This window comes from Lutra lutra, chromosome 9 (assembly GCF_902655055.1).
Source record: "Lutra lutra chromosome 9, mLutLut1.2, whole genome shotgun sequence".
Classification (NCBI taxonomy): Eukaryota; Metazoa; Chordata; class Mammalia; order Carnivora; family Mustelidae; genus Lutra; species Lutra lutra.
The window spans coordinates 66,959,985-67,228,861 of NC_062286.1; the positions used below are offsets into that span (position 1 = coordinate 66,959,985).

Genomic DNA, 268,877 nt, shown 5'->3' on the forward strand with positions numbered 1-268,877 from the left:
TATTTCTTTATGCATAGCCTGTGGCCGCTTTATGCCAGCATGGCAGACGTGATCAGTTACAACAGAGACCCTCTGGGGGCAGTTGCATCAGAGACCCAAAACCTAAAATATTTACTACCTGGCCTTTTACAGAAAAAGTTTGCCCTCTCTGAACTAATTGATTGAATGATATATTTGCCATTTTATTTCATTTGGCCTCATTTAGTTATGATATTCTCTCTGTCTTGTGTGTTCAATATGCTATCTTGCACATATGGTAGGTCAATAAATATTGATTAATAAATAAGGTGAGAATGCACTGACAAATATAGAGCTCTTAACCTTAGTTTTATTAAACTCAGAGAATACATTTTTATTCTTTTGTATGATGTAGGAGCCAAGTTTAGACATGGTTGTGGGAATTTGAGGTTTGATGTTTGAAAAATTGGTAAACTGGAAGTTCTACACATCTAACATATAATGAATCTTGTTATTGAAAATCCATTTGGGGAGCACTTGGCTGGCTCAGTTGGTAGAACATGTGACTCTTAATCTCAAGGTCATGAGTTCAAGTCTCATATTGGGCATAGAGTTTTCCTAAAAATAAAATTTAAATAAAAATTATGTTCATTTAAGGTGTGCCTGGGTGGCTCAGTGGGTTAATCCTTTACCTTCGACTCAGGTCATGGTCTTAGGGTCCAGGAATTGAGCCCCACATTGGGCTCTCTGCTCAGCAGGGAGCTTGCTTCCTCTCTCTCTGCCTGCTTCTCTGCCTACTTGTAATCTGTCAAACAAATAAATAAAATATTTTTTAAAAATTATGTCCATTTAAAAAAGTAAATATAAAAATGCATTTGGATTTCATTTATTGATTATATTAAGTTGAGAGGCATATTCAAATTTTGATCACTGTTATATATTTCTAATGGTGTTGTGAGAGTGGTACAGTTTTAGAAAATAATGTGAAATAAATGCATCGATATATTAATCTGTGTGTGGTACAATTACGGTTTGATATTTTTTTATGTTGTTGATCTTTCCAGATATGGCAATGAAATTTATTATTTTCATAATGAGAAAGTAAGGTAATTTTAAAAATATGAGATGTTTAGCTCCATGTAACTGAATATTTTATATTGCTGTTTTAGTTTAAGAACCTAAAGATATTTAAATTACAAATTTCACAAAATAAAATTGAATCTGAGAACTCTTCTCAAGCTAATATCTGGAAACATTCAACTGACACATATTAATTAAAAATTAGGAAATAAAAACCTTTACATTAAACCATTTTTTAAGTTTCATGTGAATTTAACTTTCAATAGAAGAGCAGCAAATACAAATCTCATATATCAGTAAATGCATTTTTATATATCTTCTTACTGTCATTCAATAAAATGGAATAAAACATCTTTGTATTTCCTTATTTGTAATAGTTACCATTTTTATTTTGTATTTTTTGGTATGAAAGCAGATCTACATTTTTTCTAGGATTAGAATAACTTGTTTTAACCCACATATATTTTCAGTAGCTTAAAAGCACCAGTGCTTTATGTAGAAACCTACTTGATGGTTTCTGCCTATGTTATTAATGATTTATCATTTATTCTGACATAGGCTAGGTTCTGCTTTAACCAGGTATTGCTGATGCTTGTCTCTAGGATGTAAAGTGGTGGAAAGTAGAGGTTGGGTGTAGGCTTGCAGTCAGAATAAGAGAGTGTTTTTTCTCACCTTTTAAAGGTCCATTTTATAATATTTTTCCTTTTCTATACTTGTTATTTTCTCCTCTATCAGGTTTCCGTTTGCTTAGTAGCTTTCCATCAGTAACATTGGAAGTGGGAATGAGTCACCTCCTATTGCGTGGGATTAGGGAATTAAAGGAGGAACCGTGCAAACACAAGGAACTGATCACATGATAAGACAGTCATACCCTGGAAATACCTGGTAAGTGACCATTAACTTACAAGATTATTTCATGTCCTATCACAGCAAACTAGTTAAAGAAATAGGAGAGCATCACCTCACCGAAGACCAAGAAACTGAAAGAAAGAAAGAAGAAACATTATACCAAGAGACACTTTTAGGCATACCACAAATTCATGGACTTTACTCATAAGAGAGCCCACAGGTTCTCACTCAAAAATTATTAATGCTTTTAGACTGTTTTAAAAATCGGTGAATTCCCTACATATAGAAAACGAGAAGCAGCAAATTAAAACGGGGACTATCGATAAAGATACTGTCAACAACAAAAACCAGGAGCTATTCAATGTAAAATTAAAAACTCAAGGGCGCCTGGGTGGCTCAGTGGGTTAAGCCGCTTCCTTCGGCTCAGGTCATGATCTCAGAGTCCTGGGATCGAGTCCCGCATCGGGCTCTCTGCTCAGCAGGGATCCTGCTTCCTCCTGCCTCTCTGCCTGCTTGTGATCTCTCTCTGTCAAATAAATAAATAAAATCTTAAAAAAAAAAACAAAAAAACTCAAAACACAGTTGTCTTGGGCCTGTGGATGTAGGTCAAACATTCATGCACTTCTTAAGGGCCTGTGAATGCATAATTATGTTAAAAGCACACCACTGTCATTTAGGTTGATTGTGAGGATATATTTCTTTAATAAAAGGTCAATTTCTGTTCAGAATATGCTGTCCAATAAGGCTTAGACAATGACACCTTTCTAGAAGATTTGCATCAAAATGATAACAATTGAAACACAGTTTGGGTCCTGAAAAGGATAAATACCATTATACGTTGCTGAGAAATAAAAGAATACATGAGGCTTATGTATTCTCCTGAGCTTTTCTCAGAAAGAAAATTATATAGACTTGGGAAAAACCTATCCTGAAAGCCATTTATTTTATGATCTCAATGTCTTTTTAGTTCTTCAAATTCACTGGCAAGTAGTAATCGCCTGCTTATGCCTCCTCTAGGTCATTAAGTTAATTAGAATAGTCTTTCTCGGAAGTTGCTCTGCTGTGAGCTCTTGCCAATTGTTAGGAATTTAAACCGGTCACCATGGTTGAAAGAACACTCTTTGACATATTGACTGAAAGTGCCCATAATAGCAAAGCTCTGTCCTAAATGCCAGGGGCACAAGGATGAATTTAAAAATGTCAGTCTCCAAGAGTTCCCCATTTACTCAGAAGAGCATGTCAGCAAATACATGCCCTTCAGAGCAAGTTACAGCAATAAAGGGAGGTTAGATACTATGCAAGTCACAAAAGAGGAAGTAGTCAGCTCAACCCAAGGGAGAGGAATGCTTCATGGAGAGGGGCACTTGAATCCTGAAGGACGAATGGGAGTTGACCCCGTAAGGAAGCAGAAAAGAACATTTCAGATAGGTGTGGTAGCATGGAATTTAATGGTGAACTAGTAGTGGTTCACTTGATCGCCATACAGTAGGGCGTTTGAGAAGAACCACTTAAAATGGGCTGAGAGGAGGACCCCTCTCTCGGTCCGGTCATCTCTTTCCAAGTTTCCTTCCCTCTGTGCAGCTTTCATGTGGGACAGAGCAAGTCTACCATCTAAGCAGATGCCCAGTAAGAAAAAAAACCAGTATGCCCATTTTACAGTTAAGGAAACTAATGCTCAGCTGATGCTCAAAGAAGTTAAACCAGACTCAATTCTCTCCCTCTCAATAGATGACATTTCTCTTAAAACTATGTTAGATAATTAAGACATTTGCCTTCTATGATCTTAGGTGAGTTTAAAATCTTATTCATTGGCTCAAGAGGACTTAGAGACCCTGTCAAAAAGTATATGAGAGATTGGATTTCTTGATGGCATTTCTTCCTAAATATTCATGAACTAATGGTGCCAACAAAAAATAAGCACAGACAGCTTTTTTGAGAATTCACAATTCAGCCATGTAAGGTATCCAGTTAAATGATTTTTAGTATATTCACAGAACTGTGCATCTATCACAACTTTAGAATATTTTCATTTTCTCAAAAAGAAACCATGCCTTCCGAAGCCACTAACCTCATTTTCTCCCAACTGCCCCAGATCTAGGCAACCACTAATCTAGGCAACCACTAATCTACTTTCTGTCTATACATATTGGTCTCTTCTGGACATTTCATATTAATGGAATCATACAGTATGGGGTAACTTGTGACCGGTTTCTTTAAAGTTAGCATAATATTTTCAGGATTCATCCGTGTTGCAGCATGTATCACACTTTATTCTTTTTTATTGCCCAAATATTCTATTGTATCAGTACAATACATTTCTTTTATTCATTTATCAGTTGATGGACATAGAGGTTGTTTCCATTTTTTGGCTATTATAAACAATGGTGCCATTTGGCTGTTATATTTGTGTTATTTTATTATACTAGTTTATGGATGTGATTGGCTCTGTAAATATGTGTCATCCACTGTGTGTTTGGGGGTGAGTCTATCACTTACTATAGTAGATCAAGATGGAGGTAAACATGGGTGCTTTTGGTATACAGGTATTATTACGTATGTGTAATCTGCAGGGGAGTCCTCAGTTATAATACGCAGGAGAGGATCTTTCTCTAGTGACTTCTAAATGGGATCATGGTCCATTCCAAACATTTAACTTCTGACCAGAAGAGAGCAGAACAAATAACTTGGAACCTAGTCAGATAGGTATGATTTTTCCAAAGTCCTTTCCTGTTGGATTTAATATTCGAAGAAAAGATGAATTCAGGGTAAATAAATGACTACCAAGTTAAAAAAAAAAAACACCTGGAAGAAATCTTGAGCAAACTCTTCCTAAATGAAAGGAAGATAGAGGAAACTTTTGGATTTAATCTTATAGGATGTTGCAATTTGAAGACCATTAAATTGTGTATAATATACAATCCGGTTTTTGCTAGACAAGGAAGTTTCCTGATTATACTCTTGAGATATTATAAAGCATTTCTAAGGCTGCTATTAAACTAGGGAATTGTGAATTGGTAGGTTTTCAAATAAGTTACTCCAGACCTCGGTCTGGTCTAAAGGTTCCTGTTTTTACAATTAACTCCTCATGTTTCTTTGTTGAGTGTGTGTGTGTGTGTGTGTGTGTGCGCGCGCGTGTGTGTGTGTGTAAAAGCTAAAGATAGACCAGGAAGCATCTGGGGCCATTTGGCTGTAGAGGGGAATATGGATTTGTGAGGGCTAGCTACTACATGTAAACTGAATACATCTATCTTAATGTGCTAACTCTTTGGTCATCACTGTCCAAAATGTCCCTAGCTTATGGTACCTAGTATTAATACTTTATGAGTTTTTCATCTATGGATGAAGCAGATGGGTCTATCTGAAGATAAACCCCAGTATATGCATGAACACTTCCATGTTGTTTGGCTGAGCTTCCTAGGGATTACAAAGAAAAGTGGGCATGTCAGGCATAGGCTGCTCTGAAAGCCATGCTTTCTTCTTGGGTGTCAGCTCTCTCTTGGTCTGCATTTCTGAATAAGGGATTGTGATTAAGAAAGACTCATCAAGAGTAGAGGGAAAAGATTGCTTGCCACAGGACAACCCAAAGCTATATACTGACGCAGGCAATGCAAGGTTCTACTCTCTACACACCTTGCAAAATGCCACATGAATGCATCCTAATTTTAATTAAGATGATTTTGGAAGGACATTTCTCTGGTCTCTACAGCAAGATCCTTTCTCCTCTAACTAAAGTAGGAGAAGGTACATTTCAAGATTTTTCCTAAAGATTCTTCATTTGGGGGGAATAATGATGAAAACAACATTAAGAACGTTTATGGAGCACTTACTATAGGTTGCCATCTAATTTAACCCTATTATTAGCCCTGTTTTATACACGAACAGAGAGGTTCACTAGCTTGCCTAGGCCCCCACAGCTGTAAGTATCAGAGCCAGGATCTGAAGCAGGCAGGAAGGCTCTAGAGCCCAGGCTCTCAATTACCTAATTAAGAAATTTTGCTGTTTCTTAATTTAGTGTTATAAAACGTTTATACTGCTACTTTAAAATATATAAATGCTCAAAGTAGAGGTTTATGTAAATGTAAAAAGCACACACTGCAAAACTGTAATACTCTATTTATTTTCTAAAAATAAAAATTGTTTTACATGCCCATTTTGTTCCTGGGAAAAGGTTTTTATGTTTCTTCAAAACGAGGAGTAACATTTAATTTTGCTGGGGGAACTAAGTTCCCCCAAGTTAAAATTACTTTGATGATTCCAGTTGTGCATAGCATAGCGATTTATGACAAATATGTAGTCTGTTTGTCACCCATCTTGGATGACTTCCAAATGTTTCCTTTTAGTAGCTCTTGATTTTGTTTGGATTTTTTTTTTTTCAATAGCCAAATAATCAAACAACAATGTCTGAATCACGTTTGCTCTAGTCAGGGAATACCAACATGTTGAAAGACAGCTTGGGTTATTTAAAATCCTACTACATTCACTTGCAACTTTGAGGAGCATTCATGCTTTAGTGACCTGGATTTTTTAAAGGAGAAGAGGAAAAAAGAAAAAAAAACAAACAAACAAAACCAAGTTTGCAGCTCAAGTCCCTCTTTTGCTATCTGCTGCATTGAGTTTGCCTACTCCGTTTTGCGGGCGAAAGCACGCTTAAGAGATCAAATCAAACTGTCCGAAAAAGGCTGTCTGCATCCCTCATGTTTAAAAGAGAAGGATTTCGTTCCCTCTCCTTCACACATCAAAGAAGGCACTCGGGGAGGAAATAAACCATAATTAGGCATGAGCGACCGAGCAGACAGACCCCTTCCTCTGCCTTCCCCATCCCCGCCCCCCACGCCCTGGCAACAGTCCTGGGCTCGAGCGAGGCGCGGGTCACCGCCGCAGCTGCAGCGAGCACGCTTCCGCGCCCGCGCCCGCCGCCAAAATCTGGGCGGCGGCGGGGCCGGCCCTCGGGGCGCGCGCGCTCGGGAGCGCGCTCATGCAGCGGTTTTCTTCTCCCACAATCCAGAGGCTGAGGCGCGGGAGGGGCGGAGAGTCGGCGGAAGGATATCGGCGCGGAAGGAGAAGCGCGCTCCCTTGGACAGAGGGCTCGTGGCTCTGGTTGGGCGGCGAAGAGCGGGGTGTGATGCGGCACTGCGGTTCTGAGGCCGTTACTCCGACTCCTCCAGAGAGGGCGGAGGAGGAGGCTGGAGCGCGGTGGTGATTTTATGCCAGGGCTTCCCAGAGGCGCGCTGAAAAGGCTGCAGGGCTCAGGAAACTGGGGGGTTAGGGACACACATTCAAGCCCCCACCCCCGGGAGGGGAAGGGGGCTGGAGGCAAGGCTTGAGGGCGACGGAGGGATGGTGTCTGCTCTGGGGGAAGGGGCGAGCCCTGCCTGTCGTTGGTGAGGGGCTAAGGGCAGGGGAGGCTCCGCGGGTCGAAGCGGCTCCATGCCCACTGGTGGGTGGAACGTGTTGAGCGGAACGCGGAGGTCGAGCCTGGCTGCCGCTCGGCACCCCTAACGTGGTATCTAACGTGGTATTTCATTTAGCCCACGTTGGGATTAATTCATTGCGGGCAGCTCCGCTGGTCTGGCTCCTCCAGGAGCTGGGCAACCTTGACGGGCTTTTTGTCTTGCTGCTCCAGCCCCCTTTCCCTTCCTCCTCCTCCAGATGCCTTTTCTCTGCCCCTCCTCGCCCGGTACAGACATTTCCAGCGCAAGCTGCCGCTCGTGGCTGCTGTCGAAGCCGCTTCTTGGGTTTTCGGCTCATTCCCCTCTGGGGTGTTTTTTGAGGAGGGAGACTTTTTCTCCCCTCCACGATGGGATTTTCTTCCTGGGCCAAAATGGACTTTCATTGATTTCTACTCACTTCTTCAACGTTTAGTGATCCATTCCCTAGGCGTATTTTTGTGGTAGTTCCCTTTTTCAAATACATTATCTGTAAAATGGAGAACGAGATTTTTACTCCCCTTCTGGAGCAGTTCATGACCAGCCCCTTAGTCACTTGGGTAAGTAGGGTGTTATTTATTGTGTATTTTGCTGCATTATTTGTGGCTGCAGAGATGGAGATGGGCGTTCGTGTCCTTATGATCGTTCTGTTCTAGGTTAAAACGTTTGGACCTCTGGCTGCAGGAAATGGGACCAACCTGGATGAATATGTGGCTTTGGTGGATGGGGTATTCTTGAACCAGGTCATGCTCCAAATGTAAGTGTTTTTTTTTTCTTCTTTTCTAGGTAACTTCTTTTCTTTAAAAAAGGACATACTGAAAACTTAGAGACTTTATGTTTGAAGCTCCTCATTTGGCCAAAACAATTCAGGTGGTTTAAGAATTAGACTTTGAAAGGGGTGATAGTCTTACGTGCCCACCACCAGCCCATTTGTCATAACCTAATAATTATACCTGTTAAAATTGTGAAACTTTAATTTTTATTCTGCAAACCGTATATTGTTACTTATTGTCTTCAGTGCTGAAATCGAAGCCACATTGTCCTCTGATAATTTGGTGAAAAGACAGAGAATATGAGAATAGTTTCCTAAGGGGGAATAAAGGCTCTACTGTGAGGTTATGTGTACTTGATGCAGAAGTGTTTCTTATTAACCTCTGTGTCTAAAAAATAAGTGGCTCAAATTTTGAAACTGGTGAAGTAATAACAGATTTCAGAAGAGAGAATTTCGAATAACTCTCCTGATTGGTGAGAACTGTTGCTGTTGCAAGTAATTTAAGTGGGTACAGTAACTCAAATCCGATGAGATTATTACATGAATTAATATGAATATTTGGGAGATCATTTTAAGGTATTTTTAGGGCATTTGTGAAATGCTAGTAACTGACATCTCGATGACAACTAAATAATGATTTAGTAGGAAAATCTTTGTCTTTTATGTTTGTGATACTGGGTTTGTATTAAGTAGAAAAGTGTTTTTAGGGTGGGAATTGATATCAAAATCATTGGTAGCTATATCAGTGGAATATTTTTATCATTATAGGTAATGTAGCATACATGCATTCTAAGTACATTAGGGTAGGTTTTCTAAGTACAAACTCTGAATGTTGTAGTTGTGCTCAAAATAATGTGTATTTATTTAGCCCTTCTGTCTTTTGAATAGAATCTGATTACGAGAGTAGTTTGGAACTTTGAATTTTAAGGCAGTCTTACTTTTTTATATATGTGGGAATTTAGTGCATTATTAATAAATAATTGTTACTAAGGAATAAGTCTGTGAATAGATGCATAACATAAAGTATCATTTTTGTATTTTGTAGGAAATTATGTTCCTTATTAGATTTTTTATTTAAAAGAGGTCGAAGTCAAATTCATAAATGTTCCAGTGATAACTTTTCAGTCTGTGTGCTCAGAGGTATTTGTAGTCTGTGTGCTGATTTTCATGTATGTGTTGATTCCATAGGGAAGTATTACACTACTATATGCTTTCTTTTTTTTTTTTTTTTAAAAGATTTTATTTATTTATTTGACAGAGAGAGATCACAAGTAGACAGAGAGGCAGGCAGAGAGAGAGAGAGAGAGAGAGAGGGAAGCAGACTCCCTGCCGAGCAGAGAGCCCGATGCGGGACTCAATCCCAGGACCCTGAGATCATGACCTGAGCCGAAGGCAGCGGCTTAACCCACTGAGCCACCCAGGCGCCCCTACTATATGCTTTCTTAAGGTGTTTTATTTGTATAGCCACCCAAAGAAATATATATATTATTTAAATGTGTGTATATATTTTTTTCTTTAAGAAAGGAAAAAGAAGTGTAGACATTAATTATCTCCAAGGATAGTAAATATATTTTTGGCAGCTCTCACCCGAAACTATGTTTTTATCTTTGCAATATCTCCCTATTCCCTAAGCAAAATGGTAGAATATTTAAATTTACTTCTATTTTAGGGAACACACATGACAGGAAGGGTAGCCATTACAGTAGATACTCAGATTTTATTCCCTTCTCTTGTTCTTAGACAGAAAATTTTGAAATTGTATTCTGAGCTCTTAAAAAAAGGTGTTTTTATGAAATAGGAAAATACATTACTTTAATTTTCCACTTTATTTTATTTATTTTAAAGTGGGTTTCATGCCAAGGTGTGAGGCTTGAACTCATGACCCTGAGATTGAGAGTCTCCTGCTGTACTGGCTGAGCCAGCCAGGCACCCCTTGTTTTCCACTTTAATGTTTTTTTTTTCCAAAACATACTTAGATTTTTTTGAGTCCTGAATAGTTAGCAGAGGTGCTAAAAACAGACACTTTAGCTTGTTTCCACTTTGAGTGCAGTTTTATGTTTAAAAATACATATGTATATTTTGAAAGTAATGGTGTTTCAAAATAGTGGTTGCCAGGTTTTTTTTTTCTTTTTCTTTTTTTTTTTTTTTGGAAGACTAGCTTCATTCCAAACCTCAACTCTGCTTCTGTTTTCAGTTCCACCTCTCAGCTTCTTTAAAAGTTTTTTCAGTGTCCTAATTCTGTTCTGAATGACCTATATAAATTAAAGGGAAAGAAAATTAAGAAAAAAGGAAGAAGTAGGCATTAGTTTTTTAAAAAATAATTTGCTAAAATAAGATAAATTTATTTTAGTGAATTATTTTCCTAAGAGAGCAACAAAGTATACATTGTTTTTAAAGCTGTATTTTGCTAACTTTAAAATCATAAAATGCATCTGTTAAGTATTTTGCTCAAGTTAATATTTAATGTACTCTATTAAATTGTCAGTTGAAACTGTACACAGTTAAACTAAAATTTAGACTTAGTCTAAGTCATTTCTGACTTTGTTTTGATTTGTTTACAGAATATGTGAGTGAGAACCCTTTCTAAATGAAATTATATATGTTTCTTCATGTTTGTTTTGCTTGGAGTTTGTTGAGCTTCTTATGTCTGTGGGTTTATAGTTTCTAACAAATTCAGAAAAAAATTGGGCATTATTTTAAAAAAATACATATCTATAAAGAATATTTAAGTGTGTGTGTGTGTGTGTGTATTTTTCGTGTCCCCACTTCCCTTTTTGGAAGTCCAGTTACATGTACATCAGGCTGCTAGATGTTTACTGGTGTTCTTTTCAGTTTTTTCAGTCTTCTAATTTTAGATTATCTTTGTGTCTCCAACTTCATTAATTTTTTAATAATGTTTAATTTGTTCTTAATTGTGTCCAGCATATTTTTCATTTCAGACATTACAGTTTTATTCTAGAAATTGTTTTTTTTTTTTAAAATATCTCCCATTTCTATAGCTTTCATGCTTTGTCTTTTCTGTAGCTTCTTGAGTATATGGGATATAGTTATAAATAGATTAATGTTTATTTCTACTAATTCTATCTGTATCATTTCTAGATTGGTTTTGATTGATTTTTCTCCTCATAAAGGATTGTGTTTTCTTGCTTTTTTATGCCTGGTGATTTTTGATTGGATGTTAGACATTTGAAATTTTACCATGTGTGGTACTGGGTATTTTTATATTTCATTAGTTATTCTTGAGTTTTGTTCTGGAATAGTTAAGTTACTTGGAAACAGTTTGATCTTTTCAGATCCTGCTTTAAAGTTGTAGCATCTATTGTCCACTACTGTTACTCTATTGACAAAACCCTCTGAGTAACTCTGGGTGGTGAAAACAGGGGCTGTTCCTGGACCTGTGTGAACCCTGAGTGGTGTTCCCTCTAATCCTTTTTGGTATTTTTTTCCCACTGTTCTTGGGTAATTTCCTCATGTGTATATACTAAAAAGTACTCAACAGAAGACTTGAGGGATATCCTCTGCAGATCTCTGGATTTTCCTGTGAGCCTCTCTACTCTTAGGTACTCTACTTTGTATATGACCATCACTTTGTTGTTTCTAGATTAAGTTCCATCTCACCTCAGCAAGGTCATTGCTCTACCTGGGTTCCCCAGCTCTGTTCTGTGGCTTAGGAACTCTTTCAAGGTAGTAAGTTGGGGCAATTGAGGATTCATTTTGTATGTTTCCCACCTATCAAGGGTCTACTGTTCTTTGTTGCCTGATATCCATTGCCTTGAAAAACAATATATTTTGTCCTTTTTTTCCAGTTGTTTCAGGCTAGAGGGTAAATTTGGTTCCTGATATTCCATCTTGGCCAAAGTGGAAATCTATTTATGTACTTACAAATACACGTTTGGCCTGCCATTCTTGTATTCCTGCTTTCAGTTGTGACAGAATTCAGTTACAGAAGACTTATGGTAGAATATTTTTTTCATCTACAGTGTTTACTAAAAGTAAGAATATTGATTATTGATTTTGATTTTGCCATTTTGGACCTTGTTTGCATTGACTTCTTCATGCCAGTTTACCAACTTGGCCTTACAATTTTGAAATCTTTTCACTGACTTGGGATTCACTGCATTTAGAGATGAATACTGGATTTCATTGAGTAGCTCTTTGAATCAAAGAATCTCTGTAAGAGCTCGTGACATGACATCAGTCCTCTTTAATGGGAAGGGGAAGCTCTTTAGAGATTGGGAATGATGGGCCAGCTCTTCTGCATGCTGTAGGACATTTTCATACTTCAACCAAATGAAATCTTTCTTTCTTAGTGCTAGTTATCAGACATAGGGCTTGGTGGCAGTAGAAATCATTATTTCTTTGTTTCAGATGTCATGCGGTTCTGTAACCCTATTTGAATTTTACTTGCTATGAAATTTTAAGAAATTTATAACATTATCATAAATTTCATAATCCTAAAGTTTAAAAAGTGTGTATTTATATTACCTAAGCAGTTGAAAATATGGATATATTAGGGTTTTAAGTATTAAGAAAATTATTAATAGTATCAGAACAATGATATGACTCAACCCCATTACATAACTAGAGAGATCTATACTGACTGTTATGATATACTTATTATGGTTTTTCTTCTTCTACAATCTTGAGTTGGAAGCAACTTTAGAAGTCCTCAGAACAATGATACGGTTCAATCCCTTTAGATAACTATAGAGATTTATACTGACTGTTAAGATATACTTGTTCTAGGGGCGCCTGGGTGGCTCAGTGGGTTAAAGCCTCTGCCTTCGGCTCAGGTCATGGTCCCAGGGTCCTGGGATTGAGCCCCACATCGGGCTCTCTGATCAGCAGGGAGCCTGCTTCCTCCTCTCTCTCTCTGCCTGCCTCTGCCTACTTGTGATCTCTATCTGTCAAATAAATAAATAAAAAAATCTTAAAAAAAAAAAAAGATATACTTGTTCTAGCTTTTCTTTTAGAATCTTGAGTTGGAAGGAACTTTGGAAGTCCTCTATTATGAAAATATGTTTTAATTAAAAAAATAATAATGACAAAAATTAAATGATGCATGGTCATGTAGATTCTCCTCAAGTATTTCCTGAGAGGCAGCTTCATAAAGTATACCTAAAAGAAGCCATTTGTGTAATAGAGGAAGTTAACTGAGAAATGTTCCTTAGTTCTATGAATGTTTAAGATTCAAAAGTAAGAGGAGGTGGATGGGGGAGGGATGAAATAGATAAAGGGGATCAAGGGTATACTTATCTTGATGAGCACTGAGTTATGTATATGATTGTTGAATCATTATATTGTATACCTGAAACTAATATAATACTGTATTGTTAATTATACCTCAATTAAAAAAAAAGATTTAAAAGTAGATTGTGCTAACTTTATGACTGTAATGACCTTAAAATGACTTATAAAATATATGGGTTTCTTACCCAAGTATGGCATTGACTCTGAATTTTGGTTTGGGCATTTCAGGTTTTCTCATTGGACTCATATTTTTTGTTTAGTTTAGATTTTGTTTTTTGCTTCTTTAAAAAGCACACTTTTTATACAGTCATAGCTGTTGTCTTATTATCCAGTTTTGTGATTTATCTTCCAGATATGCCTGATATATCCCTGTGTGTGTGTATATATATATACACACACACCAGATATATCCCTGACTTTTGAATTAATGTGCTAGCCCTGATTGGTCTTACTTTTGGGCTTGCCCGTCTTAAAGTTTGTTCTCATCTGTGATCATATGTGCTTCTATAAGACTGTAAATGTGTTTTGGGGATAACATTTATCTCACTGGATTGCAGCTCTCGGTATGTCTGAGTCCACTGATTATCCTATGAATTTCTTGAAGTCATGGACTGTTCTTTTCATCTTTATTCTTAGTGTAGTGCTTGACATACAGTAGGTACTTGATATACTTCTGTTGAATGAATGAATGAATAATGGAGAGGTAATGTGGTAAAGTAGAATGAATTTGGTCTTTGAGTCAGACGCCTTTAAGTCAGACAGGGTTTAATTCTCACTATGCTACTTATTCGTGTAGGACCTAAGTAAACAATTTACTTAGCATTTCCAAATCTCATTTCCTACATTTATTGGATGAATGATAATGTTTTCTTCCTGGAGTAGACTTAATCTCTGATAAGACACAGATAGGTATCTATTTTCTGTTTTGTTTACTACTGTATCCCCAGTGTTGGTTGCTGTCATTAGTATTATCATGTGCTAGGTCATTCCTACCTATTTCTGTTTCTTCAAACAAATCATGATCACTTACAGCTTAGTTTTGCACGATTTTCTCTTGGCGTCACCTCTATAGTTATATGTTTATTGTTTAGCAAGTTACTTCTCAATATCTTCATTTATAAACAGAATAAAAAGACTCACAGGGTTATGAGAATCAGATAGGATAATTTGTGTACAATGCTTAGCATATAGCAAGATTAAATCATTGTTAGCTATTTGTTTTTATTAGTCTTTTGTTAGCTATTTGTTAGTCTTTGTTTTATTTCTATCATTGTCATAATCATTTTTCTGTACACTGCCCTCCCCCCCCCCCTTTTTTTAAAGATTTTGTTTATTTATTTGACAGACAGAGATCACAAGTAGGCAGAGAGGCAGGCAGAGAGGGAGAAGCAGGCTCCCTGCTGAGGAGAGAGCCTGATGTGGGGCTTGATCCCAGGATCCTAGGATTATGACCTGAGTCGAAGGCAGAGGCCTCAACCCACTGAGCCACCCAGGTGCCCCTGCCCTTTCCCCTTTTTTTTTGGCTAGCAAGGTTTTACTCATTCTTAACACCTTCTGAAGTCTCTTGGCATAGTTAGTTGCTCTCTCCTCTATCATCCCATATCTGTCTTTACCAAATTGTGTTAAAGTGCTGCAGCTACTAGATAGTTAACATTTAGAGGCTAGAGATTTTTGTTATGTATCACCAACACCTAGCATAGATTTGATATGTCACAAGTTTTTTATTAAATGTCAAAGGAGTGAATGAAACATTTTGTAATTTTATTAGCTTTTACATTTTTGAGAATTCTAGCTTTAGTATTATAGAATTTAGTTTATTTTACCCTTTTTTTTTTAAGAGGGAGAGCAAGAGAGAGCATGAGCAAGCATGCGTAAGCATGAGTGTGGTGGGGAAGGACAGAGGGAATGGGAAAAAAATCTTCAGCAGACCCTCCCTGAGCAAGGAGCCCAGTATGGCCTCAGTCCCCAATCCCACAACCCTGAGATCATGAGTGGAGCTGAAACCAAGAGTTGGACACTGAACGAACTGAGCCACCCAGATTCCCTTAGTTTGTCTTTGATTTCTCTTCTTTTTCTCTTCTATTCCTCTGTCTCATTATTTAATTACCTTTAATTACCCACCTATGTTATGTCTAGCTTGAGTTGAGGTTGTGAGAACAAGTCATAGTCCATGCTTTTGTATGGTATTAGAATATACAGTGACTGGAGTGCCTGAGTGGCTCAGTCCGTTAAGCGTCTGCCTTCAGCTCAGGTCATGATCCCAGGACCTGGGATTGAGCACCACATCAGGCTCCTTGCTCGGTGGGGAGTCTGCTTCTCTGTCTACCTTCCCCCACTTGTGCTCATTCTCTCTCTCTCTCTCTCTCAAATAAATAAATAAAATCTTAAAAAAAAGAGAATATACAGTGACTTCAGTTTGGTTTCCAATAATGTTACTGGTGATGTCCAACATATTGAGATTTTTGTCCACAGCCTTATAGTGGACTGATGTCTTTAAGAGCAGTCCATTGTGATTGTCTGATTCATATCTAGTTAAACTATAAAAAATGGTAAGAACCTAGAGAACAGGAAGTAGTTACTACATATGGGAGTATTTTTTAATTTTTTATCTGAAAATTTTCTCTATGATATGTATTAATATGGGAAACTCATAGAGGAACAATAATACTTTTTTATTTTTATTCATTTTTATTTTTTATTTTATTTACTTTAAGTAACCTCTCCACCCAGTGTGGGGCCTGAACTCACAACCCCAAGACTGAGTGACACACTCTACCAACTGAGCCAACCAGGTGCCCCAGGGAACATTAGTTCTTAACTATAGTCTTTTAAGAATACCAGTTGAGGGGCGCCTGGGTGGCTCAGTGGGTTAAAGCCTCTGTCTTCGGCTCAGGTCATGATCCCAGGGTCCTGGGATCGAGCCCCGCATCGGGCTCTCTGCTCAGCAGGGAGCCTGCTTCCCCCTCTCTCTCTGCCTGCCTCTCTGCCTACTTGTGACTCTCTCTCTGTCAAATAAATAAATAAAATCTTTAAAAAAAAAAAAGAATACCAGTTGACCTTCTTTTAGGATTTATGAAACAGATTGGTCCCAGTCTAAGTATAATGTTTCAATATTTAAAAATGATATCTGAGATTTTAATTGATCTTAAGAGATGTTTGTCTAGTATTTAATTTAGTCATTACCAAGCTAGCTACTTTTAGGGAGTTGGTGGTGTGATATAGAGGAAAAAACTACCTTGAAAGTTGTAAATTTAATTCCTGGACCGGATGGATTGTGGAGTAGTCAAAATACACACATTTGTTGATTAGTTTACTGTATTACATGGGTGTAGTTTGTGGCAGCCCCAAAACATTTACAATAGCAAGATCAAAGGTCACTGATCACAGATCATCATAATGTAATAATCATAATGTAATAATGAAAAGTTTGAAATATTGCAAGAATTACCAAAATGTGACATCGAGACAAAAAGTGAGCAAATGTTGTTGGAGAAAGGGTGCCGAGAGACTTTACAGAAGATCGTCATAAACCTTCCATTTGTAAAAAACATAATTATCTACAAGGTGCAGTAAAGAGAAGTGCAATAAAAAGAGGTATGTCTGTATCCTCTTTCTTCCTGATTTTATTCCTGTGCTATCTTTGCTCTATTTTGTTAGTTCAATATTTAATAAAACTAGGTTGATGAAACTCATCAACTTTATTCTGACATTTGTGAGACTCAGGGCAAGCATCCATTTACCACAATAGGCCTAAATATTTAAAGATTATGAATCAGGCTAATAAATTATTTACTATGTTCTGATCTTTTATCTTGAAAAATATACCTTCATAGTGACTTAAAAGGAAAGATTCAAATTTTAGAATTTATAGAATTGAGAATTCTGATATTCAGTTTCACGTCAGAATGTCGTGGAGCCCAACCTCCTCCCTCATCCCTAGCTCACAGAGAGGTCTCATGTGCTGCATGCCTGTGGACATGCTGCACACATGTCCAAGATCCATGCTTTTCCATACAGCAGTCCTTGGCACAGGGGTATGTACGTCTCCAGCATAGTCCATCCTCAGGATAGACCTAGGACAGATTCCTGTGCAAGCCATATAATTGGGTTAGAGATATTTGGGCAAGAAATTCCAGAGTTCCAAGTTACTGCAGTGTCATCTAGAAGGGGAGGTATATGGGTATATCCTCTTATTTCCATGGATTCCTTGCCCAGTGGTGAGGGGCATGGCCTGAGGAGGGCCAGAGTGGGTCTCGAAGCTGAGATCTATTTTGTCATACTCAGTGAGAAGGCTGAAGGGATGGTTCCATCCAAGATCAGTTTAGTCAATGAGTAATTTCTGAGGGCTCACTGTATCACAAGCTATCTACTAGGTGCTGGGGATATGATGCTGAATAAGATATGATCTTTGCTCACTAGTAAGGGGACAACATGCAAATTGCAGTGTGATACATGTGCTATATAGTAGAATTATGTTCTTGAAATAATAGTGGCACAAAGAGGAAGAGGAAAAATTTGAACTAGGGCATGAAAGTTGAATAGGATGAATTTGGTAAGTTAGAAACAGTGGGAGTAGGAGGAAATGGCATAAAAAGAGGCATGAATATGTGACTAAAATAGTAGAATCAAATAACTATAGGTTATTTTGTATAGCCAAAGCAGAGATTACATGCTTTTTGCACATAGGAGATGAGTTTGAAGAGGTGGGGATTGGGAGACTGTCCTTAGATACCATGTTAAGAAGATTGGATTTTTTTTCTGTAGAGACATGTATTACTTCAGATTCTCTCTGGAGAAACAGAACTACCAAGGGGTGTGTGTATTTGCGTGTGTGTATACAGAGAGAGAGAGACAGAGAGAGAGAGAGATAGATTTATTTTAAGGAACTGGGTCATGAGATTTTGGAGGATTCTCTGGTTTAAAAACTAATGGGGCAGTCTAGCAGGCTGCCAGGCTGGAGACTCAGGGAAGAATTGCATTGAGTTCAAATTGGGGAGGGTATGTGCTATGGTGAGTGCTGTGAATTGTGTAAGACTGATGATTCACAGACCTGTACCCCTGAAGCAAATAATACATTATGTGTTAATAAGAAATAAAAATTTTAAAAATTTTTTAAAAAGTATCAAAAACAGCTCGCTAGAAGGAGGTCAGCCTTTGTTCCAATAACACCATCAAATGATTGGATGAAGCCCGCTCACATTATGGAGAGTAATCTGACTCACTCAGAGTCCTTTGGTTTATGTGTTAATCATATCCAAAGAAACACCTTCATAGAACATCCAGAATAATATTTGACTAAATGTCTATGCACTGAGGTCCATCAAAATTGACACACAAAATTAAACATCATAACTAGCGTTTCTTAATCTAGGTCCACAGATATTTTGGGGGGTCTGTGATAACTTAGGAATTTTAATTTTGTGTTTTCATTTTAGTAATTTAAATTTTTTTTCAGGAGGTGGTAATAAAATTCTTTTGCAATAATAATTCACAATTGAGGGATTTTTAAATTTATTTATAGACTGAGGCTAGTTTCTTAAGATTTGTTTTGTTTTGTTTTTTAAAGGTTTTATTTATTTTTTTGACAGACAGAGATCACAAGTAGGCAGAGAGGCAGGCAAAGAGAGAAGAGGAAGCAGGATCCCTGCTGAGCAGAGATCCCAGGACCCTGGGATCATGACCTGAGCTGAAGGCAGAGGCTTTAACCCACTGAGCCACCCAGGCACCCCTAAGGCTAGTTTCTTAAGTCACTTTCTCATACTGGGTCTTTGGACTCTTAGGATATCTGTAGACTAATCCTCAGATACTCTTTTTTTTTTTTTTTAAGATTTTATTTATTTGAGAGAGAGAGAGCACAAGCAGGGGGAGTGGCACGCAGAGGGAAAAGCAGGCTTCCTACTGAGCAGGGAGCCCAATGGGACTTGATCCCTGGATCCTGGGACCATGACCTGAGCCGAAGGTAGATGCTTAACTGACTGAGCCACCCAGGTGTGTGAAATTACCAGATTGGTAATTTCAGTTTTTTAAAACATTGTCACTACCTTATTCCAGCTTGAAAAACAGTAATATAGGCTATCCAAATCATAAAAGGAATTGAAACAGATAGCATTTGCATTTTAGAAGGATTGAATTTGGGGCCAGAATAGAGATAGAAACAGCATTGATGTTGAAGTGATATGGAAGACAGATAACTTGGAAATAATGGGACTTGATTACCAACTTGATAGGAAGAATGAGAAAGGGATTACTGGGATGACTACTTTTTACTTGGGTAAGGAGCAGGTGGTAGTGCCCTTAGTAAGAAGACATTACAGGAAGATGAAAATTTAAGGGGAGGAGAAGTGTAGAAAATAAGTTCTGAGTTAATTTTGGAGTGTCTGGTGAAGGTGAGAAATATCTTGAGGGCAGGTGGATATTCATAAGTTTGGTGCTCAAGGGAAATGTCTAAAGTAGAGAGGGAATTTGCTTTTAGGTTTATAATAGAAACTAAAGACATGGTTGTCAGAAAAAAATACAGAAGGGGGGCCATTGATAGATCCTAGGAAACAGCAACACAACATTAAAAGGCTGGAAATTTGAGAAAAGTAGGAAAATTCATAAGGCTGCTGGGAGGAAATCACTAAGGGAATCAAAGATGAATGCAAGTATTATCATGTAAGGTTGATGGCTTATTTGAGATTTGGAAAGCACCTATTTGTAGTGGAGCCAGTCAGCATAGTTGGATAATTTACCCAGTGATGCTTTGCTGCTCAGAAACTGAAAAAAGATCTGTAGAGTTTACTCAAAATTGGCAATAGATAGTGTAGGCCTACATAGGGCAGGATATCCAGGTGAACAGTTGAAATGAACAGAGTATGAGCATTAAAATGAGGAGGAAAGCAAGTGTCATCAGGAGAAGGCTGATACACTGGAGGTTGCAGTAGGATGAAGGAACAGTAGGATTAGAAGGTGAAAAAGGGTGGAATAGGAGGTTGAAGTCAGAGGGCACTTTCAGAATTTGAAATTTTGAAGGTTGCAATTCTGAATGATGATTTAGGGCCAAGGTTAGACCCTGCTAATGGGTGGGTAAAATGGAATAGAGTGAAAATAACGAAAGTTGAGAAAGAATTTATTTCCTTATTCTTTGTAAGGTTAATGATCTCTTGATTAAGACTAGAGGTAGAAATGAGTATTTTGAAAGCTGGGAAATAAGTAGCTAATTTTAAGGGTGTTATAATTAAAGAAAAATTTAATAGGAAGGAAGAAGACTGGCAATTTTAATTTTTCATATTAGTATACTGCTTGTTTTAACATCAGACTTGGTGAAATATCTCAATAGTCTTTCAGGAAATTTTAGACAATGGTGTATTCTTAATGTAATTTACTTTCCTAGTGAAGGCTAGAAAAAAAAAATGGTGAACTTCATGTTATTATTAACATCATGACTATTTCCTTTCCTTGGGTGGTAAAGGACCAAGGAAGATAGTTCAGTTTTAGGTGTTGGGTCCTACTCATTGTTTAAGACTTAGATTGCTACAGAGTTGTGGAGGATAAGAAAAAATTGTGGAGAAAAACCAATGGAGGCAATACTCCAATTTATTTTTGCCAAGACTGGTTAAAAAAAGGTAAACCACAGTAAATTCTCTGTTAACCTGAATGTTGAAGGAAAATGGAATGTTGAGTTTTCTCATAATTGAAAGTTATTTTATTTCTTCCAACTCTGTGGTTTAAATCTTTGCAAATGAATTAAATTATATTTCCACAATTGTAAATAGAATATACATGTCATTTGTTTTAAACTTGTCTTTGTGTTAAGTATTGAATATATATAACCAAGATGAATCTATAATGAATGGTGAATGATCCCAAGTATGTATTTGAAAGCAAATCTCTTATTATTAGCTAGGTTTTTTTTTCTTTTTCAATTTTTATGAATTTTATTTTATTTATTTACTTATTTTTAGTGAGTGAGAGAATGTGTATGTTAGTGTGGGTAGATTAGGGAGCCCTACTGCTTAGAAGTTAGTTAGAAGTTAGTTTTGGGGGTGCCTGGGTGGCTCATTTGGTTAAGTGTCTGCCTTTGGCTCAGGTCATGATCCCAGGGTCCTGGGATTGAGCCCCACATCAGGCTCCCTGCTTAATGGGGAGCCTGCTTCTCCCTCTGCCCAAGCCCCTACTCATGCACTCTCTCTCTTGCTCTTTCGCTCTCTCAAATAAAAAATCTTCACTTAAAAAAAAAAGAAGTTAGTTTTGGCCTCTAGAGGTATAGATAGGAAGGGAAATCAAGGGGAGGAAGTTAGGTTTTTTTTCTTTTAAGATTTTATTTATTTGTTTGAGAGAGAGTGAACAGGTACGTGCACAGGAAGGAAAGGTGGGAGGAGTTAGAGGGATAAGCAGACTCTACACTGAGCGTGGTGCCCAATGTGGGTCTAATGCAGGGTTCAACCCCATGACCCTGAGATCATGACCTGAGCTGGAATCAAGAGTCAGATGCTTAACCCACTGAGCCACCAGGCACCCCAGGAAGTTCAAATTCAAACCTTGAAGAGTGATTAGACTTGGGCAGCCATAGTTGAGGAGAGGAGGGTATTTTAAGCTAGGGAATCAACATGAGGAAAAAGCATATTATATATATGACTTAGGAGGTGGTGAAGAGACTAGCCTTGCTACAGGGTCCATCCCAAGTTGGGAAATAGAATATAAATGTGCATAGATGGAGTAGACCAGATTATGGGAAACTTGAAAAATAACCAGTATAATTTAGGCTGCACATGGCAGGCATTGTAGAGCCATTTAAAATTACTTATTAGGGAATTAAACGTATTCGGAAAATCACTTTGCCATTAGTTTGTAGAGTAGATTGATTATTGACTTTATTTGTTCATCCTATATTTATTAAGCATACACTATGTATCCTATTGCAATACTGAAACTACAGAAATCAGTGAAACTTATAATTGTATTAGTGCTTGGACCAAAGATGAGGAATAGGGAGGAACAAGTAAGTGCTAGTAGAAGATAGATGGGTAGTGATGGGTAGCATTCTCTCCTTATGATTGTGAGGTTCAAGTCGGCGTAGGATGTATGAGTGGAGAAGAAGGAGCAAACTCAAGAACTTACAGAGAAATTGATGAAATTCTAGATATAGTGTGTGAAAGGGAAGAATGAGAGATGATATGCCAAGGTTAAAGTTGAGCAGACAGACTGAAAATTATGTATTTCTAGGAAAGAGGATGTTAAGTTTGGATATTTAATTTTGTGTGAGGAAAATAAGGACATTTATTTTATTTAACTTGCAACTGAAAACACTTAAATGTGTAATACAGCAATATATTTTGACAATGATGCCTAATTTATATGAGAAACGTTCCAATACCTATGCATTTGTACTCTTGTTTACATTTTCATTACTGTTAGTACATATTTCATTTTTTAATTTAGTGATATGGTTTTGAGAATGTGTTATTAAAATTCTTTCAGACTGTCAGAATGCTTTAAAGTGTGCATTTGTAGGATCTAACTTATCCGGGAGATTTAACAATTCCCAAAATATTAAGTTGCACTTTTTTTTTTTTTAAAAGATTTTATTTATTTATTTGACAGAGATCACAAGTAGGCAGAGAGGCAGGCAGAGAGAGAGAGGAGGAAGCAAGTTCCCTGCAGAGCAGAGAGCCCAATGTGGGGCTTGATCCCAGGACCCTGGGATCATGACCTGAGCTGAAGGCAGAGGCTTAACCCACTGAGCCAACCAGGCACCCCTAAGTTGCACTTTTATCTCTCAGTTGTTAGAAGTTAGCCATCTTTGTGTTATACTTTTTATTTATTTTTTTTTTTAAGATTTACTTATTTATTTGACAGAGAGAGACACAGCCAGAGAGGGAGCACAAGCAGGGGGAGTGGGAGAGGGAGAAGCAGGCTTCCCGCTGAACAGGGAGCCCAGTGTGGGGCTCGATCCCAGCACCCTGGGATCATGACCTTAGCCGAAAGCATGCGCTTAACTGACTGAGCCCCCCAGCTGCCCCTTGTGTTATACTTCTATTAACTATAATGATTCAAAGTTTTTGTCTGTGCTTACAGAAAGAGCTCAGGCCATGTGTTTTTGAGCAGTGCTGTTCTCAATAAAATTTTCTGTTATCTGAGAGTATTCATATAATTATTCTGTTTTTATTCTGAAAAATAGTCTGTTACTGAGTTATTTATTCTAGAGGAGAATTTTGGTCTTTGTATAGTTCCCCAGGAGTTTTGTTTTTATTTTTGTTTTAATTCTGCAATGCATAAATTAAGTCTAGTATTTATTGAGTGTTGCACATTTTTTTTTTGACTTTCTTATTATCCGGGGCGCCTGGGTGGCTCAGTCGTTAAGCATGTCTGCCTTCAGCTAAGGTCTTGATCCTTGGGTCCTGGGATGGGCCTGGATCTGGCTCCCTGCTCGCATCAGGCTCCCTGCTCTGCGGCAAGCCTGCTTCTCCCTTTCTCACTCCCAGTGCTTATGTTCCTTCTCTTTCTCTCTCTATCAAATAAATAAATAAAATCTTAAAAAAAAAAAAAAGAATACCTGTTATCCATCAATTTTGTGTTCCCAGCTGCTTTCAAAATATTCTAAAATCTTATGTCATTTATTCTTCTGTTTTCTAAAAATCAGGAACCCATTTTATTAAATTGGAGGTCCCTAAAACAGTTCATTTCTCTAGAACCATTTGTAGACCATGTTGCAAAGTCTTTAACTTGTCTATTAATAATTCCTTACTTCCCTACTTGTGTACCTCTCTTCTACCTTGGTTTGCAGTTCATCATATCTTTTCCAATACAATACTTGGTTTGTATGTGGGGTTTTTCTTTCTGTTTTACTATTAGTTTTTATTGTATTCTTTCACTTCTGTTTTTTTAGCAGTGCTTTTTTATTGGATTATCTTTTTTTTCCCCCTTTAATTGGTAGACTTATAATGGAGTTAGTTTGTGTAGTGGAGTACTTTTGTGGAGTACTTTTATGGTACACTGAAGTGGGCAAATTAAACCAATATTGTGGTAATTTCATTCTGCTCCTAGTAGAATTCTTATTCTTAGAGTAATTCTTTATAGAAACTTTTTTTTTTAATATTAGATGATACAAAAAGATTTTCTTGGGATACTTGGGTGGCTCATTCAATTAAGCGTCTGCCTTCAGCTCAGGTCATGATCCCAGTGTCATGGAATCTAGTCCCACATCCTGCTCCTTGCTTAGTGGGGAGCCTGCTTCTCCCTCTGCCTGCCACTCCCCCTGCTTGTACTCTCTCTCCATGACAAATAAGTAAGTCTTTAAAAATATATATATTTTATTACTGAATTTTAAAACTTCTTATTTAAGGTAAGTTTCTATGATTGTGTTTTAGTTTGTTGATTAGAAGAGATTATACTTCTGAAAATACTTTTTAAAGTTTTGTTGTTCTTTTTTTTTAATTTTTAGAGGGCTTTCTTGCTTCTCAGAAATGACTCCTATGCCTGTCACTGGTGATTAATCAAGTGAACTATTGAAATTATCCTAGGAGGTTTTATGGACTTCAGATTAAGAATCCTTTCTCAATTAAATTGGTAGTATGTGAGTGAAAGCTGTACTAGTCAAATCTATCACTGATCAAGTAAAATACCCAATTATGTATCAGCTCAGTTTGAGATTTCTTGACTCTCTAGAACTGATTGGATTTGGAGCAAATACTACCCCAAAATACTACTAAAACAAATTTAAACATACTATAATAAGATTTAAGGACAATGGGTGAAAGTTCTATCACAGATCATTGATGCTTGTTGATTCTATAAACTTTATTTTATTTTTAAGGTTTTATTTATTTATTTGACAGAGATCACAAGTAGGCTGAGAGACAGGCAGAGAGAGAGGAGGAAGCAGGCTCCCCGCTGAGCAGAGAGCCTGTTGCGGGGCTCAATCCCAGGACCCCGGGATCATGACCCGAGCTGAAGGCAAAGGCTTTAACCTACTGAGCCACCCAGGCGCCCCTATAAACTTTATTTTAGTTACTGGGCATGTGGTTGACCACCGTGTAAAAGAAGTTTCTCCTACTTTATGAAGGTGATGATTAGCCATAATACCAAGTCCTCAGGTCTCCATACCTAGAACAGGAATTGATTTGCCTGATACAGTGGATCTTAAAGTGAGACCTAATGGACCCCTGCTAGTCTGTGAGGTCAGAATTATTTTTATTTTTATTTTTTTTATTTTTTATTTTTTAAGATTTTATTTATTTATTTGACAGAGAGAAATCACAGGTAGGCAGAGAGGCAGGCAGAGAGAGAGGAGGAAGCAGGCTCCCTGCTGAGCAGAAAGCCTGACGTGGGGCTCGAACCCAGGACCTGGGATCATGACCTGAGCCGAAGGCAGCGGCTTAACCCACTGAGCCACCCAGGCGCCCCAGAATTATTTTTATATAATATTAAGATGTCATCTGCCTTTTTTGCCTGTTCTGAAAAAAGAAAATGATGGTGCAAAAGCAAAGACAGGTAAAACCGCTGACACCTTAGCATGAATCAAGGAGTGGTACCAAGTTGTACTGATAGTCATTTATTCTTCACACTGTGCACTTAGAGCTAAAAAGAAATCAAGTTTCACTTTAAAATTGTTCTTGGTGAAGCAGTAGAAGTTATTGTATTGAGTCCTGATCCTTGTGTATATTTGTTTGTAATATTCTGTAGGACAAAATGGGAAGTATGTATAAAACACTTCTGTTGCATAATAAAATGTGATGATTATCTCAAGGAAGAGTACTTATAATTTTTTTCTTGAGTTGCAAGCTGAACAAGTCTCTATTTTGTTTTTATTTGAAAAAATGAGTTACAAACTTATTATTCAGGCTTGATTATTGGGCAGACATTTTTTTCAAAAATGAACAAAGTGAGCCTGCCAGCCATTTTAAGGATAACAACTGATTGTGTTGTCTGTGATAAAATTTGATTTACAGAAAACATGAGCTTGGTAACTTCTCAACATTTTAAAGACACTTCTGCTGAGATTGGAGGTGATATTAATCAAGGTGATTTTTTATATTGAATAATAAAATGTTCAGTGTTTGGAAAATCTATATAACTCAGTGAACAAATATTTTCAAAATGGCCATTCATAATAAGAAATCACACACATGTAAAACATGTATTCAACATGCCAGATAGATCAATGGATTTTAATGTTTAACAACAAGAATTCACTGATAGCATTTCAGATTCTATATTGCAACCAGCCTTTAATAAAGTACTACTCTACTGAAGTGTGGTAGTACCAAAGAAGAATATCAGTAATTATCTGAAAGGGCTCGCTGTTAAAATATTCTGTGTATTTGTGAGAGGTCAATTTTCTTCAAAGATTTTGAACAAAATAATATGTCACAACACATTGAATGCAGAAGCAGATTTAAGAATCTACATGTTTTCTACTAAGCTAAACACTAAAGAGGTTTACAAAGTTGTAAAAGAATTTTTTCTGTTTTTGGAAAAGATAATTATCATAAATATGCTCTTTGTGTTAACATACAATGAGTTTGTTATTTTTGCTGGGTTCTTAATTTTAATTTCTAACATAGTAAATATATAGATACAACTTATCTAAACAAAAGCTCTTTAGACTCCTCAATAATGTTTAAAAGTAGATAAAAAGGGGTTCTCAAACTGAAAAGTTGGAAAACTGCTAGCTTAATGTTTGAAGGGCTTATGTGGCTCAATATAAGAAGTAATTTTAGATAGATACTCAGTCATTTTATCCAACTCAGATAAAATCAAAGTTAAATACATGTATAGTATTGGATTTTTGTTCTTTTTGTGTCCATTTGCAATTTTTAAATTAAAACATTAGTTCTCTTTGTTAAATCAGTGAGTATAATGCTGTCCTGCTAGCTCAGTCATGGGCAAACCAGAAAATGTCATAGATATTTTTCAACTTTTGAAGAGGTAACTTAACATATCTAAAATTATGAGAAAGCACATGAAGGAAGACAGTGTGTAGATCTCTGTCTGGTAATTATGTGTTACATACCTCTCCAAAAATGACTGCTCAGTCTTTGTAAAGTTCAAATTAGTTAATATATCTGAAAATATCCTATAGATATATACAAGATTGTATTAATACTAGGTTTCATTTTTTATTTGAGGAGGGAAAGAAATTAAAGTGAAGGGATACTTTTTTAAAAACCACTTATTTCCCTGATATACTCAAGGCTGAGACAGCTTACTATTTGGATGACCCTATATGGTAATGATGCTTACCCAGTTAATTATTTTTCATAAAGCAGTCATTATGGTATATGCACTTTTGAAGTTAGATATGCAAATACTTTGAAATGTTTCATAGTGACATGGAAATGTTGTGTAGTTATATGTTACCATATAAAATGTCTTAAAAATTTTTTAAAAATCTGTTACAACTAGTTTTATATTAGAATGGCATGATCAAAAACATGAACACATGTAGTTGTTAAGGAACAACACTAAACAGATGGTCCAGGAGGACACATAATAGGCTTGCAGTCTGGGTAGAAGAGCATAAAGCCATTAAAACTATCAGATTTCTGTTTCTCATAGATATTAGTCAATGAATAAGTAAAGACATAGTCCTTGGTTATACAAGGACCAAATCTTCGAATGTTAGTGTTAACTAACTTTCTCTTCATCTTTTACCCTAATTTAAAAATTATTGTATACAGTGGTAGATAATACTATTGCCTGCTTATTGAAATTAATGCATCTTGTCATATGTAGGTCATTTTATAAATGTGAAATTGCTGGAGGCCCTCTTTTACTGCCATGTTACATTTAACTTCTGGCTGGACAGATTTGAACTATATTGCTAGGCTATTTGCCTCTAAAGCATTTCTCAGTTTTCATCTTATAAAAGGAGATGGTTGATCTGGGATTATGTTGGCTTGGAAATAGCTATGTATGAATAGAAAGTTACTTGCCCCCATTTCATATGAGTATCATTCAATAGTTCAACTTTTATTTTAGGAAAAGGTCTTTCCAAAGATAAATTCTAAAAAAAAATGCTTTCAAAAAGAGTTTAATCAAAACTGTATTAATCATGACTCTATATTCTGAATTAATCTTTGTTTAGCATTTTAAGTAGTAGACATGAAGGAAAGACAATATTTATAATATTTAATAGACTATAATTTCTTTTTAGAGAATTCTGGATTCATACTATACCCCGTTTGTTTAAATTACTGTACTGTGACTTTTATTGTAAGAATTTTAAAAAGCGCCTTAAAATACAGGCAGGAATGTAGTGCTTTCTGTCTTTACAGGGAATGCATACCTTTTACAGATGAAATTTTTTATATTGTTTTATTTTCTTAAGTTTATTCATAGTCTGATAAATATTTTATGACTCTGAATCTCTTGCACTGAATCCTACATGTATAGTCTCATTAAATGTGCTTCAGCTAAGTAACAGATTCAATTACTTATCTTTTTTCCTAGAAGTAAATAAAATGGACAGTCTTCATGAAACTGTTTTTTTCTGTGGGTGTCTTTACTCTCTTTAAAAATGTTTTACATAGTTAAAAGATTAGCTAGTATTAAAAGGTTCATAGTGGGGGTCCCTGGGTGGCTGTGTGAATTAAGCATCTGCCTTGACTCAGGTCCTCATCTCAGGGTCTTGGACTGGAGCCCCTAGTTCTCTGGCTCCCTGCTCAGCAGGGAGTGTTCCTCCCTATCCTTTTGCCCTCTCCCCACCCAACTAGTACCTGCCTTGCTCACTTGCTCTCTCAAGTAAATAAAATCTCTAAAATAAATAAATAAATAAAAGGTTAATAGTGAAATGGTAATCCCTGCCCTAACTTACCTCTCAGTTCTGTTTCTTAGAGTAAAAACTTAACTTTTAAAAAGCAATTTCTAATGTCATTTAGTGCCATTTATAGTGATAATGTGCCCATCCTTGTATTTCTTAATTTATCCCTTTTAGAGATACTGTCTCTTGACTTCTGGATAATGGTAGATGAGATTTTAGCATTTTTTTCTTTGGCCATTTCTGTATCTTCTTATCCTGTCCTTCTAATATATTTATTACAAGTTTAGTTAAATCAACAATCGGGATTCACATTAATATAACTGTATAATGTTTTCTGCAGAACCTAAACTTTTCTTTAAAAAAAAAAACTTTTTTCTGAAGTTACTAATTTTCTTGGTGTACTTAATTTTCAGTAAGTCTATCCTTAAGGAATCAGCTATCTTTCATCGGAGTGGAGATTAGGACTTTTCAGGCAGTTTCATCTGAGGGTAGTCCATAACTCTGACGTAAAGAGATTGCATTCTTGGGGTGAAAGGGCCTGTTTTCCCTGATCCTAACATATGTCATTATGACCCTAACTCAAATTAGGCATGAATCAAATGAGAAACCCAAGCCTTGTAATTGAAAGTTTATTGCTGTCTAGGTCCATGCTTAAAGTGCTTAGCAGTAATCCTGGTCTCCCAAGTCTGAAAAGTTTATGGATAGGCTGTGATGGATTATTCAGATTGTAAACAAGTAGGAACTATCCAGGTCTGTTTGTATACTAAAATAACTCTCGGTAGGTACAGTGTGGATTAGAAACTAAAACTGAGACTTTGAATACCAAGTATCAGTCTGTTCTACCAAAGAACTACACTTTTCTATTGGATTTCCAAATGAGTCTACTAGATCATAGAAATCTCCTCAAATCCCATGTACTCAAAGCAAAGATTTGTAAACACAAAGCACCACAGTTTTATAAACAGATGCAGGAAACTTTCATTCCCCTATCTTTAATAATCCCGGTTGAATGTGAGGTTAATTTCAGTGTTAAAGTACTTTTCTGCAAATTTTTCAAAATACTGTCTCTTGCTTTTCTAAGTTGCATTTTTTAATTCTTCCCAGATTGCTAAAATAATTTCTTCTGATATCCCTAGTATATAAAAACTAAACTATTCTCTTTTTATATTTAAGATTGTCTTGTTTCAAGGACTCTGAAAGGCTAAAAATATTAAACTTATAAACAAAATTTTCTTTACAAAAAGTTCTTAAAAGATTTGGAGCAAACCAAAATTATAAATTCTTAAAACTTGCTAATTCTTAGAAGAGCTTTATACAAAGAAGGCCAAAGGCTTTTCTGGCAACTGAATATATTTTGAAATACCATGTGAGGAATGTTGGGCATAAAAATTTTTAAAAGAACCTTTAAAACTTTAATAAATATATCAACTTAAAGAATGCAGAGAAATGTAGTAACAACTGTCAGGGACAAAGGTAATATTTACATTATAAAATTTGTTAAAGTGGAAGTGAAATCACTCGTGTTTATTAGATTATCATGCATCCATTTCAAAGTATAATCTAGATTATATATTGTCATGTAATAATGGGTTCGCATTATAAATTTGTACAGTATATATATAGGTGTGTGTGTGTGTGTGTGTGTGTGTGTGTGTATTTATTTATTTAAAGATTTTACTTATTCATTTGAGAGACAGAGAACACTAGCAGGGGAGAGGCAGAGGGAGTGGGAGAAGATGACTCCCCTCATGCAGGGCTCAATCCCAGGACCTGGAGATCACGACCTGAGCTGAAGGCAGATGCTTAAACATCTGAGCCACCTAGCACCCCATATATACCTTTAGTAGTAATATTGAAATCTTCCTTTTTTCTTTTTTAAAAGATTTTATTTATTTATTTGTCACAGAGAGAGCACAAGAAGAGGAGGTGGCAGGCAGAGCAGGCAGAAGGAGAAGCAGGCTAGCGGGCTCCCTGCCAACCAAGGAGCCTGATGCAGGACTGGATCCTAAGACCCTGGGATCATGACCTGAGCCGAAGACAGATGCTTAACTGACTTAGCCACCCAGGCATCCCAATATTGAAATCTTTCTTAAATACTTGTTGTCAGAATTAAAAGCCTGGGTTTATTAAAATAAAAAAGACTTTTCAGGTCTATTATCAGTGTATGACTAGGAGGCAGTCACAGGTAAGAGGTAGGTAAGGGGATTCAAATACAGAACAAGGAAAATAAAAATAAGAAGAAGAAAGCTAGAGAGATATTTACTGACTCTCTATGATTACAAGTGACATTTACGTAATTGTAGGTTTACCTAACATTTTTGTTACTATAGTTGTTCTTACTCTCCTCTCCCAATTACAATTATCTGTATACTTTTCTCCACAATGGTAGATTGACTAAATTATGCTTTTATACATTAAGTAAGATGGCCACAGTAGGTACTCAGTGAGTCTTTAACTTACTAAATGTATCAGAGTTGATTATAAAAAACAGGATTTTCCCTTCAGCATTCTGTGTTTTTAACCATGACTTCCTGCCCATGCTGCTGTTTGTCCCTGTTTGCCATCACACATAATCTGACTTCTGCAATACAGTCTCCTTTTTTTTTTTTAAAGATTATTTATTTATTTATTTATTTATTTGACAGAGAGAGAGATCACAAGTAGGCAGAGAGTCAGACAGAGAGAGAGAGAAGCAGGCTCCCCGCTGAGCAAAGAGCCCGACGCGGGGCTCGATCCCAAGACACTGAGATCATGACCTGAGCCGAAGGCAGCGGCTCAATCCACTGAGCCACCCAGGCGCCCCAGTCTCCTTTTTTTTTAAGTAACTGGTTCTGGTTGGTGCTTTTACCTTGGAGGCCCACTTCTCCAGTTATACTCATTTGCCTTGGGCTACTCCTTAATTCCCTTGCACTAAGCATAAATCAGTCACAGGTCAGATTGGGCTTGTCTTTCTTACTACTATTATTCCTTGTTCTGTATATCTCAAATTGTAGGTTAGGACTCTGTTATTCAGCTGATCTTTGGGACATGAACCTTCATGGGGGGGGGTCTCTATTCTGGGCTGCCAAATGAGTTGTTAGCTTGGAGAATGTCATCTCATAACTCTTATTAGGAAGCAGCCATTTTTGAAACACTGCTTAGTCGATTACTTATTTTTATTTATTCAAACAACGTTGTTAGGATATATACTAATTTTTAGAGATTAAAAATGTGAATAAGGGGGTGCCTGGGTGGTTCAGAGGGTTAAGCCTCTGCCTTCGGCCTGGATCAATGATCTCAGGGCCCTGGAATCGAGCCCCACGTTGGGCTCTCTTCTCAGCAGGGAGCCTGCTTCTCCCTCTCTCGCCTACTTGTGATCTCTGTCAAATAAATAAATAAAATCTAAAAAAAAATGTGAATAAGACATGATTTCTGCTGTCATGGTACTTATAGTCAGGTGAGAAAGTGAGAGGCATGAAGATAATTAAATATCAGAATGTCTATGTACCAAAAAGAGGGAATGGTTTTTATTTTATTTTATTATTATTTTTTTAAAGATTTTATTTATTTGACAGACAGAGATCACAAGTAGACAGAGAGGCAGGCAGAGAGAGAGAGGGAAGCAGGCTCCCTGCTGAGCAGAGAGCCTGATGCGGGACTCGATCCCAGGACCCTGAGATCATGACCTGAGCCGAAGGCAGCGGCTCAACCCACTGAGCCACCCAGGCACCCCGAGGGAATGGTTTTTATACTATTTAATCAGTCTGTACAATTAATGTGAGGATGACTCAGTGTTAGATGATGTAACAATGTAACTGACTACATTAACATATTAAAGAAGAAGAATCACATGGGAATAGATGTCGGAAAAATTGGGTAAAATTCAGCACCCATTCAGATATTGAATAAAGAATAGGAGGGAATTGGGGCGCCTGGGTGGCTCAGTGGGTTAAGCCGCTGCCTTCAGCTCAGGTCATGATCCCAGGTCCTGGGTTCGAGCCCCACATCGGGCTTTCTGCTCAGCAGGGAGCCTGCTTCCTCCTCTCTCTCTGCCTGCCTCTCTGCTTACTTGTGATTTCTCTCTGTCAGATAAATAAATAAAATCTTTAAAAAAAAAAAAAAAGAATAGGAGGGAACTTAACTTGAAAGAAGGTATATATCAAAAAATTACAGCAAACATTATACATAAAGGGTGAAACATTAAAAGCCGTTTTATTAAATTTGAGAACAAGATAAGGAATGAATGAATATCTTCATTATTTGTTGATGCAGTAAGTAAAGAAATAGAAATGAGGTGTCAGATTGGAGAAGAGGAGATAATTGTTATTTGCTGTTGATAAAAGCATTCTTTTACTGGAAAACCAAGAAAATGAACTAAATAAATAAATCTGGAAGGTGATTAATCACAAGTGAAATCCACAATAGCTACAGTTTTCCTGTTATACACTGTATTGTGACAAAATACACAATATAATAGAAAAACTCATTTCTCCAACAAAAACCCAGTAAGAAAAAAAATTACTTAGAAGTATGAGATCTTTGTGGGGAAATTAAAAAATTTTACCAATGCAAATAACAGTCTTTTCAAATAATTATTATTAATAAGATCCTAATAATTCTCAACCAGGTTTTTCCTAGAACCTTATAAAGAGCCTAAATTCAGAGAAAAGAGCAGTAATCAGGACAATTTAAAAACAAAAGAGAGGGGCTTGCTCTAGTTGAATTATGATAATAAACCTATAGTAATATAAAAAAGTTCTTAAAGACAGGAATAGAAAATTGGGCCAATGGAATACAACAGACTCCAAAAGTAGGCCCACACTTCATGGGGATCTAATATGTCATAGAGATCAGTGAGAAATAAGGTCTTTAGTAATTGGTGTTAGGAAAATTGATTATCAGTTTGGAAAAACTACAAATTATATTCAAGACAACCTCCAAAATCACCAACAGACAACCTATGAGAATAAGAAAGTTTAGCAAGGTTTCCAAAGATGATAGGAATGCACAAAAATTGATAGCACTCATATATTAGTAATAACTTATTAGTAAAAATATTTTTAAAATATTACATTCATTCTAATGGCAAAAACTAGGAGGCATTTAATAAGCATATATGTAATAATTCTTGCCAGAGAAAACTATAAATTAGTTTTGAAGAGCTTCATGATGGATGTGATTCCAAAAACCCAGGCAACAAAAGCAAAATTAGACAAATAGATTGCATCAAAGTAAAAATTTATGCACAGTAAAAGAAACAACAAAATGAAAAGATAATCTACAATTTTTTATCAAAGTAATTATAGTAATAGACTATGATCCATTGAATATTATAGGGAATCATGAGTGTGTATTGTTATAAATAAATTGATCAGATTATTGACATAGTTACTGAGTATGTCTTCACAAAATACTTAATAATGACAAAAGAAAAATAACTATCATGGAGGAAACTGGCAGTTACCAGTTTAATCAAGTGATAAAAGGGAGTGTCCTCAGTAATGAGACAAAATGAAATCATGCACCATCTCTTAGGATGTACTGAGAAGAGCACAACATCTCTTCTGTGTTTTTGCTGTTAAAGATACATAACCTGAACTTCGTTATGAGTCAGACACAGTCTAATTAGTTAAACCCAAGTGAAGGACATTCTATGAATAACTGGTTTAACCTTTTAAAATGCCTAGGTCATGAAATTCAAGGAAAGACAGAAGCTATTCCAAACTGAAAGAAAGTAAAGATGAAAATTCAGACTACTGAATGACAAGTGTGATTCTGAATTAGATCCTTTTCTTATAAAGGATATCCATTTATTATCTGGGAATAATAGACTTGAATGGGTTCTAAAGATTGGATGGTAGGAAAATATTATTGTTAATTTACTGATTTTAATAATTATATGTGTAGAACATAAGCACTAAAATTTGGGGGGGTTATTGGATATCAGGACAGCAACTTACTCTCAAGAGGTTTGGAAAAAAGTCTACTTGTCCATGCAACTTTTCTGTAAGTTTGATATTGCCCCATAAATCACTTAAACTCTGTACTTTTCAGCTGGTTTATTTTTTTTCCCCTCTGTTTTTGATTTTTTTATTGTGTCTTCAAGTTCACTAATCTTTTGTTAACAGTTTCCTATCTACTGTTAAGCCCATGCAGTGAATTTATCATTTCAGATATGTAATTTTTAGCTTTCAAAGTTCCATTTGGGTTGTTTTTTTTTTTTTTTTACAGTTTCCTTTTCTCCTCACATAATGCTCATGTTTTCTTTTAAGTCCTTTACTGTATAGTTGAATATATAGGTTTGAATAACAGGTTTGAACTGCATGGATCCACTTACACACAGATATTTGTAATAAATACAGTATAGTACTATAAATATATTTTTCTCTTATAATTTTCTTAATTTTTTCTCTCTAGTTTACTTTGTTATAAGAATACAGTATATATACATATAAAAATATGTATTAGTAGACTTTATGTTATTGGTAAGGCTCTGAGCAACAGTAAGCTATTAGTAAAGTTTTGGGAAAATCAAAATTTCTTTGTAGATTTTTGGCCATGCAAGTGGTCAGTACTTCTAATCCCATGTCATTCAAGGGGTCGCTATATTTATAATGGCTTTTTATAAGTTCTTGTCTGCTCTTCCCGTGATCTCTTTAATTTCTGGGACTGTTTCTTTTGACTTTGCATTTTTCTTTCCTGGTCACAAATCACTTTTTTTTTTTCCACCCCCCTTCTTTACATGTCTAGTAATTTTTGATTGTATAGTGGACATTTTGGTTATTACATTGTGATGTGTCTGGATCTTATCCTTTCAGGAGTGATGAATTTTGTTTTGGCATGTTTTCAAGTTGCTTGTAATTAACTTGATCCTTTGAAAGCTTATTTTTTTTTTTTTTAGTTTTTTCATTAAATTTTATTTTTTATAAACATATATTTTTATCCCGAGGGGTACAGGTCTGCGAATTGCCAGGTTTACACACTTACACACTTTTTACACACTGTGTTTACACACAGCACTCACCATAGCACATACCCTCCCCAACATCCATAACCCCACCCCCCCCCTCCCAACCCCCCCTCCCCCCATCAACCCTCAGTTTGTTTTGTGAGATTAAGAGTCACTTATGGTTTGTCTCCCTCCCAATCCCATCTTGTTTCATTTATTCTTCTTCTATCCCCTTAACCCCCCATGTTGCATCTCCTCTCCCTCATATCAGGGAGATCATATGATAGTTGTCTTTCTCCAATTGACTTATTTCGCTAAGCATGATACCCTCTAGTTCCATCCACGTCGTCGCAAATGGCAGGATTTCATTTCTTTTGATGGCTGCATAGTATTCCATTGTGTATATATACCACATCTTCTTTATCCATTCGTCTGTTGATGGACATCTAGGTTCTTTCCATAGTTTGGCTATTGTAGACATTGCTGCTATAAACATTCGGGTGCACGTGCCCCTTCAGATCACTACGTTTGTATCTTTAGGGTAAATACCCAGCAGTGCAATTGCTGGGTCATAGGGTAGTTCTATTTTCAACATTTTGAGGAATCTCCATGCTGTTTTCCAGAGCGGTTGCACCAGCTTGCATTCCCACCAACAGTGTAGGAGGGTTCCCCTTTCTCCGCATCCTCGCCAGCATCTGTCATTTCCTGACTTGTTAATTTTAGCCATTCTGACTGGTGTGAGGTGATATCTCATTGTGGTTTTGATTTGTATTTCCCTGATGCCGAGTGATATGGAGCACTTTTTCATGTGTCTGTTGGCCATCTGGATGTCTTCTTTGCAGAAACGTCTGTTCATGTCCTCTGCCCATTTCTTGATTGGATTATTTGTTCTTTGGGTGTTGAGTTTACTAAGTTCTTTATAGATTTTGGACACTAGCCCTTTATCTGATATGTCATTTGCAAATATCTTCTCCCATTCTGTCAGTTGTCTTTTGGTTTTGTTCACTGTTTCCTTTGCTGTGCAAAAGCTTTTGATCTTGATAAAATCCCAATAGTTCATTTTTGCCCTTGCTTCCCTTGCCTTTGGCGATATTCCTAGGAAGATGTTGCTGCGGCTGAGGTCGAAGAGGTTGCTGCCTGTGTTCTCCTCAAGGATTTTGATAGATTCCTTTCTCACATTGAGATCCTTCATCCATTTTGAGTCTATTTTCGTGTGTGGTGTAAGGAAATGATCCAATTTCATTTTTCTGCATGTGGCTGTCCAATTTTCCCAACACCATTTATTGAAGAGGCTGTCTTTTTTCCATTGGGCATTCTTTCCTGCTTTGTCGAAGATGAGTTGACCATAGAGTTGAGGGTCTATTTCTGGGCTCTCTATTCTGTTCCATTGATCTATGTGTCTGTTTTTGTGCCAGTACCATGCTGTCTTGATGATGACAGCTTTGTAATAGAGCTTGAAGTCCGGAATTGTGATGCCACCAACTTTGGCTTTCTTTTTCAATATTCCTTTGGCTATTCGAGGTCTTTTCTGGTTCCATATAAATTTTAGGATTATTTGTTCCATTTCTTTGAAAAAAATGGATGGTACTTTGATAGGAATTGCATTAAATGTGTAGATTGCTTTAGGTAGCATAGACATTTTCACAATATTTATTCTTCCAATCCAGGAGCATGGAACATTTTTCCATTTCTTTGTGTCTTCCTCAATTTCTTTCATGAGTACTTTATAGTTTTCTGAGTATAGATTCTTAGTCTCTTTGGTTAGGTTTATTCCTAGGTATCTTATACTTTTGGGTGCAATTGTAAATGGGATGGACTCCTTAATTTCTCTTTCTCCTGTCTTGTTGTTGGTGTAGAGAAATGCAACTGATTTCTGTGCATTGATTTTATATCCTGACACTTTACTGAATTCCTGTACAAGTTCTAGCAGTTTTGGAGTGGAGTCTTTTGGGTTTTCCACATATAGTATCATATCATCTGCGAAGAGTGATAGTTTGACTTCTTCTTTGCCGATTTGGATGCCTTTAATTTCCTTTTGTTGTCTGATTGCTGAGGCTAGGACTTCTAGTACTATGTTGAATAGCAGTGGTGATAACGGACATCCCTGTCGTGTTCCTGACCTTAGCGGAAAAGCTTTCAGTTTTTCTCCATTGAGAATGATATTTGCGGTGGGTTTTTCATAGATGGCTTTGATAATATTGAGGTATGTGCCCTCTATCCCTACACTTTGAAGAGTTTTGATCAGGAAGGGATGCTGTACTTTGTCAAATGCTTTTTCAGCATCTATGGAGAGTATCATATGGTTCTTGTTCTTTCTTTTATTAATGTGTTGTATCACATTGATTGATTTGCGGATGTTGAACCAACCTTGCAGCCCTGGAATAAATCCCACTTGGTCGTGGTGAATGATCCTTTTAATGTACTGTTGTATCCTATTGGCTAGTATTTTGGCGAGAATTTTTGCATCTGTGTTCATCAAGGATATTGGTCTGTAGTTCTCTTTTTTGATGGGATCCTTGTCTGGTTTTGGGATCAAGGTGATGCTGGCCTCATAAAATGAGTTTGGAAGTTTTCCTTCCATTTCTATTTTTTGGAACAGTTTCAGGAGAATAGGAATTAGTTCTTCTATAAATGTTTGGTAGAATTCCCCCCGGGAAGCCGTCTGGCCCTGGGCTTTTGTTTGTTTGGAGATTTTTGATGACTGTTTCAATCTCCTTACTGGTTATGGGTCTGTTCAGGTTTTCTATTTCTTCCTGGTTCAGTTGTGGTAGTTTATATGTCTCTAGGAATGCATCCATTTCTTCCAGATTGTCAAATTTGTTGGCGTAGAGTTGCTCATAGTATGTTCTTATAATTGTCTGTATTTCTTTGGTGTTCGTTGTGATCTCTCCTCTTTCATTCATGATTTTATTTATTTGGGTCCTTTCTCTTTTCTTTTTGATAAGTCTGGCCAGGGGTTTATCAATCTAATTAATTCTTTCTAAGAACCAGCTCCTAGGTTCATTGATTTGTTCTATTGCTTTTTTGGTTTCTATTTCATTGATTTCTGCTCTGATCTTTATGATTTCTCTTCTCCTGTTGGGTTTAGGGTTTCTTTCTTGTTCTTTCTCCAGCTCCTTTAGGTATAGGGTTAGGTTGTGAACCTGAGACCTTTCTTGTTTCTTGAGAAAAGCTTGTACTGCTATATATTTTCCTCTCAGGACTGCCTTTGTTGTGTCCCACAGATTCTGAACCGTTGTGTTTTCATTATCATTTGTTTCCATGAATTTTTTCAATTCTTCTTTAATTTCCTGGTTGACCCACTCATTCTTTAGAAGGATGCTGTTTAGTCTCCATGTATTTGGGTTCTTTCCAAATTTCCTCTTGTTATTGAGTTCTAGCTTCAGAGCATTGTGGTCTGAAAATATGCAGGGAATGATCCCAATCTTTTGATACCGGTTGAGACTTGATTTAGGAACAAGAATGTGATCTATTCTGGAGAATGTTCCATGTGCACTAGAGAAGAATGTGTATTCTGTTGCTTTGGGATGAAATGTTCTGAATATATCTGTGATGTCCATCTGGTCCAGTGTGTCATTTAAGGCCTTTATTTCCTTGTTGATCTTTTGCTTGGATGACCTGTCCATTTCAGTGAGGGGAGTGTTAAAATCCCCTACTATTATTGTATTCTTGTCGATGTGTTTCTTTGATTTTGTTAGTAATTGGTTTATTAGTGGCTGCTCCCACGTTAGGGGCAAGATATTGAAAATTGTTAGATCTTCTTGTTGGACAGTTCCTTTGAGTATGATATATCGTGTCCTTCTTCATCTCCTTATTATAGTCCTTTGGCTTAAATCTAATTGATCTGATATAAGGATTGCCACTCCTGCTTTCTCTGATGTCCATTAGCATGGTAAATTCTTTTCCACCCCCTCACTTTAAACCTGGAGGTGTCTTCGGGTTTAAGATGAGTTTCTTGTAGGCAACTATAGATGGGTTTTGTTTTTTTTTATCCATTCTGATACCCTGTGTCTTTGATTGGGCATTTAGCCATTAACATTCAGGTAAGTATTGAGAGATATGAATTTAGTGCCATTGTATTGCCTGTAAGGTGACTGTTATTGTACATTGTCTCTGTTCTTTCTGATCTACTACTTTTAGGGTCTCTCTTTGCTTAGAGGACCCCTTTCAATATTTCCTGTAGAGCTGGTTTGGTATTTGCAAATTCTTTCAGTTTTTGTTTGTCCTGGAAGCTTTTAATCTCTCCTTCTATTTTCAATGATAGCTTAGCTGGATATAGTATTCTTGGCTGCATGTTTTTCTCATTTAGTACTCTGAATATATCATGCCAGCTCTTTCTGGCCTGCCAGGTCTCTGTGGATAAGTCTGCTGCCAATCTAATATTTTTACCATTGTGCGTTACAGACTTCTTTTCCCGGGCTGCTTTCAGGATCTTTTCTTTGTCACTAAGACTTGTAAATTTTACTATTAGGTGACAGGGTGTGGACCTATTCTTATTGATTTTGAGGGGGGTTCTCTGAACCTCCTGGATTTTGATGCTTGTTCCCTTTGCCATATTGGGGAAATTCTCTCCAATAATTCTCTCCAACATACCTTCTGCTCCCCTCTCTGTTTCCTCTTCTTCTGGAATCCCAATTATTCTAATGTTGTTTCGTCTTATGGTGTCACTTATCTCTCGAATTCTCCCCTCGTGGTCCAGGAGCTGTTTGTCCCTCTTTTGCTCAGCTTCTTTATTCTCTGTCATTTGGTCTTCTATATCGCTAATTCTTTCTTCTGCCTCATTTATCCTAGCAGTGAGAGCCTCCATTTTTGATTGCACCTCATTAATAGCTTTTTTGATTTCCACTTGGTTAGATTTTATTTCTTTTATTTCTCCAGAAAGGGCTTTTATATCTCCCGAGAGGGTTGTTTTAATATCTTCCATGCCTTTTTCAAGCCCGGGTAGAACCTTGAGAATCGTCATTCTGAACTCTAGATCTGACATATTACCAATGTCTGGATTGATTAGGTCCCTAGCCTTTGGTACTGCTTCTTGTTCTTTTTTTTGTTGTGAATTTTTCCGCCTTGTCATTTTGTCCAGATAAGAGTATATGAAGGAGCAAGTAAAATACTAAAAGGGTGGCAACAACCCCAGGAAAATATGCTTTAGCCAAATCAGAAGAGATCCCAAATTGTGAGGGGGGAGAAAGGGGATAAAAAGGGGTTCAGAAGAAGGAAAAGAAAAAAAAAAAACTATTAAAAAAAGTAAGCCGATAAAAAATATAAAAAGGAAAAAAAATATATATATATTAGATAAACTATTTAAAAAACGTTAAAAAAAAGAAAACGGTAAAAGTTAAAAAAATTTAGCAGAAGAAGAGAAAAAAAATTGAAAAAGAAAAAAAAATTAAATTAACTGCAAGGCTAAAGAATCATGGGGAGAAAGCCATGAGTTCCATGCTTTGCTTTCTTCTCCTCTGGAATTCCGCCGCTCTCCTTGGTATTGAAACTGCACTCCTTGGAAGGTGAACTTGGTCCTGGCTGGGTTTCTTGTTGATCTTCTTGGGGAGGGGCCTGTTGTAGTGATTCTCAAGCGTCTTTGCCCCAGGCGGAGTTGCACCGCCCTTACCCGGGGGCCGGGCTGAGTAATCCGCTCGGGTTTGCTGGGTTTGCTTTTGGGAGCTTTTGTTCCCTGAGCACTTTCCGTAGAGTTCTGGAGGACGGGTGTGAAGATGGCAGCCTCCCCGTCTCCGGCCCGGAGGAGCCGAGAGCCCGGGGCCCCACTCCTCAGTGCGCCCTCAGAGAACAGCGCCCAATGACTCCGGTCACCCTGCCTCCGGCCGCGCTCCAAGCTGACCGATCCTGCGACCGGTTCAAGGTAACCCCGAGTTTAGAGCTCACCTCCTCGGCTCTGTCTCTGTAGCCGGCTTCCCCGTTCTAATACCGGTAAGCTCTGCGACACTCAGACACCCCCATCCTTCTGTGACCCTGCGGGACCTGAGGCCGCGCTGACCCCGCCTGGGCTTCACCCCAGTTAAGCCTCTGGAGCGATGTCCCTCAGCGGAACAGACTTTTAAAAGTCCCGATTTTGTGCTCCGTTGCTCCGCTGCTCGCCGGGAGCCGGCCCCTCCCCCTGTGGTCTATCTTCCAGTCGCTTTGGATTCACTTCTCCGCCAGTCCTACCTTTCAGATAGTGGTTGATTTTCTGTTTCTAGAATTGCTGTTCTTCTTCTCTTCAATCTCCTGTTGGATTTGTAGGTGTTTGCAATCTTTAGATAAGCTATTTAGCTGATCTCCCGCTACCTGAAGTAGTCTCAGCCTGCTACTTCTCCGCCATCTTGACTCCTCGAAAGCTTATTTTTAAAGCTTCTTGGGGGAGGTTCCGGAATAGTTTTTACTCAACTGCTAGATTATTCCTACTTCTAAGATAATTTTCCGAGGTTTCTCTACTAAATGCTCTGGGTGTTTGTAAAGGTCTCTTTTACACTCTGGCTGGTCAGAACTTGAATATCTTTCTGTACTTTGTGAGCTGTGGTTGTTATTTAGCTTATAGCATTCTTGTGGTTGTCCTCTCCTCAGCCTTGTAGAATTTAGGGGTACATATGCCCAACTTAGTATTTAGTCAAATTCTTCACTGCATATAGTTGGAGCTCTCTTATATATTAGGATAGTTTCCTATCTCTAGTATTCTTTTCTGAAAATTTTAGTTACTTTAGTTTCTTTGAACTCTAAGTTTTGGGTACTTAAGTTCAGTGAAGCTTGGGCAACCCCTCCCAATACCTCATTCTGGAAAATGCCTCGTTGCTTCACTAAAGAGAACCTTTTGAGGGATTATAACATTATAATATTATAACCTGCTGTCCAAAGTCTGAAACTGTTACTTCATGTTTGTACAGTTTTCTAGCTCTTTATGGCAAGAGGGCAAATTTGATGCTAGCTATTCCTACTTGATATTTTAACTTACTTTGGTTGTATTATTTTCTCATTCAGTGTTGTGAGCAATCTCACAGAATATGGCTGAACTGATGCAGTGTTGGGGATTGACTGTGAGAGTTCGGTCACATGACAAAGGATCAATATGTTGGGAATTCTGGCAAAAGAATAGTTGAAGTAAAGCAATAATTCTCAGAGTATGGTTTGAGGATCCTCGCAGGGGTTCCATGGGGTCTTTCTACTTCTAAGTACATATTCTGGTAAGGCTAAATTTTCTTCATGTACATGAACCAAAATACCACAAACAATAGATGAATGCAGAAACAAAGATGAGCAAGCTTGTTTTTCAGGTTTAAACTAGGTATTAAAGTGATGTGTAAAAATAGTAAAACAATGCTACTCTTCTCACTAATCTTTTTACTTTGATATTTTTAAACATGTAATTTATTATTTTTAAAAATGAGTTAATAAGTAAACAGCTGTGAAATCTTCTCAGTTTTAAATTCTGTTAAAATAAGTACAGCCACAAAAATAAAAGTTTGGGGCCTAAAAGTTTGAGAATTATTAAAATAAAGCACCATACAGTCTGATCTGTCTGGGAAAGGAACTGAAGGCATTAGGCGTATAAAGTATAAAGGAGTATAAAAGCATTAGGTAAAAAAGGGAAGGATTAAGGAATGAGAGGTTCTATTGAGTTCCTCTTCTCTATTGTATAGGTATCAATTTCCTTATTCCTCTGCATTCTTGTGTGGAGGTGTGGCAGTTAAAGTCATAATCAGGAGACAGTACTGTGTCGCAACAACTGCTGAGATTTTTGCTTTATGATACTATGTGTTCAGCCCTTGCATAAGGAATCCTGATTTAACGTCTGCCATTTCACTTGGCCATGTCCTTCTCCAGCCTGGCCACTTTCCCCTAATGCGGAACTAGCTTGTACGTGCTTATGTTCTGGCATCAACATCCCTTCTGTTCTAGTGCCACCACTTGTACTTGGATTTCCTGTTCTTCTTAAAAAGAAAATAAATGAGTATTTGTCTCTGGTTTATTATCAAATGTTTTCAACGTCTATTTGTATGTTGAAAATGGCAGGATCTCCTTTGTCATGGCTGAATAATAACGCTAATATATGTGTATAAATATATATCGTATGTATCTCACATCTTTTTTGTGCATTTATCTGTTGATAGGTTGTTTCTCTGTGTTCGCTATTGTAAATAATACTTCAGTGAATTGCAGGTATCTTTTCGAGATCCTGGTTTCACTTCCTTTGGCTTATATATTGTGAAATTCGGTTGCTGGATCATATGGTAGCTCTGTTTTTAGTTTTTTTATGAATCTCTACAGTGGTTACAACAAATTACATTCCTAATAATAGTGCAGAAGAGTTCCTTTTCTCCACATCCTTGCCAACATTTGTTATCTCTTATGTTTTTGATGTTTGGATGTAGCTCTTTTAACAGATGTGAGGGTGATGAATTTGATTTGCGTTTTTTTGATTAGTGATGTTTAAGTACCTTTTCATGTACCTATTGGCCATTTGTAGGTCATTTTTTAGAAAAATGTTCAGCTCCTCTGCCCATTTTAAAATTAGTTTGGTTTTTGCTGTCAAGTTGAATGAGTTTTTTATATATTTTGGATATTAACCCTTTATCAGATATATGATTTGAAAATATTTTCTCCCATTCCATAGGTTGCCTTTTCATTTTGTTGATGGTTTTCTTGGCTGTGCAGAAGCTTTTTAGTTCTATGTAGTTACACTTATTTTTTTCTTTTTGTTTATATTGTCTTTGTTTTTGGTGTCATTGAATTTCACAATCTTAACCATGGTCAATTTTTCCTCAGTTTCTGCTATCTCAGAATCATTCAACCATTTGCTTTCATTGAATGTGTAAAGTTTACCCAAGATTAAAGTATTAACCCATGTTATAACTGCATTCTTTAATTCCTGTGTGACAGTGCCTGCTCAAATATAGTCCTCATTATTCAGTGAGAAAATAGAGCATTTCTTGGTTATTAGCTCATATTTTACATTCTTGATTTAAATAGATTTATTTTGGGTGATGGAAATAAATATATTCAAAGGAAGTAGGAGGTTATTTATCCCAGGAAGGTAGAGAAACAAAATGAGAATGAAGGGCAATATCTGACTTATGTTTCAAATTTACTTTGCCATTGTCCTAAAAATATCAAATGCATTTATATTAATTAGAAGCATAGAACACATGTCAAAAAAATCATCTTCATTTTGGATTGTCTCTTTAATGCATGTGGACACACAATTTTTTAAAGAAAAAATGTATTTTATGGTTCTTTTCAGACATCTGTAGGGTGATAGGTACATTTCAATATAATTTTAGTTTAAAACATCTTTTTTAAATTTCTTACAGTAATCCTAAATCGGAGAGTCAGAGAGTAAATAAAAAAGTCAACAATGATGCCTCACTTAGAATTCATAATCTTTCCATTTTGGTGAGACAGATAAAATTTTATTACCAGGTAAGTGATCCTTTTTTAAAAATTTATTTAGTATTTTAATAAATGCTTGTGTATTCATGTTTTTCTGTAATAACAAAAGGTGAGTATCACTCAATTAACATATACTGAATGCTTATTATGTGCCAGATACTGGTTTATTTGCTGGAGGTAGAGCAGTATTGATCTAATTTATTTCTTATGTAATATTAAAGATACAAACAAGCACTTCATAATTATGTAATTTAAAAAATAATTATTCTATTTTATGAATTTTTAAAACCAGTTTGCAGTTTCTGAGAGCTTTAATAATGCAACACTTTGTTAAGCTACTTGAATTATGTCTTTGAAACATATACTTTTTATGGTGAGCACTCTGGACTCTGAACATATACTTTTTATTGTCCCTTTTAAAACAAATTGGATGCATATTTCAGAGTTTAAGTATGAGCATTCTTCAGGCTATCACTATACCTCTAGGAATCACTATAGCTGCATCACACAAATTTTGGTATGTTGTATTTTTTTTAATGTTTATTTTTGTGTATTTTCTTATTTTTGTTGTGGTTTCTTATTCCACTTGAGTTATTTAAAAGAAGTATTTTTCAAGCAGACTTCTTTTGGTTTTTATTTTTGGTTAAAGAATATGGTTTGCATGATGCTAATTTTTTGAAAATTGTTAATAATTACTTGGCTTGACCTATTATGTCTTCAGTTTTTATTAAGATTTGATCTGTGCTTCAAAAAGATAGGTACTGTCCAGTTGTTTGGGTACAGAGTCAGAGCAAACAGGTTTGTTAATTGCATTTTTCAACCTTCTGTGGCTTGTTTAATTTTCTCTTGATCTCTCACTTACTGAGAAAGGTAAAGTTGGATTCTCCCATGATGGTAGATTTGTCAAGTTTGCCTTTATCCACTTGAGAGCTATGTGACTAAATGCAAATGAGTTTTGAATTTTTTAATTATTATGGAAAATTATACCATTTATAAGTACTTGTTTCCACATATTTTTTTTTCTAATGGTTTAAATCTTTTTCACCCTCCTTCTGTTTTTTTAAAGGCTACTCTCAAAATTATGCATTCCATTCTTATGATAGCAAAGGCCAAAATTAGTATCTTTACTCTTATGGAATAGCACGATGATCTTAGAATACTTTAACTCCAGTTCCCCTTTATGATTTTTTTAAGCCCTTCTTGTCTTTTTGTTCTTTTTTTTAAGACCCTATAAATTAGATATTAAAAGTACTGTTAAATAAATAGAATCAGTGTTCCTTTAGATCAAGCTATGTATTTTCCTCCCCCCCGCTCCATAATTTTCTTTTGTATCTCAGAACTGTCTTTGGTATCATTTTCTTATGAAGTATATCCTTCAAATGTTTATTTAGAGAGGGCTTTTTGAAGGTAAAATTCTGTGTTTATTTGTCTGAGAATGCCTTTATTTCACCCTTGTTCTTGAAAGATAGCTTTATTGAGTATGCAGTTCTTTGTTAACAATTATTTTTCTCTCAGTGTTTTGCAGACTTTATTCTTCTATCTTGGGATTCCTTTTTGTTCTGGAGAAGTCAACCATTAGTCTAATTTTTGTTCTTAGGTTAGACTGTCCTTTTTCTCTCTTGGTTGCTAATACTCTCTTCTGAAATCTCTTTCCTATTTTATTTTTCAGATATTACTATTACATGTTTATTAGACTTTCTCATTCTATCCCCCTTGTTTGTTAAACTTTCAAGACCTTATCAGTCTTGTGCTGCATTCTGAGTATTTTTTTAAGGTCTGTCTCTCCAGTTTGCTAATTTGCCTCTCTGATGTGTCAGATCTTCTGTTTAAACCACTGATTAACTTTTGACTCAGTAATTATATCTTTCTTTCGGAGAAGGTCTGTTTGATTCTTTTTATCTTTGCTTTTTCGTTTTATTATTCTTTTAATTCCATTATTTCTTTAGAAATTAAAACTTTTTTTTTTTTTTTTTTTTTTAGTTTTATGCCTGATAATTCCAAAATCTGAAGTCAGATCTGTGGTGTTCTGAATATACCTTTTGTTTTTAGCTTGCTATTTCTCATGGTTGTGGTAGTAGCAGTGGCAGTGGTGTGTGTGTGTGTGTGTTGTGACCTTATTTTGGGTGGGAGGGGATTTATCTGTGGGAATACTTTTGTGTCTGGGCCAAGGATGTATTGCTCCAGAGAGAATTTGTTTTGTTTGTGCAACCAGCCCAGAACCACTTTAATTTATTTTAAGTAGCTTCATATTATTTTAGAAGTGATACTTGTATACTATAGAAACATAGAAAAAATGAGAAAATACAAACATAGTTCCAGTGCCTGGATATTATCACTATTAGCATCTTAATATATGTATTTCTGAATCTCTTTTTCTGCATTTAAGGTAGGTATATTATGTATTTATGTGTTTGTATTTTTTTCTAAGCTGGTAGTACATTATTGCAAATCCTTAGGGAAATAACCCTCCTCAGTCTCTACCAAAGACCAAGAAAAACATCTTCTTTCTTGTCTTCCTTTATAGGGTTCAGTTTTTTTCTTTTTTATCTTTTAACTGAGGATTATCTTTTTATTTTTATTTTTTAGTTCAGTCATTTGAAAATAATTTTTTAAAAATTATCCAGGATGTTTGGATTCATTCCTTCCTTTCTAATATCTAATACTCCTTGTTGCCAGAAATAAGTCTGTGCTAGATTTTTTATAAACTTTTTGTATTACTTGCCAGTATTCCAGCTGTCATCTTCCTCAAGTTGATTTGAGTAAATAAGACTTCTATTTTGTCTTTTAATCTTGTTTCGTATTAGTATTTTTAGATTTGAAACAAATGAGTAAATTAAGTGATACAGTGACTTATTTTGATAGTCATCAGTTTTGTTCTTATTAAAACAATGCTAGATTTTTGGTTTCATATTATCTTTAGGAAGATGGAGGTTTGCCTTGAAAATTTCAGTGAGATTCCTTGGAGGGCAAAAGGATTTCTGCATCAGAATCTTAAATCAGTTGTCAGTGCAACCTAATTCTGTATTGTATACTATTGCTTTTTTTTTTTTAAACAGCTTTCTTGAGATACAGTTCATATACTGTATAATTAGCTCATCTAAAATTTCCAATTCAGTGGTTTTTAGTATATTTAGACAGTTGTGCTGGCATCAGTACAACCAGTTTTAGAATAATTTTGTCACCCTCCAAAAAAAACCCTGTTACTCCTATTTTCCCTATCCTGCACACACACAGCACCACCACACTACCACTACCCCAGTGTTAGGCAATTGCTAAAATCTATTTTTGTCTCCATAGATTTGCCTCTTCTGGACATTTCTTAAAAAATGGTATTGTATACTTTGTGGTCTTTTGTTACTGACTTCTCTTACCTGCATACTGATTTCAAGGTTCATTCATGTTGTAACATGTAGTACTATTTTTTTTTTTTAAAGATTTTATTTCTTTATTTGACAGAGAGATCACAAGCAGGCAGAGAGGCAGGCAGAGAGAGAGGAGGAAGCAGGCTCCCTGCTGAGCAGAGAGCCCGATGCGGGGGCTCAATCCCAGGACTCCGAGATCATGACCTGAGCCGAAGGCAGCGGCTTAACCCACTGAGCCACCCAGGGCGCCCCCGTAGTACTATTTTTTATGAAACTACTGTTGTTTTTTTTGTCTTCCTCCTGACTAAAGCCAGGTGTTGGAATTCCCTTTTATTAATCATGTTAATCTAATGCTGTAGTCATCAAGAAATTTGGGGAGGAGCAAATTGTGAAATCCATCAGTTCAACATTTTCGATAAGTGGTTCTTAATGGAGGGTGCTTTTATCCCCTCAGGGACATTTGGCAGTGATGAGAGACATTTTCACACACAGGAATATTACTGGAATAAAGTGGGTAGAAGCCAGGAAAGCAGCTTAGTATTCTCTGAAGCATGGCACAGTTTCCTAAGAAAGGAATCATCCAGCCCAAAATGTTTATAGTGACAAAACTGAGAAGTCTAAATGCTTATAATGCCAGGTGATTTATTAACATTTTTGACTTGTGTTGAGTTATCAACATTTTTTTAGACACATCTGTAAATATTTCATTAACATTTGCTGGGTGACCAGTTATACCCTTTTCATTAATGGAAGTTTGAATACCAGTGGACTACCTTAGGGCTAGAAGTGACTGAGTATCTTAACATTTTGTCACTATTGTTTCAGATATTTAAAACATAAAATATTCTGAAGGTTGAAATTCTCCATGTATCAATTCCTTGTGTTTTTCCTTTAGTACCAGTTTACAAAACCCATTTCTACCATCAACCCAGTGTTTCGTATTCTTAGATAAAATGTTTCCGAGACACTTCTTTTTTTTATTATTTTATTTATTTATTTGATAGAGACACAGAGAGAGAGGGAACATAAGCCATAAGCAGGTGGAGTGGGAGAGGGAGAAGAAGGCTTCCTGCAGAGCAGGGAGCCCAATGCAGAGCTTGATCCCAGGACCCTGGGATCATGACCTGAGCCAAAGGCAGATGCTTAACAACTGAGCCACCCAGACGCCCCACACCCCCGGCCCCTGCCAAGACATTTCTGAAGTATCTTCAGGAATAGATCAACTGTCTTATTTACACAGTTACTTGACATACTAAATTTTCTCCCTCATGTATGTGAACCAAGACACTCCTGGCCTTGTTTAATATAAGACAGATTTCAAGTTAAGGTCTAAATCAGTGCAGTTCTTGTCACCTGTTAAATTACCTATCTGTTGAAAAGATCAGACTTTTCTCCCAAATTTATTAAAACTATTAAAAATATGTTTTACATCTCATACACTCCTCAGAAAAAGTACTGAGGTAAAATATTTTAGCACATTGTGGTGGTTCTGATTCACAAAAGGAAAGTGAATTTAGGTGGGTTAAAATTCACAAGTGTGTGTCTCCAATTTTTTTTTAATGGGTTGGTAAGAATTAGGGTCATCTTGCAGAAATGATTCCTAGGGAGAAAAGAAAAGTGACAGATAACCTTGAGATGATTGTTAGTGGAAGGAATTATTTTATTGTATCTTTTCAGTAATGATAGGTAAATTTAAGTGTCCATATTCTTCCTTTTTTTCATTTTATTGATTAAGAACATGTAAAAGCTCAGTGAAAATTGTAATGTCATGCAGATTTCCCCTCTGTTCTGCTACTTGTAAATTGAATGCCCGGGCATTGGGGCTACAGGTGAACACAACAAACTATGTCCCTGTTCTTATGGTTATATTAGAGGGATAATAGATGAGTAAATAACTAAATAAATAATTTTGATTATGATAAATAAGAACAATGAAGGAGTAATCTACTAGGTCTTGAGAGAAATAACTGGTTAAGATTAGATTATGAGAAATTGATTGGATATACTTGTTCATGTTTAAGTGGCAGCTCAGACCTTTTCAGATAATCACTTGATCCATATACAGCAAGCATTTCTTTTTGTCTTGCCAATAAATACTGGAAAATTTTCAAGTCAGAAGTAAGGAAGTTACAGCTATTATGTAAAACTACCTAGTCTCTGGATTTTTTAAAGTTATTTTTATTCCTGTGAATGAGAGATAGTGAATTTGATTATCAGAGAGACAATTTACAAGTAAAAATCTTAGTCCATTTTTAGAATTCTGTCAGCAGCTAGTGATTGCCTTGACTACTCTGGCTGCAGTTTATTTATTTATTTATTTATTTTTAAGATTTTATTTATTTATTTGACAGACAGATCACAAGTAGGCAGAAAGGCAGGCAGAGAGAGAGGGGGAAGCAGGCTCCCCGCTGAGCAGAGAGCTGGAGGTAGGGCTGGATCCCAGGACCCTGGGATCGTGACCTGAGCTGAAGGTAGAGTCTTTAACCCACTGAGCCATCCAGGCGTTCCTGGCTGCAGTTTAAATAAGTACTAAAAGAAGCAAAGTGGTTCTTCAACCACCATTAAAATAATAAGCTGAATCATTTGAGGCTCAGAAAGAAAAAGAACACTTTACTATTAGGAAATTTAAATTTATTAGGACATTTTTGCATGGTTGATGTCATTAATATTAAAAACAAAATGGTCTTATACCATTAATCTGGTTGGCAGAGAAAACTGGTACTTTTTAAAGATTTTTGTTTAACATCTGTTATAAGCAACATGTGGATTATTAAAATTAGTAAAATCTAGTAGCCAAATAAATGGGCCTTTTGTTTTATGTACAACACATACTTTATTTTCCATCATATTTTTGACACTTTGGTCAGATGTTCTTTCTTTTAATGCTATTCATTTACTTTTTTTTTTTTTTTAAGATTTTATTTATTTATTTGACAGAGATCACAAGTAGGCAGAGAGGCAGACAGATAGAGAGGGAGGTGGAAGCAGGCTCCCTGCAGAGCAGAGAGCTCGATGTGGGGCTCGATCCCAGGACACTGGGACCATGACCTGAGCTGAAGGCAGAGGCTTCAACCCACTGAGCCACCCAGGCGCCCCCATTTACTTTTTTCTATAGACTAAAATACGGTAAAATAAGTCTTGATTTTTTTTTTAAAGAGAGAGGGAGTTGGGGGTTACAGAAGTAGAGGGAGAGAGAGAATCTTAAGCAGGCTCCTTTCCCAGCACCGAGCTCGATGCAGGGTTCTGTCTTATAACCCTGAGATCATAACCTGAGCCGAAATCAAGAGTCAGACACTTAACTGACTGAGCCATGTGCCCCTTTAATGCTTTTCACTAGTAACACAGATAAAAGAACAAACACAAATATTATGATAAATGTAATTATGTTTGAATTTTTAAAATAGGTTGTAAGAATCCTAAAGAAGACACACTTATATTTTAGAGATCTTAGAAACTTATATTTAGTACTATAGTAATGTGCAGTTTTAGTAACAGCATTTTGTTTAGTGTGTGACTCAAGAAAGAGAGATGAGCCTAGACCTTGGCCAGAAGTGTTTAACTTGTTACTGTGCAGGTAGTTTATGGATAACTTAGAGGAAGTCTGGCACAAACATGAAATATTCTTTCTTGCAGTGCTTTGGCAACTGAACTTTAATTCACAGAAACTTCTATATCAGGAAAAAAAGTTGTTAGATGATCAACTAAAAATACAGTTAATATACCATTTTTTAATAGAGAAGTTACAAGAAGTCAACAAAAAGTAATGGGAATAACATTACTTGTATTATCAGAGCACCTCTACTGTTATTTTCCTATTAACATACTTTCTGCCAGTTCTTTCTTGTTTGGTATTTTTCTTTTTATTACTTATTGCTGTTCTCCAGATCTTTCTAGATTGTTTTCACATGAGGATAGAATTTCTTCCTGTTTCTGTAAACTTTGTTTAAATGGTCCTGAAAATTCTCAGATTCTCTGTATTTGCATACTTGCGTGGCTTTAAAAATTGCAACCTTCTTATCTCTACCTCCAGTAATCTTTTCATTCCATGCTTTATTATTTTTATACTTAGCATGGATCATCAAAACCATTTATTTACTTTTTTTTGCTCTACCTCTACTAAAATGTAAATTCCATGAGAACATGGATTTTTGTTCATTGCTGTATTTCCAGTGTAGTACAATGCCTGGCAAATTATAAACACACAGTAAATACGTACAGAATGAATAGCTTCCCTGATTTTTAAAAATTTTGTTTATTTATTTGAGAGAGAGAGAGAGAGAGAAAGCACACAAGTTGGGGGGTGGGGTGGACACAGGCAGAAAGAGAAGTAGGATTCCAGCTGAGCCAGGAGCCTGATGTGGGATATGATCCCAGGACCCTGGGATCATGACCTGAGCCGAAGGCAGATGCTTAACTAACTGAGCCACTCAGGGTTCCAGCCCTGATTTTCTTATAACTTTCTCAGCTCTTTCAGTTGTATTGCTAAAATTCTTTCTCCATACATTTTTTATATGTTTCTTATCACTTTTCTAACAAAGTATCTTTACTAGTTCATATGCATATATATTATCATCTTTAACCCTTCAATTTATTAGTTCCTCCTACTTAAGGTTATATTTATCTTGGGCTCAAAATGTATTATTTTTCCATTTCTTTAGCACCTTAAGTATAAGGATCTTTAGAACTAGGTGAAGTCTGGGAAATCTGAGGATATATAATAGAGCTTTAGCAATAGCCATCAGGTTTTTTTTAGCCTCTGGTATTTTTTATGTCGTCTATATTTTCAATGTTACTTGTTAGATTAGAATAGGGAAATAGGCATTTTTACAAAAATGTAACCAGAATCCTCTGAAGAACCCACAGAACCAAATAGAGGTTGTAAAATAATTTTTTTTTAATTTGTGTAGTTTTTAGCTGCCTTGCCTAATATTAGTACTTTCAGACATAAAAACTTAATACTTAAAAATAAAGCAAAAGTAGAGTAGAAAAGTAGATTTTCTCCTATTAACTAATATTTCATAAACTTATTTTAAAAAAAACTATACTTTTGTTTTATTTTTTACCCTTTCCAACAAAATTCACATACGTAGTAAGTCATGGAACCTTCATTTAAGCCTAGGCATTTGGACTGTACTCCTCTAGAGTATGCTATGCTAGGTATCAGATTCTGCTATACTAAGGTACATTTTTAGATACATGGAGATAATTTTAAATTTAGCAGTTTCCTGTAGCAGTTGTGTCATCTAAATATAATAGAATTTCACAGTGTATAAGTGAAACACATGAGGTCATTGATGATACCATATGGTTAAAAAATATGAGATTGCATTTGTCCTTTGTGAAGAGACTGAGTTAGCATGAGGCATGGAGTAACAGAGTAGGCAGAGAATGGGGAGCCAACTGAGGAAAAGAGTAGAGGAACAAGGTAGTGACCATATTGAAGATTACTGTTCACCTGGACAGTTTCATTATAACAGTGTATCAACATAGAATGTTACATGGTAAATCAATATAATAAATTGCCTTGAAAAGTTGATGTTTTCTAGTATGATTTATCAGTTTTCACTCATGTTATCCCAAAATAGGAGGTATAAATGAGAATTAATCCTTTATCCTGAAGTTGAAATAAAGCTTTTTTCTAATAATTCAGGATCTCTTAAAAAAATTTTTTTTAAAGATTTTATTTATTTATTTGATAGAGATAGAGATCACAAGTAGACGGAGAGGCTGGCAGAGAGAGGAAGGGAAGCAGGCTCCCCGCTGAGCAGAGAGCCTAACGTGGGGCTCGATCCCAGGACCCTGGGATCATGACCTGAGCCGAAGGCAAAGGCTTAACCCACTGAGCCACCCAGGCGCCCCAGGATCTCTTAAAATTTAATGCCTCCTTTTTATGATACTGAATTTGAATGTTCTTTGCTCTGACTTAGACTACGCGCTAAATGGGATAGAGACAAAATAGTGATTGCTTTTTTAATACATCTCTTATTTATGGTTTCGTTTACATATGTACAATGATAGTCCTGATAATTTTGCTTCAAGGCAAGGAAACTAAAAATTAGAATTAGAAATTTATTCCCTTAAGTCCATTTAGCTGTTACCTACTTAGCTAATAGCATATAGTGTCTTGAGATAACTTGCTTTGAACTGGAAAATTCATTTATTAAAAAACCAGACTTGGTCTCAGTCTTTGGAGTAAATGATTTTAGCAGTTTTTGACACTCTTAATTACTTATTTAATCAGATACACATACAGAGTATATACTTTTTCTTTAAACGTATGCATGTTTTTGGTAATAGTTTTTTTAAAGGGCTAGTAAGATACAACACTGAAGAAAATGTTTGGAACTTTCTCATATATATCTATAAAGAGTTAAAGATAAAAGATTAATTCTGATGAGCCTCTGGTACATGTCACATTACTGCTTATGGGAAAATGCTTTTTAAAGATTTTATTAGAGAGAGAGCATGAGCATGAGTCAAGCAGGGCAGAGGGAGAGGGAGAAACAGATTCCTTCCCTGAGCAGGGGAGGGAGAAGCAGAATCCCCAATGTTGGGCTTGATACCAGGACCATGGATCATGACCTGAGCTGAGGGCAGTATGCTTAACCAACTGAACTACCCTAAACATTACCCTATTTGTAAGTAATAGATATGTTATTAAGTCTGGCTGACATTATAATTTTTGTTACTTAATTCATTAACTTAAAGTTACAAAAGGTTTAAGACCTTGGTTGTCTTTTTTTTTTTGGCATTTGTTTTCTTTGGTTTATTTATTTTTATTATGTTCAATTAGCCAACATATAGTACATCATTGGTTTTTGACATAGTGTTCAATGATTGATTAGTATGTATAATACCCAGTGCTTATCACATTAGGTGCCATCCATAATACCCATCATGTGGTTGCCCCATTTCCCCATGCCCCTCCCCTCTTCAAACTATCTGTTTCCCTGGAGTCCAGAGTCTCTCATGATTTGTCTTACTCTCTGATTTCTAACCATTCAGTTTTTCCTCCCTTCCCCTGTGGTTCTCTGAGCTATTCCTTATATTCCAAATGAGTGAGACCATAAGTCTTTTTAAGACCTTGGATAACTTTTTTCATCTCTTTTTTTTTTTTTAAATTTTATTTTTTCAGTGTTCCAAGATTCATTGTTTATGCAAAAGCTTTTTAATTGCATTGTAGCATATCTACAGAGAAGTGCACAAATGGTAAGTTATAGCTTGTTGATAATTATCTAGTCAGCATTACCCATATAACAACCTTTGGGATACTTTTTACAGGAGACTTTGCCAGCAATTGATCATGATGGTCATTGCCACAATGTCTTAGTCATTGGCAAAAATCCTTTCTGGTAAGTATTAAAATTGCATAAGTAATAATAGTCCTTTGTGTAATACTGTAATGTTTATCAAGATCTTGCCTATTTATATAAATACAATAGGTTTTTCATGACTCTAGTGAAAGTCAGAGGTGATACTCCATTATGTAGAGAGAAAATAAATGGAATATTTGTAATATGTAGATGAGATCTACATACTACAGATGTGTATTTTAGGTTAAGTCTAGTGTTTTTTCAACTCTACCAAATCGATACTTTTCTGTAATGATTTTTAGTGTCTCATTATAAACAAGTATAGAAGATAATGTGGGTATAAGATTAAGGAAAGAAGTGATTTTGAAGTAATTTCTAGGTTTGTATTCATATATCTGCTATCTTTCATTGCTAGAACTATTTGAATCTAAGATTTTATTGATTGATGTTTAGGTTATATGAAACTACTTCTAAATGGAAAGACAAGAAGCAGTTTTCTTAGATCGCTTAAATTATTTTCTTCAGAAGTTTCTGCCTTTTGCCTGATTTTAAATGTGACCTGTTCAGAGTTTTGATTTTTAAACAATTAAGGAAATTAGTAGCCACTAACCAGTTCAATAATGGACTTATTCTTTTAGGCTACCCATAACCCAAATCCCAAGTATATCTTCTCCAGAACTCACCCCCCATTCTCATACAAAACAAACAAAAATAAAGTCAAAATAAAAACTCAAACCAGCAGCTATTTTTCCTGAGGAAATTACCACTTAGATGAGGTGAATTAGGAGTTTAGATAGTTTTAGAGATATTCTGGAATATTTGATTATATAAATTAAAAAACGAAAAAAATTTTATATGTAGAATGGAATTATTTTCAGTTTTACATGCATTTAATGATTACTACCAAATTATAGAAACTGGGGATATAAAGAAAATGGTCTGTACCCTGGAGGATCTTTTGTTTTGGTGAGAGATACACAGATGACTAGAAATTTTGTAATAACTAGTACAAAATAGAACTATGTAAAAGTATTAGGCATATAAAATATGGGGTAATTATTCTTTTTTTAAAATATTTTATTTATTTGACAGATAGAGATTACAATTAGGCAGAGAGGAAGGTAGAGGGGGGGGGGGGAAGCAGACTCCCTGCTGAGCAGAGAGCCCGATGCGGGGCTTGATTCCAGGACCCTGAGATCGTGACCTGATTCGAAGGCAGAGGCTTAACCCACTGAGCCACCCAGGCGCCCCTGGGGGGGGTGGTAATTATTCTTAAAGTTGGCAGATTCATGGGGGCTGGGGACCATTGATGGGTAGTTGCCAGGAAAGGCTACACTGAAATTGTTAGAGCTGTGCCTAGGATTGTTATTAGTAAGTAGTTAACTAGAGGGAATAAAGACAAGCAAAGAGAGTGACAGAAGTGAAGGCCGAGGAGTGTGGATGTATATATATTTGTGGAAGGGTGATTAGCGTGGCTAAGAAAGTAAGTTGTTTCCTGGAGAGTTGGAGGAAATGTTTGAAAAGAAGATTCGGAATTTGTCATAGACAGTTGCCCTGATGGTTCAATTTAGCCCAAAGAAATGACTTTTTTTTTCTCAGCTGAATATTTTGAGAAAATCTAAATTGAGTATTATTCAACAGCCAGTATACTATCCAGTTCTGTTACAGATCATTAACTTTATCCAGCTTATTATATACATTCATTTTATCAGCTTTGCTGTAACATTAAAGTTTTGATCCTCATAAGCCTACACAGTGGAAAGCCATTTAAATTTTACAGATAGATGAATCATATAAGATAGGTGTTTTAGAAAGAAAACGCTAATAGGCCTAAGAGAAGCCAGGCCTATTAGGAACCATTTGATTGAATTTGTGGCATGTCCCCATATCAGCAGTTCATTTGATTTACTGCTGTGATATAATCATTTATGGAAAACTAGAGGATTTATGTAGTTAGCATACTTTATTGCATAGAGTCTTGAAGGCCATTTTATCTGTGCTGCAGCCCTTCAAAACTGACATCCTTGCCCATTTCTTCGGCTATTACCACATTGTGCATACAGAGCTGCTCTTTTGACTTCTTCGCTCTACTTGCATATGTAATTGTTGGGTCAAGTTGTTGTGAATATTACCTTTAGAAGGGATTCTACCAATGTAAGAAAGAGAGTTGAACTAAAGTAAAATGTAGTACTTAGCAATCGTTTTTATTACAGAACAAGGCACTGAAGAAGTTAAAAAGTTGCTTTTACTTTTACTGGGTTGTGCAGTTCAGGTAAGTTAAAATATTTCTTCATATTTTCATTTTAATAACTTCTTTATTTTTTTTTTTTCAGGCTCTAGTTTCTGAAAGACTTAAAGAGGGTTTTGGTTTTCAAAGTCTGTTAGGAACTTTTAAGTAACTATGATCTTCTAAGGAGATTTTGAAGGAAAACACTCTGTTATTTTATTTCAGACTTTGCTTATATTATCAGATAGTTGTATTATTTAAAAATTATATATATATACATATATATATATATTTATTTTGAGGCTTTTACCAGCCTCAAGTTTTCAGTTTTCCTTAGAGGTACTCTTAAACACTTCTCCCAAAACATCCTTATGACTAATGTGTACATGTTTGTATGTTACAGAAGGGAGGATTAACAACAAAGAGAAGCAAAAATTATGAAAAATGTTATTTAGGAATATGAATTATTACTATATTGCCCTTTTGATGAGTGATTATAATAATAATAGCAGCATTGATTTATTGAATTCCCACTTTGTGTCAGTTATGATTCTTATGTAGGTTTTCTTTTCTCTTTTCACATAAAAAGATTGGTGTTTAGATGGGATGACATTTAAGTTACCCAGATTAAGACCCTTCTGAGAGTCGGAATGGGTACTGTTAACAATTACAGAGGAACTTCATGTGTAAACTGGGACTGTCTCTGACAAACCAGGGTGGTTGCTCTAGATTCATAGTGCCAACAGGCCAAAGAGTTAAGTTTAAACTCTGGTCTGACTTCAAAACCTATTTTTCTATGTTGATTTTTCCTTTAATCAGCCATGTTTTGGATAAGTGATTACAGTGTTAAACTACTTCAGTTATTTGTGGAATGAATTTATTTGTGAATAAATAAATATTGTGGCCATGAGTAATTTTTTACATAATATGCCAGAAATTGTGGCTTTTAGAGCTAATTGCTTGGTAGCTATGGACTTACACAATGCATGTTATTAAAGTTTCATGCTCTATAATATACAGGTGTTTACTTCACAATTGATTGAAAATTCAGTAAATGTAGTGTTTATGGTCATTGCTGTTCTAATTTGGTCATCTGATCCTAAATTAGAAACACAGTCCTTAATTATTTACGGCCTTGAATACTGTATTTACTTTTAAAAATACCTTTATTGGTGGACGTTATGTAAATTTAAGTAACATAGCGACAGCGTAAATTTAAGTAACATAGCGACAGCATAAATTTGGTTGTAACTTCTGGTTACTATTTGGTTGTTATTTCTGGTTACTTAAATTGACAGTGGGAATGGAGCAGAACTAAGATCTTTCTATGAACAGTTAAGGGAAAGCCTAAAATATTAAAGAAGTAATCATTATTACCACCTGTAAAAGCAACAACAAAAAAAACCTTGTAAAATCTAAGCTGCTAACCCCTACCCTATTTGCTATAACTGTAGTATCCCATATTTAAAATAGAATTTAGATTTCATCCTCTCGGTATTTGGGAGCCACTGATACTAACGACATCAAATGTGTAACAGAATCTCCGGTCAGCCTTTAACTCTGTATGAACAATTAGAAACCTTTGTTGATACTGAAGAACTAAAATGTACTTCAGGACAAAACCAATCAGCTAACAAGTATTGTTTGAATAATTTCTGGAATGTCCTGTCTATTACAGAAAATCTGTCCTTGTGTAATTCAACAGGTTAAAATGTCTAATGCTTAATATAATATGTAAGTGGCATAAATAATGTTTCTCCACATCAAGATTAGTTTTATCTGTTATACTTGTGATTCGTAGGTAGGAATAGTAAGTTAGAGTTGCTGCTGTGATACTAAAGTCCAGGAATTTAGTGGGCTGCAAGCTTTAAAAGATACTATATTCATGAAAAGAAATAAAAATGGAAGGAAACATAAGGAAATTGGAAAAAAAAATTGTTTCTTTTGAAGAAGAAAGTATGAAATTCTTAAGGGGAAGTAGCATTCAAAACAGTAAATTAGTCACTATCCAAAGATCTTAACTCACAGAATAAATTTATAATTAAGACTTTCTTATCCTTGGTTATACATAAATCCACAGGAATAACTTTGAATACAAAGAAAACTGTTCAATGCCAGGGCTTAGATATTTCCATTATTGACGAATTAAACCAGTCCAGTTCCACCAGAATCTTTTTTTAGTGAATAACACATCTTCTGAATCAGTTCTGAGCATCAGCTAAAATTTTTATGGGATACAGCTGTTCATCCCAGCCATGAGATATTTGAGAGATTCTCAAGCAAAATCATCCTGCACAGAAGGAAAAATATTTGCAGTGTATGTTGTTTACCACTATTTTTCTTCAAAGTCCATGTAAAAATCAGCAGATCTTAGTTTTCTATTAGTACTGGCTATTCAGTATCCAAAAATATTATTTATTTTGGGTTTTCACGAGGTTGCATAGTGTTGAAAGTAACTGTGTCAGGTGTGATTGAAATTAAAATTTGACCTTTATGTATGCCCTCACAAGCAATTCTAACACTAGTATTTGATTTAGAAAACTATTTTCAAACTTGGTCAGCTTGAGGGCTACAGCCTATTGTTTTCCTACCAGTTATCTGTAAAGCATCCTAAAAATTAGCATTTTAGAACATTAATTATCTCATTACATTTTGGGGAAATGAAGCAATACATAGCTTCTAGCTGAGGCAGTTTTTTTCTGAGAATACATGAAAATAGCAAATGTAGCTTAGTATAGAGGGAATTTTTTGCTGATACTGTTTTTTATTTTTTTTTTATTTTTATTATTTTTTAAAGATTTTATTATTTATCTGACAGAGAGAGATCACAAGTGGGCAGACAGGCAAGCAGAGAGAGAGAGAGGAGGAAGCAGGCTCCCTGCAGAGCAGAGAGCCCGATGTGGGACTCGATCCCAGGACCCTGAGATCATGACCTGAGCTGAAGGCAGAGGCTTAACCACTGAGCCACCCAGGTGCCCCTGTTTTTTATTTTTTTAGTCAGGAAAAAATTTATACATAATGTAAAAGTCACCATTTTACTAAATTTTTAAGAGTACAGTTCATTAGCATTAAATACATTCACATTGTTTTGCAACCATCACCACTACCCATTTCAGAACTTTTCTCATCTTCCAAAACTGAAACTTTATACCTATGAAACAGTAACTTCCTATATCTCCTTTACCCCTAGCCCCTGGCAACCATCATTCTTCACTTCTGTCTATGAATTTGACTACTCTAGGACCTAAGTGGAATCATTCAGTATTTGTCCTTTTATAATTGACTTATTTCACTTAGCATAATGTCTTTAAGGTTCATCCATGTTTTAGCATGTGTCAGAGTATCCTAATTTATAAAACTAAATAATATTCCACTGTAGTATATACTACATTTTGTTCATTGATGGACACTTGGGTTGCTTCCACTTTTTGCCTATTGTGAATAATACTGTTGTAAACTTAGGTGTAGAGATGGCTCTTTGAGTTTCTGCTTTCAGTTCTTTTGCTGTCTATACAGAAGAACTGCTGGATCATATTTGGTAGTTCTATTTTCAACTTTCTTAAGACCTGCCATACTGTTTTCCATAGTTTCTGTACCATTTTACATTTCCATCAACAGTACACAGGGTTCCAATTTCTCCACAACCTCACCAACATTTATTACTTTCTATTTTGGGGGTGAGGGGAAAGCCATTCTTTAAAGATGGAATTTTAGTTTTTCCATTTTTATTTATTTTTTTATATGGCATATTTTTGTTTTACTTTTGATAGAACTATGGTCTATTCAGTCATTGGTGTTCTTATTTTTATTGAAAAAACTATAATGTATTCCTCATTTTATTGTTTTCTTGTTCAGTGGTTTGTTTTGGGTATTCTTTCCTCTATTTTAGTATAGTTTATCTTCATAATCCTGTCTTTTTTAATAAGAGAAAGCACTGAGAATATCAAGTGAAAATGTGAGGAATTTGAGGAGTTTAAGAGCTTAAACTCTGGTGAAAGATGTATAACTTCAGGGTTAATGCAATTCTTCCTCCAGTCCCCAACTTCCTACCCAAATAATTTCTCTCTCTCTCTTTCTTTTTCTTTCTCTTTCTCTTTTTCTTTCTTTCCTTATTTTTTCTGATTAATTTATTTGAAAGAGAACGAGAGAACAAGGGAAGGGCAGAAGGAAAAGGGAAAGAATCTTAAGCAGTCTCTGCTGAGCAGGGAGCCCAGCACAGGCCTTAATCCCAGGGCTCAACCCCGAGATCCTGACCTGAGCCTAAATCAAGAGTCAGAGGCTTAACCAATTAAGCCACCTACGTGCTCCACCCCCCCCATAACTTTTCTTGGAATATCTGTAATCTGCTGACTTAGATATTGGTTGCTATAATAGAGTTAGAAAGAACTTTAGTGCCCATAACATATTAAGAACTTTATATAAAGATAAAAGAGAGCTTCATTTTAGGTGGAAAAAATTTGCTGATGATTATCTAGTCTTCTTCATGAGAGTCTTCATATATGGAAGTAAAGCTATTTATATGTCTGTTTTTAAACACCAGACTTCTTTATGCTCTAGAATGGGGCTGTCAATACAGTAGCCATTGTAATCATATGAGGCTATTTAAATTAAAATTAATTACTATTAAATAAAATGAAAATTTCATTTTCTCAGTTGCAGTAGCTACATTTTGTATTCAGTAGCCATATATAGCTAATGATTTGGCTATAGGACTTAGAGAAGGGAAGTATATGTGTTAAGTTTAAACTGAAGGCAGACAAAGATATGGCAGTTGAATTGGGAGAACTTTCAGCTGAGTCATAGTCATCATAACCCTGCTATTTTATCTGTTCTTTGTCTGGAAAACTATAGGCCAACATCTTTGGAAACATTAAATTTAAAAATTGGGCACACCATACCTAAAAAGTTAATTATGCTACAAAAGTACTATCAAAAAGTGATTCTTTTTTTTTTTAAAGATTTTATTTATTTATTTGACAGAGAGAGATCACAAGTAGACGGAGAGGCAGGCAGAGAGAGAGAGAGAGAGAGGGAAGCAGGCTCCCTGCTGAGCAGAGAGCCCGATGCGGAACTCGATCCCAGGACCCCGAGATCATGACCTGAGCCGAAGGTAGCAGCTTAACCCACTGAGCTACCCAGGCGCCCCAGAAAGTGATTCTTTTTTTTTTTTTTAATTTTTTTTTTAAGATTTTTTTTTTTATTTATTTGACAGAGATAGATCACAAGTAGGCAGAGAGGCAGGCAGAGAGAGAGAGAGAGAGGGAAGCAGGCTCCCCGCCGAGCAGAGAGCCCGATGCGGGACTCGATCCCAGGACCCCGAGATCACGACCCGAGCTGAAGGCAGCGGCTTAACCCACTGAGCCACCCAGGTGCCCCCAGAAAGTGATTCTTAATTATTCTCGCTAGACCTGTCAAATATTATTTATAGATAAAAATATTCTTGTTTTTAAATTGACTAATTTTCATCTCATCCCCCAAAACTCAATTTCCTACTCACAGCTAGAAATTGTACATTATTAGTAATTTAATTTTAAATATTTTACCATTCTAATAATTTTAATAGGACATAAAACTATTTGCACAGATGGGAATGTGTTAAGTTAAATTGTAGACAATGGAAATAGAATGTTACAATTTGAGATAATAAATATGTAGAGTATAAAGCAGAACCTTGCTAAGTTTTTAATGATCAAAGAACCAATTTTTCTTTTTGTGAGTATATTCTCTTCACTAGTAGTTGGGTAATTGGCCCAGGAGATGCAACTAAGCTAGACAAGGCAGTGCTGTCTATTTTGTATGCACTTCTCATTTGGTAGCTCCAAGAGTACAGTTATACCAACAGTTGGATTGCAGTTTAAGAGATGTAGATGGGAGGCAGAGATATTAAGATGCATGTTAAACTGTTATTTATTACTGACTGGAAAGAAGAAGATTAAGTTTATATCATAATATTCTGAATTTATATAAAGATTTTATAAAGTTATACAATAAAGAATTGCTGCCTTTATTCCACTCAGTACATGTATACTTGTATATATACTCTTAAATTTTGCCCCTGGTAACTTTATGTTATGGTAGAAACAAATCAAATATTTATAATACCTTATAAATGTTGAACTGGGCTTCAAAAGTAGATTTCTTTTATTAAGATTGATAGGATGAAGATGTGAGAATGGATTGTAAGCTTGAAGTAAAAATTGCTTACAATTTTTTTTTTCCTAAGAAGAAAGGCTGTTTTGTTTGATGACAGCCAAAGACTGACTGAGCTTTTTGGCTGTATTCCGAATTCTACCACTGACTCACTGTGTTTTTTGGCAAGTAACTTATCCTCCCTGAAACAAGTTCTTGATTCTTTACTTTTCTGTTTGTAAAGTTAGCATAATAATATTGTACTGACCTCAGATGGGTTGTGTAATGGTTTCCCACTTTAGAACTTTACAACATAAAAATAGTATGAGTTTTCAGTGCTGTGCTTTTTAAATAAATATTTCTAAATTGTTATCTTTTCTTTAGGTAAGTATATTAGACCATTTAAATGCAAAACAAACAAAACCCTCATTGTACTGTTCAAAACATAGCCAAGTTTTTTGGCCTGATGAGTTTTTGGTTATTTACAACATACTAAGGACTGTAGCCCATAAAACATGAGTGATCATTTTATTAATTTCTTTTAGTGTCAGAAAAAAGAAGAATTTATTGAAAGAATTCAAAGTTTAGATTTTGATACAAAAGCAGCAGTTGCGGCACATATTCAAGAGGTAATAACCTATACATAGTTTTTATATACTAATTTTTATGAAGCTTGTGGTGTGTTTATATCTCCCCAAATACTTGAAGTCCTAGGACAAGCAAGAACAAATCAAGGTCAGATACAGTTGAACCCTGCTGTTAGACAAGTTATTGTCTTCTCTTTAGAGATAACTTCTTAAACGAATCCTCATGGCACATTGCAAACTACCGTGTACTGTTGCCTTTATCCATAGAGATGTTAGGTAGAAGGTGTTTAAGGAATGAAGTGTATGTCTTTGTTAGCACAGAATGAACAGTATTGTAAACGGAAGCAGCAGAAAGTGGATCACTGCCTGTAATTCAAAACTAAAGTGAAAGGTAAGATGATAACCTTAGTACTAATTCATTACAGTGATTTCCTTTTGAATGGACACAGTATAATTTTTATTGAAGATATTACTTGAATTGTAACACATTAGTGATTTGTAACATCATATAAAAACTTAAGTCTAGGACATATTGTGCAATATTAAGTAATTAAAATAACAGATGGGTTTTAAAAGCTGCTATTTCTGCATCTATCTAGTCTTGCGCTTTTAATCTTACACACATAACAAGACTTTTTAGAACTAGATCATGTTATAATATACATGTTGATTAGAAAGAGAACTAAGGAAAGGGAGAGAATTTTTAAATAGCAAAAATTGTTAGTGTTTAAAATAGTCTCTATTTGAATAACCTATGTTGTGTATGTCATCTTTCCTCTTCGTTAGCATTCATAGAGTCCAACTATCTTGTCTGTAATACTGTTGTCAACAATAAGCAGATTAGTACTCCACAAGATATGGGGGTTTTTGGTAGTTTCACCTTATATACGTTTGTTTGTTTGTTTATGCTCTCTTTGTGGTTTGTATTTTATTTTGAACAAATGCTAAATATTACAAGTTACTAAATTTGCCATCATTCTTGAAAGCATTATTTTTGCAGTTTCTTGTAAAATTTAAAGCAGAATATCAGAATCACAGTGAGAAAAGGAAAGCAAGAAATAAGTATTTCATTTATGTAACTTTTCCATTCTTTTAAAAATCTTTAGTAGTCCTTTTAGTAGTAGTCCTTTTAGTTAGTAGTCCTTTTCTCCTAAGGTTCTGTGGTAATGTCATCTTCAGACTCTATAAAAATGTAGCTTTTCAAGTATACAAGTGCAATAACACATATCCTACAGGATTAAAAAACTTTTGCTTTTGAATCAAGCACAATAAATTTAGTCTTACCTAAAGAAAAGTTCAAAAGTTCAACTGATTTTGTTAAAAACAGTTGTCAAACATATCAACATTTAATGCCTGAATTAAATGTTTTACTTTTTAGTTGACAGGAAGACAAATAGAAATTTATTTATAGTTTATACTTAGTAAAATAATTCTTATTATTAGCCTTTTCATCATTCATTGATTTCAAGTATTCTTTAGGATCAGATTTGCTTCTCCTATTCTTATGATAAAGGATATATAATTTTGAGCTAATATTATACTAAAATGAAATCAGTTTTTAAGTATTAGCTATTCTAAAACATTGTTTATTTTGGTTACTTTGCTAAAGGTAACCCATAATCAGGAAAATGTGTTTGATCTGCAATGGATGGAAGTGACTGATATGTCTCAAGAGGAAATAGAACCACTCTTGAAAAATATGGCATTACATCTAAAAAGACTTATAGATGAGAGAGATGAACATTCAGAGGTTTGTAAATTTCCTTCTGTATATTGTGAAAGTTTGCTTTCCAAAAGTGATTTCAGAGGGTTTTCAAAATTGATAATTTGTTTCTTAGGGACAGGTAATAAAGTACTTTATGTCTGTTTTTTGTGCAGCACAGGAACCAAAAGGGTAGATAAGAGCCCCAAATTGCTAGTAAAGAGATTGCAGTTAGATTTTCCTTTCTCCTTTCTTTTAAATTATTATTCCTATTTTGTTCCTGTGTGCTTTTAAGTCATCTCCACAGCTCTGGCAACAGTACAAAAGTGCGAAACTGAAAATACTATTGATGTAAATGGAAAAATCATTCCCTTGAAGCATGAGAATTTGCTTAAGGTTAATTTCTTAGTTTTACTGCCACATTTTGAGGTTGGAAAAATAAGTTTAATAAAAAGAAAATAACAGGTGTTCTGAATAAAATGTCTCACAAAAAGTCTCAATTTTTTGTAGTCAATAAATGAGGTGTGATTTTAAAAAATAATTATTATAGGCTCCCGTAAGAAAGTACTTTGCTTTTTCAAAAGAGTAAAATTGCACCAGGGTTTTTGCCTGCACTCTGAAAACAGCTAGTAATTTTATAGAAGTCTAGACTTTAGTGCATGTGATGGTGAGTAATATTTTGTTAATAGCAGACCAAAGGGCTCTGCCATTTAGAAGAATGTGTAGCTTTGATCAGTTGTTCCATTTACATGGGAGAGACAGGTGTGTGTGTGTGTGTGTGTGTGTGTGTTTTAAGATTTATTTATTTGAGAGAGAGAGAGAGAGAGAGAGAGAGCATGAGAGGGAGGGGCAGAGGGAATGGGAGAGAGCATCTCAGGCAGACTCCACACTGAGCAGAGAGCCCAACATAAGCCTCAATCCTAGGACCCTGAGATCATGATCTAAGCCAAAGCTAAGAGTTGGATACATAACCAACTGCACCACTGAGGCACTCCTGGAAGAGACAGTTTTGAGCTTATTTCCAGAGAATTTGATTACTCTTTGGGCTAATGAAAGACTTACATAGAAGAAATTCCTAAAGGGTTTTTTTTTTTTTTTCTCTGAACAAAACTTTCATGTCGCTATAGATGGAGATTTTCCAGTTTTTCTTTAGGCATTAAATGAGAAGAAAAGATAGGAAATAAAGAAATATTTAGAACAATAACTAATTTTTAAAAAACCTAAGGCAAGTAAGACCAAAGGAAGAATGAATTAAAAAAAATGTCTCTAATATATATCAAACTTACCTGAGATACTTAGATTATTTTTATAGTCTATAGATTATTTCTATAATATGGGGTGAAGAAGGATATTATTTTGTAGAAATGAGAACAAAAAGTTTGTCATTATGTGATTTGTGTCAAAACTAAGGAATATGAAACACTATACTGATTGTTTGAAAAACTTTTTAAAATGTATTATCCTACCTAATTAAGCATTTTAGTTTAATTTGGTTTTTTAACAAGAAAAAAGTGGTGGCGTTCCTTTGTCTCAAGGTATTTGGAAACAAGTTGCTAGCTGGTTTTTTAAACAGTTTTCTAGAGGAAAATTCTTTCGTTTGGGTCACCAGTGGACTAATTAGAAAAGATCCTTAAAAATAATTGTGAAAAATATGAGACAAATGTAAATACAATAATTTTGTATTAATCAATTGGATTGAAACAAGTTCTTACTTAGATTTTCCCTTTAGCTCTTTTGTTCTTTCCTTCAAAATATTTTGATTTTTCCCTCCAAAATATTTTATTTTATATAAAAAATAAAATAGAAGAAAGTTATATGTCACACTGAATAAATACATCAAAAGCATGTGTATGGTTGTAGTTTCTAATTTCTCTAACAAAATTTACCAGCTATGCTGGAGGAAAGAAAAGAGTAAGTATCATATTCATAACATTTTTTGGAACACTTCAGAGTACAAAAGCAGTATGCTCATTTTTTAAAATTAACATATATTGTATTAGCCCCGGGGTACAGGTCTGAATCGCCAGGTTTACACTTCACAGCACTCACTATAGCACATACCTTTCCCAGTGTCCATAACCCAACCACCCTTTCCCTCCTCCCCTACCCCCAGCAACCCTCAGTTTGTTTTGTGAGATTTAGAGTCTCTTATGGTTTGTCTCCCTCCTGATCCCATCTTGTTTCATTTATTCCTTTTGTGCCCCCCAAGCCCCCCACATTGCCTCTCCACTTCCTCATATCAGGGAGATCATATGATAATTGTCTTTCTCTGATTGACTTATTTCGTGCACAATACCCTCTAGTTCCATCCACATCATCGCAAATGGCAAGATTTCATTTCTTCTGATGGCTGCATAGTATTCCATTGTATATATATATACCACCTCTTCTTTATCCATTCATCTGTTGATGGACATCTAGGTTCTTTCCATAGTTTGGCTATTGTGGACATTGCTGCTATAAACATTCGGGTGCACGTGCCCCTTCGGATCACTACATTTGTATCTTTAGGGTAAATACCCAGTAGTGCAATTGCTGGGTCATAGGGTAGCAGCATGCTCATTTTTAAGTGCAAAGAAAACTTACAATGAAAGACTTTCAAAATTAAAATTAAAATCTGTACATTAGGATATTTTAAGGTCCTTCCATGTGTGTAGCATTATATAGAAAAAATGGAACTTCCAAGAGAGGAATCATCATATCAGGTGTTACATATACGTTTGGGCCTTTCCAGCTTACAAACCTATTTCTCCTAAGAGGAAGGTGTCTCTCAGTTTGAAGAGGGCCATAGGTGTCATCAGAGAGATATAGTGCCCCTTGTTCATGCCATGCTTATCCACAAGCACCATGTTGAAGGAATAGAGTAGGATTTGCAGTAAACAGCCTGACCTGCAGAGCTAGTGCTAGAGGCATAATCTGTGCTCCTATCCTGTTGTTGGGGCTCAGGAACATGCCTGTCAAGTCCACTGTGGTGATGTGTCAAAGATGCAGGCCATACTGTGTGTGCTTGAGGCATTCCCATCTGTAGCCAGTAGAGGCGGAATTTGGATATGGACACAGTGAGGAGTCTCCTTTTCTCATAAAACTGCTCTTCTGGCACACACATTGATGTTCATGGTTGTGCAGGTACGCTATATGCCAGTTCAAGCTAGGTTGAATTGACAGACTTGGGCAGGGCTACCCTATAGCTTGTAGCCAATGATGCAAGAGAACTAACAGGTGGCTCTACTTATTGCTGCTGCTGGAACACATCCTGGAAACGTTCCCTAGGGTGTTCAGTTTACTTTTTTGCCTGACTCTTATTTTAACTTGAAATTTGCAAATGTCCTTATTCTCAGCTCTGTCATAGACTGAACTGGCTTTGTGACCTCCTAGAAAATTTGAGCTTTGGGGGATGCCTTTAAAATAACATCAGTTAGAATTCTTTCTGCTTGTTTCTTCCCTTGGGGGTCTTCAAGGAACCCAGACTGTCGGCTTATTAAGTTAAGCAGTGCATTTCTTCATACTTGGCCACTTAATTCTAGAAAGGTCACATCAACAAAGGAGGCTAATTGGCTGCTCCAGGCCTTTTTGTCCATATATGTTGTATTTCCTGGTGAGCATCTATGCACTTAAATATCCTTCATTTGCTGGCATGGCAAGGATAGGACATGACTTTTCAATCAGTAGTCGGAAGCTTTGGACTGCTCACAGGGGATGCCCTTCCTTGTTAAAACAGAGTCCTTTTTTTCTGTTTTGATTGATCTTTTGTTGTAATTCTTTTATTTAAATCTAGAAAGTGTAATTTGGTCACTCTTTTTAATTACTCTTCACTTTGTATTAATTTTGTGTAACATGTATTTCTTAAATCCTCTTCTTTTACCAAAAACCACAAATAGATTTTAATAAATTTAAGATCTCTTTATTATCGGCTTATTTTATGCTAAGCATTGGGTTATGTGTATAATATACTATCTTCATAAGTCTGTACAATAACCCCACCTTAAAAATGAAGATACTTGAGCTCAGAGAAGTTAAACAATTTGCCAAGTCTAATTGCAACCCCTGTGTCCCTATTTATAAAACCTTTGCCCAAATGTATGATTGTGTTGAGCACATTTCTGATTCTTTTCCTTAATTGGGAGTTCCGTAGGTAGAATTAAGTCACTTCAATTTTTTTTTCCTAGCTTTGGTATATCTTTTTATGCTTCATGTGTTCTTCAGTGTCTATTAGTAAATACCTGTGTTTTGTAAGATCTTGTGCTAAAAGTGCTTGGGAGCAACAAACTGCCAAATTTTCAAAAAAGGATCAAAGATCATTACAATCTACTGGGGAAGTTATTTTAACAAAATAATTTAGGGTTTTTAAGTTTTTATTTAAATTCCAGTTAGTTGACGTAAAGTGTAGTATTAGTTTCAGGTGTAGAATTTAGTAGTTACACTAAATATACTTTATACAACATCCTGTGCTCATCACAAGAAGTCCACTCCTTAATCTCCATCACCTCTTTCACCCATCACCCCACCGACCTTCCCTCTGGTAATCTTCAGTTTGTTCTCTATAATTAAGAATCTGTTTCTTGGTTTGCCTCTCCCCCCCCCCCCGACCCCTTACTCGTTCCTTTTGTTTTGTTTCTTAAATTCCACATATGAGTGACTTATTTCACTTTCTAGCTCTATCCATGTTGTTGCAAATGGCAAGATTTCATTCTTTTTATGACTGAGTAATACTCCACTATACACATCACATCTTCTTTATCCATTTGTCAGTCAAATGGAAACAGTATGTGGACTGTTTTCACAGTTTTGCTCTTGTGGATAATGCTGCTATAAATATCGGGGTGCATGTGTCCTTTTGAATAAGTATTTTTGTATTCTTTGGGTAATTGCACTGTAATTGCTGGATCGGAGGGTGGTTCTGTTTTTAACTTTTTTGAGGAACCTCCATACTGTTTTCCTAAGTGGCCACACCAGTTTGCATTCCCACCAGCAATGCAAGAGAGTTCCCCGTTCACCACATCTTTGCCAATACCTGTTGTTTCTTGTGCTTTTGATTTTAGCCATTCTGACAAGTGTGAGGTGACCTCTCTACCTTGTAGTTTTCATTTGTTTTCCCTGATGATGAGTGATGTTGAGCCTCTTTTCCTGCATCTGTTAGCTATCTCTATGTCTTTGGGAAAATGTTCATGTTTTCTGCACATTTTTAAATTGGATTATTGATTTTTTGGGTGTTGAGTTTTATAGTTCTTTATAGATTTTGTATATTAACCCTTTATCAGATATGTCATTTGCAAATATCTTCTCCCATTCAGTAGGTTGCCTTTTAGTTTTGCTGATTGTTTCCTTCGCTGTGCAGAAGCTTTTTATCTTGATGAAGTCCCAGGAGTTGATTTTTGCTTTTGTCTCCCTTGCCTCAGGAGACATACCTAGAAAGAAGTTGCTACAGCCAGTGTCAAAGAGGTTACTGCCTGTGTTCTCCTCTATGATTTTTATGGTTTCAGTCTCACATTTAGGTCTTTAACCCATTTTGAGTTCATTTTTGTGTTTGTGTAAGAAAGTGGTTTGGTTTCATTCTTTAGCATGTCGCTGTCCAGTTTCCTAACACCATTTGTTGAAGAGACTATCTTTTTTTCCATTGGATATTCTTTCCTGCTTTGTTAAAGATTGACTGTAGAATTGTGGGTTCACTTCTGGGTTTTCTATTCTGTGTCAGTTTTTGTGCTGGTACCATACAGTTTTGATTACTAGATCTTTATACTATAACTTCAAGTCTGGAATTGTGATGCCTCCAGCTTTGCTTTACTATAATAAAATATTGAAAGCAATAAAAAAATCATATATCTAAATATAATAAATATTAGGTATATTAGATAATATATATCTAAATATAAACATAATAAAAATTAAAATATAAAAATATAATAAATATAAAAATATAACTATAATAAAAATCTTATATCTAAATACTATAGGAATTTAGAGAAGGAAGACATTACTTAAAACTGCTCATGGAATCTCTATGATCAGAAGTATCAGAGAAGATTCATGAAATTAAATTATGCTTTAATAACATTTTTGTCAGGTTTTTAAAAAAAATGTTTGGAGGCCTTGAGCTAAAGAAACTACTACCATTAGAGAAAAGTCATATTTCTACATAATCTTTAATGGACAATTCCTCTGGATACTCTTAACTCTTAGTACTGGTTTCTTTCTTTTTTCTTTTTAGGAAATATTTCTCAACCCATACCTCTTTTGTACACTGGCATCTGGAACCTCTTGATATCTCCATAATACCACCTACTAAGTTCAAATGTAGTATGCGTCTTTCTACTTTCTTGAGTTTTCCATTTTGTGACTCATTCAATTAAGTAATTTTGTGGAACTGGTTTTTGGCTCAGTACTATGCTAAATGAGATCAGAGATACAGAGGAGGTATGAGATTGTATCAGGTTTATGGGGGAAAAAACACATTTTAAAGAAAAATAAAAGATAGCATATAATTTTACAAGGACTTAAAAAGAACATGTAATTAAATTCTAATTTATTTGTGCATGAAACATATTAAGTACTATCCACAAGCACTATTATTATTAGAGTCAGGAGATGTTAGAAGGCAAGATTAAAGATAATGGAGAGAGTAAGTAAATAAAACTTGACTCCATGAAGATTGAGCATGGAGATTATGAGTAACAGTATTCACAGAGCCAGGCACTTGGTCTGGGCATATGGGGTAGGTGGATAAGATGAATAGTGTCAATGAACATATAAGCTACCCTGCAAAAAGCAATGAATGAGAAGTAGAAGGGTAACAAGAGAGAATTGTGGTCTTTTTTTTCCCCCTAGATAGAAGATACTTACATATATATGAAGATCAAGGAGAAAAAAGCCATTAGGAAGAGAGAAGTTGAAAATCTTGTAGAAATAAGAAATATGTATTGGAAAAATATGTGTAAAAATAGAGGATTTAATCTCAGGTGGTTTTGTTTCTTTGACAAGTTGGAGGAGAGGTCATTCAGTAGAAGTGATAATAGCAGTTTACATGTGGAGGCTTAAGTAGAGAAAAGAAATGTGTTTAAAACAATCATTGTAGAGAAATTTGGCAGGAAATCAGCAAGATTTTAACTAAAGAATTGATGGGCATTGAAAAGAGCTTAACTGAAAATAGATGGCAAGTTGTGTTGTAGGACTGTGTAAGTTTCTTGTTTGTTTTCCTTTTAGAGTTCTTTATCACCATAGAGAAGGAATTAAAAAAATGAGGGTAGGTAAGGAAAATGACATAATGTTTTGAGACAAACTTGAATTTGAATTACTGTTTTACCTGTCATTAAAAGTGTGACTTTGTTAAGTTAATCTATATGAGTCTCAGTTTCCTTATTGTTTTATAGTAGACCTAATACCTCTATTAGAGATTATAGTATTGGATAAGATCTTGTTGGAAAATCCCCTGTCTGGAGTTCTGTAAATATTCATTCCCTTTTAATTTTTCCCAAAGAGTGGGCTGTAGTCAAAGAGTGGCATGGTAGTGTTACATTAGAAAGTAAGGATGACAGTTAAGCACAAAACTGTTGTTTCAAGCTGAGTAAGAACTCTACTAGAGTAGCCAGAAATAATCTGTGCAGAAAGGTTCAGGTGTAGGTATGGTGCCATGGGAGTAATGCTAATAAAAGAGGCATGGCACAAGAGAGGAATGGTTCCTTCATTGGAGAAGTCTGTATGTATTGAATAAGGAGTAGATGGAGAGTTTTAAACAGAAATGGGACTGAGAAGTCACGTTCTATAGATTGTCAGTAGGGATACTGGAATTTGTGAAAGCAGTAGTTGAGCAGACCTTGATTTGGTGCTGAAATATATGCCAAGGATGAAGAAATGAATTCTGATGGGTGGTTTAAAAAAAGAAGAAGAAGGATAAAAGTAATGATTTAGTGAGGGCATTGTAAGACTTGGTGATAAGAAAGCAAAAATGGTGATTTCATGGTCCTGAGGTGGCTACCCTACCTCTTCTACCTGGAGTAAGACAGTTGGAATTACTATTCAAGACAATTTCTGTTTGCCTGAGAAGTTTGAAACAAAAGCTGAGAAACTGGTTTAGAATAAGAGAATTTTCCAATAAGAGAAAAATTGGAGGAATGGAGGAATATGATTGAGTGAGGTAAATATAAGTTAAATGGCCCTTAAAGTTCAGAACAAGGGAAAGTAGAATGAGATTTGTGTCCCATGGAAAGACTAGAGAAAGGAATAAAGGAGATGTTGAGGTGGGATGGAGATTACAACTAGTATTGCAAGAAAGAGAACATAGGATATGGACTCAAGAAACTGGACCTGGAGTCTTGGCACTGCTACTAGGAGTTTCGTGATAATGGACAAATTAGTCTCTGTGCTCAGTTATATTACCTGCAGAATGAAGAGTTTGAATTAAACCTCTGAGGTTCTCTTAGGTCCCTCTGCGATCCCTGTCTACAATTCTAGAGCAATGTTGTAGAATTCTGCAATTGTGGCAAGATTATATTTCTGCGCGCTCTAATACAGTAACAAACCACTAGCTACATGTAGCTGTTACAAACTTAAAATGTGGCTAGTGCGAGTGAGGAACTCTATTTTTAACCTTTTAAATTTGTAATTAGGGGGACACCTGGGTGCCTTTGTTGGTTGGGCATCTGCCTTTGGCTCAGGTCCTGATCCCAGAGTGTTGGGATCAAGTCCCTCATGGGACTCCTTGCTCAGCAGGGAGCCCGCTTGTCCTGCCTGCCATTTCCCCTGCTTGTGCATGCTCTCGCTCTCTGAGACAGACAGACAGATAAAGAAATAAATAAATAAATAAATAAATAAATAAATAAATAAATAAATAAAATGTTTAAAAAAATTTGTAATTAAATAGCCACTTGTGCTACTGCCTACCATATTGGACAGTTGTAGACAAACTCCTCTTGGGTTGATTTCTTTTCTATGTCAACAGGTCTTTTAAGACTTTTAAACTGTTTCTGTCTAGTGTAGTTTTATCACAATTGATTTCCTTTATTAAAAAGTTAGGAAGGGGAAATAAGTATTAAATCTTACTCTGATGTTGTCTAGTAAATAGCTAATCCATGAACTGTTGCATGAAACTTTTTTTTAAAAAGATTTTATTTATGTGACAGGGCGAGAGCATAAGCAAGAGGCGGGCAGAGGGGGAGGGGGAGAAGCAGGCTTCCCACTGAGCTGGGAGCCCAATGTGGAGCTCGATTCCAGGATCCTGGGATCATGACCTGAGCCCAAGGCAGATGCTTAATGACTGAGCCACCCAGACGCTCCTGCATGAAATTTTTTAAAAAGAGAGCTATCGCAAAGTTAAGATATTTTGCCCAATGAATTGTTTTTGATATTATAGGATAGTACTTAGACTTAGTGAATAGTGTTGATGTGTTTAGTTCTCTAATATGTAGAATACTAACAGTGATACTGTGTTTATTTCTGTATTTCTTTAGACTATCATAGAACTCTCTGAAGAACGGGATGGTCTTCATTTTTTACCCCATGCCTCTTCAACTGCACAGTCACCCTGTGGTTCTCCAGGCATGAAGCGAACGGAAAGTCGACAACATCTGTCAGTGGAACTGGCAGATGCTAAGGCAAAGATAAGAAGGCTTAGGCAGGAATTGTAAGTTGGTCATTTTCAAGGCTTCTTGAATTTACATGGTCACAAAGGTGACCTAAAAATGTTTTTTCAGCTTATGGAATATAGATGAATTGTTCCAACTACTAGCTTGTGTCAGAGTTTTCACTAGTATTTGTCAAAATGAGAAAAATAGGGAGACCGGCATGAAGTTTTCCTAATTCTAAATCTTACCAATTTACAGATTCTCCTTCATTCTGAATTTATGTTCTTCCTGCCTTTCTTACATTACAATGATCTTTCTCTTTTCAAATACTGTTCTTCCTTGACAAATTGGGGTCTCCTTAATTTTTTAAAATTTTATATTCTTTGAAATCCAAAACTGGATTTCAAATCAAAACTGGATTCCAAAAAGGGCAACTACTGATTCAGTCAACAAGTTTAGCTCTTTAAAAATTAATGTTATAAAAGACTGAATTGTTGGCATACAGTATTATAAAAAATAATTTTGTTTTGTTTTGTCTGTGTTGGGTAATTGAAATGCCTGAGTCATGTACTTAGACATGGTAAATAGTCAGATTGGCTAGTGCTGATGAAATTATATTTATTTAACTTTCAAAGATCATTTGAGAAAAATCAGTGTAAATGTCACATGAGCATTCCTTGGTGAATCACATGTAAAGATAGAGCCAGTCTCTGCTGGAGATTTTTTATTTTGTACTTTAAAGAGAACAAAGGATTTTTTATGTTTATAGCTTTTTTCTTTCATTATTTTTTTCTTTTTGGTTTGTTTTCCTGGAATTTGGGCTTCAGAGTATAGATTTAAAATTTAAGCCACAATATAACAATTAAGTTTATTTACTGATTATTAAAAGCAGTTAGTTTAAGAAAGTGATTGAATATGCAAGGTAGAAAAAATATACAGTCCATAGGAAAATTTGAAAACAAAAAAATACAGCTTTCATTGTGGATGTCTGCACTATTATGGATCTATTGATGTGAACACGCCTAGGATATTCTATAAACAGCTGCACCAGGAAAATTAGAGAAGAGATTGCTGTTATTAGTTTGACTGGCAGTTAATGGATAGCCTAAACAGTGAACACTAGTTCGTGCCATATAATTTAGCACAATCTTCTCCAGTCTTTAGATAAAGCATGCAATTAGAACTGTAATGATGGTTGTGAATTCATTTAACATTTTGCACTATATTAGAATTTGATTTTTAAATGAAATTTACTTGGCCATAGAGTGTATTAAAATCCCAAACAACTTAGAAATATTGATAAAATTTGGTTTCTCATATGCTGACTGGAAAAATGTAAATGAATATTATTAATGAATAAATTAATATGCCAGATATAGCAAGTATTCCTAATAACATTTCATCAAATACCATCTTTTTGTCCTTTGGAAATGTGTTTCTTCACAGATTTCTTTTATTAACATTTGCTCTAAGTCTTTTTGTTGGGACAGATCTTCACAAAATAATGAAGTATGGAAATTATGGTGGTTGAAAGTAGTTCAGGTTGCCTTATACCTAATGGAAATAAATAATTGTAATGAGATCATGTAGGTTAACTAAGAGCATACTTATAGGTGGTACATTATAGTATACATTATATATATTATATAATTATAATTGTTCTTAGTTTATTAACATGCAGGGTAAAAATATAATTTGAAATGTGGTTTTTTTTCTTTTCAAATTTTTATTTAAATTCTAGTTAGTTAACATGAAATGTAATATTGGTTTCAGGAGTAGAATTTATTGATTGATCACTTACATGCAACACCCAGTGTTGGTCATGGAATGAATTTGGAAGTTTTCCTTCTTTTTCTGTTTTTTTGGAATAGTTTGAGAAGAATGGGTATTAACTTGTTTTCTGTCAATGTTTGGTAGATTTGCCTATGAAGCCATCTAGCCCTGGACTTCTGTTTTTTGGGGAGTTTTAGGATTACTGATTCAACTTCTTTGCTGGTTATCAGTCTGTTCAAGTTTTCTGTTTCTTCCTGTTTCAGTTTTGGTAGTTTATATATTTCTAGGAATTTACCCATTTCTTCCAGGTTGTCTTAGTATTCAAACCAATGCAAATTAGAATAGTAACAGAATTTTTCAGTTATTAAACTGCTTTTCATATAGGCACTTTTATCCACACTGATTGCATTGTAAATTGGTAATGACCTTTCTGGAGGCTGCTTGATGGTATATATCAAGAACCTTTAAACATGTAATGTACTTTTATAAATCTGGCCTGGAACATTACAAGGTTTTGGGGGGGTGGGTGGGTGCATTGTTATTTTTTTGTTTTGTTTTTTTTAAGTAAAGTACATCCAACATGGGGCTTGAACTCATGATGACTCTGAGTTCAAGCATCACAAGCTCTTTCAACTCAGCCAGGCAAGTGCCCCTAAACATACAGTGTTTTATGTATACTGAGGTTTATTTACCAAAACATTATTCATTACAGTGAAAAGTGGAATTCAGAAAGGGACTATTTCTTCATTAAAAATTATGGTTCTCAAAAAAAAGTATAGGTATGATATGTCAGCAGTGGATTGCTTTATACAATGAACATTTACCATTTTTTTATTAAAGAACAGAAGGTGGAAAAGTAGAGTTAGTGAATGGAAACTTGAGTTTGAGCAGTTTGACTCTGAAAGGGCATTAGAAAATGGGAGAAGTAAAGTAGTGAGTGTAAGAAGAAGAAAAAGAATAGGAGAAAATAGAAGATGTTTATAGACTACTGGGAGGAAACCAATAGGTATGTATTTTATGTATCTGTATAGCTCTGTATACTTTCCTTTAGACCATTGTAGATGTTGAAAATAGTTGGAGATCTTTTAAGACTCAGATCCAGATCCTAGTGCCTTGCTTAAAAACTCTTGCAGTGTACTTGTCTTTGAGAGGGAGAAAGACAAAAAGGAGAGTGAGAATAGGGGATGGCAAGAAAAATGAAGAGAGAGAAAGAGAAGTTAGAGGGTGTCGGTCATTGAGGTTATTAGCCTTTGGGGAATTTTACAGGGGAATCTGATTGATGTCATGTAATCACACACATTACTAATATCCATTTCTTTGTCTTTTCCTCCTGGATTAGTGGATGGCTAATAGGATTTTCAACTAGATATTCAGTAATGATAATACATTTGATTAAAGCAGATGATCATGGTTTTCAAAAACAATAAACTGATTATTTTAAAAATTTTCATTTAAGGGAGGAAAAGACTGAACAGTTGTTGGACTGTAAACAAGAACTTGAGCAAATGGAAATAGAACTAAAAAGGCTCCAACAAGAGGTTTGTACCTGAAACTTTTATTATATGGGACCAGTAAGTAATTGGAAATTTTTTTTAATTTTTTTTTTATTTTTTTTTAATTTAAATTTTATTATTTTTTTTAAACATATAATAAATTTTTATCCCCAGGGGTACAGGTCTGTGAATCGCCAGGTTTACACATTTCACGGCATGGAAATTATTTTTCTGCCTAAAATTTATAACCTCTGCCTTAATGTTTTATGATGTTACTGGGGCTTAAAAATTACTTTTTCAGTGTTTTTCTGTTCAAAAATGCCAGAGCCCAGGAAATCAAAGTCTTTGGACTTTACATTTTCTATATCAGTGCTATTCATACTTGCCTAGAATTCATACGTTTCTTTGAATTTCCTAGAATTCAAAGGAATCTCTTAGGACTGGGGTAGTTGCAAGTTTCTCTTTTTGTATATTTGGCTTGCATGGGTGGGAAACTGGAACACCTCTACTGTGAAGTGTGGTGCTTAATGTGTCTCTCTAAGTCTCTAGTCTCTGAGAGTGCACTATGTTAACTTACAGATGACAGAATGCTTTTTAATTTTTTACTCTTTACCTTTTAAGTAAGATCAAGACTTTTTACCTTTTAAGAGTTACTTTTATTTTATTAAAATTTTGTGTTTTTTTTTTAATCTTGAACCAAGACTGTTTAAGAATTCACTTCTTTTAATGTTTATAATGTTTCATTTTTATTTGGAGGTAGGCATGAAGTCTTCTTTTACCCATAAATGGTAAGGATTGTGGTAAGGCTAGACAATTATTTCTTCTCCTTACTTTCCCTAACTTGTTATTTTAAATTCAGGGAATACTCCACTTGCAGAATCCTAAACTGGGACCTTTTCAGATGAATGAGACTGGGAATCATAATCTTCATTTCTAGATATGCTGTGACTGCTATCTACTCTTCCTCGGAAGCATGGTTTTTTGTATATGTGCTCCCTGTAAAACAGTAGTTTCAATCTTTTTTTGTCTCAAGGCTCTTTTCTACTATTAAAAATTAATGAGGTTTATATCTACTGGTATTTTCTGTACTTTAAAACTTAGAATTTAAGAAAATATTTATTTAAAAATAATATTCAACCTATTCCATGTTAACATAAAAATGGTATGCTTATAAATATTATTTTCCAAAAACAAATTAGAACAATGCTACTCTTCTGCATTTTTGCAAGTCTCTTTCTTTTTTTTTTTTTTTTTAAAGATTTTATTTATTTATTTGACAGAGAGAGATCACAAGTAGGCAGAGAGGCAGGCAGAGAGAGAGGAAGGGAAGCAAAGCAGGCTCCCTGATGAGCAGAGAGCCCGATGCGGGACTCGATCCCAGGACCCCGAGATCATGACCTGAGCCGAAGGCAGCGGCTTAACCCACTGAGCCACCCAGGCACCCTTTTTTTCTTTTTTTTAAAGATTTTATTTATTTAAGTCTCTTTTTTTAAAATCATTTTGCAAATGTCTTTAATGACTGTCTTAAAGACTACTAAATTCTCATATCTGTTTCTGCATTCAGTCTATTAAGATATCATATGCCGTGTAGCCTCTAGAAAACTCCATTGTGCCCTCATGAGAAATGAGAATGAAAAAAAATAATGTTTTGGGGCGCCTGGGTGGCTCAGTGGTTAATGCCTCTGCCTTCGGCTCGGGTCATGGTCTCAGGGTCCTGGGATCGAGCCTCACATCGGGCTCTCTGCTCAGCAGGGAGCCTGCCTCCTCCTCCTCTCTCTGCCTGCCTCTCTGCCTACTTGTGATCTGTCTGTCAAATAAATAAAAATCTTTAAAAAAAATAATAATGTTTTAGTGTTATTATGAAAATGTTTTTGACCTCATGAACTCCTTGAAAGGGTTTCAGGGACCCACAGATGTCCCTGGGTCATGCTTTGATAACTTGTTCTAAAGGATTATGAGAGAGCTTTTCAAGATTGAATTTTTGATATCTGTCTAAAATGTTATTAAACACTAATCACATGCAACTAATATTCACTTGGGAGTTTAGAAAAACCCAGTAGGATTTTTGTATGTTACAGCACGTTTGGATAGAAACATAATTTCTCTAAAGTAACTAATGATCAACCTTAGTGATACAGTTTGCCTCTTCTGTGTTTTCACTATCCTGTATTTTAAAGTTAACTTTTGCACCTTTAATTCCAAATGGTTATGTTAACTAAAGGTTAACTTATTTTAAAATATGCTGAGTAGTTTTTACATTCCTTAAATGTATTTAAAAATTTGTATGTAAGCATGTTTGTATTTGCATATAAACACATTTTAAAATAATTTCCATTCTTGTTTTTTTAAAGGCTTCATATATCTCCCCATTTTATTTTTTTATTTTTTTTTTAACAGGTTTTTATCCACTTAATGTTTTTCATATGTGGTAGCCACACAGCTGGAGCCTGGGTTCTCTGCCTGGAGACTCTGGTGTGGGTCTTTACAGAATGGTCAGTGAATTCCTTATAAGGGAGACTTGGTGAACACACTGTCTTCCTAGAGGTCAGGAGTGAGATAACTGTAGGTTTTGGAAATGGCCTCAGAAGTTGCCTTGGCAAAGTTGCCCAGGGTGGCAGTTCACCTCCTGGCCGAGGTGTAGCAGTTGTCAGTACTGGCCATCAGTAACTTCCTTATATATCTCCATCTTAAAAAACAGCTTAACTGAGGTATAGTTTACATACTGTGAAATTCACACTTGTAAAGGATACAATTAATTGGGGTTTTTTTTAGAAAATTCATTGAGTTGTGCAACCAGAGATTATCTATTTGAAAATAGAAAATAATATTGAAAATACTAATATTTGTTTATATTTAGAACATGAATTTGCTTTCGGATGCTCGTTCTGCTAGAATGTACCGAGATGAATTAGATGCACTTCGAGAAAAAGCAATCAGAGTGGATAAACTCGAAAGCGAAGTCAGCAGATATAAAGAAAGACTACATGATATTGAATTTTATAAGGCAAGAGTCGAGGTATGTTGCATGATTTGAGCTATTCACAATTATTTTGTTTAAAAGTTAGGTTTTTCAAAATGCACATAATAAACTTAAGGAACTTTCAAAATGTTGAACAAATTATAAATACTTTAGCTGCTTATTTTATGGTAGATCAGCATATTGCCTTTATTTGTAAAAAGGGATCTATGGATATTATTAATTTTATTGAACTGTTTGGAGTGCTTTTATTCCTTTATTTAGCTTTATAGGTAAGGACGACTTGAAGTCCTTCCTCATTGTCAAAATATATACTTCTACTGATTTCAAACTTGTTTCTAGAAGTGAAAGCAAAGCATGTTTCTGATTATTGGTCAACTCAGAATACTAAACTAGGATTAAGAAGGCACTCTCTCTCCCTCTCCCCTTCTAGTGTGTGTCTGTGTGTGTATTTAGAAAAGACAACTTTTCTTACTTAATGGTTGCAGTTCAGTGTTAGAAGAAGTTCAGTATGACCTCAAGAATTTGGTGATCCTTGCTTCTACATTCTGTTTTTCTTTCTCAGTTAATTTTTTCATTTCTGCAAGCAGAGGAGAGTTTTATCAGTTTCAGTATGGTGATAAGAAGGAAGGAGTATGCAAAATGAAGAAGTGAAAACATTATAAGAGAAAGTAGTTAGAATATGTTAGCCTAAAAGTTACCAGAAAATAGACCGAGTAGATACCAAAGACAAGGTGCTTATGTATATGCATGGCACTGTTAAGAGATTCTTATAAATGCCACTATTTTAATATACTTTCTTTTGACTTTAGTTTATAAACACAAAAATGTAGTTTAAGAAGACAGATTTGTGAGCACATGTCTTCAAAACATATGTATGGATTTTTAGCATTTTCTCAAGATGCTGATAAAAAATGTTTATTGATAGGAGCCTTAGTTTATGACCTATGTGAGTCTTAGCTCAAATATTGGTATTTTACTCAAAAACCCAATGTTTCAGGTTCAAGTTATAGTTTAGAGAGAAATCTTTAAATCTATTTCAGCAAAAAAAAAAAAAAAGAAGAATTAGCCTGGATTCTATGGAGATTTGTGTCTTAAATATGAGAAAAACTACTTATACTTAGTTCCTTATCCTTGTGACTAAGAAATTTAAGTATACCCTGACAATTTTATGTAAAATTATAGAAGTGTTACTCATCCTCGCGTAAGTACTGAGTATCATATTTGCATAATATAGGTTAAATTCTGAGGGAAAAAAATGAAACCAGGAAAACATAACTGCATCTCTTATTCAGTAGCTTTTACTCTTGCATAAAGAACTTTTGATAAAGACAGCTTAATGTCTTATTTTACAATAAAGATTTTTTTGTTTCAGAGCTTTGAAAAATTAACAGATGTAAGCATATTTCTGATAAAGCCTATTTGAAATTTTTATAGGAATTAAAAGAAGATAATCAAGTTTTATTAGAAACAAAAACCATGTTGGAAGATCAATTAGAAGGAACTAGAGCTCGTTCTGATAAATTACATGAATTAGAAAAAGAGAATTTACAACTAAAGGCTAAACTACATGATATGGAGATGGTAAGTAATGTGAGATTGAACAGTTGCACAGTTTCTTAGGAAATCTGTCAGATTCATCTGATTTCCCCATAATGACAATAATGACTAGTTCCTGTGGCCTTAACAGAGAAGAGATGGCTAAATAAATTAGATGCTTCCAATTCTTTATAAAAACAGGAGTGGTACAAATTTCTGCTTTTGTTACAGAGTGGTGTTAATTATTAATTTTGTCTTCTGCTTTGAAAAAAACCTGATAAGCTATTGTGTAAATATGCCTTTAAAATATAGAAATAGGAATGCCTGGGTGGTTCAGTTGGTTAAGCATCTGGTTTTGGCTCAGGTCATGATCCCAGGGTCCTGTGATGGGGCTCCTTGGTTGGCTGGGAGCCTGCTTTTCCCTCTGCCTGCTGCTCCCCCTCCTTGTGCTCGTTTTCTCTCTCTCTCTCTCTCTCTGACAAATAAAATCTTAAGAAAATTAATAAAATAAAATATAGAAATAAAACTGCTTGCTAGGGGTGGTGCCTAGATGGCTCATTTGGTTAACAGGCCATGCTCCCCAGGTCCTGGGATTAAGCCCCACATGAGGCTCCTTATTTAGCAGAGAGTCTCCTTCTCCATCTCCCTCTCCCTCTTGCCCTCTTCCCGCTCCTGCTGTCTCTGTCTTTTCTTCTGTCTCTAATATAAATAAATAAAATCTTTTTTAAAAATTAAAAAAAAACTTTGCTGAAATTTAATATTGAGTCAGAAATCATTTGCCATGTATAATGAAATATGTGAAGAATAGTTTTCAGTGTCCCCAAGGATCACTTTAAAATGATATCAGACAGGGGTCCCTGGCAGGCTCATTCAGTGACTCTTGATCTTGGGGTTGTGAGTTGAACCCCATGTTGGATATAGAGATTACTTAAAAATAAAATGTTTAAAAAAAGGTTAAAAAAAGATTTAAAAAACAGATCAATATAATGATCAGTATGAATAATTATAACTGATTATCATTTTCAAACTGAAAATTTTAAGGAACTTAAAATTTATCCTCATTCAGTTTCTGATAAAAGTTTTTAAGTAATAGAGTATTTAGCTTGAAATTGCACTGTTGGTGAGCTTTCATTTCTTTTCCTACTCCCTGACAATAAAAAAGGAACGTGATATGGATAGAAAAAAGATTGAAGAATTAATGGAAGAAAATATGACCTTGGAAATGGCACAGAAACAAAGTATGGATGAATCATTACATCTTGGCTGGGAGTTGGAACAAATATCCAGAACTAGCGAGCTTTCTGAAGGTATTCCCAATATTTTTTTATTTAAATGGATAAATGAATATGTGAAGTTGTATTTATGCTTACATTTTTGGTGTTTTTTTACAATTCTTTATTTTCCCTTGCTGGACATATCTAGGAGGCCAGATGTCTCCCTAATAAGTACGATTTCACAGATCCATGTTCTTGGGTCTGGTCCTTATCTTTGCACATCTTACAACTCAACTTTATGAGCGCAGTAACAGATTTGATCATTTAGGCACTGTTTCATATTAGTATCACAGGAAGCTGGGATACCAGTTTATTAATTTATTTTAGGAAAGAAAGCCATCTTACTCAATAGAATAGAAAAGTCATATTAGCTGGTCAACCTGTCTTTAACTATAGACAAACTTAAATAGGAAGTCAAAACACAGTGGGAAGATTCTTAGGTGAGTATGTAGCCAGTGTAAAGCAAGTTAAGGATCTTAAGGGCTGCTTTCATCAATATATGTATTCCATTTTAACACTATACCTACCAACCAGTCCAGCCCAATTTTAACCCTAGAGATAATGAAAGGAATCTAGATAAATTTATAACTTTTGGCTTTTTTCCTTGTTTGAGTATGCTAATACTGATTTACTTTATTGAAATTATGCCCATGCTGCATTTATTTGAATTAGATTAATTCTGTAATTCCTCAGTTACCCAGTGTTAGAATATTTCACCTGCTTTCCTTTCTTCCAGATATTAAGCATCTATCATGTATAAGATATTATACCAGGCGCTGAGGATATGGTGGTAAGGTAGACATAGGTCTGAGAGAGCTTAGAGTCTGATGCTTACAGGATAATTACTTCTACAGATGGTTCATCCTATTTACTACCATTAGGTTTTTCCTAATTTTACACATGAAAACCTGCTTCCAAATTCTGGGATTCCATGTAAATTCATTACACAGTAAGTGATGATATTGGGCCAGTGAACTTGCTGAGATGTGTTGCTTAAAGTACTCGTGGAACCTTTTTACTCTATTATTTTTGTGAATTGAGTTATAAAGGAATAATTCATTCTTAAATGTTTTCTACTACTAGTTAAAGTTAGACAATTAAGAGTTTCTTCATCTGTTATGTGGGAACAATAATAATACATGCCTTGTAGGAATATTGCAGGATTGAATTCATTACTACTTATGAAGCCATTAGTAGAGTACCGGTAAATGGTAGACATTTGAATGTTTGTTGTTATTATTTTTGTTATCATCATCATCACAGTTGTCTTGCAATTCATATTAGGATCATAGCCCTGAATACTTGTTTCAGTGTGGCATGTTGTTGTTTAACTATTCAAGGGAATTGCTTTTTAGAAAATTTGTAAAATGTGGAAAAATATAAAGGAAGAAATGAAAATCACTAAATTCTGCAGTCATTTTTGACATTTCAAAAAATTTGCTTGCAATATGTTTCTACACACAAATAGACATCTTAGACCATCAGATCAATGTGTATATACAATGCAGGTTCTTTTTTTTTCACCAGAGATTATAATGTAGGAAGCCTCCTATGTTATTAAAAATATGTTGTGAGGGGGTACCTGGCTAGCTCAGTCAGTAGAACATGCAGCTCTCGGGTTCTTTGGTTCAAACCCCATGTTGCACATAGAGATTACTTTTAAAAATTGTGTTGTAAGCATCCTTTTTAATTCTTTATAGTCTGACCTGAAGCATCTTTGAAACACATGTTATTGAAAGTATTACTAAGGTGTATTGAGTATTATAGTCTAATCTTGTTTAATTGAAATGCATTTCTACCGATCATGAAGTAAAGTTTTATTGTAAGACTTGGACAACTAATGGAATTTAAAAAGTCAGTGACTATCAGTTGGACCAGCTTTCAATTAAAGAATAATATGCTGGGACACTTGGGTGGCTCAGTCAGTTAAGCAGCTGCCTTTGGCTCAGGTCATGATCCCTGGGTCCTGGGATCGAGTCCCACGTCAGGCTCCTTGCTCAGGGGGAAGCCTGCTTCTCCCTCTCCTTCTGCCTGCCTGCCTGCTGCTCCCACTACTTGTGCTCTGTCTCTCTCTCTCTCTCTCTGTGTCAAATAGATAAGTGTATCTTAAAAAAAAATAATATGCTAACTAGAATAAAAACTAGAAATAAGAATTGACGCTTTCTTTACTTACAGTCTGGGGGACATTTTACCATACCTAATTTTGAAAAGAATGTATGCTTGTATGCTTGTTGGGGAATATGTTGTTTTGTGTATGTGTGTGTATGTTTGTGTGTTTCTCTCCTTAATGATGGAGAATTTCAAACGTACACAAAGATAGATAGACCTAGAGTACCTTCCTGTACTTCTCCATTTCTCTTCCTGAAATCTAAGATTTCAAAATGAATCTAGGTATCATATTTCACTTTAAATCCTAATTTTATATCATCCAAGATATTTAATCTGCTTTAAGGTTATTAAAAATAATTATTTTTGGTTTGCATTATATATAGAACTAGAAACTGAGTTTTCTTACTTTAAAAAAATGTAATTATGCCAAAATCTACTTAGAAATATAATTTTTTGACAACATGGTATACATGTTGCTCTTTATACTCAAGTTTAGTAGCATTCTTTATTTAGAGAAAGACTTTTTAAACGTGATCAGTGTATACTGTCTTTCCCTTCTTAGAGTCAGGATTAGGAAATAGGGACTTTTTTTTCCCTTAGACTGTCTTCCTTTAATTTTTGAAGATGTGGCATAGGATATGCTTTATACCTATGTGAATCACACGATAGCTCTGTGAGATACACAGAGCAATAACTATATTTTGTACAAGTAACCTAAGATTCCCTGAGATTAAAGTGGCTTGAACATTGCCAAATTTCTCATGAAACTAGAACTGAAACTCTGTAGTCTGTTCAGTCTAAATTTTATATTTTTTTTTCTCTAGAATGCTTATGGATGCATTAAAAATTCAAGATTTACCTATCTTTTTTCTGTTTTTTCCCATTTGTCTATCTTGTATAACTATAAATTTTTTATAAAATTAAAGACCAGCTGATGTAGTACTTTTACACTCATTTTAAATAATATTGAGTATATATACTTTTACTAGTGACAGTATTCTTCATTATTATAGCACCACAAAAATCCTTGGGCCATGAGGTGAATGAGTTAACATCAAGCAGGTTATTGAAATTGGAGATGGAAAACCAGAGTCTTACAAAAACCGTAGAAGAACTTCGGAGTACTATGGATTCTGCAGAAGGCAACACTACCAAAATCCTGAAAATTGAAAAAGAAAATCAAAGACTAAGTAAAAAGGTAAATAAAAACTAATGTTTAATGTAAGTTAAAGAATATATGTAAAAGTATAAATAGCCCTGTGGTTGAATGTTTATTTTCCAGTTTTTAATGTACTCTCATTATTTTAACTTACTGACATTTTCAGGCACAAATGAACTTCTGTATTCATTCAGCTTCAAAAATTATTCAATTCAGCTTCAACAATTCAGCTTCAACAATTATTAACTTGTAACCAGTCTTATTTCTACCCTTTTTTCTCTCCCCACAGCCACTAGATGATTTTGAAGTAAATCCTCAACATGATATCATTTTACCAATAAGTATCTCATTATATATCTCTTAAAAATGAGAATTTTTTAAAAAAAAACAAGAACAGTGACATTATCACACTTAAAAATTTAATAGAGGGGCGTCTGGGTGGCTCAGTTGTTAAGTGTCTGCCTTCAACTCAGGTCATGATCCCAGGGTCCTGGGATTGAGCCCAGCATCAGGCTCCCTGCTCAGCTGGAATTCTGCTTCTCCCTCTCCCACTCCCCCTGCTTGTGTTCCCTCTCTTGCTGTGTCTCTCTCTATCAAACAAACAAAATCTTTAAAAAAAGTTTTAATAGAGTTTGGGTAGCATTTTAGTTTCTCCAACTCTGTTGGCCTTTTTTTTTTTTTTTTTGCATGTTGTTCAAATCTGAATTAGAATAAGATCTATACACTCAACTGATGTCTGTTGTCTTTTTTAGTGTAAGGTTTACTCTGTATACCTAGTATTTTTCTGTAAAAGAAACCAGGTGGTTTAATCTAGTTTACCACAGTCTAGATTTTACTCACTACATCCTTTTTTAAAAAAAATTTTTTTTAAATTAACATATAATATTTGCCCCAGGGGTACGGGTCTATGAATCATCAGGCTTACACACTTCACAGCACTCACCACAGCACATACCCTCCCCAGTGTCCATAACCTAGTCACCCTCTCCGTACACCGCCCCCCCCACCACAACCCTCAGTTTGTTTTGTGAGATTAAGAGTCTCTTATGGTTTGTCTCCCTCACAATCCCATCTTGTTTCATTTTTTCTTTCCCTACTCCCTGAGCCCCCCCACTCTGCCTCTCAAATTCCTCATATCAGGGAGATCATGGTAATTGTCTCTCTCTGATTGACTTATTTCACTCAGCATAATACCCTCTAGTTCCATCCACTTCTTTGCAAATGGCAAGATTCACTGCATCCTTTTTATGTCACCTCACAAGTTCTTTTGTTCCCAAATAGCTTTTATTTTATCTGTAGGCTTAATCAGGTTCAAATTGAGGTTTTAGTGAGAATATTCATAAGGAGGGGCACCTGGGTGGCTCAGTAGGTTAAAGCCTCTGCCTTCGGTTCGGGTCATGATCCCAGGATCCTGGGATCGAGCCCCGCATCGGGCTCTCTGCGCGGCAGTGAGCCTGCTTCCCCTTCTCTCTCTGCCTGCCTCTCTGCCTACTTGTGATTTCTCTCTCTGTCAAATAAATAAATAAATAAAAATCTTAAAAAAAAAAAGAATATTCATAAGCAGTCTGTTTCAGTCAGGAGGTACATGTCTAGTTGTCTTTCTTTTTGTCATGTTAGTTGTCATGGAAAAGGTTTGCTTTGATCCCTTAATTCAACAGAAGTTGCAAAATCCTGATGAGGAACCCTCATGGGAAAAGCAGGATGAATGTTTGATTCTTTCCCTTTATTTACCAGTTTCCTGGTAATGAATTGATTTTCTCATATCCTGAGATAATTAATGAGTGAATTTTTTTGTTTTAGTGTCTTTATGAACTCAGGGATTCAAAAATATTTGAAGTGTTTCAATCTACTGCCTTTGTTTTTCTTACATCCTATGTCTCTAAGCTACTTTCTGAATTCCTGTGACACAACCTTAGCACCCATTGTAAACCTCTGTGCTTTTGCAATAATAAACTTCTTTTAAACATTTCCTGCCCCAGATCTGGAGATAGCCATTTCTCCAGAAAGCCCTTTTTCTTTTAGTGGAAAATGGTCCCACAATTTAGGGACTATGAAACCTGAATTTTCACTAGGTTTTGGTTCATCAGAAATATTCCACTTGTGCAACAGACCAAGTAATTTATTTTTTACTGTCTTTCTCCATACATATATATATTATAGATGAATAGAATTGTATCATGACAACATACATGATATTTTTATCATGGATATCTCCTATCACATCTGCTCCCCAGTATGTGCTTTCACTTTTGCTTTTAGGTCTTGGTCACAGTGAACAATAATACTGTAATAAATATTCTTACACATGTGTTTATGTATTGTTTTTTATTTCAATATCTAGTCAGCCATGTCTAGTTTTTTCTTTATAGATTCTGGGTTTCTAGACTCATTTATGAAAATCTCCCTCACCTTTAGACCAGTGATTTTTGAACTATAGTATGCATCAGAGTCACTTTCAGGACTTGTTAAAACAGATTGCTGAGTCCTATGCCCAGAGTTTCTGATTTGGTAGGTCTGGGCTAGGGTAGGGGTGAAGAATTCTCATTTCTAAGAAATTTCTGAGTGATGGTCTTCCTAGTTTTTTGGAACCACGCATTGAGAACCACTGCCTTAGATAATGCATATTATTTTGCATTTTGCATTTATTTGACCCATTGATTATCTTGCCAGATTTTTACTCTTTTAAAACCTTTTTGCATCATCTTTAATTCATTAACCAGATAATCTTAATAAGCATTTGACAATCAATATAATATAAAAGTAGGAGTGGCTATTTAGAACCTGGAACAGTTTTATTTTGGTTATCATTATAATTGGGTCTGGAAATTATAATTTGATTTTAAAGTTAGCCTTCAATTCTAACAAATTTTTATTGATTCTAACAATTTTTTAATAAATCCATTGTATGAAATGTGTCTTTGGTAAACTGTTTCACCTGAATTCCATTAATGTAAGACAAAAAATGAGTTTAATTAAATAACTTTTACCCATATATTTCAGTCTTTAATGGGAGAATTGGATTCATAATTAATAACTAAAACCTTCCTGAATATATTTATGTTGAATTGATTAACTGGATAAGATTTGTGACTTTATGCTTTTGACATATTATTGGAAGGTAGTCTTCCATATATGGCTATCTTCCATTGATAATAAAATAGAAAAATTCAACTTGCTTTATGTAAGACTACTCAAATTTTTAAACTTCTTCATTATTGACATAAGGATTTAATATTTAAACTTGAAGTGGAATATTTTATATAGCTAAATCTTTATTTTCTTTTATTACCTGGTTTGAATATGTTGTATAATAATAGTAAAGTCAAGTTGACGTAATTTAAACTGGTATTTTGCTATTTTATTTTTATTTTAGCCACATACCTGATCATATCTTTAAAATGTATAATTGAAAATAAATTTAAACCTAGACTATAAACATATGCTGGAGTTTATTTCAGCCCTTTTTTCTCTAGTATTGTTCTCCTTTTTTCTCCCTCTTTCCTTTTTATTTTAAACCTAATCTCTGTCTGTTTCCTCATTAAACTTAAATCACTATTTCTTATCTTTCACTCATGCTTTTATATTCTCTTCTTCCTTCTTCAGAAAAATTACTTGACTGTAATGTTTTACTTTATAAATCTCCTCAAGCCAAAAGAGCCTTTCAATAAGATTTGTACAGTCTTCATATAGCACATAATTATCATATATTCACTTAGATTTATCTTTGTTTTTAGAAGTAGCAATGTACCCTTCAAAGATGTACATGTTATGAAAGATAGTCACGTCTGCATATTTTATACAGCTGCTAAAAGTATTCCATGCTAAAAGCATGAAATATTACTTGAATTTCTCTACTCAGTACTTAAATGTCACCTTTTGAGTGTTAAAACTGTATTTAATTTTTTATTTGAAAATTGTCCTTTGGGGTTTTTTTTGAAAATTATCTTTTGTTTTTACATGTTTACACTGTTATAAAATACTTAATGATACATTGTTTTTTTATTTAATTTTCTCTAGGTTGAAATTCTTGAAAATGAGATTATCCAAGAAAAGCAAAGTCTTCAGAATTGTCAGAATTTAAGCAAGGATCTAATGAAGGAGAAAGCTCAGCTTGAGAAAACAATTGAAACACTTAGAGAAAATTCAGAGAGACAGGTTCATTAATTTCCTATTAAACAATATACTTGGAAGTGTGTTAATAAAAGTTATTTTAAAGTTTAGGCAAACAAAATGTTCATGTAACATGAAAGGCAAATATTTTAGAATTGCTTAAATTTTAGAGTAACTATGGTTTTACTTCATTTCTATCCTGTGTATTTTAGGAAAGTTGAAGGGAAAGCTTAGAATTTTTTAAATGGTCAATATGCTTAATAATTATCTGGTATAAAATTTTGCAATACCTGTGCTTTCAAGTGTCTGTGAAATAGGACTGAAGATTATAAAGTTTCTGAGTGGAGTTGGGGAGAAATGCAGCTGTACTCCAACCCTGAGGAAGAGGGGGATGTGGTTGGTACCTCTAGGATGCATTCTCATTTGCTTTCAAGTGTTTATTGGTCTTTCTCATTTTATGCTTTAGGAAACTGAGAACTGGATATATTGATTAACCTGCTATTTTAAAGTTTGTTACTTTTTTAGAAGTAAAATGATTAGTTTTAATATTATCCAGGTGTAGTCCTCAGGCTACTTGTAAAAATATAGGTCTCTATAGAGCTACAGAATAAAAATTCTAGAGCTAACATGAATCTATATTTTTACAAGGTTCTCAGGGGATTATTTAATACTGACTTTTGAGAACCACAAAATTAGGCCATGATATAAATTGGATGGATTAGTTTTCAGATTTACCAGAGGATTTTGTTATTTTGATGTTTCCAAATTAGAATTCTTAGGGGAATGAATACAGACCCACATATATACATATAAATATAGCAATATTCATTAAGAACCCACTGTGTATATGCATTGCAAATTTATTGGAAAAAAAAGGTCCTGTGTTCTTATTTGAATTTAAAACATGTAACTATGAATAATCTGAAGATCACTTTGATTAGTATTAAATACATCTCTCCTAACCATTTCTTTACATTATGAACTCCTTAAGGAAAGAAGGACCTGGCAGTACATGTACATAAGTGTCTCTCAGTAAATATTTGTCAGAATTAAAAGTAAGCTGGAAATTAGCACCCATTTATGTCCTGATTTCCCTGTTATTTTTTAGAAAGGAGAAACTGTAATTAAAAATATTTTGTTTATGCTCAATTAAGTTTTTAATTTTCTCCTTTGTTCTTTATAATTAGATTAAAATATTGGAACAGGAAAATGAACATCTGAATCAAACCGTGTCTTCCTTAAGGCAGCGCTCCCAGATAAGTGCTGAAGCAAGGGTGAAAGATATTGAAAAAGAAAATAGAATTCTCCATGAATCGATCAAAGAAACAAGTAGCAAGCTAAGCAAGATTGAGTTTGAAAAAAGACAAATTAGAAAAGAATTGGAACACTATAAAGAAAAAGGAGAACGAGCAGAAGAACTTGAAAATGAGTTGCATCATCTTGAGAAAGAAAATGAATTGTTACAGAAAAAGATAACCAATTTAAAAATTACCTGTGAAAAAATTGAGGCGTTAGAACAAGAAAATTCAGAGCTAGAAAGAGAAAACAGGAAGTTAAAAAAAACACTGGATAGCTTTAAAAACCTTACTTTTCAGTTAGAATCCCTAGAAAAAGAGAATTCCCAACTAGATGAGGAAAACTTAGAACTGCGAAGGAATGTGGAATCTTTGAAGTGTGCAAGCATGAAAATGGCTCAGCTACAACTAGAAAATAAAGAACTGGAAAGTGAAAAAGAGCAACTTAAGAAGGGTTTGGAACTCATGAAAGCATCTTTCAAGAAGACAGAACGCTTAGAAGTTAGCTACCAGGGTTTAGATACAGAAAATCAAAGGCTACAGAAAGCTCTAGAAAACAGCAATAAAAAGATTCAACAGTTAGAGAGTGAACTACAAGACTTAGAGGTGGAAAATCAAACATTGCAGAAAAACCTAGAAGAGTTAAAAATATCTAGCAAAAGACTAGAACAGCTAGAAAAAGAAAATAAATCATTAGAACAAGAGACTTCTCAACTGGAGAAGGATAAGAAACAACTGGAGAAGGAAAATAAAAGACTCCGACAGCAAGCAGAAATAAAAGATACCACATTAGAAGAAAACAATGTGAAAATTGGAAATTTAGAAAAAGAAAACAAAACTCTTTTCAAAGAGATCAGTATTTATAAAGAATCCTGCATTCGTCTGAAAGAATTAGAGAAAGAAAATAAGGAGCTTGTGAAAAGAGCAACTATTGATATAAAAACTTTGGTTACGTTACGAGAGGTAAATATAGTTACCTAAATTTAAGGCAAATTCTTTTTATATTTTTAATTCAGGGCTTTATTAAGTTTTATTGGAACCCATAAGAAATTTGAATCCTCTGCTTATGGTTCAGAGTAAGAAATTTGGAATTAGAACTAGAAACATTTTCTAAGTTTGATATTTTTGTTATACCAAGAAGTACATGTAAATTTTATTTTTTAAGATATTATAGTAATAAGATTTCCATGTAGCATCTCACTTATTACATTATAATTTTATATCTTGTTTCAAAATAATATTAAAATATTTGATCAAGACTGTTACTAAATGCTAAAGTATAATAGGAAACATGATAGCTACTATTTATTGAATGCTAACTATGTGCCAAGTAGTGGGCTAAGGACTCTATAAGTTGTAGTTATGTATATTTCTATAATTTTTACAACTAATCCTCTATAGATACTATTTCCATTAGATCAGAAAGCATTAGAGACATTAAGTAACTTACTCAGGATCACACAGCTAATAAATGGCAAAATTGGACTTGAATCGAGTCCAGATCTTTCAGACTCCAAAAATCCAAAGAATTTTGACCTCTAAGCCTGAGCATGCAAATCAGGTTGAACTTAAGAGTCAACACTGAACAATTGGTAGTTGCTTGGATCTGTGTGTTGAGAAGAGTTGTGAAATTTTCAGGAGTTGATTGGCAGTAGGTCCTATGAAACATGATATAGATTAGAAGACAGCATGCTTGGCTCTTTTTTGCTATCCCTATGCCGTACTATACATGGCAATCCTTTAAGATGAGTTTAAAAGTTTCTTACAGGGCGCCTGGGTGGCTCAGAGGGTTAAGCCGCTGCCTTCAGCTCGAGTCATGATCTTGGGGTCCTAGGATCTTGGGGTCCTAGGGTTCTCTGCTCAGCAGGGAGCCTGCCTCCTTCTCTCTCTGCCTGCCTCTCTGTCTCCTTGTGATCTCTGCCTGTCAAATAAATAAATAAATAAAATCTTGTAAAAAAAAAAAAAAGTTTCTTACAATTCTGGCAGAAACTCATTTAAGGAAGTCTGCATTTCTGCTAAACAGACTTTGAGAAGGACCCATTATTAGATTTCTGCTTTTATTCTGTTGTTGTACAGTCCTATAGTCATGAACAACAGGTTCCTTGGGTCTAAACTTCTAAGAATGTGCCCTTTTTCTTCAGTATCTTAGGGCTCTTCCACTGACAGACGGATGCTTGGGGTGTAAGAAGGGTGTGGTATCCAGCATATATTCATAGGAAGAAATATGCACTAAAGTCCTAGCTCATTATTAAAAAGTTAATGGATATGTATCCTTTTTCTTACAGTTTTCAAACCTAAAGTGTTCACAAGTAAAGGGTTTTTCCTTTCAGTTTTAACATGAAAAGTTAAGAAATATTAGCAAAAAACAAGAAGAGGAAAACCATGTTGAACTAGGTTATTTTGTTGCTTAACTACTTTTTATTGGTGAAGAAAAATTCAACAACATTTCTGTTTTTCCTGGTTTGAATTATATGTATTCCTGTCTAGTGGTAGTTATAGTCTTGGCTAACTTTGTTAGATGTTCATGATCACGACACTTACGTGAGTTTTACATTCCTTTTAAAATAAGGATTTGGTAAGTGAAAAATTGAAGACTCAACAAATGAATAATGATCTTGAAAAATTAACTCATGAGCTTGAGAAGATAGGGTTAAATAAAGAGCGACTCTTACATGATGAGCAAAGTACTGATGACAGGTGAGTATTAAGTCTGTTTGGCAAACAGTTGAAAATTATTGTTATTTTTCTGCTCAAACGTTCTTTGCTGTACTAATACAGAATATTTATATTTCATCCTGTTTCTGGTTCCTTTCTTTCCATAGAGGAAGTTCTATACAAAAAAAAAGTAAAAACCCAGATAAATACAACCTAATATTGATACAAGAAAAAAATGCTAAAATATTACTATAAACAGTTACGACTTAGTAGAAAAACAGGACACCACCCAGCTAGCGAAAGACCAGAGGGTGTAATTACCTGCAAAAGTAGCATGAGATAACAATAAACAAACCTTCTCTTGAAATATAAAGTTAGTTTTTTAATTTGAATCGTGTACTTAAATGCCTCAGTTGTTTCATGTATTTTGTGTGCTAAAAGTAGACTTAAAGAGAGATGGAAGAGAAATATGAAACAAAGGAAAATATACTGATATAATTAAGGCATAAAAATAATGTGGAAAAATAAGTCTTGACAAACAATAAAAAATTACTTTATATACCCTTTAATTTTGAGAATGATCAATACAAGCTTAAAAATTTTTATTCTCTCATGATAATTACAGTCTGTCAGACAGATTTTCAAGTAGTCTACTGTTTAGCATCCAGTCAGCCATGTGATTCCAGCTAGACTAGAAGTATGTATCAAAAATAACTTTTATGTAGTCTAGACTTTAATTCATTGGAATTTTTGTCATGTAATTTGTATCTTATTGTCTACCAACTCTTAATGTTCTCGTATTTATTAAATGTATATAGGAAAAATTAATGATTATATGGGGTTTGTTTATGTAATTTTGAAAATATTCAGAGTTAATAAAATAGATTGAAACTCAAAGGTTAGTTCTGTAATAACAAATGGAAATAATTTGAGGCATTCGTTCTAGCAATGAATTCAAGCAACCATAATTGGATTAATCATATAGCTGTTTCATGATAAACTATTTTTATTTGAGTTAAATAGATAAGGGCCAGTTGAGTTGACTAACTCTTAATATAGATACCAAATATGCATCATTTCTTTATTCACACAAATTTATTGCCCATCATGTGTAAAACATTTAGGTGTTAGGGGCGGGGATCAGTATACTGTGTAGCTACCCGAAATGACCCTCTTAGAACCCAATTGTAGATGAGTACTTCATATTAATTTGGCACCTCTTCCCAAACCTTAATTCAAACAACTTGTCAGTATTATTGAGCTCTTATTATTTGCTGATCACCAAGCATCAAAGAAATGATAATGCTTCTGCTGAACCTTAAAGAATGACTGAAATTTATGAGGTGGAAATGGTGGAGAAGGGCATTCCATGGAAATAAAGCACAGAGATGTACTGAGTAATTGTTAGAGTGACACGACGCAGGGGCGCCTGGGTGGCTCAGTTGGTTAAGCATCCGACTCTTGATTTGGGCTCAGGTCATGATCTCAGAGCCCTGCATCTGGCTCCAAGCTCAGTGGGGAGTCTGCTTGAGATTCTCTCTCCCTCTACCCTTCTCTGTGTCCTCTCTCAAATAAATAAATCTTTAAGAAGGAAAGAAAAAGGGACAAATTGGAGGCACAGAGACCAGTTAGGAAGCTATTGAAATAATCTAGGCAAGATGTGATGCATTCATTAAGCTACACATTTCTGTATATAATGAAAGCATTAGAAATGGAGCTAACGGTATATATTAAACTAAATTTTTTTGGGAACTGGAATTGAGAGCCTGATCAAATTTGGTAGATCAGAAAAAGAAGTGTCTTAAGCCACCAAACCAGCTTCTCTCTCAATCATTAAGTTAGCCTTAGTGTCACAAGGAAAATAAAAGCTCACAGACATAAATTCCTTTAACATTTCATCCCTTTGGAATTTATGTATATCTGCACCTATCTTTACTGCTAATCTCAGGTGATGTCCCTAATTATTAGTCTGACCTTTTCATCTTTCTCATTGATGTCATTCCCTCTAACTGTTTTAAGATATAATTAAGTTATTCTTACCATTAAGGAATAGATAGTCTAAGTTGTGTGTTTGCGTGTATAAATAGATAAAATGCAATGAAGTAAATTCAGTGGTAGAGTTACAAATAGAGTGCTAAGCAGTCACTCTTGTCTTTTTTAACAGCTCTTTTCTTATGTCTTCTCATAATATAGTTTCCTAGGGTTATGTTTTCAGGCCTCTTAATCATTTATTCTGAATGCTATGCATTGCCATCTATCATCTTCCCTGATAGCTGCATTATTCTCCTCTTAGTGGACGTTTTCATCTAGACAATCTAGAAGCAATTCAGGCATCACACATTCAACATATCCAAAGTTAGATTCATTAAATGCTTTTAAAAATGTCTCCTGGGACACCTGAGTGGCTCAGTTGGTTAATCATCTGCCTTCAGCTCAGGTTGTGCTCTCAGGGTCCTGGGATCGAGCCCCCACATTGGGCTCCCTGCTGAGCGAAGAGTCTGCTTCTCCCCCTCTCTCTGACCCTTCTCCCTACCTGTTTGTTGTCTCTCTCACTCACAAAAAAAAAAAGTCTCTTTATTCAAGCCAATACCAAAATGAATGAGATTTTTTTCTCTTTTCTCAATGAACTTAAAAACTGAGCAAGCAGAAAGAGTGTATATATAAATTAATTAGAGTAAAAGGCAGAATGATAAAATTTCTCATATATGTACTTGACGTTTTTATTCCATGTAGTTATCAAGATTCTCATGTATAAGAATTCATTATGGGGCGCCTGGGTGGCTCAGTGGGTTAAAGCCTCTTTCTTCGGCTCAGGTCATGATCCCAGGGTCCTGGGATCGAGCTCCGAGTCTGGCTCTCGGCTCAGTGGGGAGCCTGCTTCCCTCTCTCTCTGTCTCTGCCTGCCTCTCTGCCTACTTGTGGCCTCTGTCTGTCAAATAAATAAATAAAAAATCTTAAAAAAAAAAAAAAGAATTCATCATAATCCCTATTTTGTGATTGACTTTCAAACTGTATTCATGTACTGTCCTTTTTGTAAAAAATAATTACAAATAATATATTTATGAATCCACCATTCAAAAAGATAACTAAAATATTGACATTCACATCTGCCTCCAGTGATGAACTATGTTATTTTTTTACTTGGATAGTAGGTACAAACTTTTGGAATCAAAATTAGAATCCACTCTAAAGAAGTCCCTTGAAATAAAAGAAGAAAAAATTGCTGCCTTAGAAGCTCGATTAGAAGAATCCACAAATTATAACCAGCAGTTGCGCCAAGAACTTAAAACAGTAAGTCATTTCCCTGGAAAGAATTTTAATTGTCAAAATTTGGAGAGAAAAGTGTAAAGTAAGAAAACAAAAAAGCATTGTCATTAATATTCTATTTCTTCCTTTTTCTTAAATTTGAAAGTAGCAAATCTTGGTCATTTAGTTTATGACAAACTATATTTTGTTTATACACTGTAGTTTATACAGTTCTATTTCATGTGCACATGTTCCCCATGCAGTTAGAGACATACTAGTTTTGTGGGAATGGAATGGGGAAGAGGCAGTCTTACTCTTTAGAAAAGCTCTCAATGTAATATTGACACTTCACTTTGACATACTTCTATTGAAAATCCAGGTAAAAGTTTGATAGAGATGTGGGTATGAGGATTCCAACTAGAGGGAAATAGTATGTGTGATGTAAGAAATCACCTGTTCTCATAAATTTGAGTTTTCTTCTAGCTCTGCTGTCTTGTGATATTTGGAATTACTCTGTGAAATAAGCAGGGCAGGAGCAACTGTTTTCCCTTAAACATAAATAAATTGAAATCAAATGGGCTTGTCCATTCCCTAGGATTAGTATATGGTAGATAGGTAGAATCATGTTCTGTTTTTTTGTTTTGTTTTGTTTTGTTTTCCCTTTTATCATCTCTGTGGTACCACCAGGAATGGTTTTATAATCAACTAAACATTTAGACTGAGAAGATTACTGTGGGCCCAATTTAGAATCCTTTGATTCAGGACGCTGTTTGAAATACAAGTATATAGCAGGGCACTGTCATGGGTCCCTCTTCTTATAGTTGTTTGAAAGTCATATTCCCACCAGATGACAGTTCAGGTGCAAGACAATGAGATTCACATTGAGCATGCAGGAGCTGCACTGTCTTTGAGACTCAGTGCTCCATAGTAGTCATCATCTCTTGCAAAAACTTTGAAGGCATGGGGGTCTCCACAATGAATATAATAGTTTTGGTTTTTTTTTTTTTTAAGATTTTTTATTTATTTATTTGACAGAGAGAGATCACAAGTAGACGGAGAGGAAGGCAGAGAGAGAGAGAGAGAGAGGGAAGCAGGCTTCCTGCTGAGCAGAGAGCCCGATGTGGGACTCGATCCCAGGACCCTGAGATCATGACCTGAGCCGAAGGCAGCGGCCTAACCCACTGAGCCACCCAGGCGCCCCTGGATATAATAGTTTTAAGAGTTGCTACACTCAGAGAAGTTTAAAGATACAGCTTCCTATTAGGTACTTACAGTTCTTGCAGTCTAGATATAATTTACCCAGTGCCTGGGTGGCTCAGTCATTAAGCATCTGCCTTCGGCTCAGGTTATTTTCCCAGGGTCCTATGATTGGGGCCCACATTGAGCTCCCTGCTCAGCGAGAAGCCTGCTTCTCCCTCTCCTGCTCCCCCTGCTTGTGTTCCCTCTCTCTCTCTGTGTCTCTCTCTGTAAAATAAATAAATAAAAGCATAATAAATAAATAAATAAATAAATAAGATGTGCCAGTTGGGTCATTTTTCTCATATGCAATCTTGCCTAGTAACACAACATTCCAATTTCTTCAGGTTTCTAAGGACGCAGTTAACAAAGATGGATTTCTCACACAGAAAAGGAAAAAGGTTTTGTTCCCCATTTGCCCACACCATCATTTTTGATATTTGTACCATGAAACATATATTGTTAAAGAAGAAATTCTAGAATTTTGCTTAGTTTACATGAAGGATTGTCCAAAAAATAAAGTAAAATTTGGTGCCAGATTTAATTAATCTGCAGTATCTAGGTTGCAAAGAAAGTCAACTTCATGAAGCTACTCAGACAGTTTGGGTATGGGTTGATTATATGCATTTCAAGTCCAGGGGGCAGAGATGGAAAATTTCATCATTTTCCACTTCCAGCCACTTTGGCATTGGACCAGCCACCTGCCATAAACAGGAAATTAGGCTGCCATAAAACTGAAATTAGACTGTACTAACTTTTAATACTATATGTGAAGAGGTTTATCACTTGAAGATATGAAAGTTAAATATGAGTTGAGGGCCTGAAGTAATTGCTAAAATAGCATGACCAAAAGGTTTAGCTAATATGCCAGCAAAGGAGATAAAGTAGAATTATTACAAAAAAAAAACAAAAAACAGGAAAAAAAGAGGAACAAAAGTACAGATTGGACAAAGAGCAAAATGTCAGTTTTAAAACAAACCAGATCAATAATCATATTAAATATAAAAGTTCTAAACATCTCAGTTGGAAGGCAGAGGTTAATAAATTAGGTTAAAAGGCAAGACCCACCTGTATGCTGCCTCAAAGAAATGTTGATGGCAGATATGTCATTTTTTATGTGAACATAAATTAGAGATCCTGTGGATACATCAGGTAAAGGGGAATTATTGAAACTTAGTTGTAACAATGGACTAAAAATAAGAAGCTTTGAGTTTTATTCTCAACTCCCCTTCTTCATAATGGCATATTTCTATAGTCTTTAGAAGCCTAGAGAAAAGACCCTGTGGGAAATTAATGTAAAATAGGAGAGTGGAAATGATGTCATTCATTTGTTATTAGGATATTAAAATTAAGGGTGGCTGGGTGGCTCAGTGGGTTAAAGCCTCTGCCTTCAGCTCAGGTCATGATCCCAGGGTCCTGGAATCAAGCCTCCCATTGGGCTGTCTGCTCAGCAGGGAGCTTGCTTCCTCCTCTCTCTCTGCCTGCCTCTCTGCCTACTTTGAATCTCTGTCTGTCAAATAAATAAATAAAATCTTTAAAAAAAAAGGATATTAAAATTTTTTAAAAAGGGGAAAATTAGGATCCCAGAACACCTATTAGATCACTCAGCCAAGCTTTAAATTATATTCTGTTTTGGGCATCTTTAGTCTCATGTCATTTTCTAACTCAGTTGAGTCATAAGCTTTCTTAAGGTTTGCTTTAGATACTGAATTATTTTAGACACTTCTATTTTTGTCTTAATATAAAGTTTGGGTTTTAATTTAGAATTTTGTGAAAAATGTCTCCGTGGATAAACTAATGATTCAAGAGAAATATAATAATAATCGGCTTAAATTGAAGCGTGCTATTAAGTTAGTAATTTTGGTAATGTAGGATGACCAAGTTCTTAGTTTCTTAAAGTAGGTTTTGGTTGTAATGACACCAGAAAACCCTGGGTAAGATAAATCCTTGGCTTGCTCACTTTTTATTAAGTAAATTACAGTAATTATTTGTGGATTAGGACCTGAATAAAGAAGTTATTACTAATTTATCTATTAATACTGCTCATTCTGGGCAACATATCCTGCTTAAAAGGGCAGGCACACACAGATGCTTCCTCAACTTTAGGTATCTTTTTAGAAGGAATTATTACGTATGTCAAGTCTTCATCTGACCTTTACATGGAATCTCTGAAATTTCTAAATCCAGCTATAGATGGGTCAAAATAATTATTAATATTTAGCAACATGTCTATGCCCAGTTAATCGATTCTTTAGTGATATTTTCATCATAAGCAACAGGATCTGAAATTATTACAAGAGTATAGCCCATATATTATTAGAGTGTGGCACATAAGCAGAGTGTATTTAAATTTTCTAGGAGAAAAGAATTTGCAGTTTACAAAGCATAAATTGTGATCATGATAGTAGTGATAATCGTACATATTATTTATCACATTTTTTAATAGTGTCTTTCACATTCACCAGACCATTGCAGAGTCTGATTGTAAGAAGTGATAACTTTGGTGATTCTTTTTCTCCCCATTAACATATTTTAAATAAAATTTTAGGTGAAAAAGAATTATGAAGCTCTCAAACAGAGACAAGATGAAGAAAGAATGGTACAGAGCTCTCCTCCAGCTTCTGGTGAAGATAATAAATGGGAGCGAGAAAGTCAAGAAACAACTAGAGAGCTTCTGAAAGTTAAAGACAGATTAATTGAAGTAGAAAGAAATGTAAGTATTTTTAAATTTTTAGTAGGAAAAGGTTATTTTTAGAAGTATCATTATGTATATAACTTAGGAAGTTTATCTAATCTAGTTTATACTTTCTTGACTGATTCATAGTAAAAGAGTAAAGAACTAATAATTTAATTTAACTTACTTTTCTCCATCACCTTCATATATGTCCATCAGCCAGCTTTGTCAACTCTGTTGTGAAAATGTAATCCAAGCCCATCTTTGCTCCTACCATTCTAGTCTAAGGTACCATTATCTCTCATCTGGATTTTTAGAATAGCCTCTGACTGGCAGGCTTCCCCCCTTCTACTCCTGGCCCAATCTAAAACCCATTTTTATTATAGTAGCCAGAGTTATTTTTTAAAACATAATCCTGGTCATGTCACTTTTCTACTTAAGATATTCAATGGCTACCCCTTCCAATTAGAATAAAATTCAATTTTTTCAGTGTCCTTCAAGATCATTCCTGCCTTTGCCCTGCCTCTATTATTGGTCTTAGACCACACCACTCTTCACCCCTTCTATTTATTTATTTATTAAGATTTTATTTATTTGACAGAGAGAGATCACAAGTAGGCGGAGAGGCAGGCAGAGAGAAAGAGAGAGAGAGGAGGAAGCAGGCTCCCCACTGAGCAGAGAGCCTGATACGGGGCTCGATCCCAGGACCCTGGGATCATGACCTGAGCTGAAGGCAGAGGCTTTAACCCACTGAGCCACCCAGGTGCCCCACCCCTTCTATTTATTAACCTTGAGATATTATTACTATCTGTCAATACCTAGAAAACACAAAACAGTGCCTAGTATGTAAGTAAATCAACTGAAGTCATATTAGCCTTTTCTATTTGTTCCTATTGGCCTTTTCTATTTGTTCATATTTCCAGAGATTTGTTTGGATCCTCTACTTGGAACACATGACTGGCATTCAACCTTCATATCACATATCTCCTGCAAAAGATCTTTCCTGACCCCTTTCCCCAGTAAAGTAGCTATTTTCAACCTAAACAATTCACTATCATGCCATAAGTTTCTTTTTCATAACACTTCATGCCATAAGTTTCTTTTTCATAACACTTCTCACTAGTGAAATTATATTGCTTATTTATTTGTTGGTTGTCCACTGGAAAAAAAGCTCCTTGACAGCAGGGGCTTTTCTTTTCTTTTTTTCTTCTTTTTAAACCACTGTGCCATCAGTATGTAGAATTAAGCCTGATAGATAGCTGATACAGTAAATATTGGCTGAATAAGTTAGAGAAATATTTGTCAAAAAAAGGTAATCAAGCTAATTCACCATTCATCCTTCAAAGATGAATTAACTTAAGAAAATTTATATACTAACAGATAAAATAGTTGTGGTTGTTGTTGTTATGTTTTAATATAACATGAATTGAAAACTTTAAGCCATAATGCCAAAAATTAATCTCCTACGATGTTGATTCCTGCTTCCTCATCCAGAAGTAATCACTGTAAACAGTCTTCCCAGAAGAATGTTCGTGACTTATCTGTGTATTTCTTTTGGGACATCTGGGTGGCTCAGTTGGTTAACCGTCCAACTTTTGATCTCCGCTCAGGTCTTGATCTCAGGGTTGTGAGTTCAGATTCCCATGTTAGGCTCTATGCTGGGCTTAGAGCCTAGTTACTTAAAAAAAAAAAAAAAAGTAGTAAAAATTTTTTTTTTCTTCCAAGATTTAAATGTTAGTTAGTTAACATGTAGTATAATATTAGTTTCAGGTGTAGGGTTTAGTGATTCATAAGTGCCCTCCTTAATGCCCATCAGACATATCATCCATTCCTCCATCTACCTCCCCTCCAGTAACCCTCAGTTTGTTCTCTGTAGTTAACAGTCTGCTTTCTGGTTTGCCTCATTTTTTGTTGTTGTTTTTTTTTTTAACCCCCTGTGTTCATCTGTTAATGTTTCTTAAATTCCATATATGAGTAAAATCATATGGTATTTGTCTTTCTCTGACGGACTTATTTTGCTTAGCATAATACTGTCTTGTTCCATGCATGTCATCACAAATGGAAAGATTTCATTCTTTTTTAGGCTGAAAAATTTTCCCTTGTATACATACATAGCACAACTTTCTTATTCATCATTTGATGGACATTTGGGCTCTTTCCATAATTTGGCTATTGTGGATAATAGTGTTATAAACATCAGGGTGCATGTATCCCTTTGAATCAGTGTTTCTGTACCCTTTGGGTAAATACCTAGTAATGCAATTGCTGGATTATAGGATAGTTTGTCTTTAAACTTTTTTTTTTTTAAGATTTTATTTATTTATTTGACAGAGAGAGACAGTGAGAAAGGGAACACAAGCAGGGGGAGTAGGAGAGGGAGAAGCAGGCTTTCCACTGATCGGGCAGAAAGCCTGATGCGGGACTTGATCCCAGGACCCTGGGGTCATGACCTGAGCTGAAGGCTCAATGATTGAGCCACCCAGGTACCCCTATCTTTAACTTTTTGAGGGACCTCTATACTGTTTTCCAGAGTGGCTGTACCAGTTTGCATTCCCACCACTGTATTAGAGGGCTCTTCTTTCTACACATCCTTGTCAACATCTGCTCTTTCCTGTGTTATTAATTTTAGCTATTCTGACAGGTGTGAGATAGTATCTCATTGTAATTTTGATTTGTATTTCCCTGATGATGAGTGATGTTGAGCATTTTTTCATGTGTCTGTTGGCCATTTGTATGTCTAGAAGTATATTTCTTTTACAAATTTACATCTGTGGATTCATGCTATACAGTATTTTTACTTGCATGTTTCAATTATGTTACCTTAGGGATCTATTTTAGGCAGTTATAGATCATATCATTTTGTTTACTATTCCATAGTGTGGATATTACCATAATTTATTTAAATAAATGTATTTTCAGATTTTGCTGCAATGAAAATCCATGTATAGTATGTTCATGGGGTAGTAAATTCCTGATGGCAGAATTTATAGGCCAGAGGGTGTTTGTGTATGCATATATGTATATATATATATCTGTGTAATTTTAATTGGTGTCATCATGTTAGCCTTTGAAGATCACATCAGTTTTCAATTCCACTAATAGATTACCTGTTTTTTTAGATAAACATTTGATATTACTGGCCTTTTAATTTTTGTTAAAGCAGTAAGAAAGTATTTTAATTTTCATGTTTTAAATTATTAGTGAGCTATTTTATAATCTTTCTGTTTATCAGCCGTATATGAATACCTATTTTAAATATTCAGTGATTTACATATATATGTATGTCTGTGTATATATATATATATATATGTATATATATATATATGCACATAGATACAAACCTCCATCACTTGGGTTAATAATTGTATTTCAGAAAATTTTGCTGGTATGTAAACGTGCTATAAGGTAAATCTCTTTTCCCATTGACTGACTTCATAAATTTCTATTGGAAAAAGTTACTTGGTTGTCATTTTTTAGCCATTTTATTTTAGGTAATGGTTTATTAGATTGCTAACCTTTTATTACACCAATAATTTGGGTGCATTTGTCAGTATATTTACTGACCTCCTAACTTTTCCATTATAAATCTTTTCTTTTTCCTGCTCTGAGATATTCTTTCTACTCTATCTCTTATTCTTTATAGACTATAGAATTTTTCTTATGACTGTAAAGATACCCCGACTTGTCATTAGAGCTTTGTACTTTTTGGTTTCTTAAGAGCTAACTATAGTAGCACCTAATATATGTAAGTGAAAAATGGTTCACTTTTTGGTATATCAAGATGGTATATAAATATATCAGCGTTCAGTATTATTTTTCCAGTATAAATTTTTTCACCGTTTTTATTCAAATAAATGAACACAAGAGAAGTAAAAAATATCAAAACCCATCTTAAAGCATTGTGCTTCCTCACCTTTGATTTTGTGATAAAATGTATGGGTTAAATCATTACTTGCCTTTTATACAGTGACATGTAGTATATGTAACTTTGAAAGCCTATAAAATGAATGATTTCTTTGTCCCCTATGTAGATATGATAAAAGTGATATGTTGTGATTCAGTTGTAACTTTTTATGCATATTGCAATTATATGCAACAAATTCTGGCCTTTTTGGATGTAACGTTTTTTTTCAGTTTTCCAGAGGTTCTTTGTTTATACATTTTTATGCTGATTTTTTATGAAATGTTATTTAGAAGTAACCCTAAAAATATAATATCCATGACAAACATTTTAATATCTGTCAAATTAAATTAATAATGATCTGTGATTTGCATAGTAATTCACTGTTTAACTATAAAATTGAAATATGGTCAAATGTACTAGGACAATTGAAAATTGTATGTTTTGTTTGGCTTTGCTCCAGAAGTCCTATAGATAAAATAGAGTCTTAGTAAGTGTTTTATACTATGGGGAAAAAAAAATCTCTAAAGAAAATATGTAACATCTGTTAGGTCAATTTTGAACTAAATGTTTTAAACACATGGTTAAAATTGTTCCTGCTTCTCTTCCAAATTTGTATTTATTAAAATAATTAGTTTTGCTGCTACCCCTGGGAAACACTCACCTGTGTATGTATTTTTGCCTTTGGGCAGTTAGAAAATGTGCACTTCATTAGCTAGACACAGTCCCACATACTTTTGAACAGCATGAAAACCATATAACTAATAAACCCATTCCAGTTTCTTGTGTTAATATATGAAGAATGGAATATTTTATTTTTTGGACATTATAAAGCAGACAGTATAAAGACACAATAGTAAGGTTTTGGTATTAGTGCTTTCTTTCTCTTTGATGAACTCTCTCTTTACAATTTGGGATAGAGGGGAACTGTTTAAGTCTTTCAAGATTGTTGGGATTTTGTTTTGGATTTTAATGGTAATAGTTGTTACAAAATTCTAATATCTGTTAAACAGAAGTATGTTTGTTACTTTTAAAAATATGTGTGTTTTCTTTATTAAGAATGCTACCCTGCAAGCAGAGAAGCAAGCATTGAAAACTCAACTGAAGCAACTGGAGACACAGAACAATAATTTGCAGGCTCAGATTCTTGCACTTCAGAGGCAGACGGTGTCCTTACAGGAGCAGAATACTACTCTTCAAACCCAGAATGCAAAGCTTCAGGTTGTAATGTAATATTTGGGGATATGCAACCAGCTTTTTGAATTATGCTTTTAAAAAAGGGTAACTAGACATGGTAACATTGTTTCTTAGTGAGTGAATTTAATGGAAGATAAATTAAAATATATCAACTTAATGTTATTCAGGTTTCCAGATATCAACATTTTTTAAAATATCAGGGCCTCTAAATATTAACTAATAAATTCATTCAATGCATATAAATACAATAAAGCTAACTTTATCTTTATTTAAAATATATAAAAATATATTTAAAAATTTTTATTTAAAATATTTATGGGCACACCCAGGACTACAGTGGAGCCCCTGACAGCTACACAAGGAGCCAGGGGAGCGGCAGCAGCCCCAGCCAGTAAGGCCTGGCATAAGAAAAGAATAAATAAACAAAGTGAAATACTTATTTATTTAAAATATAATTTTATCTTTATTTCACTTAAATTTACTTAATGGCCTTTTCACCTGTTTCACACAAGTTGATTGTAATTGCTAAAGTAGGAACCCTTGCTGTGGAGTATGACTGCAAATACCATTGTTTATTTCATTTTTATAGCTTTCCTATTGGTTCTTAGGAAACAACACAGCATGAAAGTTTTGTCTTCAGACTTTTCCTTAGTGCAGAGGATCCATCTTGCACTTAATGCTATAGTGTCTTTTCACACAGAATGATCAGGTTGGGAAAAGTACAACTCTTTTAAATGTCTTAAAGAGCCAAAGAAAAAAATCCCATCTCTGAATCTGAAAGTTCTTTCTGTAACTCTTTTCCAAATAGTAAAACATATACTAATATAATGTAGACGCCTAAGAAAATTCCCAGTTGAATTTTCACAAGTAATTTTTCAGTTCTGTTACCTCTTAAGTTTTAGAAAGTGATAAAGTAGCATTTTAAATTCTGTACTTTTTCATGAGTGGAATACAGTTGTTTCTAATCACCTTCATTTAAAATAATTCAACACAAAACGTACATATGATATGCATCTCAAAAGAATATTAAATTAAATAATATAAATACTATTAAATCAATATAAAATTTATATTGATATTAAATTAAATAATATAAATGAATAATATTAAATTATAGTTTGTTCTTTTAAATACTAAAAACCAAATTTTCTCAGTATAATATGACTTTATCTGCTGTGATTTATGTAGTGCTTCCTTAAGTTATTGTTATCTTTTACATTTTTTATGTTGCCATTAGAATTTTTTTTTAAGATTTTATTTATTTATTTGACAGAGAGATAGAGAGAGCACAAGTAGGTAGAGTGGTGGACAGAGGGAAAACAGGCTTTCCACTGAGCAGGGAGCTTGATGCGGTCCTTGATCCCAGAACCCTGGGATCATGACCTGACCCAAAAGTAGCCACTTAATTGACTGAGCCACCCAGGCAGACCTAGAATTTTATTTTTAAATAATTTTTAACACGGGAGAATTATTTTATCTGTAATAAACACATACGCATCTTCTAGAAGAACAAGATAACTATTTTTCTTAGGTCTGATAAACAGTATACTTTCTTACAGGTTGAAAATTCTACCCTTAATTCCCAAAGTACTTCACTTATGAACCAGAATGCACAACTCCTAATCCAGCAGTCTTCCTTAGAAAATGAAAATGAAGCTGTAATCAAAGAGCGAGAAGACCTGAAATCTCTCTATGATTCTCTGATCAAAGATCATGAAAAGCTGGAACTTCTTCATGAACGTCAGGCTTCAGAGTATGAGTCTCTCATCGCTAAGCATGGAACTCTAAAGTCTGCCCACAAAAATCTCGAGGTGGAACATAAAGACCTTGAAGATCGGTAATTTACTATCTTCTCTTGTATTGTTAATTTAAAACCAGTTTTCTTTAGATAATATAATAAATTTTATGTTAAAATGATCTAAAATAATTTACATAGGAAATTTATGTATCATGTTTAATGTGGTACTTACTAATAAATTATTCTTTCTTCATTGCTAAAGTATTTTCTTTTTTATAAGGAAATATTATAAAACAAATACCTAATATTTTTTCCAGTTACAATCAGTTACTAAAACGGAAAGGACAATTGGAAGATTTGGAAAAAACACTGAAAGTAGAACAGGAAAAAATGGTGCTTGAAAACAAAAACCATGAGACTATAGCTGCAGAATACAAGAAACTTTGTGGTGAAAATGATAGGTAATAAATATTTATGTATTTTAGTTTTGTATTATTCATTACACCTGAAGTGTATACTGCCCCTTTGCAGTACCATCTGTAACTTAGAATTTTTTAAAAGGACTCCAGAGCAGTAAGTAAATTACCCAACAAAATCAAGCAACTATTTATAAAATGGCTTGAAAACATAGATCCCTTGTTTTCACCTACTGTTTCTCTCTTGATTTATTCAACTAATTAAGTTTTTAAGCCACATTTTATAATGAAATTTTTGTACCTTGATAGCATTTATATGCTTTATTGTGACAGAATGTAATGAAGTATGATTCTTTATGTCTGTCTGTCTTGGCTAGTGTGATATCTCAGTTCTTGTCTTTCAAAGTTTTTATAAATTAACAGCTTCCAATTTCCTAGATTTGTATTCTTATTTTTAACTTAGTTATTAATGGTCTCGTACTGCCGTGAGGCAGATATTTTTTAGTTTGTAACCCTGGGAACATCAAAACTTGTCAACCCCTAGTCAATCTGCTTCATAAGGGTATATATATAAAGGTTTTTAGAAACCTTACGAAAGTTTAAGCAGTCTACACATTTGCATTGCACTTACACTTAACCGTAGCTGAAGTGCTAAAAGGCAGCACACAATTCAAATGGAGATCATTCATTGACTATTTGTCCTGTTATGAATTTAATATAATCCATTTTTAGAACTGTATTTCTTTTCCTTTACAAAAAAAAAAAATCCCTAAGCTTCTAGAACTATTTTTATTTCCATGCTCAGTAGTTTTTAATTTAGTAATTGTTATAACTAGAAATAGTGTATTGGGGGATTTGAACTTTCAATTAGCTCTACACCAAGCTAGAATCAAGAAGGATGTATCTTTACGGTATGTGCAGTAGAAGACCAAGTTGTGACAAGTTACAGAATACAAGGACAGGGTCATTTTCATTATACACGTAACATTGGAGAAGGCACTTACTATCAAAGTTCCATCTTGAACCTAACCTTTTTCCATTGTTGGGATTCACAATGAACTGAGACAGTTTGTGAGCTTGGGTAGGCCTTCTAGGAATCTAATTAGAGGCCTTTTTTATTTCAATCAATTTCATTTCATGTCAATGAATAAATAAATTTATTCATTACTGAGGAGCCTTCTGAGAAAGAACTCAGCCTCCATGATGAGAAAAAATTGAGCATGATGATCTTGAATTAGGAGATTCTGCAGGCTTGAAAGGGAAGGGTGGTTCTGAGTATTTTCTATCTCTCAAATACATAAAAGCTGTTCTGTCCCAGCTTTTATGTATTCACGTCTATGTTGCAAGGCAAGAGAAGGCTTTAAGTAAAACCCGAAAGAGCTCTTACACCAAAAAAGGTTATTTGTGAAGACTTGTCTCAAGAAGAATAGTTTGCCCATTTCTCTAAGTAACCTAAGTTTTAATCTTTGATAATGCCAAACCAACAAAGTTTCTTACATAGACTAGTTTGTCTTGGCCTCTTTAGAATTGTGTTCACTGAATTACATTTTGATGTTAATGTTCTCAGCTTTAAAGGACAGTGTAAAAAAACTCTCTTAAAGATCTCATTTTAGCATTTGCCTTAGAGATGATGTTGAGGACATTGTATATGGTATCTCTTCATATCTTGCCCCCATGAAGCATCAGTAGGTAAATCTTTGATCTCTGTAGGTATTGATATATTGTGTAGCTATCTGTATCTCAGTGAGGTCGAACCAGCTGTTATAACTCATGGCATACATTCATTCATGGATTCAACCTATTTATGGAACATTTTCTGTATGTTTCTGGTCTTGCCACTTAATTTTTTTACCAAGCCTTGATTTTTAAAATATATTATTTTTGTTATTTATTTTATGATTCTTGTAAACTGACTCAATTCTTTGGGTATTGAGTTGAAGTAAATTTATTAGATGTTCTGAACAAGTACCATTCTTTTTCTTAATGCCATAAGATAAAGGTCGTTAAACTAGAGCCAACTCAGCGGGCCAGATCCAGGCTGTGTCCTGTTCTTGTTGTTTGTTTTTGTTTTTATTCTTGTTTTTCATATTTAAAACCAGATTTTATTATGTACCTCTTCTGTTTTTTATTTTTACTTTTTTAAGTTTTTATTTTAATTCCAATTAGTTAACATATAGTCTTATATTAGTTTCAGTAGTACAATATAGTAAATTAACAATTCCATCCTGTTTCGGTTCATCTCCCAAACTAAAAATAATTTTTGCATTGTAAAAGTTTGGGGGTACATAGAGGGAAAAATACTTTTATGAGCCACATGCAGTATACAACATGCTAGAAGATTTCAAGGGAAGACTAGTCTGAATTTTCTATTCTAGTTTTACAGAATAGAAACAGATTTTTGATGAATTTAATCACTGGCTAAAGAGTCCGATATATTCTCTAAGTATGTCTGAATGTGATCCACAGCATTTTCACATTATGTAATTACAATGAAAGCTATTAAGGGAATCTAATTCTCTTTCTATCATGATTTCTAATTATAGGTTGAATCATACATATAATCAGCTTGTAAAAGAAACTGAAGTTTTACAAACTGACCATAAAAACTTGAAAACTCTTCTAAATAATTCCAAACTGGAACAAACAAGATTAGAAGCTGAATTTTCAAAGCTAAAGGAACAATACCAACAATTGGACATCACATCCACCAAGCTAAATAACCAGTGTGAGGTGAGCTTTGACAAGTTTCTTTTTTAGGAATCAACACATGCCTGAAAAATAATCATATTAAAATGAGAATAGCAGTATATATTTGCTTGGGTATTTCTAAAAGAATTGGTCAGGGGTGGGGTACCGGAGTGGCTCAGTCATTAAGCATTTGCCTTTTGCTCAGGTCATAAGCCCAGGGTCCTGGGATCGAGCCCCGCGTCAGGCTCTCCACTCTGTGGGAAGACTGCTTCTCCCTCTCCTACTCTGCCTGCTTGCGTTCCCTCTCTTGCTGTGTCTCTCTCTGTCGAATAAATAAAATCTTAACAAAAAAAAGAGAATTGGTCAGAGGTAATTGAAATTCACAAATAATTCATAAAAACTTCTTTTATTATGGATTTCAACATTGTTTACTATTAGTTTAAACTTGTGTGCCCACATACTTTGAAAATGTGAAATTGTGCCCTTGTTTAATGAAAAAATGTTTACTTAGCACCTGGCATGTACAAATAAGCCAAAAAGATAAAAATCTTTCCCTTTGTGGAGCTTAGATTCTGGCGGAAAGAAATAGACAATAAACACAACAAGCAGGTGGAATATATAGTTTTTCAATGTTTTATAACATATATTGCACTTTACTCCAACACTTGGTGGTGTAAAACAAGCATTTATTAGGCTCCCAGGTCTGTGGATCAGAATGACAGGGACAGTGGAGCAGGTTTGTTTCTGTTCCACTTGCAACTGTGATTGAAAGGCTAAATGCATGTTTGGTGGTTGGTGCTGGCTACCAGCTGGAGGCATCCGTTTTCTCTCCACATGATGTCTCCCCAAGGGCCAATTTGGGCTTTCTCACAACGTGGTGATAACCAGACAGAAGCCATCTATACCATAATGATCAAACCTCCGAAGTTATACGGCATCATTTCCCCTGTATTCTCTTCATTGAGGCAGTCAAAGTCACATTCAGGCTCAAGGGAAAGAGAAAGTAGATTCTGCCTTTTGGTGGAGAATGGCAAGATTCTTACAAGAGCATGTGAACTGGAAATACTACTCTATTTTGAAAATTGGTCTGCAACATCTGGTATGTTACAAGGTAGATAAGTTATGTGCATGTAAAAATGAAGTAGGGCAAAAAGGATAAGGAAGACTTCCAGGGTGGATAAATGAATATAGATTGAAATTTTAATAGGCATCCTTTAACAAAGATAACTTTATTCTGAGTAAAACAGGGGAGCCATTTGTGTTTTGAGCAGAAAAGACATTGGCCTTATGTATACAGTTTTGTTATTAACATAATTCCATGCTGCTCTTTGTGATGATTTGATAAAACAAGTTTTAAAGTCTAAAAGGATACTGAAAGCCTTAGAAAATCCTTAAATTTGGGCGCCTGGGTGGCTCAGTTGGTTAAGCGACTGCCTTTGGCTCAGGTCATGATCCCAGAGTCCCAGGATCGAGTTCAGCATAGGGCTCCCAGCTCCTTGGGGAGTCCTTCTCCCTCTGACCTTCTCCCCTCTCATGCTCTCTCTCACTCTCCTTCTCTCTCTCTCACAAAGAAATAAATTAAATCTTTTTAAAAAAATCCTTAAATTTTATTGTTTGGCCCCCAAATCATTGAAGTTTGAATATAGCTTAACACCTGAATTTCTTGGCACTTTTAAGAAAAGGCACTTAAGCTAACTTTTAAAGGGAAATAGGAGTAGAAAAGTAATACTTTAAAGTGTTTTGTCTGAAATGATAAACCAATAGAAAGAAGTATTAGTTTAAAATCATATTTAATTACCCAACAAGTCTCAGAAAGTATAGAACATTCATTATGCTTGTGATTTATAAAAGTGCAAATAAAATATAATTGGAGTGATGGATTTACAGAAGGAGGAGGAGGACAAATCCACTCCCCAAGAAACAATAAAGTTGGGCAAAATTGTCAAAACAACCATTGTAGTACTCTGGAACTGCAGTAAAGGTGTACAACGAATTGAGAAGCATTTATTAAAGAAAACTGCTTGACTTTGTGTAGGAGCTGTGATTATCTGAGGCATTTTAACTTGTGATTTCTCCCATTCCCCTCCATCTTCCCCAATTCCAATACCTAGTAGTTCAGATGAGGGGCATACTGTGAAAATTAGCAACTTTGCTACCAGAGCAGACTGACTTGATTTGAGCAGAGCACAGAAATGTCCCATACCCAGGAGAGTTGTCATAGGTCAACTCTCAGATGGTCTGAGTGGAAATATTGGTTGGGGTAAGGAATAGACCAGCAAATTAGTCAAAAATTTAAATGGGAGGTCCAGGAAATGAGACATCCAGCTATAGTGAGTCTTGATAAAGTCCTACCTGACACTGGTAGCCTGGAAAGCTATCCAGGAAAGACCAGAAAGGGCCCTAGCTACCTACTTATCTCTGGCTGGTAGTCCCAACTCAAGTCAAATGTTAACCCTTGGCTAGGGGCTAACACGTGTAATAGCATGATTTAGAGGGAGTGGAAAAATGAATCCAGAGTATAAGAGGCCAGGATAGCAGTTAATCTTCGTGGGAAGGGATGGTGATTAGAAGACAGCACAATTTGTTTCTGGAATATAGTTAATGAGCTGTTTCTTAATCAGGTACTGGTTTCACACATGTTCACTTTGTGCTAATTCACTGAGTCGTAGCTACATAAAATTGTGTTCTCTTTTCTCTATATATGTTTCATTAATTGTTGACACAGTAATTAATGTTATATAACAACACAGAACCTTTGATAATGGACATGAACATTTATTTTTGCTCATGAATCTATGGATTGCCTGAGCAAATGTGCTGATGGCATATATCAATGTGACCAAGATCATTTGATCTTAGTCACATCTGCAGTGAACTGGCACAGACTCTGAGGGCTGGCTGGCCTAGGGTGGCCCCAGATGGCATAACTTTTCTCTGTGCCATGTGGTCTCTCATCCTCCAGCAGGATTACAAGTGGAAGTACATAAGGCTTTTTGAGGCCTAGGCTTGGAACTTCCATCACTTCCACTTCCTTCTCGTGGCCAAGGGCATTCCAAAATCAGAAAGAAGGAAAATAAATTCCACTTCTTGTTGGTAAGAGCAAGAAGTCATAGCACAAGAGGGTATAGACACAGGGAGGAGAAAAACTGTGTTCAGTTTTGTAATGAATCTACCACATGTTGTGTTTCAATTTAACAATATATAGATAAATATAACACAATAGTGATAATGGTTAGCTCTAAATGGCTATTTATGGATATTCACAGTATTGCTTTTCTGTATCTTAAGAGTTTACAAAATATCTGGGATTTTTTTCCCTTTTTTTTTTAAGTGTAGATCTCTGGGCTGTACTCCAGACTGGTTGAATTTGAATGCTAGGACCCAGAAATCCACATTTTTAAAAGAGATAGATATATAGATTTATATGTGTGTGTGTGTGCTTACACAGGTGCAAGCAGGGGAGGAGCAGAGGGGGAGGGAGAGGAAGGAAGAAAGAATCTCAAGCAGACTCCAAGCTGAGCATGGAGCCCCAGGCAGGGGCTTGATCTCCAACCCTGAGATGATGATGTGAGCTAACCAAGTCGGAAGCTCAACCAACTGAGTCATCTAGGTGCCCCTGGAAATCTACATTTTTAAATAGTTTCTATGAGTGATGCTGAATTTTGAAAATCACTACTTTGGGCTTTCTGACTTCTACTAGAATCTCTGGCCTAACTAAGGCACATTTCCAGTTTCTTAACTACAAAGAAGCCACCCAATGCTGTTGGCAACCCAACTACCAGTAGTATCAGCTAGTAATACCAACCACTGACAAGATTACCTGAGTCCCTTTGATCAACCCATTAAAACTATGTACAAACTTCTAAGGTTCCTAAAAAACAGTGGATGAGGAAAGAATGAGGTATATTAAGTACTTACTATGTGTTAAAGGCATGACACATGATAGTTTACATATATTATTTAATCCTTACAACAGTCAGGGGTGTGAATTATTCTCATTTTATAGATGAGATCATTAAAGCCCAGAGAATTAATTTACTTGTCCAAGGTTTCATAGCTCCTTAAATAGAAGGCCAGGTAGCTTTCAGACTATAAGTTAAATAGTTTTGAAGAAAGCAACTGTTTTTGGAACTAGATAATTTATTATATATTAAACGCAGTGTTTGTAAGAATTTTTTAAAATGTATACAGCACATAACTTAGTATTTTAGCTCTCATTATAACTAAAATAATCATTCATGTTCTGATCAAAGTGCAACCACCTAATTGTTCAAGTAGCAGAAGACCTAAGTCTTTTTTTTTTTTAAAGATTGATTGATTGATTTTAGAGAGTGTGTGGGTGCTGGAGAAGGGACAGAGGGAGAGGGAGAATCTCAGGCAGATTCCCTGCTAAGTGTGGAGCCCTGACCTTAATCTCCTGACCCTGAAATCATTACCTGAGCCAAAACCAAGAGTCAGACACTCAACTGACTGAGCTACCCAGGTGCCCCAAGACTGTATATTTTTCAGATGTTTGGGGTGATTTATGTTAAATGTAAATGTTGATTTAAAAAAAAATGTTTGTGTTTAAACAGTTGCTCAGCCAACTTAAAGGAAATTTAGAAGAAGAAAATCGACATCTACTAGATCAAATTCAGACATTAATGCTCCAGAACAGAACACTATTGGAGCAGAATATGGAAAGCAAGGATCTCTTTCATGTTGAACAAAGACAGTACATGTAGGTACCAAATAATGTTGAAGTAATACTCATGATTTTATCATTGCCAACTGGTGACAAAAAAACTCACTGCTAATTTTTTTTTTTTTAATTTTCAACATTATTATTTCTCCATACATTTTTTTGAATGCTTATGTTCTGGGCACTATGCTAGTAACCAGAAATACTAACATGAAAACACATAGGTCCTGCTCATAAGAAACTAGTAACATAAAGCAATAAATACAAATAAATAATCGCTACAATGGAAGTATGTATAGGAGGCCTTAGAAATACAGCAGATAGAGGGGAAGGAGTACCTTAGTCTGGCAAGGGCAAGGTGGACTTCCCAAAGATGGTTGCTTAAGCTGAGACTTAAAGACCCATGGGAGTTTGCCTGAGGAGACATACCAGGCCAAGGAGGCAAAAATGGAATAGCGTGAAGATGCGATGAAGGTGTGTTACGGTATGGTATAGGACCTAAAAATTAATAGTTCTTGCTGGAGCAAAATTGAGGAAGAAGGAGCAATAGAGAAGTGACTGAAAACTTAGGAACAACTTCACAGAGGGTTTTTTTATGGCATATAAAGGAGTTGCTGAAAACTTTGAGCGGAGGGGTAAAATGACCAGATTTGTGTTGTTTTTTTTTTAAAAGGCACTGGTGGCATTTTAGAGTATGGATTAGAGGTCCTGAGAATAGAGACAAGGAATAAGTTTTAGGAAGACTGTTGTAATAATCTAGTGAATCATAATTCACAAGCAGTGGTAGTTAAGATCATATACCAGATGTAAGAGATAGGATTGACAAGACTTAATATTGGTAAATTATATCTCCATTAGTAGTAGAGGAATCTGGTAATATCAGGGATTTGGGCCTGAGCTACTCAGTGGATAGGCCTGTATTGCACCAAGGTTTACCTTTTCTAAATTCCCCTATTCCCTAAATGAAAAACACAATAGTATAATAGAAATAGCACGGATGTTGAAATTAGGCAGCTCCTAATTCAAGTCCCAGTTCTTCCACTCACTAGCTATGTGACCATAGGTGAGTTACTTTAGTTCTTTGGTCATTGGTTTCTTTTTCTCTAAAATAGAGGTATAACGTCTACTTCCAAGATGATCCTAAGAAATAAATGAAATAATATATCTGTGCCTTTTAGGCATGATATATATGGTGGTGAGCTAGGGCACATATGAAACCAGGATACATCATACATCTTTTGAAGCATCAGTTTTCTTATAAAATTTGAGGCAGGGAACATGATTTTTATATTAACAGACAGGTATATTATGGAGCAAAAAGAATTTGCATGAGCTTTTAAGATAAATGCAAAACTTGAAAGAAATTTCACATTTGTGGCTGGCCACTTTCGACTACACCTTCAGTTCTTTCAGGGGTATGTGTTCCTTTATTCTCTGCCTTAAGAGGTATTTCTGCTTAAGAAGCAGGAAGTATACGTAAAACATTTAAGTTTTCTGTCCCTTAAGTGAAGGCTTTATGCAAAGCTTTATCTTTGGATATCTTTAGAATATCTTAATATTCTGGTCCTTGGTGAGTAATCCATTTCCAAAGTTTCAGTAATTGTATCTGTATAGTTGACTTAGAAATATTAGTATCTATTCTTTTTGAATTTAAATTAAAAATATCCATCTTATATATCAGACAGTTCTTGCTGAATGCTTCTGTCACATGATCCTAGCAGGAGTGACAGTGAACAGGTAGTACTGAGAATTTGGAGATTCCTGATGATATTTCAACAGGTAAAAAGAGAAGACATTTGGGAGGTATATCTGCCATTGTGCTGTAGTGTGTACCTCTTGGCAATCTCTGTTCATAAAGCATCTTCTTCAAAAAAATCAAATCCATTTGTTCTGGTTCCCACTTCCATAATTCATCCTAACCACTCAACTAGACTACCTCATTAGCCTCCTGGATGCTTTCTTTACTATCATCCTTTCTGATAGATACTATTTCATCATGGAGTTAAGGTACCTACAGCAAAGATTTCATAATGTCACTTTTTAATGAAACCTACAAGCTTCTAATTTCCTATTGAGCAAAATCTAAACCTGAAAATCCCTCACTGCTTCCCCTCAACTAAACTGCTTAATTTAGCATTCTTATCTTTTCAGTCTATCTAATATGGCCATTCTCTCCATGAGGCTTTCTTCGGTCATTCAAGATAGAAATATTTTCCCTTTTATAAGTTTCTTTTGTACTTAACACAGTACTTTTATTTTGGCACCACTACTACCTTGGATTGTAATACTCATGTATATTTGTTCTCTCTCCTATTGTATTATAAGCAGAGTGGGCTACTTATTGTCTTTTTATACTCTTTGTGTCTTCTTCATTATAAATGATCACTAAATATTGGTTGACTAAACAACATCGCAGTTTGGCATCACAGTTTTTCAGATCATTTTACTTTAGTCTGTGATCTTTGATGTTTCCCTATGTAATATCAAGGACATAAATGAGATGAAGACATGGTGAAACTAGTGTATTCATGTATTGCTGAAGGCAGGAAATTGTTCTCTAAAGGTAAATTAAGCCTAAATAATTCTGCCATAAAGGAAAAAAGTCTGTGTTTGATGAAGATGTGGTTGCAAGATTACTTATATCTACAATTATAAACAGACTATTGAACATTGTAGTTTTTTATTTACATAAATTACATTAAATCACCTTTCATTCCAAACACAATGTGAGATACTAAAAGATCCAAGAATAGGAGAACAGCCACTGTTAATGTCGCTTAACAGCTATTAAAAAACATTAAGAGAATTCCTTTGTCATGATGAAAATATAATACGGAAAATTTTCTTCAAATAAATTGTATTAAATAATTGAATTTTAAATTCTATATCCTCTCATTAAGTAAGTTTGTAAATAAAAAAAAAGGAGGAACTTGAAAAAAAGTCCCTTGTTAATACCTAATACTTTGTTGTCAACTCTAATATCTGTATTTGTTTATGGTTTGGACAGCAGTTAGATTGTAGTCACAAAATATTCATAACTATACAAAATATGGTCCATGTCCTAAAATGCAATTTTTATTTTTGCAGTGATAAGTTAAATGAATTAAGGCGACAAAAGGAGAAATTAGAAGAGAAGATAATGGATCAATACAAATTTTATGACCCATCTCCTCCTAGAAGGTACTGTTAACCAAATTTTATTTATTTTTACTTTGGAAAAAAAAAAGAAAGTTAAGTCTTTTAATTTTTTGAAGGATTTATATGTTGAATTTAAGACTGATAAGAGTTTTTTAAATTATTCTATTAGGAGAGGCAACTGGATTACTCTAAAAATGAGAAAATTGATAAAGTCTAAGAAAGATATTAATCGGGAACGTCAGAAATCTCTAACATTAACACCTACCCGCTCAGACTCCAGTGAAGGATTTCTTCAGCTCCCTCATCAAGATAGTCAAGATAGTTCTTCAGTAGGTTCAAACTCTTTAGAAGATGGCCAAACTTTGGGGACCAAGAAAAGCAGCAGTGAGTGCTTAAACTCTTTAAACATTTGTGATCTCTAGTATTGATTTAGAATTCTTTCAAAAGATTTCTTTAACTTATAACTTCAGCAGTCCTCTGGGTAATAGTCTGATGAATGCATTTCTTTTTAATTTTATATGATTATAAAATTCATGTGTACTGCAATACCGCATGATTTCCTGTATTATGTGTTTCTAAAATACCAAACACAGAAATACCATCATTTAGTCAGGGAGGTTAAACAGTGTCCAAAGAACATTGAGATAAGAGCCAGAATATCTCTGTTACTTGCTAGTTGTAGTAATATGGGTACACCATTCACCTTTGTGTCATACTTCATAGGGTGATTGTGAAGAGAAAGTGAGAAGTGTTTATGAGCTCATCTTGATAATTATTTGTAACTAGAATAATAAGGCATTTTATAATGGATTTTATTCATATACTTTGGTGTCAAATTGGAGCAAAGTTATATTGGTGAGAAGCAAAGAAAAACAGTTATGAATTCAAAGAGAATGTTATTCAGTAATTTAGAAGTAACTGAAGGTTATAAAAATTGTTGAGGGATTGCTTGGTAAAGGATTGATTAAAATTGATGTATATAAGCTTTTATATAAAATTGTGATTTAATTTTTTAAATTACAAATATGATAGTATCACACCATAACATGAACTATACAATTCATAATATTTTTATTTTATTGCTTGTGTGCTTAACTAAATAAGAGCAAAGTAAAAGTCTAAAGAAGTATATTTTAAGAGAAAGAGAAAAGAATCCAAAGCTAGGCCCTTTGAAAATGTCCAAGAAGTTGACTACTAACAATGTTCTTACAGAATATGTAAACAAGATACTTGAATCCACTCATACTATCACCAAAGTCACTAAATTTAAAAAAAAAAATAGGTATTTGTCTGTGTGTATGTATATGTATGTATATATGAAATAGATCTATATAATTTCACTGCTATTCCTTTGAAGTAAATAGGCCAAAATAGCTATTACTTCCCCCCAGGGATAGACTTTACTTATGGCAACTCTCAAAACTCTCAAAAAACTATAGTGTTTGGCTTCAAGGGAATTACCTCGAAAAGAGAGTATTTTGGGAGATAGGAGATGAGGCATTCATTATAGGGTATATTTCAGAATACAGCATCCTAAAAACTAGAATCCATAAGTATTCATGCATACATACATCGTGTATGTGTGTGTGTGTGTGTGTGTGTGTGTGTATTAATCTCAAGAAAGTGTTTAAATGCTGTATCCCAACACAAGATTATCATTACCTGGGTCTTTTGCTATCTAGTCTTATCATTCAAATCTGCATGAAATCCCTTGCATATTCTTGTGGAGAAATCATCAGGTTTACCTTAAAAATATGCCAGATAATTCAATTTTATGTTTCTTTAGATATAAAATATTTGACATCTTATTAAATGAGATATGGTAATAGGTCTACTTAATTTTTTTCCAATTAAAGGAAGATATTTCATAAGGCATTGATTTCTTTCTTTCTTTCTTTTTTTTTTTTCCAAGTAAGCTCTGCATCCAACATGGGGCTTGAACTCACAACCCTGAGATCAAGAGTTGTATGCTCTCTCCTGACTTGGCCAGCTAGGCACCCTAAAGAAAGATTTCAATTCAGATATGATAATGTAACACAAGAAAGGCACAGCAGTCTTTTTTGAGGTCAACTTGTCTGTTTTTAATATAAAGCTGACATTCTTTCATACTCCCTGCTGAAGCATCCAGAATAAGAATCAGAAGGCAGTAATATTCTCCTTTCCTGCAGTTGTTCAGTTTTAGAATTTTTTAAATAAACAAAAACCCAGCAATGCTAATGTTCTCTGAATTTCAGTATGTTGTTTAAAAAAAAATTGTATATCTACAAACTAGTTGACATAATAAGGATCACATTCCACCACTGGAAAATTTAAAATTCCTTTTATCCTGTCTGTCAGTAAAGCAGTCTTTGGAAAACAGTTGAAACAGAAGTATCTAAACAAGACAACATGTGCATGCTGCAACCATTCAGCTTTGTTTTAGCTAAGTGTCCATGTTTACATTACTTTCAGTTCATTTCTTTTTAATCATTAAAAACAGTTGTGTTTACCAAGTTAGAAAAGAAATAGGTCAAATTAAAAGCCAAAATCAGGACTGTTCCTAATAGTGGTCAAGTAAGTTAAAAAGCTGTATGTCCATTGCATTCTCTTTAATGGAGAAGAACTTTGATTAAATATAACTCAAGAATGTTAGTGAGTCTAGTGAGCATTTTAATTTTTATGCAAATGATACCTACTGTAGTTATAATCCTAATTTTCACTTATAGAATTTTTCTGCACAGTGCTACCTTTGTTTTTCTTAGTAAACTCACCCAAAAAGCCCTTCAAAATACCTAAAAATGTTATAAATACATACTTATCTGCCGTTTTTGCTTGCATTATCTTATCTTTTAGCCTTAACAGAGCTTAGTGCTAGCTTTTCTCTTTTCTGTAGTCAACCTTTTGCAAAATGAAATGAATGTAATTGCTCATGTCATCTTTTGAAAGACTTTGCTCTGAAGAATAAATATTTTCTTGGTGCTGTTAAATAATGCACCAGAATTCAAATTAACCCAAAAAAATAATTCCCTATTTCCTTTGTTAAAGTTTTCCTTTGTTAAAGAAAATAATGAAAGTTTTTAATTTCTTTACATTGTTTTAAACATTCCCTGGGCACCCTAGTTTTTGTTGATATATATTAATAGAATACTCTTGTAAAATGTGTATTTTCTTTTTTTTTTTTAAGATTTTATTTATTTGACACACAGAGAGAGATCACAAGTAGGCAGAGAGGCAGGCAGAGAGAGAGGGAGAAGCAGGCTCCCTGCTAAGCAGAGAGTCCGATGCAGGCCTTGATCCCAGGACCCTGGGATCTTGACCTGAGCCGAAGGCAGAGGCTTAACCTGCTGAGCCTCCCAGGCGCCCAAAATGTGCATTTTCTTAAGAAGTTTTTTTTTTCCCAAGATGAAGTCTTTTTATTTAAAAAGTTAAAGAATTGGAAAGCCTTGTACATTTTCATCATGTATACTGTGGCCCACCAGTAACCCTAATTTTAAAGGTATACCTTTACAACTTATTGACAACTTATTATTATTAACTTATTATTAACAACTAGTTAATAGGAAAACTGTTCCTTCAGTAAGTACTTCTAATCAGTTCCTGTATTTGTAGGACTTTAGCCAATTGAAGCTTTCAAAGTATATGTTCCTCATCATTGTCTTCAGTGCTTTCCAAGTATTTTAAAGTGTCAAAGTACATATTTCATATTTCATTATCACTCAGCAGCATGAGAATAATAGCTTTAGTATAGCATACATAGCTGAAACTCAGACATTCATTTCTGTCCTTAATTTCAACATTTAACTCCCATCTGTTCTTCTCCCTTTTTTCTTTCATTTTTCTGTTTCTGTTTTTCCTCATGCTCTGACATTAAAGTGGTTGCACTGAAAAGACTGCCCTTTTTGAGGAACAGACCGAAGGATAAAGACAAAATGAAGGCCTGCTACCGTCGTTCCATGTGTAAGACTTTATGACAGTTCAGCTTCTTTCAAATGACTACACTGGCTTCCATTACTAATTTTTCACTAACCTTTCTCTGGACTGTGCCAATTTTCTTATTTTGCAAAGTGCAGTCTTCCTCTAATTCAAGGAGCTGGAAAAAAAATTTTTTTTTTTCAAAATGGCACTGAATTCCCATTATATGTATGTTCACTGATACATATACATGACATATGTTTAGTCATACATGTAATATAAATTTCCAGTGCCTTCTAAAAGTTGGCAGAAAAAAAGAAACTTTTTTCTATGCCATAGAGATTTTTCCCCCAAAGAAATTTGCTTAAAATATAACAAAACCTTTAGCATTAGGAATTTATTTTCTTAATGAACTAAATTAAACAAATAAATAAATAAAATGGCCTATAACCCTTGAAAACGTTTGTCATTCTTTATATATTAATACTCTTTTTTTAAGTGGTATGGGTAATTACATAATTAAATTAAATGTCACTTTGGATATCATCTCTTTCAGGTTTTTATTGAATGGTATACTTACTTGATTCGTAAAATGAATTCTTCAGTAACCTGCTCTGACCAAGGACTCTTTGTCATTTTCAATAATGATGCTGTATAAGAACTGCTCTCCATCTTACCTTTATTCATTCCATTTCTGTCATCACCAAATCCCATTATGAAGGCTTCTAATTATATTGCACATCACTGCGCAAAAGCATGGCAGTTGTACAGAGTAAAATTCCTTTTCCTATCTTTAAAGGGGGTGGAGGTGGGATAAAAATATTTACTGAAATTTATCAGCCTTTGGCCTACTCATTTCATTCAGCTGAATGCATGTCATAATTCAAATGACCTTGTGGTTATAGTCTTTGATGTACACTTGCATTAATCCATAGACAAAAACCAGATCATTTATAATACAAGATAGAAATAAGAGCAGATACATTAACCATGCTGATTCATTTGCTTTCATTTGCATCCCAGCCATGAATGACCTGGTGCAGTCCATGGTCCTAGCAGGAGGACAGTGGACAGGTAGTACTGAGAATTTGGAGGTTCCTGATGATATTTCAACGGGTAAAAGGAGAAAAGAATTGGGAGCTATGGCCTTCTCTACTACAGCCATCAACTTTTCAACTGTCAACTCTTCTGCAGGCTTCAGATCCAAGCAGTTGGTTAATAATAAAGGTATAGGCCGTCTGCTCTTTGCACTGTGGTGTAACTGTTGGCAACAGGAATTTTAATTTGACTTTTCCATGTGTACTTTTTTGACAGCAACAACCTGAAATAATTTACCAAAACAGTCTGGATTCGATTTGAGAGACTTTTCAAATCATTTCAAAAATTTAAAACATCATACAAATAATTAAAATCTTTCCTAGGCCTTTCATAATAAACAGCTAATTAACTAACAAGAAAAGGAAAAGTAAGCCAAGTAAAGAGTAAGAAAGGGAAAAAGTGATAATAGAAACTTAAAAAAAAAAAATGTAAAAACACTACAACTTCAAACAAAACCACGTAGAACAACCCCGGCTCTTGCTTTGCTTTGCAGGGTCCTTGGGGAGATTGTTTCACTGCTTCTGGTGTTAAGCGAGTCAACTCTCATTCATCACAGCTATTCTGTTTCTTATTCTTAGTTCCAGTTTCTGGTTAAGTCTATGAAATATGTTAAATCAAGATGTGTTACATGTGATTGAAAGAGAATATCCATATCTACATAAATGAAATTTTATAATGGTTTTTTTGTTTAAAAATATTTTTATATCCATTTTGCTATTTTATGTAGATACTACATCCTTTGAAGACATAAGTCCACAAGGTATTAGTGATGATTCTAGTACGGGATCAAGAGTTCATGGTAAGATATGAACTTTACTTAGAGAGTACATATTCCATACAGAATGGGAATGCTGAGGCTCTGGCACTGATTTGGCGAATGTGGCATTGCCAGCAAGCATGTTTTCTCTAACCTGCATCTCATAGCTACTTCTACCATTTCTTCAAACCTAATATACCTTTTAGCCCCTTTTAAGATTATTGCTTCATCTAAGTAGTGTCTCTCTTGGTCAAGGTCATTTATAAAGTATACCTGCACAATGCTTACAGGTGATTTTGTTGCTGTTTTGGTATAAGGTTAAAGTTATGAGAAACACATTTTACCATTAGTTTAAAAAATATTTAGTTAGTAAAGGATGAACTCTAAGAAACCACATGTTCTGCAGTGGTGAGTATTTCAGATTTTTAAGTTTCTGGAGAGATCTGCAAAACCATATCTTGCCAAACTAAATTATTAATATATAAATGGATAACATATTGAGAGAATTTCATCTATAAGCAGGATTTTAAAACAGGGTAGGGTTGTGTTAACTGTGCAATTGCTGCCCTTGTTATGGGTAGGAATGCAGGATATTAACTGCAGATGCTCATGTTCCTCCTGTTTGTGGCATCTCTGCAGTGTGCAGGGTTCCATGTCTGATCTGTTGTAAGTGACCTAATCACTAGCACTTTTCTTCTTTTGGCATGTCATTCTACTCAACCAAAACAGTTCTGGTATCCATCTAGAAATCACTTCCAAATCTAAATATGCCCTTTATTTTCTTTTCTTTGGATCTCAACTAGTGTTTCAGAAGTTTCTTATTCTAAAGTGTCTAACTGAAGTATCTGGAAATGCTTTTGCTCTCTTATCTGTAAGATTCAACTCTGGGCATGCTCAGCCTGTGAAAGTATGCATGATTGCTTCCTCAAAGCATTCTGTGATCAGAATGTAAAAGTTCAATGTCATTAGCTAGAAGTTTTATTACACTGTCTCCTGATTTTTTCATTTAGCTTCAAGACCAGCCAGCCTTGATAGTGGCAGAACATCCACTAGCAATAGTAACAATAATGCTTCACTCCATGAAGTCAAAGGTATGCTGTAGGTAAATTTATTAATATTGTCCATCTATTTCCAGATTTTATAATTTAGAAGATTGATGACGTTTCTGGGGTAAAGTATGAAATCCAAATCATCTATGTTTAGAACATAGTTCCTTGAAACATTTTATACTTCATACATTGTCATACAGTATGTACAATGTATATAAATGTAAAAACAGGAGCAGTTACTTTGGTTGCCATTTTTCATCTTCATAGATAAAATATTTTTATGTAATTTTTAACTTCAAAAATATCTTTAGGTCCTTATTTTTCTTATGTTTTTGTCTTCGTCATGAAAATGGTTGTCCTTAATTTTCTCATGAGGCATGTACATTGAACTCCCATTACAGAAGTGTTTTAGAAATACACGGGGCGCCTGGGTGGCTCAGCGGGTTAAGCCGCTGCCTTCGGCTCAGGTCATGATCTCAGGGTCCTGGGATCGAGCCCCGCATCGGGCTCTCTGCTCGGTGGGGAGCCTGCTTCTTCCTCTCTCTCTGCCTGCCTCTCTGCCTACTTGTGATCTCTCTCTGTCAAATGAATAAATAAAATCTTTAAAAAAAAAAAAAAGAAATACTTTTAGTTTAACTTATTCACAAAATAAGGGGAAATAATTTTTTTAATTCAAGAAGACAGTTGTGTTTGTGTATAACAGACAAATGGATGCACATAACTTATATAAAAAATTACTTCAAGATTTTTTCATAATTTAATATGCATTCTAAGGTAAAGTTTTTACATAAATGTCTAGAGGCCTTGACTAGTACTTTTTCCCTTAAAGGTATACTGCCTACTCGCATTCTGGAGTTGTTTAATAGATTATAAAATATGGCTAAAGTACTTATTCCCTATAGTCCAGAATTGTCAGATTATAAGGAATGCATGTGTTCTGTTGCTTTTTGTGTTATAAAATCATTTTGTCTCCGTTGTAATTTTATCATTAATGCTATAACTCTGTTGCAGTGGGCTGAAATATCTGATCTTAAGAAAGGATTTTTTTTTTAACTTACATAATCATGTTCTTACGCTCAGTAGAAAAATTTAGTCTGAAAATATGAAGTAATTTCTTTTCTGATTTGAAAATTTAAGAAAATCTTCCTTTTGTAAAATATTATATAACTTGAGCCAAGTTCTTTAATGACCCACTTTACTCTGTATGATTAGGGAACCATGGAAAGTTGTATTTTCCATCTTGATACTGTATGTATACAGTTTGCTATCAGTTAGAATCCACATAAGGAATAGCATTAAACATAGAGAGCTTTTCCCCAGAACTAGTAATTTGCATTCCGTACAGTTGCTGAACCTCAGTTGAATCTTTTATGGCTATATAGCCACATACCAACAGTGGAAAGCAGGAACAGTCAGATGATTCAGACATTAAAGAACAAAATACAAAACGTATTTTATTTTATATTTTTACTAGAACTTGCTAAATATCTATATCATATCTCCATTGAATTTCTTTTATATGCCTGCTATTTAAATTTGAAAAAAATTATTTAAGATTATTCATTCAGAATGAATAGAGAAACCTTCAAGTACGGAATGAAGATTTCATAGACAAAGAATTAGAATTTTTAACTTCTGAATTTGTATTCTGGTTTTAACATTCTGAAATTATTTTAAATTTGTATAATCATCTTTTGTTCTAAATATTGAGGTGTTTTACAGTTACTTGAACCTGAGTTTTAAAAAATATATTATTTACTTATTTTTTTATTCACTCATTCGGCAAATGTATTGAGTAGCCTGCTTTGTAGTTTGGCTCTGAGTGTAGTGGTGGAAGCAAATTACTTGCCTTTGTAGAACTTAAAATATTTGTCAAAATGAGATTAGAGTATACTGTTAGACTGATGAAAGATGAACACAGTTTACTATGCATTTCTAAATAAAGCTTGAAAGTCAGTTGAGCTATTCATTAGAATCCGGTCAACAAATATTATTACTTACATAGTTTTAATCTCATTTCTGTTACCGAACCCTTAACACGCCATTTACTCCAAAAGCAGGTGCAGTTAATATCCAAAGCAGGCCACAGAGCCACAGCAGTGGAGAGTTTAGCCTGCTTCATGATCATGAGGCTTGGTCCAGCAGTGGTAGCAGTCCAATCCAGTACTTGAAGAGACAGACCAGATCAAGTCCAATGCTCCAGCACAAAATGCCTGAATTATTAGAGAGTCGAGCACATCACAAGATCAAAACTGGTTCCCCTGGAAGTGAAGTTGTTACTCTACAACAGTTTTTGGAAGAAAGCAACAAGCTTACCTCAATACAGGTTAGTTTTATCTAGTAGTAGGACCCGAATTTAGATAGACACTGCAAGTTAAGTTTCTGTGACTGAACTATAGAGCTTCTTTTTAAGTTAAGGGCTGCTTAGCAATTTTATATCATACAGTCTAATATATCAGGAAAGTAAAGGCTTGGCTGCATTCACTAATCTGTTGTGATATCTTTTTTAACAGATAAAATCCTCAAGTCAAGAGAATCTTTTAGATGAAGTAATGAAAAGTTTGTCTGTATCTTCTGACTTTTTGGGAAAAAACAAGCCAGTTAGCTGTGGTCTGGCCAGGTCAGTAAGTGGAAAAACCCCAGGAGACTTCCACGATAGACGGACAAGTAAGCCTGAACAATTTGTGAGACCCAGTCCTCGCAAGACTGAAGATGCCTACTTCATTAGCTCTCCAGGAAAACCTACACTAGCCACTCAAGGAAAGATAAAATTAGTAAAAGAAACTTCTCTGTCACGACAATCAAAAGATAGTAATCCTTATGCCACTTTACCTCGTGCAAGCAGTGTGATCTCTACTGCCGAAGGAACTACTCGAAGGACAAGCATCCATGATTTTTTGACCAAGGACAGTAGACTACCTATATCAGTTGATTCACCACCAGCTACTGATGATAGCATCACTGCAGCATCTAGTGAGTACCTTTTACACCAGTGGTCCTCTCATACACTTCACAGTCCAGCCCATGCTGTAGGTTCTCATGCACAAAATGATTTAGCTACGGATAAGCCCAAGTCTCTATATACCCAGACTAGAAACTCAAGAACAGAGAAGTCACATTTTCTAAACCAAACTTTTGCCATTGTTAATACATCTAATAATGCATTTGGAATATCAGATGAAGGTAGTGTGGAGTCATTTACTGTGGCTCATCCATCTCAGCCATTTTTATCCCTGAATACAGAATTAGTTAGTAACATAAGTGGGTTACCTCCCAGGCCAATCACCAGAGTAACTGACCAGGCTTCTGCCCCTTTGGATAGAACTGCAAAGAAAGATAATGAACAGTTTTCTGATTATCAGAACCCTAGTAACAGTAACCCACAGACTTCTACAGATAGCCATAATCTTATCACTCCTGCATGCTTCTATCCTGATGACACAGAAGCTACATTGTTGGTTTCTGAGGATAATCAGACTGTTTGGTATGAATATGGTTGTGTTTGATCAAAACTGCACAATATCATGCTGATGTTACTTGATATGCACTGTGCTTCTCTAATCTGATTTGAAGAGCTGCTGTTGAAAAGTATAATTTGGCTAGGCTTATATTTTTATTTTAAATTGTGGCATAGTGTTCACTTGTACATGATGGCATGTGTATAAATATGAATGTGTAACCACACCAAAGCCTGCATGAAGTATTAATTGCATTGTACATTTTCTGCATGACTTTGAAAACCTTAACAATACATGCTTCTCTTTCACGTTTCTTGTCACCTGATACGAGATTGTTACTTTGATACCTGGAAGCATATTAAAATAGTTGCATGCTATAATTACCAAGAAGGCATTTCCAAGTCATGTTTACTTTGTTGCTCCCAAAAAAAGAATGCTCATTTTCTCCCTTCCACCTTTTTTGCTCCCCTTCCCTCCCTCTCTTCCTCCTTAACTCTTCACTCCTTTCTTCCCCTGGAATGTGTACTTCCTGTTGCACATGTACAGTGTTAAGGAAACTATGTAAAAAAGATGTCATTTTCTTTTGCCATTTAACTGTGTCTCCTGTCTTGCCATTTTATTTTTGAGGAAATAGTCATAACTCCATTAACACTTTCTGTAGCAAATATTAACTACTGCCCATATTTATAAAATTGTTCAGACTTAAAACCTTGGTGATACTCAAAATTAGTGTAATTCTTTAAAAACCCGATCAGATTTACATGTTACTTATACAGTGACTAGGAGCATTTGTATTAGTTGTTTCTTCATTTTCTTCATCTGATACATGTAAGAACTCAAGTACTATCTTTCCTTCAAGATGACTTTTTTACTTGGAATCAGTTAATACATTAGATTTGCTAGTTCTTTTTTTTTATATAGAGTTAAAGAGAAATAAATCAAATCATACTCAATGTGTTGGAAGTTTGCATTTTTACTTCTTTTCAAAAAAGGTAGTAAGTTTACAAAGTAGTGAAGATTGTTGCTTCTGTAATCTATTTATTAAATTACATGTGTCTGTCCTTAAAACAGCTTTTTAAATGAGTACATTGTGCTAAAATAGCATTAGAATTGAAATAAACAGGTGTGTTTTTAGTGGAACAAATTTTAGAATTACAAACAGAAAATTTTAGCTAAAAAAATAACTATATAAGATAACATATTTTCTAAGTCTGACTCTAGTATCATCAACTTTAAAAATTATCTTGCTGTGGTCATAGCACTTTTACAGAAGAATCAGCTAAACTTGAATCTCTGACTCCCAGAATTAAAACAAAACAAAGCCATAACCCTGATTCACTTACTTCTGGAGGAGTAGATCTTAGCTCTGTCTCTGGAATGTTTTTGTCATTTTGATTCAGCCGAAATATTACTGCTAATAACTCAGCCTGCCATCTGGAAAGGAATGCTTTGAAATGTAACTTTCTAAATGGGGAGGAAATCACTATTCTATACATGTTGTTGCATTAAATTATTACTGTTATTAATTGAGCCAAAGGAAAGAGACTCCACAGAGAATCTTTGCTTAATGAAATTTCTATCTTTTAAATTAAGCCATTCTCTGGGACTTACAGAAGATCATTGAGGGGGCTAGGCCCTCTCCATTTTTATCTTTGATTATGCTGCTTTTCTCACAGCCAGCTATTACTAAAAATGATTCTGTGCAGATAATCACATAAGCACAATCAGAAATTTTTCATATTTTTTAGTACCACCCAATATATTTTTTCCTTGAATATATCTATCTATTTTATTGTCAGTTGTTTCGCTGTCAGTCCTAACATTAAAAATGTTTTTGGCATCTCTTCTTTTTTTTTAAAACCTAGTAATAAACCTTAATGGTAAATATAAGTGAAATTAGATAGGGGCCACATATGATTAAAATGTAATAACTCATGTTACTTTTTTACCACTTTGAGTCAAGAGGTATTTCATAACCATTTCAACTCTTTAAATATTAATGATCTGGCCCTACACTTTAAATTTAAAATATTAAATTTATTTATGCAAAATGTAGAGAAATCTTGTGCTATTATATTAAAACTGTCTGGTTATTTTACAAAATTAGACTTTCAGGAAAGCAGTATTTCCAATACCAATGGCTACAGTTTATAGTATAACCTGTTTTCAAAAGGAACATACACACTGTGCATTTAAGACAGATCCATACCATGTCCATGTGTCTTGGGGATTGTCTGTGAGAATACAGGCTAGACTTCCTCCAGAGACTATCAGCAGCTATGGAGTCCTAGCTTTTTAAAGTTTGGAAAATACCAGTTTCTTCCTTATGTTTCTTCATAGCCCTTGGAACCAAATTTTTAGCATAGGAGAACCTTAGAAATCACATACAGCCAGTGTTTTCTAAACTTTAAAAAAATCAACATACTGCTTGCTGTAAGTCTTACAAAGATGCAGTAGTATTTTAACTTATTATTGTTTTTAAAGATAAGATTAACCAACTCTGACTCAGTTGAGCAGCTGCACTTTTTTCCTCTAAGACATCTCCATAAATATCCTATAATTTCATAAAGGAATATCTGGAAAACTTTGGAGATTCAGTACCCTGATTTTAGATGAAACTGAGTAGCATTCACATTTCTGCCCTGGGTTTCTAGAACTCATACCCTTATTATTTGTGTGACATCAAAAACACATTGTTAGGCATTGGGTCCCCTGTGACCAAAGCAGTTTTAGCTGTTAACAGTGAAAGTAGGCATATTACAAAATTTTTCTCAGTAAATGAAACAAATACTTCATTGTGGATGTTTCTGTGGTTGCATGCAAGGTTATTTTTTCTTTAAAACTATTTGTGACCATTTAGTAAATAAACATAGTAAGTAAATCTACCTGACGCTACTAAAAGGACACATTATTTCTGGCTTTTAAAATGCAATAATCAGTCTTTAAGTAATAAGATGTCTGTTAGATTAATAAATTTCCCAGAGTTAGATTCTTTCTCCTTCAACAAGAGCTCGTTAGTTTCATAACTTCATGAATTATATTATGCTTAACATTTGATTAAATAATATGAAATGCTTTTCTCCTGCAGATGTGGACAAAGTACAAGAAAGCAGAAATTCAAAAAGCAGGTCTAGGGAGCAGCAAAGCTCCTAATTCTATTACCCACTACATGCCATGTGGGCCAAGTGGTGAGTTTCTTGCTTAAAATGTAAATGAGATTAGTCTCATTTCTACAAACTAACCATGTTACTTATAAGAACAAGTGCACATTGCATTAACAGATGTAAATATTGCTTGCTCATTTCATGATTTTCTGTCCTACTTACTAGTCAAGCAAGATTTATTGATTGCTGTAAGTTTTTGCCTATCAGTGCAGGAAACAAACCTTTAAATAGTTTTCTTTTTTTCTTAATTTAATTTTACTCGTGAATAATGTTTTAGGAATTCCTTTTTTAATTTGAAGCCTTTTTTTTTTTTTTTTTTTTGGTAGGAATACAACTTTCCCACAGTGTTTTTGATAATTGAGAATAAACAATAAATTAAATACCTTTTGTATGAAGAGCCACTTGAAGAAAAATTGTCTCTGGCTTTCTGTCACTCTCCTTCCTGTAGAAGACATATCTGGTGCATGTTGTTCTTATAGTGGCTGCTCTGATTTTTATAGCTCTCTCTTATCTTCAAGCTTTTCTTATATTTTCTTTCTTCTTTCTACCTTCCAACTAAATACAGAGAGAAAAGTGTCCTTCAGTTTCTCAGTGTGAAGCCTTTATTTCTGAAGTAACAAGACACCCAACTATAGGAATCATTTTAAAAATCTTTAAGGAGACTTTAAACAATCCTTCGTGACTAGAGCAGGCAAGAAATAAAAAACCTTCATTCCTTCCTTGAATCAAGGAGCACTACTGGAGTCAACTGCCAAAATTTTTAGAAGGTTTTAGGACTTACTATACATTGTATTGATAAGATCTACTGAATAAAGGATGTTCTCTCACTAAGGACCAAGTGTTTTAAGGTTCCAAGAAGTACTCCAAGAACAATCTACTTCTTTCGTCATTTGTTTATGAATTTATCCATGTTTGCTTAATGCTTCTGCTAAGTATTAGCCAAAATCTAGCCATTTATATTTAGTTGTGTAAATCTAAATTAAATGCTGTAGTATGTTGTGGAATGTACTATATATCAAGATACAGAGAACATTGTTTTGGCATGTCAGAGCCTTACTTGGTTAGCAGACTGCATGTGTTGGTATCCTTTCTTTTTTTTTTAACCAATTATTTTGATGCACTGCAAAAGAAATTCAGTTTATAAAGATAAATCTGAAAAATAGGAGCTATAAAAATTTACAGTAATATTAATCTTTCTGTATTACCCTTTAAGCAACACTAAGCATTCATACGTGGATCCAAGGTAATTAAAAAGCGTTTTTCTGAAACTTTTTTAGTAAGGTGGTTTTCCAGCAAATTGCATTCCCAAGATAATGCTGTTGTGTTTTAAATTCATTTCCCTTCTTTAGTATTGGGTTATGTATGTGTGTTTGTTTTTTTAACATGAGAGCTGACTGTTGCTTAAGAAGTTTTCTTATGGCAAAAAAAAAAAAAATGTAAATAATTTACTATGATCTACATTTTGCCAGGAACTCATTTATTTTTAAGGTTATCACATAATAATAAGAACTTTTCTGTTTTTGTCCTTTATAATAATACATTAAAGTTGGTAACTGTTATTGGTACTTTTGAAATATTTGTATGCATTTGTTACCTTAAACATTTGAAAGAAGCACAAAAAAAGTAGATTTAGTTAACCCAGGGAAACATCCATTTTTTTGTAGCTCCAATTTTATATCACAGTTTTATTTTCTTATGAAATCAAAAATGCATTGATACTTATTAATGCAAATTCATTATTTAACATAAATATCAGCTAATCTTAAAGGTCTGAAATGAGAAAGATAATGACTTTTTTATTTTAACAGTATACTTCTTAGGCTCTCATTACCAGCTCTAAAAAATCTTTCTGGAATAATTCCATATTCATAGTGTGGTTTAGGAACTATGTGTTTCATCACTAACCTAGTAGCCATGAGAACTGTATGTTTCTCTCCCTTCCCAACCTTCCCTCCCCCTCTTTTTGGTAGGCCAGTTAGCAGTATTGTGTTCATAGTCTACTTTCAGAAAGACTTAATGAAAAGAAAGACAGCATGTATAGTTGACCAGAAATTAAAAAGGAATTTAGAGAACTTGGACTTACTTAATGCCACCATTAACTTGGGTTTTGCCACCAAATAATGCTGTAAAATTAAATCACTTTTAAACTCTTGGATGAAAGGTGCTATGTAAATGTAAATACAAAGGATTCTTACTAAAATACAACTATTGCACAACAGACTTATTTAAAACTTATTCTCTAGACTTTGAAACATCTCTCTCCATCATGACTCCCTAGATTCAAGAATCAAACTGATAATGGGCATCATGGCAGTCTAGAGATACTTGCATGTAAAAAATGTAAATTCATTTTTAGGTGGATAAATTGAAAGTAAATATAGAAGTTATGTTTTAGCTAAATACAGTAAGTGGGTAACTTAGATTTATATTAACTAGCATCTAATTTGCACAACTAGGACACATCCCAGGACAATTACTGAAAGTTGGAATTTAATGAGTAGGAAGTGGCCCGGTGAGGGTGAATCATACCACAGCTTGACCTCTCCAGAACACTAATGTCCTAAAATAGAGAACCTATTGACTTAAGCAGCACGTTATTGCTTCACATCGAACATGCTCAGGGGCAGCCTATATAGTACTGGGTCTGATGAGGCTGACCCTGAGAAAGTGCAGTTAGAGACAACCAAGGGGGAACACTTAAGACTGCAAAGGTAGGAATATTCTCAATTATATTCATTACCTTTTTCATACCATTTCAAGAAAGGACTAGGTAATAACCTCGTGAATATTTTACTTTCTCCAAAAGATTCAGAAGCAAATTTAGTAGGAAGTCACTCCTTTCCCTTAGATAAACTGCTTCTGCCAAACAACGTAGTATGGCTACCTAGAAACTTACTGGGGCCACTTTCCTGACTGGGGCCTGACATGCTTTTATCTGGCTAATCTTCTAAATCAACAGCTAACCCCCCTCCCAAGAAACTGAAGATTTAATATACAGGGTAATAAGCTTCCACAAAGAACTCCAATGAAGTGCTTCAGATCTGGCCATGTGGAAAGAAAGGTTTGGTCCACGTTTTTAAACTGGTGGTTACCAAAGAGTTCATGTAACAGGTTTGTATGTAGCACCTTTCATGCAAGGCATGGTAAAAGCCTATTAAAAAATCACTGTGCATATTACAGAATTGCAACCACCTCACAAATGAAGTATTACAGCCTGCACTGTCTTAACAGTTTATGTCAGGAAGTGAAAAAGATGCTGTACCAAATCTGGAATTACAATGAGGAGTAATGATGTATGCTAAATGACTTTGTATTTTAAGTTACATTTATGAGGAAAGTGAGTTTTTGTGTTTTTCTTTTCTGCTACACTTCGTCCTGAGATGTATTTTTTCTTTAAGCCTTGAATGAGTAATACAAAAGGAGCCCATTTTGTGATATAAACCTTGATGTACATGTTGAGATATTTGGACAATGAAAATGCCTTAAAAGGAATGCTTATGGATAAAGTTGCACTTATAACACCCTTTAACAAAACCTGATTTTAAACTGTCTTTTTTCTTTTCTACTAAGGGTTCTCTTTCAGTGTTTGCCATTGTACTTATAATTGTTATTAAATACCAAATCAAATAATATAAAAGCTGTAACATTTCCTTTAAAAGTAATACTACTGAGGGATTTGGAGTTGAATGGCAATGATTATTACTTGGTAATACCCATTATCAGCCACAGGAAGCCAGTTTGTAACAAACCATCATTGGTTGGATTTATGTTTTTAAAAACATTTCATTATTTTTCATTTTAGACTTTATTACTCCTTAAAAAATTAAGTTGGTTTAACATTCACTTAAACTGATCTAAAAATAAAACAGAGGTGATTTTTGTAACAAGTGGTTAATAATCATTTTAAAAATTATAACATATAATTTAGCTAAGTATTATCTTTCTTTTCCCTTTGCCCTGGAAAACCTTTTTTCAGACATAACCCATAATCTTGTTTAGATGATTCTAGATCTTTTAGGGATGAATATTGGAGGTTTGGGAAAAGAATGGAATCTTACCAGTTCTGTCAATCCTCACATAGGTTTAAATACAGTAATATATTGCACAAAGCAGTGTCTTTCATTTTCATTTATTGATTTTGGGAAGGCAGAATGTTAGAGAGGCAACCAGTTGTGTATTCTGGGGCAGGTTAGTCTTTCTGAGCCTGTTTTCACTATAAGATGGGAAGGGCATTATCTACTGTCCTCAGTCTTTGATTTCTATTCATTAAACCTTTATTTTATGTGCAAAGAGTCTAAAATTTCCTCTTAGAGATGTAGTAAACAGCAGGTAAAAGGTAACATGGCACCTTAGAATAAGGTATCATTTATGGAAATATTTACTAACTCCACATCTCTTAAAGTCATATTTTTTTTTAAGATTTTATTTATTTGGGACGCCTGGGTGGCTCAGTTGGTTGGACGACTGCCTTTGGCTCAGGTCATGATCCCGGAGTCCTGGGATCGAGTCCCGCATCGGGCTCCCAGCTCCACGGGGAGTCTGCTTCTCCCTCTGACCTTTTCCTCGCTCATGCTCTCTCTCACTGTCTCTCTCTCAAATAAATAAATAAAATCTTAAAAAAAAAAAAAAGATTTTATTTATTTGACAGAGAGACACAGCGAGAGCGCGAACACAAGCAGGGGGAGTGGGAGAGGGAAAAGCAGACTTCCCTCTGAGCAGGGAGTCTGATGTGATGCCAGGCTCTATCCCTGGACTCTGGGACCATGACCTGAGCTGAAGGCAGACGCTTAACTAAGCCACCCAGGTGCCCTTAAAGTCACTCTTTATAGAAATTCTGCCATGAGTAGACTTGAAGTTTCTAATCCTATATACCAAGAAATGACATTTTTACTTATTTTGCCTCTTAGCAACAATCTGGTTACACTATCACTTCCAGGTGGAAGTTACTTTTGAGTGGCCAAACTTAGTAAACTATGGGTACGTCATGACTATCCCATTTGATTGCACCAGAGGCAAATATGAGAATTTTCATGACAAGAACTCTAGACTACTTCTGTAATATAGTCCACCTCAGACCTTCAACTAATGAAGGTTTTAATTTAAGCAAAAAAGTGTTTCTCACTCCACAATTTTGAACTAGCTCATATAGAACTGACAATACATAATCATGAGTTCTTACACTGTTTCAGATGCCCTAACTGAAGGGGGGGGATGAGTAAAATTTAATATAAAGTACAGGACACAAAAAAATTTTCCAAGTATATTCACATTTCTAACCTCTCACAGAAAGATTAAACTAATCTTTCCCTAATCCTCATTCCCCAAAGATAACCACTATCAACAATTTAATGTATTTCTATGTTCCTTTTTCTCTAAATGAACAATATATGTTATTTTATAGATGCTGTTTTTTTGCAAGTTGTGTTTTTCAAGTAAACACCCTAAAGAAGATGTAAGATAGTTAATCTTAACTAGCCTTAGTTTTATTGTTAATATACTCAATTGTTGAAGGCATTCCTGTAATGAGTAGTGCTCATGGGGGATGGGAAGTGGACCCTCTGAACTGACTAAAACTCCTCAATGTATCTTTTTAAAAGCAGCTCCTTTTTATAGGGCACCTGGCCAGTTCAGTCAGTAGCACTTGTGACCCTGGATCTCAAAGTTGTAAATTTGAACCCTACCTTGGGTGTAGAGATTACTTAAATTAAAAACAAAACAAAACAAAACTCCGCTCCTTTTAGACGAAACGTTCCTCCCTAAAATGATTTCATCACCAAATCAAGGTGCTAAATATTATCAATTTTAATGCTTTTTATAAATTACAAGTAAGAAAAACAGCTTTCAGAAATAGATGTATTCTAGGTATCAGCCCAATTAGTTGTTTTTATCAAAATTTAGTATTATGGGATCATGTCCTGTCTTCTTCACAAATGTGATAAAGTCTTCAGGGCTCAATCCCATGGTTGCAGCATTGGTCATTGGATGAAAGTACACCTTTTCATGTCCACCTTCCAAAAAAGCTGAATCCAGAACAAATTTCACATCTCCGTCATCACAGAAGAGTGCCAAAGGTGTGGCACAGCCTTGGCCAACTTTTAGTTTTTCTAGCATGGCTGTTTCATCAGCAAACCGAAGATTTCCACTCCCAACACCTAATTGCTTGGCAAGATCATTTAAATTAATTTGTCTATCATGAAGAACTGTCACCAGCCAATAGCTTTTTTTTTTCTTGTCTTTAAGAAATAAGTTCTTACTGTGTGCTCCTTTCAAATGCTGGACATGAGGCATCATTTCTTCAACTGTAAACACCTGTAAAAAATAAAATGAAAACTTCAAAAATATGCATGTACACATACTCTGCTTGCTAGGTGAAAACAGCAAGGTTAGGGAGCACCCAATGCCGTGGATGTCACTGGTAGGGACCCATTCCCAGCCCATTACGAAATAACACACCTTGCCATTTCAATCCCTCATCTGGAGACCTCTTGGGCCAGTTATCTTTTACAATGTGCTGGCCAAGCACTCCTACTCTTAAAGTGTTTTTTTGTTTTGTTTTCTTTAAACTTTTGGTACTGAGAATCTATAGCAACCCAGATTCCTATTCCTTAGCATTCCATTACATCCAAACCAGGTAACAACCTCCACTTTACAAATATATAACCACAATAAGGGTGAGATCACGGGCAGGGAACCAGACCTGGACTAGTAACATCAGAAGAGTGGCAATATGCACAGGTAAGGAAGGGGGAGAGTAACTACTATATAGGAGGGAAGAAGATCAGAGAAAATGATACCGTTTTGATGTTAAATTGGTGAAGTTGAAGATTTTTAAGGTATTTGCCTACCCTTTGAAGATCACCATGTTTAACTACGATCATTAGCTGTTACCCTCAAGCTATGTCCCTATGCTCCTGCACCATTCAAGTTACACTGGCTCCGAGAAATGTTTGCAAATCCTCACGTCAAAAAACGAAATCATGTTCATTCCAAACTTTCTAAGGTTGGTGTCCTGTTATATGCACGATGTCTGGATACATCGATGACGCTACAGAGACGGTTTACTGCCTGATATCTACACCATAAAAACACACGGACCCAGCTTTACACACCAGTTTAACATGAAGTTCTCAAAATGAAATGTGACCAAATAGCTCCAAGAGGAAAACGTTAAGTTTTCTCACAGTAACAAGACAGTCCCGAAAGGCTTTTGATAGTCCTACCGGGTCCCTTTTGCGCTCTGGATCCGGGGAAACGTCCTAGAACCGACATTTCTGCGGCACCTTACCGCTGGGGCCTCTGGTCTTCACCACCCCGCCCGAGAGCCGCCGCAGCGGAGCCCACCCCTCCGGCAGGGCTGTCCCCACAGAAGCGCCTTACCTCCGGGTGCTCCACAACCTCAGTATGGATGGCCAGGGCGCCGAGCCGCTGCTCCAGCTCTGCCCGTAATTCCTTAACCGCCATGCTGCCGTCGTGGCCAGGAAGAGACTGGACGGAGAAGCGGTGAAATGGGCGTGGCCTCCCGAGCGGCTGGCCGAATGGAGGCTAGGGCGGAAGTACCAGGAGCGAACAGGGGGCCGCAGAAGTCCAGTGCAGTTCCTTCCGGAGGCGGGCCCAAGCAGTCGGCGCGCGCTCTTCCCTGCCTCTTTCCGGACCGCCGCCGCCTCTGTGGATGTGGTCTGCAGGGATTCCCTGGCGGGAAGAGCGTGAGGCTTTCTCTATCCCGAGTTCCACAGGAGGAAGGCATGTGCCTTCCCTAGTCCCGCTTCAGGTTCTCTAGGCTTAGCATAATTTCCACTTAAACAGAATCAGGGCCACCGAAGTTAAGCGTAGGGAGTGTTGGAGAAGGTTGTGGAGGGGATGTGACTACGGGTAATCCCCAGGCAGAGAAGCTCCCTTTCCCCTGTCCTTGAAATGTATCTTCTGGCCCTGTTCCTGTACCCGCAGCCACTTGAAGGACATTGCCTTGACAGCGTAATGTGATACTGCAAGCATCAGGACAGTTTTGTAGCTGAAATTCCCGTAAGGCCTCTGCATAAACTCAAGATTCTAGCAGGTGGGTGCAGAGATCGCTGTCTTGTGGCTGCCCAAAACAAGCCTCCTGTTGAATTCCGTTGCTTATTAAACTTGCCACTAGTCATTATAGAGTGGTCTGCCTTTTCTTCCAGACTCTTCTTGCCTTTACCTTGTCTGGGAAGGAGGGCAGTTTCAGATTTTACCGGAGGAATTTAAGAGATTTTCGAATCAACAGGGAGAGTAGAGGGTGCCAAAATGCCTATTCTTTTACGACTTTTCAACTTTTTTTTTTTTTTTAAGAATTTATTCATTTATTGGGGCGCCTGGGTGGCTCAGTGGGTTAAAGCCTCTGCCTTCGACTCAGGTCATGATCCCAGGGTCCTGGAATCGAGCCCCGCATCAGGCTCTCTGCTCAGCGGGGAGTCTGCTTCCCCCTCTCTCTCTGCCTGCCTCTCTGACTACTTGTGATCTCTGTCTGTCAAATAAATAAATAAAATCTTAAAAAAAAAAAGGAACTTATTCATTTATTTGACTAAGAGCGAGAGAACACGAGCAGGGAGAGCAGGAGAGGGAGAAGCAGGCTTCCCAGCGAGCTGGAAGCCGGATGCGGGGCTTGATCCCAGGACCCTGGGATTATGACCTGAGCCGAAGGCAGATGCTTAACGACTGAGCCACCCAGGCGCCCCACGACTTTTCAACTTTTAATTTATAAATTACAATTTCACATTTGACCTTTCCTGAAAATTACCTTTTGTTATTATTCATGTACAAATAATTGGCGGTGGCAACCACAACTTGCCTTTTTGGGAGGCAGTTTGCCTACTTCGGGGTGGGGTTTTCCATTATCCTGTGAAACCCTCAGTCACCACTTTTTTCCCTAGGTTTCTTTCTAAAAATGAAATTAGAAAGCATTAGAATAGGAAAGAGTACCCATTTGAAGATAAGGCATGTCCCAAATTGTCTTTAATTGTTGAAGGTGTTCAAGAAAACCCCAATCCAGTCATGGTGAACTGAGAGTAAACAGGGGAAAGAAGAATTGGAATCTGATTGTAACCAAGAAAGGTAAGTATGTCCAAAAGTAGGAAACATGAACTCCATCTGTCATTTATTCAAGCCATGAACTTTTGCATTCGGCATACCACACACAGACACGCAGACACACACACACACACACACTCCCCTATAGCTAATCCATCACAGTTCAGTTTCTCAAATCCTTCCACTTCTCACCACCTCCATCACCCCAGCCCAAACTACAACCATTTCCCCACTTGGCTAACACTAATGTTCTCTTAATTTTAGTCCACCTGTGGTGGGGTGACCACGTGTCCTGCTCCAAGCAAGTCTTACAACCAAAGATATTTATTATAAAATGAAATTAAATCTGTCTATGGTAAAAGCACTTAAAATTGCTGTTTAAAAACTATCTTAACCTAGATTTAATGCACTATTTATCAAGCATTTGTGTCAACATTGTATTAAATAGAAAAGAAATGCTATCTATCCTTGGTGTAGTCGTCTTCAAGGCAAATACAATCTCAAATTTATACTGCAAACAACATGAAACAGATTAAATTCAAAATGATTAGCATGAACTTGAGGAACTAGATATTTAGCCATAGAACTTGAATTAAAAAAATACATATATATAGAAATCTCAATTCTAAGAGAGAGGTAGCATCTGATAAATATAGTTTATTGAATTGTTTTACAAACAGGACAAGACATAATAAGTTTTGTGGCATTTATATAAGAACGTATTGAGGGAAAGACTCGTTATTTTTAGGAAGAGTATGGATATTTGACAGAAAAGGACAGAGTCTGGAAAAAAAAGGAGCTGGAGAATGGAGTTACGCCAGGATCCATGAAACCAGGGACACTCATCTAAGTTTGCTCAAAGTAAAAGAAACAGTTACAACTGTAGCCTACGTAGCAAAAGAAATAAAAAGGTCAAGATATTTATCAACATCATGGGGATTGGGCATCCTGGCATTTATTAGATGAAGAATGTTAGAAATCCCCATTACCGAGTGAAACAAAGGGCAATTCCAGAACAGGTAAATTGAAAGCTACCCTGGAAAGCTGTAAATATCCCAAACAAGTGAAACAATAGGGAAAAGTGCTTGCTGCAGTCTATGTCTCTTCAGCTTATCTTTTGGAACATCTCTATGTGCCAAGCTTTCTGCCCTCAAAGACTTTAAAATCTAGCAGAGGGGACTGAAGCATTCACAGAAGGTAAGTCCAAGAAAATGTGACTAGTGCCACAATAGTGGCATGATGCAGATGCTTTAGGAGCCCAGAGGAAGGGTGCTAAGACTGGGTTGGTGTGCCAAGGAAAGCCTTAAGGGAAGATGGCACCAGTTTGAAGAATAAGTAGGACTCTGCCAGGGGAAAAAAAAAAAGGACTCCAGCTGAGGAAACCCGGGGAGTTGAGGGATGGAGGATGGAGGTGAAAAAGCATGTATGTCTTGGGGCAGTATGATTTGGTGTTGACAGTAGAGCAGAACGAGAGGCCCATCAGCCAAAGACAAGGCTAGAAGTAGGCACAAAGAATTGTACCTGCTACACTAAGGAACGGGGAATGTCCCACCATCAAGGGCCATGTTAAATAAATTAGGCGACAACTTCCTAGGGAATTCTGCATTCGCAATCATGCTCTCAATATTTGAAAATACAGGGAAGCACAATTCGGTAAATTGAGAAAATGAATTATAGGAGAGGATAGACAACACAGCCCCAATTTTGCTTCAAAGTATACATAGCTTTATAACAGTGTAACTAAAAACAAAACAAAACAAAACAAAAAACACCTAATGAGTATTAGCATCTTTCCCTAATCCTGCTCCACAAAAACCGGCTTCTAAAGGCCTATGGAAGAGGATTCTTCCCAGGTCGGGAGAAGATGGAGGTTGGTTCCTAGAATAAGAAAGGAGAAAGCAGCTGGATCTAGGAGGAAATTGAAGTTTCCTCAGAGTCAGAAAAGCAGGTGAGGACTGGAGTGGGAAGGACTGGAGAGTAGAGAAGAGTCCCTTTCTTGGCACTTTGTCCAGCCAGTGGGTAGCAAGATGGGAACCTCCTGTCAGTGGCAGGCAGTCTCCCTGGGGCAGCATTGCCTAAACAGGTGAGACACAAGTATATCTGAACATCACTGCTCAATGAGGAGCCATGACAAAAAAGACAATAACCCCATAGTCCAGTTCCCTGGCTCCTCCCAAGTCTCAGTTTCCTGGATGATTCTGTGGAGTAGGGAGGAAATCTTAGCGATAGCCTCAGGTTAATGTTCCTTGCAGCTCCAACATGTGGGGACACGGGCCATTTTATATTCAACTCAAAATATGATTGAAGATCAGCTATGGACTAAAGGGAAAGTGGTGAGCAAAACCAAGCAGAGCCCCTGCCCTTGTGAAGCAAATAGTATATTGCAGGAGAGATATTAATTAGTCAAATAATCACAGAACCAAATGTTAAATTGTGTGGGTAGCAAGCACTAACAAGGACACATAGGCAATGCTAGGAAAGTCCATAATAAGAGAATTTCACCTCATCTGGGGGACGGAGGAGTGGGTCAAGGAAGGTATTTCTGAGGAAGTAAAGCAATGAAATCTGAAAGATGAGTGGGAATGAAGAGGGCAAAGAGAGGAGAAGAGTAAGCCAGGCAGAGGAAACAGTATGACGCTGTGTGCAAAGGTGAGAAGAAGCAAATCAGGGAAGAGGCATTGAAAGATGGTCAGTGTCAGGGCAGCTGGGTGGCTAAGTCAGTTAAGTGTCTGCCTTAGGCTCAGGTCATGATCCCAGAGTTCTGGGATCAAGCTCCACGTCAGGCTCCCCGCTGTGTGGGAAACCTGCTTCTCCCTCTCCCTCTCCCCCGTGCCTGTGTTCCCTCTCTTACTATCTCTCTGTCACACAGATAAATAAAATCTTTAAAAAAAAAAAAAAAAAGGTCAGTGTTATTGGCATCCAACAAGCAAGGGGAGTGGGGTCATGGCTCCAGTTCCCACACACTAGACCTGGTAACTAAAATTCTCACCTGCTAAGAATACATTTCTCAAAGTGGTTATCTCTGGCTAATTTTCTTTGTATTTTCTATCTTCCAAAAATTTCTATGTTTCTATGTATTTTTATAATGGAGGGGGGAATCAATAAGTTATTAAAAATAAAGAAATATAAACCTCATCTCCACAAATAAGACAGATCACATGAGGGTATTTTCAACAAAGACTTCAAAAGGGAAGAAAGTTAAAATGTAAACAAAATTAATAAGTGAGCAGACTGAATTTAATTACTTCCCAATGAAAATATGAAACGAGTGAAAACATTCAGTTTTCTTGCCTGCAGAAATAGTGGTTTTGTACAACATAAACAAAATGCATGTAGTAGATGATAGTTGATTAAGCAGAGAAGCAGCAATTTTCCTTTAGTTCACTTTAAATACTCATTTAAAATTCGTTGGTCCTAAGGACTCAGAGGACTCTTAGTTCTGTTAAGAAAAATTATCCAAAACCTGGAAATAAGTGAAGGGCTTACTGTTTGCTCTTTCAGTGTCCTGCTGGGATTTGTTTAGCATGTGCTCCTGGGGAACCTCTGATTCTCTAGGAATGGTCACCTTCTTTGACCTGGTATTTTTTAATTATTTATTTAAATATTTAATTATTTAAAATGACTTATCAGTTATTTAAAATATATTTATATTATTTTTAGTATACAGGTATTGTACATCTCTGTAAGGGTAGATCTTAATGTGTGGAAAACTGATAGTAATATAAATGAGTTTTGTCCCATAGAGGTGTGGATGATTTTTGTCCCATAGAAAAGATAAACCCCAAAGTCACAACTTTCTTGTGTTGTAGGATATTAACCAATTTCCTATCTATGTTAGCAATCTTGTTCAAGCATTCTTTCAGCCACTGTAAAGACTTGGCACTCCCTAATTCTCTTTGAATGAGGTTTACCATCTTGTTGGTTCCCTCTTTGAAGGGAAGAGTGAAATACATCTTTAGACACGTGATCCTTTTTTAAAATATTTTTAAACTTCTCAAAAATAATACTCTAAGAATTTAACCTTCTTAATTTTGTAATGAAGATATTGATCACCAGAAAGGTTAAGTGTCTTATTCAAAGTCTTCATACTCACTGGGGAGAGAGATCAGACAAGGATGTAGGAATAAGAAGTGTAGGTTGGTACGGAGGTAAAAACGTTCTAAGATGAGCAAGGTCAGGGGATCTAATGCATAATAATGTGGTTCTAGTTTATAATGCTGTATTGTCTAACTGAAATTTGTTAAGAGAGGGGACCTCAAATGTTCCCAACAAGAAAAAAATGAATCCGTATAAGTAAATTTATGAGATGATGGATGTGTTAACTCAATGGAAGAGGAATACTTTCGCTATGTGTATGTATACCAAATAATCACATCGTACACTTCAAACATCTTACAATTTTGTCAGTTATATCTTGGTAAAGCTGGAAAGAATGAAATCAAAGACTGCAGCATAAAGACATTTTTTTTAAAAAGATTTTTTATTTATTTATTTGACAGAGATCACAAGTAGGCAGAGAGACAGGAAGGGAAGCAGGCCCCCTGCTGAGCAGAGAGCCCAATGCGGGGCTCTATCCCAGGACCCTGGGACCATGACCTGAGTGGAAGGCAGAGACTTTAACCCACTGAGCCACCCAGGTGCCCCCAAAAAGACATTTTTAAAGAGATGTAATTGTGTATGAAGAACTCAGTGAAGTTGAGGATACTCAAGAAGAAACCCATAGAAGACCTTTACGTAATTTGGTTGCTAGTGATAGTGAACTATCCCATTGTTGATGAAAGTCCATTGCAGACATCTTTGATGAGTATTGCTACAGCTCTTATTAGAGGTTACTGGAGATTAATATCATGTTCTCCACTAGAAATATACAAAGTTATTTCTCTTATTGTTTTCCATAAAGCACTTTAATAGCAGTGGTCATATTAATGGAAACACAGAGATTTACTACATATCATGAGCTATAGGTTGATACCAAATTAAGTGAGAAAAATGCTTATATTTATATGTTCAAAAGGTGACATTTCTAAGCTGAATAGGAACCCTAAAGATCTTCAATGCAGCTTCTTCAAATATGGAAATGGTTAAACAACAGAACTGGAATCAAACAGACTTGAATTTAGGTCCCCTCGCCGATCACTAAGGATGTGACCTGGACAAGGTACTTAACTTTCCCAGTGATAATGCAGGCCCTCTGGTTTGTTAAAACTGATGTGCAAAAATAAAACATTCAATCTTGCAGAACTGAAACAGATGATGACTATAAAGACTACAAGCTTTGGGGGGAAAAAAGAAAAGGAAAGAAAAGAACAAAGAACAACCGTTGGGGCACCTGGATGGCTCAGTTGATTAACCCTCTGACTCCTGATTTTGGCTCAGGTCATGATCTCAGGGTCATGGGATTGAACCCTGAGTTGGGCTCCGTGTTCAGCAGGGAGTCTGCTTCTCTCTCTCTCTCTCTCCCCCACCCCACCCCTTGTTCATGTGTGCTCTCTTTCTCAAGTAAATAAATAAATCTTTAAAAAAAAAAAAAAAAAGAAAAAACAGGGGCTCCTGGGTGGCTCAGTTGGTGAAGTGTCTGCCTTTAGTTCTGCATGGGGCTCCTTGCTCAGTGGGGATCCTGCTTCTCCCTCTGCCTGCCACTCCCTCTGTTTAAGAGCTCTCTCTCTCTCTGACACATAAATAAAATCTAAAAAAAAAAACCAACAACAACAATGCCTCATCCTTAGTACATCAGATGAAAGATGTTCCATAGGGACTGTGCTGTGGGGCAAGTAATGGCCAGGTGGGCACTGGGCCACTCTGTGCCTCACTGAGGAAAATAATAAAACATGAGCAAAGGCGATCCTAACAAGCTGAGAGGCAAAATGTCATCATACGCATTCTTTGTGCAAACTTGCCATTAGGAGCTCAAGAAGCACTCAAATGCATTAGTCAACTTCTCAGTTTTCTAAGAAGCACTCTGAGAGGTGAAAGAGAAAGGAAAATTTGAAAAGGCGGGCAAGACCGGTTGTGAAAGCAAAACGAAAACTTAGATCCCCTCTAAAGGAGAAACAAAAAAAAGAAGTTCAAGGATCCCAATGCACCCAAGATACCTTCTGTGGCCTTTTTCTCATTTTGTTCTGAGTATTGCCCTAAAATCAAAGGAGAACATCCCAGCCTCTCTGTTGGTGACCTTGCAAAGAAACTGGGAGGGATGTGGAGTGACACTGCTGCAGTTGACAAGCAGTCTCACAAAAAGGAGGCCACCAGGTTGCAGGAAAAATATGAAAAGGATACACTGAGCTAAAGGAAAGACTGATGTGGGGAAAAAGGAGTCATCAAGGATGAAAAAAGCAAGAAAAAGTAGGCAGACAAGGAAGACAAGGAAGATGAAGAGGACAAGTTGGTACTAGCGCAGTTTTTTTCTTGTCTATAAAGCATTTTAACCCCCTGTACACAACTCGCTCCTTTGAAAGAAAAAAGTTGAAAAGTAAGAAGAAAAAAAGAGAAACAGAAAAACTGCATCATTGGCAGATCTCAAATCTGCTACTGTGTGAAGAACAACTGCTGTCATAAAATAGTGAATACAATATTTATGTGACTGGGAAGTGACTGGCAATGAAGAGAGAAGTGAGGATTATAACTATTCCGGATCCTTTTAGATTGCCATGATTCAGGTTCTCAAGTCTTTTTCTATTTTCAAAATTCCTGGCTCCATCTCTCTAGCAATGAGACTGTAAGGTTTCTTTGCTTTATGAAGCCAGCAAATGACAGGTGAGACCAAAAACAAAACAGATTTAAATCTTGTCATTCTGATCTGCTTTCCCGCAGCCCTGATCAGTTCCTCTTCAGATGACACTTGTTTTTATGCTGTTCCTTATGATGTCCTCCTGCTAGAAGAGCCCCAGTGACATGAACGTAGCTCCTTCCACCGCTGTCTCCCCGGCTTGGTGGCAATTTCCCTTGCCTTTTTCTCGCAGAAGGTGGTCCAGCCCTAATCCTCACCAAGAACTCTCACTGGCCTGGGTATTGAAGTGAGCTAGCCCACTAGGGGGGCTTTCCCATCAAGATCTTGAAAGGCAAGGAAAAGGCTGATAGAGAGGGCTAGCTGAAAAGCAGAACTAATAAAAGTTAAAGCCATTTGCTAGAAAGGGAAGGGATGCAATACAGCTGCTTCTGTTTTTCATTTTTTTAAAGATTGATTGATTGATTGATTTGATGGAGAGAGAGAGTGAGAGCACAAGCAGGGAGAGCAATAGGCAGAGGGAGAAGAAGGCCCCTGTTGAGCAGGGAGCCTGATGCGGTACTAGATTCCAGGACCTTGGGATCATGACCTGAGCCGAAACCAAGAGTCAGATGCTTAACTGACTGAGCCACCCAGGCACCCCTGTTTTGTTTTTGTTTGTTTGTTTTGTTTTACTGTTCTTTCAATTCAAGTATGCTCATTAAGTGTGTTTTTTGGCCTATCATTTAATAGTTCTGAGAAGTGGCTCTCACCAAGAAGATAGCAATATGAAACATTACTCATAGTTAAGTTGACTCTTCCTATGTCCAAACATGTTTTGTTTCATGGTTAATATGATTAAACTTTTAGAAGGCCAACAAAGGACATGAGATGAAGTGGGAATAAGACCCCTTCTGCATCCCTCCCTTTCTCAACAATTTAGTCCTAAAGCCATTAGAGGTGAGAGTAAGACAGGCATCCACAGATACAGGGCAGAAATGGGGTGCAGGTGGGGGTCTGATGGCTCTGCATGGGTGTAAATTTAGATTACAGACAAGTTGCAAAGACAAGGGGAGAGAGTTCCCAAATGGCATTTGTTCAGTTTCCTCTAATGTTAACATTTTACGGGCGCCTGGGTGGCTCAGTGGGTTAAGCCGCTGCCTTCGGCTCAGGTCATGATCTCAGGGTCCTGGGATTGAGTCCCGCATCGGGCTCTCTGCTCGGCAGGGAGCCTGCTTCCCTCTCTCTCTCTGCCTGCCTCTCTGTCTACTTGTGATCTCTCTCTGTCAAATAAATAAATAAAATCTTAAAAAAAAAAATGTTAACATTTTACTCCAGCCAGGGTGTGGAGGATCCACCCTTCAAGGGGTGGGTCGGCCTGGGGAATCTGAGCTGAAAAGAGGTAAGAAGAACATGCTCAAGGAAGGGAATGGTGGTGTCAAATAAATAAATAAAATCTTAAAAAAAAAAAAAATGTTAACATTTTACTCCAGCCAGGGTGTGGAGGATCCACCCTTCAAGGGGTGGGTCGGCCTGGGGAATCTGAGCTGAAAAGAGGTAAGAAGAACATGCTCAAGGAAGGGAATGGTGGTCAAATTGAAGATTAGTTGCATACAAGGGAACTGCTCAAATAATTAGATATGTCAAGGTTGATGAAAGTCAAGTTTCTCACTGCCCAAAAAAGGAAGTTACAAAAGTGGAAAAGGAAAAGACTAGAGTGAACCTGTGGTCTTAGAACTGGTGATATTAAGAATTCATGATTCTCAAGGTATAAGGATGGAGATGTGCACATATGTGTGTCTATATTCCCTAGCTTTGTCCACAGAGAGAGCTTAAGGGCAGTGAAACTCCAGTAACAACGAACACGCCTAATACCCAGAGGTTGGATAGTAAATACCATTCTTCACTGAAAGGAAATAGAACTTCCAGTTTCAGGCATTATTCTAGAGCAAGAACTGATCTGGCATCCAGTGGTGTATACTCAAGAATATTCATTGTGAGGTGCTTGGCTGTCTCTGTAGAGCATGCAATCTTGACCTTGGGGTTTAAGTTCGAGTTCCATATTGGGTGCAGAGATTACTTAAAATAAAATCTTAAAAAAATAACATTATTCAATGCAATATGGTTTATGAGTTAAATACTGGAAACAACCCATATATGCAGCTATGTAAGTATGGCACTTACAGACAATGGAATCTTTCACAGTCATTTGAAAAGAAGAATATGGATCTATGTTCATCAGCATGGAGGTTTCCATTATATATTATTGTAAAGATAAAAAGCAGCATTTATAGTATGAAACTTACGTATACACAATTGCATGTTTACATGTATTTTTACATAGAGATAAGTGGAATGATGTTCACCAAAATAATAAAAGGGGTTATCTCTGGATAGGTGGGGTTTAGGATTTGATTCACTTTCTATTTTAAAAAAGAAACTTGAAATTTTGTAATAAATTTAGATTATAAAAAAGTTACAAAGACAGTGGAGAATTTCCAAACGTCCTCCACCCCATTTTCTCTAATGTTCACATGTTATATCAACTATGATACATTTGTGAAAATGAAGAAGTTAACACTGGGATATTACAATTAACTAATTCATTCAGATTTCACTAGTTTTTCTATTAAAGTGCTTTTTCTGTTCTAAAATTGTATCCAGGATTCCTGCACTGCATATAGTCATCATGTCTCTTTGGTCTCTTCTGGTCTGTGGTAGTCTTTTCTCATTTTTCATGACCTTGACAGTTTTGAAGAGTTCTGCTCAGATATTTTATAAAATGCTCTTCAGTTTGGGTTTGTCTGATGTTTTCCCCATGATTATAGTAGAGTTGTGGGTTTTTGGAAGGATACTACAGAGATAAAAGGTCCTCATCACATCATTTTAGGGGGCACATGATATCAACATGACATCACCAGTGATGTTTACCTTGGGCAGTTGGTTAAGGGGGTGTCTGCCAGTTACTGTTTTTCTTTTTCCATACTCTATTCTCTGAAAGTAAATCACTAAGCCTAGCCCTAACTCAAGTAGAGAAGAATTAAGCTCTACCTCCTAGTGGCAGTTACATACATGTATTATATAGAATTCTTCTGTAGGGAGAATTTGTCCCTTATCCCCAATTTATTCATTCAATCATTTATTTTTATCAGCATGAGTGCATGTATATTTACTTGATACTTTGGGTTGTAATCCAGCATTGTGTTATTTTGTTGCTCAACTATTTCCAGCTTTGGCCACTAGGTCTTCCAGGTTGCTTCCTCTGTTCCTTTAACTGCCCTCATTCTATTGTTTTTTAGCCACTTATGGGGAAGGCAAGGTATTGCTTGAATTTTCTACTAATATTATCTTCACGGTTAGAAAAGCATCAGTTATTTTCACTTAAAATTTGACCACTACTTTGATATTCTACCAACCAATTTCTGCTTGTTTTTTAAGTACTTGGTAAAGAAAATAAGAAAGCAAAATACAGTTTTTTGTTGAAATTGCACTTCGGTGGCTGTTTGTAAATGGCAAGTAAAATGACAGTAAATGGAATGAACTGTAATAGTTTTCAAATGTTTGTGTGTTAGGTTCGTTAAAAAAAAATTTCCAGGGCAGAGGTTCCCATTAATCATTCAGCAACGCTGATTGCACACCTGTGGCAGGCAGTGGGAAGACAAAAATCAAGGGAAGGAGGCATGACTTAGGAGGCGGATTATGGGAGGTAAGTATGCATTTCAGTAAGAAATTCTTCTGTACCAAGGGTAGTGTTAGACCTTGAGGACAGAGTTAAAACAATACTTACACTCTTGAGAAACAGTGCAGGTTACAGTCAAGGGGACACCCCAAAAGACATCATATCCAATCAAGCTGCGGGAGTGCTCTGGGAGGAAGCTGTAAAGTCGCAACAGCAAACACTTATTATGAATCAGGTGTTCTTGCAAACCTTACTGCTCTTCTATAAAGCAGCTGCTATCATTACCATCGTGCAGAACCGAGGCACACAGAGTTCACACAACGTCCCCAGGCCTACACAACGGGTAACGAGCTGAGACTGGAACTCTGGCTACCCATAAATGAGGCGACTTTTGAAAGAGAAGGCGCCTCTCGCCCAGTGCTAGCGGGTTCTATCACCACATTCCCTTGCATTTTTCCTTCGTTAGGTATGTGTCTTTTAAAAGCATATCATTTCTCCCACATTGCAACACCAAGGCAGCTCAAGCCTCAGTGTAGCAGCACTATGGGACTTCCAGAAAGTGAAGGGACGTGCAGAAGCGACTGCTGCCCCCGGGAGGCTGCCACAGGTTGAAGTAGCGCCCAGCCCCCACCCCCCACCCCCCACCCCCCACCCCCCACCCCCCACCCCGCAACTCCCAACCTCTGGGCGCCCACTGGCGAACCTCCGCCATCCCACTCCTGGCTGCCGCAGCTATTTCGGATTCGGGGATCCTATTTTCGGGAAGGACCTCTTCCGGCAGTACCGGAAGTCCATCGGGGACCTTTTTGGGGACGGACTGATGGGCTGACGTATTTTGTCCCGGGCCGGAAAGGTGATCTCCGCTTTGCTTCAGAGTCCGGTCGCCCAGGGCCTAATGTAGCAGCGCAGTGAGTGGGGTTCCCTTGCCGGGTCGTCCCGGGGGGCGTGTATTGTTAGCCTGAAGTGGCAGTGGCACCGGCTATAAACACTGAGCGATCGGAAGCCTTTCCGCGAGGGCTTTAATCCCGGCGGGAATCCGCCCCTGGCGTAGCGAAAGCTTTATTCGGCCCGGAGCGCCGGGCTAGCTCCCGCTTCCCGCGAGCCCCGCATGCCCAGGACCCAAGCTTTCCCGGCCCGGGTTCCAGCGAAGTTTTCGCCGGGTTCGAGGGCCGTCGTTTTTCTACAATAACTTCTTTTTTACTTTTCAGATAAATTCCAAAGCTGACAGCTCTTACGTTAAGCCGTTTCCACTAACGCAGCTACGTATTTGTAGCATCTCTTTTCGGGTTCCGTGATGAGGATAGCCTAGCTGCGAAAGAACAGCGAATTGGGAGTCAGCCTGTCTTCTCGGCCTGTCATTAACTGGTGGTATGACCTTGGAGAAATCTTTTTGACCTCTCTGGACTCTTCATTTTCCTTTTCTGTGAAATGAGGAGCTTGGAATAAGTAGCAAGTAAGGTTCCTAACAGTTTTCACACCTGCATTATCTCCCCCACCCCACCCCGCCCCGCAGTGTGTTTTTCAGTTACCTGTCTGTGCTTTGGTTAGTTTCCATGTAGTGCTTTTCTTTCCATTCTGCTAATTTATGCCCGTGTTACATCTGGTTTTAGGCTCATTAAAATTCTTTTTCTTAGAGGAATGACTCTCTTTACTTCTTAGGCCAGGGACATGTACCTAAGTAAGATTTTTTTAAAATGTGCCATTCTTGAGGTGTTTCATGTGCCTAAGAATCTTATATTGGAACTTTTAAGGACAGTAAATTTTGAAGGAAGGGACTCTGGCTCATTAAACTTCGAGTCAGCATCCTCAAATGTAATGTCTGGAAGGTGGTACTCAAGAAATGTTGAGGAGAGAACCTGTACATCTTACATTATTTTAGTGGCTCTTTAAAAAGTGAAAAGCAAAGCTGTAGAAATGCAGTACTGAGAGCAGAAAGACAACTCAAGGAGAAAATAACTATATTCCTGAGTTCTCAACTACACTATTAAGTTCTGTTGCAATTTTCTCTTAGGTAACTCTTCTTTCATTACAAGAGTAACATTCAAAAGGCATTATTCAATAGATATTTATTAGGCGCCTCCTTCCCACTCTAATCTTTTTTGCGGGAGGGGGAGGTCAGAAGAGGGAAAAATATTGAGGCTTGAAAGACAGTTCCAAGTAGAGATAGCATATGCAAGGATTCAAAAATTAGATGACAAGCCATTGGAAATTACAGGGGGGTCAGAGATAGCTCGGAGATAGGAGGGAGGGGACTATAAGAGTAAGAGATGAAGTGAGAGGTTAGCAGAGGGCAGATAATGAGTCCTTATATATAGCATGTTTTCATTAAAGGGGATAATGGCCAGCCACTGGAGGGTGTTTAACAAAGAGCTGATAAGTTCAAAATTGCGTTTTAGAAAAGTCACTCTAGTTGTGATCTGGTTAGTTGACGTTTCAAGAATGAAAAAAAAAATCACATTGTAAATTGTATTTCAGTTCTGTTGTGGTAGGTACATTAACAATAACAATCGTTAACATCTACAGAGTAGTTAGTATGAAATTCCATCTCCCTGAATTAGCCATGAGTTCTTTCAGGGCAGGAATCTAGCTGAACTTATTGTTGTAACTCTAGCACAGTGTTTTTCATGGAGTAGAAATCCACTTAATATTTGCTAACCTGATTTTCATATTAACCAAGATATTATTTTAAAACTTTCTCCAGGGGAAACATGAACCAGAAGATACTGAAATTGGAGAACTTGCTACGATTTCACACTGTCTTTAGGCAGCTGCACAGCCTGGGTCAGAGAAGGTTAGCACAGTGGAATCATGTGTTTTCATCTGCTTACCCAGTGTGGACAGCTCAGCTCTGCATTCGGCCCTGGCAAACAGACCAGCTCATAGGGGTGGCTTTATCTCAATATAGGCTTCTAGTAACAAAGAAGGTAGTTACAGATTTCTATCAGTTACTATATTATTTGGTCTGAGATGAATTATTATATTACCTTATTTTATATATATATATATATGTTATATATGTATATATTATTATTATTATATTATTTGGGTATATTGTCTTTATAGAATTTTATTCCTTAATGCTGGACTCCAGGCAGTAAATCTTTGTGAAGAAGGCACGTTCTAGTTTGTTGTTCATTAATGCTGATGAATTTGATTACTTGGAAATTGGTATATAATAGTGGAGTAGGGGCATAGGATGGTAAATTTTAATCTAAGGTTTAACTAGTTATGGGACTGTTGGTAGAAATAGGAGTTGTTATTGTGGTAGATATTCCAGAATAAATCTATACTGTCACTTAAAGTTTTTTTTTTTCTTCTGAATGCATCCTGAATTTTTAATAGGAAGAAAGATCACAGAAATCTCAGTTATTTTCAACAAAATCCAAAAAGGAGGTGGAGGTATGGATTGGAATGACTGTTGAGGAACTGGCCAGAGCAATGGAAAAAGACATAGGTGGGTCAGATAATTTTATAAGGAAAAATATGGGAAATGGAATCCCTACATTTTTATTTGCAGTGAGACTGAAGACATTCAAAGATGAAAATTGGACTGGTGGTTTAAAAAGATGTTAAATCATTCCAGTATTTTTCACTTTAGGTCATAAACTCTTAATTAGTTTCTTGTCTCTTTACCAGCCAAATATAGTTCTCTAAAATTTTGCTTTTAATAAAAGTGAAAAAGATTTTCTCATCTGCACTAATCCTTCTTTCTCAGAAATTCTGTAGGCTTTTAGAGTAAGTCCAGAGAACGATTTTGGGCTGAGGTACTGTATACTTAACTTTCCTTTTGTTGTCTGTAATTTCTGATTTTCTTTTTTCACACATTGTAACAATATCTGTAGTGCCAGCAGAAAAATATATTTTTTTAAGATTTTATTTATTCATTTGACAGACAGAGATCACAAGTAGGCAGAGAGGCAGGCAGAGAGAGAGGAAGGGAAGCAGGCTCCCTGCTGAGCAGAGAGTCCGATGTGGGGCTTGATACCAGGACTCTGGGATCGTGACCCGAGCTGAAGGCAGAGGCTTTAACCCACTGAGCCACCCAGGCGCCCCCAGGAAAATATTTTTAATAGTAACTTTTTTCTTTTTTTTTTTTTTTAAGATTTTATTTATTTATTTTTTTGAGAGAGAGAGCAATCAGAAGCAGGCAGAGAGGCAGGCAGAGAGAGAGGGGGAAGCAGGCTCCCTACCGAGCAGAGAGCCTGATGCAGGGCTTGATCCCAGGACCCTAAGATCATGACCTCAGCCAAAGGCAGAGGCTTGAACCACTGAGCCACTCAGGCGCCCCTTAATAGTAACTCTTAATAATACTGTTTTATTTATAAACATGTATAGCATCATTGTCATTTTTATTTTATTTATTTATTTTTTTAAACAGTTCTTTTTTTTTTTTTTTAAGATCTCATTTATTTATTTGACAGAGAGAGATCACAAGTAGAGAGGCAGGCAGAGAGAGAGAGAGGGAAGCAGGCTCCCCGCTGAGCAGAGAGCCCGACGCGGGACTCGATCCCAGGACCCTGAGACCATGACCCGAGCCGAAGGCAGCGGCCTAACCCACTGAGCCACCCAGGCGCCCATCATTGTCATTTTTTAAAAATTACTTCATTGCACTGTTGGTGTATTTATTACTAATTTAGGATTATTGGAACAAAATTTGAGTTCTCATTATTAACTAGCATTACAATTCAGTAAATGGGCATTCGGTTAAGCATTTGCCTTTGGCTCAGGTCATGATCCCAGGATTCTGGGATCAAGCCCCACCTCAGGCTCCCTGCTCAGTGGGAAGTCTGCTTCTTCCTCTGCCTTTGCCCTCTCTCCCCCAGTTTGTGTGAAGCATGTTCTCCTTCAAAAACAAATAAATAAAATTTAAAAAGATAACAGTAAATAAGAAATAACCTGTTATTGTAGCAAAATAAAGTGACAAGGCAGACTCTTGGAAAAACAAAAAAATAACTCATATTATTGAGCTGTTACTATGTACTGATACTTTATATATATTAACTCATGTAATTTTTACAATGCACTACAGGTAGATGTAATCATTACCCCCATTTATAGGTTGAGAAACTGAGGCATGGAGAGGGTAAATAATTCCCACAGTATGTGGTAAAGTGAGGATTTGAACTTAGGGAGTATGGCTATATAGACCATGCTGTTTTTCACAGACCAAATTATCTCTCAAGAATTGTTATTTTGTAAATTACAGCAGAGCTAGAATTTTAACATACTTCCCTTCTGAGAATGTTATTACTTTTTGTACATGTACATCCTTACAAAGAATAGAAAATTCACCCAGTCTTGGGGGGCCTGGGTGGCTCAGTGGGTTGGGCCTCTGCCTTCAGCTTGGGTCATTATATCGGGGTCCTAGGATCGAGTCCCGCATCAGGCTCTCTGCTCAGCGGGCAGCCTGCTTCCCCTCTGTCTGCCTGCTTCTCTGCCTACTTGTGATCTCTCTCTCTCTCTGTCAGATAAATAAATAAAATCGTTAAAAAGGAAAAAAAAAAAAATTCACCCAGCCTTGCATTTTTATAACTTTGCAGTTTGATTATATAATCTTTTTATTAAAAAAACTTTAAGAGGGGCGCCTGGGTGGCTCAGTGGGTTAAGCCGCTGCCTTCGGCTCAGGTCATGATCTCAGGGTCCTGGGATCGAGTCCCGCATCGGGCTCGCTGCTCAGCAGGAAGCCTGCTTCCCTTCCTCTCTCTCTGCCTGCCTCTCTGCCTACTTGTGATCTCTGTCAAATAAATAAATAAAAAAATTAAAAAAAAAAACTTTAAGAGAACAAATACATATGGCTCTATCATTGACAGTTTTTCCAAGGAAAACTGTATTGATATAATTTTATAAATAATATTGGTAATAGATGTGACTTTTTAAAAAAACTTTTATTACTAGCAATTTTTGTATATATATGAAAGCAGAAGGAATGGAAAATAAGTATAATATATGCTAGTGATAGTTATTAATATATCAGTGCATAAATATTTCTGTATTTATCGCTTAAAAATGAGGATTCTTTTTTTTTAATCTGTTTATTTATATTAGAGGGGGGCAGAGAGCGCGAGAGAGAGAAAGAACGGGCACGTGCTCACAGGCTACACGGGTAGGGGGAGAGGCAGAGGGAGAGGGAAAGAGAATCCCAAGCCGACTCCCTACTGAGCCGGGGGCCTGAGTCGACTCTATCCCAGGACCCATGAGATGATGGCCTGAGCCGAAATCACAAGGCAGATGTTCAACTGACTGAGCCACACAGGCTCCCTGAGGATTCTTTTTTTTTTAAACATTGGCTGTTCTGCCTCCACCCATAACTGTAATAATCCTTTTGTATGGCCAAATAATTAAAATATAAATTTAATCCTATGGATTGATGCTCTAGACCCAAAACTGATATGCCATGATTAAAATAAAAGTTACCTATTTGAAGTTTATTTAATGTTATATTTGCATCTCATTTGAATTAAAGATGGTGAATCGTTTTGGGGTACCTGGGTGGCTTAGTTAAGTATCCGACCCTTGATCTCAACTCATATCTCAATTTCAGGGTCATGAATTCAAGCCCTATGCTGCACTCCATGCTGGGTATGGAGCCTACTTAAAAAAAAAATGGTAAATGTTTTTAACTACTGCATTAACAACGTAAGGAGATTTTTTTTCCTCCCCTGGGTCAATTAAAATAACTTAAGATGTAATATTTCTGGTTGAAATGCTTTGGGCACTTTTCTATTTGTAAATGTTTAAGTCTTGAATAAAGATAATAATGGTACTACTCAATGCATTTTTTTTTAAAGATTTTATTTATTTATTTGACAGAGATCACAAGTAGGCAGAGAGGCAGGCAGAGAGAGAGAGAGAGAGAGAGAGGAGGAAGCAGGCTCCCTGCCGAGCAGAGAGCCTGATTCGGGTCTTGATCCTGGGACCCTGATATCATGACCCGAGCCGAAGGCAGAGGCTTAACCCACTGAGCCACCCAGGTGCCCCTACTCAATGCATTTAATATAGAGGGAAAGAGATTATCTCTGTATAAGCTACTTTCAAAAGTTTAGGATAACATTGAAAGACTAGTTACTGGATTATTAGGGGTTTTAGCATTATTAGAAATAGAATTATACTTATTATAATTTATATGTTTAGAGTTTTATTGTTCTCTGAGTGCATATCCATATAGATCATTTGCACCATATTCTTTTAAAATGTGCTTTCTTGGGAAAGTGTGTGGTGGGAATATACATAGGAAAGGGTTTCTTGGCATTATTACAGGGTAGGATCAGTGATGTGTGGGTCTGGTTTGCACCAGATTTTGGGCCAGTTGCTAGCCTGAGGAAGTATGTGAGCTGGTAAACACAACCATTACAAAAATTAAATCATAAACCAAGGTGTTATTCATCAAATCCCTTCACTCCTAATTATTTTACTGCATTTTACTATTTTCTGTGTTCTTGAGGTTATTTACGTCTATGTACCTATATGGTGGGAGTACAATATAACAGTGCGCTACTGCCTGTCTCTTTCTATCTCTGTGTTCAGTGACTTCGTGTTGGTAGCTGAAATCAACCATGGTGGGAGTATTTGCACTATGGAACTTGAGAAATGCTATAATAATGAGAGGTTTTTTCTTTTTTTTTTTTTGGAGAGTCTTGTGAGTAAACCTTTACCTGCACACTAGTGAATAGGATATTCTTTTTGAATTGTGTTCTACTTATTTGAGGATCCCTTTCTTTCACATCTGTTTCTTGAAATACATATACATTAAAAAAAAAATTTTTTTTTAAGATTTTATTTATTTGATAGAGATCACAAGTAGGCAGAGAGGCAGGCAAGGGAGGAGCCAGAGGAAGCAGGCTCCCTGCTGTGCAGAGAGCCTGATACAGGGCTTGATCCCAGGACTCTGGGATCATGACCTGAGCTGAAGGCAGAGGCTTTAACCCACTGAGCCACCCAGGTGCTCCTTGAAATATATATTTAAAGGGTAATTGAAAGTCTAGAAACATAAAACTATTTACTTATTATCATCACAGATACATTAATTTATTATCTACAGGGAAATATGACAAATGAAAACAAAGTACATTAAGTAAAATGCAAAAAATAATAACAAGTAAATATTTTTCTTGTATTTCAAGACTTTTTGGACACCCTAAATAGGTACATAAATGAATAAATAAGTTATATGTGTTATGTTTATTCTGAGACACTCTGTATGTGTGTGTATATACATACAATTGATCCTTATTATTTGGGGGTTTTTTTTATTGCTGAATTCTCTAAAATGTATTTATAGCCCCAAATCAATATTCAGAATGCTTTTGCAGTTATTCCTGGACATGCGTGGAGCAGTGAAAAGTTTGAATTGCCCAATCACACATTCCTAGCTGAGGTTCAACAAAGCAACTTTTGCCTTTTGCTTTAGCTCTTATGCTGTAAACAAGCATCATTTTGTGGCTTATTTAATGTCATGTTTTCACATTTTTGTCCTTTTTGTTGATTTTGCTGATGAAAATGGCTCCTAAGCATAGTACTGCATGAAGTGCTGTTTAGTATTACTAACTTGCAAGAAGGCCATAATGTGCTTTACAGAGAAAATACATGTGTTAGATAAACTATGTTCACGTACTGGGTTTAGTGCTTTTGGCTGTGAGTTCAGCATTACTGAATCAACAGTATATATTAAGTAAGATATCTTGAAACAGAACACATAATATGTATTGATTGGCTAATGAAGATGTGATTGGGAACTGGAAGAACCTAACCTTGTATTTCCCCTTGGAGTGATGGTTTAGTATTTGTTAATTCAGTATTCGTGGTGGGTTTATAGAACATACCCACCATGAATAATGAGAATTGACTATATATACATACACATTTATATATGTGTATGACATGCATGACATGTGTAAGTAACTACATGTTTTCAAAGAACTAGGCTGTGATAAACTGCTCAATATAAATGTATACAACCTGTAATGTTTTATTGGTAGCTCAGATGATTCTTATGGTACATAAATATTCAAATATTTATGAATGCAGCGATGTCAATATAGATGAATCATATTTTAAAGATTAATTTCTTTCAGCTTGTTTATGATTTGTTAACATTAGAGGAACAGCTTATATAGTTCTTTTCATTGAGTGTATTGTTCATATTTAGACATTTATTAATAGAGGTCACTTTTGTGAACATTTAATTCATGATCCTAAAAGGTCTTATCTCTTCCACCCAGATTGTGTATATGAAGCTTTAATGAACACTGCTATTGACTTAGATTCACTAGAAGCATACTCAAGTTTAGATGAAGTCTGGATCAAAGAAGTAGTTAAGAAGATGGGGATGAAGTTAAAATGGAGCAAATTAAAACAGGACAAAGTCAGAGAAAATAAAGATGCTGTAAGAAGGTAAAACTTAGCCCCATATATTGGTGGAAGGAAACCACATAGTTTTATTCACACTTTATAATGGAAAGATACACCTTAAAATTTTTTTGCAGTTAAATTGATGTGGAATATAGATTAAATTTTTCTTCAAAATGTTTAAAACATTGGAAAGTATATTCACGTTATAAAACTCTGAGGGTTATATTTCTTAGTTTGCTGAGTGTGTATATTGATCCTGAACTTAAAAATCTTATTGAGTCTTATTGAATCTTAAAAATCTTATAGTTGTGAAGATGCCAACTGTACACGGGCAGTCATATATTTTGCTATAGGTTATTGCATTTATGGAAGAGGAAGATACTTCTATCTAATCAAAGCTGAATGTTGGGTTTTATTGTTAATGGTAGTGCACAGAGATGACTGCAAACCAATTTACTGGCTATAAAGATACTTAAGAAATGAAACTCCTTTGCTGTTAATTGTAGGCCTCAGGCAGATCCAGCTTTATTAACCCCAAGGTCCCCAGTTGTTACTATAATGGGCCATGTTGATCATGGGAAAACGACGTTACTTGACAAACTGCGAAAAACTCAAGTGGCAGCAATGGAAGCTGGAGGCATCACTCAGCACATTGGTGCCTTTCTTGGTATGGACACACATTATATTACAATGTGCCTGGGACCCCCACATACTATTTTCTTAAACCAAGTGTCACAGTATGAGATAGACAAACTCAAAATAAAAGGGAAGCCTAGAGCTTAAAGCCATTGGTCTAATGAAATATAGAGCAGTTGGTTAATAAGGCTTATTTTGTACATTCTATAGGAAGAAGATGATATTACCTTTTTTTATCCTGGCTCATTCTTAGTTTGGTTTAATGAGGCTACAGTTCTTCAGTGCTAGGTTTTGATAACGTTGCTAATAATTAAATAACAGCTACTATTTATTGAGCACCTGGCAAGTGCCCAGCACTGTGGTGAGCACCTTATTTATATGCCTTATCTTTTTTATCTTCACAACAACATCATGAGGTAGGTATTGATATTCTTACTTATAGATAAGGATGCTGAGGCTTGTGTAGATTTAAGCTACTTGTTGAGGGTACCCAGCTAGTAAGTGGCAAAGCCAGGATTTACACTCAAGGCTGGGTTTGGGCTCAAATTCTAAGCTCCTAACCATATACTAAATAGCATTTGTTGCTGAGGGTAGTTGTGCAGCTGATGTTTGCTCTTGAAGGGGAGACTGCCTATTAACTATTGCTCTGTTCTCCAGAATTGATACATACCAGTTTTTTTTTTTTTATGAAAAGTATATTCTAGAAAGAGTTTAAGTTTGAAATTATTACATGGAAGGAAAACCCTAAAGGTTTCACTGCTTTGTTATTTTTCAGTGTGAAATGATGATCTGTATTGTTCCTGATTAAGATTAATGGAAAGAATAAGTCATTTTAAGAATTGTTGATTCTGTTTGATAATTTCACATGTATTTCTTTGTATTAAGAAAGTACATATTTGAGTCCTCAGTGTTCTTGGGTTTCTGTTTCCATAGTCTCTCTACCTTCTGGGGAAAAGATTACCTTTCTGGATACTCCAGGACATGCTGCTTTCTCAGCAATGAGAGCCAGAGGTGCTCAGGTCACTGACATTGTCATATTGGTTGTAGCTGCAGATGACGGAGTGATGAAACAAACTGTAGAATCTATTCAGCATGCCAAAGATGCTCAAGGTACCATGTGGTTGACTTACATATATCAGGAAAGAAGTTGCTTTTTTTTTTTTTTTTTAAAAAAAAAAAAAAGGTTCTACTTAAAGTTGTTCTTTTGGGGCACTTTACATGGAGTTCATATAATCTTTCTGGCAATCCCAGGATTATTACACCTCTTTACAGATAGGGCTCAAAGACAGTTGAATTGTTTTCCCACAGACATAACTACTAAGAAGAGTGTAGTAGGATTCAACTGGGTATGTGGGATCACAAATACAGTCCTTCCAATACTGTTTCCTTACTTGGCATGGTGTGGGAATTTAATGGCTTCCAGTGACTTTTTAAAAAATTTTTATCATGGAAATTTTAAACAGTTACAGAAGTAAGAACAGAATAATGAACTTCTATGTATCCATCATCTGAATACATTAGGAGTTGCAAAGTGGTGATATTCTATTATTCCTTGTTCATTTATTGTCCGGAATTCTTGGAAAGGAACTTTTCAGGGTGCCTGGGTGGTTCAGTCATTTAAGTATCTGCATTTGACTCAGGTCATGATCTTGAAATCCCAGGATAAACTCTCGAGTCTGGCTCCCTGCTCAGTGGGGAGTCTGCTTCTCCCTCTCCCTCTGCTCCTTCCCCTACTCATGCTCACTTGCTCTCTCAAGTAAATAAATAAAATCTTAAAAAAAAACGTAAAGAGAAACTTTTCCTTCATATGCTTGAAATAAGTTCTTATGTGGTCAAAGGTATCAAATTGAAACTTTTAGAAAATCACTTAGCTATCTTCTCTCTTGCTTCTTCATTTAAAAACTTTAGTAATAGCCACTCCCTCCACACACATACTTTGTACATTCTTTCTTACTCTGATAGGACCCTATACCCACTGAGAAAATAACTGCTCTCTTGAGAAAATGTACCTGATGAAGCATGCATCATATTCCCCTAGGTTTGTTGGCACGAGAAAATTTTCCATATTTGGAATCTGGTCTTCTAGTTTCCAGTATTACTTTTGCCTTTTTAATTCTTCAAAACTGCCTTAGTGGAATGGACTATGTTCATAGTGATTCTAGGGAATATAACAAAAAGAGGAAAGTGATAAATTTGCTGGGGATTTGCATAAAGCAGGTGGTTGAGATAGGATGAATTTCTTACATCATACTTTTTTTTTTTTAAAGATTTTATTTATTTATTTGATAGAGATCACAAGTAGGCAGAGAGGCAGGTAGAGAGAGAGGAGGAAGCAGGCTCCCCACTGAGCAGAGAGCCCGATGCCAGGTGCAATCCCAGGACCCTGGGATCTGACCTGAGCTGAAGGCAGAGGCTTTAACTCACTGAACCACCCAGGCACCCCAACATCATGCTTTCTGTACCTGTTCTCTTGTCCCTGTTAAGTTCCAGTTCATTCATACGGAATGTACTTTTTCATAATAGTAGCTTGTGGATTGTATGACTATTTTGTGTCTGTTTTCAATTTCCCTTCTTTTGATACCTGAGGAAATTGCAAAGTTGATTCCCAACCAGAGAATTATCTCATAGCATTTTACGCAATTTCTCTAATGTGAGGGTGTGTTTAATATTGACAAGTAGATTATAAGATTATTTGGCTCATTCATTAAGCAAACATTTATTGAGACTCTCCTATGATACTCAATGAGTATGTATGAATAAAGAATTGCTGTAAATCCTAAAAGAAAGCGTATAATAATGCTACTTAGTTTCACCTCAGAATGCAGTGTCGGGCTTTAAATGACTTAATAGCTAGTTGCAGATGATCTAGTAGTTTAGAATTGGATTAAAATCTTCTCTTAATTTTTTTTTTTTTTTTGGCCGGGAAATTATCTTCAGGGTAGTTGCTGATAATTACATTTAGGTTAAAAGATAGGCCTTTCTCTACCCAAAATGCTGTTTTTTGTTTGGTTGGTTTTTATCATCTTAGGTATCTGTTCTTAATTCAGAATCTGCTTATAATGATAGTTTTGACATCTCACATCCAGAATCCTTCCCTGTGTGCAGAAGGCAGAGTAAAGGGGGTCTAAAGCATTTTTTTTTGTTTTTTGTTTTTTTTTTTTTGAGATCTGTCTTTTAGCTTAGTACATCTACTGAGTAAAGAGAAAGCCAGAAAAATTTGGTGTCTCACTCTCAATACCTGGCTTTGAAGGTGTCTTCATCTGCACTCTTTTTAACTCTCTTTTAGTTCCTATCGTCCTTGCCATAAACAAATGTGACAAAGCTGAGGCTGATCCTGAAAAAGTGAAAAAAGAACTGCTAGCTTATGACGTGGTCTGTGAAGATTATGGCGGCGATGTCCAAGCAGTGCACATCTCTGCACTCACGGTAAATGCAGGCAGCTTAGAGATGATGTGTCCAGATGGGCCTGCTGTACCTAATGCAGAAAGTGCCCAGAAACAACATCTTGACACATAGCATTTCTGTTGTTTAGAAGTCCTCTGTAGTACTAGGCAAAGCTGGTATCATCACCTTGCTTTGGCAGATCACCAGTCCAGGGTTACACAGCTGAACAGTGTCCAGGTGAAGTCCATACCTAATGCTTTTCTAGCTTTTTTATCTTTTATTTTTTTAAGATTTTTATTTATTTGACAGACAGAGATCACAAGTAGGCAGAGAGGCAGGCAGAGAGAGAGGGAGAAGCAGGCTCCCTGCTGAGCAGGGAGCCCGATGCGGGGCTCGATCCCAGGACCCTGGGATCATGACCTGAGCTGAAGGCAGAGGCTTTAACCCACTGAGCCACCCAGGCGCCCACATACCTAATGCATTTCTTATTATGAGATACGTAGAATGAGAACAAATGGCAAATGTGAGGATAGGGTTACAGTAGGCTGCTAAAGACTTTTTTAAGCAGAAATGAAATCAATTTGTAATAAAAAGTACTTGTTTCTATAGTGGAAAAAATATAGGTTTAGGGCATTTAAGGGAGATTTAAACAAAACCTTCACTAATACAAAGATAAAACATTTGGGTTCAGTTCTTACTGATTAATTCAATGTTTCTGTGAATTAAATTGCTATAAGTTTATGTTATTCATGATGAATTCCATTGTCTTCTCAATGACCAATTATTATTTTCTGATTAGAAAACACCAGGGAAGCTGAGTATCTGTTGTATGACAGCATTTTCCAATTCTCTTATCCTATACAGGTTGCTGCTAAGTGACATTTTCTTTTTTGTCCATTCTTGCCATATTCCATCATTGGTACATAATATACTTTTTTTTCTCCTCATTCACTGAAGGATGATACTATATTTAGCCACCTTTCTCTAGTTACGTCTCATTTTATCTTTAATTTTCCTCAATTTGTTACCTCTAAGATGCTTAGCAATCATGCCTCCATTAATAGTAAAGCCATGCCTGTTTTTCTCTGAAACTCATAAAATGCTACCTTGCATTGTTATCTTTCCACTTTACCCCGATTGCTTTTGCACTCTGAAAGCCATGTGGCAAGACTAAAACATTTGAAGGTATGGTCACCTTTTCTCCCCAGGTACCAGGAGATGAGTAGATAAATGTAAAGCTGCTTAGCCACACTTGGAGTCAGGGCAGAGATGATTTCTGGGGAGTGGAGGAAATTGGGAGGGAGTGGCAGGAAGGTAAGATGAGGCCTTTTTTTCCAAGTAGAGATAGAAGACACTTCATGCAAAGAAATACCCTAGCTCTGCTTTTCAGGACAGGATTTTGTAAATTGGAATAAATACTAGTAATAAGTGGATAGGTGAGCAAGTTATTTTATCAGCTTTATTTACACTTGTCCCATTGTTTTATACTCTGACAACTGAACAATCTCTTAGCTGACTCAGAGAATGGAAAAACCCCTTGCCTGTCAGTTCCATCTCCACATAATCAGCTGTGTGATCTTGGAGCCGTAGAAAGCACAGTAAACTTAGATCATTAAAGGTGAAACAGTCATCTAATCTAGCTTCCTCATTTTACAGTTGAGGAAAGGAGATCCAGGGGGGAGGAGTGATTCTTCAAGATTGTATAGCTGGGTGATTACAGAGTATGTCTTAAAGCCTGGGTCTGGTTCATACTTTTTCTCCTTATTTATTTAATAAGAGTAAGTAATGTTTGATATACTTATTTCACAGCATTCTTAAGTTGATCAAATGAAATAATAGATGTGAAAGCTTGTTCAGTTGGATAAACTTCAAGCATTGTAAAGGAAGTAGAGACACGTGGAGGAGAGAGAATGAATGAATGAATGAAGCATATGTTTATGAAAGGGTATTAAAGAGCACACTAGTGGCCATTCTTCCTTGAAAGATCTGTCCCTGGATCAGGTTTTCTTGCTTTACCTTCCTTTGTTCTTTCTTCCCTTTCTTTCCTCCCTCCCTCCCTTTTTCCCTTCTTCCCCTCCTCCTTCCCTCCTCTCCTTGCTTCCTAATTGGATAATTCATGCTTTTAATGCTTAAAGAGAAACATATAATAAACTGTAAAGAATAGTTTGGCTTTCTGACCTTCGTATATAAATTTACAGATAATATTTTATTATTGTATGTTAACCCTTTTTTTTGTTAAAGGGTGATAATCTGATGGCTTTGGCAGAGGCAACGGTTGCTTTGGCAGAAATGTTAGAATTGAAAGCAGACTCCACTGGTGCAGTAGAAGGAACAGTAATAGAATCTTTCACAGACAAAGGAAGAGGGTAGGACTTTAAAAATTCTTGCTTTTTAATAATTTTGTTTCATTGTTTTTAAGACTTGATTATATAACAGTGTATTATTTTTATTGTTAGACATGGGCAATATTTTTTTTCTTTTTATTTAAAGATTTTCTTTATTTATTTGACAGAGAGACACAGCGAGAGAGGGAACACAAGTAGGGGGAGTGGGAGAGGGAGAAGCAGGCTTCCCACCAAGCTGGGAGCCTGATGTGGGGCTCCATCCTAGGACCCTGAATCATTACCTGAACTAAAGGCAGATGCTTAATGACTGAGCCACCCAGGTGCCCCATGATCAATATTTTCAAAGCATTTGCTTTGAAAAGCATTTTATTGCACTAGCACATAGAACAAAAGATGCAGTTATTAGTAGACCATAGCAACTATCTCTATGTATCTACTAGTCACATTTAGATGACATAAGTAGTTCAGTTTGAATTTTTTTTTCCCCACTGACTCAACTGAATTTGTAAATAAAGCCTCATAGACTAACAACTAGGAATGAAATAGTAATTGTTGCATTTTAGGGTTCTTAGATTTTTTATGTCCTTCCCCATTAATATAATATATAAGAAGGTCTTTGATTTGCTCTTTTCTTCTTTAATTTTTCTCCCTATCAGCAAGAAGTTTCACTGCTTAACAAATTAGTTATAGAAAGAGGATGAGGTTTCTGTCAGAACACTCAGTTATCTGCACCTTCCACTACCATACGCTTATAAGAAATGGTTTTGTTTTTCCATTTTTCAAAAAAATTGTGATAAAAGAAGCATAACATTAAATTTACCATCTTAACCATTTTTAAGTATATCGTTCAGTAGTATTAAGTATATTCACATTGCTGTTCAGCAGATCTCTAGAACTTTTTAATCCTGTAAAACTGAAACTGCATACCTGTGAAACACTAATTTCCTCTCCTTTCTTCCCCAGCCCTTAGCAACTATCTTTCAGTTCTCTGTTTCTGTGATTTTGATTACTTTAGATACTTCGTATGGGTGGAATCATACAGTGTTTGTCCTTTTTGACTGGCTTATTTCACTTAGCATAATGTCCTTGAGGTAGGTTCATTCATGTTGGAGCATATGAAAGGGCTTTCCTTCTTTTTTAAGCTGGCATAATTTTCCATTGTATGTATATACTGCATTTTCTTTATTTTTCAGTTGATGGACATTTGGTTTGCTTCTACCTTTTGGCAATTAAGTAGAAATGTTTTTATAGTATGAAAGCCTGCATGGGAAGTGGGATTAACCCTGTGTGTACATAATATATGTATATATATATTTAAGTCTCATAAAGATATCTTTGCTCTACTTAAGAAAGTGTTCTTACATCCTGATTATAGCATTTAGAATATATACATTTCTTTTCATTTTAGTCCTGTTACTACAGCTATAATTCAAAGAGGAACTTTGAGGAAAGGCTCAATTCTGGTTGCTGGAAAGAGTTGGGCAAAAGTACGCTTAATGTTTGATGAGAATGGAAAAACAATCCATGAAGCCTGCCCCAGCATGCCAGTGGGAATTGTAGGCTGGAGAGACCTCCCTTCTGCAGGAGATGAAATTCTTGAAGTAGAATCTGAGGTATATCAAGCTAATTCCTACATATTATGATATGATAACAGTGGTTTTAAATATTAATCTCTAATGTTATACCAAATAAGCATATTTATGTTAACAAATACTTTTAGACTATAAGGGCCTGTGAGGGGGCCAGTAGTGCCATTTTAGATTTTGGCTATAGAATTTTTAAAAAATTGAGCTAATATTTTTAAATTAAATCATCTGTTACACACAAAGCTCCCAGATTAAAGTTTTATATGTCTCTTGAAATTTATAAAATTAGTGGTTTTATGTATGAGTTAATCTAAGCTAAGTTGGGGAAAAATATAATGCATAAATTACTGGTTTCTATTTAGTTAAATAATGCCTTTTTTTTTTTCCCTGTAAAGCCAAGGGCACGTGCAGTTGTTGACTGGAGAAAGTATGAGCTGCAACAGGAGAAAAATAAAGAGGATCTGAAAATAATAGAAGAAAAGCGAAAGGAGCACCAAGAAGCACATCAGAAAGCCCGTGAGAAGTATGGCAATGTACACTGGAAGGAGAGATCCTTTCTAAAGTACCAAGAAAGAAAAGAACAAAAACCCTTGAAGGCAAAAGAGAAAGAAGAAAGGGATTCACACGTTCTTCCTATAATTATTAAAGGTGACTTTAGAAAGATTGTACTTTAAAACTAATTTTTTAAATATATGTATTTTTTCATTCTCACAATTTGGGCTGTTAAATTTAAGCTAAAATTATTTTGGCATTTAGGGGTAGTGTGTGTTTTTTTTTTTTTTTTAAACATTTATATATTTATTTGAGCGCGAAACTGAGAAAGAAGGGGAGGGGCAGAGAAAGTAAAGCAGGCTCCATCCACGTTGAGCTCGGAACCCAACACAGTCCTTGATCCCATGACCTGAGCCAAAGCCAAGAGTCCAATGTTTAACCGACTGTGCTATCCAGGTGTCCCAGGAGGAGATTTTTTTTTTAAATTGAGATATAATTGACATATAATATTATGTTAGTGTCTGGTATATAACATAATGATTTGATATTAGTATATATTGCAAAATGACCATCACAGTTAGTCTAGCTAACATCCATCATCGTACATAAGTACAAAATTTTTTTTCTTGTGATAAGAACTTTTTCTAGATCTCTATTAGGAACTTTCAAATATGTAATATAGTATTACTAACTATAGTTGTTATACTGTATGTTACATCTCATGACTTACTTATTTTGTAACCAGAAGTTCGTGCCTTTGCCCTCCTTCACCGTTTTTGCCCATCCCTCACTGGAGGAGATTTTAATAAACATTTTTCTTGCTGATTTTATTATAAATGTACATTTGGTTCATTATACTTTATTTAAAGTTAAATAGATAATTATAATGGCATTCCTGTTATGGCTTTAAATAGATTTTTGTCATTTCTGTGTCTGTTAATGCCTCTTAACACCAGTAACTTTAAACTTCTGCTGCATTTAGGTGATGTTGATGGTTCCGTTGAGGCCATTGTGAACATCATGGATACCTATGATGCTTCACATGAGTGTGAACTTGAATTAGTACATTTTGGTGTGGGTGATGTCAGTGAAAATGATATTAACCTTGCTGAAACATTTCGTGGTAAGGATTCTCTTTGCTATTTGTTTAACTGTGTTCCCTAGAACACAGTGTGAACCATTTGCTTCTGTCTTTTGTTGCTTGGCTAGTCAATCTGCCATTTACCCTTAGAAGCTTCCCCCTTCCTGCTGTAGTGGAGCCCTAGCCATGGAGCCGAATGGAATGTGCAGTATTGCAGCCGTAGCTCCGCTCATTGTCCCTGTACTGCAGCCTTCGGGAACTCTTTCAAGCCTCAGTAGTGTTTCTTGTTTTGTTTTGGTTTGGTTTTTGAAGATTACTGTCCTCTACCCCCTCCCAGTTCCCCACCCAGTCCAAGGTTGGTTATCCTTTATTTAGACTTGAATGCTCTTAATACTGTAATCAGCCTCTTCAACACTTCATCTTACTTTTGTCTACCTGTTTTTCGTTTATTGGTAATTTTAAAAGTCATATCTCTTAGATTCAAAGCTGTTTTTAGCTTTAGTGTATGTGCTTCCAAAGCGAGCGCTGTTTTTGGCTTTAAATGTCTAGAAGGTGGGGGGACTGTTTATTAGTTGAACTTAAGATATACAAAAAGTACAAAAAGGTGACTGATGACTGTCACTTTAAGTCTATTGAGCAAAGCACCAACATTTTATTGAGTAATGAATCACTTAGAAAGGAGCTACTTCATGACTGGACTTGGTTAAAATTAGATGTTACCTGTACTATTGAAAAGGTATGTTTAGTAATGCTGGTTAATTCCAAGTATTTTCTAGGCACTGACTGGCCTACACTATACTGTGAAATGTTGATAGTATGTTGAATGAATTCTTAATGATAAGATTTTCAAACACAACTTTGGTTGTGTTTTTCTCTTAAGTAGTTTGCATTATTTTTTTCACTTAAGGTAAGAGTGTTTTGCCTTTTTTTTTTTTTTTTAAGATTTTATTTATGTGTCAGAGAGAGAAAGAGTGAGCACAAGCAGATGGAGTGGGCAGAGGGAGAAGCAGGCTCCTCACTGAGCAAGGAGCACTAAGTGGAACTTGATCTCAAGACCCTGGGATCATGACCTGAGCCAAAGGCAGACACTTAACAAACTGAGCCAACCAGGCGTCTCAACAGTGTTGTACTTTTTTATTCCCTCCAGAGTATTTGCAGTTAAATACATACTCCTTTTTTTTTTTTTCTTAAGATTTATTTATTTGAGAGAGAAAAAGAGTGTGTGTGAGCAGGGGGAATGGCAGGAGAAGAAGCAGAATTCCTGCAGAGGGTGGAGCTCCATCCCACCACCCTGAGATCATGACTAGAGCCAAAATTAAGAATCAGACACTCAACCTGCTGAGCCACCCATGTGCCCGTAAATACACGATTCTTTGGTAAAATGGTCAGCTCCGTGGAAATTCTCTCATTTCTAAAATAACTCTTGAACTTTACCAATTAAGTTACTGTTATTGACCATCTTTTGGGCAAATTAATACTTATGAGTAACACGCAAAAACTTGTAGACAATAAGATTATAATTTAGTAATACAATTGTTATTAAAATAATGTAGTATTTCAGCCCTAATCAATTTTTATTTCTCTGGTATAAAAATCAAAGTTGTGTTTAGCACTGCCTTGCATACTATGGGCACTTTTGTCTCTTAAATGGATGGATTTAAAAATCATAATTTTCCTTATTAAATGATAATTTATAAAATCTTGTCATTAATTTGAAAACTAGTAAGTTTTCATGAGAAAAAAATTATAGAATTTCTCATGTTCCCTACTTGCTTTTAATTTACATAGAAGGAAATAAAACTATTTTTTTTTAAAGATTTTATTTATTTATTTGACAGAGAGATCACAAGCAAGCAGAGAGGCAGGCAGAGAGAGAGGAGGAAGCAGGCTCCCTGCTGAGCAGAGAGCCCGATGCGGGGCTCGATCCCAGGACTCTGAGATCATGACCTGAGCCGAAGGCAGCGACTTAACCTACTGAGCCACCCAGGCGCCCCAATAAAACTATTTTTTATAAGATTTTATTTATTAGAGAGAGAGAGAACAAGCTCAAGTTGTGGGGGCGGGGTAGTGCTAGTGGCAGAGAGGGAGGGAGAAACAGGCTTCCCGCTGAGCAGAGAGCCCGATGCAGAGCTCTATCCCAGGACCCTGAGATTATGACCTGAGTTGAAGGCAGACACTGACTGAGCCACCCAGGTGCCCTGCAAATAAAACAATATTTAGATTTGTTTCTGCTTGAAAGAAGTGTTTAATGCAGTATTTGTGCTACTTTATTGATTGTATTTCTGCTTGCCAGGTGTTATATATGGCTTCAATGTGAATGTAGGCAATGTTATCCAAAAGTCTGCTGCAAAAAAAGGAGTAAAAATTAAACTTCACAAAATCATTTACCACCTGATTGAAGATTTGCAGGAGGAATTGAGCAGCAGATTGCCGTGCACTGTGGAAGAGCATCCAATAGGTGAGTGTTCACTGAATTTTGAACATTCTTATCTTAGGTGCTGTAAATAACACTTGAAAGCAAAGTTTAGGGGAAAATGTAGTTCACTATTGAAATATCTTCACTGTTCCAATATATATCCTGTGTTGTAGAAAAAAAAATGACTACTCTGGATCTATTCAGTGTTAACTACGTATGTATTGTAAACACCTGCCGTCTGCGACATTGTGCTTCTGCCTTGAGGATACAGAGGCCCTAAAATTTGGACATCAACAACTAATTGTAGTACAAATTAGACTGGAATGGGGAAGATAAAGATTATATATAGTGCTGTGGAGGAAGCCATTGATTTTTGTCCTGGAAGCTGGCAGGGAAATCCACCATGAAAAGATAGTTTACTTTATGTTTAAGTATCACGTATTTAAAAACTTTCTTCTAGCATATCCCTTGGCCAGCTGGAAACCTAAATTTATGAGACTTACTGAACCATTTTATCTGTTCTTACGGTCCGGAGATTTTAGAATTTTTCTGACCTGTTAAACATGATGATAATTCTCAGTGAAAAAAATTAAGCTTGAGTCACAGAATTAGTATTCTTAAGTGGATATAAATTACCAATGGGGAAATAAAAATAAGTCAGCTAAAAACAAAATTTTTTTTTTAAGGATTTATTTGTCATAGAGAAAGTACACAAGCAGGGGGAACACCAGGCAGAGGGAGATGCAGGCTCCCTCCTGAGCAAGGAGATCAATATGGAACTCGATCCCAGGACTCTGGGATCATGACCTGAGCTGAAGGCAGATGCTCAACTGACCAAGCCACCCAGGTGTCCCAACAGATGATCTTTGAGAAAATATAGAGGGACAGCTGAAAAGTAGGTTTTAATGGAACAGACAGTAAACTATAATCTTCTAATACATTTTATTCAGCTAAGAAAATGAATTCCACTTTCTTTTGTTTATTCTTTTGGCAAACATGTATTCTTGTGATGTTCTTTTCCAAGAAAACCCAGGGATTTCATGGTTTTTTTTTGTTTTTGTTTTATTCTTTGAAGATTTTTATTTGAGAGAGCCACTGTGCGCACAAGACTGAGAGGGAGAGGGAGAACAGGAGCGGGGGAGCGGTCGAGGGAGAAGCAGGCTCCCCACTGGGATGCAGGGGCTACATCCCAGGACCCTGGGATCATGACCTGAGCCAAAGGCAGAGGCTTAACTAAGTAAGCCATCCAGGAACCCCTCATGTTTATGTTTCTAATAGTGGTCAGGAAAATAAAGTTGGCAGAATCAAAGAAAACTTGGATTTCTGTCTATGCATGAGTTTGTATTTTTCTCACTTCAGTTCTTGCCATGCAGAATATGTGAAATTATGTATCTCTTAGAATCTTTGTTTTCTGTGTACTTAAAATTCTTTTCTTTCTTAAGGTGAAGCTTCTATATTAGCTACCTTTTCTGTAACAGAAGGGAAGAAAAAAGTTCCTGTGGCTGGCTGCAGAGTCCAAAAGGGACAGTTAGAAAAACAAAAAAAATTTAAATTAATCCGTAATGGAGATGTTATTTGGAAGGGTAAGCAACATCACAGTCTGTTTATAATAGACATCAGATCCAGTCACCAAAACCTTATTCTGTATAACCATCTGAAAATCTCTCACTCCCATATCCTTGTTCAGGCCATTCCTTCTTGGGAACTCAAACCTGGTCTTGGTGATGGGCTCCCTCCAAGTTCTAGTAACCTATAATAATCATCCTAATAAATCAGTAATCTAATTTTCTAAGCTTCTAAAAATTGGCCCCAAAACTACCTTTCTAGCTGTGTTCTATACTTTTCTGCAACACTGTATTTGCTTACTTCCTTTTGACCTTTTGCCTGTAGTCTTTTGCTGAGTTTATCTCATTAAGTCCTGAATATGCCAGTCCTCTGCAAAGTCCCTTTGAAATGGGAGATTTAGTTATCTTTCACTGCAAACCCTGTCTTGTTTACAGCAAACCATTTTCCTTTGGATTTTCCATAGTATTTAGTTGTCATTTAATGTGACCGTAAAACTTGAGAATTTCAGTGTTTTAATTTCAATACCAGCTGTATAGCACTTAGTAGTATTTATTTCTTGTTGAATATGTGTGTACCTTGGATTTTTTCTGTTTTCTTAAGGTTCATTAAGCTCACTGAAACACCATAAAGATGACGTTTCAGTCATCAAAACTGGAATGGATTGTGGTCTCAGTTTGAGTGAAGAAAAGATAGAATTTAAAGTGGGAGATGAAATTATTTGTTATGAAGAAAAACAAGTTCCAGCCAAGACTTCCTGGGATCCAGGATTTTAAAACTTTATTAAAAGTGTAAACAATGGGGTGCCTGGTAGAGCATGTAACTCTTAATCCCAGGGTTCAAACCGTATGCTGGGCGATTATTACTTAAAAAAATAAATTAAAAACTATAAACAAATGTCTTGCTTTATTGTAGAGAGCAACTAGTTTTGCTTTAGTGAAGGTAAGAATTCACCACTTCTGGTCAAAAAATACCCTAGTAGTTACTCCAAATATTAACATGGATAACTTGTCAAAATACTACAGAAATAGGAAACCTTATTTAAGCATGACTCCAAGTAGAAATCCTGAAAAGAATGGTGTGGTAAAAGGCAATTAATTATTGGTATGCCGTAGAATATAATCACTTTATAAAAAACTTCAAGTCCATGTTTTAGTTGAGTGGTATCAAGATAAGCAAACCTCCCTGAATTTAGTTATGGACAAAATATGGTGTCAAATACTTCTCAAAAACTTTATTTTTCAGTGTTAAACTAGTGGACAAAGTGTTTAAAATTCCAAGATTTCACACTCAACATTGCAGAATATTCCCTTCTATGTAGATAGCATATATCCATCCCAGCCAAACCACCCAGGGACTCAGGATGTCTAATTTACTACTGAAAGCTTAGCCTTTACATGTTTTATATATGAAACAAATGCATCAGTCTTTGTTTAACCAAGATGTAACACCAGTTCATACAAATTAGTGTTTCTTGGAGTGGGAGGGCGGGGAGGGGGGAAGCTCCCTCTTCCTCACCATGCCAGGGATCATTTGGCAAATCTGGATATACCTGGTGGTGGGAATGGGTGGTGTGCTACTGGCATCAGGTGGGTAGAGGCCATGATGCACAAGGACAGTCTTCGAAGAACTACCTGGTCCAAAATTTCAATAGTATGGACCAAAAAACTGACAGAAACATAAACTGGCTTTTACTTAATTAGATAACTGGTATTAAATACAATCTTAATTTTTCTGCCAAAGTATGTATAGTTGATCAAAATAGTGTGATCATCAGTTGGATACTTAAAACCACTCTAAGTTGCTGGAATAAAATTCAACAATTAAATGTTAATTAGTTCATGTCTTTTATTATTAACTCATATATAATCACTTGTCTTCTGGTTTGTTGAAGCAGTAAGTCAGACAACATTTGCCACAGTAATGTCTGTCAAAGTGGCTAGCCATAAAAACTCCAGCACCACACTCATCTGAAGGGCACTCCCGACGAAGGCGACTGATTTTGCCATTCTCATCCACCTAAATAAGTACAAACCTGCTGTTAAGATAATTTTACAACATATTCTGAAGTCTAAGTGACGTGACTCAAAATTCAACCTTTAATATCACAAAAGTGTAGTTTTTTTTGTATTTAAAACCAAAGCACTCAAAATCCTCACTAGTAATTATCACAACAAAATAGTTCAGAGCCCATTAAAGTCTTGCCTTTCAAGTGGTTGAGAGTTAAGACCTAAACCCAGATCCGACTTCAAAATCAGAACTTAGTTTGGAATAAGCAGCTAAAAGTGAACCTCATCATATGAAGCTTATTCAAATAACCAAACATAAAAATTTATAAATTTATAAAACAAAAATTTAATAGAAGGTTTAGAACCAGAGATGCAAACAAAATTTATTAATCTGTGGATAAAAACGTTTTTATGAGACTGACAAGCTGCCTACTGTGCTAACAAGGCACCCAGAAACGTTTTTATTACGTTGGCTCACCTTATAGTATTTCAGGACGGCCAGTTTAACCTTCTTTCTCTTATGCTTATTCTTCTTGGGAGTGGTATAAGACTTCTTCTTCCTTTTCTTAGCACCACCACGAAGTCTCAACACAAGATGAAGAGTGGACTCCTATAAATGGAAGAGGATATTCCACTAAAGGGCAACTAGCCTCACACACCTTCTAACTGGATTTGATAAATACAATACCACAGATAAGTCTGGGGGAGGGGGAATCAACTACTTGTTTATAGGGAGATTTAAGAACACATTAAGTCACACCATGGGATGCAATCTACACAATCCAGGCTGTAAGAAACTGTAGCAGTGTCTCTGCAACGTTAATGCAAGAGTCACCTAGGAATCTATTGCTAATGTTATTCTCCCCCACTTTTGTGTGCTCATCAAAACTTACAAAGGAAAATTTACATTTAAAGGACTGCTCTTTCCTCCAAACAGACCTTTTGAATGTTGTAGTCAGACAAAGTACGTCCATCTTCCAGTTGCTTGCCAGCAAAGATCAGTCTCTGCTGATCAGGAGGAATTCCTAATAAAAAATAAAGTCACATCAGAACAAGGGCATCTGCTTAGATTTATGGATAATCCTTACTCAGATAAAGGGTACTAATAGCACTCACTGAATTCTTACTACAGGCTAGGCATGTTAAACGCTTGCACAACTGACCTTATTTAATCCCAAGAACAGTTAATACATATTAATACTACCTTCGTTTTATGGATGAAGCAGGGCAGAGAATTAAAATAGCTCGCCCAAGTTCACAATTAGGAAGAGCAGCCCTGGTTGGCCCCAGGCTCACAAACATTTGTTATTATTTCAAAAGCATATCACTTTGTCAATCCGACATCTTCCCACCCCACCAACAGCACGTATGTCCCGTAGTTAGGCCGGCGCCGGTACAGATTAATATCCTGAACTAGAAGATATTACTTGCCTTCCTTGTCCTGAATCTTGGCCTTCACATTTTCTATTGTATCCGAGGGTTCAACCTAGTTTAAAAATGCAAATACCGATATCACAGTAAAAAAACTAGAAAAAACGCCCAATTCAATTTTCAAGTTACCACAGAACCTAGCCGGTGGAGAGCTGAAGCCTACCCCAGCAAAGCTGACCACTCACCGAGGGAGCAGACAACGCACCCAGGACTGCCCCCGGCGAACATACTTCCTGAGCCGAACCCAGCCCAGGTCCCACAGCGGCGCCTGCGCCACACGTGCTCGCGCCCACCGGTGGGAGCGCCCCCCCCGCCCACCGCGGGCCCCCTCCCTTTGGCTAACTGGTCGGAACTACTAAAGAGGTAAGAAACCGCACTTCAGATATCGAAAGCCAGCCCTAGGCCCCTACTCAGCCAACCTTCAATTCAGGGACAGTTTTCAGAACCCAGGCCCTCAAGCGCATTTTACGGCAGAAAGCGGGGGGAGTCCCAGACTCCACTTCAGGCCCTTATTCAGGCCTTGACTTCCTCACGCCACCTGACCCGTACCTCGAGAGTAATGGTCTTCCCCGTAAGAGTTTTCACGAAAATCTGCATCCTGGCGGCGGTTCCACCTGAGGTTGAGGAAAAGGAAGAGAAAGATCAGACGTGGGGACACAGAACAGTGCAGCGGATAGGCCGCTGGCCCGAGAGACGCCCGAGAGCATACACTCACCGCAGATGGCGGATCGGAAAGGAAAGCAAGGAGCCGGCCCACGGGGTTTCCTGGCGCCCCCGCCAGAGGCCCCACCTCTTAGGCGACCACGTCAAATGCCGGACTGCTGTTACAGGGGTTGTCTAACCACATGACGCCACACGGGGCCATGAGACTCATTCTTCCTTTCTTGCCTGAACTTGTTTCTCACTTTAACCCTCAGTATGCTCTCGAAATAGTAGATTTAAACAAACGAAAAATGGCTTTAAAAGGGTTTGCCCATACAAGCCACGTGGCTAGGAGGGTCTTTAGAAGGGGGTGGGGTTGAGGGGGTCCTTATTGGAGGAAAAGGGAGGAAATGGAACTGCCTTCTGGGGATTGTAGTTTTCCACTGCTTTCTTCTAGTTAGGACTACTTGTCCCAAGATGCAATTCCACACCTACGGTTCCCTAGTAACTATCTACAAGCGTTGGAGTCAGTGTTGGAGAAAGGGATTCAGGTGAGGAGGGAGGATGGGAGAAGCGGAGTAATGGTTTGAAGTGGAAACAAGACTTAAATGACTAGGAGGAAAGGTTAAGAAGCGGGAGAAGGGTCGGGGAAGGAGGGTATCGTTCACTCACAGACACAAGCAGTGAGGGTCGGGGGATCGGCAAAGTGCCGGCAGTCGCTTTGGCCTCCGAGGGCAGGGAATTCATGTGATCAGCTCCAGCCAAACAAAGATAGGTAGCATTCAATACCTTGGGTTCATCTTTTTCCAACTATAGCTCCTCCCCGTCGTCAACCCCCAAATCTGTCCCAGTCTGAGGAAGGTTCTGGGCCTGGTGTAGGACTCCTTAGTGTGAAACAGTTTAATATGTTGAAAATCTCCGGAGTTTTCAGATTTTAAAATGAAGTCCTATGGGAAAGAAACCTGCGGAATGAGTAGCTGGTTGTAGAATTTCCAAGTCGGGACATTGGGAGTAGTTGTGAAGGAAATCTTCCAAGGAGAAGAATTTGGGAGTATGTGCAGGGTTCTCTCCTAGGAAGGCTAGCCCATTAGAAGCAAGTCACACCTTCCTCTGGCCTTTCTCCACTGCACAGACCAGGGAATCTTTTCTAATGTACCTTTCTGATGTCTTCTCTATCTCTGTGCCCTCTCCTCTGCAGCCCCAACCCCAAATTCAGGCTCTCCTTAATTTTATCCTGGAAGAGTTAATTCTCTAACTTCTCACCTGTCTTCAGTCTTTCTCCTTTTCTAACCCATCCTCATTTTTGCCCCCAGAATATTCTAAAAAGTAAAGGAGATTATATTGTTACTCTACTTCACCTTCAGGATAAAAATCCAAATTCTTTAGTATGATATTCTGCCTCTGCCTCCCTTTCAGCCTATGCTGTCAAACCCATTACTCACTTTACACTTTAATGATTGAGCTAATTGAAGTTCCTAGCTTACCTCTCACATGCTTTGGCACTTCTGAAAAATCCATTTCTTCTTCCTGGAACCTTGTTCCATATTCTTTCAACTTGTCTCCATCTTTACAACAAAACTTCTTCAAAGGTTGTCTATACTCACTGTCTCCAGTTTTCCCCTTCCACTGATTGAACCTGCTTCAATTAGGTTTTTGTCCCTACCATTCCAGTGGAATAGCTCTTGTAGGTCACTAATCACCACTATATTGTTAAATTCACTGGTCTTTTAATCTTATTTGATCTGTCAGCATTTGACACAGTTGGTTACTCTCTCCCTTTTTGAAACATTTTTTTTTTTCCTTTTTTTAACCTGACTTCCAGGATACCTCTCTCACTTCTACTTTCCTGGACACTTTCCCAAGCTGTTTTGCTGCTTTCTCTTGATCTACCAGACCTCTAAACTTTGGAGTGACCCCCCCCTCCCCAAGGCCAATTCATCAGACCTCTACTTTTTGACATTTCCCAGGTCATTTTCATTCTGCCTCATAACTATTTTTTTTTTTAATTTTAAAGTAGGTTCCATGCCCAGTGTAGAGCCTAATGTGGGGCTTGAATTCATGACCCCGAGATCAAGACCTGAGCTGAGATCAAGAGTCGGACACTTAATGGACTGAGCCACCCAGGTGCCCCATCCATCTCATACTTTTAAATACCATTTATATGCACATGACTGATAAACTTATCTCTCACTCAGACCACTCACTAAGACTCTGCCTTCACCTATCCAGCTGACTACTCAATACCTCTCAGACAAGCCCGAAGTCCTGATCTCACGAAATTGCTCTTCCCATCTCTGCAAATGGCAATTCCCATCTTCTCATTGCTAAGGCCAAAAACTTCATAGTCATCCTTGACCGCTCTCTCATATCCACATACTCTCTTAAATAGCAAATTCTTCTTGGCTTTATTTTCAGTATACAGAACACTTACCACCTCTGCTATTACCACCATGATTTAAGCTGCCATTATCTTTTGGCCAGATTATTGCAGTAACCTCCTAACAGTTCTTCCAGCTTTGACCCGTGTCTTCATAGAGCATCAAGAAAGACTCTTTGAAAATATATGTCACGGGCGCCTGGGTGGCTCAGTGGGTTAAAGTCTCTGCCTTCAGCGCAGGTCATGATCCCAGGGTCCTGCATCGGGCTCTCTGCTCTGCGGGGAGCCTGCCTCCTCCTCTCTGCCTGCTGCTCTGCCTACTGGTGACCTCTGTCTGTCAAATAGATAAATAGAAACTTAAAAAAAAAAAAGAAAATGTATGTCAGCTATCACTCTTCTGCCTAAAGCCCTCCAATGGCTTCCCATGTTCCTGAGAGTGAAACATAAATTCCTTTAAGTGAGGCTGTTGCTCCAGCACTGGAACGACAAGGCAATGTTCTAGCCCATTGTTCCTCTTGCCAATTCTACCTAGTAAAAGGGACACCTTTTTCTAACTTGTGCAAACATGCCCCATGGTGGAACTGGTAGTGGTCCTGACTTCAAGGCCTTATATCCTACAGGATCTGGCAGCTACCTCTCTGACCTTACCTCCTTTGTGCCTTTTTCATTCTCTTCTAGCCCCACTGGCCTTCTTGGTGTTTATCAGAGATGCTCTCCTGCTTTGAGCCTTTGCCTTGGACTTGCTGATCTGTCTGCATCAAGCACTCCTCCCAGGAATCTTCAAACTACTTTTTAAAATGTCACCTTGACCCAAGGCAGGCACTTAACCGACTTAGCCACCCAGGTTCCTAGAAGTCATGTTCTGAAAACTATTCAACGATGTAGGAAAGTGCTTTTAATATTGAGTGAAAAAAAATGAGGATGGGGCGCCTGGGTGGCTCAGTGGGTTAAAGCCTATGCCTTCAGCTCAGGTCATGGTCCCAGGGTCCTGGGATCGAGCCCCACATTGGGCTCTCTGCTCCACGGGGAGCCTGCTTCCTCTCTCTCTCTGCCTGTGTTTCTGCCTACTTGTGATCTCTGTCTGTCAAATGAATTAAAAAAAAACCCAAAAAACAAAAAAAAACCCTAAAATGTCACCTTATCAGTGAGGGCTTTCTTCTCTCCCAGCATAATGCTTTGTATAAAATAGCACCCTCCCACCTTCTTTCTAGTCCCCATTCCTTGCTTTATTTGTTTATATAACTTAGCCTCATGTGTCATCTGTATTTGGGGGTGTTGTCTGTCTCTCCATTTGAATGTAACCTCTGGGAGGTTAGGGACTTTGTTTTGTTCGGTGCTGTATCTCTAATGTCTAGAATAATGACAGACACAGTAGGTATGCTTCCCCCAATTTATGGGATAAATAAATGCAACACAACATAAGCATTGTCCTAGGTGTTGTTCCATTAGATGTTTTTCCTGATGTTTCCCTGCCCTCTCCCACAAACTAGCGAAGTGCCCCTCTTGGCTTTTGGAGTCCGTTGTGCCCACCTCTGTCACACTACCCTCTCTGCTCTGTAGCAGTGGGTTATTTAACTAATCCAATAGACTTGACTGGGAATCTTTGTGACTTGTTTTCTCTGTATCCCTTTGTGTCTAATATGAATGAGTGAGCGAAAGGTCATCTGAGTTGGTTTATGTGACTCGGGCATTTTGTAGATGCTGAGAAACAGTTGCTTTAGCTGTGTTGTAGTTTGAGGCACCACAAGTCATGTCTTCTGAGCAGACCACATTATTGCTAAGTGATTATTGATTATTAAGCATTTTTTTAGTACATTTTCTGCTAGAAACTGTACTGTGCACTGGAATGCATATAGGTAGGGAAGAATAATGGGGAATGAGAACATTTTGGTTCCTGCCTATTGGGAGAAATAGAGAATATAAACAGAAAGTCTCTATTATAGAGTGGCTGAGTACTAATACCATGATAGAAGATATGCACAGTACCATGGGAGAATGTAGAAGTTGACCATTTTAAAGTTTAAAGGAATTCAGGGCAGCTTTCCTGGAGCTATATAAGCTGAGATCTGAAAAATGAGTAAAAGCCAAGTGAATAAGAGTGGTAATAGGAGTGTTATCTCGGTGGGGGCAGGGAGTGTTGAGGATGGAGGGAGAGAATACAGAGATGGGAGAGAATCAATGCAGGACTCTTAGCAAATTCATGGCAGGGGCACAAAAATTTGGACTGGGAGAAAGATTTGGACTACCTAGTTCCTACAGGCCATTCATAGGCTAAGTGAAGGAACTTAGATTTTATCCTAAAGTTAATTGGAGGCCACTGGTATTCCGATATAACCACTAACTCTCCAGTGGTCACACCCATTCCTTCCTCTTCCACTATTGTCTTTTACCATCTGAAATTACATTGTTTATTTATAGTTTGTTTCTCCTACTAGATTGTAAGCTCCAAGGAGCCAAGAACTTTATCTTATTTATTACTGAAAATCTAGCTATAAAATAATGCTGGCAGTTAGTAAACAATAAATATTAGTTGAATGAGTGAATAAGGAAATTGATTTCTCACTTGGGAAAACTGTTGATCCATTTATGGGTTTTTACCTTATTGGAACTACCTATGTTCATTTACAAACTGGTTTTTCATTGTCTAGTTCATCAACATAAAGTAAATTAGGTCTTTAAAACTTTGGTAATTATTTTGGTGTCTCCCTTCTCCTGCATATGACCTGTGGGCAGGATTTATAGGCCATCTATGTCATTTTAAATAGCCAGATATCAATTATATCACTAAAACATGGTAACATTGATCTAGACATTTATTCATCACAGCATTATAGTGGAAATGTTCAACAGTGGGGGAATGATTAAGTATGGTGTGCTAGTCAAATACACAATTATTAGAAGTCATTTCCTTTTTTTAAAGATTTTATTTATTTGAGCGGTGCCTGGGTGGCTTAGACCTTAAGCATCTGCCTTCAGCTCAGGTCATGATCCCAGAGTCCTGGGATCGAGCCCCGCATTGGGCTCCCTGCTCAGTAGGAAACCTGCTTCTCCCTCTTCTACTTCCCCTGCTTGTGTTCCCTCTCGCTGTCTCTCTGTCAAATAAATAAAATCTTAAATAAAAAAAAAAAAGATTTTATTTATTTGTTTGTCAGAGAGAGAGAGCGCGCACAAGCAGGGGGAGCATTAGGCAGAGGGAGAAGCAGGTTCCCTCGGAGCAAGGAGCCTGATGCAGGACTTTTCTCCCAATAACCTGGCGTCATGATTTGAGCCCAAGGCAGGCACTTAACCGACTTAGCCACCCAGGTTCCTAGAAGTCATGTTCTGAAAACTATTCAACGATGTAGGAAAGTGCTTTTAATATTGAGTGAAAAAAAATGAGGATGGGGCGCCTGGGTGGCTCAGTGGGTTAAGCCTCTGCCTTCGGCTCAGGTCATGATCCCAGGGTCCTGGGATCGAGCTCCGCATCGGGCTCTCTGCTCAGCAGCGAGCCTGCTTCCCCCTCTCTCTCTCTGCCTGCCTTTCTGCCTACTTGTGATCTGTGTCTGTCAAATAAATAAAATCTTCCCCCCAAAAATGAGGATACAAAGCTGAATATAGAGTGTGATCCTAATTTTTGTAATTATAAAAACTGGAAAGAAATATACCAAAATATTAAATAATCATTGTGTTTGGGTGGAGGATTCTGTATGACTTTTAGTTTTTCATTAATTTTCTTTGGTTTATATTTTCCAAGTTGTTTTTTTTTTTTTTTAAGATTTTATTTATTTATTTGACAGAGATCACAAGTAGGCAGAGAGGCAGGCAGAGAGAGAGGAGGAAGCAGGCTCTCTGTGCTGAGCAGAGAGCCCAATGTGGAGCTCGATCCCAGGACCCTGAGATTATGATCTGAGCCAGAGGCAGAGGCTCAACCCACTGAGCCCCCCAGGCGCCCCTATTTTCCAAGTTTTATACCTGAATATTCATGGGTAGGGGAGAATTGGGAAGAGTTCAAATGTTTTGCCTTGCTGGATATTTTTCAGTAAGCCATGGGTTCTGTTTGGTGTTAATGTGAATAGTTTTCAGCAATCAACTTCTGTATCCAACTGGATAATGATTCTTTATTTAAAGAGCCATGGAATGTAGCAGCTTGAAACTGTGCTGGAAAAGGACTGTTACCTTTGATATCATTGATGGATAGATTTTAGCAGAAGTTCTGACTTCTCACTTTTTAGTTGGTATGTTTATTTTACAGATAAGAATTATAATGAAGTTTATCATAAAATTAATTCATGAGTTGTTTGTAGCTATCATGACTACCTGGGCCAAGTAAGCACATGGGGAGAGAAGTATTTGACCTTGTTTATATCATTAGGAGGCTTCCAAATTGGTTTTCTCATGTGAAACAAGCAAAGTGGTAAACCTTCTGTTAGAAAGTATTGAACTAAACATAAGAAACCATCCAATCACATGACACATAGGCTTGGTTACTAAGAAAAGAGGTCTTTATTGACTGGTGTTTGGTATTTCTATCCCAGAGGTATAGCACTTGACAGTAGAATAGTTAAGATCTTTTAATTCATAGGTTGAAATATTTATCTCTGAGATAAATATTTTAATTCATTATAATTTTTTATTTATATTATAATTATAATTAAATTTTTATAAATTAAGTTATTATGTTATTAAATTTATATTATAATTTATTATGAATTTATTAGAAAAGACTTGATTTATTTTAAGCTTCAGATCAATTGATGGTCTTTTTTTCTTTCAGGCTTACCAAAGTTTTGGCTTTGTTGGAAAAGCAAGTCAAGACTTAAGTCTTCTCTGGTGAACAAGTGTGCAGATTGTGACATATGTCCATTCAAGAAATAAATAAACATGCAGTTCTCCCTCCTATCATTAGTAGGAGTGACAAGGAATTTTTGGAAAGTATGCAAAGATACATAATCACAGAAACTGAAAGAGTGGGCTGTAACGAGGAAGGACCTGCTGATGAATATTACATCATATACCGAAACGTTTTTGATAAGGTATCAACACTCATAAGATGAGGGAGTTTTCATGGGGTGGAAATGGTCTCTCTTGACAACTAATATTCCTGCCTCAGTAACATCACTGCTTGTTGAATACACAGCATTTGTCAATTTTGAGAAGTTCATCCAGTGTATTGGCAAGGGATAAATGGGGAAAATACAGTGCTGGATTTCTATCACTAGATACTTTAATGAGTGTTTTGATTGTTTTAGCTTGAGTACAGGCTGTCAGTTTTTGAGCAACAACTTAGTTGTGCCTTCTAACATCCTTTTGGCCTTTTATCTAAGAATATCTGATTTGTTAGGAATTGGGCTGCCAAGCAGGAACCTGCTAATTGTTGTAAGTCTTGGCTTTGATTGGATCTAGCATATTAAGTTGGAACCCTTTGTGAGTTAGAGGTCTTGATAGGTCCAGCAAACAAGAGGGGTGACTGGACCAAACATTGGAAATAGAGGAGTTTAGAAAATGTTATGGCTTTAGATAACATTTGATTTTGCTTTTTAAGATTTTAGAAACACTTGTTTTTCCTTACAAACAATTGCAGTTTCCCCTTTGGTTCCTTGGTTTTTTTGTTTGTTTGTTTGTTTTTTGTTTTTTTGTTTTTTTAACCTTTTTTTAACCTCCTTGGAAGATGCCTTGGCAGTTGAATAAGTGAAATCAGCATCCTTTCCTCTTTACCCAGAAGAAATAATTATTTATCTGAAGAATTCTGTAGACTTGGGGCACTTGGGTGGCTCAGTGGATTGGGCCTCTGCTTTTGGCTCCAGTCATGATCTCAGGGTCCTGGGAGGGAGCCCCGCATTGGGCTGTCTCCTCAGCAGGGAGCCTGCTTCCCCCTCTCTCTCTCTGCCTGCCTCTCTGCCTACTTGTGATCTCCATCTGTCAAATAAATAAATAAAATCTTAAAAAAAAAAAAAGAATTCTGTAGACTATTGATTTCTGAGTAAAACAGTCACAGGCAAAATAGGAACTCAGTCTTTTGTTTAATTTTTTTAAAGATTTTATTTATTTATTTGACAGATAGAGATCACAAGTAGGCAGAGAGGCATGCAGAGTTGGGGGGAGAAACAGGCTCCCTGCTGAGCAGAGAGCTGGATGCGGGGGCTCCATCCCAGGACCCTGGAATCATGACCTGAGCTGAAGGCAGAGGCTTTGACCCACTGAGCCACCCAGGCGCCCCTTTTGTTTAATTTTTAAACAGTATACACTATGCATCTTATTTCTCCTCTAATTAAAAACATAGTGCATCACTCTAAGGAAAAATGAGCACAAAGTAGTGGTTTGTACCTATAAGTGGAATTAAGAAAATTGATGAGTATTCATAAGAGTATAAAATAAACAGTCTTTTCTTTTAAGTCATCTAAGAACACTATCTTTTAGAATTGGTACATTGGCAGGTTAGCCTCATTTTATATGTCATTATGATCAGTGATACTGCTTTTGAGTCATTAAGGAATATATTGTATGAATGTTTAAAGGCAGTGTTTTGAATGGTTGCATCAAAATCAAGAATCATGCTGGGGCGCCTGGGTGGCTCAGTGGGTTAAAGCCTCTGCCTTCAGCTCAGGTCATGATCCTGGGGTCCTGGGATCGAGCCCTGCATCGGGCTCTCTGCTCAGCGGGGAGCCTGCTTCTCCCTCTCTCTCTCTGCCTACCTCTCTGCCTACTTATGATCTCTGTCTGTCAAATAAATAAATAAATAAAATCTTAAAAAAAAAAAAAAAAGAATCATGCTAAGACTCTATTTACCTGAAACCAGCAGAGGAAAGTTATCATAATGGTGACACGATTATCTTGGCATGCCCAAATGCTGATACTTGTTGGAAGTTTTTTTTACATGAAGAGCTGTCTGCTTTAAATTAGTATAGCTCTAGTGAAGTCATTTTGGAGGTGGTTTAGTTAATTTAATTCTTAGAGAAAAGACATGGGAATAAATAAAAGATAATATTTACATCTGTAGTCCTTTTCTCCCTACCTCCCAAGATTTCCATGTGAACTATCTGTCCATTGTATAATAATAAGTTGTGCATTTGTGCCTTGTAAAGAATCCTGTTCTTCAGGACAGAGAGGGGTCTGAAATAGAAATTAGTTGGTACTTAAGAGAAACTTTTCTTCTAGTTTCTCAATATAATTGGTCTTTCCATTTTTTTAAAGATTTTATTTATTTATTTGCCAGAGAGAGGGCATGGTGGGGGGGGGGGAGTGAGAATACAAGCAGGGGGAGCAGCAGGCAGAGGGAGAAGAAGGCTCCCTTCTGAGCAAGGAGCTTGATGTGGGACTCTGTCCCAGAACCTGGGATCATAACCTGAGCCAAAGGCAGACACTTAACCAACTGGTCCACCCAAGCGTTCCTGGTCTTTCCATTTTCATGTTATTCCAGCACATTTGATTGTTAAAAAGCTATTAATTCCTGCCTTCTCTAATCTTCCTTCTTTCCTTGGAAGGATCTAATTGGGCAATGATGAAAGTATTAACTTGCATCTATGAGTACTTGGAATCAGAGAACAAATACCAAATTCTGCTTAGAATCACACATAGAGGATTTTGCCAGTGAATGGTGCCTAAGTCAAGCAAGGAGGACCTGAGACTCCTGTAACAAGAATTGAGGGTAGGTTATAGAAAGAGCCAAATACTTAGTAAGCAAGGAAGACCAAAGCTAGGAAGAGTGAGCATCTATAGAAAAGGGTGAATTATGGAGGCAACTGTCCTCTGGAAATGGCTGGTTTTTGTGTTTCTGGTAGCATGTACAGGTAGCCTGTGTCCATATGTAGGAGCTGAGGTGGAATGACTACCCTTCCTCTTCTCGCTCAGACCTCTCTACTTACCAAGTCTCGAGTTTAATGCAAACCTGACCCTCAAACTTGAATGATGTAGAGCCAGGAAGGCCATATGGCAGGGTTAAGTAGGTTGGCTATAAGAGAATAAGGAGTCATGAGCACTGTGGCAAAATGAAGAACCAATTCAGTGTAAAGCTCTAGCTGATTACTGCCATTAGGAATGGGGATTCGTGTTGGTAGATTTTCAGTTTTCAGGAGAAATGGAAATAGAGGTTTTGGTGAAATTTCCTACATTTTAAAATATTTTTGTGAGTCAAGCAAAATTGGATTCTACCTGTAGCGTGCCAGTGTGTTTCCTTTCCTTTTATGCATTTCCTGTGCATTCTTAACAGTTCCTATTAGTGTTCTTCTGAAATCTTTGTCTTCTAGCAAGCAAGTATTGTGGTGAGCTGATTGTGGTGTCATTACAAGTCTGTTCTCTCCATTAACGTATCCAAATTATATTGGATTGTTGTGGCATATCCTAGAGGCATGTGAAGTGGAAGATGGCCAGGAATACCAGTGGGGTATTTAATTTGGAAGACTACAGAGTAATAGCCTCTGTTTCATTAAAGATTCCTGGGTGGCCATCCTCCTAGTTTGGGTAGATGGGTAATAATGTCAAAAAGACAACCAGTATCTCCAATTCACATATTCTTTACTGGTATTTACCACTAATCTCCTTGTACTATTTCTTGATAGACCAGATCTCTTCCAGAACAGATAATTTTTTTTTAGATATTGTTAGCTAACAGAAAACCAGCGGGGGATAACAGAGACTAGAGATGTAGCTGGAGTAGACAGCATAATATTCAGCTTTCGGGGAAAATTATGGATTGATCATATCTATTCCCTATACATATTGATCCCTTCTAAAATCCTCATATGCAGAGTTTGGAAACCATAAATTATTTATAAGTTTTTGTTTTTTAATTTACTTAAAATGCTTATTAATTATTTTTGTGTGGGTAATGCATACACAAGATAGGAGGGAAGGAAGGAAGGAAGGAAGGAAAGAAAAGGAAGGAAGGAAGGGAAAAGAAAGAAAAGTAAAGAAAAAGAAAAGAAAGCCAATAAAGAAGAATATAGATTGGAAAGTTAGGTCCTGTTCGCCTCAAACCCTGCTTCCTCTTTGCTTCTCTGCAGGCACCCACTGTTTCTGTTTTCTTTTACTGTCCTTCTAGAGATAATCTGTACTTATACACACCATTGGAAACTATGAATATGTAGCAGGTTTTCTATAGTTGTGCTTGACATCTTAGCAATAGAAATGCAACTGGGGAATTGAGAGTATTGATTAGCCAGTTGGAGCCGATAGGTTAGAAAAACAGAGAGGTGAAGGGAATCCAGGATTTTAAGGTCTGAGTAAAGCCAGAGACTAAATTTGGAGATAGTAAGGGATGATGGGCAATTATATTTCAAAGATCTATAATTGGCATAATTAGACCTGGTATTGGTTTTAACTGACATCATATGATGTTTGTGTTCATACTAAGTAGAGCAAAAATATTTAAGCTCATAGAATTGTAATGATTCCCAAAGTACATATTGAGTAAATATTAGTTGTCTTAATATCCTGGATATTAAAATTTAAGACTTCTAACTGCTTATTATGTTTCATTTAAGAAATAATGTACAATGCTGTTTGCAAGGCTTTTGTTCCATAGTCTTCTAGAAAAAAATTCAGTATCATAGGCAGAAAAATAATGTTTCAGGTAATAGAGTATGTCACTGCATACAAATCCATTCTTACTTCAATCAAAAAAGAATATGATGGCTTTATTGAGACAGTGAAGGAAGGCCAAAGAGCTGCATTTTGTCTTCATGGAAAACTTAAAGCTTTGGCAGCAGAGCCCACAGCATTGGTGTATCACAGGAAAAGAACAATCCAACTTGAAGCAAAGTAAGTATATTAGTAAGTAGCCCAAAAGGTGATGATTGTTACTTGGTTATATTACCTAGTCAGTGTAACTATAAACAGTGGTTCTTAGCCCCCCAGAATCCCAAGCATTGTAAATAGTAAGAAATTCTGAACTAGATTTATAGTGGAATTGTCAAAAATAAGGAGATCCTAAAGGTAGTTACAGAAAGAAGCAACAACTTCCTTACCTTTGCATCTGTGTTGTAGCATATATCAGAATTTCATTCCTTTTTATGGTTCAATAATATTCCATTGTATGAATATACCACATTTTGCTTATCTGTTTATCTATTGATGGATACTTGGGTTGTTTCTATCTCTGGCTATTGTGAATAGTGCCTCTATGAACATTCATGTGTAACCATCTGAGTCCCTGCCTTCATTCTTTTTTTTTTTTTTTAAGGATTTATTTAAATAGAGAGAATGTGAGTAGGGAGTGGGGAGAGGGAGAGAATGAATCTCAAGCTGACTCTGCTGATCACGGAGCCTGATACAGGCTCGATCCCTTGGCCATGAGATATGACCTGAGCTGAGATCAAGAGTTGGATACTTAACCAACCAAGCCACCCAGGCACCCCAAGAGTCCGTTTACTTTTAATTAACATGCTCTTCTTCCGCAAGCATAAGCTGTTTGGTTGAAAGGCAAAGTGTATTTTATTTCCACATTCCCTCTTTCATAAATACTGCAGGCTTTTAACTCTGAACCATCTGTAGGTACCAGGAACTCTGTATAGTAGTCAGATGTGGGCAACAGTTCTCTACTGACAAACTTGTTTTTAATTTGCCAGAAACTGGCATTTATATGCTGAATTTATTTTAATCTGTTATTTCCTCCCAGGGCCAACATATCAGTGATAAACTAGACAGTGAATTTCAAATAATGCTTAAAAGAAATTTATACCAAGAGGTAGCTCTTGGTTTTTAAGATCCCTATTTCTAGAATAAGACAGTTTTATCACAAAGAGGTGCTATCCTTCCTCCAGCTCTAGGATCAAAATTACTATTGAGGGCTGAATAATGGCCTCAAAGATATTAGGTCCTAATCCTGGAAACCTGGAATTGCTCCTTTACTTGGAGAAAGGGTCTTTATAGATGTTACTATTTGAAGGATCTTGAGATAGGGAGATTATCCTGGATTATTCAAGTGGGCTTTAAATACAATCACAAGTGTTCTTCTTTTTTAATTTTTAAAAAGATTTTATTTATTCATTTGACAGAGAAAGAGAGATCACAAGCAGACAGAGAGGCAGGCAGAGAGGGGGGAAGTAGGCTCCCTGCTGAGCAGAGAGCCGACACGGGGCTCTATCCCAGGGGCTTGATCCCAGAACCCTGGGACCGTGACCCTGGGACCATGACCTGAGCTGAAGGTAGAGGCCTTAACCCACTGAGCCACCCAGGCGCCTCTCCCTAGAGCTTCTGAGAGGAGGCATAACCCTTTGATTTTGTCCCAGTGATACTAGTTGTGGATTTCTGATCTCTGGAACTGTAGGAGAATAAATTTCTGTTGTTTTAAGCTACCAATAAGTTTTTGGCAATTTGTTATAGCAGCTACAGGAAGCTAGTATAATTACAAAAATAACTTTAATTGCAAAGGTAACTTTCAACCATAGGGAATAGATGTAGTACTTTATGGCCAGATTATTATGTTTAACAACTATGCGTTTCCAGTAAGATTGTGAATCGTAGTGTAAGATTTTAATTGATGCTCTGAGAGAAAACCATTCCTCACTTTTGAGGCTAGTTAATTTTTAATGGACATTGTTTTGTAAACTTAACACCTCAGTCCATAATGGTTCAAAATGATACTTAGCCGAGATAAAGTAATGATTTAACCTGTTTTACTTTAAATCTTATGATTAAATAACTAAACTATTTGAAAGAAATGTAAGAAAGCCTTTCTGTTTTTTCAGAATGAGGGTTATTGAAAATAATTCCTCAAAGATTCAATTGCAGATAGACAAAATGAAACAACTTAGGGCAGAATATGAGGCAAAAGAAGTAAGATATCATACTTTCTCCAAAGATCCTTCAAAACCTATTCCAGGTATGTATTTTGTTAAAAATGTTTGAAATCCCAACTGTTTTCAGTTATCACCTATCATACAAATCAGTGTATGTGTGCTGCACTGTGTGTGTCTGCAAGTGTACCAGGACTTTAGCCAGACTTCACGAACAACTTTAGCCTGGGCTCCAGGTGGATTTAAGGGAATGAGACAACTTCAACAACCTTGAAAGACTGAGAGAATTCCAGACTGGCTGGATTATAGAAAGTATAAGGGAGGGACTGTTAGAGTTTGGTTCCTGCATCAATGTCGACATTACCTGCAAACCTATTAGAAATGCAAATTCTGGCTCCACAGCAGACTTACTGTGTCAGAAACTCCAGGGTTGGGAGTTGGGGTAGGGGGTGGAGTGGAGCTCAGCAGTGTTTTGGCAAGGCCTTCATGTGGTTCTCAAGTTTGAGAATCCTTGCTATAATATATGAAAAAACTATACTGTATTAAGTTCTAGTGAATATTGTTGATTCCCATTGATGTCATCATTCACAGGTTCTTTATCTTCAGCTAAGCCACATTTTAAGAAATTGGAGTATATCCTGGAATTCGTCAGGATGTTGAGAAGTTTGTATGATGCATGGATAGAAGAGTTGCAGATACTCATCTTGGAGAAAAGGGAGACTTAGAGAATAGCTAACTGTATTCAAAACTTTTAAGGATTTCAACTAGTGTTTATGCAGAGGCAGAATCAATAAGTGGAAATTTTAGGAAGTCAGATTTGGTTTCACTAGAAGACGCTCTGTCTTGAAAATAATGAACTGCTCCATACCAGAGGATTTCAGGTTGGACGACCATCCTGCATTTGGTGGAAGCAGGGACTAGATTCACTTTCAAATATAAAATTATGAGAGTCAAAGTACAAATAAGGTACATATTAATAAGTGGAGAATAAGTCAAATTGATTAGTTGCTGAGAGGATTCAGTGTAAGGGAATGATTAAAAACTGAGTAGGATTAATCCAGGGAGGTTTCTGGGAGAGAATTTTGATGTATGCCTTTAAAAACCAACAATTGGTCTGAATAAGGGAATCATTTCAAGTGTTGTGAATGGGTTGTTATGAATAATACGGGGTGGGGGGGGACAATGAGGGATTGGGGACTGAGGGCTTGGCAGGTTTTATAGACTTTGCATTGGAGGGAATAAACAGATTACCCTGGGGTTTGCCGTAGTAGGTTAATGGAATCATTGGTTAGAAATCTTTGGACAAAAAGCCTGAATTGTTAGGCAGAAGCTCTTGGTGGTATTGACTAACAGTGGTATTTAAAGGTTGGAAAGGTGTGACAATGAGGTTATTAGAACTTTTTAAGATGCAGGGGAGCCTCGGTGGCTCAGTTAAGCATCCAACTCTTGAGTTCAAGACTTTACTTATTTATTTGATGGAGAGACAGAGAGAGAATACAAGCAGAGGGAGTGGCAGAGGGAGAAGGAGAAGCAGGCTCCCTGCTGAGTGGGGAGCCCAATGTGGGGCTCGATTCCAGGACCCTGGGATCATGACCTGAGCCGAAGGCGGGTACTTAACCCACTGAGCCACCCAGGCAGCCTTTGACTTGATTTCATCTCAGGTCCTGATCTCAGGGTCTTGAGATCAAGCCCCGGATTGAGCTACACACTGAGCATGGAGCCTGCTTAAGATTCTCTCTCCCTCTCCCCCTCTGCAGCTTGTGCACAAACTCTCTCTCTCTCTCAAATATAAAAAATAAAAAGTTAAAAAGAACTTTTCAAGATGCAGGTTTTGGATAATCAGCCTTCATTGATGGTATGTTTAAAACTGCTACACATTTAAAATTGTGTGCTAATTCTGTTCATGTTCAGTAAGTTATAAGTTCATGCTACCATTTCTTAATTATTTCTTAACATAGCAAACTGTGATCTGTTTTGCTAAGACTTGCCATTTGAACACAAGAGTCCCAAACATGGTTTCATTTTTGACTTGTTCCCTTTTTCCCGTAGGCATGACTCTCCAAGAATCTGTCAATTTAGTTGCTCTCACTAAATACCTGAAACATCTGGAAGATAAATATGCTGAAATTAAACAGGCTATGTTGAAAAAATACGTACCAATTCAGAGAAAGGCCGAGTTAGATGAGGAAATGATTGTGACGTTAAAACGGAGAGATTTAGCTGAAAATCTGAACAAACAATTACAGTTTCGGTATGAAAATTGATTATATACTTTTTAAGTTTGAAGCTTTTATTTGTGTTTATTCTTTTGCTCCACTATTTGATTTTAGGTTCCGTATATTGATTTTTTGTTGTTGTTGTTGTTTACCTTTATAGTCATCAGAGACTGCAGATTATTTCAAATGCACTTATTTCCTGGGTAAAATCTGATATGAGCAGCTCATTTGAAGACTTTGTAGAGCATATTCAGAAAACTAAAAGTTTACCTGGTAATTTATCTATATTTTTTAATTACCACAAATAATGGAAAACATCATTTTTCCCTCCAGAAAGCTAAAGAGTGAGGATTTCCCTAGGCTGAGTTTAAAGAAATTAAAAAAAAAAAATGTATTTCTGTTTTGTCTCTATTACCCTATGAGCTTCTTCCTTAAACAGCTAACAGATAATTGGTAAAGAAATAGTAGATGTGGGGGCGCCTGGGTGGCTCAGTGGGTTAAAGCCTCTGCCTTCGGCTCAGGTCATGATCCCAGGGTCCTGGGATCAAGCCCCACATCGGGCTCTCTCCTTGGTGGGGAGCCTGCTTCCTCCTCTCTCTCTACCTGCCTCTCTGCCTACTTGTGATCTCTGTCAAATGAATAAAAATCTTTAAAAAAAAAAAATAGTAGATGTGGGGAGGAGTCAAGATGTCGGAGAAGTAGCAGCTGAGACTACTTCGGGTAGCGGGAGATCAGCTAAATAGCTTATCTAAAGATTGCAAACACCTACAAATCCAATGGGAGATTGAAGAGAAAAAGAACAGCAATTCTAGAAACAGAAAATCAACCACTATCTGAAAGGTAGGACTGGCGGAGAAGTGAATCCAAAGCGACGGGAAGATAGACCGCGGGGGGAGGGGCCGGCTCCCGGCGAGCGGCGGAGCAACGGAGCACAAAATCAGGACTTTTAAAAGCCTGTTCCGCTGAGGGACATCGCTCCAGAGGCTTAACTGGGGTGAAGCCCAGGCGGGGTCAGCGCGGCCTCAGGTCCCGCAGGGTCGCAGAAGGATCGGGGGTGTCTGAGTGTCACAGAGCTTACTGGTATTAGAACGGGGAAGCCGGCTACAGAGACAGAGCCGAGGAGTGACTCTCAGCTTGGGGTTGCCTTGAACCGGTCACAGGCTCGGTCAGCTCGGAGCGTGGCCAGAGGCCAGGGTGACGGGAGTAATTGGGCACTGTTCTCTGAGGGCGCACTGAGGAGTGGGGCCCCGGGCTCTCGGCTCCTCCGGGCCGGAGACCGGGAGGCCGCCATCTTCATTCCCGTCTTCCGGAACTCTACGGAAAGCGCTCAGGGAACAAAAGCTCCCGAAAGCGAACCCAGCAAACCGGAGCGGATTACTCAGCCCGGCCCTGGGTAAGGGTGGTGCAACTCCGCCTGGGGCAAAGACACTTGAGAATCACTACAACAGGCCCCTCCCCCAGAAGATCAACGGGAAACCCAGCCAGGACCAAGTTCACCTACCAAGGAGTGCAGTTTCAATACCAAGGAGAGGGGCAGAATTCCAGAGGAGAAGAGAGCAAAGCACGGAACTCATGGCTTTCTCCCCATGATTTTTAGCCTTGCAGTTAATTTAATTTTTTTTTCTTTTTCAATTTTTTTTTCTTTTTCTCTTCTTCTGCTAATTTTTTTTTAACTTTTACCGTTTTCTTTTTTAACGTTTTTTAAATAGTTTATCTAATATATATATATTTTTCCTCTTTTATATTTTTTCTTTATCGGCTTTCTTTTTTAATAGTTTCTTTTTTTTTTCTTTTTTTCTTTCTGAACCCCTTTTTATCCCCTTTCTCCCCCCTCACGATTTGGGATCTCTTCTGATTTGGCTAAAGCATATTTTCCTGGGGTTGTTGCCACCCTTTTAGTATTTTACTTGCTCCTTCATAAACTCTTATCTGGACAAAATGACAAGGCGGAAAAATTCACAACAAAAAAAAGAACAAGAAGCAGTACCAAAGGCTAGGGAACTAATCAATACAGACATTGGTAACATGTCAGATATAGAGTTCAGAATGACAATTCTCAAAGTTCTAGCCGGGCTTGAAAAAGGCATGGAAGATATTAAAGCAACCCTCTCGGGAGATATAAAAGCCCTTTCTGGAGAAATAAAAGAACTAAAATCTAACCAAGTTGAAATCAAAAAAGCTATTAATGAGGTGCAATCAAAAATGGAGGCTCTCACTGCTAGGATAAATGAGGCAGAAGAAAAAATTAGCGATATAGAAGACCAAATGACAGAGAATAAAGAAGCTGAGCAAAAGAGGGACAAACAGCTACTGGACCACGAGGGGAGAATTCGAGAGATAAGTGACACCATAAGACGAAACAACATTAGAATAATTGGGATTCCAGAAGAAGAGGAAACAGAGAGGGGAGCAGAAGGTATGTTGGAGAGAATTATTGGAGAGAATTTCCCCAATATGGCAAAGGGAACAAGCATCAAAATCCAGGAGGTTCAGAGAACCCCCCTCAAAATCAATAAGAATAGGTCCACACCCCGTCACCTAATAGTAAAATTTACAAGTCTTAGTGACAAAGAAAAGATCCTGAAAGCAGCCCGGGAAAAGAAGTCTGTAACGCACAATGGTAAAAATATTAGATTGTCAGCAGACTTATCCACAGAGACCTGGCAGGCCACAAAGAGCTGGCATGATATATTCAGAGTACTAAATGAGAAAAACATGCAGCCAAGAATACTGTACCCAGCTAGGCTATCATTGAAAATAGAAGGAGAGATTAAAAGCTTCCAGGACAAACAAAAACTGAAAGAATTTGCAAATACCAAACCAGCTCTACAGGAAATATTGAAAGGGGTCCTCTAAGCAAAGAGAGACCCTAAAAGTAGTAGATCAGAAAGAAACAGAGACAATGTACAATAACAGTCACCTTACAGGCAATACAATGGCACTAAATTCATATCTCTCAATACTTACCCTGAATGTTAATGGGCTAAATGCCCCAATCAAAAGACACAGGGTATCAGAATGGATAAAAAAACAAAACCCATCTATATGTTGCCTACAAGAACCTCATCTTAAACCCGAAGACACCTCCAGATTTAAAGTGAGGGGGTGGAAAAGAATTTACCATGCTAATGGACATCAGAAGAAAGCAGGAGTGGCAATCCTTATATCAGATCAATTAGATTTTAAGCCAAAGACTATAATAAGAGATGAGGAAGGACACTATATCATACTCAAAGGAACTGTCCAACAAGAAGATCTAACAATTTTAAATATCTATGCCCCTAACGTGGGAGCAGCCAACTATATAAACCAATTACTAACAAAATCAAAGAAACACATCGACAAGAATACAATAATAGTAGGGGATTTTAACACTCCCCTCACTGAAATGGACAGGTCATCCAAGCAAAAGATCAACAAGGAAATAAAGGCCTTAAATGACACACTGGACCAGATGGACATCACAGATATATTCAGAACATTTCATCCCAAAGCAACAGAATACACATTCTTCTCTAGTGCACATGGAACATTCTCCAGAATAGATCACATTCTTGTTCCTAAATCAAGTCTCAACCGGTATCAAAAGATTGGGATCATTCCCTGCATATTTTCAGACCACAATGCTCTGAAGCTAGAACTCAATAACAAGAGGATATTTGGAAAGAACCCAAATACATGGAGACTAAACAGCATCCTTCTAAAGAATGAGTGGGTCAACCAGGAAATTAAAGAAGAATTGAAAAAATTCATGGAAACAAATGATAATGAAAACACAACGGTTCAGAATCTGTGGGACACAACAAAGGCAGTCCTGAGAGGAAAATATATAGCGGTACAAGCCTTTCTCAAGAAACAAGAAAGGTCTCAGGTACACAACCTAACCCTACACCTAAAGGAGCTGGAGAAAGAACAAGAAAGAAACCCTAAACCCAACAGGAGAAGAGAAATCATAAAGATCAGAGCAGAAATCAATGAAATAGAAACCAAAAAAACAATAGAACAAATCAATGAAACTAGGAGCTGGTTCTTAGAAAGAATTAATTAGATTGATAAACCCCTGGCCAGACTTATCAAAAAGAAAAGAGAAAGGACCCAAATAAATAAAATCATGAATGAAAGAGGAGAGATCACAACGAACACCAAAGAAATACAGACAATTATAAGAACATACTATGAGCAACTCTACGCCAACAAATTTGACAATCTGGAAGAAATGGATGCATTCCTAGAGACATATAAACTACCACAACTGAACCAGGAAGAAATAGAAAACCTGAACAGACCCATAACCAGTAAGGAGATTGAAACAGTCATCAAAAATCTCCAAACAAACAAAAGCCCAGGGCCAGACGGCTTCCCGGGGGGAATTCTACCAAACATTTATAGAAGAACTAATTCCTATTCTCCTGAAACTGTTCCAAAAAATAGAAATGGAAGGAAAACTTCCAAACTCATTTTATGAGGCCAGCATCACCTTGATCCCAAAACCAGACAAGGATCCCATCAAAAAAGAGAACTACAGACCAATATCCTTGATGAACACAGATGCAAAAATTCTCGCCAAAATACTAGCCAATAGGATACAACAGTACATTAAAAGGATCATTCACCACGACCAAGTGGGATTTATTCCAGGGCTGCAAGGTTGGTTCAACATCCGCAAATCAATCAATGTGATACAACACATTAATAAAAGAAAGAACAAGAACCATATGATACTCTCCATAGATGCTGAAAATGCATTTGACAAAGTACAGCATCCCTTCCTGATCAAAACTCTTCAAAGTGTAGGGATAGACGGCACATACCTCAATATTATCAAAGCCATCTATGAAAAACCCACCGCAAATATCATTCTCAATGGAGAAAAACTGAAAGCTTTTCCGCTAAGGTCAGGAACACGGCAGGGATGTCCGTTATCACCACTGCTATTCAACATAGTACTAGAAGTCCTAGCCTCAGCAATCAGACAACAAAAGGAAATTAAAGGCATCCAAATCGGCAAAGAAGAAGTCAAACTATCACTCTTCGCAGATGATATGATACTATATGTGGAAAACCCAAAAGACTCCACTCCAAAACTGCTAGAACTTGTACAGGAATTCAGTAAAGTGTCAGGATATAAAATCAATGCACAGAAATCAGTTGCATTTCTCTACACCAACAACAAGACAGGAGAAAGAGAAATTAAGGAGTCCATCCCATTTACAATTGCACCCAAAAGTATAAGATACCTAGGAATAAACCTAACCAAAGAGACTAAGAATCTATACACAGAAAACTATAAAGTACTCATGAAAGAAATTGAGGAAGACACAAAGAAATGGAAAAATGTTCCATGCTCCTGGATTGGAAGAATAAATATTGTGAAAATGTCTATGCTACCTAAAGCAATCTACACATTTAATGCAATTCCTATCAAAGTACCATCCATTTTTTTCAAAGAAATGGAACAAATAATCCTAAAATTTATATGGAACCAGAAAAGACCTCGAATAGCCAAAGGAATATTGAAAAAGAAAGCCAAAGTTGGTGGCATCACAATTCCGGACTTCAAGCTCTATTACAAAGCTGTCATCATCAAGACAGCATGGTACTGGCAGAAAAACAGACACATAGATCAATGGAACAGAATAGAGAGCCCAGAAATAGACCCTCAACTCTATGGTCAACTCATCTTCGACAAAGCAGGAAAGAATGTCCAATGGAACAAAGACAGCCTCTTCAATAAATGGTGTTGGGAAAATTGGACAGCCACATGCAGAAAAATGAAATTGGATCATTTCCTTACACCACACACGAAAATAGACTCAAAATGGATGAAGGATCTCAAAGTGAGAAAGGAATCCATCCAAATCCTTGAGGAGAACACAGGCAGCAACCTCTTCGACCTCAGCCGCAGCAACATCTTCCTGGGAATATCGCCAAAGGCAAGGGAAGCAAGGGCAAAAATGAACTATTGGGATTTTATCAAGATCAAAAGCTTTTGCACAGCAAAGGAAACAGTGAACAAAACCAAAAGACAACTGACAGAATGGGAGAAGATATTTGCAAATGACATATCAGATAAAGGGCTAGTGTCCAAAATCTATAAAGAACTTAGTAAACTCAACACCCAAAGAACAAATAATCCAATCAAGAAATGGGCAGAGGACATGAACAGACATTTCTGCAAAGAAGACATCCAGATGGCCAGCAGACACATGAAAAAGTGCTCCATATCACTCGGCATCAGGGAAATACAAATCAAAACCACAATGAGATATCTCCTCACACCAGTCAGAATGGCTAAAATTAACAAGTCAGGAAATGACAGATGCTGGCGAGGATGCGGAGAAAGGGGAACCCTCCTACACTGTTGGTGGGAATGCAAGCTGGTGCAACCGCTCTGGAAAACAGCATGGAGGTTCCTCAAAATGTTGAAAATAGAACTACCCTATGACCCAGCAATTGCACTGCTGGGTATTTACCCTAAAGATACAAACGTAGTGATCCGAAGGGGCACGTGCACCCGAATGTTTATAGCAGCAATGTCTACAATAGCCAAACTATGGAAAGAACCTAGATGTCCATCAACAGACGAATGGATAAAGAAGATGTGGTATATATACACAATGGAATACTATGCAGCCATCAAAAGAAATGAAATCTTGCCATTTGCGACGACGTGGATGGAACTAGAGGGTATCATGCTTAGCGAAATAAGTCAATCGGAGAAAGACAACTATCATATGATCTCCCTGATATGAGCGAGAGGAGATGCAACATGGGGGGTTGAGGGGGTAGGAGAAGAATAAATGAAAAAAGATGGGATTGGGAGGGAGAGAAACCATAAGTGACTCTTAATCTCACAAAACAAACTGAGGGTTGATGGGGGGAGGGGGGTTGGGAGAGGGGGGGTGGGGAGGAGGGTATGTGCTATGGTGAGTGCTGTGAAGTGTGTAAACCTGGCGATTCGCAGACCTGTACCCCTGGGGATAAAAATATATGTTTATAAAATAAAAATAATAAAAAAAAAAAAGAAAGAAATAGTAGATGTGGTAAGCCGAAGAGTATACCTAAAACTGTACCTGAAAATACCGCAGACACAAACAGGGAGGCCACTCAGTTTAGGAAGATATTGGTGCTTTTAGAAACAATAGCATTAATTGCTTCTCGGCCTTTTGGCTAAGATCAAGTGTAGAAACAATAGCATTAAGTTGTTGATTAATTAAGCATGTATATATTTATTGTTTTCTACTGATTGATAATCTTAAATATTCTGTGGTGCTTTTCAGTAATTATAGGTGATGAAGGCATTGTTGAAGAACTGCTTGAAGACGATCCAGGCAAGGCAAAAGGAGCTGAAATTTTGCTTTGCTACATTGAAAGGCAAATATTTGAAAAGCTTTGATTTTCCTTGTTAAAATGTTACCACATTTATTTAATATTTATTTAAATATTAAGTAAATATTTAATATTTATTACATGTTTAGCATTTGTTTAGCATCTTGATGAGCTATAGTCTCTAGATTTTGTATTTTTACAATTTTAGCCTAGCAAACAAATTGGAAAATAAACTAGAATTTTAAAAAATAGATTCTTTGTGTGGAAAATATTAGATGGGTAGTCCAGAAGATTTTTCAGAGGATATATATTTAAGTTTTATTTATATAATATATTTGCATTTCCTAGCCATTAGCCTGATGTTATGAAATGTTTTTGAGAATGTCTTCTTGAGTCAGATTATCCTAATTTAGTCATTTTTTTCTCGTTTCTCCCTAATGTTTAAGTTACTATATGTAGTGTATGATAGAGTCTTACAAAGACCTAAGACTGTTCTTTAAGAGATTAATTTATAGCTGTGAGTCCAAAATGTAAAGAATATATGTAATATTTCTAGTCATATGTTAAACACTTTCTAATTGTGAATTGTCTTACTGATATAGTACAAAAAGGGGAAAAGATCATTTTGGGGTGGCAGCAAAGCCTGTGCTATTTCCTTACACTGTCTGCATCTCCAAGTTTATCAGGTTTAGATATGAGAGTAAAAGCCTTGTCGAGATTAAAAGTTTTATGTGTTTTGCTTATTAGTATTATTTTGATGTTTTTCTCCTCTAGGGTGTCAAATTCATTTGCAACAGTAAATCCTGTTTGCCATAGTTTTATTAATTATGGGGTAAGGGCTGATTTGAATACATTCTGCCCTCATAAGAGGAGTAGAGGCTTATTATTTTTTCTTCTTGTGTTAGTCTCGTTATTAATTAGGAGTCTGATGTCTGGCAGAGTAACATAGGCTTCTGAATACCAAGGACACCTCTTGATCTTCAACTCCACGTTCTTGGTGTTTCAATTACTGTTTCCCATAGACTGAGTCTCTAAGCACATTGCCCTCCTTTCCCCTGATATCCCTTCTCATCTGCAGATGATATGTGAGAAAAAAATCTAAGCTCACTGTGAATTCAGTTAAAGTTCTTTCCATTTTCTATGTTTTGTCATAAGTACTATAGGAAAAAAGTACAGGGTAAGGTTCAGTCTTCTGTCAGGTGAGAGTTTTATTCTGAGGATACAAAAAATGACAGAATATTAAAGAAAGATTGAAAAAACATCTTCCTGAATGAATGAATCTAGATTTGATTTTTTTATATTACTGTGTTTAGTCTGTTTTAGACAATTCTAATTAGTTTTCTTTTTTGTGTGTACTATCATAATGCGTAACAAAATGGAATGTCTGTAGGTTCAGTGAATTAATGTCGCTTGGTGAATATGAAAAGGCGGCTTGTTTTGCAGCAAACAGTCCTAGAAGAATTCTTCAAAACATTGGGACAGTGAATAAATTTAAGGGTAAGCTTTTTTCTCTGAATCTTATGTATGTATGCAAATTGTACTTTTTTTCCCTGATAGAATGGAAAGAGTATTGGAAGTAGGAGACTAAAGATCTAGGCTCTACCCCATCCCTGCTATTTACTCAGTTTCTTTAGCTGTCACATTGAGGGATTTGATTTGGTTTTCTACATTAAATGAGGAAATATTTCAAAGCATACAGAAAAGTGTGGAGAGACATACAACAGCCACATACTTACTATCAGGATTCAGTAGATGTTAACATTTTGTCAAATTTGTTCTACTTCCTTTTAAAACAGCTTTGTTGTTTTAAGTTGACATACATATAAAAAGTGTATGTATGTACACAATCTGATAAATTTTGGCGTTTGTGTCACCCAAAAGTTCCCTCCTTGCCCTCAGTGATCCTTCTCTCTCTTCCTCATCCTTCCCATCTTCCTCTCTCCCACAGCTGCCTCTCAGGGGCAACCACTAGTCTAATTTCTGTCACTTTAAAGCTAACATTAGTTAGCTTTTCCTAGACTTTTACCTATGTGGAATTACATAGTAAGTAATCTTTTTTTACTGACTTCTTGCACTTAGGATCATTATTTTGAAATTCATACATGTGTTGCATCTATCAGTATTTCATTCTTTTTTATTGTTGAGTAGTAGTCCATGGTATGAATACAAATCCTTTATTAGAGACATGACTTAAAAATATTTTCTCCCAGTCTGTGGCTTGTCTGTTCATTCTCTTTGAGTATCTAGGAGAAGTTTTAAATTTTGTTGAAGTCCAGTTTGTGAACTTTTTTTTTCTTTTATGGATTGTAACTTCTCTAGTGTTATACATAAGAAATCTGTTTTTTTTTTTGTTTTGTTTTGTTTTGTTTTGTTTTTTAAAGATTTTATTTATTTATTTGAGAGAGAGACAGTGAGAGAGAGCATGAGCTAGGAGAAGGTCAGAGGGAGAAGCAGACTCCCCATGGAGCTGGGAGCCCGATGTGGGACTCGATCCCGGGACTCCGGGACCATGACCTGAGCCGAAGGCAGTCGTCCAACCAACTGAGCCACCCAGGCGTCCCAAGAAATCTGTTTTTAATCTGCTGATTTTAACTCCAATGATTCTGATTATGACTTCTTGGTAAGGATTTTATAGTTTTAGGTTTACATTTAAGTCCACGATTCATTTTGAGTTAATTTTGATATGTGGTGCGAGGTATGAGTTAAGGCATTTTTTTGCTGGTAGCTATCCAATTGTTCCATGATAATTTACTAAAAGGACTTTCTCCACATAATTGCCATTGTTGAAATTCAGTTGTGCTTATATTTTTAGGTCTCATCTCTTTCACTGATCTGTTGATCTTGGTGCTAATACTATACTGTCTTGATTATTGTTGCTTTATAGTAAGTGTTGAAATCAGAGTGTTAGACTTCAAACTCTGTTTTACTTTATCAAGTTTAATTTGGCTATTCTGAGTCTTTCATATTTCTGTTTAAATTTTTACAATCAGATTGTAAATTTCAATAAAAAATTCTGTTCAGGATTAGACACTGAACAATATTGGATATTTGGTCCAATGAACCCATAAACATGGTATATCGACATTTATTTGGGTCTTTAAAAATTTCTTTCAGCAGTGTTTTGTAGTTTTCGGTTTTCAGGTTTTTTTTTTTTTTTTTTACATTGAAAAATTTAGTATTTTGCTTAAAAATTTTCAGACATCTTACAAATACCTAGGAACTCTTCCTTTGGATGTGTTCTGAAATTGGTGAAGTTAAAAGTGGTATTAGTATATCCCTAAGGTTTTTTTTCTTTCTCTCCTTGACTGATCTGCTTAAAGTAGGGAACATAAGTTTTAATAAAAGTCAAAGCATGCAATTAAGACATGCTTAAGTAGGTATAATTACCAGTGAAATCGGAAAACAGCCAACTTTCATTACTTTTCTAGGTTTGTGGATCTTATGCTGAGAAATGCACCAGTATTAGGTGATACTTAATTGTTGTCTAGATAGTTGTCTAGATAGTTGTTGTCTATATAGTTTTATTTTAACACTAAACTGCATTTTTAAAAACTGAGAGGCTCAGAAATAAATACAGAGGTATAAGTAAAGGAGGAATATACTCAGTGGAGGTTACAGTTACAGATAATTTTTCCTACTATTTTCATTTTATGTGGAAATTTTTGATGTCAAATATATACAGCCTGTTTTTCATTAGTTTTCCCTCCAAAACCCTTTGAATTCAACAGTTTGAAAAAACTGTGTGTTTTTTTTTAAAGATTTTATTTATTTATTTATGTGTCGGAGAGAGAGGGAGAACGCACAAGCAGCCAGAGGCAGAGAAAGAAGCAGGCTCCCAGCTGAGCAAGGAGCCTGATGTGGGACTTGATCCCAGGACCCTGGGATCATGACCTGAGCCCAAGGCAGCGGCTTAACCAACTGAGCCACCCAGGCATCCCAAAAAAATGTTCTTTTACATTTATTTGAACATGAAAAATTTGTTGCCGTATACGTAATGCATATGAACATACATATTTATAGAGATCATTTGTGAATTGTGTGTAAATGGCCTGTCTCATATTTTTGCATGCACAATTTTTGGTATTCTATTCTAGTGGATGTAATACAGAGTATAATCTTGTAGCTTTTATTCAGTGGACTCAAAGTCAAAAAACCATTCCAACAATTATTTATAATTAGATAACTGACTGATTTTCAGTTCATGTTACCCTGCAGAAGTATTCATACATCATGAATAATGACACTGTACCTTTGGGTGTTAAACTGTTAATTTTTATAAGTCTGAGTTTTAAATTGGTGTATATAAAAGTAGCCAAAGCCTAAAGAATGATGACATAAGATGTTTCTACCACAGAGCATTTATAGTTTCATAAGGGACACAGGAGCAAAGAGAAGTGATTTTTAATCTGTGTTTAGGTCTTGTACATCTTTTGTCAGCTTTATTTTTAAATATTTTGTATTTATATTATTACAATTTTTTATTTCAATTTCCAAAATTGTTTGTTAGTAGTATATAGAAATACAATTGATTATTATATATTGATCTTGTATTCTGTGACCTCTTGAAACTTGTTTATTAATTCTAATACTTTTATTGTGTATTCCTAGAATTTCTACATAGCTAATTACATCATCTGCTAAAAAAGAGTTCCACCTTCTTACTTTCCAATATGGATGTCTATTATTTCTTTTTCTTGCCTTATTTCAGTGGCTAGGTCTTCCATTACAGTGTTGAATAGAAGTGATGAGAGCAGATACCATTGCTTTGTTTTTGATCATTAAGAATGATATGAACTGTAGATTTTTCATAGATGCCCTTTATGAGGTTGATGAAATTCCCCTCTGTGATTGGTGAGAATTTTATCAGGGATGAATGTCAAATACTTTTTCTGCTTTTATTGAGATGAAAATGTGGTTTTGTCCTTTAGCCTGTTAATGTAATTTATTGCCTTCCTGGGGAAAATCCCACAATTTTAAAATTAATTTATTATAATTACATAGCTGTATAGCCATTTTTATAACTTAATTTTAGAATATCTTTCATTCCAAAGATAAACCTTATACCCATTAATTCCTCATTCTCTACTCCCTGCCCCCTCTCTAAACCCTAGGTAACCACTAATCTACTTACTATCTATATAGATTTGCTTATTCTGGACTTTTCATATAAATAGGATTGTGCAATAAATTTTTTTTTTTTTTTTGTCACTGGCTTCCTTCACTTAGCATGATGTTTTTGAGGTTTATTCATGCTATAACATGAATTGTTCCATTGTATGGATACATAATGCATTTTGTTCATCCATTTGTCAGTTGATAGTAATTTGGGTTGTTTTTACTTTTTGGCTATTATGAATAATGCAGCTATGGGCATTTGTATACATGTTTTTATGTGGACATATGTTTTTATTTCTCTTGGGTAGATACCTAGGAGTGGAATTGCTGGGTTATATAGTAACTCTCTGTTAACACTTTGAGGAACTGCTGCTAAACTGTACTATTTTTCATTCCCACCAGCAATATATGAGGATTCCAATTTCCTCACATCCTTACCAGCCCTTGTTAATGTCTGTCTTTTTGTTGTAGCCTTTCTAATCCATGTGAGATAGTAATCTCATTGTGGATTAATTTATTTGTTTATTATTTTTTAAAAATTTTAATTCCACTATAGTTAACCTACAGTGTTACATATTAATTTCAGGTGTACAATGTAATAAATCAAAAATTCTGTATATTACTCATGCTCATCAAGCTGAGTGTTCTCTCATTGTGGCTTTGATTTATATATCCCTAATGACTAACAGTGTTGAGCATCTTCTCATGTGCCTATTGGCCATTTGTATATCTTTGGAGAAATGTCTATTATTTGCCCATTTTAAAATTATGTTATTTGTGATTTTATTAGTCAGTTGTGAGAGTTCTTTTTATGTCCTGGATAAAAATCTTGTATCAGACAGATGATGTGCAAATATTTTCTTCCAATCTGTGGGTTTTTTTTTTTTTTTCTTCTTTTAGTAATCTGTACATTCAAGGAGAGGCTCAAACTCACAATCCCAAGATCAAGAGTCACATGTTCTTCTGACTTAGACAGGTTCCCCTCTTTTCACTTTCTTGATGGTGTTTTTTTTTTTTTTTTTTTTTTTTTTTAAGTAGTCTCTGTGTCCAGCATGGAGCCCAGTGCAGGGCTTGAACTCATGACCATGAGATCAAGACTTGAGCCAAGATCAAGAGTTTGACACTTAACTGACTGAGCCACCCAGGTGCCCCTTGATGGTAGTTTTTGAAGCACACAAGTTTTAATTTTGTTGAAGACTAATTTACCCATCTTTTCTTTTATAGCTGTGCTTTTGATGTTATATTTAAGAAGTCTTTGCCTAACTTAAGATCCTGTATTTCCTTCTAAGAGTTTTGTATGTTTAGGTCTGTGATCTACTTTGAGTTAATTTTTGTGTATGGTGTAAGATAGTGATCCAAATTGATTCCTTAGCATGTAGATATCTAGTTATCCTAACACCATTTGTTGAAAAGACTGTTCTTTATCCATTGAATTGTTTTGGCCCCTTTGTCCAAAATCAATTGACTATAAATATTTAGAGTTTATTTCTAGACTCTTAATTCTATTATATTTCCCTAGATATCCATCCTATGTCAGTATTGTACAATTTTGATTACTATAGCTTTGTAGTAAGGTTTGAAATTAGGAGCATGACACCATTTTTCTCTTGATTAGTATTAACATTGTATGTCTTTTCCCATATTCTTACTTTGGATCTATTTGTGTCTTTGCATTTAAAGTCATTGTCTTCTACATGCATCCTAATGCCTGATGTTGATAGCAACATTACCAACAATAGCCAAAGTATGGAAAGAGCCCAAATGTCCATTGGATAAAGAAAATATCTATATCTATCTATATGTTTGTGTGTGTGTGTGTGTGTGTGTGTGTGTGTGTGTATCTACTATATATACAATGGAATATTACTCAGCCATCGAAAAGAGTGAAATCTTGCCATTTGCAATGACATGGATGGAACTAGAGTGTATTATGTTAAGTGAAATAAATCAGTCAGAGAAAGACCAATACCACATTATTTCACTCATGTGGAATTTAAGAAGCAAAGCAGATGAACATAGGGGAAAAGGGGGGAAAAAGAAGCAAACCATAAGAGACTTTTAACTATTGAGAATGAACTGAGGATAGGCCAGGAAAATGGACTAAATGGGTGATGGGTATTAAGGAGGATGCTTGTTCTGATGAGTACTGGGTGTTATTATATGTAAGTGATTAATCACTAAATTCTATGCCTGAAACCAATTTTACCATATATATTAACTAACTAGACTTTAAATAAAAACTTAAAATTAAAAATAAATAAAGTCAGTGTCTTCTAAGAAACAGATACTGGGATTCTGTGGGTTGGTTTTTTTCTTTTTCTTTTTTTTTTTTTTTTTGGTTGAAGATTTTTTTTATTTATTTATTTGACATCCTGCTTTTTTATACACTCTGACAGTCTTTGCCTTTCAGTTGGAGTGTTTAGATCACTTACATTTAATGTGATTGTTGACATGGTTGGGTTTTGTTTGTTCTCTTTTTCTTACCTCTTCTTTGTTACCACTCCCCCCCACTTTTTCTGCCCTCTTTTGGATTAGTTGAATTTTTTCATGATTCCATTTTTCTCCTTTGCTGATTATGAGCTGTAACTCCTTGTTGTCTTATTTTGGTTGTTGCTTTAGGTTTCATAATTTCTATCTTTAACTTATCACATTCTACCCTCAGGTGATATTCCACCACTTGATGTACTATATAAAAACAATATGCTTCTAAATACTTATATTCATTGCGTATACCATTTCTTGTTTTCATTTCATGTAGATTCATGTTTCCATCAGGTATTATTTTCCTTCTGGCTGAAAGACTACCTTTATTATTTTTTATAGTGCAGGTCTGCTGGTGGTATATTCCTTCAGCTTTTACAATTTCCATGTGAAGGTTCTGAGGGAGATTATATTCTATATTTCTCTCCTAGCTTCTAGGTGGCTATCAACAATTTTTGGCACTCTTTGGCTTGTAGACACATCACTCCAGTCTCTGCCTCTCTTTTTACAAAGCATGTAATACTTAGTCATTAAATGTAATGTTTAATCCTAAGCATTAGTTATGTTATAAGCATGTAATTTTACATGTTTAAGCATGTAATCTAAAATTATAAGGATGTAATTGTAGATTGAAATTTTTTGAAGATGCGAAGAGATGAAAATAATATGAAGAAAAAGCAAACTGTTTATTTAAAGTGTTCAACTCAAAAACTTTTCTTCTCTCTATAGCTGTTGGAAAGATTAGAGGCAAGCCTTTTCCATTACTCTTATTTTTTGAGGCCATCTTTAGCACAAGTCATGCATATAGACGTCCTATTAATGCAGAACTAACCCTGGAAGGAATCAAATGTGGATTATCTGAAAAACGTTTAGATTTAGTTATCAATTGGGTCACCCAGGAAAGGTAAGCAAAGTAAAGTTTTTAACTTAATTTTGATAGTTGGTTAATAAAGTTGTTTATTCTCAAGATTTCAATAGTTTTTTTATTAGTACATTATTTGAATATTTATCTCAGGTCTCTGTTGCATTAATTGGTCCGAAAAGATTTACTAAGCATTCAAGCAGTGATGAGGCCTAGTCACAATGGGCCCAGATCAGGAGTTGAGTAATGGCAGTTCACAGATGATTCATGACCACTTTATGGTGGATAGAAGTTGATTAGTAAGGATAGAAAAGGATTGATCAGTATCATGCTACTCAGAGGGATAAGACAGGGACCTGGATCCAGATAGATTGTGGGTACATGTAAAGAATAAACCTAGAGAAAACTTAGAAGCAGGATGGATGTGGACCAAGGTAACATTTAGAACATACAAACCAGTAAGAATAGACAAGAGATGGCTTCTTGGAATTAGGTTTCAGTACAGATTGGCAGATTTGTACTAGAGCCCCCTGAGGTTAGATTTCCTAGTACTAAAGCCTCAGACATGGATTTGAGTGTACATTGTTGATAGAGGGATGGCTTCTCAAAAAAAAAAAAAAACTGTTTAAGGGAGTAAGTGAAGCAGAATAGAGATGTGTGTGTGTTTGCGAAGCTAGGAAAGGATGTGCTCTCAGGCAAGTTTTAACCTTGGTCTTATTTATAGAGGTTCTGGAGCATAAACCACACCACAGAGCTGTCCCCCTCGAGGCAGAGGGGCCAGCCTTTTGTACCTCTCTGTTAGAGCTATGAGCTGCCTGGTTGAAGCATGGTGGCTCATGCTAGCGAAGGGCAATTTGCTATAGAAAGGAGGGTCCTGTAAGCCACTGGCAGTCAATACTCAGAGCAGCTGGGGAAGGAGGATCCTGGCAGGACATTAAAACAGCATCTATTACAGTCAGCCATTTGCACAGCACCTATGTATCTTCTCACCTTAATTTCACTCCATCTAGGCACAACTTCTCCATGTATAATTGTGGGTATAATTCTCGGGGATTCTTAGAACAGGGGGGTTAGTGGGATATACTATAGCTCCTGTCATGATAATGGATCCTAGGGTTGTAATTTGTTTTTTACAACTTTATTGATACATAATTTACATACAACATTTGATACATATTTCAAATGTACAATTTGAGTTTTTGTAAAATGGCATTGTAGAGATGTAATTGACATAATAAACTGCACATATTTGTAGTATACAGTTTGACAAGTTTTGACATATGTATACACCCATGAAATCATCACCACAGCTGAGATAATCAATCTCATTCTACCCCCATTCTGTCTCCAAGTAACCACTGATCTACTTTCTGTCATAAGAGATGAGGTTTCATTTTTCTAGAATTTTATAAAAATGGAATTATATATTATGTATTATTTTTTCTTCTTGGTCTGGCTCTTTCGCTTATAGTTATTTTGGGATTCATTCGTATTAATTATTACTTATCTTTCTCCTGTATCCATTTTATATTCTTCTCACTCTTACGCTTCTGTTGGTCTTGATGGCTTGTCTGGTAGGATGACTGTGGTTGCCATGCCTTTATCAAACTATGATTGTTGATACCCACTAACAGTTTTCATTTGGCGTGGGACTATACAGAGATATCCCAGTAGATTATCTGCCCCCTGTAACAAGCTACTATATACTGTTAAAAAAAAATAGTCTTCTATTTTTCTGGGTCCTGCTAAAGTTGGAGTGTCTACCCAGGGAACACCAATGACTGGAACTAGAGAACTGCTCATCATGAATGGATTCTGACAGGATGACCAAGTCATGATGTCAGGTGGGCTCAGAGAGTCCAACCAAAATTGGGTACAATCAAGATCATGCTCAAGCAGATCCAGAGTATACAGGTTAACTTCAGAAGTAGATGGCCCAGAACCCATGTCAACTACCACCAACTGGCTGACAGTACTTCCACAGCTCACACCTATGGCCTCATGCAGGGGTGGGGTGACCTAAGACCAGCAGACAAGGAAGAAAAAACCCAAACTTGGTTCATGGATGGTTCAGGTTGTGTCTAGGTGATGCCAGCTTTTCCCTCCATCCTTTGAAGATGGAGTAACATGCTTCAGGAAGAAATGCACTCTTTAAAATAGTGAAAATTGGGGCGCCTGGGTGGCTCAGTGGGTTAAGCCACTGCCTTCGGCTCAGGTCATGATCTCAGGGTCCTGGGATCGAGTCCCGCATCGGGCTCTCTGCTCAGCGGGGAGCCTGCTCCCTCCTCTCTCTCCGCCTGCCTCTCTCTCTACTTGTGATCTCTCTCTGTCAAATAAATAAATAAAATCTTTAAAATAAAATAAAATAAAATAAAATAGTGAAAATTATATAGTGTATCCCCAGTAGGTGGAATACTTGGGTCCGGGAGATAAAAGAGTGGCTCTACACAGCTATCAGTGGCCACTTGGAGAGTGTATTAATTAGACTTTTCCATAGAAACAGAATCAATAGAGTATTTATATTTATAAATATGTATATTTCCATATATAAAATTATATATACTTACGAAGAAGTGGGCTTGTGTGATTATGGAGGCTGGTAAATCCCAAGATCTGCGGTCAGCAAGCTAGAGACCCAAGAGAGGCCTTAACACTTACCAATGGTATGTTTCAGCCTGCTCAAGACTCAAGGAAAGCCAATGTTTCTGTTTTAGTCCAAAGGTTGGAAAAGACTGATGTCACAGCTAAGCAGTCAAGCAGGAAGAGTTCCCTCTTATTTGAAAGAGGGTCAGCCTTTTTGTACCATTCAGGCCTTCAACTGATTGGATGAGAGCCATCCACATTCACCACAATCTGCTTTATTCAGTCTACTGATCACTATCTTTCAGATACATCACTGACTCACAGAATAATATTTGACTAAATATCTGGGCACTGAAGGAGCCAGTCAAGGTGACACATAATATTAACCGTCACAGGGAGTTTGTGTTTTCTATTCCTGCAGCTTGAGGTTCTGTGAGCATGATCGACTTTGATTATCATGAGAAGGGAAGATTGTTGTTACATAACAGGGAAGAGAGGAAGATGTTTGGCACTCAGGTTCCCACTTCCCTTAAAGAGAGCATGAAAAAAAAAAAAGAGCATGATAATTGGATCCGAGTGCTTGTCATTCACTGATAGACAAATCGAGAAGTCGTGTAAGGGAAGAAGTGAGAAGGGATGGAGAAGGGCAAAGTGCCGAGCAAGGACGTGAACTCAGGTAAAGTCTAGTAATAGATAGCGTTACAGGGAGAGCAGTACAGAGCATAAACCATACCAGAGTTGTTTCTTCTTGAATTATGGGACTGGCCTTTTCTATGCTTTTTTAGTCAGTCATCTGTTCTTAACTACTGGGGGTTATAATTTTTTGGACGGGGTAGCTCCAGTCAGCTGAGGGCAATTCTTTGGGGGAAGTAGAGAGCTGTGAGCTGTTAGCAGTCAGCTGGGGGAAGAGTCACTGGTCCAGCAGAGAGGACTAAAAGTGTGTGCCTGCTTATGAAGATCAAGCTGTTCCTTATTAAGATCAAGCTGTTCTTGTTGGGTCTGTGTGGACGTAGGTTGGGCTGTGAGTGCTGGAATGCAGAATGAGGAAAGGCCTCCCTGTCATCTGTCTAGTAGCCATGGCCTGCTTATTTTGCAGTGTAAGGGCTATGCTTCCTTGGCTCTGGATGCATAGGGACATAGGATACATATTATAGAGTAGTTACAGTTTTCATCTATCGTAAGGAGGATGGATGGACTAATGTAAATACTCCCTAAATAATAGATTCATGATTTAGAAATGTCCCAGACATAAAAATGGCAAGTAAGTATACTACTGCCTCCTTGTGCCCATTCCAAATTCACCATTTCCCCTTGCATGACACTGGATAATCCCAGACCTTACTGGATTGGTGGCACTGTTGTTTACTAGTGCAGAGGATCTTTTCCCCCACACCTCTTAAACAGCTTCGCTTCCTGTTCACATAATAGTTAATTCTGCTTTAGGAAACTTCTCCCTACATATACCCTACTTCCCTGCTTTGCCTCTTTCTTTTTCCACCTGATCATACCTTCCACACCTTCCACAAAATGTACTTATCAGGGAGCCCTGTTGATGGCTCAGAGAATACCATTAGAAAGTGCATGTTCATTATCACCTGTGATCAGTGCAGAGACACTTCAGACAAGATTGATTTCCCTACATATACTGATGGTTCTTGGCTGATTATTCCTGTAGTGGTAAGAATTTAAATTCTTATGCAATTCACTCAGTGCATAAATTTGGAAAATACCACCACATTTAAGGATCCTGAGATGCTCTAACAGGATACTAAAGATAATTCACATTCTTTATTCTTAACCTCTGTTCTCTGGTCTCTGACTCTGATGACCTGGCCTCCACCATATGGCGACCTTAAAAAGTTCTATGGTTCTTTCTTTGAAGCCCTGCACAGAGCCAGGCTTGGCTCTCTTAGTCTTCCTTACCTGAGGAAAATCCGATCACTTGACATATAACCTAAACTTAAGAAATGACACTTTACTGGCATTAGGTCTCTAAATTGCAGACACTCCTCCTAGAAGAGGAAAAATATCCTCTGACAGGTTAACTTTACAAACTGAACCCTACAAAATAACAGTAAATAAATTTCATGCATAGATTTAGTGATTATATGTTACCTTTATTTTAGCTTAAAAATCTACAATCTGGTTTATAGTCAAATATGCCTTAGTTTACTAGTGGAGTCAAGCATATTTTCTTTTACTTATTAGTCATTTGTATTCTCCAGAATCAGGCTAGAGATCCACTTTCAGAAGTCCCTCAAACAGTCTACTTGGAATTGGAAGTAGGGGTGGGAGAATCAAGAAGGGGGCTTTGGAGAAACAGAAAGAAGGTATGATGATGAGGTGTTTGTGGGGGATATGTGGGCAGAGGTTCCCAGGCTCATTTCCCAGCCAGGTTCAGGGTGCTTGATTACGTCGCTTTCTCCCAGGGCTAGAATCCCTGTTTGTCTTTTACCTTTTTTCCTTCAGGGTCGATTCCATTCTTTTGGGGCTTGACCCATTTTCTCCCTTTCAGTAATTTTTCTTTTTAATCATATTTTTCTTTCCTCATCTTCCTTTTGGAAAGTGACAAATAGAGACATAGCAGCCTTGATCTTCAGCTCTGGCCTTCTTTCAGATGGAACAACATAATGGTGGTGACTTCTTAAAAAAATAAAACTATAGGGGCGCCTGGGTGGCTCAGTGGGTTAAAGCCTCTGCCTTCGGCTCAGGTCATGATCCCAGGGTCCCGAGATCGAGCCCTGCATCAGGCTCTCTGCTCAGAGAGGAGCCTGCTTCCTCCCTCTCTCTCTGCCTGCCTCACTGTCTACTTGTGATCTCTGTCTGTCAAATAAAGCTTTCGTTTAAATAAATAAATAAATAAATAAATAAATAAATAAATAAATAAAACTATATATTTAGAGAAGAAATAACTAAAATACTGATATTATAATCTTGCTCTGGGAATACAGTCACTAAAAAGACTGAAATAATTACTAGTTCAGCTTTAGGAAACATCAGGGCTGTAGCTACCAAAACCTGTATTTTGGTACTAAAATGTAGAAGTCAGGTAATTGCTTAGTAAATAATTGATTTCTACTCAGAAGCTGCCTTTTGATTTTAGACCCACCTCTCTCTGGCCACCCTGATAAACATGGAAGGCTTTATTTCCTGAATTTTCAGTAAACAGACATTTTGCAGGGATTTCAGGATTTCATTTTAATGTTATTAGCATTTTGTTACATGTATACAGGCACCAATATTATGTGATTGCTGTTATTCTGTAGCTATTAAAAATATAACTAAAATAAAATCTCTATACAACTGGTGATTAGAAGTAATATCTTTAATCATACCCAAATGTGTTTTGGCCTTTGCTGATCATTTCTAGGTGTAATGTGCAAGTGCAGATGGTTCACTTCAACTTTGTTTGAAGATGGCGCATTAAAAGTTGATGCCAAGTAAAAATTTAAAAAATTTTAAAAATGTGATGACAACTGAAACCTATTCAAGTGAACCATCTGAAAAGAACTACTTCAGTCTCTCCTAGTAGGGACATCTTATATCCTTTTATTCCCCCTGTTGTTTTGTATATATCTTTAAACAATTTAAATAACCCTAGTGTCACACATTTCTTACAAACATTGCAAGATCCTATCACTAATTTTGAGCTAAAATTTGTTGTCGCTGTTATTCACTAATATTTAATGAGTTCTTACATTCTACAGGGTTTAGAATCTAGGTAACATCTGAAAACATTGAGATCCTCAATTATAAGAGAATTTTTCTTTACCTTGTCATTTTAATTCCTGCCAGTCTTCTAGGGAGAGTTTTCACTGTGTTTGTAGATTTTTTTTAAAAACTTGAGCTCGGTTTTGCTAAAATGTCTTCCCCCAAAAGAATATATGCTGATAGTTTTTTTCTGGTTGTTATTAAATCTTAGGTATGTTTAATTTCTTCTATATCAATTGCCTATTAACTTGGAATTCTCCCTCCCTATAATATATATTATAATATATAATTATAATTATATATTATATACAGAGTTCTACTGTATTGTGTTCAGATATTTTCATCCACTCACTCATGAAGAACTCTCTAAAGTATTACCTATTGATCTGCTTGCTCTAGGCTCACGTTTTCTGAAGAGTTGGGGGATGTGATTTATGATTATGGGGAACAGGATACTTATAACAAGGCCAGGTGCCTGGCTTTAGCTCAGATGATCTACAGTGAATGTGGCCTGCACCAGAAAGCTCTTCTTTGCATATGTAAACAGGGCCAGATTCCTGGGGCCATGGAATACATACAGCAATTCAAGGACTTTACTTATGGTGAGTGCCAGTCTACTTAATTGTATGCATTTGAATTCTAGACTTTAATTGTAAGATCACCCGTGGTAGTAGGCAATATTTTGGATTTACATTTTAAAGTCTGTTTCACATATACTGATGAGTAGATTTGTCTGTTGTTAGCAAAACCTATCTAACTTTTATTGAGTACCTACTTTGTGCCAGACTCTGGGTGAGGTGTTCTCACATCCTTCCAGCCAATCCCTACAACAGTCCCATCAGGTAGGCATTGCTAGGCCCACCATGTAAGTGGAGATACTGAGCCCCAGAGAAGGAAATGAGCCACATTTTGCACAGAAGCAACGGCGAACCAAGAGAGTGAAGTTTGTCTGTGGTACAAACTTCACTCTTTTTTTTTTTTTTAAAGATTCTTATTTATTTATTTGACAGAGAGAGATCACAAGCAGGCAGAGAGGCAGGCAGAGAGAGAGGAAGGTAAGCAGGCTCCCTGCTGAGCAGAGAGCCCGATGCGGGGCTCAATCCCAGGACCCTGGGATCATGACCTGAGCCGAAGACAGAGGCTTAACCCACTGAGCCACCCAGGTGCCCCGAAACTTCACTCTTTTGTGGTGGGTCCTGGTTAGCTGTGGCCAGCCCCCTCAGAGGCTGAGGAGATGTTTTCCTCGAGTGTCTGGCAAAGGCACCAGGGAATGAGCCTGGGGCTGTCTTGTGAGAGAGCCTAGCAGCCTTGGAGAAGGTGGATGTCAGGGTGTTACTGCTTCTCTCCCTCTGAAGTACACAGTTTATTTTGCAGGTATTTCAGACCATGCTACTTAAAGGATTTTTTTTTTTAATGGATGAACTTAACTTGTTACGTAAATGTTCTGGACTATGATATAAGCAAACACCTGGGTTGTAATTGGGAATGATCTGAGAGCATTGTCAACCTTAAGGTAACCTTAGTTGAATGAGCTGATCTTTTATTTCGAGTTTAGTTCATCAGAAATCTAAATGTACAGGCATCCTGACATCTCCCACATCCCAGACCTGCGTCTCAATTCTGATTTGCAGGCTTTGTACCCCAATTCTAAGAAGTTGCAAGTGGAATAAAACATAGCACTTTTAGGTCATATTTTTCCAGGAAAGAAGAACATTGATGGCTATTGAATCTGGTCATTTTCAAACAATAAATTGAATTTTCCTTAGAATCTAGTTTTTAAAGTTATGAATTTCTTTATTTGTTACATAACAGCACACTTGATACTATAATTTGGCTTTTTACATGCATGACCTTACTTAAATCCTTATGTTAACTATAAAGTAGGTTTTGGGGACGCCTGGGTGGCTCAGTTGGTTAAGTGGCTGCCTTCAGCTCAGGTCATGATCCCAGGGTCCTGGGATTGAGTCCCTCATCAGGCTCCTTGCTCAGAGCAGAGCCTGCTTCTCTCTCTCTGCCTCTGCCTGCCACTCTGCCTGCTTGTGCTATTTCTCTCTCTCTGACAAATAAAGAAGTAAAATCTTAAAAAAAAAAAAAAGACTTAAAAAAAATAAAGTAGGTTTTGTTATTATCCCTATTTTATAGATTAAAAAAAAACTCTGTTTCCCCAGAGAGGCTAAAGCTCAAAAAAGTAAGTAAGTTGCCTACACACACACACACAACAACAGAACAGAATCTGGTATAGTACTCAATATTTGTTGAATGAATTATATATTTTATTTTTATTATCTAAGTATGCAGATTCAATTTCTGTTTTAGGTATTATTTTTCCATAGATGATAGGTTATTTTAGTCAGTTTAGACATGGGAGGAATATAGGTTTAATCACTCTTAGAATTTTTATTGACTGAAATGTTAAGTTTCTGTTTTGCTTGCAAAATTTGCCTTGCATAAGTGAATAGAAACATGACTGACTCATTATTATATTGTTCTGTTCTTCTAGTAGTGCATTACAATCTAAAATAATTAAATATATATTATAATAATTTATGAAGTAATAACACTTTTATGTAATTAGAACCTTGATGTTTATCCTCAGAATTTCTTTAGCACATCAAAAGATGAAAATAGTAACTTGAGAAAAAAATAACTTTCAAACAAACAATGTTTGAAAATTACTTTCCTTATTTTACTTTTTAATGAGAAACAACCACAGCTTTCCATGGTATCAGATTGGCCTTGGGAGACAGATTCAATTTGTTAATACTTTCTGGCTTCAGAAAAAAATGTTGTTCCTTAGATTTAGACTGTCAGTCAAACATTTACAAATTAAAAAACCCAAGCCAAACAAAAACAGAAAAATTCTAAGAAATTTGTTCCAAAAGCATAAGTGTTACTAAAAGAGCATCTGTTTTAAAAGTTATTCCACCCCAAATAATTTTTAGAATAAAGCCTGAAATGATTTGTTTGTTCACTTTCCCATTATCATTAAACAAGTGAATATGCATATCTGGAAATTGGAAATACCTATTTTAAATGTGAGGTTCTCAAACTTTGTGGTCTCAGGTCTCTTTTACACTTCTAAAAAGCACTGAACATTCCAAAGAGCTTTTACTTACGTGGGTAATGTCTATTGATATTTATCCTGTTAGACATTAAAGCAGAAGATTTAAAAGTATTTCTTTATTCATTTAAAATAACAATAAGCCCATGACGTATTATCATAATAAATTTTTTTTTATAAAAAATAACTTCCCAAACCAAAGAATTTCATAAAAGGAGTTGCATTTTCCACATTTTGTAAATCTCTGTAATGTCTGGTTTAATAGAAGATAGCTGGCTTCCCATATCCACTTCTATATTCAGTCTTTTGTAATATCACATGTCATGTAGTCTCATGTATATTTGTGAGAGAATGAGAATGAAAAAAACAAATAACAACTTAGTGTTTTTATGAAAGTAGTTTTGACTTTGTAGACCCTAGACCATATTTTGAGAACCACTGCTCTAGATATTTGTGAGTTAAACAGATATCATACTTGGTATGCCTTTATAATCTTATTAAAACAGAACATCCATGGGGCGCCTGGGTGGCTCAGTGGGTTAAAGCCTCTGCCTTCAGCTCGGGTCATGATCCCAGGGTCCTGGGATTGAGCCCCGCGTCGGGCTCTCTGCTTAGTGGGGAGCCTGCTTGCCTTCCTCTCTCTCTCTGCCTGCCTCTCTGCCTGCTTGTGATCTCTGTTAAATAAATAAATAAAATCTTTAAAAAACAAAACAAAACAAAACCAAAAAACCCAGAACATCTATGAGATAAAAAAATGATGATTAATATGTCAAACCAAGGAATGATGAAATGGATTCCAAAATGTGGTAAGCAGAGGGGAAAGGTCATGAGATTTGAATTTGTATTCCTTCTAATTAGTCAGAGACCATATCTTGCACATATTTGAATAAATATTGGTTAATTAATGAATTCAGGGAGAAAGGGATTTGAATACCTGATTGAATGAAGCAGAGTGAGATGTGTGAGTTATGAAATGTTGGAGGCAGAGGAGTGCTATATAATAGCTTCACCTTAGTGGAGGCCAGTTTGAGTGACCAAAGTCATAAACTTCTACCTCTTCTTTATGGAAATTTAAAAAAAATTTTTTTACTTTATTGATACAGAATTATATTCTGTTATTCCTTGTTTCTTCTTTTACCATTTCTCTCTGTATTTCTCTGTATTGTGTCTGTGTGTGTGTGTGTGTGTGCATGCATGTGTAAATATACATACATGCATACAGTGCACATACATACATGTATTTATTATTTTGGAGGAGCATTACTATAGATTGAAAGGTCATAGACTCTGGGAGGTCAGATGAACTGTTCTACTTTATATCATGTGTATAATTTTGGGAAAATTAACTTCTCTAAACCTGTTTCTTCCCTTTCAGTGTGAGAATAATATCTCACTTATATTGAATATTAAATGCAGTGATTTAATAGGTTTAAGTTCCCAGTACAGAAATTTGTGTTAAATAACACTTATATTGCCTGTCAGAGTGCAAATTATGTTTATGGGAGTTCTTGAAAGGCTCTCAGAAATTATTCTGAAAACTACCTCTGTTGTGACCCAAGAAGAATATTTTTACTTGAAAAACTTTAGTAAATTAACACAGAGTTTACAAATTTAAGAATGTAAATCATGATCGCAGTACTAGATGAACTCAGTAGTTAGCTAGTGTATTAAACCATATGAATTTGGAGTCCAAAATGGTCAAATACAGGCAACTTCATATGGCTCAGCCTCTAGCTACTTGAACTGGCTGATACCTTCTTAAAGTCTTCATTTTTTGAGTTTCTAAATACTTGACATTTTTAGGAAAAAAATTACTGAGACACTTTTTCTGTGCAAGGCATGGAAGAAACAAATTATACTGACTAGGAACTGGTCCAAATATGAGCATCAGGGTATGGACAAACATAATGTAGTGTTAGATGGAACCTTAGAAATTGGAGATACCAATTCTAGCACTTTTAAGGTGCATAAACTGAGATCCAAAAAAATAAGCAATTGGCGGAACTGTGATTAGAACTCAGATTTCCTGATTGCCAATCTAATCCTTTCTACTTTACCCTGTGGTAGAATAGAATTACCCTTTGATAATTTGTTTTTCTGGTAGTCTGTGTTATAAGAATTTTTCTTTCATATTTTTGCTATGCTGAGCATGATTTTTTTTTTAATTGGAGAGAGTACTGTTGAGTTCATTGAGGGCTTTGGAAGGATTGGAAAAAGAAGTGTTGCTTGACAGGTGCAGACATTAGCTGTCCCAGTTTGTAGTTGATGTATCATACTAGGATGTTGAGACATAGTTTTTTTTTTGTTTTTTACTTTCAGATGACCTGATGCAGTTAATAAAGTTATGTCCTCACATCGAATTAATTCAGTGTCTGACTAGAGAATGGAATGGGAAACCACCATCTTTATCTTTTGGTCTTGCTATACTTCATCTGTTTTCTGTAGATCTGAAAAAAGTTGGCATTAAGCTACTTCAAGAAATAAGTAAAGGTGGGAAAAGTAAGTATAGTAAAATGTTATCACAGAAGAGAAAGTAGTGGGTTATTTAGGGAAAGGTTCAAGATCATTATGTCTGAGTTAACTCATTTTTCCTAAGAGTTCCTTCTCAGCAGGAATTGACTTTAGGAGTTTATAAATGTAAAGATTACCACGTCAATATAGTCTATATATATAGTCTATATATATATATAGTCTATATAGTCTATATATATATATATATATATATATATATATATGGTCTATATAGTTGACAATAGTATGTATTTCTTGAGGTAATTACAATGAAGAGAAACTTTGTGAAGCTTTAGGGGAATATCTTAATTATACTGGCTAACACTACTCTAAAAACTGTACATATATTAACAAATGTGTATATTTAGTAATTTTGTATGATTTAAAATGCTATTTAGACATAAACACTATATATTTTTATTCTTAAACCAAATACATATGTAAACGTCATTTCCATATTATGTTTACTCTGAATATAACTCTGGAGTGGGATCAAGAATAACTAATTATGTCTCATTTTTTTCTTTGCTTTCTCTAATTTAATATAGGAACTTGAGCAGATAGCTGGATTTTGAATTGTTATAGGGGTTAAAAGAATGAATAGTAAATTACATGAAAATGTATTTGGGAAGATAATTTTGAAATTTTCATTACAGATATGAAATAAAATATTTTATTTGACAGAAAAATAATAATCATGGTAGAAATAAAATAATAGTGCTGACAATATTTTAAGAAGAGATCCTCTTTCATTAGGTTTCATAAGTAATGCAGGTAATAGATAAGAAATGAGTTCCCTAAATAAATATATTCCAAAGAGGGTCACCATAACTGATTTTCAAAAATAATATCATTAGTTTTCTTTAATAAACAAAATCATTCTTTTATTTCCTTTAGAAAAGTATTTGTTATAGAAGCCCCATCATTAAGAGGTCTCTCTCTATCCAGAGATAGGAGGAATTTGCTAAAGAGGTTTTCAAGCCCTTGGGTCAGCACTACTAGGGAATTTTATAAAAAGAATTTGAGGGATCTTGAAAACTAGACCTGTAGGCCCCAGTTATATTAGTGTCTAGCGGTACCTTAGAGTCTCTGAATAAAGCTGAGCCCTCATTCTTCGTTTTTTCAAACCCCTTCCTTGTAGCCTTCAGCCAAGAAGGATATGAATAGAAGCGTGGGAATGTGAGAGATAGTAGAGGGTTGAAGTGAGGCATGAAAAGGTTAATGAAAAAGATGAAGAACCTAACACTTGATTACTTAAACCGTGAACTGAAACACTCCACTTTAAACTTACAGGGATCAACTTTAATAGTTACTTTAATAGTTGAAATGATATCCCTTTCTATTTTTGAAGAATTGCTAAATGTGGGTTTTCAAATAAGAATAAGTGCCATACTATAATATTATAATCTTTTTCTCTCAGGCATAGTCGAACATCTTATGATAAATGATCCATTTTTCTCATTAGAAAACTGGCAAGAAATAGCAAATATAAGTTTACAGAATGGCTTTGACCAGTTATCTCAAGACATCATGTCCATTCTTCGCTCTCAGGCTGGAGTAACTGAAATTTCTGAAGAGGATGATACAGTCAACTTAATGGAACATGTTTTTTGGTAGTTCTGTGTCTTAACCAGCTGAGGGAGCTTATATAACATTTTATGTGTATTGGTTGGGCAAACTAATTTTGGCATACTTAACTTAAAAATAAATGTAAAGTAAGAAGCTCTCAGGAAAAAATCATGCTGTTTTTGTTGTGATGATTTGTCCTTGAAACATTTATACCGTTGCTTTCTTTTTTCTATATAGTCATTTCTGATATGGAATCTTGATAAAATCCAAGAGTATAACTTTGTATAAAACTCAGTTTAGGCACTTCTATCTAAAGGCATAAGCTAATGTCTAGATATAGTTCTTTCTGGGGATCTATTTTTACAGCAAGAACTGAGGAAGGTGTGAATAATATCCTGTCCAGCTAATTTCCCAGATAATGAATGCTTTGAGACTGATTTTTAACAAGAAAGGCAAGATATAATTTCAAGGTTGGACTCACTGGTGAAAACCTACAGTATAGTAATTTTATACTACTGATTTAAAGATGTACCCCTTGCTTTGGTGTATGTAAATGGCAAATGTTAGGCTTCTACTCTACAAGTTGGGAGTCTTAGCATATTCTTACCTAGAGAGACCAGCCAAATTTTACATGAAGCCAATTTTGCATTTTATCATTTCTGGGATATCTATAGATATGGAAAATATGTTGAGAGGTGGTTTTGGATGATTTCAAGGGTCTGAATTATTCTGTGTCGTGGACAGGTAGGATATTCAAAATATTTAGTGATCGGTATGTCATGGGCATCCCCAGTCAAACAGAACAGAGACCCAACTAATCATAACAGCTTTCAGCCCTTATGCCATACCAGCTGAATGTCAGCCTTGATCATGGGACATGGTAAGAATGAGCTGCTTTTAGATGGAGTCAGAATGAAAAGTCAAATTTTCCCCTACTAAATTTAAATTTAGAGTCTATTTTGTACTCCATAGCAGACAGAATATGAACTGGGAATCAGACAGCCTTGTATTCAAATTCTGGTCTTACCTCTTCCTCTTTGTAAAATATGGGCAGTAATACCTCCTTTAAAGGTTTGTCATGAGGATTAGCAATATGTGTGTGTAATATAACTATATAACATAATGGAGAAATTCATTGACGATAAATTACTTAAGTAAGTAATAGGTCCCAGAAATGCATGTCTCTCTACTTGGCTTATACTTACTAAATCCCACATTTCTATCCATTTGTATTTGTGTAATTATCCTTCTGTGGAGTATTTGATATGTTGACATACCTTACTGCCTATGTTGAACTATCTGTCCACGCTTATATTAGGGTTGCTTGGCTTATCTTTTAAATCTTGAAGAGTACTGGCTGAGTTTTCAGTTTTTCCACATATTGCTAAACACAGACTGAGTAATGCATAATTACAATTTTCTAAAACACAATATTTTTAAAGTAATACATGTACACATTTTAAAAAGCAAAGTATTACTAAGAGGTTTATAATAACTAATAATATTTTGATTTCTGGCCTTGACATTAGCTGTGATCTTTGAAAACAAAAGATAAAGGATAGAAAAAAAGAAGGGATAGAGAAAAGATAGGTCAGCAGCCTTGATATTTTTTCTTTTTTAAAATTTTTAAGATTTTAGGGGTGCCTGGGTGGCTCAGTGGGTTGAGCTTCTGCCTTTGGCTCAGGTCATGATCTTAGGGTCCTGGGATCGAGCCCTGCATCAGGCTCTCTGCTCAGCACGGAGCCTGCTTCCCTCTCTCTCTGCCTGCTGCTCTGCCTACTTGTGATCTCTCTCTCTGTCAAATAAATAAATAAAATCTTTAAAAAAAGCTTTTAAGATTTTTATTTATTTTTAGCAGCATTGATTTTTAATGTCAACAGCTTAAAACATTTTTTTTCTTTGAGACTTTTATGATCAATAGAAAGCTATTATGTGTCCATTGACAGAACTTCGGAAAATAACATGTCCATGAAAGTCAGGAAGATGACGTAGGAACATAAATGTGGAAAAAGCTTAAAAAAGCAGCTGTTGTTGTTACTGTTAATTTTGCTTTGGTTTTAAAATGTTTTTCCTCCCCTCATTATTATTCCTTCTCTGTTAGCATTACCTTTGGCAGTTTTCCCAAGGAATGTGAAACTTGTCAAATGAATATAAATTAAAATATCTGGAGACGGAGTTGGGAGGAAGAGCAAGAATATGAGGTCACATGGAGGAAGGAGAAGGCGTTGAGCTGTGAGCTGTATGGGATGGGCATGGAGGCGGTCAGAATGCACTGAGAGATGTGGAACATGAGTTCTTGGCCTAGGAGCCTGCGTTGTAGAACAGCTTTACCACAGTCAGACTTTGTGTCCTTTTCCTCATGAATTTATTTTGACTAGATAATTCCTCTTGTCATTTCTAACTAAAAAATTCTGTAATTCTGCAAAGATACAAACGATTCCCCAGTACTTTTTGACCTTCTGCCTCCATTTGACGTAAGATTCAGCATAGAATCAACGACACATACTGAACACCTATTTTGTGGATGGTCTCTGCTATCAAGATTACATCTTCAGTGGAAAGACACAGCCCGCTTTTTATTTATTTTTTACTTTTGTATTTTTTAATGATTTTACTTATTTATTTGAGAGAGAGGGAGAGAGCATGCATGGGCAGTGGGGAGGAACAGAGAGAGACTTCCCGCTGAGCAGGGAGCTGAATCAGGGTTCCATCCCAGGACCCTGGGATCATGACCTGAGCTGAAGATAGATGCTTAATGACTGAGCCACCTAGGCACCCCAGGACACAGCATACTTTTAAAAATAATTAACTATAATTCCTTAGTATCATCTAATATTCAGTCTGTATTAAAATTACACCAGTTGCTTAAAAATGCCTTTTCATAGTTGAATTGTACCAATTAGGATCTAAATAAGGTTTGTGTGTTCTGTTCAGGTTGCTGTGTCTTTACATCTAGAGTTATGTCTCCTCCCCTCCCTTTTTTTTTTTCTTGCCATTGACTGGTTAGACTGGCTGGTTGTTACCTGGTTGTTCCATGTCCCAGATTTGTCCTTATGGTATTACTTACTTTGTTCTTCTAGTTCCCATATTTCCTATAAATGGAAGTTAGATCTAAAGACTTGACTAGAATTAAGTTCGGCTGTTTTGGCAAGGATGATTACATGTATGTTGGGTACTTCACATTTTATCATATTATGATGTACTAAGTGTTTGATTATCTCACTGCTTTTTTTTTAATTAACATATACATTATTTGTTTCAGGGGTATAGGTCTGTGAATCATCAGTCTTACACAATTCACAGTACTTACCATAACACATACCCCCACAATGTCCATCACCCAGCCACTCTATCCCTCCTCCCTGCCCCACCCCCCAGCAACCTTCAGTTTGTTTCCCGAGGTTAAGAGTCTCTTACGGTTTGTCTCCCTCCCCAATCCCATCTTGTTTCATTTTTTCCCTCCCTACCCCCCACCACCTCCCACCCTGCCTCCCAAATTCCTCATACAGAGAGATCATATGATTATCTTTCTCTGATTGACTTATTTCACTTAGCATAATACCCTCTAGTTCCATCCACATCATTGCAAATGGCAAGATTTTGTGGGGTTTTTTGATGGCTGCATAGTATTCCATTGCATATATATATATATATATATATATATATATATATATGTATATATATATACCACATCTTCTTTATCCATTCATCTGTTGATGGACATCTAGATTATTTCCATAGTTTGGCTATTGTGGACATTGCTGCTATAAACATTGGGGTGCAGGTGCCTCTTCAGATCACTGCATTTGTATCTTTAGGGTAAATACCCAGTAGTGTGATTGCTGGGTCATAGGGTAGTTCTATTTTCAACTTTTTGAGGAACCTCCATGCTGTTTTCCAGAGTGGCTGCAGCAGCTTACATTCCCACCAACAGTGTAGGAGGGTTCCCCTTTCTCCTCATCTTCACCAATATCTGTTGTTTCCTGATTTGTTAATTTTAGCCGTTCTGACTGGTGTGAGGTGGTATCTCACTGTGGTTTTGATTTGTATTTTCCTGATGCCGAGTGATGTTGAGCACTTTTTCATGTTGTCTGTTGGACATTTGGATGTCTTCTTTGCAGAAACTGTCTCACTGCTTCTTGAGATAAAGTCCAAAATCCTTAACATGGCCTGCATGATCAGGATTCCAGCTGCCCCTCCAGACTCTTTCCTAGTGTACTCCTCACCTTCTTCCAACCCGATGAATGCTTTCTTTTTGTTCCTCATGCAAGGCACGGTGGCTAAATGTGGTATCTCGCCTGATTGGATGGGGACCCTCAAATGTGGGGTAATGATCAGGTAGAAGTCGGTGCTGCAGGCAGTGAAAGGATTCACCCCAGGCACAACAAAGGAGATTGAAGTTTACTGAATACATTGTGAGGGAGTCTGCGGCAGGATTGGCAGGATCACAGAGGGATCTGCAGTGAGGCAGGGGGTGGGGGCTGTATTTAAAGCAGGAAGGTGAGGAGGTGTGGTCACATATGGAATCTTCTCCTTTTTGGTAATTGTGCCTCGTTGTAAATAGCCCAATATTCAGCTAGGGCTTGTGGATATTTTGAGGTGTCTCCGATGGTCCTGTTTGTATCCAGCCGGGGGCTTGTTCTGGGCCCTTTCTGCATTCCTTTGCTCAGGCCTGTTGCCTAAGGGAGGCAAGCATGTGCAAGCAGAGGGAGGGGCAGAGGGGGAAGGAGAGAATCTTGAGCAGATTCCCCTCACAGCATAGGGAGCCCTACACTGAACTTGATTCCAGGACCCTGAGATCATGATCTGAGCTGAAATCAAGAGTCAGGTACTTAACCCACTAGCCACCTGGACACCCCTAAGATATGCTATTTATTTTACCTGAAAGGCTTATCCCTTTGTTTTTACCTAGTCGATAATTTCTTTTACTTCAATTCTTAGCTTAGTTAAAACTTCCTCAGGGAAGGGGCGCCTGGGTGGCTCAGTGGGTTAAAGCCTCTGCCTTCAGCTCAGGTCATGATCCCAGGGTCCTGGGATTGAGCCCCACATCGGGCTCTCTGCTCAGCAGGGAGCCTGCTTCCTCCTCTCTCTCTGCCTGCTTCTCTACCTACTTGTGATCTCTGTCTGTCAAATAAATAAAATCCTTAAAAAAAAACCAAAAAAACAAACCTTTCTCAGGGAAGCCTTTCATGACTTCCTTAGTTTAGTGCTAATTTTCCCTTTTATAGGCTGTCCTTTATTGCTATCATGGTTGTGGTCAGGGACAATACTTTTCTTTTTTCTTCTTCTTTTTTTTAACCTACTTTTTTTTTTTTACATACATTTCATTACTGGATATAAAGAGAAATGTTAATACAATAATAATAGGGGACTTCAACAACACTTACAAAAATGGAGAGATCATCCAGACAGAAAATCAATAAGGACAAAATGCCTTTGAATCACATATTGGACAAAATGGACATAACATATACAGGATATTCCATCCCCAAACAACAGAATACACACTCTTGTCAAGTGCACATGGAATATTCTCCAAAATATATCACATCATAGGCCATAAAACATGCCTCAATAAATTTAAGAAGACTGAGATATCATGCACCTTTTTTTGTTTTTGTTTTTAATGTTCTTTTTAAAAATAATTTGTATTCAATTAGCCAACATATCATACATCTTTAGTTTTTGATATAATGTCCAATGACTCATTAGTTGTGTAATTGAGGGCAAGAGCAATATTTTTTGAGCGTGTGGGAAATGGGGGAGGGTTACTGTACTAGTTTTCTGGGCTGCTGAAACAAAGTACCACAAACTGAGCGGTTTAACCAACAGAAATGTATTGTCTCACAGTTCTGAAGGCTGTAAGTCTGAGAGCAAGGTGTTAGGTAGGGTTGGTTCCTTAGAAGGATTTTAAGGGAGGAATCTATTCTAGGCTTCTGCCTCTTTTCTTGACTTATATGTAGCCATCTTCTCTCTGTCTCTAATATCATCTTTCCTTTATGAATGTTTGTGTCCAAATTTCCTTTTCTTATAAGGACACATATCATACTGGTGTAGAGCCCACCCTAGTGACCTCATTTTACTTGATTACCTCTGTAAAGACACTATCTCCAAATAAGGTCACATTATGAGAGGTCCTGGGGGGCTAGGGCGGCAACATGGGAATTTTGGGAGGACACAGTTCAACCTGTAACATTTACCATTGTATTACCAAAATCAAACAGGACCGGATACAAAGTGAGTTTCAATAAATAATTGCATAAATAAATACCAGGCTGGACCTAGTATCTTCCATATTTAATATTCATGTTGTACATTTGCTGTATTTTTTTATAAATTTCACTGATAAATAAACATACATATATCTAATAATACATTCTGGAAAATGCCCACATTATAACCGTAGAGTTCAGTAATTTTTCACAAAGTGAACACATTTATGTAACTAACTTCAACGTGAAGAAACAGAATAGCCCCATAATCCTAGAAACTCCATCCTGTCACTATTATTCCACTCCCAAAGATAGCCACTACTCTGATTTGTCATATCATAGATAAGTTTTGCCTGATTTTGGATTATAGATAAAGGAAACCATAATCATTTTTTTGTGTGTGTTCGCTTCTTTTGCCCTTTATTGTTTTTGTGAGATTTGTCCATGCTGTGTCTATTTGCAGTTGTTCATTTTCATCACTATTTAGTATTCCATTATATAAGTACACCAGTTCTACCAGAGAGGGGCATTTAAGTTGTTTCCAGTGCAGAGGTAATGCACATAGTGCTTCCATGAACATTCTTATACATGTCTTGTACGTGAACATGTGTACATTTTTGTTGGATTCCTGCTTTGTTTTTTTAGATTGTATATTGACGGGTATATATTGGGCCATACTAGTGCTATAATTTTCAAGGTCAGCACTGTATTAATGTTCGATTTATAATATTTTCCTCTGACAGCTATAATGAAATACCTATAATAGAAATTTTGCATTGGGTTAGAAACAGTCAAAATTAGTCATTTTTCTAAACCCATGGCTCTAAAAAATAATTTCATTTTTTTGAGCAAACGTTTCACAGCAATATTGAATAGGAGGTACAGACATTTCCCATATATCCCCTGCCCCCACATATGCACACACTCTCCCCTTATCAACATCCCCCACTAGAGTGATACATTTTTTACACTTGATGAACCTACACTGACATCATTATCACCCAAAGTCCATAGTTTACATTACGGTGCACTCCTGGTCTTATACATTCTGTGGGTTTGGACAAATTTATAATGACAAGTATCCACTATTACAGTATCAGAATAGTTTCACTGCCCTAAAAATTCTCTGTGCTCTACCTATTCATTCCCCATGGATTTCTCATTCTTATATGGAGAACCTCTTTGCCTCCCATGTATGAAAATAACAGAAAAAATTTTTAAAAGTTTTTATTTATTTGACACAAAGAGAGAGAGAGTGAGAGTACAAGCAGGGGGAGCAGCAGGCAGGGATAGGGAGAAGCAGATTCCTGCCAAGCTGGGAGCCCAATGCAGGACTCGATCCTAGGACCCTGAGATCATGATTCAAGCCAAAGGCAGCTGCTTAACCAACTGAGCCACCCAGGCTCCTGAAAACAACTTATTTTTTAAATCACTTTCTGTGCCCCAGACACTGTGCTAGCTATTTTGATACACACTCTCAATAAAAATCCCCACAACCGTTTTTTTAAAAGATTTTTAAAATTTATTTGACAGAGAGAAAGCACAAATAAGCATAGTGGCAGGCAAAAGGAGAGAGAGAAGCAGGCTCTCTGCTGAGCAGGGAGCCCAATGTTGGGCTTGATCCCAGGACCCTGGAATCATGACCTGAGCCAAAGGCAGCGGCTTAACCAACTGAGGCACCCAGGTGCCCCCAAATCCCCACAACCATTTTGTGAAATAGGTATTACAATTCCTATTTTTGTAGGTGAAGAAAAGGGACCAGAAGGCAAAGCGATATGCCGAAGATCACATAGCAGAGGTCATGATAAACTAAATTTCTGACTTTAGATTAGGTGTTTTTTACCATATCAGGGAAAGAGAGGAAAATATTTCTTCCAGAGTCAGAAAATTTACTTGTACTTATACGTTTATCATTTATCAAAATGAATTTCCATTAATTTCATCTATTCAGAAAAGTTTAGAGGTTTTCTGAAACAAAAATTTAATGAAAACTTTTCTTAACATTAAGGACTTTTCTAAATCCTGGTTAGTTAAGAAATAACCCATTATATTTAATCACTTTTTTAAACTCAACAGATGAAATGTTACTTTTTAGTTGCCTTCAATTCTGTTAGACTCTTAAAGCATAAGTTAAGTTGAAAATCAAAGTATAGGCCTCATTGGTTGTGTGGTTTTTTTTTTTTAACTTTCTCCATTTCTTGGAAATTTCTTCCATTCCTTCTCCAAAAAAACAAAAACAGCATTTCTTCTTCAAGTTTTTATTTAAATTCTAGTTAGTTAGCATTTGGTGTAGTATTCGTTTCAGGTGGAAAAAAACAGCATTTTAACAAAGTTGAAGCAGTGTAGCACTACTGAACATATAAAGTTGTTGATTTCCTTGCTGGTAGTTATCTGTTGTATTCTTGAAAGATACTGAGTAAAGGTACTATTACTTATGTAGCAATTTCCTTTTATTTCTTTTTTATTGTCAGTTATCTACAGGTACCCTACATGCCTTGGAATCTGTGTCAACCTCTCCTTGATGTTCTTAAAACTCCAAACTGAAGGTCACTCAAGTATCTGTAGAAGCTGGTGCTACTATAAATTAGTGAGGTGTTTAGGGGTGGCTAGGTGGCTCAGTTGGGTCAGTTGGCTAGGACTCTGCCTTCAGCTTGGGTCATGATCTCAGGGTCCTGGGAACAAGTTCCACACCGGACTCCCTGCTCAGTAGGGAGTTTGCTTCTCCCTCTCCCTCTGCCGCTCCCCTTGCTCATGCTCTCTCTTTCCCTCAAATAAATAAATAATATCTTTAAATAATTTAGTGAGCTGTTTGACAATCAGGGGGGTTCTGGGGACTTTTCAAAAGGGACAACTATAGTAAGTTCCAGGCAGTTTTTGTAATGCAGGGTTATGGACTCAGAATTACCCCATCAGAAGCTGGAAATGTTGATTTGATATGAGCAGTCCTGATTGTCAGAGTACTATGTAGGCTGAACAAAACACATCTATAGATCAAACTTGACCTGTAGGCCTCCAATTTGAAACCTTTCCTAAATTCAGGAGGCCAAATTGGATTTCCTGTTTCCATTAATTTATTATTTTAAAATTTTATTTTTTTAAATTTTATTTTATTTTATTTTTCAAAGATTTTATTTATTTATTTGACAGACAGAGCACAAGTAGGCAGAGAGGCAGGCAGAGAGAGAGGAGGAAGCAGGCTCCCCGCTGAGCAGAGAGTCTGATGCGGGGCTCGATCCCAGAACCTTGAGATCATGACCTGAGCCGAAGGCAGAGGCTTTAACCCACTGAGCCACCCAGGCGCCCCTATTTTATTAAATTTTAAAAAAAGATTTATTTACTTATTTAAAAGAGAGAAAGGGAGAGAGAGAATCTCAAGCAGACTCCCCACTGTGCACAGAGCCCCATATAGGGGTAGATCTAACAATCCTGAGATCATGACTGTAAGGGCCTATTTAGTCAGAGCGATTCCATCCAGTTAAACAATGACTTTGTTGTTTATACAGTAAACCTTAAACTGTCCCTGCCCCCCCTTCCTTCAGGGGACTTACTTAAAAATGAGTCCCGAGTCCCAGAAACCAGTCCCAGGTAACAAAGCCCAAATACAAGGGTGGGTCAGGCCAGGTGGAGGAATCCAATCAGTGGGGGCGCATACTGTCTCCCTAGCTACCAAGGAGTGTGGGCCCCGCCCTTTGGGTGCCCTTTGGGCACCAATTCTGACCAAGGTGATAGGCTAGTTCAAATATCTACTATACAGTAAATTGTAATTCACTTGGTCACTTATGTGTGACCTAGCATGACTGTGCAGCTTTCTCTGTGTGTTACAATCTCATTGCCCACCTGTGCGTGGCCAGGCCCAACCACATGGCCTTTGCCCTTAAAAGCTAGTCTGTAACGCAGAGAGAGGTCGCCCTCTCTGTAAGAGGCTTGGCCCCGAATGAGCGGTAGGTTTGATTCTCGATGCTTGGCGCGAAATAAAGCTTTGCTTGACCTTCGCTTTGTATCAGTCTCGCTCCTTTGATTATGGACCCAACAATGACCTGAGCCAAAATCAAGAGTCAGATGCTTAACCAGCTGAGTCACCCAGGCACCCAACTGTTTCCATTAATTTTAAATAAAGCTTTTTGAGCAGATAAAGGAAATAAAGAGCCACCATGTTTTCTTAGGAAAAGCTGCTGCTGAGTGCCCAATTTACTGATGCCCCGGTAATAGAAGGCAGGGTTCTTTAATCTAAGTTGGAGCTATTATATGTATTTTTGGTCTAGAATGGAGGCTATTTCAATTTCTAATGTCATGGAACTTGGCAAGTAGCACAGATGCAAATTGTGTATAAAAGGAGGAAAAGAGAAATGCTATTTAAGTAATTTTAATGCCCCCTTTTCACATGCTAATATATATTTTTTCTTTTTTTAAAGATTTTATTTATTTGACAGAGAGAGATCACAAGTAGGCAGAGAGGCAAGCAGAGAGAGAGAGAGAGAGAGAGAGGAGGAAGCAGGCTCCCTGCTGAGCAGAGAGCCTGACACGGGACTCGATTCCAGAACCCTGAGATCATGACCTGAGTGGAAGGCAGAGGCTTAACCCACGGAGCCACCCAGGCGCCCCTCTCACATGCTAATTTAATCTGTCAGTATCCCTCCTCAATGGTATTGCCATAGGGTGGTAAAAAAGCGGTATTACAGTTTCTAAAAAGGTTATTAAGATACATTTTGAAGACTTTCCTAAATTAATCCTTGTTTCTATTTAGTTAGCTTTTTAGCAGAAATTCCATTATGGCGTGGGGGACTGCCATTATCATGTATTTTCAAACTGCCTACAGGAATAATTACAGCTAAATGTTTTCAGTCCTCCATTGAGTTCATACTCTACGTCAAGCTCCCACGTGGACCAACATGTTAAAGCCACTGAGGAGGATCTACCTTTTTTTTTTTTTTTTAAATTTTATTTATTTATTTGACAGACAGAGATCACAAGTAGGCAGAGAGGCAGGCAGAGAGAGAGAGAGAAGGAAGCAGGCTCCCCGTGGAGCAGAGAGCCCGATGTAGGGCTCAATCCCAGGATCCTGGGATCATGACCTGAGCCGAAGGCAGAGGCTTTAACCCACTGAGCCACTCAGGCGCCCCGGATCTACCTTTTTCATCTAAGGAACAAACAGTTGCATGGGTTATATCCTGTTAGCTTGTTTTCTTGGATCAGATCATGCAGGTCTGGCTTAGGGGATTTGTGCTTAACATGAAATTCATGTCAGCCTTGAACTCCCTGGTTTTACACAGATCAGCATGTCTAATAACAAACTCCCACCCATTTCCTCACCACACACATATGCTCACAGTTTGAAAGCACAGAATCAATGTGAGAAGGTACATTTTGGAAGCAGCTCCCACCAGTGGGACTGAATTATCAAAGATCTCTGCCAAGTTACTTAAAGGTCTAGGCATTTATGGGTTAAAAAATCCTAGGTTTTGAATTGCAAGCCTTCACCAGTCCAGAGAGCAAACACTCTACTTGTAAAGTCTGCATGCTATTTTATTTTTGCCCAGCTTCTCTCGGGTGAGGACTTAAATTGATCAGTTCCTGAATACAACTTCATAGTCACAAAAAGGTAAGTGTTATATGATTCCACTTATATGAAGTACTTAGTCAAAAATCATAAAAACAAGGGGTGCCTAGCTGTCTCAGTCAGTGGAGCTTGTGACTCTTGATCTCAGGATTGTGAATTTGAGCCCCATGGTGGGTATAGAGATTAAAAGAAAAAAAAATCATAAAAACAGAAAGAGTGATGGTAGTTTCCAGGGACTAAGGGGAGAAGTTATTGTCTAATGGGTACAGAGTTTCAGTTTTACAGGATGAAAGAGCTATGGGGATGGATGGTGGTAATGGTAGCACATTATGAATGTATTTAATACCACTGAACTGGACGCTCAAAGATGGGTAAGATGGTAAATTTTGTTTTGTGTATTTTACTAAATTAAAAAAAACAAAACTCTGCTCCTTATAACAGCTCTGTCTCCACCCCGTGTAGTTGATGTCATAAAATTACATTTTTGAACACTGTGTGCCCCAAACCATAAATTAATTCTTATAAATGCATTAGTCTCTTAAAGCAGGTAGAAACAAAATTATAGTTATAACTAAAGTTACAATAATATTAGCTTTTAGACTAATAATTTTTTTTAAATGTATTTTTCTCTTAAGTCAAGCAGATAACAAAAGGTAGGGTTACAAACCATTGTTACAGTAATAATAGCTCTTCTAGCTGCCTATGTATTTACCTTTATTGAGATCTTTATTTTGTCATATGGCTTCAAGTTACTGTATAGTGTTCTTTTATTTTACCCTGCAGTTGTCCCTTTAGCATTTTTTTCCAGGTAGCTTCGTGGTAATGAACTCCCTCAGCTTTTGTTTATCTGGGAAGGTTTTAATTTCTCCCTCATTCTTGAAGGACAGTTTTGCTAGATGTAGGCTTCTTAGTTGACAGTTTTCTTTTAGCACTTTAAATAGCACTGCCTTCTGGCCTCCAAAATTTCTGATGAAAAATTTGCTGATAATCTTGTGGAAGACCCCTTGTTTATGATGTCTTTTTTCTCTTGTGGCTTTCCAAAACTCTTTCTTTGTTTTGTTTGTTTTTTTGTTTTTTTGAAAGTTTGAGTACATGTTTCAGTGTGGGTTTCTTTGAGTTCATCTTGTTTGGAGTTCATTGATCTTCTTAGGTGTTTATTGCGTGTCTTTCATCACATTTGGGAAGTTTTCAGCCATTTCTTCAAATATTTCTTCAAATATTCTCTTGGCTTCTTTCTGTATCTCTTCTTCTTCTGGGACTTCCCTAATGCATACATTGGTCCACTTGGTGATGTTCCACAGGTCCCTTAGGTTCTGTTCATTTTTCTTTCTTTCTGTACCTCAGACTCAATTTCTGTTGTTTTATTTTCAAGTTTGTGGATTCTTTCTTCTGATGGAATCTGAATTCACTAGAGTGAATTTTTCATTTCGGTTATTGCACTTATCAGTTCCAGAATTTCTTTCTGGTTTTTCTCTTTATTTATTCTCATTTTGTTCAGACATCATTTACTTTGTTCACATCTTTCTTTAGTTCTTTGAGTATCTTTAAGATGGTGATTTTAGAGTCCTTGTCTAGTAGATCTGTTATCAGTTCTTTTTGCAGGGGCATTTCCGTTGATTTGTTTCTCCTTTGAACGGGCCACACTTTGCTATTTCTTTATATGCTTTGTGATTTTTTTGACGAAAACTGGACATTTGAATCTATTGATGTGGTAACTCTGGAAATCAGGTTCTCTACCTTCCCTAGGGTTTTCTAGTTTTTGTTTGTTGTTTCTGGGTTTTGACTGATGCAGGCTGTCTCTGTGCAGAGGATCTGCCTGAGGTGTAAACTTAAGGTCTTCCTCAGTCTTTTCTGACCCTGCACCTTTCCCTGGGTGTGCATGATGACTTTCTAATTTTCCCTGTATATGGAGTTGCTTTTGAATATTCTACTCTTTCATAGCTGGTTCCCAAAAAGGGAAAATGAGAAAAATGGAAGGAAGGAAAAAGAGAATACTGGCCCTTTAAATCCCCTGGAAGTCACTTCAACTGGAAGGTGGAGAAGCTTGCAACAAGGGGGGGGGGGGTGCAACAACAACAGACAACTTCCCCTTTGCATCTCTGAGATCAGAAGCAGCAATCAGTGTTCAAAGCACACACACCCTATCTTTGGAAGACAGGGTCCTTTTTTACCCACCATGGCTCCTGCAATCTGTGTTACACTGCTCCAGGAACAGGTGCACAGCTGCCTGCTATGGAGCTGGGGATGTGGAAGGGGGAGCTGCTACTGTGCTGACAGCTGAAATTGAGCCAACTTAACCACAGTTTACCGTCCAAGCTTTCCTCTGGAAGTTACAAGCCTTCAGTAGCCTTGTAGGCCTCAAATAGTTAGACTGTCAGAGAGATTCTGCCAAAGCAATTGTTGTCTAGATGGAAAGATAGATTCCTGGGGCTCCTCACCCTTCCCAGACTCCTCCTTGAGAATCATTCTTGGGGAGGATTTCCATTCTTAGGAAGACGGTCCTTTAAGGAAGAAATAGTTACTCTATATTAAAATGTTCTAAAATTCTAGCACTTTCTTTTTTTGAACTTTTCATTCAGTTGAAGTAGGGATAATGGTGGGATGCAGTGGGGTGAGTTGGGGCCTGGAAATGAGGGCTTTGTTTTCTAGACATAGGATTTCTTTTCAAGACATTTCAAAGGCCATATTGTAATAGGATCCTGCCTGTTATGCAGTGATCCCACACTGTTATATTCTTGACTGGGCCCTCGTGACTTAGCTGACTTTTCTGTTTGTGCTACTCTAGGTTAAAGCATAGGCTGGCTACAAAGCTGTTGCTTATATCATAATTTTAGTTTCAAAAATTTTGACACACTCATCCAGTCTATTCTTCACAAAAGTAAGATATGTCTACACAAAAATAGCCCAGGCAGATCAGTTTACAGCCAGATTGTGGGAAGTCTGTTTTCTTAAAATTACTGGAATGATTTCAAAACTAGTGGAAGAGGGTACCTGGTTATTCTGCTTACATTGTGTTCAATCCTTGATTCAAAGTGTAGGAGATGAGATTATTACACAGTTGAGAGCAAGAGGCATCTCTTTGTACCTCAGAATTAAAACCTGACTTAGGAAATAATTCTGAGAATTCCTTTTTTTTTAAATTAAGTTTTTATTTAAGCTTTTTAAAATTTATTTAAGTTTTTATTTTGTATTTAAATTCTAGTTAACATAGAGTGTAGTATCATTTTCAGGTGTACAATATAGTGATTTATTACTTATATACAACACCCAGTGCTCATCACAAGTACTCTCCTTAATACCCATCACTTATTTAACTCATCCCCCACACACCTGCCTTCTGGTAACCATCAGTTTATTCTCTACAGTTAAGAGTCTGTTTCTCGGTTTTCCTCTCTGCAGCCCCCTCCCACGTTTATTTGTTTTGTTTCTCAAATTCCATATATGACTGAAATCATATTGTCTTTCTCTGACTCATTTTGCTTGCCATTATAGTCTCTAGCTCCATTCATGTCACTGCAAATGGCAAGATTTCATTCCTTTTTAATGGCTGAGTAATATTCCATTGTACATATACACCACATCTTCTTTATCCATTCATCAGTCAATGGGTATTTGGGCTTTTCCCATAATTTGGCTCTTGTTGATAATGCTGTTGTAAACATCAGTGTGGGGGTACATGTATCCCTTCAAATTAGTATTTTTGTATCTTTTGGGCAAATACTTAGTAGTGCAATTGCTGTATCATAGGGTAGTTTTATTTTTAACTTTTTAAGGAAACTCCATGCCATTTTCCAGAGTGCTTGCACCAGTTTGATTCCCACCAGCAGTACAAGAGGGTTCCCCTTTTCCATATCCTTACCACACCTGTTGTTTCTTGTGCTTTTGATTTTAGCTATTCTGACAGGTGTGAGGTGATATCTCCTTGTAGTTTTGATTTGCATCTCCCTGATAATGAGTGATTTTGAGTATCTTTTCACGTGTCTATTGGTCATCTAGATGTCTTTTTTGGAAAAATGTCTATTTATGTCTTCTGCCCATTTTTAAAAATATTTATTTATTTGACAGAGATCACAAGTAGGCAGAGAGAGAGGAAGGGAAGCAGGCTCCCTGCTGAGCAGAGAGAATTCTGAGAATTCAAGCCCAATGCAGGGCTTGATCCCAGGACCCTGGCATCGTGACCTGAGCCCAAAGTAGAGGCTTTAACCCACTGAGCCACCCAGGTGCCCCCTGCCCATTTTTAAACAGGATTATTTGTTTTTCGGGTGTTGCGTTTGATAAGTTCTTTATAGACTTTGGGTACTAACCCTTTATTAGATATGTCATTTGCAAAAATCTTCTCCCATTCTGTAGGTTGCCTTTTAGTTGTATTGATTGTTTCCTTTGCTGTGCAGAAGCTTTATATTTTGATGAAGTCCCAATAGTTGACTTTTGCTCCTGTTTCCCTTGCCTCAGGAGACGTATCTCAGAAGAAGTTGCTATGGCTGATGTTAGGTTGCTGCCTGTGTTCTCCTCTAGGATCTTGATGGTTTCCTTTCTCAATTAGGTCTTTCATCCATTTTGAATTTATTTCTATGTATGGTGTAAGACAGTGGTCCAGTTTCATTCTTCTGTGTGTCGCTATCCAGTTTTCCCAACACCATTTGTTGAAGAGACTGCCTTTTTTCCATTGGACATTCTTTCCTGCTTTGTTGAAATTAGTTAATCATATAATTGGGGGTTCATGTCTGGGTTTTCTATCCTGTTCTGTTGATGTGTCCATTTTTGTGCCAGTACCATACTGTTTTGATCCTAATTCTGAGGTCTGGAGTTGTGATGCCTCCAGCTTTGCTTTTCTTTTTCAATGTCGCTTTGGCTTTTCAGGGCCCTTTGTGGTTCTATATAAATTTTAGGATTACTTGTTCTTGTTGTGTGAAAACTGCTGTTGGTATTTTGATAGGGATTGCATTAAAAGTGTAGATTGGTTTGGGTAATAAAGACATTTTAACAAACAATATTTTTTCTTCCAATCCATGAGCATGAAATGTTTTTCCATTTTGTTGTGTCATCTTCAATTTCTTTCATCTGTGCTCTATAATTTTCAGAGTACAGATCTTTTACCTCTTTGGTTTTATTCCTAGGTATCTTATAGGTTTTGCTGAGAATTCCTTGTTATTTTCTGACTTGTCCTGCCTGTTCACAGATGCCCACGTAACACACAGCTTTTGAAGGGAGTCCATGGGCCAAGATCAAGCTTGTTTTAACTTTACCACTGGGGTTTTACTTGTCTTTGTTCCTTAGCTATGACTCCATCAAGAAAAACAAGAATAAAGAAAAAAGAAAGGAAAGCCTATGAGCTTGTTGGTCAAGCAGCTTGTAATTTCTCCAGGACAGAGGAGAAAGAACAATGTCTGGGGGGTGGGGGAAGAACAATGTCTGAAGCTTTCTGAAGAAGTGAGTACGTTTAGGATGATATGGAATTGTTTGTAAGTCAGGTGTTTCTCAATCTCAGCCCTATCAACATTTTGGACCAAATAATTCTTTGTTGTGTGAGGCTGCTGGTTCTGCGTGCTCTAGGGTGGTTAGTGGCACTCTGGCCTCTATCCACTAGGTGTCAGTAGCGTTCCCTGCTCCCCTGCAACCAGTCCTGACCAGCAGAAATGTCTACAGGCCTTGACAAATGGTTGAAAATCACTGGTGTGTTTTCCTAATGAGTATAGAAACTCTACCAATCCACAGTTAAAGCATAATAATTACTGAGTGGTTTTCCTGCAAAGAGGATCAAAGATATAGCAAGATAAGTGAATGTAGTCCTTTGTTAATTGTTGTTTACCAGGCAGATCAGGAAAGCATCCTGAGGTACACACAGCGAAACAAGCTAATAAAAAAGGGCTGATTTCATTTTCACTTCATAACTCAGAAATCTAAATATCTCAAGGATTCTTGGCAAGAAAGAAGTAACTTATGTGCTTAGATTTCTCACATAGGTAGAGGCTTATTACTCCCAAACACCAACTGTCTACCTCTGGCTAAGTTCTGTGTAGTCCCTCTTCCCTCCTGTTGTCTGAGGCTCAGTGGCTTCTCTGTTCCTGGGAACCAGGTGGCCTCAGGTTTAACCTTCTTCCCACCTCTTGATGCCTTCCTACTTCTTCTGTGAGAAGCCCTGTTAGGATCTCCAGGCTGTGGGAATGCCTGCTTTGAAGAGTGGGAACCGAGGAAGAGGGCTTTTGTCGGCTTGTGGATAGTGACTTTGTACAGGAGTGCCATATTTCATGCAAGATGATCACATGGATGCTAATAGGTGAGAAACTGGCATGACCCTGAAACTGACCAACATTGAAACCAAGATTTGAAAGAGGGTGTTTTGTGGCCTTCACAGAAAGCTGCGGAGGTGATGATAGGATTGAAAGCAGCATCGTTTGTGGAAAAAACTAGTGGAAACGGAATCATTTACCTTGATGAAAAGATTGGCCAGGAATCATAAAGGGTCCCTAAACAGAGAAGCTTATGTTTTCTACCTCTGCCTAAGATAACAAAAAAAATTAACACAGAGTGTGAGGAATTTAATTTTATTTTAGGAGGACGGCTTAGTTAAGGGTTATCAGCTTTCGAAGGGGTGCCGGCACTGGGGGTGGTTTGGGAATTCTTCTTTAAAAGGGCCTTAAGAATTGCCTGGACTTGTTTCTGGCTGACTGGCTCAGAGAGGGCGTGGTCCTACCAGGGAAGGCATGGCCCTTTTAGTCTCACCACTCTGGCACCTGAAGGGCTCAATACGCATGTTGTAGTTGGCAGTGAGGTGACAAACTGTGACCTAGACAGAGCCTGACTTCATTCTCTAAAGCAGGATGTGGGCAACATTCTTTCACAGGGACGGACGGGTTACTTGACCAGTTTCAATGGATGGAGGTTTTTGCTCAGCGTTCAGCGGGGCTCCATGTATTTGCTTAATCATCAGTGTTGCCATTTGGGTTACCCCAGAAGCTGGCTGAGAAGGGGATCTCTGTGCAGGCTGATCACGATCAGGAAGGAGTGTGCTCTTGGTACCCACGCTTGGAAGGGCAGCAGAGGCGGTGCGGCGGGGGAGGGTACAGAGGAGGCAGAAGGAGTAGGGGGAGGAGTTAAGGCCTGAAGCAACCCCAACAAAGAAGTCAGCTGACAGGGAAAGCTCTGAAGCTGGGAAGCTGTCCCCATTTGGGGCTGGAAGGCCAGGCCTCTGTACTCCTGTGGATGGGTTACAGGGTAGGGGCTACCTCTGGAAGAGGGGATGACCTTGGGTGGGGCAGCTTCCTTTTGCCCAGGCACTCCCAGAGGGCTGACAGCCCAGAGTCTTCTTCCAGCAGCACTCCCACATATGGGGGGAATAAATCCTTCATGCCGGAAAGGGAATCTGGGGGGCGGATCACTGAGTTCACAGCAAGCAGCTTTCCCTGTCTTCTGCTCCCATCTGAGACTTGTCTTGAGCTTTATTTACACAAGAAGCATCATCCCTTTTGCAGGGACGCATTTTCCTTACCTCATGCCAAGCCAACCCTTGCTACCCTAGAGCATGGAGTAAGTGTAGCCACAGATTCTGTTTGTTCTGAAATGTATTCTTTTCCTCCCTCCCTCCCTCTTCCTCGCCTCACACCAGGCAGGTTCACCTACTTCCAATTTGGGCCTCGTGACAGCCAGCCTGGATGGCTAACTAAATATCAGCTGATTCCTTCCTCCTCAGAGTTTCTCCATTATTCCCTCTCTGGCCGTGCCTGGTGCAGGAATTCCCAGGGCAGCCGAGCGGCAGGCAGAACGCTGGCCTGGAGCCCAGGGTCAGCTCAGCCCCTGGCTCGTGGGACTTCGATCATGGCCTGTGTTCTCCATTAGCTCTCTAAACTGAGGAGGGGCCTTTGGCCTGGGCGACCCCCACCATCTCTCCTCACTCTGACATTAGACATTCGGTGACTTTTGGATTTGAAGGGGTTTCACAAAAGGAAATGGGAATAAAAAGGGATGGCAGATTTCCTTTTTAGTCTTTGCTTCCGGTCTCACTCACATAGACTCCTGGAACCTCCTCTCCCAGATGAACGCAAGATGTATTATTCCTTACGTCCTAGTCTGAAGTGTTTGCGGGGAGTGACGGTTTAGAATCCCTACAACATTTTGGAAATTGGTCTGAACTGAAATCAGAAAGTTCCCAGCAGCGGTACTTGGCCTCCGGCTGTGAGGTAAGCGAAGATGAATGTGGACTCGCAGGGAGACCCGGTGTGAAATGCGCAAGCGAGTTCACTGCGGCTTCCCGCTCCGTTCATTCTCCTGGCCTCCTCCCTCTCGCTGCTGCTACTTTCCATAGCTGTTGTCTCAGGGTGTTTTGTTTTTTCTTTTGCAGGAGATTGGGCCAAGGTAAACACTAGCCTTCGGAAGGAACTCAGGCTGAGGGAGACCAGATAAAGACCCTTCAAACTGCCCTTTTTTCGGGCTTGTCGTCTCCTTCAGTAATGACAGGCTATGATAAATGAATGCCAGAGTCCAGATAGCACAGAGGGTGGAAGCTGGAGAGAAAAGCCTGGTGGAAAAGTCAACCTGGCTGTTCCAGAGCAGAGCTGAGCTGAGCTTATTTGCATAGTAACGCAGGTGTGGTTACTTATTGATGAAGCCCGAGTTCTCTGAGGTGTGGAAAATAGGCTAGCTGGGAACCTGATCCCTGCCCTAGAACGCTCATGGTCAGGAGGCAAAGCCCAGGGGGCGTCCCCATCCCCAAGTTCTCCCTCTTCCCACGTGTTCTGTTAATTCCCTGAGCTTTTTCTTGCCTTCCCTTCTTGGTAGACTGTGAGGTCCTGGAGGACAAGACCTCCTGTGTTTGTCGCTAATGTCACCCATGTCCCAAGTCTTACCCGGCACCTGGCAGGCCTTCAGAAAATGTGTAATGGATGGCTCTTGGCAGCAAAGCTCACAGCTCCTTGGAAATTGGAGGTAAATATAAAAGAAGGCAGGACTCTTATTTCCTGAAGTCGACAGCCACCCGGAAGGGAGAGGAGGAAGTAATGTTAGAGACGGACAGAAGTAGCACCATTTGAAGAAGGGTCAGCTGTCAACCTACTGCAGGAGAAAAGCCCAAATTTGACCTTCTTCCAAGTGCATGACTTAACTCCTCCAGAACAAGGGAAAAAACAACCCACTCCACCCCCCAAAACACCTACCTCAAGCAGCACTTCCTCCAGATTCCTAGTGGTGCCCTAGTTACACAGCAGAAAGAACAAAGAAGTGATTTAAGCATCTCAACGTTGAATTAGCTATTGCCAAACATCAGAGGATCAGCAGAATCATTAGATTCCAGAAAATGCAGAACCTCTGAGGCCTCTGTATTCTTCCATCCTGATGTCAGACTGCTGGCAGCCCACGCCGAGCTGCTTTATAAGAATATGCAGCTAGAAAGATGGGAGGAGAAGGAAGGGCAAGGTCGCTCTGCTTGGAATTTGGAAGCTCTGTGTTGAAGACAAGTTAACCGTCAGTGGACACTGTGGTTTCTCTGTTCCCAAAGATAAAGGAACACAGGGGTGGCCCATTCAGCTGATCAGACACAGATATGGAGGTCTCTGAGTTTGTCAGTCAGGGGCCCAAAAGGAAAACACAATTTATCCCAGGTGGCCAAAAAAAAAGGAGACTGTAATTAAGAGATGAAGAGAGATGCAGGCAGGGTTAAGGGAACAAATGGGAGGTGCCCAGAGAGTTCCATCAGTTGGGAGCTATTACCTCCCTGAGGCTAAGGGGCAAAGGGAAAAAGGTAATTCTTTTTTTTTTCTTTTTTTTAAATTTTACTCTTTATAAACATATAATATATTTTTATCCCCAGGGGTACAGGTCTGTGAATCGCCAGGTTTACACACTTCACAGCACTCACCATAGCACATACCCTCCCCAATGTCCATAACCCCACCCCCCCAACCCCCCTCCCCCCATCAACCCTCAGTTTGTTTTGTGAGATTAAAAGTCACTTATGGTTGAAGGTAATTCTGATGCTGAAACTGCTTTCCCTGCTGGATGCCTCCCATTGGCCAAACCCGAAGTCACTAGCAAGGGAGCCCAGGAGGATGCCTTTCTCAGAGGTCGGCCTCCCGGAGCCAAGAACACCTGAGGGTGAGTGAAATGGAGAATAACACGTTCAACTAACCTTATTATCATATAGCACATATATTTTAAAACATTTAATATAGCATCTCATGTGTTACCTCATTTAATCCTTGACATTCAAGCAAGTCTGAGCCAGGGGCTCTTGAGAACACCAGCGGCTAGTGGGCACAGTGCACACTCATGCCGGAGGGCGTGTTCTGGCTGAGCTGAGGGGAAGTATGCGAATATGTGCCATCCTATGGAGCTCAAGGCCGCAGGGGCTCTAAAACACCAACTGGAAAGGAAGTCACTGGGACAGTGACGGTACAAAGTCTGTCCCCATTCTTCAGCCTTTGTAGTTTCTCCACATTCGTGCATTTTATCCTGAATGGTTCCCACGGTAGGAAGGTTGTCTTCCGCTCCACATGCAGTCCTGAGGGCAGAGAACCCTATGGATTGCTGTGGGCAGAGGCAGTGTTCTGAGGAAAGAAGAGGAAGGCGGCTCTCTGGTGGTATCACTGGAGGAGGAAAGGGAAGCAGGAAGGCCAGAAGACAGGCAGTCCCCAGGAGGGGTTGTGGTTGGGGCTGCAGGGTGCTCGGACTTTCCTCCTGGTCCTTCTGCTTCCCTGCTCGAGGGGTTAGGGTGGGGAGATGTTTGGCCCTTTAGCTACTTGGGCCAGCAGGCAGCAGACGCTGACACTGGGTCTACTTTATTGTAAGGTGATCCAGACAGGAGCGGCCATTTGATCTGAAGGCAAGGTCTGATCACCAAATAAATATTTCATCATTAGCCCCTGGGGAGCTGAGGCCTGGACAGGACCAGTGCTCGCTTGAGTCCCTGTCCCCTCTCAGATGTCCCATGCCCGGGGAAGGGGAAGGAGGAGGAGAGCCTGTGGCATAGCTGTTACAGGAGGTGGGAGAGGGGTGGGTCGGAGGCCAGCACCGTGGGTCCCTCTCCCTCGGCCTCCACCAATGTGCTGAGTCACTTGGTCAGGCCACCACTCTGCATCTTAGTTTTCTCAGCTCCAAGATGGAAATGATGGCCCAGCCCAACTCTAGTGCCCTTTCTTGTTGCAAAGATCAAAAGCCATAGCTCATGAAGGCAGAAAATGATACCCCAAATGTACCAATTATTAACGCTGACTGTGCCTTTTCAGAAAATATTCCTCAAGAAGCCTCAATCACAGTTGAGTTGCTTTTATTCACTTCTTCATGTAACAATTTAATAGCCATTTATTGAGCCCTTGCCCTATGCCAGGGCCTTATTTCCTGCCTTATGGATTGACAAGGTTCTTTGTATATCCTTCATCCACCAGTCCTGCCCTTTAAGGTTTTATTTTAACTTCTGCTCTCTAGGGTTGACAGAGAGGATAAAAGCAAGTCGAATGCTTGTTGGGGTCGATGAGGACTATATTGGCTGAAATGAGATTTCAGTGCCCCTGCTCATTATGTCGCCCTATTGACATTCTGCCTTTTTGCCTATGGAACTGCAGGCCAGGGCTGCAGTGGGGCGGGGGGAGGGCCATGGGGTGGGGGTGGGGGGAGCTGAGCGGCCCAAGGGGGCGCCATGGCAACCACAGGGGCTGCCACCAGGGAGCTGCCACTAGGGACTTCACGTCATGTGGCACAGGCAGCTCAGCAGCTGTGAGCTCAACAGGGAAACAACCCTTTTCCATCCAGTGAGGCAGAGGAAAGGGGAAGAGGCAGGTGTGCCTGATGCGCCTCCGCTGGCCAGGCACTGTCCCCATGCGTCCGACTGGGCTTCTCACTTGCAGCAGGACCTCTGATGGCTGGGAGCATAGGAGGCCAGGCCTCGGCCTGGAGAAAGACACAAATGCCTGACGTGGATTACTAAATACTGCGAGGTCGTCTCAGGACAGTGCCTCAGAGCAAGAAGCACAGGAGTAGAGGGGCTCCTGCATGGTTGGGCAGTTTAGGGTTCCTTGCCTGTCCTGAAGGGGAACCCTCCTGAGCTGGTCCAAGACAAGCCCACACGCTGCCCCCGTGCCTCAGACCCCTCGTCTCTGGGTGTGTAATTTTGTTGTTCCTTTCTTTAGTTAATAAATCAACCCTCCTACAGCATTCATATATTTTCCAAAGATTGATTTATTTTAGAGTGTAGGGGGAGGGTTAGAGGGAGAGAGAGAGAGAATTTTTTAAAGAGAATTTTTTTTTTAAGATTTTTTTTTTTTTTGTCAGGGAGAGAGAGCACAAGCAGGGAAGCAGCAGGCAGAGGGAGAAGCAGACTTTCTTCTGAGCAATGAGCCTGATGCAGGGCTCGAACTCCCCACCCTGAGATCATGCATGACCTGAGCCAAAATCAAGAGTCGGTCGCTTAAGTGACTGTGCTACTGAAGCGCCCTCAGCATTCATTTTTTAATAGGACATGTAGGTGGACACCCAGTAGATGCCTGGATTGTCTGATAAAACCAGCCCTTATCCAGAAGAAAATTATCTTTGAGGTATCACTAAATAAGCAACAGAGGGTGCCCTTGCTGAAATAGGAAAGGAAAAGGCATGTGTGGGGGTCTGGGGAAGTTAGGTGTCTCTGGGTACTTTAAAAATGTGCTCCAACTTCAGGATCCCAGGGAAGGGGGTGCCAGTAGGGGAGCAGACAGCAGCGAACACCTTGCCTCGGGCTACCCACCACCTCCTGTTTCCCAGTGCAATCAGAGGAGTCTCCAGTACCTGGTAGGAGGTCTTGTATGCTGGGACCTTGTGCTTCTGCCTCTCTTCCATCTTGCTTTCTGATCTCTAGGCAAATCTGGCCTCCTTATCTACCTCCTCAACCAGCAGGCAGGCCAGAGCAGGAGCTGTGTCCGGTGGGGAAGGGGAGCCACTGTTTGGTGACAAGGGTGGTGATGAGGCCCACAGCCGCCCCCTCCTGGCTCCTGTCATTAGGTACCAGGGGCCATTATGATGATGACAGTTGACAGCCCTTCAGGGATTTGTCTTATTTTTAGCTTTTCTTTGCTCAGGTGCTTTAGGACTTTGTTAAAACCCTTCCCTGAGCTCTGGTGGTTTGTCTTTTATTATTACTTAGACTCAGGATACTAGTTTGATTTAGGAAGTTTGCTTGTCAGAGCTGCAGCTGGTTGTGCCCCCTGAATCCTCGCAGGAGAGGACCCAGTGGTCGTCTGCTTCCCTAGGTGCTGTGCTGGCTGCCTGTTCAGTATTGATTGTTATGTTACTTCCTGTAATCACACTGCATTATGCTGCACTGGCCGAGGGCCTGGGCAGAGATTTGAACCTGAAATGTCTTGATTCATCCTCTGGAAGCTGCTGACACTCTCTCCTTTGGCTGCCCCCACCAGCTCTGCCGGGGCCCCCAGCCTGCCACTGACATCCTTCTTACTGTTGAGTTTGAAGAGGTTTGAGAAGTGAGGCCGTCCACTCTCCTAATTGGCTAGGCACAGCAGTTTGGCTTCAGCTCTTGAGGGTGCTTGAGTCTTGGAACATAGGTTGGGAAGGGCCGACAGTGCAATGACAGCAGAAATCTCTGGAATACGACTTGAAAATACCCTATGAAAAGAAACATACTGTACTTAGAAATTGAAATAAGGGTTAGCACCCTGCAGAATTCATACCTCGTGCATGCTGTTGAGAGCGATGGGCAGATGTTGGGATGGGTAAAGGAGAGGGCCTGCGCCCAGGGGTGGTATTCCTCCCCCTGAAATGTTGTGCGAATCTCCCCTTTGTCCTCCTCCCCCAGGGAAGCTTAGACCTGTAAGGGCCGTAGAAGAGTGCTGGGTACAGAGCAAATGCTATCTGTCTTTGATGAGTAAAATATACAGCAGAACTACGGGCCACAAGAGGCCAGAAGGAGGTGGGTATGCACAGCTGGACTGGGGTGGAGAGTCACGTCTTTGGGGATTGGGAAAAGTTGTAATTCATGACACACACTAAGACCTATGAGGGGCTGAGGTCCACAGTCAGAACTGCTTCAGGGGGAAGGGGCAAATGACTTCTCCTTGAGTGCCCACCATGTATTGGGTGCTTCACACTCATTTTCTCATTTAATCACCACAGTATTCCATGAAGAAGGTGTTGCTGTCACTTTTTTTACCCAAGAGGAAATTGCCTAGGGGCACATGACTGCCTTAGGGGCCACCTCTTCCTGTCTGAGGAGAAAGTAGGAGTAGAGGATGGGTTTGGTCCCGTTCTGTGGACACTTGGTAGGGGGTGGGGTGGATTCCTAACCCCCGCTTCCCTGGGCCGGAGGCTGGGGCCAGGCTGTGGGAAGCTAGTCTTTGCCTTGCAGAGGTGGGCAGGGAGCCAGGCCACAGAGGCTGTGCCCTAGCATGAGCTCAGAGGGGCTGAATCTCCCCACTGCCCGCCCGCCAGCCACCTTGGTGGGGACATGAGATCACAACAGCTGCCCTGACTCCTCACTCTTCCTCTCCCTAGGGCCTCGTTGGCCAAAGGCCCAGGCTCTGCTGATAGAGAACTCACAGATTTCCTAAAATAGGAAGCCTTGTCACCCACCCATTATCTCTCTTTGGCTGAGCTGGGTGGGGCCTCCTTGGTCAAAATCTCTCTTTATAGATTTGTTTGACCAGGGAAGGCTTTGGCATGAAAGAGTGTGGCTGACGGGTTGCCTTTGGTTCAAGGGCCAGTTTGTAGCTGTTGAAAGTCTGTTGAGCCCTGGGGGTTAATGGAAATAATAGGGCAGGTTGGGGGCTGAACAGAAGCCTGTGCTCTCGTTTCCTGTTTAAAAGGGATGAAAGAAGCCCAAGGGACCTCACTGACTACCCAGCTGAGTTCCTTCCCTTCCTGCAGAGGCCCATGGCCTCAGGGGCCAGAGCAGGGTGCTCTAAGCTTGGCATTAGAACAGCCCGATTCAAGTTCTGGTTACATTAGTTTTCTAACTAGAAGACCTGGAGCAAATCTTCCTGGCACTTGGTTTTCTTGTCTGTATAATGGATGGCAAAGTCCAATCCTGCCAACCCATGGGGTTGTAGTTCAGGTCCAGAGGGGGAGCCTCTGTGTGGGTCAAGTGCTGGGTCAACACTGTGTGCGTGCTCCACCTGATAAGAGACAAGCTTTTGTTTGCTCAGAGATAACACCCAGGGCCTGGAAAGGTGAGAGGAGGCCTGCCTGTCTGCCTGGTCCCAGAGAGTGCTTCCCTGCCTGTCTGACCCAGCCAGCCCCTATCTCTCCCATAGCCTCTCTTTCACATTGATCATAAAAATACGCACACGCCTCCTCCATTTTGCTCTTTGGATTTTGCTTGGCAGCTTTAATTCACTCTTGGGTCACAGGGGCTTTTTTCCTCCCTTGACACTCATTGATCTGAAATCAGATTTCACCTACTGGGGCAGAATTTCTCACTCTTTTGTTGAGGAGGAGTGTGCATTTTGTTTTTTAATCTTGTTTTGTTTTTACAGCTCTGAATTCCCCTGATACACTTAGTTTTCCAGTTTTGCATGTGATTAGAGGAAGAGGCCACCGTTAAGAACAACAGAGTGAGAGTAACTTTCCCTTCCCCTGGGTGTAATTCTGCCCGGAAAAATAATAAAGAGGGAGACAGGGCAGAGCCCTTTCAAGTCAGGGTGGTACTCTTGCTGAGCGCCTTCTTGGTGCACTTGGCCAGGACCCAGGCGGGGCGTAAACACGGACCTGTGCTGATGGGAACGATCCTCAGGGTGCAGCTGCGCACCTACCCACTTCCTCTGAATAGGCAGAGGCCGAGGGAGGGCTCGCTGGAGTGGGGAATTCTACTCCTCTTTTGGCGTGGTTGGTTTCGGGAGTTTGGGATGGGAGTGGGGCAAGAGATAACTGTGGGAAACTATATGAGGACAGAGCGGTGGAACCCACCAAGGTGTCCCAACCGCCCTTGCTTAACTGGAGGCAGAGTCTTGTTCAGAGTCCTTTGTGAGCTCAGACCCGCCATGCCCACCTTGGAGCCTGGAACCAGTGCCTGTTTCTCAGTAGCAGATACAAAAAAGAGCAGATAAAGTCCTTGTGCTTGAGGAACTTAAGACCTACCAGAGTGATTAAAGCAATCTCCAAATCGGGGTTCCTGGCTGGCGCAGTCATTAGAGCATGAGCCTCTTGATCTTGGGGTTGTGAGTTCAAGCCCCATATTGGGCATAGAGATGTTTAAAAAAATGCGTAAAAACCCCAAATCATGAAAGATGTGGTCATCATTACAAAAGAACAGGGTGTGTGGGTGAGTGTAAGTGGGTGTGTGTGGGTATCACAGTTTACTGGGGCTCACTTTGGCCTTTTGAACTGGCAGAGAGGAGCGGACCAACAATCCACTTGTCTCTCTTCTTCCCTCATGACTTCCCTTCCTTCCAATGGAAAACCTGTTTTTTATATACTGCTCACTGTGCTAGGTTCTGGGCAGAGGTGAGGTGTTACGGTAAGGGATTCAGCAGCTCCGATGCAGGAGTGTCGGTGCCAGAGTTGGGGAATGCTACCTTAAGGGCCAACCTATCTGCCTGAAGGGGTGGGAGCTGGACCGAAGCTGTCATAAGAGTCAGGGCAAATGAGCCTCGTCCAAGGGCATCCTTCTGGACTGACTACATCCTAACCTCAGCTTCTGTACCTGTCTGTCCCTTTGCTCCTGCCTTTGGGTCTAAATCATTCACAGAGCTTCTGCCTCCCCATGGGAATCTACCATTTGTTATCTCGGGCTCTGATTTGGAAAGATCCCTGACCTCACCCTGAGGCAAAGTCTTGGTACTAGGCCCCTTTTTCACCTCTGCCAGACCACTGGTCTTGGTTCTGGCAAATGGCCTCAGCTTGGATGGAGCATACAGAACCTTAGTTCAATTGAGGAGACAAGATTAGAAACCAACTAATTTTTAAAAAAAAAAATTACTATGTTAATTGCCAAGAGAACAGGGTTCTGTAAGATCTCCAAGGGCTTGGTTTTGGTCCTGAGGGAGAGTCAAGATTTGCATAAATGGAAAGGAGCAGGGAGTGCATTCTTGGCAGGAGGCAGGGTTGCAGCAAGGGCCCGGAGAAGGGAATGTGCTTCATAAGTGCAAGGAGCAATGGGGAGACGGGTTTGCTAAAAATCTTTGTTGAGTGTCTCCCATGCATGAGACACCTAGAAGATGGGAAGAAAGGGTAACGAGTGATCTCTATCCTCCAGGAATCTGTGGGGCTCTGCATCTGATGTGCCCCCATCAGAACAGAAAGGCCTGGGTGAGTCTAAGGAGTAAAGCAGAAACAAGAATTGAGGGTAGGGGAAAGCATTTGCTCTCCCGGCACAGAGATGTGGATGACTAAAAACTGTGTGCTCAGGACATAATCTTAGTAAAGCTGCAGATTATGTCTAAAGCAAACATTTACAAAGAGGATTGGCATGAGGAATGTGCAGGGAGAGGGAGCAGTTCTGTGATGCAGAGCCGTGCAGAAGAATGGCTGCCGTAAAATTAGGCTGCAAAAGAGGAAAGAAGAAAAGCCTGGGGTCAGGCACAACCAAGTTTGAAAGCACTGTCTCCAGCAGGGGCTGGTGCTGGTGCTGGTGGTGTTTGTTATGTTGCTATTGTCTTGGTGACCGTGGCAGCAGTCTCTCAGGCCCAGAGAGGCCTTTCTAGGTTGCTAAATTCTTTGGCTTTTTGAATTTGTCACAAGAAGCTGCTTTGATTTCCTCTCACTGTGCACAGAAGAATGCCTATCGTCCCTGAAATAGAGTAACACTTAACAGGTCTCTGCATCATTTTAGCCAGAAAAATGACTGATGAGATCAATAATTTTTGGTTCTGGCATTTGCTCACCTGAGCCTGTCCTGAACATACATACAGACATAAAAAATATAAAACTTAATATAAATAAAATAACTAAATTCTAATGGTTTCTCTAAAGGAACTTAATTGGAATTGGCATTTACAAAGCTGTTGTATCATCCTATCATCCCTTAAGGTACAATTAAAAAATACAAGGCATGAGACAAGCACATATGGGTGCCGATAAAAAGAGCATTCATTCATTCAGCAGACATTTTTGTCCCTGTTATGTTCAAGTCCCTCTGCTAGGGGCAAAACCAAGTGCCTCCTCTTAGATACACATGATCAGAACACTATCCAGCTAAATGAATCAGAATTACAGCCTCTAGTTCTTCCAGTGGATGCATGAGCTGTCCACGTAATAGGAGGGACATGGCGAGAAAGGATTTCTCCCGTGGCCTCTGTCCCCCATTTGGCCACAGGCTTCGGCTGCATCCCTTGTAAGCCTTCCAAGTTTCAGATGAAAAGGCCTCGGCCCAGATGTGTGTATGCAGGAGGCAGAAGGGAAATGGGAAAATAATCTAACGAAGCAGGGGACAAAACCCAATGTGGAGTCCTGCAAAGTGGCAGTCACTTCTGAAGAAGCTGGTCCCTTTACACTAGGAGGGGCACTCTGTATGCCCAGGCTCAGTGATCCTAATTGGAATTAGCCAACTGGATGAAAAGCTGTATTCCCAAGAACTGGCAGGTGGGGTATGAGAGCCAAGATATGTGCAGGTAGATCCCTGGAGTTGACACCATCCCCTGTGAGCCAGTGTGGGCCACTGCTGGTTGAGTCCAGAAGGCCCTATAGGGCAAGAGTGTGTTGTGGGGTTCAGTCTAGCTGTTCTCCTTCCTGCTCCCTCTCTTGAGAAGCAGACACAGCCCAGACAGGGGAGATTGACACAGGATGGTGTCAGAGCACCTGCCCTGGTTAGCTTGCCGGTGGCCAAAAACATAGTGATCTCTATTGTAGGACTGTTTTTTTTTTTTTTTTTAAATTGGGATATCTGTCAATATGAATCATTTGTTAGAACAGCTTGGGTCCAGAAAGAACGGAGACTGCTGCCCCTGGGTTTACTTATGGGAGGTGCCTGTGACTCACTCAGAGAATTAGGTGATCTTTTGTACCTCAGTTTCTCCTTCCCACGAAAACAGGACGAAACTTGCCTGCTGCAGATCACAGGGGTGTGGGAAACTTAAAGAAAATAAGGAATATTTATGCACTTGTAATACTTTTGAGGGAAGCAGGATTTGGGCCTAGTGAACATTTCCTATGGGAGAGCTACATGGTAGTCTGAAACACCTTTTTTTTTTTTTTAAAGATTTTATTTATTTATTTGACAGAGAGAAATCACAAGTAGGCAGAGAGGCAGGCAGAGAGAGAGGAGGAAGCAGGCTCCCTGCTGAGCAGAAAGCCCAATGCGGGGCTCGAACCCAGGACCTGGGATCATGACCCGAGCCGAAGGCAGCGGCTTAACCCACTGAGCCACTCAGGCGCCCCTGAAACACCTTTCTTGATAAGTGAAGCCCATCTCCTTGTTTGTGCCAGTATCTCGTTTCTTCCTACTTCCCTTGTAATCATTCCCACATAGTAATGAGTCCCATATGATAATACTGGTAACTAATAATAAAAGCTGTTATTTACCAGGCAACTCCTCTGTGTCAGTTCTCTGCAGGATATTACATGATCTTGAATTCTTCAAACAAATATGAAAGAGAGGTATTATTAGTTTCCCTTTATGCTTGGGGAAATTGAGGCTCAGAGTGGCTAGTGGGAAGGGCAGAAAGGACCCACTAATAAGTAATAGAGCCAGGATTGTAACTTGGGCCCACCCGGTGCCAAAGCCATGTTCTTTTCACTATGCCCCCACAGGCTCCTGGCCCCTCCTCTCAGATTTCTGAGGGCAAAAGAGTGGAATCTGCCCAGAGGAAACAGCTCCTGGCAGAAAAGGTGACTACAGACTGCTCGGTACTGATCACAACACCGGCAGTGCCAACACTCACCCCAGCGATGTGCGCTTAGGCTGGCTTTGGTGGACACAACATCATACCCTCCTTCCTTTTCTTGACCTTTGGCTGCAATGCCATCTGAGTCCAAACACAGCCTTGTTTGTACACAAGCCTGTACATTCATAGTTGGCAGCTGTGTGGAGGATGATGGAACCCAGAGAAGGAAAGGATCGGCCTGGGGCAGCCTCTGCTCACGCCCAGGTCCCTCCCACCTCTTGAACTTGAGGGATGCAGCCAGGCTCCTATCTCCTACCTGAAACCATCCATGCCTAGGTGTAAAGGCAGGTGGTTTCCCTGGGCATGGGGGAGGGGGCCTCTGTTCTGCTGCCTCCAGGAGGCCTAGTTTTTCGGCAACACAGGCTCACCTGGAAGCTGCTAACTTTGCCCTAGCTCATTTCGTTGTCTTCATGCTTATCCTTTTTGTGGGCTTTCAGACATCGGGTGTGGTGGCTGATGAGTTGAAACCTGCCTCAACTATGTGCGGAAGCCGGCCTTGGGAGTGGTATCCCTGGCTTACTGACAGCAGCTTGCGACACAGTTTCCATGGCTCTCAGCACAGGCAGGCGGCCTTGTGGAACATCTGCTCCTGAACAGGGTTGGCCATGCTGAAGCGCAAGCATTTGGCTTTGGCACATGGTGCCCCTACACAATCATTCCAGGGTTCCATGTCCTCTCAATGTCCTTGCTGAGTAATCAGTATTCTTTCAGAGGCCAGGCTGTCACTAACCCATTTAGGGGGATCCTAGCCTTTGATACCTGGAGTGTAGCTGCTTGTTGTACTGATGGATTGCCAGGCCCAGAATTTCCTGGGGCCCACGAGCTCTTCAGAGGAGTTTTTGGATACAACATTCCAGAATACTTGTGACATGTCCAAATTACGTAATCCCCATCAATACTCTATACATACGTAAGATATTTTTTTCTTCTTCCCATTTGTGGTAATCACCCCCTTGATGCTTAGTTATTTAGGTAAGGACGCACAGTAAACCAGCAGTTTAGAGCCGGTTCTTATACATGGAAACAGGCTATTTCCCTGGCTTTCTGTAGCCTTCTCAGAAAATGCTGGATTCCAAACAACGTATTTTTTCTAGCAGCTAAAATTTATCTCTTGAAGTAAAAAAAAAATCTCAAGATCTTTTTTAACAAAGATTTTATTTATTTATTTGACAGACAGAGATTACAAGTAGGCAGAGAGGCAGAGAGAGAGAGGAAGGGAAACAGGCTTCCTGCTGAGCAGAGAGCCTGATGTGGGGCTCCATCCCAGGACTCTGGGACCATGACCTGAGCCGAAGGCTCACTGAGCCACCCAGCTGCCCCAAAACTCAAGATTTTTAACTTTTGTAATACAGTCGTTGTTCCTTCGCTATCACTAATTAAGGTAATGTAATTGTTATTTTAATGCCATGGGGCTGTCAATATTAGGGATTACGCAATACTGCTGTAGCTAGGTTATACCCCCTCAAAGCAGCTGAGGGGGGGTTTGCCCTTTGTCCCCCAAGTAGCCATATTGCTGTGTGTTGTTATTTCCCAGGGCCTTTGACATTCTCCAGTTTTGTCCCTCCTTGTTTCCCCGTGTTCTCCTGCTTCTCATCCACAGCCTTATTTCTCTCAAAGTCGGCTGTGGGCTTAGAAAGGGCTTCTTTTTCCTGGAGACATGCAGCACGTGGGTTTGTGCCTGTAGCTCCAGGGCTCAGAGGCCCTCTTCGCTGGTTCCGGAATTTGGGACTCCACTATGGAAGGGGAGGTGCAGGAAGTCAGAGCCTCCAGTTCTTCAGGGTGTTCCCGGCACTGACATGGAGCGAAAGCTGCCCCCTGGGGAAAATTCACATCAGCCCATATGAGGACATTATAGGCTATGGAATCATCGCATGTGTGATAAGACCAGTGTCCTTTATTTCCTGTCCTCCCTTTACCAGAAGCCACTGCTCTGATTTCTATTTTACTAAGTAGCTGACGGTTAGTGGAGCAACCTCAGCTTCCCTTCCTCGGACTCCAGTGGGAAATCAACCTGTTTGCCTGACGTACCACTCTGCTCCTTGGATGGTCAGGAGATGCCAATGCAAGGCCAAAGCAAAGGCCTGGCTGCCCAACTTCTGAGCACTTGTGAGGGTGCTTTGGCGACCTTCATCACGTATGTGATTTCTTCATTAATGACCTTCTGCCCCATGAGACTGTGTGCTTTGAGCTACAACAAGTAGGCCCCAACAACTAGGGGACCGTGTCTCCTCTCCCTGTGGCCCCAGCTCCCACAAGGGACACTCAGAGCGTAGCCGCTGGGGTAGGTTTGTGAGGGCCCCTCCTTTACCCTTTCATCTGAACAGCCCTGTGAGAATTTTCAAGGGACAGAGGGATGTTTCAGATGCGGTGTTGGTGGGTTTTTAGGATGGCAGAGTTTGTGCTCTCCCCTGAGGAGCTGGTAGGAAGTCTATGCCATCTTCCTGGTGTTTGGTTTGGGGTTGCAGTCCTTTCTTTTCTTTTTTTTTTTTTTTTAAAGATTTTATTTATTTATTTGACAGAGAGAAATCACAAGTAGGCAGAGAGGCAGGCAGAGAGAGAGGAGGAAGCAGGCTCCCTGCCGAGCAGAAAGCCCGATGCGGGGCTTGAACCCAGGACCTGGGATCATGACCTGAGCCGAAGGCAGTGGCTTAACCCACTGAGCCACCCAGGCGCCCCTGGGGTTGCAGTCCTGTCACTAAGTGGCTACCCTGTGCTCAAAGCTCTCCTCACCATTTCGTATGTATTGAGAACAATTTACATTCTAGGCAGTGGCATCCCCGTGGGTAGAGCGTGGTAAGGGCTCATAAAGCTTCTGGAATTTGGAGGACAGATGGAGACAGAGATAAGGCTAAGACTCCCACAAATGACTCTTGGGTGACCCGGCATCTTATTTCTGCCTGTCTTTGTAGGACTGCTAATTCTACAGTGTTCCATACTCCTTTCTTGTGTATGCTGACACTTCTCCATCCTGGCCTTCTCTGGAGAGATAGTTGCAGGCTGGACCAAGTAGATACCGGACATCTTCCTGCCTTAATTACTTCTTTCCCAGCCACATTTTGCCATATCATCATTTCCCTCTTTCAGCCTCACTGTTCCAATTTTCTTCATGAGCCCTTTCCCGCCATCAGACTTCTCAGGCTTCCAACCTTTTCCCTACATGTCTACTGCCCACATGAACATGGACTGCCTTGGTAAGAGTCTGTTTACCTCCCCTCCTATGTACTTTTCCCTATAAACTACCTCCATGGCCCATTACTTCTGGGCCAGGCTTTGCATTTTCCAAGATGAGAGTGAATTTTCTAGTATATATGTCTGCTGGTCCAACATTCACCTATTTTTTTTAAAGATTTTATTTATTTATTTATTTGAGAAAGAGAGCGAGCATAAGTGGGGAGGAGAGACAGAGGGAGAGGGTTGAGGCTCAATCCCAGGACCCTGAGATCATGACCTGAAGCTGAAGGCAAACATTCAACCAACTGAGCCACCCAGGCACCCCAAACATTTACCTTTTATAATCATCTGTGATAGGCTCTCTAGAGAAGTACTGTAACGAAGATTCACCTTTCCAGGTTGGAACATCCTGTTGGACAATCTTTTTTAAAAAAAGGAGGTGGGGGCACTTGGCCAGCTCAGTCAGTAGAGCACAAGACTCCTGATCACAGGGTTTCCTAGGGAGGTGGGAGCTGTTAACACTGGTGAAGGAAGAAGTTTCTCTTTCTGTGATTAGAGGCAGGAGCAAAAACTGAGAGAGAGGACACCTAGAGAGCAATGGTTCTGATGGGGCAGGGCCCTGGTCTCCTGCTGCTATTGGCAATGAGCTCTGTGGATTTGTCCTACACCAGTGGTAGCAGTCAAGAGTTCCGCAGGGGGATATGGACCCCTTAGGCAGTGGAGTCAAGGGACATGTTTGGGAATGGTGGGGACTCTATGGGGAGTTTGGACTTCTAGGAATGACACTGGTGGAGAATCAGGACTCAAAGGCATTATGGTTGTGCCTTAATTTTTTCCCCAAACTTGATGGATGCAGAACACAAAGATCAGGTAAAGAAGAACCAACTGTGGCTCTTGCCCTGAGAGAGGATCACATTGTGATGGGGGTTGCTGAAGACATGGACACATACACAAGTGGTAAAGAGGAGTAAACAGAGTTGGGCGATGGGTAGGAGAGAAAGTGCTGAGTGTGAGCTGAGTATGGGACTGGCCAACCTTAGTGAATCTGAAGGGGAAGAGTAGTGTTGACACCTCCTTGGAGGTCAATTAAAGTGATGGATGATGTTTGTTTCTTTCTGCGGCATAAATGCTCTCAGTAATGCTGATGAAGAGATGAGCACTGAGTCTTCTTCGTTCATCCTGACCAGATAAGATCATTCATTTCCTAGATCACTTTCTTACTTGTTTATACAGAAACTTTTCCATCCTGGTCTTTTCTAGCCAGCAGAAAGGCAAATGCTAACGGAATCAGGGAATTAAACTTATCCGGGTTTAAGTAAAATAAGCTGTCCAAGGGGGTTTGGTACCAAGACCATTGCTCAGGACAATCTGATTCTGTAAAGTGGGTTTTAGCATATGACATGCAGAATCCCCAAAGGTCGGTGATGGCAGGATTATACAGGTAGCTAGGCACAACCTTGCTGCTCTCCCACATGAGAAATCTGAGGTCCAGAGAAGATAAGATCTTGATCGAATTCAAAGTTGTAGAACCAGAAAAAAAATCCAGGTCCTTCAAATTCTGGGTCAGGGTGATAGCTCTTCTGCAGTGTGGCCTCAAATACAATATTCTCTAGCTGTACTGGACTAACACATTTGACTCTAGAAGCCCCTGTATAAAATAGAACATAAAGCCATGCATTAATCTCTAATCATTAATAATGCTTTGATGTGGATGGTGATAGCTTTCTCTTAAATCAACCAGGCCAATAGGAGAGGATTTAAGACTAACTTGCTTCCATCCCTGCTATTGGTAAAAAAACAAAACAAGCAAAATAACCCCTTCCCCTTCTTTCGTCCTCCTGCTCTGCCCTAAATCATGTGTCTACCTTGGTCAAGGTATTTTTTTTTTTTCTTTTAATGATCAGCTTAGAAGAATGGCATGTTGGCTTTCCTGTTTGGGCCAGGTCAGGATTTCCTATGGACAAGGCAGGGGTTTTGGACCCTTCCAGTGTTTTCCTAGTTGCCATTTCTGTGATGGCAGTGAAACTGAAGATGTTTCAGATTAAATCTCACAGTCTCTCATTCCCTTTTCAGACCTAGGAAGTCACGAGTGGAGGAGGAAAAGCTATGTGACATTCCTTCTGTCAGCTAATGGGGTCATTAATGATCAACATGATAAATGCCTTTAGAAAAACTAACATTAAAATGTGGGTTCTGAAAAAAAAAAGAAAGAAAATGTGGGTTTTGGGCCACGTGGGTTGCTCAGTGGGTTAAAGCCTCTGCCTTTGGCTCAGGTCATGATCCCAGGGTCCTGGGATCAAGCCCTGCATCGGGCTCTCTGCTCAGCAGGGAGCCTGCTTCCTCTTCTCTCTCTGTCTGCTTCTCTGCCTGCTTGTGATCTCCGTCTGTCAAATAAATAAAATCTTTAAAAAAAATGTGGGTTCTGTGTTTAAAAACCCCATTCTAGAGTTTTGAAAGTGGCATGCTTTATCTGGTAATTTAAAAAACTCTTGAGGTTCCATTGTTCTTCTGTAGGGAACATGCGTCATGTGCCTTACCACTAGCTGGGTGAAAAATGAGAAGTTATGATCACATCTCACTACTGAACACAAGACTGCTTGAGCTAAGTCTTTCCCTTTCCTTACCTTCCATATCTTATCACAGAATTATGAGCTCTTCAAACTGGTCAGTTTAAGACAGTAAATGTACAGCTCTGACCATCTTTTTCCCCTACTCAAAACAGTGCTGAGTGACTACAGCAGTGGTTCCCAAAGAGTGGTCCCTGGACCAGCATCCTCAGCACCACCAGTGGGCTTGTTAGACATCAGATTCTTGGACCCCACCCAGACCCACTGAATCCAACTCTGCAGGAAGGGGCACCACAAGCCCTGCTGGTGATTTTGACCAGCACATTTGACCAGCACTAGACACCAGCAGTAAGTGTTCTCTAGAGCTTGCCGCTGAAGGACTTCACAGCATCGCCCAAGCCACCTGTTCAGCCTCCCCATACTTCTCTGTGCACACTCTGTGCTCTGGTTATGCAGAAGAGGCCCTTCATTTTCATGCCTTTCTGCCTTTGTTCAGATGCCTCTTCTGCCTGGAATGCTCTCCCCTACCTTCCCCTGTGTGTCTGTCCAATTCTTCACCCAAAAGTTTTGCCTGGTGTAAATGCTGGCAGGCACGTTTCTGATGACGGAGGTTTTAGTTTTAGAAGCAGAGATGGTGATCTCCAGTTACCCTGACATCTTACTGATCACCCTAATAACTCCAGTAGCCCTGAAGGGCTTCTCCAGGTGACCATTTGCAAGCATCCTCTAATCAGCACGAAGGTTAACTAAGATTTGTACACTGTTTTCCTTCTGGGAGCCTCCAAAGGCAAGTATTGTGACAGAAGAGGGGATGATTCAGTCCAGACATGATGGGAAAACAGGATATAAAATCCAGTAGCACTGATGTGAATAATGAAAAATAATGGCAGCCTATATTTAAATGGCATGAGCCTTGATAATTGGCACTTGCAGTATCTAGCCTCCCAAGCTGAATGCATTCTCGGGATGTGAAACTCATTCTAATAATTCAAGCACCAGAAAATACTGGTAGGCTTGTACAAAGTAGGTACTGTAAGCATGTGATGTTCTGGGCAATGTATTCACTTCTGCCATGTTCTATGTGCCAGGATGACCACTTTCATTATGAAAAACACAAACAAATTTTGACGAACAGTCCTCAACTCTCAGCTAATGTCCATAGGACATTGATCAAAATGGTGTCTACCAACATGGTCCCTTCCATCTTGGAGATGTCACTCAGGTCTGTAGCCATGTGCATTTGTGGGGCAACCAGGCAACCTCTTAGTACCAATACGCAATAATGACTAATATGTCTTGCTTCCTCTGCAGCCTCTGTTGGGAAGATTAATTGGATCATAGGTCCCCTGCAAATGGCAAAGTTTAGTGTAAATATCAGTTAATTTTATTTTGATCATCCACTCTCTGGCTGCCTCCTCCAGTGCCAGAGCCTTCAGTTTTGCTTGACAAATGGAGAAATCCTTCTTCTTATAGGTAAACCATGAATATTGGCTAGTCCTGGACTGTGACCTTAGGTGACTGGGGCTTGGTTGAAAATAAACACTAGCTTTTAGTGAGATGTTAGAATTAGGATGTGGAAGGAGTCAGAGCACCTTTGGTTCAAAGCACTCATTTCCCCAGTGTGGTCCTTAGGCTGGTTCTGTTCACAGAATTGTGGGCTTTTTGAATTGGAAGGGGCCATGGAGTTGAGCTAGTCTAACCTTTCTCACTTTTCAAAAGCCCATGCCACAGTATTCCTGATAGACATCATCTAGCTCATGCTTGGAAGTCTTCAGAGCTGGATGGGCTCATCATCTCAACAGCTCATTGCTTTGTTAGATATTTGCAGTTGTTGGAACATTCTTTCAACTTTTGAGCCAAAATCTGCTACCATTTTACTTCCAACTATTTGTCTTCAATCTCAACTCTGACAGAACACACAGAAGGCTGCCCTTCTTGATAGGGCAGAGCTTCCTGAAAACAGATGCACGGCCAGTATGCTTCCATCAGAGTTTCTCTTCTCTGAACTAAGCATCCCCTGGTCTTGTTACTGTCCTTTATTGATGTGATTTCCAGAACCATCTCACAATCTTGGTTTTCTCTTTTGGACGAGGAGCATGAATGTTTACAAGGTGATTGTTGGTGAGATAATAAATTGGCAGGGAACAACTAAGTCTTCCATGGTCTTATGAGAAGGCAAATTTCACTCTGAATAGTGCCCCCCTCCTCCCTGCACTCTTACTATAGCACACAACGATAAAAATTCAAAAGGAACCCAACGGTAACTGGCTCTCCAAGGAACCAGTTCTCTCCTATGTCATCTGGACTGAATTCATGTAACATAGTTCCTGCTGATCATCTCTTTATCTGAAGTGATAGACTTTCTTCCTGGTAATTGTATAGAAATGTTTAAGCAGTGGACAGTATGGAAGTTGGATGTAGTGATTAAAGTATACAGAGAGGTAGATTGAAGTTCCCACATCTCTGAGCCTTTGCTTTCTCATGTATAAGACGGGGATCATTCCTGATATGAGGATGTGAAGTGATGCCTAAAGTTGATATGCGAGCTAAATGCAATGATATTTTCAAAGCAGAGCCTGGCTCACAGTAGGTGCTTATGAGTGCCCTCTGATGTTCTTAGTATAGGGACTTTTTGCTGGGTTTTGGCTCCCTGTCCTCTAAAGCAGCCCAGGTAAAAGTATTTGAGACATTCTGATATGGTGAGGAGAGTGCTGAGGAATCTCGGGCAAAGGCTGCAAGATTCTTCTTGTCCAGGACCACACGTAATTTCTTTATATCTAAATAGCCACATGTCTGGTGACTTCCTTATTGAGCATAATAACCTTGGAGCATGTGGATTAGGATTGTGGCAAACAAGGTTAAGCCCAGTCCATGGACTGAGTGAAAGACCATTGGCAGTAGGACACATTTCAAGTTTTGAAGTAGGAAAGTATCAAGGAAAAAATGTGGAGAATACCAAGATGATGCACAGCAGACACCCTTGTGTAGGGTAGTCGGGGATTTCAGCTTTGTGGGTCATATAGCCTCCACATGACTACTCAGCTCTGGCATTGTAGTGTGAAAGCAGCCATAGACAATGCATATGAATGTGTGTGACAGTAAAGGTTTATGTTTTTACAAAAACAGGCAGCAGGCTGGCTTTGACACATTGGCGGTTGTTGGTCAAGCCCTGGTCTAATGTCTTCTCTCCTTTTCTTTCTTTTCTTTTCCTTGTCTTTCCTTGACTTATCTATGTCTTTCTTGTGGTAATAACACTTAACATGAGATCTACCATGCTAACAAATGGTGAAGGTCATTATATGCAGAATCGTTAACTATCATCACAGTGCTGTACAGCAAATCTCTAGAACTTACTCAACTTGCATTACTGAAATTTTATACCCACCAAACAGTGACTACCTGTTTTACCACCTCTCAGCCCCTGGCAACCACCATTCTACTCTCTGCTTCTATGAGTTTGGCTATTTTTAGGTACCTCCTCCTATAAGTAGAATTGTGTGATATTTGCATTTCTGTGGCTGGTTTATTTCACTTAGCTTCATATTCTCGGGTTTACTCATGTTGTTGCATGTGGCATGATTTCCTTCTCTTTTGTTTTTATAAGCTGAAAAATACTCCACTGTATGTATATACCACAATTGCTTTATCTCGTCACCCACTGATAAACAGTTGAACATTTGGACTGTTTCCACCACTTGGCTATTGTGAATAATACTGCAGTGAACACGGGGGTACAATTACCTCTTTGAGATCCTGACATCAATGCTTTTGGATATCTAGAAGTGGGATTGCTGGATCATATGGTAGTTTTTTGAGGAATTTCCATACCATTTTCCATAGTAGCTATAGCATTTTACATTCAATGCACAAGAATTTCAACTTTTCCATATCCGTGCAAACATTTATTCTTTCTTTTTTAATACTAGCCGTTCTACCGACTGGGAGGTGATGAGAGCCTTATTTTCTGATCTTAGCCCTGGGGACCTGCTTCTATTGCATTTATCTTTCCAGAAGTATCTCCTTCTTACTCTGAGAGGCTCTAGGATCCTCTTGGGGCTCACTAGGCATACAGCTCCAAAACGTGTGTGAAGATTTGTTTCAAATTGTTGCAGCTCCTGGAGGGGTAGGAAACTCCATCCACTATGGTATAGAGAGAATGTATATAAAACTTTTACAGCAGACCCCCTGGAGTTTCATTATCACTGGGGACAAAGTACTTATGTCCTGTGTTTTCATTTAAACCCTCTCTTAGGTGTGCGGAGTGTCCTGATGTATGCCTCCATGACACCCCATACTCTGGCTTTGTCACATTACTCGTGTGATAATTTAATATCTCCCTTTCTCCCCCACTGTGAGGGCAGGGCCGTTTTGGAATTGCTGTCCATGGCTATATCTCTAGTATCTAGCAGAGGGACCAACACAAGGCACACGCTCAACAAATACCGACTTAAGTTCAACCCCTCATCCACAGAATTTTTTCAGGCAACATTTGCTAGACTTTGTCATCCTAACACTATGGGGTAAAGTTCATGGACTCTAGGCCTGAAAAATAAGGCTTATTTTATAGGCATGCTGATGGCCAAAGCCCTACAGTCTCAGGCCTCAGAAGTTTTCTTGGTAACTCTCACTGACAGAACTTCTGTTGATGCAATTGGCAGGCATTTCTTGGAGGAAGGCCACACTAATAACTCAAGAAATGGTTCCTTTGAAACTTG

The 268,877-nt window shown here is 37.4% G+C and overlaps 5 protein-coding genes, 1 long non-coding RNA gene and 2 pseudogenes across 21 annotated transcripts; 5 read left to right on the top strand and 3 right to left on the bottom strand.

Moving 5' to 3' along the window:
* The first annotated feature begins 6,992 nt into the window (after positions 1-6,992).
* Positions 6,993-139,082, top strand: CCDC88A (coiled-coil domain containing 88A). 7 transcript variants are annotated; one of them, XM_047744250.1, is made up of 33 exons: positions 6,996-7,873; positions 7,970-8,070; positions 45,305-45,413; positions 56,027-56,096; positions 58,269-58,330; positions 64,960-65,043; positions 66,611-66,751; positions 76,144-76,316; positions 79,487-79,568; positions 82,381-82,539; positions 83,938-84,084; positions 85,202-85,346; positions 88,436-88,620; positions 92,599-92,736; positions 93,879-94,949; positions 96,556-96,683; positions 99,791-99,932; positions 103,672-103,836; positions 108,758-108,919; positions 110,455-110,732; positions 110,951-111,094; positions 113,593-113,779; positions 118,312-118,457; positions 121,506-121,598; positions 121,726-121,940; positions 125,409-125,492; positions 126,471-126,674; positions 127,273-127,344; positions 128,313-128,393; positions 130,409-130,677; positions 130,865-131,324; positions 134,898-134,997; positions 135,539-139,082. In XM_047744250.1, exons 1-32 carry the CDS (start codon positions 7,811-7,813, stop codon positions 134,960-134,962), a joined length of 5,625 nt encoding a protein of 1,874 aa, XP_047600206.1. In that variant the 5' UTR covers positions 6,996-7,810; the 3' UTR covers positions 134,963-134,997; positions 135,539-139,082. The 7 variants fall into 7 exon arrangements, with proteins under 7 accessions (XP_047600205.1, XP_047600199.1, XP_047600206.1 ...); XM_047744245.1 differs by having other exon boundaries at positions 6,997-7,873; positions 56,027-56,097; positions 58,272-58,330; positions 130,412-130,677; XM_047744244.1 differs by having other exon boundaries at positions 6,998-7,873; positions 56,027-56,097; positions 58,272-58,330.
* LOC125108813 (sushi repeat-containing protein SRPX-like) lies at positions 69,439-70,281 on the bottom strand (annotated as a pseudogene).
* A 1,669-nt stretch (positions 139,083-140,751) lies between the features above and the next one.
* LOC125108446 (prolyl-tRNA synthetase associated domain-containing protein 1) lies at positions 140,752-142,588 on the bottom strand. Its single transcript, XM_047744251.1, has 2 exons — positions 142,351-142,588; positions 140,752-141,282 (listed from the first exon to the last, which is right to left on the bottom strand). The coding sequence occupies exons 1-2, from the start codon at positions 142,432-142,434 to the stop codon at positions 140,848-140,850; spliced, it is 519 nt and encodes a 172-aa protein (XP_047600207.1). The 5' UTR covers positions 142,435-142,588; the 3' UTR covers positions 140,752-140,847.
* A 21-nt stretch (positions 142,589-142,609) lies between these two features.
* LOC125108447 (uncharacterized) lies at positions 142,610-145,375 on the top strand. The gene is made up of 4 exons (XR_007129914.1): positions 142,610-142,741; positions 142,918-143,026; positions 143,963-144,048; positions 144,289-145,375. It is a non-coding gene; the product is annotated as an uncharacterized LOC125108447 (long non-coding RNA).
* A 4,477-nt stretch (positions 145,376-149,852) lies between these two features.
* Positions 149,853-155,768, top strand: LOC125109823 (putative high mobility group protein B1-like 1; annotated as a pseudogene).
* MTIF2 (mitochondrial translational initiation factor 2) lies at positions 155,204-178,150 on the top strand. 6 transcript variants are annotated; one of them, XM_047745093.1, is made up of 15 exons: positions 155,204-155,314; positions 155,615-155,859; positions 157,108-157,330; positions 157,749-157,860; positions 163,625-163,796; positions 164,261-164,421; positions 165,324-165,500; positions 167,677-167,816; positions 170,016-170,140; positions 171,528-171,732; positions 172,101-172,353; positions 173,180-173,320; positions 175,572-175,736; positions 177,137-177,277; positions 177,861-178,150. In XM_047745093.1, the coding sequence occupies exons 3-15, from the start codon at positions 157,115-157,117 to the stop codon at positions 178,031-178,033; spliced, it is 2,181 nt and encodes a 726-aa protein (XP_047601049.1). In that variant the 5' UTR covers positions 155,204-155,314; positions 155,615-155,859; positions 157,108-157,114; the 3' UTR covers positions 178,034-178,150. The 6 variants fall into 6 exon arrangements, with proteins under 6 accessions (XP_047601049.1, XP_047601053.1, XP_047601051.1 ...); XM_047745097.1 differs by having other exon boundaries at positions 157,108-157,197; XM_047745095.1 differs by having other exon boundaries at positions 155,615-155,774.
* A 941-nt stretch (positions 178,151-179,091) lies between these two features.
* On the bottom strand, positions 179,092-181,523 carry RPS27A (ribosomal protein S27a). Its single transcript, XM_047745105.1, has 6 exons — positions 181,413-181,523; positions 181,247-181,311; positions 180,698-180,752; positions 180,206-180,291; positions 179,745-179,876; positions 179,092-179,276 (listed from the first exon to the last, which is right to left on the bottom strand). The coding sequence occupies exons 2-6, from the start codon at positions 181,292-181,294 to the stop codon at positions 179,127-179,129; spliced, it is 471 nt and encodes a 156-aa protein (XP_047601061.1). The 5' UTR covers positions 181,295-181,311; positions 181,413-181,523; the 3' UTR covers positions 179,092-179,126.
* Positions 181,524-181,766: 243 nt separating this feature from the next.
* CLHC1 (clathrin heavy chain linker domain containing 1) lies at positions 181,767-227,020 on the top strand. 5 transcript variants are annotated; one of them, XM_047745101.1, is made up of 13 exons: positions 181,769-181,890; positions 186,365-186,402; positions 188,470-188,728; positions 193,264-193,451; positions 195,380-195,513; positions 197,477-197,678; positions 197,804-197,916; positions 204,924-205,017; positions 206,363-206,469; positions 213,298-213,472; positions 220,124-220,326; positions 225,105-225,284; positions 226,717-227,020. In XM_047745101.1, the coding sequence occupies exons 3-13, from the start codon at positions 188,552-188,554 to the stop codon at positions 226,911-226,913; spliced, it is 1,770 nt and encodes a 589-aa protein (XP_047601057.1). In that variant the 5' UTR covers positions 181,769-181,890; positions 186,365-186,402; positions 188,470-188,551; the 3' UTR covers positions 226,914-227,020. The 5 variants fall into 5 exon arrangements, with proteins under 5 accessions (XP_047601056.1, XP_047601058.1, XP_047601059.1 ...); XM_047745100.1 differs by lacking the exon at positions 186,365-186,402 and having other exon boundaries at positions 181,767-181,890; XM_047745102.1 differs by lacking the exon at positions 186,365-186,402 and having other exon boundaries at positions 181,767-181,890; positions 226,762-227,020.
* Positions 227,021-268,877: the final 41,857 nt, after the last annotated feature.

Excerpts from the sequence above, each read along its gene's own strand:
- CCDC88A (XM_047744249.1), top strand. The coding sequence starts at position 7,811 with ATGGAGAACGAGATTTTTACTCCCCTTCTGGAGCAGTTCATGACCAGC. Across the intron at positions 76,317-79,486 it reads AGAAGGCTTAGGCAGGAATT|GGAGGAAAAGACTGAACAGT; the intron begins GTAAGTTGGTCA and ends TTTTCATTTAAG. Across the intron at positions 96,684-99,790 it reads GAGCAAAGTACTGATGACAG|TAGGTACAAACTTTTGGAAT; the intron begins GTGAGTATTAAG and ends TTACTTGGATAG.
- LOC125108446 (XM_047744251.1), bottom strand. The coding sequence starts at position 142,434 with ATGGCGGTTAAGGAATTACGGGCAGAGCTGGAGCAGCGGCTCGGCGCC. Across the intron at positions 141,283-142,350 it reads AGGTTGTGGAGCACCCGGAG|GTGTTTACAGTTGAAGAAAT; the intron begins GTAAGGCGCTTC and ends TATTTTTTACAG.
- MTIF2 (XM_047745093.1), top strand. The coding sequence starts at position 157,115 with ATGAACCAGAAGATACTGAAATTGGAGAACTTGCTACGATTTCACACT. Across the intron at positions 172,354-173,179 it reads TCTTCCTATAATTATTAAAG|GTGATGTTGATGGTTCCGTT; the intron begins GTGACTTTAGAA and ends TGCTGCATTTAG. Across the intron at positions 177,278-177,860 it reads TGGAGATGTTATTTGGAAGG|GTTCATTAAGCTCACTGAAA; the intron begins GTAAGCAACATC and ends TGTTTTCTTAAG.
- RPS27A (XM_047745105.1), bottom strand. The coding sequence starts at position 181,294 with ATGCAGATTTTCGTGAAAACTCTTACGGGGAAGACCATTACTCTCGAG. Across the intron at positions 180,292-180,697 it reads CAAGATTCAGGACAAGGAAG|GAATTCCTCCTGATCAGCAG; the intron begins GCAAGTAATATC and ends ATTTTTTATTAG. Across the intron at positions 179,877-180,205 it reads CTGACTACAACATTCAAAAG|GAGTCCACTCTTCATCTTGT; the intron begins GTCTGTTTGGAG and ends TTCCATTTATAG.
- CLHC1 (XM_047745100.1), top strand. The coding sequence starts at position 188,552 with ATGTCCATTCAAGAAATAAATAAACATGCAGTTCTCCCTCCTATCATT. Across the intron at positions 195,514-197,476 it reads TCCTTCAAAACCTATTCCAG|GCATGACTCTCCAAGAATCT; the intron begins GTATGTATTTTG and ends TTTTTCCCGTAG. Across the intron at positions 205,018-206,362 it reads TTGCTTTGCTACATTGAAAG|GTTCAGTGAATTAATGTCGC; the intron begins GCAAATATTTGA and ends GAATGTCTGTAG.